The following is a 288,358-nucleotide window of genomic DNA, read 5'->3' as shown; positions in this document are numbered from 1 at the left end:
TATCTCGCTTATCTCCTCAGCCTCCACACACAACTTCCCACCACTGTCCTTGACTGGCCCTACTCTTACCCTAGTCATTCTTTTATTCCTGACATACCTATAGAAAGCTTTTGGGTTTTCCTTGATCCTACCTGCCAAAGACTTCTCATGTCCCCTCCTTGCTCGTCTCAGCTCTCTCTTTAGATCCTTCCTCGCTTCCTTGTAAATATCAAGCGCCCCAACTGAAACTTCACGCCTCATCTTCACATAGGCCTCCTTCTTCCTCTTAACAAGAGATTCCACTTCTTTGGTAAACCACGGTTCCCTCGCTCGACCCCTTCCTCCCTGCCTGACTGGTACGTACTTATCAAGAACATGCAATAGCTGTTCCTTGAACAAGCTCCACATATCCAGTGTGCCCAACCCTTGCAGCCTACTTCTCCAACCAACACATCCTAAGTCATGTCTAATGGCATCATAATTGCCCTTCCCCCAGCTATAACTCTTGCCCTGCGGGGTATACTTATCCCTTTCCATCACTAACGTAAAGGTCACCGAATTGTGGTCACTGTTTCCAAAGTGCTCACCTACCTCCAGATCTAACACCTGGCCTGGTTCATTACCCAAAACCAAATCCAATGTGGCCTCGCCTCTTGTTGGCCTGTCAACATATTGTGTCAGGAAACCCTCCTGCACACATTGTACAAAGAATGACCCATCTAATGTACTCGAACTATATCTTTTCCAGTCAATATTTGGAAAGTTAAAGTCTCCCATAACAACTACCCTGTTACTTTCGCTCTTTTCCAGAATCATCTTCGCCATCCTTTCCTCTACATCCCTAGAACTATTAGGTGGCCTATAGAAAACTCCCAACAGGGTGACCTCTCCTTTCCTGTTTCTAACCTCAGCCCATACTACCTCAGAAGAAGAGTCCCCATCTAGCATCCTTTCCGCCACCGTAATACTGTCCTTGACTAGCAGCGCCACACCTCCCCCTCTTTTGCCCCCTTCTCTGAACTTACTAAAACACCTAAACCCCGGAACCTGCAACAACCATTCCTGTCCCTGCTCTATCCATGTCTCTGAAATGGCCACAACGTCGAAGTCCCAGGTACCAACCCATGCTGCCAGTTCCCCTACCTTATTTCGTATACTCCTGGCATTAAAGTAGACACACTTCAAACCACCTACCTGAACACTGGCACCCTCCTGCGAAGTCAAATCTGTGCTCCTGACCTCTATACTCTCAATCTCCCGTACCCTAAAACTACAATCCAGGTTCCCATGCCCCTGCTTAATTAGTTTAAACCCCCCCAAAGAGCACTAACAAATCTCCCCCCCAGGATATTGGTGCCCCTCAGGTTCAGATGTAGACCATCCTGTCTATAGAGGTCCCACCTTCCCCAGAAAGAGCCCCAGTTATCCAGAAATCTGAATCCCTCCCGCCTGCACCATCCCTGTAGCCACGTGTTTCAACTACTGTAGCCATCTTCAACTACTTCATCAATGTTATGGGCCAGTGTTTAGAGAACCCTATCATGGAGTTCACCTGACCCACAACGTTTAATAGATTGTGGTATGGGGAGCACACGGCCCACTCTACAGGTGTGGTACAGCAGAAATGGAAAAAGTATTTTTTAAAGAAAAACAATGTTTATTCTATGAACTCAAGTTAACCTTTTTAAAACATACAGTGAACATCTTAGCAACCATTCATTCAAATACAACCCCCAAAGAATACAACACTAAGTAATCCTTAATAACTTCCCAAACAACATCCAGAAGACAAAAGAACCACCTTTGAACAGAAGCACATTAGGTTTACATTCACTACTGAGAACATTTATAATTCTGAATTCACCAAATGATCACGAGATAGTCTTTTCATGGCAGAGAGAGCAACAGTACACCTGCTCTGTCTGTCTTCAGCTCTAACACTGAAAACGAAACCAAAAAGACACATACACACCCAAGCTTTTCTCAAAGTGAAACTAAAAAGCAGAGCCAGAGCTCAGCTCCACCCACACTCTGACACCACTGCAGTAACATGAGCAGCCAAACATTTCTTCAAGCGACATTCTCATGACAACCTTCTTTCCACCATAAGATCAGAAGTGGGGATGTTCGCTGATGACTGCACAATGTTTAGCACCATTTGTGACTACTGAAACAGTCCATGTCTAAATGCAGCAAGAACTGGACAATATCTAGACTTTAAAAAAAAAACTTTATTGAGGCATTTATATATTGACACATCAAGCACAATCACAAAACAAAACAAGCCAACAGGGCTGCCGCCCCACCACCCCCTTGCTGACATCTTAACTGGCTGCCAACTCCGGGCAAACCCCTCCACAGACCCACTCAAGGCAAACTTTATCTTTTCTAGTCTGAGAAACTCTGCCAGGTCACTCACCCTCACCCCCAGTTTCGGGGGCCCCCGAGCCCCTCTATTCTAATAATAACTGTCTCTGGGTTATCAATGAGGCAATGGCCTCTCTTGTCCCCTGGACTCCCGGGTCTTCTGGCACTCTGAAGATCGCCACTTGGCAATACCTAGACTTAGGCTGACAGGTGGAAAATAACATTTGATCCCGCAAGTGCCAGACAATGACCATCTCCAACAAGAGAGAATCTAACGATCATCCCTTGTCATTCGAAGACATTATCATTGTTGAATCCCCCCCATGTTAACATCCTGGGGTTCCAAAGACCAGAAACTGAACTGGACTAGACATGGAAATGCAACAAGGGTAGGCAATTAATGCTGGCCTCGCACATCTCGTAAATGAACTTTTAAAAAATTGTATGCTAACATGTTAAAAACTCTGGCTTTTATGTGTGGGTCCATAGTAATGTTGTCCGTAAGCAGCTTTTTTACGAGAAAGTTGGAATCTGCCAACACCATCTGTATGCTGAATGAGCAGTCAGAAAGAAGCAGCAAAGGGTTACGGTGGAAAACAGAGGTTTTCACGTCCTGCTCCAACTGTGGCGGCCATCACACAAGAGAACAGCCGCCTGCCCGTGCCACTAGCCACACCACAGCTGGTCAGTTCCCCAGGTTCTGGAGCATGGATAGAGTAAATTAATTGGAGTATAATCAGAGCAACCAGGCAGGAAGCCTCCAAAAACAGTTTACCATGAGACCATCAACATATTTATGGAGAAGGGAAAGATTTTCACCACATTTAACAGTGCCTACAGCAAGGCAAGGCTAAAAGTAAAGATTAGCACAGGAGCAAAGTGTAATGTTCTGTTCAGACAATTGTGGGAAATTGACCCAAATGTTGCACCAGATCTCAACACTTAAGCAAACCTTGTGGTGTGTGGCAGAACAACAATATGCACAGAAGGTGTGGTCATGCTCCACTGCACACAGGACAGTTTTCTGCTTCATGTCATTAACCAATGTGATGCTGTTTTTGGGTCGTCGGGGCAGCATCACATGACAGCTACCTTTGTCAAGATGTCCACATTCTGCAGCACCAGGCTCCTTAAATTATAGATTATAAAGACCTATTAGACTGTGATATCATTGCAAAGCTTCCTGTAATATACCATATGAGGCTCGACGACCCAATTGCACCCACGGTGTGCACTCCAAAAGGGTCCTAATGGTGAAGCAGAAAGTAGTCGATGAGCTGGAGCGCATGACAACATTGGGTGTCCAAGCCCCCAAAGCCAAGGACAAAAAGTGGGTCTCGGCGATGGGGTCTGTAGTAAAAAAGGACAGCATGGTCAGGATTTGTACTGACCCAGACTACGTAAATAAGGCACTGATCAGGCCTCATCACTCTGAAGATGGGGGAACAGGTCATAGCTGACACGGCCAATACCAAGGTCATCAGCATTTTCAATGTGAAGTGCGGGTTCTTCATCAGTAACTCCACCAAGGTGTCAAATAGTGTTGGCAGGAACATCACATTGCTGTGTTCAACCAGCTCAAACTGGCATTCTCAGCATCTCCAGTGTCACAATATTTTGATATTCGAGCCCGTGTCCTATCAGCAGATAGCTCCCTGCATGAACTTAGTGTGGTTTGCATCCAGAATGGTGAACCAGTAACCTTTGCATCAAGGGCTTCACTAACTCTGAGACCCTCTTTGCTTGTCAGAAATTTCATGTCTTCATATATGGTCGCCCTGTAAATGTTGAAACCGATCATCAGCCCCTCATCACTATTCTTAAGACTCTTCACACAGCATCTGCACGACTAGACCACATGATGCTCAAGCACTACAACCTCAGTGTTGACTACAAATGTGGTTAGCAGCTGAACCTGGCTGATGCCCTTTCCAGAACATTCCTACCCACCACTGACAAGGCAGATCCTGAGGAGGACATTGACATCATAACTATACGGGCCGTCATCTCGTCGAATCAAGGAATTTAAGGATGCCCCACAGATGGATCACATTCGCAGTTATTATGAAAGGTTGGCCCTAGTGCTCAATGGAGCTTTTCCACACACTCCACACATTCTTTTCTGTGAGATAGGAACTAACTGTACAAGACAGGCTAATACTGCATGGTCAGCGATTCATAATCCCTACCTTTTTGCAGAGGTACTACACCCAGGGACCCCATCAAGGGCATCCAGGGTTGGATACCCTGATCCCGCCTTCCCCCTATATCCCTTGATTCCTTTAGCCCCAAGAGCTATAACTAATTCCTCCTTGAAATTACACCACGCTTTGGCCTCAACTACTTTATGTGGTAGTGAATTCCAAAGGTTCACCACTCTCGGGGGGGGTAGAAAGTTCTCCTCACCTCAGTCCTTATCCTCAAACTATGACCCCTAGTTCTGGACCCCCCACCATTGGAAACTTTCTGAATATACCCTGTCTAATCCTGTTAGAATTTCAAAAGTTTTTTTGAGAGCCACTCTCATTCTTCTAAACTCCAATTGAATATAATCCTAACCGACTTAGTCTCTCCTCATAAGAACATAAGAACATAAGAACTAGGAGCAGGAGTAGGCCATCTGGCCCCTCGAGCCTGCTCCGCCATTCAATTAAATCATGGCTGATCTTTTGTGGACTCAGCTCCACTTTCCGGCCCGAACACCATAACCCTTAATCCCTTTATTCTTCAAAAAACTATCTATCTTTACCTTAAAAACATGTAATGAAGGAGCCTCAACTGCTTCACTGGGCAAGGAATTCCATAGATTCACAACCCTTTGGTGAAGAAGTTCCTCCTAAACTCAGTCCTAAATCTACTTCCCCTTATTTTGAGGCTATGTCCCCTAGTTCTGCTGTCACCCGCCAGTGGAAACAACCTGCCCGTATCTATCCTATCTATTCCCTTCATAATTTTAAATGTTTCTATAAGATCCCCCCTCATCCTTCTATATTCCAATGAGTACAGTCCCAGTCTACTCAACCTCTCCTCATAATCCAACCCCTTCAACTCTGGGATTAACCTTGTGAATCTCCTCTGCACACCCTCCAGCGCTAGTACGTCCTTTCTCAAGTAAGGAGACCAAAACTGAACACAATACTCCAGGTGTGGCCTCACTAACACTTTATACAATTGCAACATAACCTCCCTAGTCTTAAACTCCATCCCTCTAGCAATGAAGGACAAAATTCCATTTGCCTTCTTAATCACCTGTTGCACTTGTAAACCAACCTTCTGTGACTCATGCACTAGCACACCCAAGTCTCTCTGAACAGCGGCATGCTTTAATATTTTATCGTTTAAATAATAATCCCGTTTGCTGTTATTCCTACCAAAATGGATAACCTCACATTTGTCAACATTTTATTCCATCTGCCAGACCCGAGCCCATTCACTTAACCTATCCAAATCCCTCTGCAGACTTCCAGTATCCTCTGCACTTTTCGCTTTACCACTCATCTTAGTGTCATCTGCAAACTTGGACACATTGCCCTTGGTCCCCAACTCCAAATCATCAATGTAAATTGTGAACAATTGTGGGCCCAACACGGATCCCTGAGGGACACCACTAGCTACTGATTGCCAACCAGAGAAACACCCATTTATCCCAACTCTTTGCTTTCTATTAATTAACCAATCCTCTATCCATGCTACTACTTTACCCTTAATGCCATGCATCTTTATCTTATGCAGCAACCTTTTGTGTGGCACCTTGTCAAAGGCTTTCTGGAAATCCAGATATACCACATCCATCGGCTCCCCGTTATCTACTGCACTGGTAATGTCCTCAAAAAATTCCACTAAATTAGTTAGGCATGACCTGCCTTTTACGAACCCATGCTGCGTCTGCCCAATGGGACAATTTCTATCCAGATGCCTCGCAATTTCTTCCTTGATGATAGATTCCAGCATCTTCCCTATTACCGAAGTTAAACTCACTGGCCTATAATTTCCTGCTTTCTGCCTACCTCCTTTTTTAAACAGTGGCGTCACGTTTGCTAATTTCCAATCCACCGGGACCACCCCAGAGTCTAGTGAATTTCGGTAAATTATCACTAGTGCATCTGCAATTTCCCTAGCCATCTCTTTTAGCACTCTGGGATGCATTCCATCAGGGCCAGGAGACTTGTCTACCTTTAGCCCCATTAGCTTGCCCATCACTACCTCCTTAGTGATAACAATCCTCTCAAGGTCCTCACCTGTCATAGCCTCATTTATATCAGTCGCTGGCATGTTATTTGTGTCTTCCACTGTGAAGACCGACCCAAAAAACCTGTTCAGTTCCTCAGCCATTTCCTCATTTCCCATTATTAAAACTCCCTTCTCATCCTCTAAAGGACCAATATTTACCTTAGCCACTCTTTTTTGTCTTATATATTTGTAAAAACTTTTACTGTCTGTTTTTATATTCTGAGCAAGTTTACTCTCATACTCTATCTTACTCTTCTTTATAGCTTTTTTAGTAGCTTTCTGTTGCCCCCTAAAGATTTCCCAGTCCTCTAATCTCCCAGCAATCTTTGCCGCTTTATATGCTTTTTCCTTCAATTTGATACTCTCCCTTATTTCCTTAGATATCCACGGTCGATTTTCCCTCTTTCTTCCGTCCTTCCTTTTTGTTGGTATAAACCTTTGCTGAGCACTGTGAAAAATCGCTTGGAAGGTTCTCCACTGTTCCTCAACTGTTCCACCATAAAGTCTTAGCTCCCAGTCTACCTTAGCTAGTTTTTCTCTCATCCCCTTGTAATCTCCTTTGTTTAAACACAAAACACTAGTATTTGATTTTACTTTCTCACCCTCCATCTGTATTTTAAATTCCACCATATTGTGATCGCTCCTTCCGAGAGGATCCCTAACTATGAGATCATGAATCAATCCTGTCTCATTACACAGGACAAGATCTAGGACCGCTTGTTCCCTCGTAGGTTCCATTACATACTGTTCTAGGAAACTATCGCGGATACATTCTATAAACTCCTCCTCACGGTTGCCTTGACCGACCTGGTTAAACCAATCGACATGTAGATTAAAATCCCCCATGATAACTGCTGTACCATTTCTACATGCATCAGTTATTTCTTTGTTTATTGCCTGCCCCACCATCTCATTACTATTTGGTGGCCGATAGACTACTCCTATCAGTGACTTTTTCGCCTTACTATTCCTGATTTCCACCCAAATGGATTCAACCTTATCCTCCATAGCACCGATGTCATCCCTTACTATTGCCCGGATGTCATCCTTAAATAACAGAGCAACACCACCTCCCTTACCATCCACTCTGTCCTTCCGAATAGTTTGATACCCTCGGATATTTAACTCCCAGTCGTGACCATCCTTTAACCATGTTTCAGTAATGGCCACTAAATCATAGTCATTTACAATGATTTGTGCCACCAACTCATTTACTTTATTCCGAATACTACGAGCATTCAGGTAAAGTACACTTATGTTGGTTTTTTTACCTCTGTTTTGAATCTTAACATCTCCAGTTTTATTCCTTTTGTTATTACTGGGCCTATTCACTGTGCTCCCCTCAGTCACTGTACCTTGTACTGTCGCCCTTATGGATTTCTGACTATGTCTTCTCTGCCTTGCACTTTTCCCCTTACTTCCTTTTGTTTCTGTCCCTGTTTTACTACCTTCCAACTTCCAGCATCGGTTCCCAACCCCCTGCCACATTAGTTTAAACCCTCCCCAACAGCTCTAGAAAACACCCCCCCTAACAGTTCCGCTCTCCCAAGAATCAGCTTAGTAAACCCTGGTACAGGGCAAAGGAATCACTATACTGGACATTGATGTATGTGGATATGGAGAGAGAAGTATCCAGCTGTGCTCCATGGAAAGCACTCAAGCCGCATCAAAACAAGGAACCACTGCACCAACATGAGATCTCCCATGGCCATTCATACCAGCAGAAATGGAGTGGTAAGCAGCATTTAGTGCTACTGGACTGGTACTCTGATTGGTTTGAAATAGACCACCTACTCGACATGAAGACCAACATGGTTATAGGCAAGTTCAGAGACACTTCATCACACATGGCATCCCACAGCGCATAATGACAAATAACGCTCGTCAATTCATTTTCAGAGAGTTCAGGGACTTTGTACACGCTTAGACTTTGAGCACATCATGAGCTGTCCACTGTATCCACAGTCCAATTCCCTGACAGATAGGGTGGTGTGTTCAACCAAGCAACTGCTTGAGAAATGTGCCTGAGACCACACACATTTCTAAGCTGCACTCCTCAGCCTGCAAAATATGTCCAGACAGGTCTGCCATCGCCTGTGCAGCACATGAACTCTAGGTGCACCAGAACTACGAAGCCCCTTGCCAAGTCCCTCTTTGATCAATGATCAAAATCATCGTTAATGGTACCTTTATGAAGCGGGGACCAAGGGGAGTGAGGTAATATGACCGAAATGTTCACACATTGGCCTCTCGGAGCTGGTCAAATGGTTAGGATCCAGATCACATGTGGCCACAACAAATTAATGGGGAATATGTAGCTGGTGGTCACGTGGATGTTGGGATGATGGAGGTACAAAAGGGGTCATGTGTTGGGAGTTCTGCCAGAGCGTGGACAGAGAGCTGCTCAGTTACTGTTAATAAGTATATACTGTTTTTAGTCCCTGGTCACCAGTTATTACTTCTACAATAATCATCCTCTTGTGTACAAGGTAAAACTCTAACCAATGGGCAATTTTCGTCCTGATTCCTATTGACTTTAGTTTTGTTAGAGGTCCTTAAGGCTGCTCTTTGTCAAATGCTGCCTTGATGTCAGGCGCAGTGAATCTCAGTTCACCTCTGGAGTTCAGCTCATTTGTTAAAATTTGAACCAAGGCCGTAATGACATCTAGAGCTGAGTGGCTCTGGTGCAACACAAACTAAGCATCACTGAGCAAATTACAGGTATTGCTGTGGAAGCGCCACTTGACTTCATTGTCAGTCACATCTCTGCATCACTCTACGGATGTGTCAGGGTACATTTACAGGGCAGCCACTGGCCAGATTGGACATCTCTGTTTGGTGGACAGATAGCACCTGCACATTTTTCACATAATTGGCTAGATGCCACTGTTGTAGCTGTATTGGAACAAAGGACGTAGGTAGTTCTGGGGCACAAGACTTCAGATGGGTTGTTGTTGCAGCATTTATTGTATCCAGTGTGCTCAGCCATTTCCTAATATCATGTGCAGTGAATTAAATTGTTGGCAGACTGGCATCTTTGGTATTGGGGGAGTGCAGGAGTATGTGATTGAGATGGAGCCATGATTATATTGAATGGTGGAGCAGACTCAAAGGGCAAACTGGCCGACTCCTGCTCGTATTTTCTATGTGATGCTGGGTCCTCAATAAGTGGCTTCTCCTCTACTGTCCACCACCATTCATGATTGCATTGGACAGAATGGCAGAGCTTTGATTTGGTCCATTGGTTATTACGTAACTTTGTCTAGAGATGTACACTGAAGTATATTCTGTGTCTTTGCTATCTCTTCTCTCAAATGACATTGAAAATGGAGTATTAATTCATTGGTTGTGTGAGGGAAATAGGTGGCAATACGCTGGAGGTTTCCTTTCCCAATTTGACTTGATGTTCGGAGTCCATGATGAAGATTCCCAGGGCTATTCCCTTCCAACCATACACCATTGTGCTACCACCTCTAGTGGACCTCATCTGTATGTGGGACAGGACATACGCATGGATAGTGATGGAGGAGGCTGGGTTGTTGTCATACTCACAGAGTCTTACTTTTGTGAAGGCCACAAAGAATCCAGCACAGGTTTTCAAGATACAAAGAAATAACATTTATTTACAATAATATATATATATATATATATATATATACAGCAGCAGTAACTTCCCTTGCTGCTCACTCCTCTCTCTCTGCTGGTTCCAAACTGGCCAGCTCTATTTATGCAGGGAGTCTTCTAATGATATCTCCGCCCCCCTCATTGGGGAAGCTCATACTCCCACAGGGTTGTGGGATTGTCATTAGTCCCCAGCCAATGGTAAGCAGGCAGGTTATAACATCCCTCCCCCCCAAAGTCCAAGACGAGGGTAGAGCAGTTGATGTGGTGTATATGGATTTCAGTAAAGCGTTTGATAAGGTTCCCCACAGTCGTTTATTGCAGAAAATACGGAGGCTGGGGATTGAGGGTGATTTAGAGATGTGGATCAGAAATTGGCTAGTTGAAAGAAGACAGAGGGTGGTGGTTGATGGCAAATGTACAGAATGGAGTTCAGTTACGAGTGGCGTACCACAAGGATCTGTTCTGGGGCCGTTGCTGTTTGTCATTTTTATAAATGACCTAGAGGAGGGCACAGAAGGTTGGGTGAGTAAATTTGCAGACGACACTAAAGTCGGTGGAGTTGTGGACAGTGCGGAAGGATGTTGCAGGTTACAGAGGGACATAGATAAGCTGCAGAGCTGGGCTGAGAGGTGGCAAATGGAGTTTAATGTAGAGAAGTGTGAGGTGATTCACTTTGGAAAGAATAACAGGAATGCGGAATATTTGGCTAATGGTAAAATTCTTAGCAGTGTGGATGAGCAGAGGGATCTCGGTGTCCATGTACATAGATCCCTGAAAGTTGCCACCCAGGTTGATAGGGTTGTGAAGAAGGCCTATGGTGTGTTGTCCTTTATTGGTAGAGGGATTGGGTTCCGGAGCCATGAGGTCATGTTGCAGCTGTACAAAACTCTGGTACGGCCGCATTTGGAGTATTGCGTACAGTTCTGGTCGCCTCATTATAGGAAGGACGTGGAAGCTTTGGAACGGGTGCAGAGGAGATTTACCAGGATGTTGCCTGGTATGGAGGGAAAATCTTATGAGGAAAGGCTGATGGACTTGAGGTTGTTTTCGTTAGAGAGAAGGTTAAGAGGTGACTTAATAGAGGCATACAAAATGATCAGAGGGTTAGATAGGGTGGACAGTGAGAGCCTTCTCCCGCGGATGGAGGTGGCTAGCACGAGGGGACATAGCCTTAAATTGAGGGGTAATAGATATAGGACAGACGTCAGAGGTAGGTTTTTTACGCAAAGAGTGGTGAGGCTGTGGAATGCCCTACCTGCAACAGTAGGGAACTCGCCAACATTGAGGGCATTTAAAAGTTTATTGGATAAGCATATGGATGATAATGGCATAGTGTAGTTTTTGACTTCCCATGTCGGTGCAACATCGTGGGCCGAAGGGCCTGTACTGCGCTGTATCGTTCTATGTTCTACCATGTCAGAAATCTGGTACACCAGGTCGGGGTACTGTTACCATTGACTGGGCTGGGGGTGGTCTGGGTTTGGGAGAAGTTAGCAAATGTTGTACTGTGGGAAAGGGGGTTCGCGTCCACACGCAACCACGCAGATGCCACAAAAGCTAAAAACATAGCGACTGGAGTGCTCTTCATCTTCTCTCTTCTCTTCTCTTTCCTTCCTGGGATCTTGCTGTGCTGTTGCATCGGTTCCTCTCTCGAACGTCCGAAAGCTATGGGATCAAGCAGATTATCTGTTAGTGTTCAGCTTAATATCTTGACTTTAAGTATATCTGTCCTCTTGTTCCAAATTTCCCTTTATGATGGTCACCTCCATGTGACTCCCTCATTTTTTTTTTCAAAAGCAGATTTAGGACCAGACATATACTTATCTACTAAACCAGTGCGAGCCGTCTCGCAGAGTGTTGCAATTTACCATCCCAAAATGTTCCTGGATGTAAATAGCATATGGAGTGGCGGCCGAAGGGCTACCTTAAACAAAATGAAACCAAGCTTTAGAAATGAGAAAGGTCGAATGAGTTGCGCATGGGCCGCGACGGGTAAGAGTTCAATGGGATCCCCGGGTAGGGCGTGCTGTGCTGTACCCGAGCTTAGCTGACGAGAGTGGGGGGGCCCTCAGACAGAGCGGGTCCTCAATGCCGTTTCTCCACTGCCTGAGCGACCGGGAACGAACGGGCATGAATGTATTCATTGTGGAATTTGCAGCCTCTATTCCCAGAATAGAGGGGCACCTAAAAAAAGGGGGAGCCAAGATGCTCCTAGTGGGGTGAAGGGTGAAGCCTTAAGTTCGGCTCCAGACATTGCAGCTGAGTCAAGTTCTCAGAAATGTCGGCGGACAAACTAACGTGCATGTGAGGCGGTCACAAGTTTCTTCGGCTGAAAAGCGAGCGGCCAATCTCCATATCAAACACTTAACATACAAACAAACGTCTAAACATGCGTGCAGGCTCCATCAGAAAGGACACCGTTTATCTCTCAAGCTGTTCCTCTTTTTACATCATCTGGACACCTCACTTCTCATCATTCTCTGCGAACAGGTTCGCAAAGGGGTTGCCGTGTCGGGAGTCAGACATCAAGTCATCCTCTTCTCCCGGATCCCATACCCTTGTATGGATCAGGCATGCAATTTTGGCATTGTGTGACCGGGGGTCACTCGAGTCATTGCGGACAAGTCTCCATGAATTGTCCCTGTGCCAAATCGTGGGGTCTAAATTTCAAGGAGCGTTGTCGGGGTCGTCAGTGTTGGGTGGTGGGTTTGGATGTGGGTCTGGATTTTTAATGTAAGTGATCTCTAAATCACTGTAGTCAGTGTCGTAGGTGGTGTGTGTGGTGTCTGTGGAATCAGGGCAGTAGAGAGGCGTGCTGTGGCTGTCGTCCAAGTCACAGTCACTGTCTCTGCTGTGGCAGCTTGTGGGCGTTCCAGGGCATGTCCTAAAGTCGGTGGGCGGAGTCGAGGTCGAGTCCGATGAAGAACTGGTCTGTGAGGGGGAGGGTGGAAATGTGTCTCTTGTGGGCGGGGCGAGGTGTTCTGCTGCGTCTAGCAGGACATGGTGTGAGTGGTTTGACTGTGTTCCATAAGCCTTTAATTGGTTAATATGGAACCACGCAGTCTTACCGTTGGGGTACTTTATCCGGTATACTGACGGGCTGATTTTTGTCCGAAATTGAGTACGGGCCGGAAATTTTGGGGCCAAAAACGTGCTGGGGTTATATACAGATAACATCACTTGTTGCCCAACCTGAAAATCTGTGGTATGGACATTTTTGTTGAAACAGGCCTTGCTCTGTTCCCGCCTTTTACCCAATTTTACTGCGGCTGCTAGCTGAGCAGACCTTACAGTCTCAACTAATTGTTTTACTGCTTTCTCGTGTGTGAGGGCCGTCACTTCTGGGCTGGTCATGTCGAGCCCTAAAAGGAATTCTGAACCTTTCATAGGGCGTCCGGTCATGAGTGTGTGTGGGGTGAAACCTGTTGATGATGAAACAGTGTTTCTTATAAACATAAGTGCGAATGGGAGCACTGAATCCAAAGTCGAATTGTTCTCTTGTACCATCTTTCTAAGGGTCGATTTTAGAGTCCGATTCATGCGTTCCACTATCCCGCTTGATTGGGGGTGATACGCAATGTGAAAATTTTGTTTGATTCCGAATATGGTCAGGACGTTCTTCATGACCCGTCCTGTAAAATGAGATCCCTGATCTGATTCTATACTTCTGGGGAGTCCCCATCTAGTAAAGATGTGGTGGGTCAGGATCTTTGCGGCTGTCTTTGCTGTGTTCGCACGAGATGGGAATGCCTCTACCCATTTCGTAAACGTGTCTATGACCACCAGAACATATTTATAACCATTCTTGCAAGGGGGCAATGGAGCTATAAAATCGATCTGGAGGTTAGTTCAGGGGCCATTAATGGGGCGAGTGTGGCTGAGTTGTGCCTTCTTTGAATACCTCTCCGGGTTATTCTGTGCACAAATCAAACAGTTCTCGATGTAGTGCGTTACATCGTCTCTTAAATTTGACCAACAGAGTTGTCTAAGGTGGGCTGTGGTAGGGTCGATCCCTTGGTGTCCATGACCATCATGGAATAAGGCAATCATTTGATTCCTGTCCTTCTCAGGAACCACATACAATTTGTCTTTGATAATCACACCCTCATGTGTGGTCAAAGTGTGTTTGAATTTGTCGTACTGGGCCAGAAAGTTTCCTTTTAAAATCTCCCGGAGATTTGCGTCCTGCTTTTGTGCCTGTACTAAATCCTCGATGTCTGTCTGTGAGACCTGAACTGAACTCACAGGGGCGCTAGATGGTTCGCTAGCTGGGGGTGTCCAAAAATGACCTTGCCTGGAACCTGCTTTAGCCAGTGCGTCGGCTTTCACATTTCCAAGGGGGGATGATCGATGGTGGCTTCTAACCTTAATGATGCCATACATCCTATCCTTTGCCTTTTCTAGGATATGGCGGAGTAATGGGGCTGATGGAAGGGGCTTCCCGTCCGCGGAGACAAAACCTCTTGTCCTCCACAGGGGTAGAAAATCTGTTAAACTGTTACAGACATATAAACTGTCCGAATATATGTCTGCTGGGCTGGGGAACAAATCTGGGTGGTCCACTATGTATGCAATGGCCGCGAGCTCTGCTGCCTGCGTGCCTAAGTTACTGGGTAACTTTAGTGCTATCTCCTCTAGTGCGCGTCCCTGCGCATCTTCCACATAAATTAGGCATCCTGTAATGCGTTCGCCATCTAACACTGTGGATGAACCGTCCACATAGATTTTTGAGGGGGCACACGTGTCTGTGTGCTGGGGGCTCTGGCTTGAATTCCCTATCTTCCTGGGGGGTGTTTGAGCAATGAAGGGTCCTGTGTTGTGGAGGGGTGCTATGATTTCGCATTCATGGGATTGTCCTGGATACTGGAGGTTGTCTGCTAAAAATGTGTGTGTCCTGGTCCGTTTAACTGTTATGTCCTGTCCCTGTAACAGAAGTGTCCATCTAGCTGCTCTTATCTGGCTCACTGAACCGTCCTTCAGTCGTCCGTCTAAAAGTAACTGTGTGGGGGTGTGTTCGGTCAAAATGGTGATGGGGTTGAGTCCGGTAATGTAGGAAAAATATTGTACTGCCGAGAATACCACGAGCAGGTGCCTTTCGCAGGCTGAGAAACCTTGCTCCACGGGGTCTAACAGTCGTGAGGCATAAACCACTGGTCGTAGCTGCTCGTGCCGTTCCTGAAGGAGCACGGCCGAGAGGGTCAGATCTGTGCTAGCTACCTCAATTGCATAGGGGGAGAGTGACAATACCCAACCAGTCCTAAAAATGACCGGAGGGCGGAAACAGTTTGGGGAAGGGGCAATTTGACGATCGAGTCAATTCTTTTGAACTCGATCTCGCGTTTGCCGTGTGTGATGACTGTACCCAAATACATCACTTGATTCTCCAATATTTGGGCCTTTCTGGGGTTAACTTTACATCCAATGTCTTGCAATAGTTCCAGGAGTTTGGACAGAAGCGTGATGTGCTCTGCCTTGGTGTCTGCCTGCAGTAATAGTTCGTTCACATACTGTACCAGACATTCGGGTCGGGAAAATTTTGCTAGTCCATTTGCCAGCTGTTGGTGGAAAATGGAGGGGGAATAGTGGAATCCTTGTGGGAGGCATGTCCACGTGTACTGCTGTCCTTTAAATGTGAAGGCAAATTTGTACTGGCACGCCTTTGCCAATGGGATTGACCAAAAGCCGTTGCTAATGTCCAATACCGTGAAATATTTGGAGTAGAGTCCCTGCTTGAGCATGGTCTCGGGACTTGTTGCTACCGTGGGGGCTACTGCTGGGGTAACTTTGTTGAGTTCCCGATAATCAATGGTCAGACGCCATGATCCGTCGGGCTTCCTCACTGGCCAAATAGGGGCATTATTAGTCGAGGCTACTGTCCTAAGTACACCCTGCTCTAATAAGCTCTCTATAACTTTTCCAATTTCTCCCTCTGCTTCTAGGGGAAATCTGTACTGTCTCTGTGGTCTCGGGTCAGCTCCAGTAACTTGAACTTGTCCAGTCATTAATGTTTGTGCGGGACCCTCCTGTGTCCCAAAGTAATTCTATGGGCTTTCCCCGAATTTTCGCTGTGACCACCGGTCTTCCGGATATGTCCCAGAGGATGTCACAGACCCAAGTGGGGGAGCCCGAACACTGTCACTCCGTTCCATCCACATTGGTCTGTCCTGACTGCATCCTTATACTATGGATAGGCTTTGCTTTGTTCCTGGTCAGAGTGTCTGTCTGCTGGCCTCTCTGAGGTTTCTGCGGGCCGTTGCATTCCCTAGCAAAATGCCCTAACTGTCCGCAGTTATAACATTCTTGTGATTTCTGTGGGGGGCTGTTCTTTCCCTCATTTACCCATGCGGGGTTTTGGTGTGCTCTCACTGCCTGAATATCTGCTGCAGCCTGAGCTTCTTCAGGGTTCTTTACTTTTATCTTGCCTTGGACAGATTGCTCCCAAGCGCGGGACAATCTTTTCAATACCCATCTTTCATTATGGGCCTCTTCTGAGGGGTCATAATTGGAGCAGACATTCTGTCCTGCATCTGTGGCGTGGGAGATGATGGTGCGGGTCCATTTAACCATATTATCTTGGGTTAAATGTGCGCGGTCTAAATCACCAAAAACGGCAGTGAAATGAATCCACAGCCTTCCTGCGAATGCTGTGGGGTGCTCGGTTCTTTTCTGCCTACACTTATTTAGGCCTTCGACTGGGCTCCTCTGTTGTACCCTATCGCGTCTAAAATAGCTGTATGCATCTCTTCGAGGGTGCCTCCTCCAACGTTCTGTGGGTCGGGGAGGGCTGCTACAACCGATGAGTCTAAACTCAAAACTGTGAGCTTCACCTGCTCTCGCTCATCCAGGCCGTACATGGTCGCCTGCTGTTTCACTCTTGCGAACAATTGGTGGGGGTCTGCAGTGGGGAGGAAGGGGGTGATTTTCTCACACACGTCCCTTAGTTGTGTTACGGTTAAGGGGGTGGTGTATGTGACCTCGGGTGCGCCTTCTGCGGTTGCTTTTCTTTGGGTGGTGACTGGGTTAATTGGTGCAGGTGCTATCTGATCTGTGGGGGGTTGGGGCGCTTTCCTTTTCTGTTGCGCTGCTGGCGCACATGTTCCCTGAACATAGCGCTGCGCGGTTTCACTCAACTCCTGCCAATCTGGGGCATTTTCTTCATCTAACTGTGTCTCTTGGAAGCCATTCTGCACAGAAAGCAGAGATTGCAGCTGCGCAATCTGCTTCCTACATTTCGCGTGGTCTACAGTGCTTTGCCTTTGCTCAGTGGTGGCAGCATGGAGTGCCCTTAAAGCTGCTTTTAGGTCGCTCCACTGCTTCTTCAGTGTCTCTACCTGTTTTTCTGACTCTTCTCTTACCAAGACTGCACGCTGCACATCTTGATAGGCTTTTTCATACTGAACTTGGGAACTGCTCAGATGGGCTAGACAAGACTGATGTGCCCTCTTGGCATCATCCACCTCTCTATCCTTATCTACCAGTCGTTGCCTTAAACCTAGATTCTCCTTTTCGATGTCCCTGACATCCACTTTGCTCATTCGGTTCTTCTCCTCTAACTCTGCTCGGAGCGTCCTGACGACCTCCTCTGTGCCTTGCAATTGTGCAAAGCAGGACACAATTTCCATCGGCTTGCGTGCTTTACCAATACTTTTCTTGTGAATTTCACTCAGGTTCTCCCACCAAGTATGTCCTATACTCCCGGGACTTGTCTCCTCATTCACACAAAACTCACTCCAAAGGGGCCATCCTTTCCCTTTGAGGTACTTCCTGAGTTCCAGCTCCCACACGGGATACTGACCTACTCTGCTGCTGTTGGTCGCTGCGACCACGAACTGCTCTGGGTTCATGAGGCATTCCATTGTCTGCATGGCCATTTCTTTTCCTCCTATGTTCTCTTTTAATTTGGAACGAGGGATAATAAGGCAATGCTTTAAAATACGGGTACGGCTTTCGCTATGTTCCGACTTATAAAACTCCCGACAGTTTGTCGCTACAAAAATCTCTTGGTTTTACCTTACAACCCTGTTAGTTACGCATGCAAAAACACACTTCCGAATTAGGAGTATTAGTTTGAACTACTTGAACATTTGTGGTTTTCCTTTTCCCAATTGGATTTCAGATTCAAATTTCTGGGTTCTCTCGGAGTGGGGGGGCCACTTCTAATTGAGTCCCGTCGAATGTCGCCACTAAATGTTGCTCATTCTGGGTGAGTGTGCTTAACACTCAATTTGGCTCTGTTTCGTTACTTAGCTCTGGAGTCGCCAGGTATCGTTAAGATACCGCCACAAGTTTCAAGGTCAAGTTCAAAGCAATAAAACCATACACCAATTAGTAAGTTCAAACAAATGAGTTTATTATAATACAATTATAAACTACTCATGCACACGCTAAGATGACTAAACTATTCATACCACTAAATAGACCAATACTTATCTGAATAAGGAACTGCCGGATCAGGGGACAAGGCCTCTTGCTCTGCACTGGGTCCGCAGACTTCAGGTTGGTATGGGTTAAAAAGAGGTCAGGAGTGTCTATCTCTGGTAGCGATCATTGTGAGACACTTACTTGCTGGTGGCTGCTGTCCGAATCTCTCCTCTCTCTCGGTCAAGGTCTTCTTCGGTAAAAGGCTGGTCGAGAGGGCTGGTCAAGAGAGGAGGGCTGGTCAAGAAGAACGAACTGAGTTTGGGACCTGTCTTTTATAGGTCCCAGGGCTTCGCGCCCTTTTGGACGGACCCTCTATCTGCTGGGGATCGATTTGGTCTCTTCCCAATCGATTTGTTTGAATACCCCCAATACTGAGTCTGTCCCTCGGCTACTGGGCGGGCCTTCAGGTGCTTTGTCTTCGAACCCCGCTGGTGCCGGGGTGTCTGGCTTCCCATACAATGTTGCAATCACTTCCCTATTTGTGTCCTTTGTCCCTGGGATCGTTCCATTACTATGTTAACTATCCCGGAGATTGCCTCATTAGTACGCGGAATGTTCGTTTCGGTGCTGTCTGCTCTCTTAGCAGACAGAATACACAGTGGCTTGTTGCAGCCTGCTTGTGATGCAAACTTTTTCCATTTTACCCTGCAAGCTTTGCGTTCCTCCATTTTGTATTGAGGGAATGGCCAACTTCGGTGGCTACAACAGTACTCCAAATGTGGCCTTACCAAGGTTTTGTACAGCTGCATCATCACCTCACGGCTCTTAAATTCAATCCCTCTGCTAATGAACGCTAGCACACCATAGGCCTTCTTCACAGCTCTATCCACTTAAGTGGCAACTTTCAAAGATCTATGAACATAGACCCCAAGATGTCTCTGCTCCTCTACATTGCCAAGAACCCTACCGTTAACCCTGTATTCCGCATTCATATTTGTCCTTCCAAAATGGACAACCTCACACTTGTCAGGGTTAAACTCCATCTGCTACTTCTCAGCCCAGCTCTGCATCCTATCTATGTCTCTTTGCAGCCGACAGCAGCCCTCCTCACTGTCCACAACTCCACCAATCTTCATATCATCTGCAAATTTCAAAGAGCAGTGTCTTACCATGTCCAGGTGAATGAAGCTCTCTTTGCTCCCGGAGTCGAAAAGGCAAGGCGTCTCGTGCCCGTTTACCCGGACGGTCATCATAGAGCTCCGGAGGTGCTTGGGTCGCAACTGGTCCAGGGTGACCGAGCTGAGTTGCGGGTATTTGGCGTGGTCGGAGGTGCTGGGGCGGCTCCGCGATGGCTGCCCTTGTTGATCATACGTGTTGAGCGGCGTAGCAGATGGTGGCCAAGATGGCGGCCCCCATGGATCTCACGTGTCCGGCCGCGTGGGGGAGGATGGCCAAGATGGCGGCCCTGTGAGTCGCACATGCTGTGAGGGCTGGAAGGTGGCTGCCCCCACGGATAGCACGAGGCTGATGACGCATCTGCAGGGGGCGGAGTCAGCAGACACGCTGCCACACTGCGGGGTCTGCAGGCCTGTGAGTCTGTGGATTGGGCCTGTGAGTTAGAGTTCTTGGACCTGGCCAGGCAAACTTTGGCGAAATGTCCTTTCCTCCCGCAGCTGCTGCAGTTCACATTACGGGCCTGGCAATGCTCCAGGGGGTGTTGGGACTGGCCGCAGAAATAGCAGGGTAGCCCCCATGATGGGCGGGCGGCCGCTCGGCACAGTCCTGGGATAGTCTTTGGTCGGGGGTCCACGAGAGGGTCGCGTAGTCAGCCGGGAACACGTTAGTGCTCTGGAACTTGACTTCCAGAGAGGAGGCTAACTTTACCGTCTGATCCACGTCCAGGGCCCGCTTTTCGAGTAGGAGCTGTCTCACATAGTTGGACTGAACTCCCGCCACGTAGACGTCTCGGACGGCGAGTTCCATTTGTTGAGTGGCTGTAACGGCCTGGTAGTTGCAGCTGCATGCGAGGATTTTGAGGTCGCGTCTTCTAGCGATTCCCCGGGACGCTGGCGGTGAATGGTGAGGATGTGTCGCGCGTAGATCACGGGCCGTACATAGAGGCATTCGAGCATCACGAGGGTGTCTGTGTGGGAGGAGGCCCCGTCGAGTTGAACAGAGATTTGATGGCTCACCTGTGCATGGAGGAGGCTCAGCTTCTGTTCGTCGGTGACGGAAGGCGTGGAGAAAGCTGCGAGATAGGCCTTGAAGCAGCAGAGCCAGTTGGGAAAAAAATATTTTGCCTCCGCGGCCTGCGGATCGAGTTGCAGTCGGTCAGGTTTGAGGGCCGATTCCATAGTTGCGTTTAAGTTGATTAAATTGATGCGACCATCAATTCACTCGAGACATGAGTAGAAGTAAACCATCGCTTTAATCAATTTAGAACAGTGCCTGCCTGCGACTGAACCAATACTGAGAACCGCCTACAGGTCCACTGCTCTTTACACATCCCTTCAAGGGGAGGAACCATGGGCGGAGCCCGTACATGCCCCAACATGTTCCCCTATGGATAATGCCATACAATGGCCCATAGGAGAAGCCCACAAGGGCAACAGTATAGCACAGATACAAATACAAGGGCAATAGCACAGATACAAATACACTGGTGGATTATTGGTATAATACATTCACCACAGGGTGGAGGTGTGTGCTAGAATGGGGTGCTCTTTCCAAGGGCCGGTGCAGACTCAATGGGCCGAATGGCCTCATTCTGAACTGTAAATTCTATGATTCTATGAAAGTCATCACTAACCTGAGGAGGGGCACACTCACCCTTGAAAAAGGAAGGCCATAATTTGATTAGCTAGTGGATTACTTTCTTTCTTATTCTCCAAAGATATGAAATTAATCTAAGGAGCTGGGAAATTAAAAAAAAAAAATTAAAAATAAGGATTAAATAAAATATTCAATTAACTTCCCTATGTTATACAGTAATGACATCGACAGAAGGGAAATGGGTAGCTGCTAAATCTCTTTTTTTATGTAGTAAAGTATTTATTAGCAATAGTAAAGCATATTATCTAATGGATAGAGGAATGACAGGACAGCTCCAACCTCGGTGTGGGAGCTCCGGGACACTTCTCATAGCTTCAGGGTATGAAGGGAGAAAGGGAATGGGTGACTTCAGGCAATCAAGAAGAAATCATCAGATAGTGGGGGAATGAAGAAGACTAGGAAAGCAATAGTGTTAGGGATTTGATCGGGAAACAGATAGGCGTTTCTGTGGCTACAGGCGTGAATGATATGTTGTCTCCCTGTTGCCTGGGTCAAGGATGTCACTGAACAGTTGCAGAGCATCCTAAGGTGGGAGATTGAATAACCATTAGATGTGGTCCATATTGGTTAAAAATGGCATAGGTAGGAATTAGGATTTAGAGTTACAGTCAGAATTTAGCCAACTAGGTGGGAAACTGGCAATCAGTACATATAGGACCACAATAGTAGTAATCTCTGGATTACTCCCAGTACCATACACAGGTGAAAATAGGAGAATAAAACAGGAAAATGCATGCCTGATAGAATAGTTCTGGAGGAAGAGCTTTAGATTCCTGGGAGATTGAGAGCAGTTCTGAGAGAGATGGGACCAATACAGATTGCCACCAAACAGAACCAGGAGCAAATTCGTCATGCGGATATTTGCTTGTACTATTGTAGAAATTTTAAACTAACCTGGCATGGATGTGAGAGACTAAATCAGTTAGGGTTAGGGATCATTGGAGTTTAGAAGAATCTGGGTGGATCTTGTAGAAACTTAGAAAATTCTGACAAAATTAGATAGCGTAGGTTCAGAAAGAATGTTCCCGATGGTGGGGGAGTCCAGACCTAGGGGTCATAGTTTGAGGATAAGGGATAAACCTTTTAAGACTGAGGTGAGGAGAAATTTCTTAACCCAGAGAGTGGTAAATCTGTGGAATTCACTACCACAAAAAGTAGTTGAAGTGAAAACGTTGTGTAATCTCAAGAAGGAATTAGATATGGCTCTTGGAGATAAAGGGATCAAGGGATAGGGGGGGATAAGGTGGGATATTGAACTCGAAGGTGTATTGAACTCGATGATCAGCCATGATCATAATGAATGGAAAAGCAGGCTTGAAGGGCCAAATGGTCTCCTCCTGCTTCTATTTTCTATGTATGTAGGAATCAGGGGCAGTATTAGTGAGCAATACCAAGATGCACAGAATACTGGGAGATAGATAGCACGAGAGTTAGAAATAGTAAGTTTCAGAGTGAGGGGGAAAGCAATAAAGTTTGAATTAGGGCTGATGAAATGCAAAATACCACCTTTGCTGAGATTCTGAAGTAAAAACAGGTGCGGGGAAAAACTCAGCAGATCAGGCAGTGTCTGTGAAGTTCGTGGCCAGAACTTTCCAGCTGTTCACGCCAGCGGGATTTTCCGGTCTCGCCGGCGGCACACTCCCTCCATGGGTTTCCCAGAAGCGAGGGGTGCATTGAACAGAAAACCCCATTGACAACGGTGGGACTAGAAGATCCCGCTACTGGCCAATAGCAGGCAACCTGCGGCGTGTCACTCAGTAAATCCTGCCCAATGTTTCTCATTCAATATGACACTTTTTCAGAATTTAAAAAATGTGACTTCTGGTAGCAGCCATGAAATGAGTGGTCGCTCATTTGGTGGCTCCAGCTCCAGGTGGATTTTTTTGACCCTTCCCTACCCGTATTAAGGTTTTTTTGAGGGCAACAGTTGTGTGAGTGCACAGGGAAGGTAATGCTCATCTGGTGAGTTGTGCCACGAGAGAGAGAGAGCAGCTGGAGCAGGAAGGTTTTCGTGGTGTGCCACAGGCGGGGGACAGTGGTCGACAGAGCAGCTGGTGGAGTTTTTGAACAGAAAATTCATCAGCAGTGGAAAGAGGCTTTGGAAGACCTGGCTAAGATGGTGGAGCCGCTCAGAGCTGCGATTGAGAGAGTGGAGCAGAGGTTGGTGGCTCAGGGCCTGGCGATTCAGAAGGTGGATGAGGTGGTGGGGAGCAGATGAGAGACGCATTAGAGACGTAGTTGGGGATGGTTTTGGAAGAGACTGATCGAGAAATTAGAGGACCTGGAGAACCGCTCCAGGAGACAGAGCCTGAGGACTGTCGGGATGCCTGAGGGCATCAAGGGAGTGGAGGCCGCCAAGTATGTGGCGAGGATGCTGGAGAAGCTGATGGACGGACAGGACATTGAGGAGGAGGCCGTAGGTGGGGGAGCTGCCGAGAGCGTTGGTGGTGTGGCTCGATTCTTGGGCAAAGAAAATATCTTGAAATGGATGAGGCAGACCAGGAAAGGAGTGAGCTGCGGGTCTACCAGGATCTTGGTGTAGAGTTGGCGAAGAGGAGGGTCGGGTTCAACTAGATAAAGGCCACCCTCTTTAAGAAAGAGGTGAAGTTTTGGGTTTTGTAGCCTGCCCGCTTGTGGGTTACACATCAGAAACAGGAGTTTTATTTTGACTCGCCAGAAGAGGCGATGGACTTTATGAGGGACCATGGACTGGGAGGAATGTGAGGACACTGAACTTTGGAGAGGAGATTTGTGTTCATTGTAAAGTGTACAGGGTGGTGGGTACTTTGGGGTAGGTTTTAATGGCGGAAGAGGCGATGGTGAGTATGCTTTTTGTTTTTATTTGTTCCCGCTTCTCCTCCACCGTAGCGAGCATCCATTCGAGCTCTGCATCTGTGAACCTCGGTGTTGCTCTCCTCATGATATCACCTTGGCTGGAATGAAGGTGTGTGGGGAGTGGAGTGCTTATAAGCAGCTCCAGCTTGTCAAGCTCCAGTGCCAATTCCAATCTCAGTAAATCCGATGGTGGCGCTAATGAGAATTGCACTAGTTTCATGTGGGCAGTGTGTTGGCCCAGTAGCATGTCCTGATTTTCTCCTGGGATGGCCACGTCCCGATTACAAAATGGACACTTTGCAAAGAATGCAGGGAATGGACAATACTGAGAATGCAAGCAGGTGCAAAGTTTGTCTGTTGATTGGAGCTGTACTCCCAGACAAGACCGATACTGCAAAGCCATTACCATACTAATGAGCCATCTCCGGGGACTAAAGGGTAACATTTAAGTAAACGATACTAAGGCAGACACCCCGGCGCCAGAGGAGACTAGAACAAAGCAGGCCAATGGCCAACTAGGACACGCCCAGCAATCAGGGCACCCACCCCTTTATTGGAGGAAATCGATAGGAACAATCATGATGCGGTCCAATTAATTGGAGCCAAGTTCAAGGCCCGCCCAAAAACGCGCGAAGCCCCCTTTTGGTATCAGCTAGGACTTACCTAGCAGCTGCACCAGAACAAATGGCTGTTTAGCACAGGGCTAAATCGCTGGCTTTGAAAGCAAACCAAGCAGGCCAGCAGCATGGTTCAATTCCCGTAACAGCCTCCCCGAACAGGCGCCGGAATGTGGCGACTAGGGGCTTTTCACAGTCGTGTCGCGTCTTTTCGGCCGACGTCACTTCGTCCAACGACACTTCGTCCACGTCTTTTGGTCCAACGTCTTTTTGTCCACCCGTCTTTTGGTCCAACGTCACTTCGTCCAATTATCCAATTATCTCTCCACCGATCGCGGGCCCATGGCACCCTTGGCACGGCCGTGGTACTGCCGTGCCAATCGGTGCCATGGTTATAAAAAGCGAGTTGTTCCCGCCGTTTTTACGAACGGCCAGACCAGGTGTGTTTGCCGTTCGTAAAAACAGCGTAAAGGGCTGGGACTTCGGCCCATTGAACAGCTGTGAATCGCTGCCGGCCGTAAAAAAACGGCGGCAGCGATTCGTGTCGGGAGTTGGGCGAGGGGGGGGGGGAGAATAGCGGGAGGACGGGAAAAATGTCGGGAAGGCCCTCCCGCTATTCTCCGACCCGTCGTGGGGGTCGGAGAATTTCGCCCCACATTTCTGGGTAGATACCAGTGTTATTGCTGTTGTGGAACAGTTTGGCTAGGGGCTAGACCCCTGGTGTACAAGTCTTCACTACTATTGCTCGAATATTATTAGCACCCATAACCTTTGCTGTATCCAGTGCCTTCAACCATTTCTTGATACCACATGGAGTGAATTAATTTAGCTGAAGATGGTGCTGCAGGCAGGATAGCGACTGGAAAACAGTACTTCTTTCCTCTCACCAGCTTTCCTTAAGCAGAATTATTTTTAAATAGACTATAGTGTCTTTTACCATGCCTTTGGTTTGGGAAATCCAATTTACTAATAACCTACAGCAAACTAATGCTATGATTACTTCAGAAGGTTAGTTTACTTCATGTTCAAAATCCAAGCGAAGAGCATTTGCAAATTCATATTTCTCGGCACACACACAATACAGCTGGGATAGAATAAAAGAGTTTTACAACTATCGATATATACCCATTTGGAAACAAATGAACTCATTAGCGATAGAAAGCATGGTTTTGTGAAGGGGAGGTCGTGCCCCACTAACTATTTTTTAATCTTTTAAAAAGAATTTAGAGCACCCAATTTATTTTTTCCAATTAAGGGGCAATTTAGCTTGGCCAATCCACCTAGCCTGCACATCTTTGGGTGGTGGGGGCGAAACCCACGCAAACACGGGGAGAATATGCAAACTCTACATGGTCAGTGGGACCTTGATGCCGTGAGGCAGCAGTGCTAACCATTGCGCCATCGTGCTGCCCGTGCCTCACTAACTTGATCGAGCTTTTTTTTTAGAAAACATTTTATTGAGGATTTGTAATTTTCAGTTTAACAAATTAACATTCTAAACAGCCGAGCGACCTGACACACGCAACAATATTACAATAACATAACCAACTACACCCCCTGCCCTAGCTCCTAACTACCCGTATATCAGATTCCTTGTGTCTTATTTTACACTGCCATGTCTGTCATTTTTCTCCCCCCTTCCACCCCTTTTCTGCTGATGTTCAGTTTTCCTCAAAAAAGTCAATGAACGGCTGCTACCTCCGAGCAAACCCCTGAATTGAAACTCTCAAGGTGAACTTAAACTTTTCCAGCCTGAGAAACCCTGCCATGTCACTAACCCACACTCCTGACTTTGGAGGCTCCAAGTTCCTCCATCCCAGTAAATTCCGTCTCCAGGCTACCAAGGGGGCAAAGGCCAAAACATCGGCTTATCCACCCCCGTGCCCTCGGATCCTCTGATACCCCAAATATTGCCATTTCTGGACCCTTCCTTCCAGGACCTCTGACATGACGTCCGCAAATCCCTGCCAGAATCTCCTCAACTTCGGACATGCCCAGAACATGTGCACGTGGTTCGCCGGGTTACCCCCACACCTATCTTCCACTTCCTCAAAAAACTTACTCATCCGGGCCACAGTCATATGAGCCCTATGAACCTTGAACTGGATCAGTCTAAACCTGGCACACGATGAGGATGAATTGACTCTCTTCAAGGCCTTTTCCCATAGTCTGACTTCCAACTCCCCTCCCAACTCCTCCTCCCACTTCCTCTTCACCTCCCCGAAAGGGAACTCTTCCCATTCCATCAACTCCTAAACCCTCACCTCCTCAACCCCCATTTTTGACATCACCTTACCCTGTAGTCCCCTTAGGAGGAGGCGAGGAAAGCTTGGAAACTGCCTGCAGGTACCGAAACCCGTTCCCACCCGGCAACACAAACTCCTCCTCTAATCCCTCCAGGCTCGGGAAGCCCACCTGAATGAAGAGATCCCCAAATCTCTCAGTCCCTGCCCGCTGCCACCTCCTAAAACACACATCCAGCCCTCCCCCGGGACAAAACAGTGATTATCACAGATCGGTGACCACACTGACAATCTCATGTGCTATCTCCATTGTCCCCACACCCTCAGGGTTGCCACCACCACTGGGCTTGAGGAGTGTCAAGCTGGCGAGAATGGCAGGGGCGCCATTAGTAAAGCCTCCAAACTCGTACCCTTGTAAGATGCCACCTCCACTCGCTCCCACACTGACCCCTCCCCCACTACCCACAGTCATGAGAATGTCGCTTTAAGAAATGTTTGGCTGCTCATGTTACTGCAGTGATGTCAGAGGGTGGGTGGAGCTGAGCTCTGGCTCTGCTATTTAGCTTCATTTTGAGTAAAGCTTGGGTGTGTCTGTGTCTTTTTGGTTTTGTTTTCAGTGTTGGAGCTGAAGCCAGACAAAGCAGGTGTACTGCTGTTATCTCTGCCATGAGAAGACTATCTCTTGATCATTTGGTGGATTCAGAATTATAAATGTTCTGAGTAGTGACTTTAACCTGATGTGCTTTGTTAAAGGTAATGTTTTTTGTAAGTCTTCTGGATGTTAAAATTACAGCGTAAGCATTACTTAGTGTTGTATTCTTTGGGGGTTGTATTTGAATTAATGGTTACTAAGATGTTCACTGCATGTTTTAAAAAGGTTAACTTGAGTTCATAGAATAAACATTGTTTTGCTTTAAAAAATACTTTTCTGCTGTGACACACCTGTAGAGTGGGCCGTGTGCTCCCCATACCATAATCTATTAAAGGTTGTGGGTCAGGTGAACTCCATGATACACTTTGGGGTTCTCTAAACCATGGGCCATAACAAATTGGGGGCTCGAGGGGGATAAAAGTCTATCTATTGGATTGGCTTAGTGAACTTAAAGACAGTGAGGAGTGAGCATATTGTGGTTGCTTTTCAGGTGTGGTATTCTAGTTTAAGTAGGGAGTGTGTTGTGGGCAACTGCTCTTTCAGAGGCTCAAACGTTTTTGGGGGTGGAGACAGTCACACGCAGTACCTTACGGACAGAGACTAAAAGCAGACTGTTAGATTTGGCAAAAACATTGCAGTTAACATTACCTGACAAAATGCGAAAAGATGAGGTAATTATGGGGTTGGCTAAGCGTTTAAAGTTGCCTGAGATACAGTTTGACTCATTGGAAATTACAAAAATTCAGTTACAAATTAAACAAATGGAACATGAGAAAGAATTAAAGCAGCTTGAATATGAAAGAGATGGAGAGGAAAAAGAGAAAGGGAGATACAAATCAGGGAAAAAGGTAAAGAGAGAGTTTGAACTTCAGAAAATGGCCATGAAACATGACAGTCAGTTAAAATTGGCAGGCATAAAGGGAAACGTACAGTTGGATGTTCATGATGAGGATAGTGAGAGGATAGTCATAGTCGAAGGCTTGGTGGGGATCTATTTAAATATGTCCAAGCATTGTCAAGGTTTGATGAGAATGAGGTAGAAGCCTTTTTCATTTCATTTGAGAAGGCAGCTAAACAAATGAAATGGCCACAGGACATGTGGGTATTACTGATTCAAACAAAGCTGATAGATGGGGCTAGTGAAGTGTTTGCATTACTACTGGACGAGGTATCTGGGACGTATGAGGAGGTGATGAAATCCATCTTAGGTGCATACGAACTAGTGCCTGAAGCCTACAGACATTTTAGAAATTTAAGGAAAGAATTTGGTCAAACATACATGGAGTTTGAAAGGATCAAACAGAGTAATTTTGATAGGTGGATAAGAGCTTTGAAAATAGACCAAACGTATGAAGCTCTGAGAAATTATACTTTTGGAGGAGTTTAAAAATTCAATTCCTGATGTACTGAGAACTCGTGTGGAAGAGCAGAGGGTTAAACTGTGAGGTTAGCAGCAGAAATGGCAGATGATTATGAATTAGTTCATAAATCAAAGCTTGGTTTCCGACATCAGTTTCAGCGGTGGGGGATAGAAACTGGGGACATTTGAAATACTCAAGTGGTAAAGGTAAAGATGATCTAATGGGAGATAATAAGGAGAGTGTGCCTCAGGTTAAAAAGGAAATCCAGGAGGGTGGAAAAGAAATGAAAAGTTTCAAATGTTTTCACTGTAATAAACTAGGCCATGTAAAGTCAGTGTTGGTGGTTGAAGAAAAGTACAGGGAAGGCTGATGTGGTAAAACAGGATAAGGCAGTGGGATTTGTTAAAATGGTAAAGGAAAGCCCAAGTGAAGCGAAGGAGGTGCAAAAGATTGGACAGCCTGATGAAGCAGTGATTGATAAGAAGGTGCCAGAACTCTTTAAATAATTTACTTGTGTGGGTAAAGTTTACTCATGTGTATCAGGAGGAGCAGGTAAAGAACTCACAATTTTAAGAGATACGGGAGCTAGTCAATCTTTGATGGTAAGAGATGAGGAGTTATATAGTTTGGGAAGAATATTGCTAGAAAAGGTGGTAATGTGTGGAATTCAGGGTGAGAGGAGTGGTGTTCCATTATATAAGGTAAGATTGGAAAGTCCAGTGAAGAGTGGTGAAGTGGTAGTAGGAGTAATAGAGAAACTATCTTGTCCAGGAATACAGTTTATCTTGGGTAATGATATAGCTGAATCCCAGGCGTGAGTGATGCCTACCATGGTTGATCAGCCAGTGGAAAATCAGACAACTGAAGTGTTGAAGGATGAATATCCTGGGATTTTTCCGGATTGTGTAGTAACAAGGTCGCAAAGTCACAGGTTAAGACAAGAGGAAAAATCAAAGAGTGAAGATGAAGTTGAAGTGCAATTATCAGAACCGATGTTTGATCAGATGGTTGAAAGCGAACAAGAACAGGTGGAGGATGAGGCGGCTATTTTTAGTTCAGGAAAATTGGCGGAGTTACAACAGAAAGATGTAGAAATACAGAAAGCATATACGGAAGAGGAATCAGAGTGTTATTAAGGGCAGCAGGGTGGCATGGTGGTTAGCATAAATGCTTCACAGCTCCAGGGTCCCAGGTTCGATTCCCGGCTGGGTCACTGTCTGTGTGGAGTCTGCACGTCCTCCCACTGTGTGCGTGGGTGTCCTCCGGGTGCTCCGGTTTCCTCCCACAGTCCAAAGATGTGCGGGTTAGGTGGATTGGCCATGCTAAATTGCCCGTAGTGTCCTAATTAAAGTAAGCTAAAGGGGGGTTGTTGGGTTACGGGTATAGGGTGGATACGTGGGTTTGAGTAGGGTGATCATGACTCGGCACAACATTGAGGGCCGAAGGGCCTGTTCTGTGCTGTACTGTTCTATGTTCTATGTACCGTAAAAGTAATGTCTTGATGAAAAAATGGAGACTTCTACATATGGAGGTGGATTAAAAGTGGGCAGAGGTTCATCAAGTAGTATTGCCGGTAGGGTATAGAAAGGAGGTGTTGCGAGTTGCACATGAGGTACCAGAGGGAGGTCATTTGGAAATAAGGAAAACTCAAGCTAAAATACAAAAACATTTTTATTGGCCTGGACTACATAAAGATGTAGTTCAATTTTGTCAATCGTGTCATACATGTCAAGTGGTAGTAAAACCTCAAGCAGTGATAAAACCAGTGCCCTTGATACCCATTCCAGCATTTGAGGAACCTTTTACACGGGTTGTAATTGATTGCGTAGAACTGCTTCCTAAAACGAAAAATGGGAATCAATATCTTTTGACGATAATCAATGTGTCTACTAGATTTCCAGAGGCCATTCCAGTACATAATATTACAGCTGAAGATTGTGGAGGAGTTACTTAAATTCTTTACGAGATATGGACTACCCACAGAAGTACAATCGGATCAAGGATCAAATTTTACCTCAAGGTTATTCAAAGAAGTTATGGATAGATTAGGAATAAAATAATTTAAATCAACTACATACCATCCAGAATCGCAGGGATCGTTAGAAAGGTGGCATCGGACATTAAAGACAATGTTGAGGGCTTATTGTCAAGATTATCCAGAGGATTGGGATAAAGGAATTGCTTTCGTACTGTTTGCAATTAGGGATGCACTAATGAGTCAACCAAATTCAGCCCTTTTGAACTAATTTTTGGTCATGAGGTAAGAGGGACACTTAAGTTGATCAAGGAAAAATTGGTGAGTGAGAAATCGGAACTTACATTATTGGATTACTTGTCAAATTTTAGGGAACGATTAAATAGAGCAGATGAATTGGTTAGACAACATTTAAAAGTTGCACAAAATGTGATGAAACGGGTAGCGGACAAGAAATCCAAAGTTCGTAGTTTTTCCAGTGGAGATAAAGTTTTAGTATTGTTACCAGTCGTAGGTGAACCTTTAAAAGTAAGCTTTTGTGGACCTTATCAGATTGAAAGGAAATTAAGTGAGGTGAATTATGTGGTTAAAAACACAAGATAGAAGGAAGACTGACCGAGTGTGTCATGTGAATATACTTAAAAGGGACTTTGAAAGGGAAGGAGAGAAAAAGGAGGTTTTAATGATTTTAACTCAAAGTGAAGAACCAAATCCAGATGACTGTGAATTTGACATACCTCAAATTAAATGGAAAATGAGGATGTTCTTAAAAATTGGGATAAATTGTTGAGTTACCTTCCAGAGAAAAAACGAACTGGCCTGAAAGAGTTATTGATATCATGTGGGCAAGTTTGTGGAGATAAATTGGGAAGTACTAAAATGACTATACATGATGTAGATGTGGGAAATGCTGTTCCAATCAAACATCCATATAGACTTAACCCTTTAAAATTGGCACAGGTTAACAAAGAGATTGAAAGTATGTTTAAAAATTGTATAATTGAAGTGGGTTGCAGCCAATGGAGCTCAACCATAGTGATGGTGCCTAAACCAGACGGTACCCAACAGTTGTGTGTGGACTATAGAAAGGTTAATACAGTTACAAGAACAAACTCTTATCCTATCCCACATTTGGAGGATCGCATTGAGACAGTGGGACAATCAGCTTTTATTTCCAAATTGGATTTACTTAAAGGTTACTGGCAGGTACCTTTATCCGAAAGGCCGAAGGAGATTTCAGCTTTTGTGACTCCAGATGGTATATACCAATTTAATGATTCCTGGGCGGAGAAGTGGCAGATGGAGTTCAATCTGGGCAAATGCGAGGTGATGCATTTTGGAAGATCCAATTCGAGAACGAACTATACGGTAAATGAAAAAGCCCTGGGGAAAATTGATGTACAGAGAGATCTGGGTGCTCAGGTCCATTGTACCCTGAAGGTGGCTGTGCAGGTCGGTAGAGTGGTCAAGAAGGCATAAGGCATGCTTTCCTTCATTGGAAGTGGTATTGAGTACAAGAGTTGGCAGCTCATGTTACAGTTGTATAAGACTTTGGTTCAGCCACTTTTGGAATACTGCGTATAGTTCTGGTCGCCACATTACCAAAAGGATGTGGATGCTTTGGAGAAGGTGCAGAGGAGGTTCACCAATATTTTGCCTGGTATGGAGGGCGCTAGTTATGAAGAGAGGTTGAGTAGATTAGGATTATTTTCATTAGAAAGACAGAGGTTGAGGGGAACCTCATTGAGGTCTACAAAATCATGAGAGGTATAGACAGGGTGGATAGCAAGAAGCTTTTTCCCAGAATGGACGACTCAATTACTAGGGGCCACGAGTTCAAGGTGAGAGGGGAAAAGTTGAAGGGAGATATGCGTGGAAAGTTCTTTACGCAGAGGGTGGTGGGTGCCTGGAACGCATTGCTGGCGGAGGTGGTAGAGGCGGGCACGATAGCGTCATTTAAGATGTATCTAGACAGATACATGAATGGGCAGGGAGCAGAGGGATACAGATCCTTAGGAAATAGGCGACAGTTTTAGATAGAGGATCTGGATCGGCGCAGGCTTGGAGGGCTGAAAGGCCTGTTCCTGTACTGTAATTTTTCTCTGTTATGCCATTTGGCATGAAAAACACCCCAGCCACATTTCAACGGTTAACTAAGAAAGCCGTTTCAGGATTACCCAATTGTGCGGTATACATCGACGATCTGGTAATTTTCAGCCAGACATGGAAAGAACATTTACAACATCTGATGGAGTTATTCGATCGACTTCAGGAGGCGGGTTTGGAGATAAACCTAGCCAAAAGTGAATTTGGAAAAGCCCAAGTCACTTTCCTTGGCCATACAATCGGACAGGGTCAAATGGTCATACGGGATGTGAAAACAACAGTTATTGAGTGGTTTTCAATACCCCCAAGACTCATGCGATTTCTTGGCATGAGTGGATTTGATCGAACATTTGTGACAAAGTTTTGTAGCACGATTGCTCCACTGATGGACTTGCTGAAGAAACGTCAAAAATTTCAGTGGACAGCGGACTTTCAACAGGCATCTGACTGCCTGAAAGCTGTGATAACCAATGCTCTTGTGTTGGAAAATTACAAGGGATTCTGTGATCAGACTGAACTAAAGTATCTGACTTTAAAGAGAAATGCCGAGGCACAGAGAAATGGACAGATCGTGCAAGGACGTTCTTGTTCAGAGACTGTCAATCGAAGATTTCAGTTGGAGGAAGAAAAACAAAAAAAGGACTATATTATTGTACCTGTTTGCATGTGTTGTTTCTTTTGAAATTTCTTGTGTGAATTTCTTAAAGGATAGTGAAAAGGTGAAAAATGAAACCATCTTGAAGTTGATAGTTTATTTCTTTTTTTGGGGGGGAGGTGTCATGTGAGAGTACCTTTAAGAAATGGGTGTTTATAAATGGTGTGTGTGTAATCAACTGTAGTGAGAGTACCTTTAACAAATGAGTCTTTATTACTGCAGTGAAGTCAGAGAGTGGGTGGAGCTGGGCTGTCTGTCAGCGTTTTACTTTTGTTTTAGGCTGTTTGTTGCAGGGTGTGTTTTAGTTTTGTTTTCAGAGCTGGATAGCTGCAGTCACATCCAGGTGTATGAATTTCTCTCTGTAATCTAAAGACTGTAAATCTATCCTGGTGATTTAAAACTAATAACAGTAGTGACTTTAACCTGATGTCCTTCTGGTAAAAGGTGTTTTAAGTCGTATGGATGTTAAAAGGAAAGCTTAAAGGATTACTTAGTGTTGTATTCTTTGGTGGTTGTATTTGAATTAATGGTTGCTAAGATGTTCACATTTTAAAAAGGTTAACTTGAGTTCATAGAATAAACATTGTTTTGCTTTAAAAAATACGTTTCCATTTCTGCTGTACCACACCTGCAGAGTGGGCCGTGTGGTCCCCATACCATACTCTATTAAAAGTTGTGGGTCAGGTGAACTCAATGATACACTTTGGGGCTCTCTAAACCCTTGCCCATAACAGTTGGGAGGACAGAAGGCAGGATCTTCACCCGAGGAGGGGGTGAACAGCACCAGGCCTTAGGTGGTCCCACTCCCACTTCAGGCAGAGAGGTGGGAGGATATAAGGCAGGGCCTTCACCCCTGGAGGGGGCCGCAGCAATAGGCCCCAGGTGGTCCCACTCCCACCTCAGGCAGAGGGGAGGGAGAACAGAAGGCAGGACCTGCAGCCCTGCATAGTCCCACTTCCACCTCAGGTAGAGGGGTGGGATGACAGCTGCAGGCAGCAGGGCCTTTACCCCGGGAGGAGGCCTGCAGCAATAGGCCCCAGATGGTCACACTCCCACCTCAGGCAGAGGTGTGGGAGAACAGAGGCAGGCAGCAGGGCCTTCACCCCGGGAGGGGGCCTACAGCAATGGCCCCAGGTGGTCCCACTCCCACTAGACACAGGGCTGGGAGGACAGAAGGTGGGGCAGGGGAGGGTTGGGGAGGAGGAAAAAAAACAGGAAGCAAAGCAGCTTTAAGCCCTGAGTCCAAGCTGAAGCTCTTACTTTGGTTAATTCACTTCAAAGTTGTTGGTTTAGACCTTTTATCGGGTCTCACTACTCTAAATTATATTTTTGTGTATGTGTTTTGTTTTGTTTATTTATTTTTTGTGTTTTTTGTGAATCTGTGACCTGCACGTTAATCTACACGTGCAGGATTAGGCCAGCAACCGCCACTGACATGTGGGTTTTCACTGGGTGTGAAAACCAAGCAAAAGAACATAAAGTAACTGATGGATAAAACAAAGGAGGGGTGTGCCCCAAAACAACGAGTGAGCACAGCCCAAAAAGAACGAGAAAGGAAACAAAAACTTATCAAAAACCCATCAAATGACAGTGTGAAAATCAGGGTTGATAAGGCAATCCAACCCCTGCGGTAACCACCGAGCCTTGAGTTTGCCTGTGGACACCGCATGCTCCCTCTTCAGGGACACCCAGCTGCAAACGAGGTTCACGAGGAGGTCCTCCGCCTTCCCCGAACCCCCCTCCGCACCGGATGTCCGTAGATCAGGAGCGTGGGGCTGAAGTGCAAAGAAAACTTCAACAACAACGCTGTCAAGAAATCAAAAAGGGAGTGCAGCCTAGGACAGACAACATAAATGTGCTCCACGGGCTCCACCAAGCCGCAAAAGTGGCAGGTCTCTGGCTGAGCCGTAAAGTGATTGAAACGATAGTTGCACGGCACTGCCATGCGCAGCACCCTCCACCCCAGATCCCCTAGTTTTATGGGGAGGACACTTCCGCAGAGGGACCTCCAGAGGGGACCTCTGACGCCGGACGGCAATGAGGCACGGGAAGGCGTGTTCGGGCGGCGGGCGAGGACAAGGAGGTGGAAAGTGTGCAAGCCGTAGATGAAACCGCTTTGTGCAGTGCGAAAGGGCTCGAAGGGTATTTCTGTGAGGTGGCTGCGGCTGTGGGGCACCAGCACCCGGAGGGGGTTCCGGGGTTTGGGACCAATGTGGAATTCCGTCCGAGCAGGTGTCCGCTCAGATGGGATGCCGCCGCACAACCGCGCTGTCTCGAGTCGAGACAGTTCGGAGCATGACCGTTTTGAGGCCTTGGATAGCATTGGCCGAATACCGGACAGACACCGCTCCGCACCTGGCAAGCTCGTAGGGTGTCATCCAGCCCGCCCCTCCGCCACCCAGCACGCCCCCGATCCTGGTCACCCCGACATCCACAGCCCTCCGCTCCGCCAGCCACCTGAATGGATATTGGTGGAGGTGCGGATTCCTGAGCAGTGGCTCCCTTACGTCAGCCAGTATTCCTAACGGGGGAGAGCTGCGGCACGTGGCGACTGTTTTCCGGACTTGGAAATCATAGAATTATCATAGAATTTACAGTGCAGAAGGAGGCCATTCGGCCCATCGAGTCTGTACCGGCTCTTTGAAAGAGCACCCTACCCAAGCCCACACCTCCACCCTATCCCCATAACCCAGTAACCCCACCCAACACTAAGGGCAATTTTGAACACTAAGGGCAATTTAGCATGGCCAATCCACCTAACCTGCACTTCTTTGGACTCCGCACAGGCAGTGAACCAAGCCGGTATTGAACATGGGACCCTGGAGCTGTGAAGCAATTGTGCTAACCACCATGCTACCGTGCTGCCCGGAGAAGGTTCTGGCACAAGACGGGCAGTGCCAACAAAGAGTTCCGGGGCAGCACGGTAGCATGGTGGTTAGCATAAATGCTTCACAGCTCCAGGGTCCCAGGTTCGATTCCCGGCTGGGTCACTGTCTGTGTGGAGTCTGCACGTCCTCCCCGTGTGTGCGTGGGTTTCCTCCGGGTGCTCCGGTTTCCTCCCACAGTCCAAAGATGTGCGGGTTAGGTGGATTGGCCATGCTAAATTGCCCGTAGTGTCCTAAAAAGTAAGGTTAAAGGGGGGGGGGTTGTTGAGTTACGGGTATAGGGTGAATACGTAGGTTTGAGTAGGGTGATCATTGCTCGGCACAACATCGAGGGCCGAAGGGCCTGTTCTGTGCTGTACTGTTCTATTCTATTCTATATAAGACCATTCCGGTCAATGAAAAGGAATGCATGTCGTAGTTCAGGTCATGCACCTGGCTGAGAAATACGTCACCAGGGTATGCCATCATGGAGGAGGCTCAACGTACAGGTATCACTGCAGAGTCTGAAAGCGGAAAGTCGCAATCTGGGTGCGAAGGCACACCAGTGCCAAACCGCCCTCCACAATCGGGAGACTCAAGACCTCCGCAGCGACCCAGTGCAATCCATTGTCCCAGAAGAACCGAAGCAGGGTTCTCTGGGTGCGTGTGACAAAGTCAGGGGGAGGGGTCAAAGTGACCAGCCGACACCACAGCATAGAGGCGATCATCTGGTTAATGACGAGAACTCGACCCCTGTGGGACAGCACTCGGAGCAGTCTGTCCAGCGCCCCAGGTGAGTGGTGAGTGGTGTACACCCGCAATTCAGGATGGAGAGTCCGCTAGACGACCACCAAGTCGAAGGACCTAACCAGGTCCCTCAACTTGACCACTGCCGCCGAGCTGCGCTGGACTCCACGACGGTCCATGTCCTGGAGGGTGCAATTAAAATCCCCTCCGAGGACGATGCACTCGCCACCTACTGCGGACCGACCAGGGGAGCGTAGATAGTCACAAAGTGAAGCACGACATCCCCGTTGCGGACTGTTAAGTGCAACAGACGACCTGGCACTGGCTCCTTGACCCCCAAGATCTCCGGCTGAAAATGTGGCGGCAACAAGATAGCCACCCCACCCGAATGTGGGGCCAAGTGACTCCTCCTTGCCACTCCAGGGTCCACTGAGCTTCGTCACCCGGAATGGCGTGGATTTCCTGCAGGAAGCACACCCCATACTTTCCGTCCAGAAGGATAGAGAAGAACTGGAAACAGCGATGTGCGTCCTTGCTGCCGTTGATGTTGAGGCTGGCTTTGGTTACCTCCGTGTCAGTAGTAGTGTTTATCCGTCACCAATCACCTCAGAGCACAGAGGGAATGATGTTCAACATCCCCTCCACTCCCTAGCGAGGAACAGAACAGCTCGGCGCTGCTCCCCCTGTTCCTGATCGAAATCCCCCGCCTCTCTGACATAAACGCGGGCGGACTCGAGGAGCAGCCCCAGATTCCCCCAGCTGTCCAGGGCCAGCCGCACACAGTCCTGGTGACCACGATATTTTCTCAAAAATGTCCGGAGTTCCTCTGAGGGGAGACCTAGTGTCGGGTGCGAGAGCGTCTAAATCCTCCTCCTCACCTGTCACCAATCAGCCTTCCTCCTCCAAACAGTCACCACCTGAGCCCGAGTCCCCCGCCACATGGAGCCCCGGGAGCAGCTCCGGGATGGAACCTGGGCTCCCTGGCATCGTCTGCACGGTTGTGGTGAGCGGGGAGCCTTCCCCGCCGTCGCCCACCCACGAATATGTACGGGCTCTGGTGGCTGCCTCCGGCCCCCGGCGACGAACATAAGGAGGCTGTGGTAGTCGGTATTAGGGGTATTACGGTACCCAGGTTGAGGCTGTAAGACCATTGGTGTGGAAGGTACCTGAGACAGCAAGATCATTGGTGAAGCCTGCCTGCTGGTTCCTCCCAGTAAGGCGGAGTATAAGAATCTGTGTCTCCCCAGCTGCTGCATTCTGTACCTGTGCTGCTGGGGGAAACATCTAGTCCAATAAAGCCTTCAATTGTCATCTAATCTCGCTTCTGGAGTAATTGATCGAGCATCAATTTATTGGACTAGATTTTTTAAAATGGAGCTCCGAATCAAGCCGGAGTGTCTGCAACTCAGCACCCACGCGGCAAACTCAGCGGCAACTTTCAAGCACTGGCTGGTGTGCTTCAATGGGTACCTCAGGACGGCCACGACTACACCCATGGAGGACCAGAAGATGCAAGTTCTCCACTCGAGGGTGAGCCCAGAGACCTACACACTCATCGAGGTTGCGGACAATTTCGAGGCCGCGGTGGCCCTGTTGGAAGGACACTACATTTGCCCAGTAAACCAGGTCTACGCCCGACATCTGCTGGTGACGAGGCGACAAATCCCGGGGGAATCGCTGGATGTATTCTACCGTGCGCTTCTGGTACTAGGTAGGAACTGTGACTGCCCGCAAGTTTCAGCCACCGACCACACATAATTTTTAATCCGGGACGCATTCGTTGCAGGTATGTGGCTGCTAGAGAAAGAGACACTAGGCCTCAAGGAGGCAGGGGCCCCTGCTAGCTCCCTGGATTTGGCCTCCCGTAACGCCCACGTGTACGTCCCCGACCACACGGCAGCCCCTTGGGCAGCGTGGAACCCGCCCGTGGCCGACACAACGATGCATCCCCCATCCCCCCACAAGCTTGTGCCGCGCGGCTACCAGGCAACCCCGTGAGGCCCCGATGTTATTTTTGCGGGCAAGCCAAGCACCCCCGGCAAAGGGTGCAGCAAAAAGGGCCATTTCTTGGCGGTATGCCAGACCCGGGCGGTCACCGCCGTCTCCGGGGGAGAACCGGGGCCGCCACCACAACTCTCTCCACGGGCCACGTGTGGGCAGCGGGCGCTGCCATCTTCGTTTTCCCGAGCCACGTGCGGGCCCCGGCACTGCTATCTTGTTCCCCAGGGACCACGTGGGTCACGTGGGCGGCGCCATCTTGCACACCCCCTGCCATGTGCGACCCGTGTGCGCCGCCATCTTGGCTGGAGTCTCAGGACCCCCATTCGGATGACCACACACTGCCCGAGGAAAATCTTCAACTTTTACCACGACTCGCCTCGGTGACCCTGGACCAGTCTCGGCCCCGAACGCTCTCGACCGCGACGACGACCGTGCTCATCAACGGACACAAAACATCCTGCCTGATCGACTCCGGGAGCACAGAAAGATTCATACACCCAACACGGTAAGGCGCTGTTCTCTTCCCATACACCCAGTTAACCAAAGAATCTCCCTGGCCTTCGGGTCTCACTGTGTAGAGATCAAGGGGTTCCGCGTAGCTAACCTCACGGTCCAGGGAAGGGAATGAAAACATTTCCAACTCTATGTCCTTCCTCACCTCTGCGCTGCCACGCTCCTAGGGTTAGACTTCCAATGCAACCCCCAGAGCTTAACCTTTAAATTTGGTGGCCCTATTCCCCCCCCCCCCCTCGTTGTCTGCAGCCTTGCAACCCTCAAGGTCGACCCGCCTTCCTTTTTTGTGAACCTCACCCCAGATTGTAAACCCTTCGCCACCAGGAGCAGACTGTAATGAACTCCAATTGGCTTTATTGGTTGGCCAATTGGAGTATGAGCTCCCTCAATGATAGCCCATTGAGGGGGCCCATATAAGCACCTGTGTAGGCTTTGTGAGCCAGTCTTAAGTTGACTGGACTGCTAGCAGCATTGTTTGTAGCTGCTCCTGTAATATCGTTATTGTAAATAAATATTGGTGTGGTGACGGAACTCCTGCCTCCCGTGGATTATTACAAGACGGTACAGTGCACAGGACTGGACCTTCATTAGGTCGGAAGTCCAGCGGCTACTGAAAGAAGGTATTATCGAGGCTAGCCACAGCCCCTGGAGAGCTCAAGTAGTGGTTGTAAAGACCGGGGAGAAGCACAGGATGGTCATCAATTATAGTCAGACCATCAACAGGTATACTCAGCTCGACGCGTACCCCCTCCCCCGCATATCTGATTTGGTCAATCAGATTGCACAATACAAGGTCTTTTCCACGGTGGACCTCAAATCCGCCAACCAACATCTCCCCATCCGCCCGGGCGACCGCAAATACACTGCATTCGAAGCAGATGGGCTGCTCTACCACTTCCTGAGGGGTCCCTTCGGGAACAAATGGAGGATCGAACTCTCCACCTACAACTACGAGATCTACGAGATTCACTCAAGAAAAAGATAATATTGTGGAGGAGAATGCTGAGACCCAGGCTATTAGAATAGATGGCATTGAGGTGCGTAGGGAAGAAGTGTTGGCAATTCTGGACAAGGTGAAAATAGATAAGTCCCCGGGGCCGGATGGGATTTATCCTAGGATTCTCTGGGAAGCCAGGGAAGAGATTGCTGAGCCTTTGGCTTTGATTTTTAGGTCATCATTGGCTACAGGAATAGTGCCAGAGGACTGGAGGATAGCAAATGTGGTCCCTTTGTTCAAGAAGGGGAGTAGAGATAACCCCGGTAACTATAGGCCGGTGAGCCTAACGTCTGTGGTGGGTAAAGTCTTGGAGAGGATTATAAAAGATACGATTTATAATCATCTAGATAGGAATAATATGATTAGGGATAGTCAGCATGGTTTTGTGAAGGGTAGGTCATGCCTCACAAACCTTATAGAGTTCTTTGAGAAGGTGACTGAACAGGTAGACGAGGGTAGAGCAGTTGATGTGGTGTATATGGATTTCAGTAAAGCGTTTGATAAGGTTCCCCACGGTCGGCTATTGCAGAAAATACGGAGGCTGGGGATTGAGGGTGATTTAGAGATGTGGATCAGAAATTGGCTAGTTGAAAGAAGACAGAGAGTGGTAGTTGATGGGAAATGTTCAGAATGGAGTTCAGTTACGAGTGGCGTACCACAAGGATCTGTTCTGGGGCCGTTGCTGTTTGTCATTTTTATAAATGACCTAGAGGAGGGCGCAGAAGGATGGGTGAGTAAATTTGCAGACGACACTAAAGTCGGTGGAGTTGTAGACAGTGCGGAAGGATGTTGCAGGTTACAGAGGGACATAGATAAGCTGCAGAGCTGGGCTGAGAGGTGGCAAATGGAGTTTAATGTGGAGAAGTGTGAGGTGATTCACTTTGGAAAGAATAACAGGAATGCGGAATATTTGGCTAATGGTAAAATTCTTGGTAGTGTGGATGAGCAGAGGGATCTCGGTGTCCATGTACATAGATCCCTGAAAGTTGCCACCCAGGTTGATAGGGTTGTGAAGAAGGCCTATGGTGTGTTGGCCTTTATTGGTAGAGGGATTGAGTTCCGGAGCTATGAGGTCATGATGCAGCTGTACCAAACTCTGGTACGGCCGCATTTGGAGTATTGCGTACAGTTCTGGTCGCCTCATTATAGGAAGGACGTGGAAGCTTTGGAACGGGTGCAGAGGAGATTTACCAGGATGTTGCCTGGTATGGAGGGAAAATCTTATGAGGAAAGGCTGATGGACTTGAGGTTGTTTTCGTTAGAGAGAAGAAGGTTAAGAGGTGACTTAATAGAGGCATACAAAATGATCAGAGGGTTAGATAGGGTGGACAGCGAGAGCCTTCTCCCACGGATGGAGGTGGCTAGCACGAGGGGACATAGCCTTAAATTGAGGGGTAATAGATATAGGACAGAGGTCAGAGGTGGGTTTTTTACGCAAAGAGTGGTGAGGCCGTGGAATGCCCTACCTGCAACAGTAGTGAACTCGCCGACATTGAGGGCATTTAAAAATTTATTGGATAAGCATATGGATGATAAGGGCATAGTGTAGGTTAGATGGCCTTTAGTTTTTTTTTTCCATGTCGGTGCAACATCGAGGGCCGAAGGGCCTGTACTGCGCTGTATCGTTCTATGTTCTATGTTCTATGTTGTATCGTCCCGGGAAGCTAAACGAGCCTCCTGATGCCCTATCCCGTGGCACATGTGCCAACGCACAAGTGGACCAAATCCGGGCCCTTCATGAGGACCTCTGCCACCCAGAGGTCACTCAATTCTTCCATTTTATCAAGACCCTACTCCATCGAGGTCAGGACCACCACCAGGAACTGCCAAATCTGCGCGGAGTGCAAGCCGCACTTCTACAGGCCAGAGAAAGCGCACCTGGTAAAGGTTTCCCGTCCCTTTGAAAGCCTCAGTATGGACTTTCACCGACCGCAACACGTACTTCCTGAACATGATTGACAAGTACTCCCGGTTCCCATTCGCCATCCCCTGCCCCAACATGACCGCAGCCACCGTCATAAAAGCCCTCCACAGTATCTTTACACTGTTCGGTTTACCCGCCTACATCCACAGCGATAGGGGGTCCTCCTTCATGAGCGATGAACTGTGTCAATTCCTGCTCAGCAAGGGCATTGCCTCGAGCAGGACGACCAGTTATAAACCCCGGGGAAAAGGGCAGGTAGAGAGGGAGAACGGAACGGTTTGGAAGACCGTCCTACTGGCCCTGTGGATCAGAAATCTCCCAGTCTCCCATTGGCAGGATCCTCCCCGATGCACTCCACTCCATCTGATCACTGCTGTGTACCATGACAAATGAAACACCTCATGAATGTCTCTTCGTCTTCCCTAGGAAGTCCTCCTCCGGGTCCTCGCTCCCAACCTGGCTGGCAGATCCTGGACCCATCCTGCTCCGCAAACAGGTGCGGGCGCACAAGTCCGACCCATTAGTCGAGAGGGTCCACCTCCTTCATGCTAACCTTCAGTACGCCTACGTGGCGTACCCCGACGGCTGACAGGATACAGTGTCCCTTCGGGACCTGGCACCTGCTGGATCCCCACCCACCTACCCCACCCTCCCTCAACCAGCGCACCCCAAGGCCGCCCCCTTCCCAGGTGGATCAGTTCTCCCACTGCTCCCACCCAGGGGTGATGAAGCTACCGAAGAATCTGAAGTCACGCTCCCGGAGTCACGGATGCCCGAGTCGGCGCCTGCATCACCGCTGAAACTGCGACGTTCACAGAGGATGACCAGGGCCCCCGATCGACTAATTGCTTCATTTTGATATGTACATGTCAATAAATACTGTAAATAGTTGTGACATGTAGCAAGGCAAAACACTGTAACACCGACGTGTACCACCATAATGTCAACCTCTACCACTGTATAACGCAAGACCACCACCCCGCCGGACTCTTTTTTTAAACAGAGGGTGAATGTGGTAGTCGGTATTAGGGGTATTACTGTACCCAGGTTGAGGCTGTAAGACCATTGGAGTGGGAGGTACCTGAGACAACAAGATCATTGGTGAAGCCTGCCTGCTGGTTACGCCCAATAAGGCGGAGTATAAGAGTCTGTGTCTCCCCAGCTGCTGCATTCTGTACCTGCGCTGTTGGGGGAAACATCTAGTCCAATAAAGCCTTCAATTGTCATCCAATCTCGCTTCTGGAGTCATTGATCGAGCATCAAAGGCGACCAGGGAGTAAAACTCCACTGGGCAGAACGAGCCCTCGGGGGTCACGTCTCTGCCCGACCCCAGGCCTCCCTGCTCGGGGGATGACAGCAGTTCAAAGGGCTCGGAGCCTCGAAGGCCTCCCTGGCCTTGCTTTTCTTAGTTCTTTGCATGGGACCAGGTGTTAGGGGGATGGGGACGAACACTGGTGACACCCATCCCCCCTCACCCAGGGAGGGGGCAGCAAGATCCACCCCCCCCCCTGCCAAGACAGACGCCGCTTGTGGGGAGGGGGTGGCTCGGGATCTCCCTGCTGCATGGCCTCCATTTCTGGAGAGCCCTCGGCAGCATCTCCCTCCCTCACGTCGTCCGGCACCTGGAACTGCGAGTAAGTCGGATCCTACTCTGCCTCGGGACCATACACAATGTCACCGCCGCCCCCTGGAGCCCGGTTGGTGGTCTCCCCGGGCCCCTCAGGTTGTTCCAGGGAGGCGGCATACCAAGACGAGGTTGTGGCCGCTGAGCTGGTCTGTTCAGGTGGGGGGGGGGGGGGGGGGGGGGGACAGCGGCCAGAACCGGGCGTAGGTCTTGGATGGCCCGGTCTAACCGCTGTGCCGATGCGTGCTTTGCCTTCTTTTTTGTTTTCCGCTGTTCCAGCGGAGGCTCCCTCTCGCCCCCGCCAGCAGCCGTGGTGTTATTGGGGGCTGACTGCTGGGTAGACAAGGTGGAGAGGGGGCAGTGCCAGCCACGGCCGCCGTGGAGGTGGTATTGGCGGCCATCAGGGTGGGGCAGTTGTGGCGGAGATGCCCCAGCCCTCTGCATGTCATCCGCTGACCAGAACACCCTGTGGTCCTCCCCTTGGTGGGAGACCACGAAACCTCCCTCCGTGACCTCCTCCCGGGTCAGGCGGATGAAAACCTGACGGCGGAAGGAGTAAACATGGTGGAGGGAGTGGTCCCACAGGCCGAGCGTCAGCGGCGCCACCCCGGACCTGACCTCCCTAAGTAGGTTGAGATGGGGGAGGAGGAGCTCGGTGGGGAGGTAGGGCGGGACGTTAGAAAGGACGACACTCAGCAGTGGCTTCCAGCGGGTCTACTGCCACGTGTGTCCCGCCCACTGTGAGCCCCCTTTCCAGGGCCCGGTGGACCACTTGCTCGGCCCGCAGGAAAAACACGGCCTTGCCGTACAACCTGGAGGCGGTTATGATGTCCAAGAGGCCGACAACCGCGGCCATCGCACGGGTGCACGCCTCGATGGTCATGGTGGGGTAGGCATAGCACATTACCCCCAGTTGCCACATTAGTAGGCAGAAGGGCGTGGGGGCCGCAGAGGCAGCGGAAGGTTTGCCCCTTGCCCCTGGCAGAGTGGAGGATGCCCCAGAGGTGTTGACCATGCCCACCCCGATACAACCTGGCCATGCGTAAAACAATGAAAGGAGAAGGGACGTGACACCATAAGCACAGGTGCCACAAGAGAAGGCGCTGCAGAACAGTGGGGCAGCGTTCTTCAGCCCTGGAGGGGCACAAGGTAATGTACAAAGCTGCCCCACTCCTGCCACAGGTGGTAGAAAGGCGGGCGGATGCCACTCTTCAGCCTTGTGGGGGCCCAAAACGGAGTTTACGGGCCTCACTGCCGCCGAAATACAGTCCCTCGGCTCATTGTCCCATTCCGATCTCAGGCAGAGGGGTGGGAGGACAGAGGCAGGTAGCAGGATCTTCAACACTGGAGGGGTAGAGGACCAGGCCCCAGGTGGTCCCACTCCCACATCAGGCAGAGGGGTGGGAGGACAGAGGCAGGCAGCAGGGCCTTCACTCCGGGAGGGGACCTGCAGCAAAAGGCCCCTGGATGTTCCCAATCCTACCTCAGGCAGAGGGGTGGGGGGACAGAGGCAGGCAGCAGGCCCTTCACCCTGGGATGGGGCCGACAGCACCAGGCCCCAGGTGGTCCCACTCCCACCTCAGGTAGAGGGCTGAGAGGACAGAAGGTGGGGCAGGTAATGTTGGGGATTAGGAAGGAGATTGTGGAGCATTCACCAACAAGTTGTTTGTTCAGAAGAAGGTGAATTTTCAATCAGCTTCAAGCAAAGGTTCTACTTGTAGCTGGAGCTTGTTAATTAGTTAATTGGATGAGGCCAGTTTTCAGAGGCTAGAATCACAGTATAAAGATGAGCAAGCTACTGTGCAGACTTTGTACTGGGTGCTGAATTTGGGTGCATTTGAGTGCTATAGTGAGAGTTTGGTGACTGAGGGAGTGCTGCATTTGGGTGCATTTAAATGCTACAGTGAGAGATTGGTGACTGAGGGAGTTAGGTGAGCTTCATACATTTCCTCAAAGAGCGCAAAGGGAGCCGGGAGTTTACAGAGAGTGCAGCTGATGGGGAGCAGAGTCGGAGGGCGGAGTTCCAGTTGGTCAGTTATATTCTGTAAGGTAAGAAGAGATGGATGCTAGGGCAGTTGCATGCTCCTCCTGTGCGATGTGGGTGGTGAGGGATGCCACCGGTGTCCCTGCTGACTATACTTGCAGGAAGTGCACCCAACCCCAGCTCCTCAGAGACCGTGTTAGGGAACTGGAGCTGGATGAACTTCGGATCATCCGGGAGGCAAAGGGGGTAACAGAGAAGAGTTACAGAGGGGCAGCCACAACCAAGGTACAGGACAAGAGTAGCTGGGTTCCAGTCAGGGGAAAGAATACGAACGGGCAGACAGTGCAGGGATCCCTTGTTGCTCGTTCTGGTGAGTGTGCTTTACACTCAATTGCCTGTTTTATTACTTAGCTCTAGAGTCGTCAGGTATCCTTATGATACCACCACGAGGTTCAAGTTCAAATCAATGACTCAATACACCAATTAGTGAGGTTCAAAACAAGACACGTTTATTAATACACAATTATTCGCTACTCATGCATATAATACTAAAAGACTAAACTATTCCTACCACTAATAGGCCAATACTTATCTGGATAAGGGAATCCACCGGATCAGGGAACAATGGCCTCTTGCTCTGTACTGGATCTGCAGGCTTCCAGCTGGTATGGACTAAGTGGTCAGGAGTGTCTATCACATAGCGTGCGTTGTATGACACTTATTTGCTGGTGCAGCAATCGGCCAGGCCTCTCCTTCTTACGGTCAAGTTCTTCGAGAGCTGCTAAGGTTCTGCTGGGAGGGCCGGCTAAGAGATTGAACTGAACTTGGGACCTGTCTTTTATAGGTCCCAGGGGCTTCGCGCCCTTTTGGGCGGACCCCGAGCTTCCTTCCAATCGATTAGATCCCATACCAATCGATTGGTTTGAATTCCCCAATACTGGGGCCGTTTCTCGATCACTGGCGGTTCTCCCTGGCTTGTTTGTCTCCTTTGTTTCAGACTCCCATTGGCGCCGAGAAGTCTGACCTGCTATAGAATATCCCAAATGTAGCTAATCGTTGTATCCATTGTTCCCGGGGATCGCTCATTAATATGCAAATTGCTGGTTTCGGTGCTGTCTGCTTTCTTTGCAGGCAGAATACACAGGAACTCTGAAAAACTGCTTGTTTCTCTAGTATTGTCTAATTTTGCCTGCTGTCTTTGTGTTTCTCCATTTTGTGTAGGGAAGTGGCCAACTCGGGTGGCTACACCCTAGTGGCCGTTCCCCTTCAAAACAAGTATACCGTTTTGCATGCTGTGGGGGGGGGGGGGGGGGGGGGGGGGGGATGACCTACCGGGGGAAGGCCCTAGCGAGCAGGTCTCGGGCACTGCACCTGGCACTGTGGCTCAGAAGAGAAGGGGGGATAATAGAAAAGCAATAGTGATAGGAGACTTAATGGTTAGGGGAACAGATAGGAGATTCTGTGGTCTCGAGCGAGACTCCCGGAAGGTATGCTGCCTCCCGGGTGCCGGGGACAGGGATGTCTCGGATTGAGTCTGCAGGATTCATAAGGGGGAGGGTGAGCAACCAGAAGTCATGGTGCACATAGGCACCAACGACATAGTTAAGTAAAGGGATGAGGATCTAAAAAGTGATTTTAGGGAGTTAGGTTGGAAGCTAAAGAGCAAGACAAGCAGAGTAGTGATCTCAGGATTGCTACTGGTGCCACGTGCAAGTGAGGCAAGAAACAGAGAGTGAGTGCAGCTGAACGCGTGGCTACAGGGCTGGTGCAGGAGGGAAGGCTTCAGATATGTGGATCATTGGGATATCTTCTGGGGAAGGTGGGACCTGTTCATGAAGGATGGATTGCAACTAAACTGGAAGGGCACCAATCTCCTGGGTGGGAGGTTTGCTAGAGCTCTTCGGGTGGGTTCAAACTAGTTTGGCAGGGGGATGGGAACCAGAGCTATGGATCAGAGGATAGAGTCGCTTTTGAAAAGGCAGAAATAAGAACGTAAGAAGTAGGAGCAGGAGTAGGCCATCTGGCCCCTCGAGCCTACTCCACCATTCAATGAGATCATGGCTGATCTTTTGTGGACTCAGCTCCACTTTCCGGCCCGAACACCATAACCCTTAAAACCTTTATTCTTCAAAAAACTATCTATCTTTATCTTAAAAGCATTTAATGAAGGAGCCTCTACTGCTTCACTGGACAAGGAATTCCATAGACACACAACCCTTTGGGTGAAGAAGTTCCTCCTAAACTCAGTCCTAAATCTACTTCCCCTTATTTTGAGGCTATGCCCCCTAGTTCTGCTTTCACCCGCCTCACATGGATAACCTCACATTTGTCAACATTGTATTCCATTTGCCAGAACCTAGCCCATTCACGTAACCTATCCAAATCCCTCTGCAAACTTCCAGTATCCTCTGCACTTTTCACTTTACCACTCATCTTAGTGTCATCTGCAAACTTGGACACATTGCCCTTGGTCCCCAACTCCAAATCTATGTAAATTGTGAACAATTGTGGGCCCAACACGGATCCCTGAGGGACACCACTAGCTACTGATTGCCAACCAGAGAAACACACATTAATCCCCACTCTTTGCTTTCTATTAATTAACCAATCCTCTATCCATGCTACTACTTTACCCTTAATGCCATGCATCTTTATCTTATGCAGCAACCTTTTGTGTGGCACCTTGTCAAAGGCTTTCTGGAAATCCAGATATACCACATCCATTGGCTCCCCGTTATCTACTGCACTGGTAATGTCCTCAAAAAATTCCACTAAATTAGTTAGGCACGACCTGCCTTATGACCCATTCTGCGTCATGCCCAATGGGACAATTTCTATCCAGATGCCTCGCTATTTCTTCCTTGATGATAGATCTCCAGCATCTTCCCTACTACTGAAGTTAAGCTCACTGGCTATAATTACCCGCTCTCTGCCTGCCTCCTTTTTTTTAAACAGTGGTGTCACGTTTGCTAATTTTCCAATCCACCGGGACCACCCCAGAGTCTAGTGAATTTTGGTAAATTATCACGAGTGCATTTGCTAATTTCCCCTAGTCATTCTTTTTAGCACTCTGGGATGCATCCATCAGGGCCAGGAGACTTGTCTACCTTCAGCCCCATTAGCTTGCCCATCACTACCTCCTGAGTGATAAGAATCCTCTCAAGGTCCTCACCAGTCATAGCCTCATTTCTATCAGTCACTGGCATGTTATTTGTGTCTTCCACTGTGAAGACCGACACAAAAAACCTGTTCAATTCCTCAGCCATTTCCAAATCTCCCATTATTAAAACTACCTTCTCATCCTCTAAAGGACCAATATCTACCTTACCCACTCTTTTTTGTTTTATACATTTGTAGAAACTTTAACTATCTGTTTTTATATTCTGAGCAAGTTTACTCTCATAATCTATCTTACTCTTCTTTATAGCTTTTTTAGTAGCTTTCTGTTGCCCCTAACGATGTACCAGTCCTCTAGTCTCCCACCAATCTTTGCCACTTTGTATGCTCTTTCCTTCAATTTGATACTCTCCCTTATTTCCTCCATGGTCGATTTTCCCTCTTTCTACTGTCCTTCCTTTTTGTTGGTATAAACCTTTGTGAGGCACTGTGAAAAATCGCTTGGAAGGTTCTCCACTGTTCCTCAACTGTTCCACCATAAAGTCTTTGCTCCCAGTCTACCTTAGCTAGTCTTCTCTCATCCATGTAATCTCCTTTGTTAAGCACAAAACACTAGTGTTTGATTTTACCTTCTCACCCTCCATCTGTATGTTAAATTCCACCATATTGTGATCGCTCCTTCCGAGAGGTTCCCTAACTATGAGATCATGAATCAATCCTGTCTCATTACACAGGACAAGATCTAGGACCGCTTGTTCCCTCGTAGGTTCCATTACATACTGTTCTAGGAAACTATCGCGGATACATTCTATAACCTCCTCCTCAAGGCTGCCTTGACTGACCTGGTTAAACCAATTGACATGTAGATTAAAATCCCCCATGATAACTGCTGTACCATTTCTACATGCATCAGTTATTTCTTTGTTTATTGCCTGCCCACCATAACGTTACTATTTGGTGGCCTATAGACTACTCTTATCAGTGACTTTTTCGCCTTACTATTCCTGATTTCCACCCAAATGGATTCAACCTTATCCTCCATAGTACCAATGTCATCCCTTACTATTGCCCGGATGTCATCCTTAAATAACAGAGCTACACCACCTCCCTTACCATCCACTCTGTACTTCCAAATAGTTTGATACCCTCGGATATTTAACTCCCAGTCATAACCATCCTTTAACCATGTTTCAGTAATGGCCACTAAATAATAGTCATTCACGATGATTTGCACCATCAACTCATTGACTTTATTCCGAATACTACGAGCATTCAGGTAAAGTACACTTATGTTGTTTTTTTTACCTCTGTTTTGAATCTTAACATCTCCAGTTTTATTCCTTTTAGTTTTACTGGGCCTATTCACTGAGCTCCCCTCAGTCACTGTACCTTGTACTGTCGCCCTTTTTGATTTTTGACTATGGCTTCTCTGCCTTACACTTTCCCCCTTACTTCCTTTTGCTTCTGTTCCTGTTTTACTACCTTCCAGCTTCCTGCATCAGTTCCCATCCCCCTGCCACATTAGTTTAAACCCTCCCCAACAGCTCTAGCAAACACTCTCCTGAGGACATCGGTTCCAGTCCTGCCCAGGTGCAGACTGTCCAGTTTGTACTGGTTGCACCACCCTCAGAACCGGTTCCAATGCCCCAGGAATTTGAATCCTTCCCTCTTGCACCATCTCTCGAGCCACGCATTCATCCTATCTATCCTGACATTTCTACTCTGACTAGCTCGTGGCACTGGTATCAATCCTGAAATTACTACCTTTGAGGTCCTACTTTTTAGTTTAACTAATAGTATGCGGCAAGTCTGTGAGGAAGGATAGACAGTTGATAGGGCAAAGTTGCACTCAGTGGAATGGGTTAAACTGTCTGTTTCAATACAAGGAGTGTCAGGAATAAGGGAGATGAACTTAGAGCATGGATCAGTCCTTGGAACGACGATGTTGTGGCCATTATGGAGACATGGATTTCACAGGGGCAGGAATGGCTGTTAGATGTTCCGGGGTTTTGATGTTTTAAGTCGAATAGGGAGGGAGGTAAAAGAGGAGGCGGAGTGGCACTGTTCATTAGGGAGTCACTTTATTGGGAGTTTTCTATAGACCTCCCAATAGCAGCAGAGAGATAGAGGAACAGATTGGGCGGCAGGTCTTGGAAAAGTGCAGAAGTAACAGAGTTGTTGTCATGGGTGACTTCAACTTCCCTAATATTGACTGGAATCTCCCAAGTGCAAATGATTTGGATGGAGCAGATTTTGTCAGGTGTGTACAGGTAGGATTCCTAACTCAATATGTAGATAGGCCGACTGGGGGAAGGCCATATTGGACTTGGTGCTCGGCAACGAACCAGGCCAATTGTCAGATGTCTCGGTGGGAGAGCATTTCGGTGACAGTGACCACAACTCCTTGACCTTTACCCTAGTCATGGAGAGGGACAGGAACACGCAGTATGGGAAGGTATTTAATTGGGGGAGGGGATATTATACTGCTATTAGACAGGAGCTGAGGAGCATAAAGTGGAAACAATTGTTCTTGGGGAAATGCACAACAGTAATGTGGGGATTGTTTAAGGAGCACTTGCTGCGAGTGCTAGATAGTTTTGTCCCACTGAGACGAGGAAGGAATGGTAAGGTGAAGGAGCCTTGGATGACAAGAGAAGTGGACCTTCCAGTCAAGAGGAAGAAGGAGGCATACGTAAGGTTGAGGAAGCAAGGATTTGACTCGGCTCTAGAGGGTTACAAGGTAACCAGAAAGGAACTCCAAACATTGATTGAGGAGAGCTAGAAGGGGGCATGAAAAAGCACTGGCGGGAAGGATTAGGGAAAACCCCCAAGGTGTTCTACACTTTTGTGGGAAATAAGAGGATGATCAGAGTGAGAGTAGCGCCGATCAGGGATAGTGGAGGGAACTTGTGCCAAGAGTCTGAAGAGATGGGGGAGGCTCTAAATGAATACTTTGCTTCAGTATTCACTAGAGAGAAGGACCTTGTTGCCCATGAGAACAGCGTGAAGCACGTTAATAGACTCAAACAGGTTGATATTAAGGAGTATGTGCTGGAAATTTAAAAAAGCATCAGGATAGATAAGTTCCGTGGGCCTGATGGGATATACCCAAGGTTACTACCAGAAGCGAGGGAGAAGATTGCTGCGCCCTTGGCGATGATCTTTGCGTCCTCACTTTCCACTGGAGTAGTACCGGATGATTGAAGGGAGGCGAATATTGTTCCCCTGTTCAAGAAAGGGAATAGGGAAATCTCTGGGAATTACAGACCCATCAGTCTTACGTCTGTGGTGAGCAAAATATTGGAAAGGATTCTGAGAGATAGGATTGATGATTATTTAGAAAAACATAGTTTGATTAAAGATGGTCAGCATGGCTTTGTGAGGGGCAGGTCATGCCTCACAAGCCTCATTGAATTCTTTGAGCATGTGACGAGACACATTGATGAAGGTTGGGCAGTGGATGTGGTGTATATGGATTTCAGTAAGGCATTTGATAAGGTTCCCCATGGGAGGCTCATTCAGAAAGTTAGGGAGCAGGGAAATTTGGCTGTCTGGATACAGAATTGGCTGGCCGAAAGAAGACAGCAAGTGGCAGTGGATGGAAAGTATGCTGCCTTGAGGTCGGTGACCAGTCGTATCCTGCATGGATCTGTTCTGGGACCTCTGCTCTTGTGGTTTTTATAAATGACTTGGATGAGGAAGTTGAAGGGTGGGTTAGTAAGTTTGCAGATGATATGAAGGTTGGTGGAGTTGTAGATAGTGTTGAGGGTTGTTGCAGGTTACAACAGGACATTGACAGGATGCAGAATTGGGCTGAGAAGAGGCAGATGGATTTCAACCTTGATAAATGTGAAGTGATTAATTTGAAAGGTCGAATTTGAATGCTGAAAACAGGGTTAAAGGCAGGATTCTTGGAAGTGTGGAGGAACAGAGGGATCTTGGGGTCCACGTACATAGATCCCTCAAAGTTGCCATCCAGGTTGATATGGCTGTTAAGGCGTATGGTGAGTTGGCTTTCATTAACAGGGGGATTGAGTTTAAGAGCCGCGAGGTTTTGCTGCAGCTTTATAAAACTCTAGTTAGACCACACTTGGAATATTGTGTCCAATTCTGGTCACCTCATTATAGGAAGGAGAGGGTACAGAGGAGATTTACCAGGATGCTGCCAGGACTGGAGGGCATGTCTTATGAAGAAAGGTCGAGGGAGCTAGGGCTTTTCTCACTGGAGCGAAGAAGGCAGAGAGGTGACTTGATAGAGGTGTACCAGGTGATGAGAGGCATGGATAGAGTGGATAGCCATAGACTTTTCCCCAGGGTGGAAATGGATGTCACAAGGGCATATAAGTTTAAGTTGATTGGAGGAAGGTATAGGGGAGATTTTAGAATTTTTTTTTCATAGAATTTAGAATTTACAGTGCAGAAGGAGGCCATTCGGCCCATCGAGTCTGCACCGGCTCTTGGAATGAGCACCCTACCCAAGTCCATACCTCCACCCTATCCCCATAACCCAGTAACCCCACCTAACACTAAGGGCAATTTGGACCCTGAGGGCAATTTAGCCAGGCCAATTCACCTAACCCGCACATCTTTGGACTGTGGGAGGAAACCGGAGCACCCGGAGGAAACCCACGCACATACGGGGAGAACGTGCAGACTCCACACAGACAGTGACCCAAGCCGGGATTCGAACCTGGGACCCTGGAGCTGTGAAGCATTTATGCTAACCACAATGCTATCGTGCTGCCCTCTATGTGAGATGTGAGAGGTTCTCCGATCGCGGGACTAAGTGTCCGCGCCGTCGTGAACGCCGTCACATTTCACGACGCCAAGAAACGGCCCCCGCTGCGACTGATTCAGGGGCAGAAAAGGAACCAGCAGCGGCGCTGCGAGAAATGCGGTGGGCATGGTACCAAAGCAGCGGCGTCATCGCGTGATGCCAGGATGATGCCGCGGCATGTCATATGAAGTGCGCGATCAGCACACAGGCCCCGAAGTCTGGAGATGGCTGAGCCCCGCCGTGCCGCTCCCCGCTTCTGGGACAACGACATAGAGACACTGCTAGACGCAGCAGAGGAGCTCAGGGCCATCCTGTTCTCCAGACGTGCCTACCGGCAGCCGTGCAGCACCGTGAAGCGGAGATGGCAAGAGGTTGGCATGATGGTCAGCGCTGTGGGCACACCCCCCACTCGGGAGACCAGTGCAGAAAAAAACTGCACAACCTCACAAGGGCTGCGAGGGTAAGTACCCCGAGACTTCCCCTGGGCAATGTCCACCCTGTTCCCCCTGCTCATGCTGGGGGAGGGGTGGGGGGGGGGAGGCTGGGGACCCACGCGTCTACGAGCAGTGGGCTCTCGAGCTTGCTGGGGGAGCCGCCAGCCAGGAGGTAGGGCCATGCCTGGTCAGAGGTGCAGCACCAAGCGAGAATTCCGTGTCTGCATGCAGTCCCTCAGCCCATCATTATTACCACCCCCACTCCCCTCACACTCCACCCGACACTGACCCCCCACACACTCCCCCCCCGACACTGCCCCCCTCACAGACTCCCCTCACACTCCCCCCACACTTCCCACTCTCACACACTCCCTCCCACCTCACACCCCGCCCCCTCACACTCCCCCTCACACACTCCACCCCCTCACACTCCACCCCCGACACTCCCCCCTCACACTCCCACTCCCCTCACACTCCCACTCCCCTCACACTCCACCCCCTCACACTTCACCCCTCACATTCCACCCCCACACACACTCCACCCCCACACACACTCCACCCCCTCACACACTCCACCCCCTCACACACTCCACCCCCTCACACTCCACCCCCTCACAAACGACTCCGCTTGTCTAACGATACGTGCCTTATTGTATTCTCCAGGGCCAGAAGATCATCGTCCTAGAACTGCTCGTTCACTCCGCCACCTTCCAGCTCCAACCTCTTCCGGGCACAGGCATGCACGGGACAGAGGGAGAATGGCTGGCCCTACGGTCTAAAAATCTCCCGGTCTCCCACTGGCAGGAGATCCTACCTGACGCCCTCGTCTATCCGATCGCTGCTTTGCACTGCGACTAACGAACATCTCCCAGCCTTCACCAGAAAGTCCACCTCTGGGGTTTCGCTCCCAACGTGGCTGGCAGCTCCAGGACCCGTTCTCCTCCACAAGCACGTAGGGTCCACAAGGCGGACCTGTTGGTCGAGAGGGTACAGCCCTCGCTCCAGGATGATCCGTCCTCCCCTTGCTCCCACCCGGGGATGAAGATGAGGATTACACGCTCCCGTAGTCACCGGCGACCGAGCCGGCACCTGCATCGCCACCGGGACTGCGGCGCTCAAAACGGAGGATCAAGGCACCTGGCCGGATAAATTTGTGAACTTTCCCCAAACTGTACACTTTAAAAATGCTCATGTACCATGTAACTAGTTTTTCCACCACCCCCGCTGGACTCTTTTTTAACAGGGGATGAATGTGATAGTCACCACTGTTTGTATACATCACGTATATGAGATGTAATACGGTAAGGCTCCTGTACTACAGGAACGGGGGTCGATCCCTGTCTGCTGGCTCCACCAGTAAGCGGAGTATAAATGTGTGTGCTCACCGAGCTGCAGCTATTTCAGCAGCAGCTGCAGGAGTCAACACATCTCTGCTTAATAAAGCCTCGATTACTCTCTCGTCTCATCGTAATTGATAGTGCATCAGTGTGCACGCATCATCCGCGGCCCATGACAGGGCTGCCCTCTCACAGGCAGCCATGTCCCAGAGCCAGCTGGACATTACCACCGCGCTCCGGGGTCTGGCCCAGTCTCAGCAGGCCATGGCCCTGTTCCAGCAGGCCATCGCTGAGAGCATCGGCGGCCTTGCCATGTGATGGATGGCATCGCACAATCCCAGCGGGAGGTAGCACAGTCCATGACAGGGATGTCGCACTCCCTGAGCTACATTGCTGGGAACGTTCAGACCCTGGTCAATTCCACAGCGGGCCTCTAGGACTGGCAGTGCCAGGTGACGATGGTGCAACGGCGCCTGTCTCCACGAGCACCACCATCCCATAGAGAGATCTGACGGCCACAGGGCTCCCCATGGAAGGAGGAGGTCCCGGTGCCTGTCCCGGTTACACCAGCAAGGGAGGGACCGGAACACTCGGACTCCCCCCGTTCTGTCCCTGGTGCATCTGGTGGGCAGTGGGTAGAGCAGGCTGGAACCACGCCATCCAGCACGCCCGCCGAGCAGCCTGGCCCATCCAGGCTGGGCTGCCCCAGGAAACGCACACTGACGGGGAGCCACATCGAAGGGCAGGATTCTCAGCAGTCCGCCTCCACTCCTGCTGTACCGTCTGGGGAAACACACAGACGTAGTGGTAGGGCCCGTAAGGTCAAAATGTTAGACACATTGTAAGTTGGCACGGGTGCAGGGCACAGATTAGTTATAGGGGCTAGGGCACTTGTCTTTGAATGTCACTATTAAAGTTGTTGCACCAAACCTAGATGCGTCTGTCCTATGTCCGATGCCTGAGGGGGTCATGAGGGGGACCGGGTGACGATGGTGTTCGAAGTTCAGGACAACGGTGAGGGCGGGTGTGCCCCCCCTCCCAACCCCAAGCACGCCGTTTTCCTCAACACACCGACACCCGCTGCCCCACATGGACATGTGATGGAGTGTCCATGACGCATAAAGGGAACACCGAGGTGGAGAGTTCAGATATGGCCATGAGTCAGACATTCAGTAGCGATCTGGAGCTCATAGGTCATCGAAGAGCGGGTTGTCATCATCCAACACGGCACTGATCACACCCGATAACAGAAGTAAATGTGTAACAAAATTCATGTGACGCAGGTGTAGGTTGCTGTGAGAGTGTTGCTGTGGGTGGTAGTGTTGTGCGATGGTGCGGGAGGTGGAGGGGTGCTGGGTGGTGCCTTTGTACATGATCAACGGTGCAAGTGCCCTGCACAACGATGCCCTCCCCCTAGTGTTTGAAATGTGTGGCAATCATCGCCTTGCGTGCTCGCCGTCCCAGCAGGTGGCGTCGTGCGGGCTCCCAGCCATATCCCGCACACCAGTGGTGTCTGTGCCCCGCCGCCCTCCCATCCTCCCCCTCCTCCTCATGTTCAGAGGTGTCGCCCTCATCGGGCTCACCTGGTGCATCCTCCTCCATGGCATCACCCCTCTGTTGGGCAATGTTGTGCAAAATGCAGCAGGCCACAGAAATTCTTCCGACCCTGTCGGGGTGGTACTGCAGAGCACCTCCAGAGCGGTCCAGGCACCGGAATTTCATTTTGAGGAAGCCGAAGCACCTCTCTATAACACCCCTGGTTGCAGCATAGGCCTCATGATAGCTGGTCTCCGCATTGGTCTGTGGCCTCTGTATAGGCGTCATCAGCCACAATGGGTAACCCCTGTTGCCCAGCAACCCGCCCCTCATCCGGGGTGGGCGTCCCTCGAAAATAGCGAGTATAAATGACTGCGCCAGTATGAAGGCGTCGTGCACGCTGCCCCGGTATTGGGCGTACACGTGCATTATTCTCATTCGATGGTCGCAGACCACCTGGATGTTCATAGAATAGTTCCCCTTCCTGTTCAGGAAAACGTCCCTATTCTCCAAGGGTAGACGCAGGTTGACGTGCACCCCATCAATGATGCTCTGGACCATCGGGATCCTGGCCACTGAGGCGCATTCCGCCGCCCTGGCAGCCTGGTATGTGTGGTCCTCCGGGAATTCAATGTATCTTTCCGCGACGGCATAGAGGCTGTCGGTCCGGTGCACCAATGTCTGAGAAATTCCAGAGAGGTCCCCGCTTGGCGCTTGGAAGGACCCTGTAGCAAAAAAATTGAGGGCACCCGTGACCTTGACTCTCACCGGTATGGCATGCCCTCCCCCTGTTCCACGTGGTGCCAGGTGTGTCATTAGGTGGCATATATGTGCCACCATCTCACAGCTCAATCTGAGTCTCCTCCTGCATGCCGTGTCCGTAAGGTCCTGGAACAAAATGCGGTCCCGGTACACACAAGGCCGCATGGGGCGCCTCCGCTGCCTTGGCCCGACCACCTGCTCATGCTCCTCCCCTGGTGCCCCATCAGGATCTGATTCGTCGACCTCTTCCTGCCCGACGATGTGGAGGTCATTGTCACCCTCCGTCTCCTCTTGGACCTGTCGGACGTGAGGGCCTGCAGCAGGTGCGCCTGGAATGGGGCCCTCTGCAGCCAGTCCCTCTGCTGCATCCGCCTCTGCAGCAGCTTCACTGGGTCGGCCGCGCCGAATGGCTATCTGCAGGGCAGCTGCTGCCGCCACAGCGGCAAACATTGATGGCTGTTGTGCAAACATTACAAACTAGACGTGGGGGGGCGCGGGTTTGGGAGGGAGAGACAATGACATTTGTAAGGAGGGCGCTTTGGCATGTCGGCAGCCAGGGCCCTTTAGATACATGGGTGCCCCGGCTGCCTGGTTACGGTTCATTCATGCAAGCGCCCTTATACCTTCCCAGTCCACCCCGTCCCTCCTCATTGCAGTGCCAGCGGCCTCAGCCCATCACCATGACCTCAACTTGGAAGTGTGTCTTCGCCACCTTCCTGCCTTGGCACTCCAGCTGGGGTGTCGGTCCCGCGGGCACCCTTGGAGGCCCCACCGACAGAACGGTGGCATAATTTGCCCCACCCCTGCCCTCTACTCCTTCCCCAACCCCTCCCCTCTACGCCTTCCCCCACCCCCTACCACTTCTCTCTACTCCTTCTCCAACCCCTCCCCCTTCTCATTCCCCCAACCCTTCCCTCCACCCCTTCCCCCAACCCCCCCTTCTCATTTCCCCAACCCCTCCCTTTCCTTCCACTCCTCCCCCACCCCTTTCTTCTTCCCAAACCTCCTTAGCCCTGTCCTCACCCCCCCCCCCTCCCCCATGGGGAATTGTGATATACACATCAGAAACCCCTCCCTCCCCACCCGCTATCACCGGCCGTGGATGTAGCTTCCTGCTTCCTAGGGTGAGCCCGCCCACTCACCTCCCTCATCCACATCGTCAGCCAGCATGGCTGGCTTACAAATTTATTTAGTAGGGGTGAACGGCGATGGCGTAACCCCAGGTCACGCCGTTGGGACTTCAGCCCACCTGGGCCGCTGAATAGCAGGGGGCAGGGAGAATCGCATGTATTACTTGCTCGGGCGATTCTCCGGCATGCACGGCACCAACCTCGCTGACACCGTTCTCGCCGGTTAGGAGAATGGCGGAACGGTGTTGGACCGGCGCCATGGGAAAGTGTGGCGCGAATGGCGATTCTCCCAAATGGCGCGGCATGGGAGAATCGCACCCAGGTTCTTTACACAGAGAGTGGTGGGTGTGTGGAATGCAGTGCCAGCAGAGGTGGTGGAGTCAGGGTCATCAGGGATATTTAAGCGACTCTCAAACAGGCACATGGACAGCAGTAAATTGAAGGGGTGTAGGTTAGGTTGATCTTAGATTAGGATAAATGGTCGGCACAACATTGTGGGCTGAAGGGCCTGTACTGTGCTGTACTGTTCTAAAACGGTACTGTGATAAAAATGTTCATAGACTGCCCTTTAAGATCTGGTTAAATGGCCAGGATCCAGAACACACAAAGCCAGAATAAATTGGCAGTGGTATACAGCCATGTCCTGCAGTCAAACAGATACACGGTAGCCTCAGATGGTGCCAATTATGTACGAAGCTGACTAAAGTTATCAGAACCAGCATCATCAACTACCACAGCACCCCAGTCATCCAACCTACAATCCAGGCCCACCATACCAGTGGAAATGGAGGCTCTTCCAGAGGCCTATGCAGCAAACCCTGCAGCCACTGGGTGCACTGAAAGGATACCTGATGCCATCCACACCGAGGACATCAGCCTGAGATCATCTCCAATAAAGTCAATGCTCGGGGTGTATCACTAAACAATATACAAGGTTCCAGGACTGTGTCACAGACTACTTTAAAACTGGCCTCCGTTTCTTTTAAGTGGGGGGTGGTAAAGGAGATGCAATGGGCTCTGCATCAGCTTCAGCAGCCTAATCCATGTTTTGCACAATGTAAATAGTTATGTGTTGTTACCCCTCAGTACCACCAATAGTCTCAACTTAAACGGGAGGTAGTGCGGGAGTTATCCCTGGAGTGTAGGAAGACACACAGTGTGTAAGAGCTGCTCAGAATATTCAATAAACTGTATTGTTCAAAGTGTTTGGGTGCCAATCATTGGAACTTCTTCAAACCTTACAGTATCTTTGGTGAACATTTGCATTTTGCTTGGTGTATCCTTAAAACATTGTTAGTATACCATTGCAGTTTGCTAGCTGTAAGACTTTATTCTTAATTCTCCAATTTCTCAGTGCACCAATCTGCTTTCAATTCTGTCTAAATAGTGATGCTTTGATGTGGTCATGCCTGTAGCCATTGGGCAGAACCAATCTGGATTGGTTTGCGAAAGCTGCATTTATTCTAAGCTGTGCGTGGAACTGGAAGCCAGGTCGCTCCATAAATAGCCGCTTTGCTCCATATTGCCTCAGAGATCTTGTAATTAAGCCTCTAATCTGACAGTGTTACTCTGTGTTTAGGGTTGGGTTGGTCTGGTTAAGATTGCATAGCTCTGGACAGCAACGAATGTGGTATCTATTTCTCCTTCTCATTTACTGTAGTCGGTTCCACTATATGACAAGGTTTCTGGTTCCTGGCACTATTAAGTTTGTAATTAGTCCTGGTCCAGCCCCTCTTCCTATATAATCTCCTAGTACATTCAGATCCCATCAGTCCCGCTGCTTTGCTGCATCTTTCCTTTCCTCCTATGCGTGCTGGACACCAACCATTTCATGCTTCCTTGTTCTCTATTTTATTTTAAACAAAACTCTCTAAATTAGTGGTGTTCTCATTTTATTTGCGTTCTTGAGGTCTTTTCATTGCTTTGGTTAAATTTTGGAGTCGTTTTCCTTTCCTTTCAGTACATCTATTGTTCTGCCAGAATGTCTTTTGCCAGTATTGCAACGGAGTTTATTTTATCTGATTCTCTCATCCGGGAGCCAAAGGATTTACGGGCCAAGGGCTTGCGCTTAGAGCTGGCCACTGACCGAATGATTAAATTTATCTCGGTGGGACTCCCTCTTCTCCTGGTTTCAGCGGCACTGGCGAAAGAAATCTCTCTCAGTGAGTCTCAATCTGCTCGGTTTCAATAGCTTTAAAATTAATCACAGATTGGTTCATTAATCAATGGTTACGTGTTAGCTAATGAGCATTAATAATTAGCAACTGGATGATAAAAACATTACTAATAGCTCATGTTACTGAATAATGGTAAGATCGATTTGGTTACATTGTTAATGCTTCTTAAATGGCTAGTTAATGCATAGTTAGTTACTTTATGCTTGTTTAATGCATTGTGCATGTTGAATGACATCCAATAATCAGTCAACACTTTTAAATGGTTAGTTAATGGCTGTTTAATGAAGTACAGTAAACTAGGGATTGCGGAGCAGCAGTAGGTAATTTAATCTATTTAGGTTAGCTTGTTTTAGTCTGCCAGTTCTTGTGATGAGCTTATTCTACCGGTTGAGACAATGGGCATACCGATCTGTCAGTAACTGAGGTTTTCTTGTGTATCATGCCACCCATATGTCCACTCCGAGCTCTTCCCTTATACTAACAGGAGTAGGAATATCAGCCCCCCAAGCCTGTTCTACTATCCAACTAGATCATGCCTGATTTGTATCTTAACTCAATCTTCCTTCTTTTGTTCCACATTCCTTCATACATTTAGAAACAACAAACTATCAAACTCAGTCCTGAAAATTTCAATTGACACCCGCCCCACCCCAGCAACATCCAGAGCCTTTTGAGGGACAGAATTCCAAACTTCTAAAAGTTCTTGATTTCCTAAATGGTCTGGACAGATTTTCAATATTTTATCCTTTTGGCATGAGAGGAAATAGTTAACCTGCTTCTCAAACCCCTTTACAATTTCAAAAACACATTTACATCACAACTCAATCTTCTATTCTTTAAGGGATTACAAATCAAGTCATATTTTAAATCTTTAAGACCATAAATGCCTTACTTTTGAATTCTAAACTCGATAAGATTTTTTACCAAATCTTTTTATTGGCATTTTCAAAATTATATACATTGCCATTCATTTCCATTTATTGTACAGTCATAAAGGTTTCTTCTTAGGTTTCTCTATTTACTGTCTGTCGCCGTCTGGCACAGCATACAATCCTCCCTACTCCCCTCTCCCTGACCCATCCTCCCTTCTCTCCGCCCTTCTTCACTGCTGCCCCCCATTTCTTGCTGGGTTTTGCTACCTCAACTTGCTCGCCCCCCCCCCCCCCCCCCCCTCCCCCGTGCCCTCCCTCGCTTTCCCCTTTCTGTCTTGTCCTGGCTATTTCTCCCTGGCTACTGGCTATTTATTTATTTATGTGTTGGCCACAAACCAGTCTCGGAACAGTTGGATGAATGGCTTCCATATTTTGTGGAAGCCCTCTTCCGACCCACGGATGGTAAATTTGATTTTCTCCATTTGGAGAAATTCCGATAGATCGGACAGCCAGTCTGCAGCTTTAGGTGGTGCCGCTGATCGCCAACCAAGCAGGATTCTATGGCCGGCAATCAGGGAGGCAAAGGCAAGGGCGTCCGCCCTCCTCCCCATGAAGAGATCCGGCTGGTCTGATTCCCCGAAGACCGCCACTTTTGGGCATGGCTCCATTCTTATCCCCACCACTTTGGACATTGCCTCAAATAAAGCTGTCCAGTACCCAGCAAATCTGGGGCAAGACCAGAACATGTACCAATTTTAGCTGCGTTAGGTTGAGCTTCGTGCTTGTGGAGGTAGAGTTGACCCTGTGCAGTGCTTCGCTCCAGAACCCCCACCCTATTTCAATCCCAAGTCTTCCTCCTATTTCCTCCTTGTCTTGTTCAATTCGGTGTCGCCCCTCTCCAGCAGTCGTTCGTACATGTCACTACAGTTCCCTCTGTCCAGGATGTTTGCGTCCAGTAGCTCCTCTAATCATTTATGTCGTGGTGGTCGCGGGTATGTCCTCGTCTCCTTCCGTAGAAAGTTTTTAAGCAGCAGGTATCTGAGTTTGTTGCCTTTCGCTAGTTGGAATCTCTGCATCAGTTCTTCCAGTGTTGAGACCCTACCGTCAGATTATAGGTCCCTAACTATCAATGCCCCCCCCCCCCCCGTCCTGTCTCCACCGTTTGAAGGTGGCGTCGGCGAGTGCTAGTGTGAACCTATGGTTATTACGGATGGGGGCTTTGTCGGACATTTCGGTCAGTCCGAATTGCTGCTGTAGTTGTTTCCACATCTGAAGGGTGGCCATTACAACTGGGCTGCTGGAGTGTTTCTCGGGCGGGGTTGGAAGTGACGCCGTGGTGAGGGCCCGGAGAGAGGTCCCCTTGCAAGAGGCTCCTTTGTCCATCCCATCACCCGTTGTGCTGTCGCTGCCCAGTGGTAGAATTGTAGGTTTGGGAGGGCTAGCCCTCCCCTGGATTTTCTTTTCTGTAGGACCTTCATGATCCTAGTATTCTTTCCCCCCCATACAAACGCCATGAATAATTTGTCCGGTGAGTTGAAAAAGACTATGGGGATATAGATTGGGATGGATCTTAGTAGGAAGAGATATCTGGGCAGTACGTTCATTTTGATCGTCTGTACTCTCCCTACCAGGGAGAGTTCCATGTCTTCAGATTCTTTTTGACTTCCTCTGTCAGAGTTGTCAGGTTCCATTTGTGGATCCCTTTCCAGTCATGGGCTATTTGGATCCTCAGGTAGCGGAATTTGTGTCCGGCTTGTTTAAACGTCAGTCCCACCGGTGCTGCCCCTCCCCCTTACAGGTTTACCGGGAAAATCTCACTTTTGCTCATGTTGAGTTTGTAGCCCGAGGAGGCGCTAAACTCTTTCAGGAGCGTGATGATTCCTTCCATGTTGGTTTGTGGGTCCGAGATGGAGAGGAGCAGGTCATCCGCGTAGAGCGAGACTCTGTGCTCTCTGCCTCCTCTTTGAATACCCCTCCAGTATGCTAGGGCGAACAGCAATGGCGACAGCGGGCATCCCTGCCTGGTGCCCCGGTGCAACTGGAAGTACTGGGAGCTGGTGTTGTTTGCCTCAGGTGTTCTCTCCCCGAATGGGGTCATGATCACGTTCAGCAGGCGCCTGATATTCAATGTTAGCTGTCTACTTTTGACAAAGTCCGTTTGATCCACTGCGACCACTTGTGGCTAGGATCTTGGCCAATATTTTGGTGTCTACGTTCAGCAGCGAGATGAGTCTGTATGAACTGCATTCAGTCTTCTATTTGTCTTTCTTAGGTATTAGCGAGATTGAGGCTTGTGCTAGCATTGGTGGCAGTGTGCCCCTTGCCAGTGAGTCTGTGAACATCTCCCGCAGGTGCGGGGCCAGTGCTGTCGCAAATGTTTTGTAGAGGTCCGCCAGGAACATAGAGCATACATAGAAAATAGAAAATAGAGCACAGAACAGGCCCTTCGGCTCACGATGTTGTGCTGAACTTTTGTCCGAGATTAAGAACAAATTAATTTACACCCCAGCATTCTACTGTAATCCATGTACCTATCCAATAGCCGCTTGAAGGTCCCTAATGTTTCCGACTCAACTACTTCCACAGGCAGTGCATTCCATGCCCCCACTACTCTCTGGGTAAAGAATCTATCTCTGACAACACCCCTATATCTTCCACCATTCACCTTAAATTTATGTCCCCTTGCAATGGTTTGTTCCACCCAGGGAAAAAGTCTCTGACTGTCTACTCTATCTATTCCCCTGATCATCTTATAAACCTCTATCAAGTCGCCCCTCATTCTTCTCCGTTCTAATGAGAAAAGGCCCAGCACCCTCAACCTTTCCTCGTAAGACCTACTCTCCATTCCAGGCAACATCCTGGTAAATCTTCTTTGCACCTTTTCCAAAGCTTTCACATCCTTCCTAAAATGAGGCGACCAGAACTGCACACAGTACTCCAAATGTGGCCGTACCAAGGTTTTGTACAGCTGCATCATCACCTCACGACTCTTAATTCAATCCCTCTGCTAATGAACGCTAACACACCATAGGCCTTCTGCACATCTCTAGCCATTTGAGTGGCAACTTTCAAAGATCTATGAACATAGACCCCAAGATCTCTCTGCTCCTCCACATTGTCAAGAACCCTACTGTTAACCCTATATTCTGCATTCATATTTGTCCTTCCAAAATGGACAACCTCACACGTGTCAGGGTTAAACTCCATCTGCCACTTCTCAGCCCAGCTCTGCATGCTATCTATGTCTCTTTGCAGCCGACAACAGCCCTCCTCACTATCCACAACTCCACCAATCTTCGTATCGTCTGCAAATTTACTGACCCACCCTTCAACTCCCTCATCCAAGGCATTAATGAAAATCACAAACAGCAGAAGACCCAGAACTGATGCCTGCGGCACGCCACTGGTAACTGGGCTCCAGGTTGAATATTTGCCATCCACCATCACTCTCTGACTTCTATTGGTTAGCCAGTTTGTTATCCAACTGGCCAAATTCCCACTATCCCATACCTCCTTACTTTCTGCATTAGAAGTTGAAGTCACCCATGACTACTACCCTGTGACTTCTGACCATTACTTTGCCTACCACCGAAGTAAGACTAACTGGCCTGTAATTCCCAGGGTTATCCCTATTCACTTTTTTGACCATGGGGAACCTGATCAAAGCCTTACTAAAATCCATATACACTACATCCACTGCTTTACCTTCATTCACGTGCTTGGTTACCTCCTCAAAGAATTCAATAAGACTTGTGAGGCAAGACCTACCCCTCACAAATCCGTGCTGACTATCCCTAACCAAGCAGTGTCTTTCCAGATGCTCAGAAATCCTATCCCTCAGTACCCTTTCCATTACTTTGCCTACCACCGAAGTAAGACTAACTGGCCTGTAATTCGCAGGGTTATCCCTATTCCCTTTTTTGAACAGGGGCACGACATTCGCCACTCATAATCCCCTGGTACAATCCCTGTTGACAGTGAGGACGAAAAGATCATTGGCAACGGCTCTGCAATTTCATCTCTTGCTTCCCATAGAATCCTTGGATATATCCCATCAGGCCCGGGGGACTTGTCTATCCTTTTTTTATAAATGTTTTTTATTGAGTTTTCATGTTTTATATATGACAAGTTACAAATTATTAGAGAGAAAAAAAGAAAACACAAAAATTTAACATGGATATTTACAGGTAAGCATCTTTATAACAACAATTGTGGCCGCCCCCTTTAGCTGGCATACATATTTTACATTCCCCAATATGGCCGAGGCACATGTTTATAGGCATTTATTTATAGTTTGGTTTTGGGCCTTAGCTTGCCATCAAACCCCCATAACGAACCCGTAACCCCCCCCCCCCCCGGCTACCTTCCCCCGATTCCCGTCCATTTTCCCCTGATTCTTGGCCACCCGACTATTCTTCCTCTTGTTCGTTGGCCACAAACAGGTCCCGGAACAGTTGCATGAATGGCTCCCACGTTCTATGGAAGCCGTCGTCTGATGGCATCACCCTCGGATGGCGAATTTGATTTTCTCTATTTGGAGAGATTCCGAGAGGTCGGACAGCCAGTCTGCAGCTCTGGGCGGTGCTGCTGACCGCCAGCCAAACAGGATTCTACGGCGGGCGATCAGGGAGGCAAAGGCAAGGGCGTCTGCCCTCCTCCCCAGGAATAGATCTGGCTGGTCTGAAACCCCGAAGACCGCCACTATCGGGCATGGCTCCACCCTCACCCCCACCACTTTGGACATAGCCTCGAAGAAGGCTGTCCAGTAATCCACAAGTCTGGGGCAAGACCAGAACATGTGGGCGTGGTTGGCCGGGCCTCTTTGGCACCGTTCACATCTGTCCTCCACCTCCGGGAAGAACCTACTCATACGGTTTCTCGTTAAGTGGGCTCTATGTACCACTTTTAGTTGCGTCAGGCTGAGCCTTGCGCACGTGGAGGTGGAGTTGACCCTATGCAGTGCTTCGCTCCAGAGTCCCCACCCTATCTCCATCCCCCAGGTCGTCCTCCCATTTCCTTCTTGTTGCGTCCAGTACGGTGTCGTCCCTTTCTACCAGTCGGTCATACATGTCGCTACAGTTCCCTTTCTCTAGGATACTTGCGTCCAGTAGGTCTTCCAGTAGTGTCTGTTGTGGCGGTTGTGGGTACGGCCTTGTCTCCTTTCGTAGGAAGTTTTTGAGCTGCAGTTACCGTAGCTCGTTCCCCCCAGCTAGCTGAAATTTCTCTGTCAGTTCGTCCAGTGTTGCGATCCTGTCGTCCGTGTATAGGTCCCTGACTGTCAGTGTCCCCCCGTCCTGCCTCCACCTTTTGAAGGTGGCATCAGTCAGTGCTGGTGTGAACCTATGGTTGTTGCAGATGGGAGCCTTGTCATTTTGGTCAGGCCAAATTGGTTCCAGGATTGGAGGGTGGCTGTCACCACTGGGCTGCTGGAGTGATTTTTGGGTGGGGATGGGAGTGCTGCCGTGGCGAGGGCCCGGAGGGAGGTCCCCATGCAGGAAGCCTCCTCCACACGCACCCACTCAGCTTCTGGCTCCTGGATCCATCCCCTTACTCGCTCGGCTGTTGCCGCCCAGTGGTAGAATTGTAGATTTGGGAGGGCTAGCCCCCCCCTGGATTTTGTTTTTTGTAGGACCTTCTTTGGGATCCTAGCATTTTTACCCCCCCCCCATACGAACGGCATGATAAGTTTGTCCAGCGCTTTGAAAAAGGCCTTGGGGATGTAGATCGGAATGGATCTAAACAGGAAGAGGAACCTGGGCAGTACGTTCATTTTGATCGTCTGGACTCTCCCCGCGAGGGAGAGCGGGAGTGTGTTCCATCTTTGCAGGTCCTTTTGAACTTCCTCCGTCAGGCTGGTGAGGTTCCATTTGTGGATCCCTTTCCAGTCATGGGCTATTTGGATCCCCAGGTAGCGGAGGGACTTGTCTATCCTTAAGTTTTTCAAAACTCAACACATCTTCCTTCCTAACAAGTATCTCCTCGAGCTTACCAGTCTGATTCACACTGTCCTCTCCAACAATATGGCCCCTCTCATTCGTAAATACTGTTTCCCAATCTGTTCCTCCACATCTCTGCTGCTATTGGGGGGCCTATAGAAAACTCCCAACAAGGTGACTGCTCCTTTCCTATTTCTGACTTCAACCCATATTACCTCAGTAGGCAGATCCCCCTCGAACTGCCTTTCTGCAGCTGTTATATTATCTCTAATTAACAATGCCACCCCCCATCTCTTTTACCACCCTCCCTAATCTTATTGAAACATCTATAACCAGGAACCTCCAAGAACCATTTCTGCCCCTCTTCTATCCAAGTTTCCGAGATGGCCACCAGATCGTAGTCCCAAGTACCGATCCATGCCTTAAGTTCACCCACCTTATTCCTGATGCTTCTTGCGTTGAAGTATACATACTTCAACTCATCTCCGTGCCTGCAAGTACTCTCCTTTGTCAGTGTTACCTTCCCCATTACCTCCTACACGCTTTGGCGTCCTGAACATCGGCTACCTTAGTTGCTGGACTACAAATTCGATTCCTATTCCACAGCCAAATTAGTTTAAACCCTCCCGAAGAGTACTAGAAAACCTCCCTCCCAGGATATTGGTGCCCCTCTGGTTCAGATGTAACCCGTCCTGCTTGTACAGGTCCCACCTTCCCCAGAATGCGCTCCAATTATCCAAATACCTGAAGCCCTCCCTCCTACACCATTCCTGTAGCCACGTGTTCAACTGCGCTCTCTCCCTATTCCTAGCCTCGCTCTCACGTGGCAACGGCAACAAACCAGAGATGACAATTCTATCTGTACTGGCTTTTAACTTCCAGCCGAACTCCGTAAACTCACTTATTACATCCACACCCCTTTTCCTACCTACGTTGTTGATACCAATGTGCACCACGACCTCTGGCTGCTCCCCCTCCCCCTTAAGGATCCTGAAGACATTATCCGAGACGTCATGGATCCTGGCACCCAGGAGGCAACAAACAATCCGAGAGTCTCGCCCATGCCCACAGAACCGCCTGTCTGTACCTCTAAGTATTGAGTCCCCTATAACGAGTGCGCCCCTGATCTCCCCCCTTCCCTTCTGAGCCCCAGAGCCGGACCTCGTGCCACAGACCCGGTCACTGCAGCCTACCCTGCTAGGTAATCCCCTAAACAGTATCCAAAGCGGAATACTTATTGTTGAGAGGAATGACCACAAGGGATCCCTGCACTGACTGCTTCCTCCTTTTCCCACCTCTAACTGTTACCCAGCTACCTTTGTTCTCAGGTGTAACTATGTCCCTGTAGCTTCTATCTATCACCCCCTCCACTTCCCGAATGATCCTCAGTTCATCCAGCTCCAGCTCCAGTTCTCTAACACGGTCTGTGAGGAGCTGGAGATGGCTGCACTTCCCGTAGGTGAAGTCAGCAAGGACACCGGTGGTCTCCCTTACCTCGAACATTCTGTAGGAGGAACATTCCACTGCCCTAGCTGCCATAACCTCTACTTAGTCTTCCAGTAAAAAAGAAGAAAAAGTAAATAGCTGACCTGCTCACAGCACTGAGTCTTTTTTTTCGGTTAGAGGAGGAGGGAGGATGGGCGACACTACACGTGTAGTGTCTCGGGTTTCCTCACCATTCCAATTTATTGGGTAATACAACCTTCCCAGGTCTCCCCACGGCCAACTTCCGGTTTCCTGCTCCGAAAAAGTAAGTTAAAAATCAAAAACTCAGCTTACCTTCCAGCTCTCCCCTCCAAAAATCGCTCCCCTCTCTGCCCGCTCCGCTGGAAGAACCCGTCTGGTCCCGGCACCTTCCACGTCTGCATGGAGCATATACTCTCCATGATCTCTCCCAGTCTAGCGGTGCTCCCAGGCCTCGTTTTCTGTCCTCCCCCACAACTGGCATGCCCAGTCCATTGCGGAACTGTTTCATCCCCGAGTCCCCTGTTGGCAACTCTGAGGTGTACAGTCTCTGGTGAAAGTCCTCGAAGATCTTGTTACCCTTGTCTGCATCCGTTTCTAGTGTGCCTCTGTTGTCCCTAATTTGCGCGATCTCTCTGGTGGCTGCCTGCTTTCTCAGCTGATGAGCCAACAGGCGGCTGGCTTTGTCCCCATGTTCTTATTGGGAGTTGACTGATGGAGTTGGTGCACTGTTTTCCTCCTGGAGAGCAGGTCAAAGTTCATTTGTAGCTTTTTCCTGTCCGCCAAGAGCTCTACGGTCGGGGCCTCGGAGTATTTACAGTTTACCTTCAGTATGGAGTTGACCAGCTGCTGCCTAGCCACTCTCTCCTCTCTGTCCCTTCGCGCTTCAAAGGCAATAATTTTCCTCTAATCACGGCCTTTAGTGTCTCCCAGAACGTGGAGAGTGAGACCTCCCCGTTTTGGTTGTTTGTCATGTACTCTGTTATGGCTTGTGATACCCTCTCGCTGAAAGCCATGTCGGCCAGTAGGGCAGTGTCCAACCTCTATGTGGGGCTTTGGGTAATGCCTGTCTCCAACCTCACATCCATATAATGTGAAGCGTGGTCAGAAATTATGATTGCCGAATACTCCATCTTGACCAGCCCTGGGTGCACCGATTTTCGGATCACAAAGAAATCAATCCTCGAGTATACGTTGTGGACACATCTCCATGGGTTCACCGCCCCCATTAGCCCCATGAAGTGACCGAGTTTCTTTGCCATGTTCGAGGTCTTCACCGTTCTGTGGTTCGACCTGTCTGTCCATGGGTCCTGTACACAGTTAAAGATTCCCCCCCCCAATATCAGTCATGCGTTGCTATGTCGGGGATTTCCGCTATGGTCTTTTTAATGAATTTTGCGGCATCCCAGTTCCAAGTGTACATGTTGACAAGTATTACCGGTGCTCCGTCCAGGGCCCCGCTGACCATGACATACCGACCCTGGGTCCGTTACCGTCTTCGTTGCCTTAAACATCATCCCCTTATTTTACAGAATCGCTAACCTCCCTGGCCTCGTCCCGTAGAGCAGGAATTGTAAGTCTGTCCCACCCATCCCTTTCTTACCCGCTATCGGTCCTGCTCTCTCAGGTGTGTCTCTTGGAGGAAGACTATGTTGGCTCTCATGTTTCTTAGGTGGGTAAAGACTCTGGATCTTTTCACTAGGCCGATAAGTCCCCTGACATTCCATGTGACTATCCTGGTGGGGATTTTTTGACCCCCCGCTCCTGTGGGATTAACCATACTTACCTGGTGGCTCCGCCCCTGCACTCACTCTGGGGTTTCGCTTTGTTAGGGGGCCGTCCAAGATGGCTGCTGTCACTGCTCTCCCCATGTGGTTGGGTCCCTGTGCTCCGGGGTTTCCCTTTGTCTAGGGGGCATCCAACATGGCCACCAACAGTGCGTCCGCCACATAGGTAGGCCATGTACACCAAGGTCTCCCTTCGCCCAGAGACCGTACTGGGTGGTTGGAAGCTCGATAAGTTAAAATCCAACATCCATTCAGCTCTTCTGAATACTTTTTCAATAACAACATAAGAAATAGGCGTATTTGGTGGCTTAAGCTTACTCTGCCATTTAATAACATCCTGGCCAAATATCCTCATCAATTTAACATTCCCGCTATATCTACATATCCCTTGATTCCCACAGTCTCCAAACATCTATCAATCTCAGTCTTGAATATACTCAACGGCTGTGCAACCACAGCTCTTTAGGGAAGAGGATGTCATAAGTTCATAACACTGAGCGAAGCAATTTCTCCTCATCCCCTTATCTTCAGACTATGACTCCATCTTTACATTCTTCAGACAGAGGAAAAAGCCTTTTAGCATTTATCCTGTCAAACCCTTTTAGAATCCTATATTTCAGAGACATTAACCTCTCAATCTTCTAAACTTCAAAGAATAAAGACCCATTATACTCAATCTCTCCTCACACAACAGCACTCTTATCCCAGAAATCGATTGAGTGGGCAGGATCTTCTAGCACTTCATGCCAGCAGGATCTTCCCTCAATGAAGATGGGCACTATCCCGCTGATAGTCAATGGTGAGCCACCTCCACTACCAGAAAATTCTACATGATGATGCGAAAATCTGGGCGAATGAATATTTTTTGCACACTCTGAGCAAGTAAATTCTTCTTTAGGCAGAGGAACCAAAAACTGCAGCACAAGGTAGTTCAAGCATTGTTTCACCAAAGCCCTGTATAATTGTTCTTTACTCTTATATTTTCTTTTACTCATTTATAGGCTGTGGGCATCGCTGGCTAGATCAGCATTTATTTCCCATCCCTAATTGTCCTTCAGCTGAGTTATTTGCTCGGCCATTTCAGATGGCAGTTAAGAGCCAACCACATTGTAATGGGTCTGGAGTAATGTAGGCCTGACCAGGTAAGGATGACAGATTTCCTTCCCGAAAGGACATTAGTGAAGGATATGGATTTTTACAACAATTGACAATAGTTTCACAGCCATCACTGGACTCTGTACACCAGCCCATTACAATAAAGGCTAATTTTCTCACTGTACCTTCATTTTAACTTTGTGATTTACATACAAGGACATCAAAACAACATTTACCAGTGTCTCACCTTTCAGAAAATATTCTGCCTTTCCATTGTTCATGCCAAAGAAGAAAGCTTCAGACCCTCCACATTATGCTTCATCTTATTTTTGCCCAATCCCACCAGCTGTGCGTATACTTTTACATATTCTCCCCAGTTTTCTTTTCCTACTATTGTCAGTAAACTTGGATTCATTACATTCCGTCCCCTCATTAAAGTCACTGATGTAGATTAATCTTTGTGCCACTCCAGTAGTTCCATTCTGCCATCTGGAAAATGGTCAGCTTAATTCTATTCTATTTTCTATCTGGTGACCCCCTCAAATGGAGGGCGCGATTCTCTGACTTTTTTGCGGTCTCGCTTAAGCGAAACAAGGTTGGTGAATAGTGGGAAAGGTGCAAAACAAAAACGGTGTCAAACCATTTCCGAAGCAACTGGCCTGTTTCCATACAATTAACAGGAGCCATCCCATATCCAAAGGCCTATCATGATTCAGTGGCTTCCCCAGAAAGTGGTCTTGCTGCTGCTCATTTTGAAAAACATGAACCTGGCAGATGGGCTGCTTCAGGGAGCAGAGAAGGTGAACAGAGGAGCTGCCACCAGGCAGTGAGTCCAGCAACACTGGGCATGCTGCCTCTGTGCTCGAGGGGGGGGGGGGAGTGGGGAAGTGTCAGCCAGGGAATGAAATGAAATGAAAATTGCTTATTGCCACGAGTAGGCTTCAATGAAGTTACTGTGAAAAACCCCTAGTCGCCACATTCCGGCGCCTGTCTGGGGAGGCTGGTACGGGAATCGAACCGTGCTGCTGGCCTGTTTGGTCTGCCTTAAAAGCCAGTGATTTAACCCAGTGAGCTAAACCAACCCCTATGTTGGGATGCAGCCCCAATTGGAGGTGGGTCGCCATGGGGTGCTGGGGGTATCGTGGCTGTGAGGGGGGGGGACCTGCAGGACAGTTGGGGGGGAACGGGGACGTGTGCAGGTCTGTCATGCCGACTCCTGCTACCGGGGGCAACCCTAGCCCTTGCCTGTTTCTCCAACTGACCATCCATAACTCCCACTGACCGGGGAGGACTTTGGCTCTGCAGCTGGAGGCTATTGCTAATAGTGAATTGGCGATTGTGGTTAAGTGAGCACTTCCCACATCCCAAGTGGATCCCCGTAGGTGGACTGGCATGGAGCATGTAGGGCTCATTGCCAAAGATCCCAATCACACCTTGATGCCTGGATACTGGGCTTGAACATTGCGGAAGGCAGCACCACAGATGCAGCTGCCAATCTTCGATTACCCACGGGATGGACCCCAGCACGGGTGCGGGGGTGGCCATGTCTGGGGGAATGGGGTATGGGACTGGTGGTTGGCCCACATGGCGGAACAAAGAGCCAGTGGCGTCATATTGGTCGTGATGAGGGTATGTCCCTTGTACTAGTTCTACCCCTCTGATGAGGCCATGTCTCGCAGCCAGCACCCAGAACAGGGCGCATGTGCTGCCGTTATGTGCGCCGGGGTCCTCTGGCCCCATTATCCCCAACCTCTCTCCCTCACCCCCGCAATGCACCAAACCCTGCCCCCAACACAAACTCCATTCCTTAAACACCCCCCCCCCCCCCCCCCCCCAGTAGCCTCGGTGGTCCTCAATGTGCTTGGCCTTGTTCTAGCACTACGTCTAGGTGTAATCCCAGGATGTACATCGGAGGTGGAGGCAGCCAGATCATTACCCTGTCCCATTGCCTTCAATGCCCCTGCCAGGCATCTTCTGAGGGCCCTGGGGCCAGAGGACCCCGGTGCACATAACGGCGGCACATGCGCCCTGTTCTGGGTGCTGGCTGCGAGGCATGGCCTCATCAGAGGGGTGGAACTCGGGGGAGCAGGTGGCCACCATCGTCAATCGACAGGCTGGGTCCACGTTGCCATCCAGTGCCTCCTCCTCCTGGTCGATGCTCATAGGGCCTTGGGGTTCACCTCAGGACCGAGGAGCAACTGGATTAAGCACCCTACCCCTCCATTATCTGGCCCTGTCATATCACCAATGTCTGAATCATGGTGTTGACGCCCTAGGCAATGCTTCTCAGTGATTGGGCCATGCTCTGCAGTGACACAGCAATGCCCACCTGCGACTGGGATTCGCTCCACAGCACCTCAGCCATGTTCATCTGAGAGCAGGACACGTCCCACAACACCTCATCAAGGTCAGCTTGGTACTGGGTCACATCCCCCAGCAAGTCAGACACTCTGCTGAGATCCTCAGCCATGGCTGTCACCGGCTGCATGCCACCTTAGACACTTTCACTCATGCTGCCAACATTGTGCACCAGGCTCTCCATTGCGGTCACCACTCCAGCAGTGTTGCCATGCATTGCCAGCACTATCCTCTGCGCCTGTAGCCTTTGGGGACTCCTTCAATCGGCTATGGAACTGCTGGAGTGTCGCTGACATCTCCCTCTGAATGTGTCCACTGCTCCCTAACTTCTCCAGTCTCCATAAGTTCTGGGTAAACCTGTTCCAGAGGCTCAGCATATGACAGACCCAGCTCCGACTGCTGTCTCACATGGGGGTTCCTGCCTCCATTTGATGTGCATCAGTGACTGTGCGATGCTCATCAGATTGTTCCCCACACGCCTGACCACTAACGTTGCCCACACTGAGGCTTGTGTCTCTGCACTGGTGGAGGGTGGGGATAATAGCTGTGGCGCATCAACTATGGCATCCTCAGAGCTCTTCTCCAAGGTGGTCTCATGGGAGGCGATGTAGAGGAGTGCATCCCGGATGGGTCGGCGCTATCGGCTGGAGGACCTGCGGGCGAATGAACACGCGGTCAGTGACCCGGATGGGTCGGTCTGTATGGCATTAACTGCATATGTTTGATGTCTGGGTGGGGCCCAGTGGATCCTCACCTCTTCGACGTGCGCCAACCTCCACATTGGATTGATTGGGGGGGGTTGTGAAGGGAGAGTTGGGGTAATGGGAGGATTGGGGTGAAGGGAGAGGGGTGTGAAGGTCGGTTGGGGGGGACAGATGGAAGGTTGGAGGTTTGGACGCATTGTGGGGTGGCAAGGTTTTCGGGGGGGGGGGGTGATGGTGGTGGTGTCAACTCACCCGTGCTGCCCAATGTGGGTCGTTGAGCTTCATGGTGGAACTTGAGACCAGTTGTCCTGGCTATCACAGATGGCAGCTGCCACTTCAACCCAGGTGGAACTAATTGCCTTGTGGCTCACTCTCCGAGACCCTCGGGAGAACATGCCACCCTTCCTGGCCTCCATCTAGGCGCATCCCCAGGTCCGCGTCCCGAAGCCTTGGGGCCAGAAGTTTCGGCACCATGGCTGCGAGCTGAGTGAGTTGGATGTGTAAGTTCAGCTCCATCTTGTTCGCAGGGGTCGGGAGTGGGCTGGCGAAACAGCTGGCGAGACTTCATTTGCGATGTGAAGCCAATGAGGCCTCGTTAAGTGAGCAATTAACATTGAACAGCATTGCCGGCTTCACTAGAGCAAGCGCTGGTAGCTCGCAGCAGTTCCCGTTTGCTTTGGAGGTCCCTGGGTGATCAGGGATGGTGCAAGGTGGCTCCCTGACCCTCACCCTGGAACATGGGCACTTTGGCACTGCCCAGCTGCCATGTGGCAGTGCCAAGGGTCAAGGCCCGAGGGGGGCCAAGCCCATGAAAGGAGGGTGGAGGGGGGATTGAAGGGCGGGTGTGTGCAGGACAGGTAAGGAGGAGCCTCCCAGATGCTGGGGGATGAGGGGTGGGGATCCTGGAAGGTGTGGTGCTGTAAGGGGGCTTGGGGAGGCCTTCAGAGGAGGGCCTCCAGGCACCCCATTGCGGGATGTCCTCACTTGGGGGTGTGCCCATGTATGTGGGGGTGACATTGCCCATGGGTGGGAGGTGTGGGGGACCCACGAGCTCACTTAGAGATTGCGGCACCCTTTCTAAATGGTGCCCCAATGTCAGCTCCCCAGTGCTGAAAAAATTCAAATGTGGGTTAAACCGATGAAAAACTCTCCAGGTCACTTCCGGTGGTTGCCATGGAGGAGTAGGTCGCACATTCGATAGCTCTCGCCTGTAATGGACTTTCGGACCTTTTTCCCCTGTCTTTGGGATATTTTTATTTCTTGGATAAATCAGCAAACTGTGCTACAGTAAGGAGGTTTCCCTCTCTGGTTTATGGAGAATTGGACCAGAAGTGGCCATGTGAAACGACCCTGTCCTGGTAGCGAGAAGCAAGCGGAGCTGGTGCCGCGGGACAGCATGGCGGAGGGCAAGGGTCGAGGACAGATGGTACAGTGGTCGGCGGAACAGTTGGTGAAGGTTTTTGAGGATTGTTTCGCCAAGCTTAAAAAGGATACGCTGGACCTGCTCGAGACTTTGATTGATCAAGTAGTCTTGAATCAGATGACCCAGGGGAAAGCGATACGGGAGATCGAACAAAAGTTATCTGACCAAGAGGACTATATAACCGTGCTGGAGAACAAGGTTGAGGTGCTGGATGATTGCCAGAAGTGGATGCAGGAGAAGCTGGAGGACCTAGAGAATAGGTCCAGGAGGCAGAACCTCTGAATCGTTGGCCTCCCTGAAGGCAGTGAAGGATCGGATGCAAGAGCACATGTGACGGACATGCTGGAGAAGTTGATGAGGGCTGGGGCGTTCCCTCGTCCCCTGGAGGTGGACAGAGCGCATAGAGCCCTCGCGAGGAAGCCCAGGGCGAACGACCCGCCGAGGGCCATGGTGGTACATTTTCACGGTTTACAGATAAGGAACACGTCTTGCGGTGGGCCAAGCAAATGGGAGAACTGTGAGTTGCGTATTTATTAGGGCCTTGGAGCGGAGCTGGCCAAGAGACGGGCTGGGTTCAACCGGGCAAAGGTGACCCTCTTCAAGAAAGGGGTGAAGTTCATGATGCTGTACCCAGCGCGGCTGTAGGTTACGACTTTTATTTTGAGACACCGGACGATGGCATTCATTAAAGAAAAGAAGATGGAGACGATTTAAAGGACACTTAAGTTGCATAGAAGTTTTGTAGCGGTGGCTCGTAATACTGTACTGGTTTTTCAAAAGAAAAGAGATTTCATGTCGTTCTGGGGGAAATTATGGGCTGCGGTGATGGTGGTAGGGTGCTTTGCCTTGCAGAGATTTGATGTGGGGGAGGGAGGGCGTCTTCAAGTTAGAGCTTTTCTTTGGGAGACTGGATTTTGCCTCAAGGGACTGTCTCTTCACTGGTTTCTGTTAATTGCATCTTGTTTGTTTGTTTTTGCTGCTGTTTACTTACTGGGGAATGTGATGTTGTTAATAGGTTTCTTCATGTGAGGGGGGGGAGAGGTTTGAACAATAGGGAGAAAGACTGTTTGGCGCCAGGGGCGGGGATTATCGGGGTCAGCATGGTTCAGCTGACTATCGGAAGCACAGTGGGGCGTGAGCAAATGTTAAACTGGTGCTTGGCCTGAGGGATGAGGTTTCAGGTGCTGGTGGTGGGGGAAAGGGGGGGGGGGGGGGTGAGACTGCTTTGCTGTCAGGGGAGGAACTATTGTCGGGGAATAAATGGGAGATCGGGAGCTTTCCCAACTTGAAGGCGCTGGAAGATAAATTTTAATTGCCGCCAGGGAATGGTTTTAGATATTTGCAAGTGCGAGACTTCCTGAGAAAACAGGTGCCGGCCTTTCACTGCTGCCACCATGGGGGATACAGGATAGAGTAGTTTCCGGTACCTGGGTGGGGGAGGGGAAAGTGTCAGATATCTACTAGGAGCTGTTGGAGGCGGAAGAAACCCCGGTGGAGGAGCTTAAGGGCAAGTGGGAGGACGAGTTAGGTGGAGAGTTACAGGCAGGACTATGGGCAGATGCTCTAAGCAGGGTCAATTCGTCCTCTTCATGTGCCAGGCTTAGCCTAATACAATGTAAGGTGGTCCACTGGACACATATGACGGCGGCGAGGATAAGCAAATTTTTCTGGGCAGAAGATAGATGTGTGAGGTGTGCGGGAACCCCAGCAAACCATGTCCACATGTTCTGGGCATGCCCGAAGCTCAGTGGGTTTTGGTAGGGATTTGCGAAGGCTACGTCCACGGTGCTAGGAACCCGGGTGGCGCCGAGTCCAGAGGTAGTGATCTTTGGAGTGTCAGAAGATCCGGGAGTTCAGGGAGTGAAAGAGGCCGGTGTCCTGACCTTTGCCTCCCTAGTAGCCCGGAGACGAATCTTGTTAATGTGGAGGGACTCAAAGCCCCCGAGTGTAGAGACCTGGGTTAGTGACATGGCTGGGTTTCTCGGTCTTGAAAAAATAAAGTTTGCCTTAAGAAGGTCAATGTTGGGGTTCTCTCGGAGGTGGCAGCTGTTCGTCGACTTTCTCGTGGAAAATTAAAATGTCAGCAGCAGCAGTATTCCAAAGTGGAGGGGGCGGGGGGGGCAGGTGGATAGGTGCTCGATGGTTGTGCTGTGTGAGGATTGGGTCAGGTGGCAAAATGTTTATTTCACCATGTCAATGTCATTGTTATTGTTATAAAAATTTGTAAATACTTCAATAAAAATATTTTTAAAAAAAGAAAAACTCCCCAGGGCGAAAAAAGTGATTGAGTGTCATTGGATAGTGGTGGGGAACTCCCTGAAAAACCCGCCACAAATGAACTTAGAAATTTTTCTGTTGAATTGCACCCACATTCACTCACATGGAGAAATCTTTTAAAACATGACACAAGCGCAGAAAAAATAAGTGTTTTTTTGGCAGGGGAGTGATGTCGGTAACAAATGGAAAATACTTCAAGAGCTGGACAATCAAAATAATGAAAACACACATGTTGAAGGAAAACTAATGCCACATTGAACCAAGTTCTACAATCAGGGAAAGAACAATTTCCCAAATCCCATGAACCCTAATCCTGTGTAATAACCTCTTTTGTGGCACATTGAGTGCAATCTGAAAATACAAATTTGTTACATTTGAGTTACATCCTCAAAAAAAAATCTTCTGTTGCTTATTCTGCTTAATCATATTGTGATATTCCCAGCGTATTTAATAACATGTCCTTAATATCATATCCTTAATAACAGATTTTACTTTCCAAATTGCTGACATCAGGTTAATCAGTCTCTCGCATTCACAGAATAGAAGCCCTACAGTACAGAAGGAGGCCATCCGACCCATCAAGTCTGCACCGATTCTTCGAAAGAGCACTCTACCCATGTCCACTACATGTCCATCCCACCGTATCGCCATAACCTAACCTACACATCACTGGTCATTAAGGGGCAATTTAACACGGTCAATCCACCTAACACAGTCAATCCACGTAATATGCACATCTTTGGACTGTGAGAGAAACCGGAGCACCCGGAGGAAAGCTACACAGACACGGCAAGAATGTGCAAACTCCATATAGACAGTGACCCAAGGTCAGAATTGAATCCAGGTCCCTGGCGCTGAGGTAGAAGTGCTAACCACTGTGCACTCACTTTCTGTTTTCTCTCCCACTCTTTTCTTGAACAGTGGGGTTCTGTTTTCTACAGAATCTAAAGAATTCTGGAAGATCAAAACCTATGCATCCATTATCTCTGCAGTCATCCCTTTTAAAATCCAGGGTGCAGGTCTGAAAAGGGATTCCTCAGCGCCTTCTAATTTTTACTTAATGTTCACAATTCTCGGTTACCCTTGGTTCCCAGTATATTCTTTCTATCTTCCACTGTGCACCTTGAAGTCAGATACAAATATGTTTAATGCCATTGGCACTTCCTTATTTGCCACCATAATTTCTCCTGTGTCTGACTCTAAGGGGCCTATGTTTACTTTTGCTAATCTCTTCCTTTTCTCATGCTTGTATAAACTTCATAGACTCCCTGCAGTGCAGAAGAAGGCCACTCGGCCCATCGGGTCTGCACCGACCCCCCGAATGAACACTCTACCGAGGTCCACTTTCCCGCCCTATCCCCATAACCCTGCGCATTGATCATCGCCAAGCCACCTAACCTGTACATCTTTGGACTGTGGGAGGAAACTGTGGAGTACTTGGAGGATGTGCAAACTCCACACACAGTCAGCCAAGGCTGGATCAAACCCAGGTCCTTGGATCTGTGAGGCAGCAGTGCTAATCACTCTGCCACCCATACAAACTGATAAAATCTGCTTCTATATTTCTTGCTAGTTTACTCTTATATTGTATTTTCTTCCTTTGTAACCATAATCCCTTCTGCGTAGAAAGAAGCCATTTTGCCCATCGAGTCTGCACTGACCTTCTGAAAGAACACCTTACCCAGGCCCACTACCTTCCCCTATTCCCGTAACTCAACCTAGCCTTTGGACACCAAGGGGCAATTAAGCATGGCCAATAAACCTAACCTGCACATCTTTGGACTTTTGGTCATCCTTTGCTGATTTATAAAATTCTTTCAATCCTCAGGCCGAGTACCATTTCTAGAAACACTGTAAGTTTCTTCTAATCTAAAATTATCCTTAACTCTCTAGTTAGCCATGGTTATACCATATTTCCAGTTGAGCTTTTATTCCGTAAGGGAACCTACATTCATTGAGCATTATGAAATAATTGTTTAAATGTCTGCCAATGCCTAACTACTGTACCACGAGCTAGTCAGTGTAGGAATGTCAGGATAGATAGGATGAATGCGTGGCTCGAGAGATGGTGCAAGAGGGAGGGATTCAAATTCCTGGGGCATTGGGACCGGTTCTGGGGGAGGTGGGACCAGTACAAACCGGACGGTCTGCACCTGGGCAGGACTGGAACTGATGTCCTAGGGGGGGTGTTTGCTAGAGCTGTTGGGGAGGGTTTAAACTAATGTGGCAGGGGGATGGGAACCGATGCAGGAAGTTGGAAGGTAGTAAAACAGGGACAGAAGCAAAAGGAAGTAAGGGGGAAAGTGCAAGACAGAGAAGACATAGTCAAAAATCAAAAAGGGCGACAGTACAAGGTACAGTGACTGAGGGGAGCTCAGTGAATAGGCCCAGTAATACTAAAAGGAGTAAAACTGGAGATGTTAAGATTCAAAACAGAGGTAAAAAAAAACCAACATAAGTGTACTTTACCTGAATGCTCGTAGTATTCGGAATAAAGTAAATGTGTTGATGGCGCAAATCATCGTGAATGACTATTATTTAGTGGCCATTACTGAAACATGGTTAAAGGATGGTCACGACTGGGAGTTAAATATCCGAGGGTATCAAACTATTCGGAAGGGCAGAGTGGATGGTAAGGGAGGTGGTGTAGCTCTGTTATTTAAGGATGACATCCGGGCAATAGTTAGGGATGATATCGGTGCTATGGAGGATAAGGTTGAATCCATTTGGGTGGAAATCAGGAATAGTAAGGCGAAAAAGTCACTGATAGGAGTAGTCTATCGGCCACCAAATAGTAACGTTATGGTGGGGCAGTCAATAAACAAAGAGATAACTGATGCATGTAGAAATGGTACAGCAGTTATCATGGGGGATTTTAATCTATATGTCGATTGGTTTAACCAGGTCGGTCAAGGCAACTTTGAGGAGGAGTTTATAGAATGTATCCGCGATAGTTTCCTAGAACAGTATGTAATGGAACCTACGAGGGAACAAGCGGTCCTAGATCTTGTCCTGTGTAATGAGACAGGATTGATTCATGATCTCATAGTTAGGGATCCTCTCGGAAGGAGCGATCACAATATGGTGGAATTTAAAATACAGATGGAGGGTGAGAAAGTAAAATCAAATACTAGTGTTTTGTGTTTAAACAAAGGAGATTACAATGGGATGAGAGAAGAACTAGCTAAGGTAGACTGGGAGCAAAGACTTTATGGTGGAACAGTTGAGGAACAGTGGAGAACCTTTCAAGCAATTTTTCACAGTGCTCAGCAAAGGTTTATACCCACAAAAAGGAAGGACGGTAGAACGAGGGAAAATCGACCGTGGATATCTAAGGAAATAAGGGAGAGTATCAAATTGAAGGAAAGAGCATACAAAGTGGCAAAGATTGGTGGGAGACTAGAGGACTGGGAAATATTTAAGGGGCAACAGAAAGCTACTAAAAAAGCTATAAAGAAGAGTAAGATAGAGTATGAGAGTAAACTTGCTCAGAATATAAAAGCAGACAGCAAAAGTTTTTACAAATATATAAAGCAAAAAAGAGTGGCTAAGGTAAATATTTGTCCTTTAGAGGATGAGAAGGGAGTTTTAATAATGGGAGATGAGGAAATGGCTGAGGAACTGAACAGGTTTTTTGGGTCGGTCTTCACAGTGGAAGACACAAATAACATGCCAGCGACTGATAGAAATGAGGCTATGACAGGTGATGACCTTGAGAGGATTGTTATCACTAAGGAGGTAGTGATGGGCAAGCTAATGGGGCTAAAGGTAGACAAGTCTCCTGGTCCTGATGGAATGCATCCCAGAGTGCTAAAAGAGATGGCTAGGGAAATTGCAGATGCACTAGTGATGATTTACCAAAATTCACTAGACTCTGGGTGGTCCCGGTGGATTGGAAATTAGCAAATGTGACACCACTGTTTAAAAAAGGAGGTAGGCAGAGAGCAGGAAATTATAGGCCAGTGAGTTTAACTTCGGTAATAGGGAAGATGCTGGAATCTATCATCAAGGAAGAAATAGCGAGGCATCTGGATAGAAATTGTCCCATTGGGCAGATGCAGCATGGGTTCATAAAGGGCAGGTCGTGCCTAACTAATTTAGTGGAATTTTTTGAGGACATTACCAGTGCAGTGGATAATGGGGAGCCAATGGATGTGGTATATCTGGATTTCCAGAAAGCTTTTGACAAGGTGCCACACAAAAGGCTGCTGCATAAGATAAAGATGCATGGCATTAAGGGTAAAGTAGTATGGATAGAGGATTGGTTAATTAATAGAAAGCAAAGAGTGGGGATTATTGGGTGCTTCTCTGGTTGGCGATCAGTAGATAGTGGTGTCCCTCAGGCATCTGTGTTGGGCCCACAATTATTCACAATCTACATAGATGATTTGGAGTTGGGGACCAAGGGCAATGTGTCCAAGTTTGCAGATGATACTAAGATGAGTGGTAAAGCGAAAAGTGAAGAGGATACTGGAAGTCTGCAGAGGGATTTGGATAGGTTAAGTGAATGGGCTAGGGTCTGGCAAATGGAATACAATGTTGACAAATGTGAGGTTATCCATTTTGGTAGGAATAACAGCAAACGGGATTATTATTTAAACAATAAAATATTAAAGCATGCTGCTGTGCAGAGAGACCTGGGTGTGCTCGTGCATGAGTCACAGAAAGTTGGTTTACAGGTGCAACAGGTGATTAAGAAGGCAAATGGAATTTTGTCCTTCATTGCTAGAGGGATGGAGTTTAAGACTAGGGAGGTTATGCTGCAATTGTATAAGGTGTTAGTGAGGCCACACCTGGAGTATTGTGTTCAGTTTTGGTCTCCTTACTTGAGAAAGGACTTACTGGCACTGGAGGGTGTGCAGAGGAGATTCACGAGGTTAATCCCAGAGTTGAAGGGGTTGGATTACGAGGAGAGATTGAGTACACTGGGACTGTACTCGTTGGAATTTAGAAGGATGAGGGGGGATCTTATCGAAATATTTAAAATTATGAAGGGAATAGATACGATAGATGCGGGCAGATTGTTTCCACTGGCGGGTGAAAGCAGAACTAGGAGGCATAGCCTCAAAATAAGGGGAAGTAGATTTAGGACTGAGTTTAGGAGGAACTTCTTCACCCAAAGGGTTGTGAATCTATGGAATTCCTTGCCCAGTGAAGCAGTTGAGGCTCCTTCATTAAATGTTTTTAAGGTAAAGATAGATAGTTTTTTGAAGAAAAAAGGGATTAAGGGTTATGGTGTTCGGGCCGGAAAGTGGAGCTGAGTCCACAAAAGATCAGCCATGATCTCATTGAATGGCGGAGCAGGCTCGAGGGGCCAGATGGCCTACTCCAGCTCCTAGTTCTTATGTACTGTATACATAGCTACCATTATATATTTTCATCTAATTACATGATCTATCATAGTTAACTTGATCCTCACATTTGCCTTTGTTTAAATTTAAGACACTAAGTTTGGATTTAACCAGATCAATCTAAAATTCCAACATATTATGATCACACTTCCCCAGTTGATTCTTTGGTTATTAATTAACCTGGTCTCAGTACACAATACTAGATTTAAAATAACATATTCTGTAACTGGCTCTTTGACACATCGCTCTAGAAAACTGTCTCAAATGCATTCCATGAAATCCTCCTCTAAGCTACTTTAATTTCTTAGTCTATAAAATGTAATAAGTTTAAAGAGCCTCACGATTATTACATGATCCTACAATTTCCTGATATATACTCTGCCCAACAACTTGATTACTGACAGGTGTCTGGCAACTTACTCCCAGCAGTATTTTATTTCCTGCTTTTCTGGGTTCAGATCCTTCCACTACCTTTATCAAAGCTCACCCATTTCCGTTTCCCTTTTGATTATCTTATTCATAACTCACATACCCAGGGAAGTGTATTTTGCAATGTTATACACCCTGAAACCATGTCTCATTAATGGCTACAGAACCAAACTCATTTATCTCTTATTTTGTACCATTAATTTATTAATCTTGTTATGAATGCTTCATGATCTTTAATTTGAACTTTTTTTTATTTTGCACTGCTGTTAATTATTACTGACAGTTATTTAACTCTCTTTCTGATACATTCTTCTTCGTTTTGCCTAAATCACAGGTTTGATTTTTCCTTATGGGTTCAGGAAACCAAAGCAACTTTTTCTGGATTCCAAGCCTTTATATGCCACCACTCACTGAGAGAGTAGTCACAAACCCCAATTTTCACAGATGCAGGCTGCCAATCAGTATGAGGGCAGGTTGCTCAGCCAATCAATGACCACAGGGATGGGAATGGAGGAGGGATTCAGCAAGCGTTGGCCCATTTAAATGTACCATGCAGGCATGAATAAACTGAAGAAACTGTTTGACTGAAGAAACGGATGCATCTTTAATTGGAGAACAATGGCAGTGGACCAGCGCTTGGGGCAGGGATGCCTCTTGCTTCTTTGGTTATCGACACTGGAAGAAAAATAGAAGGCCCACCAATATGGGAGGAGCTGAAGCCTGCTGTTCCAGATAAGGAAGAGAGGGCACTTTCATATGCCCTTTCAACAACTTTTAGAAACAAATCACGCTATTAGGCTGCCATTGTGAAAGGGAAGCTCATCCACAGGATAACCTGTGGATGGAGCTTTCGCCGGTTGTTGTTGGGGAGCAAAGTCTTTTTTTAATTCATTCATGGGGATGTGGGCATCATTGGCTAGGCCATCATTTATCTCCCACAGCACACCTAATTGCCCTTGAGGTGGTGGTGGGCTGCCTTCTTGAACTGCTGCAGTCCATGTGGTGTAGGTACATTCACAATGAAGGAACGACGATCTATTTCCAAATCAAGGATGGTCAGTGTCCTGGAGGGGATCTTTTAGGTGGTTGTGTTCCCAGGAATCTGCTGCCCTTGTCCTCTAAAAAGTAGAGGTTGTGGGTTTGGATGGTGCTGACCAAGGACACTTGGTGTGTTACTGCAGTGCATCTTGCAAATTGTATGCACAGCTGCCACTATGGTGGTGGAGAGTGAATATTTGTGGAAGGGGTGCCAATCAAGAGGACAGCTTTGGATGGTGTTGAGCTTCTTGAGTGTTGTTTCAACTGCATTCATCTAGGCAAGTGAAGAGTACTCCATCAAGGGTGGCACAGTGATTGAACTACTGCCTCATGGTGCCGAGGACCCGGATTCAATTCCGTGTGGAGTTTGCACATTCTCCCCGTGTCTGGGTAGGTCTCACACCCACAACCCAAAAAGATGTGCAGGGTAGGTCAATTGACCATGCTAAATTGCCCCTTAATTGGAAAAGAAGATTGGGTATTCTAAATTGGGCAGCACGGTAGCATGGTGGTTAGCATAAATGCTTCAGAGCTCCAGGGTCCCAGGTTCGATTCCCGGCTGGGTCACTGTCTGTGCGGAGTCTGCACGTCCTCCCCGTGTGTGCGTGGGTTTCCTCCGGGTGCTCCGGTTTCCTCCCACAGTCCAAAGATGTGCGGGTTAGGTGGATTGGCCATGCTAAATTGCCCGTAGTGTCCTAAAAAGTAAGGTTAAGGGGGGGGTTATTGGGTTACGGGTATAGGGTGGATACGTGAGTTTGACTAGGGTGATCATGGCTCGGCATAACATCGAGGGCCGAAGGGCCTGTTCTGTGCTGTACTGTTCTATGTTCTAAATGTATTTTAAAAAAAGAAGAGTACTCCATCACACTCCTGACTTGTGCCTTGCAAATGGTTGATAGTCAGGCAGTGAATTATTCACCACAGGATTCCTAGCCTCTGACCTGTTCTTGTAGCTTCAGTATTTGTATGGCTAGTCCAGGTTCTGGTCAATAATAACTGCCAAGATTCAGTGATGATAATTCCATTCCAATGTCTACCTGGAGCTCTAGGAGGCTACGTGGGAGGCCATTTCCAGGCAGCTGCCATGGAAACCTCCTTGATCTTTGATATTTGGCCTTAATCTTGCCCGAATTAGCTTGCGCATAGGTAGCCTTCTGCCCTAAACCTGCCTCTGAGAAAATGGTTCAGGGGTGGGATGGTGCTGGCAAACCACCACTCTGGCTGGCTATGCCAAATTACTCGTCTATCCACCTACATTCCCCACCCCCATATCAGGGTGAATTCTGCCCTTGTTTCACAGAAGGCTTGCTAAAATTTCCATATTCTACTTTAACTCTGAAAATATTTTAAAAAATTGTTCCTCTCTCTCCAATTCCTGGAAGTAACTTTTTAACATTACTATCTCGAAATGTCCTTAATTTTCTTATTCTAATGAAAAAAATCTCCCAGTTTTTGAGCCTTTTCTCATCACCATCCATTTCATTCCCTGCATCAATGTAATGTAATGTATCTTCAATGATCCCATTCCATGGTTCTGATACACAAAGGAATTGTTGAGTTGCCAAAAGCTACACAATATACTTCAATTGTGGCTGAACCAACAATTTGTACAAACAAAATGTCATTTGTATTTAGTACCCCGGTGTCTGAAACCCAGTAATAATTTACATTTTCTACCTATGTACCATCTTTCCATTGGAATCTGGAGGTGAGAAGTTACTGAGCACTGTCCTGGGCTCCAGTGTGATTAGTTGATCAGAAATAAGGAAGATCCTTACAGTCAGACTTAGAAATCAGGAATGTAAATGGAAAATCATATTTTCAATATCTATTTTACAGAATCACAAATCACCTGTTTTCCTCCCAGTAACTTTTCGCTGAAACAGGCCACATATGTGGACTTGTACTGTTGGGAGACTCTGCTCCATCGTCACCTCCAAACTCCTGGCAGTGTGCAGACATCCCTCTGGATTCACAAGGTACTGAACACATTGGCGTCCAATCTTAATCCTGCATGTGAGTTTGAACATTGTACATTTAATGGTGTTATTTTAGCAAGAGTGAAATTAGATGTCAAGTAGGTACGATGCTAATAAGATGTGCCTGTTTGAAAGTCGGAATTTAACATGTAATATTAGTTCTATTTATTGATTAAGGCTGAATCTTGGCTGGAGATGTAGGCTGGGATTTTCCAGCCCAGCTATGGTGGAACCTGCCGCGGTGGGGGTGGGGGGACTGCATTGGCAGTTAAAAGTTCACTAACTTTCAGCGGGATAGAACAATCCCAGCAGGAGGTGGGGCAGTAAAATCCCACTTGTTACAACTAACATCTACAGGTTTAACACTGAAGTACTGATTCATTGCAATTTCCATTTATGAGGGATCAACCCACACACTTCCACTAAAGATGTTGAGTACTCTGATTGACACTTGGCAGCAGTTATCAGGCTCAGGAACCAAGATTAAAGGAATCAAGTACTGGAATCCTGGTACAAGATCCAGAGTTAGAAGGATACCCGTTACATCCTGTCCCATTCTCCTGCAGTAACTGGTGCGTCCATTTCTCCCGCAGACCACATCCTAGCAAGGTACTTATGACCAAGAACTCCTTCTTCTCGTCATTCCTACAAGGCAAAACAGCACAACAGTCATTATCTTTAGGTGCAGTCATCAGAGAATTTCTAGAATGTTGGCGAGTTCACTACTGTTGCAGGTAGGGCATTCCACGGCCTCACCACTCTTTGCGTAAAAAACCTACCTCTGACCTCTGTCCTATATCTATTACCCCTCAATTTAAGGCTATGTCCCCTCGTGCTAGCCACCTCCATCCGCGGGAGAAGGCTCTCACTGTCCACCTTATCTAACCCTCTGATCATTTTGTATGCCTCTATATGTGTCTACGTTCTTGATAGTTCCTCTGAAATGGCCTTATGTTTGTATATATGACTTTCAACATGCAAAAGGCCATAAGTCATAGGAGCAGAATTAGGCCACGGCCCATCTAGTCTGCTCCGCCATTCAATCATGGCTGATATTTATGTCATCCCCATTCTCCTGCCTTCCCCCATAACCCCTGATCCCCTTATTAATCAAGAACCTATCTATCTCTGTCTTAAAGACACTCAGTGATTTGGCCTCCACAGTTTTCTGCGGCAAATAGTTCCACAGATTCACCACCCCTTGGCTGAAGAAATTCCTCCTCATCTTTGTTTTAAAGGATCGTCCCTTTAGTCTGAGATTGTAACCTCTGGTTCTAGTTTTTCCCACAAGTGGAAACATCCTCTCCACATCCACTCTATCCAGGCCTCGCAATATCCTGCAAGTTTCAATAAGATTCCCCCTCATCCTTCTAAACTTCAAGTACAGACCCAGAGTCCTCAACTGTTCCTCATACGACAAGCTCTTCATTCCAGGGATCATTCTTATGAACCTCCTCTGGACCCTTTCCAAGGCCAGCACATCCATTTTAGATACGAGGCCCAAAACTGTTCACAATACTCCAAATGGGGTCTGACCAGAGCCTTATATAGCCTCAGAAGTACATCGCATGTCTTGTATTCTAGCTCTCTCGACATGAATGCGAACATTACATTGCACTAGCCATACATATATTCTACATGACATTCGATATGGCAGCACGGTAGCATGGTGGTTAGCACAATTGCGTCAAAGCTCCAGGGTCCCAGGTTCGATTCCCGGCTTGGTTCACTATTTGTGCGTAGTCTGCATTTTCTCCCCGTGTCTGTGTGGGTTTCCTCCGGGTGCTCCGGTTTCCTCCCACAGTCCAAAGATGTGCAGGTTAGGTGGATTGGCCAAGATAAATTGCTCTTAGTGTCCAAAATTTCCCTTAGTGTTGGGTGGGGTTACTGGGTTATGGGGATAGGGTGGAAGTGTGTGCTTGGGTAGGGTGTTCTTTCAAAGAGGCGGTGCAGACTTGATGGGCCACATGGCCTCCTTCTGCACTGTAAATTGTCTGATTCTATGACATAAATGACTAGCCATACATATATTTTATGAGATTATCTCAGCGATGTTAAATATTAGTTGTGCTCCAAAACTGCAGGTGTTAGAAGAGTGATTAGATTAGTTAGAAAAGTTATCTCCCAGTTCCAATTTGTAAATCTTATGGTCCTGGAACAGATCTTCCACAATCCTACATTGCATTTTCATGCTACTGCAATGCATGTTTCATGATTCTATCTTGAATATTTCATGGTGTTTCTTTCATTGCCTGTGTGCATGTATCTAGTTTTCTGTGTTCACTATATGAGCAATTGATTGACGCTTTGATCCTGAGTAAGTTCTTGCCATCTTACTCCTCCAATTCATGTCTTGACCCTTTCAACTGTTATGATAATAATCTTTATTAGTTTCAAAAGGCTTACACCAACACTGCAATGAAGTTACTGCGAAAATCCTGCAATTGCCACACTCAGGTGTCTCTTCGGGTACACTGAGGGTTAATTCAGCTAATAGCACATCTTTCGAGACTTGTGGGAGGAAACCGGAGCATCCGGAGGAAACCCAGGCAGACACTGGGAGAACGCGCAGACTCTGCACAGACATTGACCCAAGCCAGGAATCAAGCTGGGGTTCCTGCTGCTGTGAAGCAACAATGCTAACCACTATGTCACTACGTCACCCATATGAATGTAAGAGGGTTCTGCTCCTATATCTTATGGTCTTATGTTCCATGTTGATGGTTCATCTCGCTTGGTCTAATCTTCTGTGTCTTTACCATTCTGATATCTTATTTGAACCCTCATTTCCATCAGCTTTTATGCTGTTCCCATAATATTCTCACTGTCAACTACCTCACAAACGTATCTTCTATCACCAGTTTCATTCATATTATGGCAAAGGAGGCGGCCTTTTGGCCCATCATGTTGACACACCAGCTCTCTGTCAAACAATCCAGTCATTCTCATTCCCCTGCTCAGTCCCCATAGTCCTGCAAGTTTATTTCCTTCAAGTGGCCATCCAATTTACTTTTGAAATCACCTTTGCTTCCCATCACCTTCACAGCCAAAGCATTATAGGTCAATACCACCTGTTGCCTAAAAGAAAAAAGTAGTTCCTCACATTCCCCACCTGCATCTCCTGCCCAAAACTGAAATTTGTGCCTCTTAGTTCTTGTATTTTATATGTTTCTGAGATCCCCTCCTCATTCTTCTGAACTCCAGCGAATACAATCCTAACCAATTCAATCTCTCCTCGTACGTCAGTCCAGCCAACTCAGGAATCAGCCTGGTAAACCTTCACTGCACTCCCTTTATAGCTAAAACATCCTTCCTCAGATAAGGAGACCAAAACTGCACACAATATTCCAGGTGTGGCCTCATCAAGGTACTGTATAATTGCAGCAAGACATCCCTGCTCCTGTACTTGAATCCTCTTGCTATGAAGGCCAACATACCATTTTCCATTACCGCCTGCTGTACCTTCAGTGATTCGTGTACAAGGACACCCAGGTCTCGTTGCACATTCCCCTCTCCTAATTTATGGCCATTCATATAATCGTCTGCCTTCTCGTTTTTGCTACCAAAGTGGATAACCTTGCATTAACCAAATCATAATGCATCTGCCATTCATTTGCCCACTCAACTTGTCCAAATCACACTGAAGGATCTCTGTATCTTCCTCACAGCTCACCCTCCACCCAACTTGGTGTCATCTGCAAATTTGGAGATGTTGCATTTTGTTCCCTCATCTAAATCATGAATATATATTGTGAATAGCTGGAGTCCTAGCACCAATCCCAATGGTACCCCACTGGACACTGCCTGCCAATTTGAAAAAGACCCGTTAATTCCTATTCTTTGTTCCCTGTCTGCCAAACAGTTTTCTATCCTTCTCAATAGACTACTCCTAATCCCATGTGCTTTAATTTTTCACACTAATCTCTCATGAGGACTTTGCCAAAAGCCTTCTGAAAGTCCAAATATACCGCATACACTAGCTCCCCATCGTCAACTGTATTGTCAAATGTAACTAGTAGTAGTTACATTCTCAAAGAGTTCCAGTAGATTTCTCAAGCATGATTTCCCCTTCATAAATCCATGCTGACTCTCTCTGATCCTGACACTATTTTCTAAGTGCTCTGTTATAAAATCTTTGATAATGGATCCAGGATTTTTCCAATTAAGTGGCAATTTAGCATGGCCAATCCACCTTGAGTGGCTGCAGTTGCTCTCTGCCTCTGTTGATGAGTGCTGTTTCCAGTGCAGGTTGTTGCTCAACTGCCTGCAGGAAGGAGAGAGGAAGGAGGGAAGGAGAGAGAGGAAAGAAGGAGGGAAGGAAAAACAACAACAGAAAGGTGGATGCAAAAACAAGGTGGGATTGAAGCCCCTTTGAACTGTTTGTTTGCTGGGCCCTGCCCAGTGTCTCCCAACTGTCAGGTCTTCCTCATTCCATCTGGTGAGCTTGTTCCGGACGGGGATACCGAGTGGTTATGGGACCTCCCGGGCTGAAGACCCCATACACCACCAGGGAGGAGATCAGTTCGGTTGGGTGTTCGCTCCAGGGTGGGAGCACAGACTGCATTTTGCTGAGCCCTACTTGGGCCGAAGATTTCTTCTTCAAACCAGCGTCACTTACCTCCGTGTGGTGACCTAGGGTGGGAGCACGGACTGTGTTTTTTTGCTGGACCCTCTTCTGGGCTGAAGATCCCCAATCTTCCCACCCTGCAGCTTCACCCGGAGTCTCAGGAGTCTCTCACCTTGGGCTCCATTCCATCTATGGTGCCCCACCCTCCTGTGTTGCTGATCTCCTCCCACTGTGTCCCTTGTTCTCTCTTCCCTTCTTTGCCTCACTCCCCCGTCTATCTTCCTAGGGGGCGAGTACATCATTCCACCTCGCTCTTCTCTTAATAGTCCCCCCTTCCCACTATCTATTTTGTCAATTAAATTCCAATGCGACAAAGCCCACATTGGGGTGGGCATGGCACTTGTCCTGATGGCCACTCCACCTATGGCAGTGGTGGGGCTGACCAGAGCCAGCTATGGGGGGGGGGGGTGGTGGCCTCTTCGGCCTCCACTGCTCCCGCAGCCCCGCCACCTTTCCGACTGCTGACCCGAAAGCTGGGCGTAAAGTGCTACGCTCACAACCACCGTTACCATAGAGGCGTGCGTTCACGCGATGGCCAGGATCCTCGGCCCCTCGGCCATTATGGCCGCCTCTCGAATGTACAAGAAAGTCATGTTCCTCCTGAGGGCTGAGAGGGAGGTTCATCTCGACCTTGAAAAGGGGCTCATTGTGGGCGGGACCTACATGGCGGTGGACTCTCTTGAGCCACCTCCGAGAGGGTCATATTGCCCAATGTCCCGCCCCACCTCTCTACGGAGCTCCTCCTCCCCCACCTCCAACTACTGGGGGAGGTTCGTTCTGAGGTAGCGATGCTCCCTCTTGGCCTGAAGGACGTCCCCCTCAGGCACATTTACTCCTTCCGGTGCCAGGCTTTCATCAGCCTGGCCTGGGAGGATGTATTAGAGGCGGGATTCAACATCTCCCATGTGGGGGGAGACCTTCCACATCTTCAGGTCTGTGGATGGCGTGAGAGCTGCCACGCCTGTTCATTCGGTGGGAAACGTGCGGAAGAACTGTCCTGCTTCCAAAGCCACCACTGACATCAAGGCGTGTGGCACCGCCGTCCCCTCTCCCTCCATTACGATCCCGACCCTACAGGAGGACACCGTGCCGGCGTCTACTGGCCAGTCGGCTGCCGGCGTGGAGGAGGGAGGCGTCCACCAGGCTGCAAGGCCCGAAAGAAGGCAAGGCGGGGATCTACTCCAAATACCCCCGACCCCATCAACCTAGAGACCACTGCGCCCTGGAACTCTGACCTGGGGGCCACCGCGGACACTCAAGCTCATCTTGGGCCCATTGACGCCGCAGCATCGGGTACTGGGCCTGGCGTCGGGTTGGCATGGGTCAGCAAGGGATGGGGGGTGGTGATGCCCGTGCTTCCAGGTCGGCACGGAACACGGCAACATATCAAACCTTGGGGGCAGAGTGTTGAGGGAAGGAGGGGCGAAGCAAGGATGGAGGTTTCTTCGGTACAGGCCACCCTCCCAAGTGATGCTACTCCTTGGAGGGGGGGTTGAGGAGAGAAGCATCACTGCCCTATCCCAGTGTGGAAAAGGTGGCGCCCCGACTCCTGCCCCTCGACATTACACCGTGTCCCCAGATGAGATTAGACAAAGTCCATCATCTTTCGACCCCTGAGCTGCCACAGCCCCCCCGAGCAGGAAGCCGGGTGTGAGCGAAATCCCCGAGGGCCTGTTCCACCCGGTTCCATTTTGCAGCCGGAGGGCTGTGGCAGGAAGTATGCAGCATGCTTTCTGCAAGAAACCCACACCGCTCCGGGAGGCAAAGCCACATGGCTCCAGCAGTGGCGAGGGGGGTCTACATGAGTCATCTAACCTCATGTTTAGGCAGGGTGAGGAACCTGACCTCAGGGTCACTGGGCAGCAGTGGTGAGGAAAGCCACGTCCTCTCCATCCCAGCCTCCAACATCGGCCATCCCCATCCCGGAGTTTTTCCTGAACTATTCCCGGGTCTATCCGGTGGCCCGGCGTCGCAAGTGGGTGGGGGGGGGGGGGGGTCTGGGCCGCCACTTCCCTCTGGCCTGATACCCTGAGAGGACCTAGCGAGGACCCCGTCTGTCGACGATCCGGGGGGTTGGATCGAGGCAGACCCAGGGCTGGCTGGTGGGATGTGCGCATAAACGGCAGCAGGGACGCGCTTCGCAGGTTCCAGAACTTCTCGGCCCTCTGGCGCGGGAAGTATGCGGCATGCTTTCTGCAAGAAACCCACACCGCCCCGGGAGGCAAAGCCACATGGCTCCAGCAGCCGGGGGGGGGGGGGGGGGGGGGGGTGTCTACATGAGTCATCTAACCTCACGTTTAGGCAGGGTGGCTATCTTGATGGCCCCACATTTTCAGCCAGAGATCTTGGTGGTCAATGAGCCAGTCCAGACCGGTTGCTGAACCTTGATGGTCCGCGAGGGGGTAGAGGTACTTCACTTTGTGAATGTCTACGCTTCCTAGGCTGGCCAGCAGCAGACGACTTTCTTCAAACAAGTATCCACTCATCTTGGCACCATTGCCGCGGGCGAGTGCATCGTCCTGCGGGAGATTTTAATTGCATCTTCAGGACAAAGGACTGCCTTGGTACGCAGTGCAGCTCTCGTGCGGTGATGAAGTTAAGGAACCTGGTCGAGTTCTTTGACTTTGTGGATGTCTGGCGGACTTTCCATCCTGATTCCAGCATCTTCACTTTTGTCCAGAATCGACAGCCTCTGCATTTCAAGGGCGTACCTGCCTCGTGTCCCGACGGCCTCTGTTCTGCAGGTGCCGTGCTCGGACCACCGTCTGGTGTGGGCAGGGCATGCCCTGTCTTGTGCTCCGTCGTGGTCCGTGTACTGGCGTTTTAACAACCTGCTGCTGGAGGACGAGCGGTTCCTGGGCTTGTTTTGTCACTTCTGGGCCAGCTGGAGAAGGAAGCGGGGAGGCTCTCCCTCCTTGAGGCTGTGGTGGGACGTGGGCAAGACTCACCTGCGTACATTCTGTCAGGATTATGCAAGAGGGTCGACAAAGAGGCGGAAATTCAGGGTCGAGTAGTTGGAGAAGGAGGTGCTCGACCTGGAGTCAAGTCTCGGTCAGCTCGATGAGGACTCGGCCCTGCAGCTGCTGTACAGAGAGAAGAGCGCGCTGCGGGACCTGCAACTTGTTGGGTCCCGGGGCATGTATGTGAGGTCGCGGATCCAGATCCTCACGGGCATGGACCACGGCACCCACTTCTTCTACTCGCAGGAAAAAAGGCGCGGGGTCCGTCAGCAGCTCCTTACGCTGCTGGTCGATGACAGGTCTCTCGTCTCCCATCCGGAGCAAATTCAAAAGCTTCTACAGCGCCCACTTCTCTCTGGATCCGTCCAGTGAGGATGCTTGCAGAGTTTTGTGGGAGGACCTGCCGCAGGGTGGCCCGGAGGGTGCCAGGAGGCTTGATACCCCTATAAACCTGGGGGAGCTGATCAGTGCTCTCGACAGCCTGTCCAGGGGCAAACCCCAGGACTGGCCGGGCTGACCAAGGAGTCCTTCAGGGCGTTCTGGGGTGTCCTGGGGAGCGACTATGTGGGGACCCTGGGGGAAAGTATCGCGACCGGGAAGATGCCCCTCTCATGGCGCAGAGCCACCTTGCTGCCAAAAAGTGGCGTCCGGTTCCCCGCCTCAGCATGGATTACAAGATTTTCGGCAAGGCGACATGTTGGCACCGTGCTGGACCACATAATCCACCCTGACCAGTCCTTCATGGTCCCGGGCCACATGTTCCACGACAACATCCATCTGGTCCAGGACCTGGTCCATCATTCCCAGAGGGCTGGTATGTTTTAAAAAAAAAAAAAAAAATTTAGATTAGCCAATTCATTTTTCCAATTAAGGGGCAATTTAGCATGGTCAATCCACCTAGCCTGCACATCTTTGGGTTGTGGGGGCGAAACCCACGCAAACACGGGGAGAATGTGCAAACTCCACACAGGCAGTGACCCAGAGCCGGGATCGAACCTGGGACCTCGGCGCCGTGAGGCAGCAGTGCTAGAGGGCTGGTATGTTGAGAGCCTTCCTGTCCCTTGATCAGGAGGCGGCGTTTGACTGGGTGGATCACAAATATTTATTCGGGACTCTGCAAGCATTCGGGTTCGGGACACAATTTGTCACCCGGATCTGACTTCTGAACACTGTCTTATTAAGATTAACGGGTCCCTGATGCACCCCTTCGTTTTGGGAGAGGAGTGTGTCAGGGCTTCCTTTTGTCTGGCCAACTTTATTCTATATGCGTAAAGCCTTTCCTGCGCTTCCTGCGGTGGAGGTTGTTGGGACTGCTTCTGTGTAGGCAGGGCATTGGGGGTGGTCCTTTCGGCTTATGCTGACGACATGCTCCTCATGTTCACTGACCCTGCAGAGGATGCGAGAGAGCCAGCCTGATGCGTCCTCTGCCAGGATCAACCGGGCCAAATGTTCCGGACTCCTGGTCGGTCATGGCAGATGGACCTCCTCCCAGAGGAGCTCAGGACTTTTACTTGGAGCAGGAACAGCCTCCTCTACTTGGGAGTCCACCTTTGCCCGGCTGAGGAATCCTGGCCAGCTAACTGGCAGGGGATAGAGACTAAGGTCAACGCTCGCTTGAGACGCTGGACAGGACTGCTCCAAGTGCTTTCTTACAGGGGTCGAATTCTCATCATAAACTAGCTGATAGCCTCCATGTTGTGGTACTGGCTGGTCACTTTGACCCCTCCCCCTGCCTTTGTCACAAAGAGCCAGAGAATGCTTGTGGAGTTCTTCTGGGACAAGAGACTGCACTGGGTCGCTGCTGAGGTTCTGAGTCTCCCGCTTAGGTAGGACGGCACCCAGGTGGCGACCTTCCGCTTTCAGACCCTGCAGGGATACCCCTCCACGATGGTGTGCCCTGGCGATGCATTTCTTCCACCAGGTGCACGGCCTGAATTATGACGTGCAACTCCTGTTCATAAACCTGAAGGGTCTTTGTTACCGTCTGCAGGTGCTGCCTGCCTTTTGCCAGGACCTGCTCAAAGCCTAGAACATGATCGCCTCGCACCGCAGCTCCCCCAGTAAGGAGTAGTGGCTGTCGTCAGGGAGCCACTGCTCAGGAATCCGCACCTCCTCCAATACCATTTTGAGTGCCTGGCAGAGGAGTGAGCTGTGGCTGCTGGGGTGACCAGACTCGGGGACGTGCTGGGTGGCACCCCACGAGTTAGCACAACGTGCGCAGGTTGATGTCCGGCTCACGGACAATGCCATCCGAGACCTCAAAACGGGTGTGCTTGGACCCGATGGAACGTGCGGTTTGGAGGAAGCACAAGTCTACGGTGGTATCCCGTCTGGGCGAATCCCTGCCCGGATGGAATTCTACATTGGCCCCAGGCCCCGAAACCTCTCTCGCGGGCTAGTGCACCACTAGATCCAGCAGAGGGCAGCAGAGCAGAGCTACTGATCAGCTGTTCTGGGGAAATTTGCATACGTGCAGTGCGGTCAGCCTAAGTTGAAGGTGAACTGGCGAAGGAGACCCAAGGAGTTTGAGTGAAGACAAGCATCCAGCAGAGGGCAGCAGAGCAGAGCTACTGATCAGCTGTTCTGGGGAAATTTGCATACGTGCAGTGCGGTCAGCCTAAGTTGAAGGTGAACTGGCGAAGGAGACCCAAGGAGTTTGAGTGAAGACAAGCATCCAGCAGAGGGCAGCAGAGCAGAGCTACTGATCAGCTGTTCTGGGGAAATTTGCATACGTGCAGTGCGGTCAGCCTAAGTTGAAGGTGAACTGGCGAAGGAGACCCAAGGAGTTTGAGTGAAGACAAGCATCCAGCAGAGGGCAGCAGAGCAGAGCTACTGATCAGCTGTTCTGGGGAAATTTGCATACGTGCAGTGCGGTCAGCCTAAGTTGAAGGTGAACTGGCGAAGGAGACCCAAGGAGTTTGAGTGAAGACAAGCATCCAGCAGAGGGCAGCAGAGCAGAGCTACTGATCAGCTGTTCTGGGGAAATTTGCATACGTGCAGTGCAGTGAAGGTGGTTTGTGGAAGGGCTGTTGGCAACTGACAGTTAAACCCGAAACACTTTGTGAGTGTTTCCCACCCCACGGTGGTTGGGAAGCGGGAGCAGGGGCCTGTCGTGAAGGTGAGTGAGTGCCTTTAAATTTGCTTAACTTTCAGCGGGAGCAGGGTTTGAGGTAATATCAGGTAAGCTCTTCCTTTCTTTTTCTTTTTCTTGTTTTTTTTTTAAAATCTAGAGGTGATGTCAGGGAAGGCAGTACAATGCTCCTCCTGCAGAATGTTTGAGGTGAGGGACGCCATCAGTGTCCCTGCTGATTTCATCTGTGGGAAGTGCACCCAACTCCAGCTCCTCAAAAACCGTGTTAGGGACCTGGAGCTTGAGCTGGATGAACTTCGGATCATTCGGGAGGCAGAGGGGGTCATAGATAGGAGCTTCAGGGAAGTAGTTACACCAAAGACTGGAGATAGATGGGTAACTGTAAGAGGGACTGGGAAGAAGCAGTCAGTGCAGGGACCCCCTGCGGTCGTTCCCCTGAGTAACAAGTATACCGTTTTGGATACTTGTGGGGGGGACGACTTACCAGGGGTAAGCCATGGGGTACGGGCCTCTGGCACGGAGTCTGTCCCTGTTGCTCAGAAGGGAAGGGGGGAAAGGAGTAGAACACTAGTAATTGGGGACTCAATAGTCAGGGGCACAGATAGGAGATTTTGTGGGAGCGAGAGAGACTCACGTTTGGTATGTTGCCTCCCAGGTGCAAGGGTAAGTGATGTCTCGGATCGTGTTTTCCGGGTCCTTAAGGGGGAGGGGGAGCAGCCCCAAGTCGTAGTCCACATTGGCACTAACGACATAGGTAGGAAAGGGGACAAGGATGTCAGGCAGGCCTTTAGGGAGCTAGGATGGAAGCTCAGAGCGAGAACAAACAGAGTTGTTATCTCTGGGTTGTTGCCCGTGCCACGTGATAGTGAGATGAGGAATCGGGAGAGAGAGCAATTAAACACGTGGCTACAGGGATGGTGCAGGCGGGAGGGATTCAGATTTCTGGATAACTGGGGCTCTTTCTGGGGAAGGTGGAACCTCTATAGACAGGATGGTCTACATCTGAACCTGAGGGGCACCAATATCCTGGGGGGGAGATTTGTTAGTGCTCTTTGGGGGGGTTTAAACTAATTCAGCAGGGGCATGGGAACCTGGATTGTAGTTTTGAGGTACGGGAGATTGAGAGTATAGAGGTCAGGAGCACAGATTTGACTTCGCAAGAGGGTTCCAGTGTTCAGGTAGGTGGTTTGAAGTGTGTCTACTTCAATGCCAGGAGTATACGAAATAAGGTAGGGGAACTGGCAGCATGGGTTGGTACCTGGGACTTCGATGTTGTGGCCATTTCAGAGACATGGATAGAGCAGGGACAGGAATGGTTGTTGCAGGTTCCGGGGTTTAGGTGTTTTAGTAAGCTCAGAGAAGGGGGCAAAAGAGGGGGAGGTGTGGCGCTGCTAGTCAAGGACAGTATTACGGTGGCGGAAAGGATGCTAGATGGGGACTCTTCTTCTGAGGTAGTATGGGCTGAGGTTAGAAACAGGAAAGGAGAGGTCACCCTGTTGGGAGTTTTCGATAGGCCACCTAATAGTTCTAGGGATGTAGAGGAAAGGATGGCGAAGATGATTCTGGAAAAGAGCGAAAGTAACAGGGTAGTTGTTATGGGAGACTTTAACTTTCCAAATATTGACTGGAAAAGATATAGTTCGAGTACATTAGATGGGTCATTCTTTGTACAATGTGTGCAGGAGGGTTTCCTGACACAATATGTTGACAGGCCAACAAGAGGCGAGGCCACATTGGATTTGGTTTTGGGTAATGAACCAGGCCAGGTGTTAGATCTGGAGGTAGGTGAGCACTTTGGAAACAGTGACCACAATTCAGTGACCTTTACGTTAGTGATGGAAAGGGATAAGTATACCCCGCAGGGCAAGAGTTATAGCTGGGGGAAGGGCAATTATGTTGCCATTAGACATGACTTAGGATGTGTTGGTTGGAGAAGTAGGCTGCAAGGGTTGGGCACACTGGATATGTGGAGCTTGTTCAAGGAACAGCTATTGCATGTTCTTGATAAGTACGTACCAGTCAGGCAGGGAGGAAGGGGTCGAGCGAGGGAACCGTGGTTTACCAAAGAAGTGGAATCTCTTGTTAAGAAGAACAAGGAGGCCTATGTGAAGATGAGGCATGAAGTTTCAGTTGGGGCGTCTGATAGTTACAAGGAAGCGAGGAAGGATCTAAAGAGAGAGCTGAGACGAGCAAGGAGGGGACATGAGAAGTCTTTGGCAGGTAGGATCAAGGAAAACCCAAAAGCTTTCTATAGGTATGTCAGGAATAAAAGAATGACTAGGGTAAGAGTAGGGCCAGTCAAGGACAGTGGTGGGAAGTTGTGTGTGGAGGCTGAGGAGATAAGCGAGATACTAAATGAATACTTTTCGTCAGTATTCACTCAAGAAAAAGATAATATTGTGGAGGAGAATGCTGAGACCCAGGCTATTAGGCTAGATGGCATTGAGGTGCGTAGGGAAGAAGTGTTGGCAATTCTGGACACGGTGAAAATAGATAAGTCCCCGGGGCCGGATGGGATTTATCCTAGGATTCTCTGGGAAGCCAGGGAAGAGATTGCTGAGCCTTTGGCTTTGATTTTTAGGTCATCATTGGCTACAGGAATAGTGCCAGAGGACTGGAGGATAGCAAATGTGGTCCCTTTGTTTAAGAAGGGGAGTAGAGATAACCCCGGTAACTATAGGCCGGTGAGACTAACGTCTGTGGTGGGTAAGGTCTTGGAGAGGATTATAAAAGATACGATTTATAATCATCTAGATAGGAATAATATGATTAGGGATAGTCAGCATGGTTTTGTGAAGGGTAGGTCATGCCTCACAAACCTTATCGAGTTCTTTGAGAAGGTGACTGAACAAGTAGACGAGGGTAGAGCAGTTGATGTGGTGTATATGGATTTCAGTAAAGCGTTTGATAAGGTTCCCCACGGTCGGCTATTGCAGAAAATACGGAGGCTGGGGATTGAGGGTGATTTAGAGATGTGGATCAGAAATTGGCTAGTTGAAAGAAGACAGAGAGTGGTAGTTGATGGGAAATGTTCAGAATGGAGTTCAGTTACGAGTGGCGTACCACAAGGATCTGTTCTGGGGCCGTTGCTGTTTGTCATTTTTATAAATGACCTAGAGAAGGGCGTAGAAGGATGGGTGAGTAAATTTGCAGACGACACTAAAGTCGGTGGAGTTGTAGACAATGCAGAAGGATGTTGCAGGTTACAGAGTGACATAGATAAGCTGCAGAGCTGGGCTGAGAGGTGGCAAATGGAGTTTAATGTGGAGAAGTGTGAGGCGATTCACTTTGGAAAGAATAACAGGAATGCGGAATATTTGGCTAATGGTAAAATTCTTGGTAGTGTGGATGAGCAGAGGGATCTCGGTGTCCATGTACATAGATCCCTGAAAGTTGCCACCCAGGGTGATAGGGTTGTGAAGAAGGCCTATGGTCTGTTGGCCTTTATTGGTAGAGGGATTGAGTTCCGGAGCCATGAGGTCATGTTGCAGTTGTACAAAACTCTAGTACGGCCGCATTTGGAGTATTGCGTACAGTTCTGGTCGCCTCATTATAGGAAGGACGTGGAAGCCTTGGAACGGGTGCAGAGGAGATTTACCAGGATGTTGCCTGGTATGGAGGGAAAATCTTATGAGGAAAGGCTGATGGACTTGAGGTTGTTTTCGTTAGAGAGAAGAAGGTTAAGAGGTGACTTAATAGAGGCATACAAAATGATCAGAGGGTTAGATAGGGTGGACAGCGAGAGCCTTCTCCCGCGGATGGAGGTGGCTAGCACGAGGGGACATAGCCTTAAATTGAGGGGTAATAGATATAGGACAGAGGTCAGAGGTGGGTTTTTTTACGCAAAGAGTGGTGAGGCCGTGGAATGCCCTACCTGCAACAGTAGTGAACTCGCCAACATTGAGGGCATTTAAAAGTTTATTGGATAAGCAAATGGATGATAAGGGCATAGTGTAGGTTAGATGGCCTTTAGTTTTTTTTCCATGTCGGTGCAACATCGAAGGCCGAAGGGCCTGTACTGCGCTGTATCGTTCTATGTTCTATGTTCTAATCCTAGCCGGCTCGCGGAAATGTCCGTGCCCTTTTGCACTGTGCAGAGGGGTTTCCTGTACCCTTCACCTCCTTACCCTTTCCTGTCGTCCGGACACGCCATGGCGTGCCTTGATACCGTCCGGAGGCGGAGATCCCCACTGGAGGTCCCTCTGTGGAGGAGTCGGCCCCCCCTTAATCTTAGGGACCTGGGGTGGAAGGTGTTGCACGCAGCAGTGCCTTCAATCACCGACTGCACCGGTTCACGGACTCCCAAGAAGCCTGCCAATTTTGCGGCCTTGTGGAATTTGTGTCCATGTTACATGTTTTAGGCTGCACTCCCTTTTTAGTTTCTAACCAATCTTTTGCTGGAGTTCTGTTTGCACTTCAGCCCCACACTCCTGATCTACAGGCACCCGGTGTGGAGAGGGGTGGGGAAGGCGGAGGACCTACTCCTGGGCCTGCTCCTGGGCCTGACGAAGCGTGCCATTTATACATCCAGGCAGCAGGGGAACGAGGGGGTCATCTGGCCAGACTGTCTGCCCCTCTTCCGCGGCTACATTCGCGGTCGGGTGTCCCTGGAAATGGAGCATGCGGTGTCAGGGACACCATCAAGAGCTTCCGTGCCCGGTGGGCACTGCAGGGGTTGGGGTGCTTTATTGACCCCTTTAACTACATTCTTATTTGATGTTTTTAAGTTCCATTGATCTTTGTTATGTTAGGGGGCCCTAACAGGAGCGGCCCTTTTTGCTTTGTCCCACAGTTTGTTTCCTTTCTTCTGTTTTGTTGGTGGATCTCAAGAGTGGCCAATCCACATACCCTGCACATCTTTGGGTTATTGGGGTGAGAACCATGCAGACATGTGGGGGGAAATGTGCAAACTCCACACGGACAGTGACCTGGAGCTGGGATTGAACCCGGGTCCTCGGCGCCGTGTTAACCACTGTGCCACCGGGCCGAGGACCCGGATTCTAGACTTTTTGGCACTATTGACGTCAGGCTTACTAGAGTATAATTTCCTGTTTTCTCTCTACCTCTCTTTTTAAATAGTGGAGGTACATTGTTGTAAAATATTGTGAACCCTGTACACTAATTACTAAAAGCTAGCGCATAAGTATGAAAAGAACTCATAAAGGTTAATATACTGGCTTAGTTAGGGGACTGGAATACAAAGGACAGAGAGGTAGCTTCATTTGTCCAGAGCCTTGGCTGGGCCCCATCTGTATTTGGTTTGAGCATCACACGTCATAAGGACACGTAAAATAGGAGCACAAGTAGACCATATGGCCTGTTCAACTTGCACTACCATTCAACATGATCATTTTTGAACCTGGGCTTCAACTGTATTTTCTGTTTGCTCCCCTTATCCATTGATTGCCTGAAAGATCAATAATCTGTATATTCCAGGAGCGGCATGGTGGCAGAGTGATATACAGAGTGATATACGCTACTGCCTCACAGCGGCAGGGACCTGGGTTCAATTCCGACCTGGGGTGACTGTCTATGTGAAGTTTGCACATTCTCTCCGTGTTTGTGTGGGTTCCTCTGGATACTGCAGTTTCCTCTCAATTCAAAGATGTGCAGGTTAAATGGGGTTATGGGGATGGGGCGGTGAACTGGGCCTAGGTAGAGTCCTCTTTCAGAGGGATGGTGCAGACTAAGTTGCCTACTTCTACACTGTAGATATTACATGGATTCTAAATATATTCAATGATAGCACATTGACAGCCCTCTGGGTACAGAATTCCAAAGATTCACAACCTTTTGAGTAGATAAATTTCTCTTTGTCTCAGTCCTAAATCTGAGACTATGCTGCTGTGTTCTAGATTCCCCAAGCAGGGGAAACAATCTCACAGTATCTATCCTGTCAAGCCCCTCATTATCTTGTATGTTACAATGAGATCACCTCTAACTCTTCCAAACACCAGAGAATTAAGTACTAATTTACTCAACTTCTTATCATAGGACAACCCTCTCATCCTACAGATCAATCTAGTGAACTTTCTTTATACTGCTTGCAAAGCAAGTATATCAATCCTTAAATATGGAGACAAAATTGTTCACAGTATGTAAGATGTGGTCACCCCATAGCCTTGTACAATTGTAGCAAGGCCTCTTTATTCTTGTCCTCCATCCCCTTGTAATATAGGCCAATATGCCACGTGTCTTCCCAATTGCTTGCTCCACCATCATGCGTTATGTATCGCTTGAATATCAATACAATAAAGTTTTTAAAAATTCTGTTTTTTGATTCTGATGCTCAAAATGAACAACTTCTCCTCCCCTTCTTCTGCCACCTTGCTGCCCTCATTTAATCTGTCCACATCTCTTCGTAGCCTCTTTGTCTCCTCCTCACAAGTTGAATTTCCCTTGCACTTGAAATATCAGTGAACCTAGATAGCTGCCATTCTGTCTCTTTATCTAAGTCATTACTATAGATTGTAAACAGCTGAGGCCCCAGCACTGATCCTTTCTGCCAACTTGAAAATGCCCTGTTTATCTCTGTGAATTGAGGTATGAAGAATGAGGACAGGAAATTTAAACTAAGAGATACAATTCTAAAGGGGGTGCAGGAACAGAGAGGCCTGAAGATGATTTAAAAAGCTTTATATATAGAGGCACAGAACAAAAACAAAGATGTTGCGGTAAATATTTTATTAAACATTGGTTCAGCTTCAACTGGAGTGTTGTATCTGATTCTAGACTTTAGGAAGGATATGATGGCATTAGTAAGGGTATAGAAAATGTTTACGAGAATGGTTACAGGGATGAGGGGACTTCAGTTCGTGGATTGACTGATGAAGCTAGAGTAGAGGGTTGAGAGTTGTTCAAAATCATGAGGCAGAGTAGATGGAAAGGAACTGTTCGCATTGATAGAAGGATTGGGAACCAGAGGACACCAATTTAAGATGAATGAGAAAAGCGTCAAAGCTTCTATGAGGAAAAATCTTTTCTGTATAATAAGTGGTTACGATGTGGAACGCACTGCCTCAGTGTGATGGAGGCAGATCATTCATGGCTTTTAAAATGGAATTGTACAAGCTCTTGAAAAGATAAAAAAGCAAACCTAATGGGATAGCGGAGCGGTGGGGGAGGGTGGGTGGAGTTGCGGGAATTGAACTAGATGGAGGTTTCTATGCTGTAACCATTCTATGATTCTAAGCTTTAGAAATTAGCTCTAAACTCAAATACTATCAGCTTTGTCCACATAGTAAGAAATTTTCACACTGAATTCCTGTGCTCTCTTTGTCAATCGGTGTAACTGAGATTCTCTTACTGTTACAGGTGTTCCCGTACTCTCTGCTGGTGATCGGTATGATTATGTACATTCCAGCTTTGATTTGGAAAGTATTTGTTACACCAACCCTCATTGCTGACCTACTTTTCATTATTGATGAGTTGGACAAAGCCTACAATCGCTCGATCAAAGTGGCTCAACTGATTGTGAAGAAACACGAGAACAGTCCCAATGCCAAGCGTCTGATCCAGGAAGAGTTGGATAGGTAGAAAACCAATCATCTCATGGTATCAAAAAACAAGTACCAATTCTGAGCTGTGGAACAGGGGTGTAAGATCACTAACGCTGATGATTGATACACGGAGTGAATAGAAAGGAAGCTGATCATTGAATGGAAACAGACGATAAGTAGAACTTTTGATACAACACTGCAGATGTCCTATGCTGCTTCACAGGAGTGTTTATCAAATACAATTTAACACTGAGCCAATGAAGAGATATTGGGACAGGTGACCAAAAGCTTGGCTGAAGAGGTCAATTTGAAGGAGGCGAGAGGTAAAGAGACAGAGAGGTTTAGGGAGGGAATTCTTAGGGCCCAGGCAGCTGGAAGGCATGGATGTCATGGACGTTTGCTAAAATTCTTTGGGAGGGTTCAAACTAGTTTGGCAAGGGGGTGGGAACCAGAGCTACGGATCAGAGGATAGGGTAGCTGTTGAACGGGCAGAAATAGTATGCAGCGGGTCTGTGAGGAAGAATAGACAGTTGCACTCAGTGGGATGGGTTAAAGTGTGTCTGTTTCAGTACAAGGAGTGTCAGGAATAAGGAAGATGAACTTAAGAGCATGGATCGGTACTTGGAACTACAATGTTGTGCCCATTACGGAGACATGGATATCACAGGGGCAGGAATGGTTGTTAGATGTTCCGGGGTTTAGAGGTTTTAAGAATAATAGGGAGGGAGGTAAAAGAGGAGAGGGAGTGGCACTGTTAATTAGAGAGTGCAGTCAGTCTTACGTCGGTGGTGAGCAAAATACTGGAAAGGATTCCGAGAGATAGGATTTTTGATTATTTGGAAAAACATAGTTTGATTAAAGAGAGTCAGCATGGTTTTGTGAGGGGCAGGTCATGCCTAACAATTGAATTGTTTGAGGATGTGACGAGACACATGAATGAAGGTTGGCCAGTGGATGTGGTGTACATGAATTTCAGTAAGGCATTTGATAAGGTTCCCCATTGTGGGCTCATTCAGAGAGTCAGAAGCATGGGATACAGGGAAATATGGCTGTCTGAATACAGAATTGGCTGGCCGAAAGAAGACAGTGAGTGGTAGCCGTTGGAAAGTATTCCGCCTGGAGGTCGGTGACCAGTGGTGTCCTGCAGGGATCTGTTCTGGGACCTCTGCTCTTTGTGTTTTTTATAAATGACTTGGATGAGGAAGTGGAAGGGTGGGTTAGTAAGTTTGCTGATGACACAAAGGTTGGTGGAGTTGTAGACAGTGTTGCCGGCTGTTGCAGGTTACAACAGGACATTGACAGGAGGCAGAGCTGGGCTGAGAAGTGGCAGATGGAGTTCAACCTACATAAATGTGAAGTGATTAATTTTGGAAGGTCGAATTTGAATGCTGAATACAGGGTTAAAGGCAGGATTCTTGGAAGTGTGGAGGAACAGAGGGATCTTGGGGCAGCACGGTAGCATGGTGGTTAGCATAAATGCTTCACAGCTCCAGGGTCCCAGGTTCGATTCCCGGCTGGGTCACTGTCTGTGTGGAGTCTGCACGTCCTCCCCGTGTGTGCGTGGGTTTTCTCCGGGTGCTCCGGTTTCCTCCCACAGTCCAAAGATGTGCGGGTTAGGTGGATTGGCCATGCTAAATTGCCCGTAGTGTCCTAAAAAAAAAGTAAGGTTGGGGGGGGGGTTGTTGGGGAACGGGTATAGGGTGGATACGTGGGTTTGAGTGGGGTGATCATGGCTCGGCACAACATTGAGGGCCGAAGGGCCTGTTCTGTGCTGTACTGTTCTATGTTCTACATACATAGGTCCCTCAAAGTTGCCACCCAAGTTGATAGGGTTGTTAAGAAGGCATATGGTGTGTTAGCTTTCATTAACAGGGGAATTGAGTTTCAGAGCCGCAAGGCTTTGCTGCAACTTTATAAAACCCCGGTTAGACCACACTTGGAATATTGTGTCCAGTTCTGGTCGCCTCATTGTAGGAAGGGCATGTCTTACGAAGAAAGGTTGAAGGAGCTAGGGCTTTCCTCACTCGAACAAAGGTAGGTGACTTGATAGAGGTGTGCAAGGTGATGAGGCATGGATAGAGTGGATAGCCAGAGACTTTTCCCCAGGGTTGAAATGGCTGTCACGAGGGAACATAATTTTAAGGTGATTGGAGGAAGGAGATATCAGAGGTCGGTTCTTTACATTGAGTGGTGGGTGAGTGGAATGCACTGGCAGTGGAGGTGGTGCAGTCAGTCATTAGGGACATTTAAACGACTCTTGGGACAAGCACATGGACCGCAGTAAATTGAAGGGGTGTAGGTGAGATTGATCTTAGACATAGAACAGTACAGCACAGAACAGGCCCTTCGGCCCTCGATGTTGTGCCGAGCAATGATCACCCTACTTAAACCCACGTAACCCGTATACCCGTAACCCAACAATCCCCCCATTAACCTTACACTACGGGCAATTTAGCATGGCCAATCCACCTAACCCACACATCTTTGGACTGTGGGAGGAAACCGGAGCACCCGGAGGAAACCCACGCACACACGGGGAGGACGTGCAGACTCCACACAGACAGTGACCCAGCCGGGAATCGAACCTGGGACCCTGGAGCTGTGAAGCATTGATGCTAACCACCATGCTACCGTGAGGCCCGTGATCTTAAATTAGGATAAATAGTTGGCACAACATCGTGGGCCGAAGAGCCTGTACTGTGCTATTCTGTTCAATGTTCTATGTTGTAACCTCTCTCTAGTTCTCGAGTGCTACCAAAATTATCACTGGTGATGGATCTATTTAGACTTGACAAATATTAATAGCTTGACAAATATTAAAATGCAAACAATTAAGAGGATTGTATTTCATTCCATGTTGAGGTGATTTAGCTTTGCAGGGGATGTGGGCCGGAGAGATTATTTCTTCAGCCTACATCAATGAATCACTTGTGTTGCCATTTCCAATGCAGAGGGAGTCAGAAATGTTTCTAATGACGGAGAAAGGAAGGGCAACCAAAGTAAGATATCCCTGGACGAGAAAAGAAATTGAGATTGAAATGGAACAGAAAAAGGATTGTGGTAAATGTGAGGTTAATATCGTCAAGGATCTTAGAGTTGCAGGCAAGAAAAGGAAACAAAGGGGCAAAGAGAAAGCATAATAAAAAATGAGTAGGTAAAATAAAATGGAACACTAAAGTCTTTTATAAACATAAAAATAGTAAAGATATAGTCAATGAGACCAGAGGCGTCAATTAGGGACCTAAAATGAGAACTTCTTGCAGAGGAAGAGGGTGTGGTTGAGGTATTAAATAAGTCTGTCATTACTAAAGAGAATGGTGCCAATGTCACAGTAAATAAGGAGGTATAAAAATTACATGGGTTTAAAATAGATAAAGAGGAGGTACTTAAACTGTTGACAGTGTTCAAAGTAGAAAATCACGCAGTCTAGATTGGATGTATCTCAAGCTGCTGAGGGAAGCAAGAAGAGGAATTGCAAATTAGAAGTTTAAAATTTTCCTTGGATATGGGACTGGCAAGGTTACAAATGTTTCACTACTGTTTATAAAAGGGAAGACGATTAAACCTGGAAACTTCATTTCAGCCGAATGAGACAATAATCCAGGAAAACATTTCACTGTCATTTGGAAGAACATGGGTAATAATTGAAAACCATCATGGATTTGTCAAGTTCCTAGATGAAATAATAGAGATTTGTTGAGCGTAGTATGGTGGATATTGTGCACAGTTACTTTGGAAAGGAGTTAAAATATCACATTATCGACTAATTAGGAAAGTCATAGTCATTGATAAAGGGTGGTTATGAAATTAGCTCAGGTTCAAATCCAGGAAAGTGTAGTATTGAACAGCTATTTACAGGCTGGCAGAGGGTGTAAAGTGGTGCCCCCAGAGATCAGTAAGAAGTCTTACAACACCAGGTTAAAGTCCAACAGGTTTGTTTCAAACACGAGCTTTCGGAGCACGGCTCCTTCTTCAGGTGATTCACCTGAAGAAGGAGCCGTGCTCCGAAAGCTCGTGTTTGAAACAAACCTGTTGGACTTTAACCTGGTGTTGTAAGACTTCTTACTGTGCTCACCCCAGTCCAACGCCGGCATCTCCACATCATGGCCCCCAGAGATCAGCATGAGGACCACTGCACTCCTTGATATATATATATATATATATATATCAATTTGGGTGCAGGGGCATAACTTCAAAGACACAAAGTTTGAAAAATATAGTGAAGATGATATTTACAGACATAAAGACATAGGGCGCGATTCTCCGCTCCCCAGGCCGGGTGGGAGACTCGCGGGAGGGCCGCTCTGGCACCCCTCCCCCCCCCCGTGATTCTCCCACCCCCCCTCAAAATGGAGTGTCGCAAAACTCGGAGAATCGGCGCTTGCTGTTTTTCCCGGCGACCTGTGATTCTCTGGCCCGGATGGACCGAGCGGCCTGACGACCCCGATGGGTTCACGCCGGCGGCAACCACACCTGGTCGCTGCCAGCGTGAACAATCCGCGAAGGTAAGTATGGGGCCTGTGGGGGGGCGGAGTGGGGATCGAGCACCACGGGCGTGCTCGGGAGGGGACTGGCCCGCGATCGGTGCCCACCTAAGAGACTCTTTCCCCTCCGCCGCCCCGCAAGATCAAGCCACCACGTCTTGCGGGTCAGCGGAGGGGAAGACAGCAACCGCGCATGCGCGGGTTGGAGCCGGCCAACCTGCGCATGCGCGGCTGACGCACTTAGGCGCCGTTGGCCGCGTCATTCTCGGCGCGCCGCTTTGACGCAAGCGTCAAGGCCCGGCGGCCGAGTTTCCCGCAACGCCGCTCCTAGCCCCCCGGGGGGTGGGGAGTGGGATAGGGGGCGAGGAGCGGCCTCCGACGCCGGAGAATTTTGCCCATAGATTGGGAAATAGGCACACACATGGCAGAAGAAATTTAATACGGAGAAATGTGAAATGATTCATTTTGTTACGAAAAATAGTAAGAGGAAATGCAAAAGGCTGAGGGGTGATTTAATAGATATTTAAAATTCTAAAAAATTTTGATAGTGAGTATACAAAAAGAACAATTTGTTTTGTTGGGAAGAGCATAACTAGAGGCCATCAACATAAAGTTGTCAGTTGCTTCCCTTCTTTTGCCTTTTCCAGCTTCTGGAGCCTTTTGTGATTGAAGGGAACCACCCTGTGAGTGGAAGAAGGGTGTACAGATGGTGCACAGTTGTTGAGTAGTATTTGCATTGTGCTGATAGCTGGTTCCAGTGGACTCCTTGGTTTTATCGGACTGGCTGGTTGTTGCTGGAGCAGCGTATAGGTCATCATCTTAACTAACTGCACCATGATCTCTTGTGGAGGCAGAGGCTCTTCTGGCAGTCACTATGGCTCTGGAGTCACCTGTAATAGGGCCGATGTGGGTTGATCTGGCCCTTAGTTCGGTCGGTGGACCTGAGAAAGAGAACAGACTTGCTCCACGGACAGGGAAGAGAGGATGTGAACAAAGTCAACATTGGGTTGCCAGCGTGTAGTTGGGCTTTCAGGAGGATGGGTTTCTGGCTCTGTGGTTGTCTTCATACCTTCTGCCTGTTGTAGGAGGTTGATAGTCATACAAGTGTTTCTACTGAGGAATATAATGGGCTGATTTTGCACTATATAACATCTGCGATCTGTTGTCACCCTACTTTAATGGTTCTTCAATCATTCCAATGACACAGATGGACTCCCCCTGTTCATAGAGCAGGTGTCCGTGGTTCAGACACAATGCCTTGGGACTCATGTTTCTTCATCTAATAAGACAGTCACTCAGGCGGCAGAATCTAACATAAAATCGTTTAAATGGCTGTTTACTAAGATGACAGAAGGAGCCGCATCATCTGATGTCATCCAGGAAGAAGGAAACTGCGTTTTCTGAGTCGGTGGCCTTGACTTTGTGGATAGCTCACTAATTGTCTGCACGGTGTCCCTGTTTGTGACTGGGGAGGCATTTAGCAGCACTGGTCAGACACAGGTACTTCATGTGGTCCTTCTTGTGGGCATGCTTCGCCTCACAGCATTGGCGTGGTCATTCAGCAGCATTGTTGGAACAAAGAACGGTACAGGAACCGGCCCTCCAAGCCTATACCGGTCGTGATACCAACCTTTGCCAAAGCCCTCAGCACTTCCTTGTGCCGTATCCCTCTATACCCATCCTATCCATGTATTTGCCAAATTCCTATTGATCGCTGTAAATGTATCTGCTGCCACAACCTCACTTGGCAACGCGTTACAGACACTCACTACGCTCTGCATTAAAAACCTGCCTCGCATATCTCATCTAAACTTAGCCCCATGGACCTTATACCTATGCCCCCTGGTGAATGAACCCACCACCCTGGGAAAGAGTGCCTGCCCATCCACTCTATCCATGCCCCTCATAATCTTGCAGACCTCTATCAGGTCACCACTCAACCTCCGTCTTTCTAAGAAAACAGTCTGGGTCTATTCAGCCTCTCCACATAGCTAACATCCTCCAGACCAGGTAACACCCTTGTAAACCTCCTCTGCACCCTCTCCAAATCCTCCACATCCTTCTGGTAGCGTGATGACTAGAATTGTGTACAATATTCCAAGTGCGGCCCTACCAAGGTTCTATACAACAGTAGCATGACTTGCCAGTTTTTATAACCGATGCCCCATCCAATGAAGGAAAGCATTCCATATGCTTTCTTGACTACCTTGTCCAATTGTGTTGCCACCTTCAAAGGTCTGTGGACATGCACGCCCAGATCTCTCCAACTTTCTATATTCCGAAGAGTTTTATCATTTACGGTATATTTCCCCTCTATGTTGGACCTACCAAAATGCATTACCTCACATTTGTCCGGATTAAACTCCATTTGCCATTTCTTTGCCCAAGTCTCCAATCTATGTTCCGCTGTCTCTTCTGACAATCTTTAACATTATCTGCCACTCCAACAACCTTGGTGTCATCCACAAACTTACTAATCAGACCAGCTACATTTTCCTGTAAATTGTTTATGTACACTACAAACAACAGAGGTCCCAGCACAGATCCCTGTGGAACACCACTAGTCACAACTTTCCATTCAGAAATAAACCCTTCTACTGCTTCCCTTTGCCTTTTGTGACCAAGCCAGTTCTGTATCCATCTTACCATCTCAGCTCTGATCCCGTGTGACTTCACCTTTTTTACCAGTCTGCCATGAGGCACCTTGTCAAAGGCTTTACTGAAGTCCATGAAAACAACATCCACTGCCCTCACCTCATCAATCATCTTTGCCACATACTCAAAAAACCAGATCAAGGTAGTGAGGCACAACTTCCCCTTCACAAAACCATTCTGTCTATCGCTAATCAGTCCACTCATTTCCAAATGGGTATAAATCCTGTCGCTGAGAATTCCCTCCAATAATTTACCTACTATCGACGTGATGATCACAGGCCTATAGTATCCAGGATTATCGCTGCTACCTTTCTTAAACAGCGGTTCTCCAGTCCTCTGGGATCTCACCTGTAGCCAATGAGGATACAAAGATGTCAGTCAAGGCCCCAGCAATTTCCTTCCTTGCTTCCATCAGTATTCTGGGGTAAATCCCATCCAGCCCAGGCGATTTAATATCTTTTAAAAGACCAAATACCTCCTCCTTTTCGATGTTGACATAGACATAGACATAGAACAGTACAGCACAGAACAGGCCCTTCGGCCCTCGATGTCTGAAACCAAGATCAAGCTATCCCACTCCCTGTCATTCTGGAGTGCTCCATGTGCCTACCCAATAACCGCTTGAAAGTTCCTAAAGTGTCCGACTCCACTATCACAGCAGGCAGTCCATTCCACACCGTAACCACTCTCTGAGTAAAGAACCTGCCTCGGACATCCCTCCTATATCTCCCACCCTGAATCTTTTAGTCGTGCCCCCTTGTAACAGCTACATCCACCCGAGGAAATAGTCTCTGAACATCCACTCTATCTAACCCCCTCATCATCTTATAAACCCCTATTAAGTCGCCTCTCATCCTCCTCCGCTCCAAAGAGAAAAGCCCTCGCTCCCTCAACCTTTCCTCATAAGACCTATCCTGCAAACCAGGCAGCATCCTGGTAAATCTGCTTTGCACCCTTTCCAATGCTTTCACATCCTTCCTATGATGAGGTGACCAGAACTGCACACTCCAAATGTGGTCTCACCAGGGCCATGTATAGTTGCAGCATAACCCCGCGGCTCTTAAAACTCAAGCCCCCTGTTAATAAACGCTTACACACTATAAGCTTTCTTCACGGCTCTATCCACTTGATTTGCAACCTTCAGAGATCTGTGGATATGAACCCCAAGATCTCTCTGTTCCCCAACTTTCCTCAGAACCCTGCCGTTGACCCTGTCATTCGCATTCATATTTTTTCTACCAAAATGAATCACCTCGCACTTATCAGAGTTAAACTCCATCTGCCATTTTTCGGCCCAGCTCTGCATCCTTTCAATGTCTCTTTGTAGCCTACAACAGCCCTTCACCTCATCCACGACTCCACCAACCTTGGTGTCATCAGCAAATTTACTGACCCACCCTTCAGCCCCCTCCTCCAAGTCATTGATAAAAATCAAAAATGGCAGAGGACCCAGCACTGATCCCTGTGGTACACCACTGGTAACTCGTCTCCAGTCTGAAAATTTTCCATCCACCACCACCCTCTGTCTTCTATGTGATAGCCAGTTACTTATCCAATTGGCCAAATTTCACTCTATCCCACACCCCCTTATTTTCTTCATGAGCCGATCACGGGGAACCTTATCAAATGCCTTACTAAAATCCATGTATGCGACATCAACTGCTCTACCTTCATCGACACACTTAGTTACCTCCTCAAAGAATTCAATCAAATTTGTGAGGCAAGACTTACCCTTCCCGAATCCGTGTTGACTATCCCGGATTAAGCTGCATCTTTCCAAATGGTCATAAATCCTATCCTTCAGGACCTTTTCCATTAACTTACCGACCACCGAAGTAAGACTAACTGGCCTATAATTACCAGGGTTATTCCTATTCCCTTTCTTAAACAGAGGAATAACATTCGCCACTCTCCAGTCCTCTGGCACGATCCCCGTAGACAGTGAGGATCCAAAGATCAAAGCCAAAGGCTCTGCAATCTCATCCCTTGCCTCCCAAAGAATCCTTGGATATATCCCATCTGGCCCAGGGGACTTGTCGACCCTCAGGTTTTTCAAAATTGCTAATACATCCTTCCTCAGTTCATTACCCAGTACCAAATCCAATGTGGCCACTCCCCTCTTGTTGGCCTATCTACATATTGTGTCAGGAAACCCTCCTGCACACACTGTACAAAAACTGCCGTATCCAAACTGTTCGACCTATAGAGGTTCCAATCAATATTTGTAAAGTTAAAGTCACCCCATGACAACCACCCTGAAACCTCCACACCTATCCATAATCTGTTTTGCAATTTCTTCCTCCACATCTCTATTACTATTTGGGGGCCTATAGAAAACTCCTAATAATGTGACCGCTCCTTTTCTATTTCTAACTTTGGCCCATATTACCTCAGTAGGCAGATCCCCTTCGAACTGCCTGTCTGCAGCCGTTAAACTATCCTTGATTATCAATGCTACTCCTCCATCTCTTTTACCACCTTCCCTACTCTTACTGAAACATCTATACCCCGGAACTTCCAACAACCATTCCTGTCCCTGTTCTAACCATGTCTCCATAATGGCCACAGCATCGTAGTCCCAAGTACCAATCCACGCTCCAAGTTCACCTACCTTATTCTGGATGCTCCTTGCATTGAAGTAGACACACTTCAACCCACCTTTCTGTCTGCCGGTACACTCCTGTGACCTTGATACCCTACTCAGTACCTCACTACTCTCAACACTGGCTTCTGGGCTACAGCTCGTTTTTCCAGCCCCCTGACAAATTAGTTTAAACCCCCCCGAAGAGCCGTAGCAAATTTCCCTCCCAGGATATTGGTGCCCCTCTGGTTCAGGTGCAAACCGTCCTGTCTGTACAGGTCCCATCTTCCCCAGAATGTGCTCCAATTATCCACGTACCTGAAACCCTACCTCCTACACCATCGTTGCAGCCACGTGTTTATCTGCACTCTCTCCCTGTTCCTCACCTCACTCGCACGTGGCACCACAACAAACCAGAGATGACAACATGGTTTGTCCTGGCTCTCATGATCCAGACTGTCCACACACCCTACCCTGGCTCTCATGATCCAGACTGTCCACATACCCTACCGAAGTATCATCTTCCACAAAGTCCCTTTCTTTGGTGAACACTGATGCAAAGTACTCATTTATTACCTCGCCCATTTCCTCTGGCTCAACACTGGATTCCCCCCATTGTCTTAAGAGTAGCCCAATCCTTTCCCTGGCCACTCTCTTGCTTTTTACATACGAATAAAAAGCTTTGGGATTCACCTTAATTCTACTTGCCATGGACTTTTCATGACCACTCCTTATTTCCTGCTTCAGTACCTTCCTACTTTCTTTATACTCCTGAAGGGTTTTGACTGTCCCTTCTAGACCATTCAAAAGTCTCCATTTTATTTTAAACGGGGTTCACAACATCCCTCGTTATCCAAGGCTCCCTAAAATTCCCATACTTATCCTTTGTTCTCTCAGGAATTTGACTTTCCTGAATCCTATAACTGTCACTTGAAAGACTCCCACATGTCCGACGTTTGAAAGCAATGGTATAATCAGACAAAGTCAACATAGATTTATGAAATGGAAATCATGCTAGACAAACCTACTAGAATTCTCTGAAGATATAACTATCTTCCAGTTGACCAGGGAGACCCGGTGAACGTGGTTTATTTTGAGTTTCAGAAGGCTTGCGGCACGGTTTCACATAGCAGTTTACTATGTAAAGATAAAGCGCAATGGATTGCCGATAGTGTCTCGAGAGGAATAGAAAGTTGGTTAGCAAACGGGAAGCAAAAAGTTGGAATATGTGGGTATTTTTCTGATTGGCAGGCAGTAACTACTGGGGTACTGCAGGGATGTCTGCTAAGACCCCAACTGTTCACATTATTATATTAATGATTTGGACGAGGGAACTAAATGTAATATCTGCAAATTTGCAGATGATATAAAGTTGGGTGGGAGAGTGAACTGTGAGGAGGATGCAGAGATGCTTCAGCTGGATTTGGACAGACTGAGTGGGCAAATGCATGGCAGATGCAGTATAATGTGGATAAATGTGACGTTATCCTCTTTGGTAGCAAATAATAATGTGCCTTCCCATTTTTCAATGGGTGTAAATTGAGAGATGGATACTCAATAAGACCTTGTGTCCTCATGCATCAGTCGCTGAAAGTAAGCGCTCAGGTACAGCAGGCGATAATGAAGGCCAATGGTATGTTGGCCTTCATAGTGAGAGGATTTGAGTACAGGAATAAGGATGTTTTACTACAATTGTATAAGGAATTGGTGAGGCCACACCTGGAGATTGTGTGTAGTTTTGGTGTTGTTATCTGAGGAATGATGTTCTTGCTAAGGAGGGAGTGCAGCGAAGGTATACCTGGCTGATTCTTGGGATAGCAGGATTGTCATATGAGGAGAGACTAAATGGATTAGGATTATATTCACAGAGTTTAGAAACGTGAGGGGGGTGGATGTCATATTATCAAATTCTAACAAGATTAGAGACGGTAGATTCAGAAATAATGTTCCTGATGGCAGGGGAGTCCAGAACTATGGTCATATTTTGAGGATAAGGATAAAAACCTTTTTAGGATTGAGATGAGGAGAAATATCTTTACCCAGAGTGGTGAATCTTTAGAATTCACTACCAAAAAACATAGTTGAGGTGAAAACAGTGTAATTTTAAGATGGCATTAGATCTAGCCCTTGGGGTTAAAAGGATCAAGGAATTAGGGCGGAGGCGGGATCAGGGTATTGAACTCAATGATCAGCTATAATCTAATTGAATGGCGGAGCAGGCTCGAGGGGCCAGATGGCCTACTCCTGCTCCTAGTTCTTATGTTCTTATAATCATAATGAATGGCAGAGCAGACTCAAAGAGTCGAAAGGTCTCTTCCTGCTTCTATTTTCTATGTATACACTGGGAAGCGGGAACCATTAACCACTTACCAGAATATGGCAGCTGGTATTGTCCAAAGCAAGTGTGGCCTCCGCTCAAATTCTCTTTGCTGCTCTCTCCATTGTTTCCTGCACCGAGGGAGTTCTTTGCATTCTAGCCTTCTCATTTATGGCAATTTTCTGTATGATCATTGTCGGACACAGGGCGGCAAGGTGGCACAGTGGTTAGCATGGTTGCTTCACAGTGCCAGGGTCCCAGGTTCGATTCTCGGCTTGGGTCACTGACTGTGCGGAGTCTGCACATTCTCCCCCTGTCTGTGTGGGTTTTTTCCAGGTGCTCCGATTTTCTCCTGTTATATTTCCACTACTGGTAGCATGTTATATTCCTTGTCTTGTTCTCCAAGATAGCCAGATATGTAGTGTTGACAACGAATATAAAACTAAGAAGTTTAATCAAAACAAATTTATTTTACACTACTTAACTTAATTAGGTTCGTACACGTTACTGAGTAACAGATAACAAAATAATAGTACTGAATCTGTGATACAGTAATTAATGATCTCTCTAATTTATAAACTAAACTCTAACTCAACCTCACATTATCCTTCTACATTGAAATCTCCATCAGCTTTCCCCAGCAATCCTAGATACGCAGCCTTTTATATGACCACTCAGCGACGCCATCAAGTGCTGATATGCATGTAGTCTCTCGTTAACCCTTTCCTATGCTTGTACGATACATATCATTACACCTCCCACTGTCAAAGATGTGCAGGTTGGGTGGATTGCCCATGCTAAATTTCCCTTAGTGTCTAAAAAAGGTTTGGTGGGATTACGGGGATAGGATGGAGCTGTGCTCTTTCCAAGGTGCAGACTCGATGAGCCGAATGACCTCCTTCTGCACTGTAAATTCTATGAATCTGGGTCATTGTTTCAAATTGATGACCCTTCATGCTGATGATACTCTGGCTACTTACCTCCAGTGCCATATCCAGTCATATGTGTTTTTTTGTTGTTGCTGGTAATAGTTTATTTTTTCCCCACTGATGGGAAATAGGACCACCCTGACCCCTTATTGCAGCCAAGCAGCACATCCAAGGATGATGCAATGACCCGGGCTGCAGCCCTTTGCTTTTTTTCCATTGACGTATCAAGGCTTTTCAGCTTCAAACATCATTGTTACAATCTCCAAATAATCTTCTTAATTTCATCTGAGAGAACTGGGCCATAAAATAGTCAACGTGAAAACACATCATGCGGGCCCATGTTGTAGTGATATGCATCACTGTATATACACAAGGGGTTAATGTAAATACACTACAACTAAGTAACCACTAGCGGGAACACCAGAGATGTCATGACATGCAGACATACAACCAATGGGTCATTAGAACAGGACACAACCAATGAGTAATCAGGACATCCAGAGGTGGCATTACCATAAGGGGGCACTGCACGACCCCTATAAAAAGACAGGGCACACAGGCTCTGCCTCTTCCACAGACAGACACCTAGAGAGTAAGACAGGGTTGATCAGCAGCAGCATCACACCCTAGCACATGGCTTAGAGCAAGCTGGTATAGTTAGACTGAGTTACTAGAGCTAGATTAGCAGAGTGTCGAACTCATTTAAGAATTGTGTTAATAGTTCAATAAACACATTGAATTCATTTCATAGTCTGGAGCATACTTTCGTAAAGCCGACACCCAGTAGCAGTTTATGTTATATGAAGTAACATAACACAACACCCGATACCCATAACCCCCCCCCAATCTTTTTGGACATCGAGGGCAATTTAGCATGGTCAATCCACCTAACCTGCACAGCATTGGATTGTGGGAGCAAACCGGAGCAAACCCACGCAGATACGGGGAGAACGTGCAGACTCCTCACAGTGACCCAAGCCGGAATCGAACCGAGGACCCTGGGGCTGTGAAGCAACTTTGTTAACCACTGTGCTACCGTGCTGCAATAACATGAGCATTGTTATGTCTTTGTTACAATCAACTCTCCATTAATGCAAGTCTTTCTGTCCTGTAGCACAACTGGGAAAGTATTGGTTGCTTTGTATGAAGTCACTTGCTTTGTGTTTTTTTGTGTCGAAAGGGCTCGAAAGGAGAAGTTCTTTGAATTCCCGCTCCTACAGCGTTATCTGGCCTGCAAAAGCCGCTCCCATTATTTTGTCTGCATGTACTACATGAGGCAGCTGCTTCTCCTGGTGTTCATTGCTGGCGCCTGCCTCTATCTCGTCTATTGCCATTTCCCAGCATTTTTCCATGATGAATTCAGTTGTTCGATTAAATCTGGACTGCTGGCTAATGACCCTAATATCCCAGCTGTGATTCAATGCAAGCTGACCTCAGTAACTATATTCAAGATGATTAGTGTGGTTAATGGTGCTGTCTACCTGCTCTTAGTCCCCATGATTATTTACACTCTGCTGCAGCTTTGTTACTGGGATAAACAATTTCTGGCTGTATATGAGATACTTCCTGCATTTGACCTGGTTAGTAAGAAGATGCTGGGCTGTGCCCTGAATGACCTAAACATCATTCTCCATTTCCTTCGTGCAAACATCAATCAGCTGGAGTCATTCAATCGGCTGGCAGTCCTGTGCATTGTAAAGGATGTGAGTGCAGGGGGGACAGGCTACACCCTCGTGGATATGATGACACTGCTTGTCGGATTGGAAAACTACACAGCTGAAGGTGGCAGCTGTATCACTGTACGAGAAAATGGGGCGACTGGGCTGCATCATCGGGGATATTTGGGTCCTCAACGAGAAGGACAGCAGGGTAAGTGACCAGCAGCAACAATAGAATAAAATTTGCAATTTGACACTGAATCCTAAATGCATAGCAAATATCAACTGACCCAAAATGTCCTTAGGTGGTAATGAATCTATGTTCCTACATTACTCCCAAAGTATGAATTTGATCCAGCCGCAATGAAGGAACGGCAGTAAAGTTCAAAGTCACAATGACAGGAAACTTGCAGCTGGTATTTCTCACCTATCTGCTGCCTTTATCCTCTTGGGTGGTAGAGGTAATCAGCGGGATTCTCCACCGGCAGGATTCTCCCTTACCCTGGCAGCGCACCCAAACCCATGGGTTTCCCAGTGGCATGGGATGGCCACAATGGGAAATCCCATTGCAAGGTGGAGACGACGAAGAATCCAGTTGCTGGCGAGGGTGCGCCACCCAGGAAAACGCAGCTGGCGGACCAAAGAATCCCACCCCATATGTCAAAGTAGCCTTCCCAGGTTTCTGCAGTGTACCTTGTAATTGTACACACTGCTGCATGGATGCAGTGGTGCTAGAGAGAATGAATGTTTCATGAAAAGATTTAAGCTAATGGACAGCTTCCTGCAACATTCTGGTCATTTTTCCCAACAGTCTTTATCCTTGCTTTCACATTGTGCCTATTGGATAGTATCAATATTTTGGGATCCTCATTCCTTATCTCACCTGGGTTCCCCTTACTTTGCACGCTTTCGGTCACATCAGCCCCATCCTGATCTTGCATTGGGTTTGACTGAGGCCTGGAGCAAACTGTCCAGAATCTCATTATGTCACACCACCTCCAACTTGCACATCTGAGCCAGACAGATTCAAAATGAAGAGAGCTACTGAAGAAATGTTTGCTTCGGACAATCTCCTCAAAATGTTACATAAAACATAGAACAGTACAGGCCCTTCGGCCCACAATGTTGTGCCGGCCATTTATCCGAATCTGAGATCAACCTAACCTACACCCCTTCAATTTACTGCTGTCCATGTGCCTGACCAAGAGTCGCTTAAAAACTTATTAGCTTTATGGTAATTTAACCACTGAAATAAAACACTAACCACTAAAAGCACTGAACAACAGATTAACTAATTACACTAATCATCAAACCCTAACCAATAAGCTAAACATGTATCTTCAACTTACCCACTCCTCACCCTCTTCTGATGATGACCGCATTTTGATTTTAGACTTCTGCCCTGTCTGAGATCTGCCACTCTATTCCCAAAAGCCCTGTTTGCGCGCTGTTTAGATCTGCTGGATCTAACTGCACTCTTGACAGCTGATCTAACCTCCTCAATTCTTAGGTGGACAGAAAAAGATCAAACCTGGAAACCTGAAATGAAAAACAAAAGATTGGGAAAATGTACTGCTCAGACCAACAATAACTCTTAGATTGAAAAAGATTTTGCTGTAGCCATTTCATTAGCTCTAATAAACGTGTATCTGGTTTTAGGATGCGCAACATGATGACAAAGCTTGGATTCTGCATTTATGTAGCATCTGATCAAGTCCTGTGGAAACTTCAAAATATTTTACAACTGATAATTTACTTTAGAACAGCAGTCAGTTACTTCACAGGCCAACACTTCAGTTAATCTCCAAAACACATGATCCTCAAAATAGATGAGGCAAACATCCAGTTAACATGTTTTTGGCAGCACTGATTGAGAGATGAATTTTCCCAAGTGATAAGATCATTTACTGTTCATCCTCCAATAACACCCCAAGATCTATAATCCATCTGAGGGGGCAGACCAGGCCACACTCATAACGTCTCAAAGTTCAGCTCCTGCAGCAATGCAGCTTTCTCTCACAGCTGCACTGCAATATCAACAAAGGTTCTGGAAAGGGATTCAAATCCACAGCAAAAGAAAATGAAACAAACAGGAAAATCTTTAAAATGTATTTTATTTGTAAAACGTGTATCCAGAAACTATCTTTCTGATTATAATCCAGGTCGGTTTCAAACAAGGGAAGCTACAGATTGGACCTGTGCAAACCCCCAGAGCTCCTCAAGTTGCTGAGACCACAACAACTGCATCGACTGGACCCTGCAATTTACCATATTAGGCCTCAGAAATGTATTTGTAATAAAATTATTAAAGCCCATTCACAGAATATGTGCTCAAAAGATTATTATTGGAAATATTATCTGCTCTTATGAAAAAAGGTTTTATTCTGTTCTCATATGGGATGATATGTATCTACTTCCTACCTTAAGAGGTTGAATATGTAGTATCTGTTATTGAGGTCCATTGTGTATAGTTCCTGTGCAATAGGGCCGTGCGTGGATTTGCCCTATAGCATGTATTGGGACATGTATATTACCTACACCATGAGATGATGGCACTGGGAGGAATGTGAATATTTTGGATCAGCGGTTGACAGTGGGTAGGTATTTAGGTGAAACAACTGTTGGATTGGATTGGATTGGATTTGTTTATTGTCACGTGTACCGAGGTACAGTGAAAAGTATTTTTCTGCGAGCAGCTCAACAGATCATTAAGTACATAGGAAGAAAAGGGAATAAAAGAAAATATGTAACAGGGCAAACGAGTATAAATTAAGTAAAAAGTGGATCTGATGGGGAGAGCTCGCAGAGAGTCGCCTCGCTCCAGCGCCATCTTGGAAACTGTTAAGCGTCATCCTATCTTTTTACAATTTTACCAATGGCCCATGGAATATTCAAAGGTTCAGAGTCTCACCTACTCAAAGAAGGCAAGATCTCAGCAGTGGTAAATTGTGGAGGAATTCACAACCTGACTGTGAAGCTCTCTGCCTTGAAGAAGCAACATCAAATTTCGAGGCACTGTCGAGGGTGGGCCCAAAGTGAAAAGCAGTTAGTGGAAAGGTGACTCATCTTTCATTCTCACTCCACAGTATAAATATTTCCCACTTTCTCTGTCTTATAGCTTTGACAAAGGGTCATCTGGACTCGAAACGTTAGCTGTTTTCTCTCCCTACAGATTTGCCAGACCTGCTGAGATTTGCCAGCATTTTCTCTTTGGTTAGTGGAAAGGTGTTTCCCAGTTCCACAGCAGGAAAAGGTTCCTGAGAGGCCCATCAGCAGAGCCTTCGTCTGGCTATTGGGGTCAATGCTTTCAGGCTTTAAATCTCAAAGCAAGCAGGACAGTGGTATGATAATGAGGCTGCAGCCGCATGAAGCAACTGTGCAACAACTGAAGAACAACAATGGGCAGAACGGTGAGATAGTGATTAGCACTTCTGCGTCACAATGCCAGGTACCCAGATTTGATTCTAGCCGTGGCCGATTGTATGGAGTTTGCACATTCGCCCCGTGTACGTGGGTTTTCTCCAGGAGCCCAGGTTTCCTCCTACAGTCCAAAGATGTGCATAGCTGGATTAGCCATGATCAATTTGCGGGGTTGCAGGAGTGAGGGGGAGTGAGCCTCGGTAGAGTGCTCTTCCAGAGGGTCAGTGCTGACGTGATGGATTGAATGGCCTTCTTCTGCACCGTAGGGATTCTATTGATTCTAACCATGGGAGCTCTAAGAGTTGAGAAAGCTATTGGATATGGGTGAGGAACGTGTAGACGGACAAGAAGGTAGCCGCACAGGTAGTGGCCGTGCCCCCAAGCTCAAAAGGTCTACCAGCAGAGGCCCAGCTTCCTGGAGATGTCAAGATAGCAATGGCTGTGAAGACTGGATCTCTCCTGGTAGGTGGTGGAAGAGCTGCGTGGTGTGATAGAGTAGAAGTTGATGCCAATGTCTGTAGCCATAAAAGTGACATTGACACTGAACATTTCTGCCTGAGGTTCGTCCCAGAGATTTACCCAAGTGCAGGGGCTATTGACTTTACTTATGGTGCCAAGACTTCCTCATGGCAGCTTTGTGAATAAGAAGTTCCACTCCCTCACTGTTCCAAGTTGTCTGTGACCAACCCACATTGGATCATGACGGTGTGTGCAATTTTTCCAGGAAACTGCCATAATACCTATATTCTTGAACAGTCTCAATTGTCTCTGTTGTTCAGGGCACTTGAACTGATTGGTTCGGAGGGTCAGGAGGGTTTCATTGAAGTCAGTACGCAATCCCAACACACAAGCAGCGGATACATACAAATGCTGGCATAGGACTACAGGGACCACCATCGAGCAGGCCATTTGAAGAAGTTTAGATGTTTCAATGGATCGGAGGGAAGCCTGCCAACACACATCGTCAAGGTTATTCCTATTTCATGATAATCTGCTGTACATTTGTAGCCTGCAAAGAGACATTGATAGGATGCAGAGCTGGGCCGAAAAATGGCAGAAGGAGTTTAACCCTGATAAGTGCGAGGTGATTCATTTTGGTTTGGACATATTTGAATGTGGATTACAGGGTCAACGGCAGGGTTCTGAGGAATGTGGAGGAACAGAGATTTTGGGGTTCATGTCCACAGATCTCTGAAGGTTACCACTCAAGTGTATAGAGCCGTGAAGAATGTGTTTATCAACAGGGGGATCGCGTTTAAGAGCCGTGGGGTTATGCCGCAACTGTACAGGACCCTAGTGAGACCATATTTGGAGTATTGTGTGCAGTTCTGGTCACCTCATTATAGGAAGGATGAGGATGCATTGGAAAGGGTGCAAAGGAGATTTACCAGGATGCTGTCTGGTTTGGAGGGTAGGTCTTATGAGGAAAGGTTGAGGAAGCTCGGGCTTTTCTCATTGGATTGGAGCGCAGGAGGATGAGAGGCGACTTAATAGAACAGAGAACATAGAGAAATACCGCACAGAACACGCCCTTCGGCCCACGATGTTGTGCCAAACTTTTGTCCGAGGTTAATCATAGAATTTTGGACACGAAGGGCAATTTATCATGGCCAATCCACCCAACCTGGACATCTTTGAACTGTGGGAGGAAACCGGAGCAACCCACGCACACATGGGAAGGATGTGCAGACTCCACACAGACTGTGACCCAAGCCGAAATCGAACCTGAGACCCTGGAGCTGTGAAGCAATTGTACTATCCTCAATGCTACCGTGCTGCCCTTAAGAACAAACACTCCATTATTCTACCATAATCCATGTACCTATCCAATAGCCGCTTGAAGGTCCCTAACGTTTCCGACTCAACTACTTTCCCAGGCAGTGCATTCCATGCCCCCACTACTCTCTGGGTAAAGAACATACCTCTGACATCCCCCCTATATCTTCCACCATTCACCTTAAATTTATGCCCCCTTGTAATGGTTTGTTCCACCCGGGGAAAAAGTCTCTGACTGTCTACTCTATCTATTCCCCTGATCATCTTATAAACCTCTATCAAGTGTCCCCTCATCCTTCTCTGTTCTAATGAGAAAAGGCCTAGCACCCTCAACCTTTCCTCGTAAGACCTACTCTCCATTCCAGGCAACATCCTGGTAAATCTCCTTTGCACCTTTTCCAAAGCTTCCACATCCTTCCTAAAATGAAGTGACCAGAACGTCACACAGTACTCCAAATGTGGCCTGACCAAGGTTTTGTACAGCTGCACCATCACCTCACGGCTCTTAAATTCAATCCCTTTGCTAATGAACGCTAGCACACCATAGGCCTTCTTCACAGCTCTGTCCACTTGAGTGGCAACTTTCAAAGATCTATGAAAATAGACCCCAAGATCTCTCTGCTCCTCTACATTGCCAAGAACCCTACTGTTAACCCTGCATTCTGCATTCATATTTGTCCTTCCAAAATGGACAACCTCACACGTGTCAGGGTTAAACTCCATCTGCCACTTCTCAGCCAGCTCTGCATCCTATCTATGTCTCTTTGCAGCCGACAACAGCCCTCCTCACTATCCACAACTCCACCAATCTTCGTATCATCTGCAAATTTACTGACCCACCCTTCAACTCCCACATCCAAGTCATTAATGAAAATCACAAACAGCAGAGGACCCAGAACTGATCCCTGCGGTACATCACTGGTAACTGGGCTCCAGGCTGAATATTTGCCATCCACCACCACTCTCTGACTTCTTTCAATTAGCCAGTTTGTTATCCAACTGGCCAAATTTCCCACTATCCCATGCCTCCTTACTTTCTGCATAAGCCTACCGTGGGGAACCTTATCAAATGCCTTACTAAAATCCATGTACACTACATCCACTGCTTTACCGTCATCCACATGCTTGGTCACCTCCTCAAAGAAGTCAATAAGACTTGTAAGACAAGACGATCCCCTCACAAATCCGTGCTGACTATCCCTAATCAAGCAGTGTCTTTCCGTTTATAGAGGTTTATAAGATGATGAGGGGGATAGATAGAGTGGACGTTCAGAGACTATTTCCTCGGGTGGATGTAGCTGTTACAAGGGGGCACAACTATGAGGTTCGGGGTGGGATAGGAGGGATGTCCGAGGTAGGTTCTTTGCTCAGAGAGTGGTTAGGGTGTGGAATGGACTGCCTACTGTAATAGTGGAGTCGGACACTTTAGGAACTTTCAAGCGGTTATTGGATAGGCACATGGAGCACACCAGAAGGACAGGGAGTGGGATAGCTTGATCTTGGTTTCGGACAAAGCTCGGCACAACATCGAGGGCTGAGGGGCCTGTTCTGTGCTGTCCTTTTCTATGTTCTACATTACACAACACAATGCTCCAGAGGGGAGTAGTGTTGGAGTCCTAGGAAGACCCTGAGTGAGCCACATCCTCAGAAGGAGAGCCTTAGGGCATTTCAATAGATGCCAGTCAATGAATTTGGCCCCTGGGGTGCCCAGCTCACTGGACAGCGATAGGAATGGCAGGCTGACACACTATTCTGATCAGCAGACGTTTCACATCTGGACACGGTCAAGGGGCTACCAAACCAAAATGTTTTCTCTGATGTGACCTTCCTGACCTTTCCAGTAGCATTTCTCTATACCCGGCAGCACTAAATGCCAAGGCCTTCTGTCAACACAGGTACTTATGTGCCCTTACTTTTATATACCATCCATCTATTCGACTCCATATCTGATCACTCTTGACAACTACATATAAATAAATACAGTTGCTATACATTGAATGTCAAAACCCTCAGCTGTTAAGGCTCCTGCAGTTCACAAATTATTATTCAGTGGAATCCCAAGTACCAGTCCATGCATTTACACTCGCTTACGTTCACTTCTACGAAGACCCCTGAGCCTGGAATTGATGTTGAGCAGGTTGCTGCCTTTCTTGCTCCAGCACATTACATTTCGGTGACATGTGTACTTCAGGTCCATTCTTCACGTGATGGCAGGACTGACATAGGAGAATTGAATTGGTTAGGGTTTGTTTCACCTCTGGATTTGCCGGAGTACAGAATAATAAGGGGAAATCTCATAGAAACCTATAGAATTTTAATAGGACTAGACAGGCTAGATGCAGCAGCTGTGCAGTGCTGTGTATCTGGGTGGTGGATGGTGCACTGGAAAGCGACAGTGTCTTGAGTGGCATTACCATCCTCTGAGCTTTTCAATGTAGCAGCAGCTCGTACCTGCTGTAGAGATGTGATTTCAGAGAAACAGCTGCTCCATTAACCAAGTCCTAGTTCCATCCCTTGGTCAGGTGTTTCAATTGGTGTTAAAGAACCACAAAGATAACAGTGTCTCGAGAATGTTAGGTGCAACAATCACTTTACTTATTCTTCATAACTTCCACAACTGTTTTGCATTCAACATCAGGTGGCCCCGCTGTGATTCATTACTCTCCATAGTCTCTTTCCCTCTTGGTGTCACCATGGTAAAACAAATTATGAGACCAAGGTACAGACGATGCAGAGAGAGGGTGGAAAATGGAGAGAATTCATAGTCTGTAGTTGTTGAACTCAATATTATGTCCAGAAGGCTGCAAAGTGCCTAATTGGAAGATGAGGTGCAGTTCCTCCTGTTTGCATTGGACATCAGTGGAACATTGTAACAAGCTAAGGACAAAAGTGTGAGCATGAGAGCAAGATGGCGAATTTCAATATTTCTAGTTTAACAGCATTCAATATTTGCAGTTGTTTCTTGCCACCTTGTGTTGCTGTTTTCTGAGTTGCCATCTGTGCCATTGCCTTTCTCCTTTACAGTTCATTTTCTTCTCATCTTGACTTGCACATGAGTTAATTAACACAGCTGTATGGCAGTTCAACTCTCACATACTGCTTAATGGGTTCAAGTTAAATATTGCAATCCATTCTGCAAATTTGGCCTCTGTTGATTCACAGCTCCAGGGTCCCAGGTTCAATTCCCCGCTGCGTCACTGTCTGTGCGGAGTCTGCACGTTCTCCCTGTCATAATATACACACAGGTGATGGTGCACAGACAGGCAGTGATTGACACACAGGATGACCAATGAACACACAGAACACAGCAGACAATCACCAGACAGGACACGACCACTATAAAATCAGAGGGCACTAGTTTTCCCGCTCTCTTGGGATCCTGCCTCTGAGACAGTCAGAGCCCGTGAGCAACAACTAGAACATACACCATGTGGTAGTAAGATAGTCTGGTCAGGTTAGCCTCAGGTCTCCAGTCAACTCAGCAGTGTCAACCCACAGTTTAAAGTATGTATAATAGTTAAGAGCTCAATAAAATCGAGTTGCATTTCTTCAAGTGTTGGAAGCCTGTCTCTCTCACTGCTGCAGTAAACGCAGTCCTCGCAGACTCAGCTTACCCAACACATCAGTCCGTGTGTCTGTTTCGGTTTCTTCCGGGTGCTCCGGTTTCCTCCCACAGTCCAAAGTTGTGCAGGTTAGGTGGATTGGCCATGATAAATTGCCCTTAGTGTCTAAAAAGGTTGAGTGGGGTTACTGAGTTACGGGGATAGGGCTTAAGTGGGGTGCTCTTTCCAAGGGCCGGTGCAGAACCGATGGGCTGAATGGCTCCTTCTGCACTGTTGATTCTATGGTTCTTTTCTAAATTTACCATAGATTTCAATTTGTTTTTGCTGTACCTTACTGGCTTGAACAGACCGCAGTCACTTTGTTCATTTTGTGCTGGCATTGCTTTTACTCTCTTTGCCTATTCACCTCTGCTTGCTCTGAGAAGGTAACATAACATTGCTCCCATTCCTGGCTGAACTCAAGATTTAAAGCCCATCAAACTTGCTTAACTGCCTGAGGAAGGGACAAAGAATGAACATCTAAAAAATCACAAAGACATCTTGCTTTTCATGGTTTAAACCACAATATCTAGTTAACACGGGTCAGCTGGGTCATTTGAGTCCCTTTAATGTGCAAATCCATTTTATTAGGCTTATGTTTAAAAACACAGATGGGTAATTTTTATATCCCTGATGAGACTGGAACTTCCTGACCTGTTTTCATCTCATGACATGCAAGCTGGTTATAACAACCAGGAATGTAAAGAAAAAAAATGCTTCTGTCCACACACCACATTTGCAGGTAGCTTAACTAATTCTGAAACAAAATAGGCTGATGTATCAGGATGGTTATACAATAGTTTAATCATATTTATGGCTACAGTTGACAACTTCAAAACTTTCCAAAAATGGCTAGTATTTCACAGGATTCCAGGATTCAGTATCCAGCTGAGACTCTGGGGGAAAGCCACGAGTTGGTAGTCAGCCTTGCCACTCAGTGTAGCAACAGTAACAGTGAAACATTAAGGATCTGTGTGTTTGTGGTGTTTCTGCCATGTGGCTACACGCGAGTTTGAAACTATATAAGAATTGTTCCAGTTACAGGTCCAATAAATAATTAAACAGAAGAAAACTATTGTATTTTACTGGTCAGATACCTTACTATGGAGTGTAGGTGCAGTCTGGCCATGATACACTCAATAAAAAGACTTGTTCCTCTTGTGCAGAGCTATACTAATGGACAGCAAAATTAGTCATTGAGCAGGTTCTTTGAGATAAGCATTCGCATCACTTCATTGGTTCCTACAAGAAATAAAGAAATCACATGTTACTTCTTCCAAATAGAAACACTGTCCCCATTCATGACGAAAACCTTGCAACACTGATTTTTATGAACATGCTGGAGAAGATGGGTAGTATGAGGTGGTAGAGTGAGTGACTATAAGAAGCAAGATGACATGTATCAACCATGGATATTGGATACACTTTCTAAGATGGGTCTTTACAACTGAGATTTTGTGATAGTGGGGTTACATGTACCTGGTTACATTTGGAATAGAAATGAGTGTACTATACCCAACATTCAAGACCAAGCCTTAAGTAAGGCATTTGATAAGGCTCCTTGTGGAAGAGAATCAAAGAATAGTTACAATGAAGGAACTCATTCAATTTGTATCTGTGCCCTTTCTCTGTAGTTCAAAATGTTTTTTCCGAGTGCTGATAAAATTTGCGATTGAAAGCGACAGCTAATTTTGCATCCAATACACTGTTGGGCAGGACATTTCAGATACTAACCACTCGTTGCTTAAAAAAGTATTATATTGTTTCTTCTGCCAATCATCTTAAATTTCTATCCTCTGATTTTCGAAGCTTCTGCAAGCACAAAAAGTTTCTCCATAACTACTTTTCCTCGCACCCTCATGATTATGAACACCCAGGTTTATTAGCAACATTAAAATCCAGGAGTAATGATGACCAGTTGATTTTTAGACTGAAGGGAAATATATAGTGCTCTCCAGTAGATGGTATTAAGACATCTAATCTTTTTGAATTCTATTAAATTATGCTCTGCACTTTACAAAAATGTATTTATGGGATGTGGGTATCACTGGCTAAACCAACGTTTACTGCTCACCCTGAATTGCCCTCAAGGTGATGATGGTGACCCACAGTGGTCCATGTAGTGTGTGAGGGAAGCAAGAGTTCCAGGATTTTGACAGCAAAGGAAGGGTGTTATATTTCCAAGTCAGGATGGTGAGTGACTTGGGAGGAGAGCTTGCGGTTGCCGGTGCTCCCAAGTATCTACTCCCCCTGTCCTTCTAGATGGTAGCGGTCGTGGGTAAACTCCAGTTCAAAGTCTGCCAATTACACCAAGATAGATGAGAAATTAAGTTGTAAAGAGATATAGAGTCGACAAAGGAATGTAGAGAGATCAATTAAGTGGACAAAATTTGCCACATGGAATAAGGGAAACTGTGAAAATGTCCACTTTGGCAGGAAAAGAGGGAAACCGTACACTATTTAAAAGGAAATGCGATTGCAGAAATCTGCGGCTGAGCAGGGGGATAGTGCAACATATCTACCAGATGATCGCGCACTTGGTACCGGGAAGAGAGTATGGGGGAGGACACCCGATTCCAGTGGCCATGAAGGTGACGGTCACCCTGAACTTTTACACCACGGGGTCCTTCCAGGCGTGGAGTGGGGACCTGTCAGAGATCTAACAGGCCTCAGTGCACAAGTACATCTGCGTCTTCATGGAGGCTCCAGATGACTTGTCGGCACAATACATCAACTCAAATAAGCATCGAGACCATCAGGATGCCAAGGCAGCGGGGTTCGCTGCCATCACCAAGATGCCCTACGTCCAGGGGGTGATCGAGGCAATGCATGTCCCCCTACGAGCACCGGTCCATGACAGGCTGCTCTACACCAACTGGAAGGGATTCCTCTCGATGAACGTGCAGCTAGTGTGTCACCATGAGATGTATACCATGCACCTTTGTGGCCGGTACCAAGGCAGCTGGTACATAAACCACAAAAGTTACAATGCAAATGATTAGGAAGGCAAATCGAATGTTGGTGTTTACTAAATGGGAAATGGTATATAAAAGCAGGGAAGATTTGCTGCAGCTTTGCAGGACCTTGGTGAGACCACATCTAGAATAATGTGTGCAGTTTTGTCTCTTTATTTAAAAAAAGAAGTTGTTAGAAGAAGTGCAGAGAAGGTTTACTTAACTCATATCGGAGGTGAAGGGCTTATCTCAAGAATGGCTGAACAGGTTGGAGTTTACAAGAATAAGGGGTGATCTTTTTTCTTTTCGTTCAGGGGATACTGCTGCTGGGCCAGCATTTATTGCCCATCACTAACTGTCCTTTAACTAATTAACCATTTGAAAGGGCATTTCAGAGTCAACCATATTGCTGTCGGTCTGGAATCACATGTAGGCCAGACCATATAAGGGTGGCATTTCCTTCCCTAAAGGACATTAGGACAAATAGGTTTTTACGACAATCAACAATGATTTCATGATCATCATTAGACTTTTAGTTCCAGATGTTTGACTGAACTTAAATTCCACCATCTGCTGTGGTGGGATTTGAACCCGGGCCCTGAGAGCATTATCCAGTGACAACACCACTAAGCCACATCTTGCCTTAAAGCCCATTAAGGAGTGTACAACTCACAAAGAACAAAAGAACAAAGTAAAGTACAGCACAGGACTCCAAGCATGCGCCGACCATGCTGCCCGTCTAACCTCAAACGTTCTACACCTCCGGGGTCCATATTCCTCAATTCCCATGTTTCTGTCAAGATGCCTCTTAAACGTCACTATCGTGCCTGCTTCCACTACCCTCTGTGTAAAAAAACTACCCTTGCACATCTCCTCTAAACTTTGCCCCTTGCACTTTAAACCTATGTTCCCAAGTAATTGACACTTCCACCCTGGGAAATCGCTTCTGACTATCCATTTTGCCAAGCCCCTCATAACTTTGTAGACTTTTATCGAGTCATCCCTCAACCCTCATCGTTCCAGTGAGAACAAACCGAGTTTATCCAACCTCTCTTCATAGCCAATGCCCTCCATACCAGGCAACATCCTGGTAAACCTCTTCTGTACCCTGTCCAAAGCCTCCACACCCCTCTGGTAGTGTGGCAACCAGAATGGAACATTATATTCCAAGTGCAGTGAAGCTAAGGTTCTATAGAGCTGCAGCATGACTTGACAATTTTCATACTCAATGGACCGTGAAGGCAAGCATTCCGAATAAACTAGCCCTGAAAATGGATGGTGCTGGACGATCGGGCCATACACAGCTGTCGTCAGCAATGGAGAGCCTGTGGGAGCTAGGCTGTGATGAGTAAGACTGCTACGGTAAACATGGAAGCCCAGACATGGGCCCGAATGGAGCCGCCACAGGCACAGATCTTGGTGTTAGTAGCAAATATTCAACCTGTTCAATGCCAAGGCTGCCAAATACACCTCTAATAACTGCCTAACTTTGCCTGTCAGATCATCTGCAGTTGAAACCCTCATCATGCTTTCATTACATCTCGATTTAACTATACGAATGCATTTCCAGTTGGTCTCCCGCCTTCAACCACCATAAACCTGAGGTCAACAAATTGGCCAGGTGGTTAACAGTGAGGTTGAGAGTCCTGGATTACAGGAGAATATAAACACGATGGTCAAATGGACAGAAAATTGGCAGATGGAATTTAGCCCTGAACAGTATAATTTGACAAGGTAGTATTCAATGAATGGCCTGACACTGGGTGTCAGGAACAAAGGGATCTTGGCGTGTTTGTTCATAGATCTCTGAAGCCAGATGTGCAGGCTAATAGGGTGGTGAACAGGGCATATAGGACACCTGCCTTTATCAATTGAGGCATAGGTGACAAAAGCAGGGAATTCATGTTGAAGTTGCATAGAACTTTGGTGAGGTCATAGCTGGAGTACTGTGTGCAATTCCAGTTGCCACATTATTGGAAGGATGTAATTGCACTGGGGGGGGGGGGGGGGGGGGGGGGGGTACAAGCGATTCATCAGGATGTTGCCTGGGATGGAATATTTTAGTTATGAAGAGAGATTGGATAGGCTTGGGTTGTTGCTGGAGCAGGGAAGCCGGAGGGGCGACCTGATCGAGGTGTAGAAGATTGAGCAGGAAGGATAGGGAGCAACTGTTCCCCTTAGTTGAAGAGTCAGTTATGACCGGACGAAAATTCAAGATGAGGGGCAGGAAGGGGGGATTTGAGGCCAACCATTTTTACCCAGAGGGTGATGACGGTTTGGGATGTAATACTGGGATGGTGGTAGAGGCGGGATGCCTCACATCCTTTAAAAGGTAGCTGGATGAGCACTTGGCATGTCATAACATTCAAAGGTATGGGCTAAGTGCTGAAAAATGTGATAAGGTAGCCAGGCCAGGTGTCTTTCATGCACCGGTGCACACTCGATGGGACGAAGGGCCTCTTCTGCACTATATTCTTCTGTGATTTTGAGAACTCTGCAATCTTGTCCAAAGATGTCTGCTTTCTTCTAATTCTGGCCTCTTGCTTATCCCCAATTTTAATTGTCCTACCATTGGTGGCCATGTTTTCAATTGCCAAGGCTCCAAGCTCTGGGATACTCTTCATATGCCTCTCCACCTCGTATTTTTTCATTTAAGGCACTCCTTAAGACCTACCTTAAGCTTTGGTCATCTGTCCGGATACCTTCATTCGTGGTTTGGTGTCATACATTGTTTAATAATGTTCCTTGGGATGTTTCATCATTTTAAAGGTGCTGTATTAATCCAAGGTGTTTTGTTTTTGTTATGACATGTCATGAAGATACTATTTAGAGGAACTGGAGAGTGTTTTCATGTAGCCTGCACAATGGACTGATGGGCCTCTTGTGTGCAGTATAATTCTATAAATTGTATTAAATACTTACCTTCCAAGATCTGATGCACCCTGGTATCTCGAACAAACTGCTGTACAGCATAGTCCTTTAAATAGCCATAGCCACCATGCATCTGCAGCGCCTGATTACAGATCTGTATGAGAGACAGTTAATTTTATTGATTTCCTGATCAGCCTGTTTTCTTCCTGAAGATCAAATCTTTTGCATTTGTTTATGTTTGGTGAAAATGCAGCACCTTATACCGTTGAGGTGCTGAAACATAAAGAAATTGCTTCTTTTCAGTCATTTTAAACAAGAATTGTGTTGCGAAAACATTTTAAATAAAAATGAAGGGATAACAGAGACAAATGATTAGTTATCTCTCGACCTATGGAGGTCCAAACTATGGATTTTATTTCTCAGAGACTTGACTAGTACCTTGTTAGCTATCTCTGGTTCAGCTGATGGCCCTGACCATTTGTGCTTAATAAAGGGTCTTGCTGTGGTGCAAAACTGGAGCTTCAGGGAATAGATGAGGGCATAGGTAAGGTCCGTGGGGCAAAGTTTAGAGGCAATGTGCGAGGCAGGTTTTTTTATACAGAAGGTGTTGAGTCCCTGGAACGCGTTGCCAGTGGAGGTTGTGGAAGCAGATACATTGACAGCACTCAAAATGCATCTTGACAAATACATGGATAGGATGGGTGTAGAGGGATACGGCACAAGGAAGTGCTGAGGGTTTTGGCCAAGGTTGGTATCATGGCCGGTACAGGTTTGGTGGGCCGAAGGGCCTGTTCCTGTGCTGTATTGTTCTTTGTACACTGGGAGTACTGTCATCTTCCCTCAGCCTTTTCATGTATTATAATCCCAGACCAGACCCCAATAGTGGCTGGAATACTGGACAGAAACCCCAATATTTTATCTTAATTTTCTCAAGAGTGTGAGAAAACAATACCTCGATCCAGGAGTGATTTCACGCAAAATAGGGGTATGGTATATTAAAGTAAACTTAGTTGATTAAAGATTCATTTCATTTAGAAAAGTAATTCATTAAGCATTGGTCAAACATTGGAGGAGTATTACTAACAAAGTGTTAAAATATAATTAACAACACACAAAAAAGCTTATAATTACCCCTTAAACAATGCTAATCAACACAGTGGTATTATAACCCTTAACTGCTATCTGTATTCCCACTCAAACACAAAACAATTCCAGCTCTTAATCCACTTTCAAATACAGTTAGTACTCAGGAATACCTGCTGTATGAAGATGTCTGGATACTCTACTTTGAGAAAGAGATATCTTTTGACACTGCTTTAAAGAAAATACCTGAATCCTGTAAGATAATGTTCTATGTTCTATACAGAAACGGGCCTAGGGTTGCTGGCGCCCCGGGCAAGCTGAACTTCGGCGCCCTTACAAGTATAATTTTTAAATATAATTTGGCCCCTGACATCGCAGCAGGAGCTGCCCAAGTACAATATTACCCCTCCAGCAGTAATTTTCAACAGTGAATACTTGTGAGAATTTACTTGCAAAACAAGACACCAGATATTGGTTCATAAGAGAAAAATTAAAGAGAACAAATAGCCTAGAAACTTGACCTACCTCTTTTTAGATTCAGGACCTCAGACGCCAATTGTCTGCTTCTTCATTGCCACTTAGTGAGAAGTGCAAAGGGTTTGGCAGCAATACAACCCACATATTTTTTAATCAAGGTTAACTCGGCAAGGAGTGCCCAGAAACTCCCTCCTATGCTATTTACAGCGGCAAAATCTGCCTTCCTTGTGTGTGTGTGTTTTTTTAAACAACACTTCGAGAGCACCAGAAGTATAATGAAATTTCGGGAAGCTTGCAATTAGACCCAGTTAATCTAAAATACCTGACTCCCGCTGACCTAAGCTGCGCATTCCAAGGGGGCTAAATAGCAGCTCAGAAACTGCAGTGCTCCAAGGAGGAAAAATTCCGAGCCAGTCTCAGAGTGTGAGGCATTATTCTCCTAAAGTTTGCTTTCAGCCCACTTGTGGCTGTTCAGCTTATTGTAGCCCAAAGTAAGATTGTGAGGGTTTAACTCACAATTTGTTTAGTCTCTCTCTCTCTTTCCTTCTTCTGGTTCCTTTTCTCTTCAAACAAGTTAGGTTTTTGTCTCATGATGGCGCCCCCTAGCACATGGCGCCCCGGGCGACTGCCCGAGTTGCCGGTACCTTGAGCCAGCCCTGGTTCTATAAGTTGAACAGGTGTAGGTTAGGTTGATCTTAGATTAGGATAAGTGGTCGGCGCAACATCGTGGGCTGAAGGGCCTGTACTGTGCTAACAGTCTGTTCTAACCTGCTGAAATTCTGGCTGTATTTCTTCAGAAACTGCTTCTCAGCTTGTTTCAGCTCAACTTTAATCATACAATTCTGAATTATTTAGAAAGGAACTGCTAATCTGTCTACAGACTGAACTGGAGTGAGAGCAGATGCTTGACTTCTGCTCAAATCGCAATCTGAAACTTCACTAAAACCGCCTTTCTGCAAAATGCCTGGTACCTTAGCTCCTCCCAGAAATTACATCATTTTAGCAAGCTGAAACCTAATTAACTCCACATGGAACCTTTTTAATCCAAACACAACTTCATTAGCCCAAGCTTTAATGATGCCTTAATTACACCCCTGGCTCCCAAAACCTTTCAAACCAGGATTTTTTAAAAACACTGCTGAAGCAGTCATACACATGCTAACGCTTACTCCACCAAATACCTGTAATACACTACATCTGCAATTCATACATTCATCACAGATGCCTCAATATGTGCATTATCAGGACCAGACTGGTTGACTTTGCGAAAACAAAGTTTTAAAATTCCATTCTGTACCAGACAGACCCCTTAACAAGGAGCTTAAGGGGCTGTTAATTAGCAGAGTAGGTCTTTTGTTCAGTCCAGCCACCCTCCCCACAATACTGGCCCTATGAATATTACAAGGTGGCCCGGGGGCAATTAGATTCCGTGACAACCTTTGGGACCGCAATTTTAAAATCTTTCCTGCAGTTAAGTCATGACCCTGCAGTTTTGAAAGTCTGGTTCTGTGCATGGAGAAGTTTAGCTACATGACTATGGCATTTTTAGTTGTGTGTTAACTGGGCTATACTCCTCCAATGTTTGACCAATGCTTAATGAATTACTTTTCTAAATGAAATGAATCTATAATCAACTAAGTTTAAAGCTCAGGAGTCCCACTGTCACCATGTTATCTTTTGTTTGCCATTTCAAAATTAATCCCACTGTAATCATATCCATGTACCCAACTCTACTTCACATGGTTATCGAATTTTCTCTTACAATATAACCCACTGACTCCCCAACCACAGAAAGCAGTCTTAGCCCCTTTTTGCTCATTTTACTGAACCCTTCAGAATTTTAAATGCCTGACATAAAAGGAGCAAGTACATAGCTGTTGCAGTACTGAGGCCGAGAGTCACCTCATGTTCAGGCTGTGCAGCCAGCACTTCTTGTTACTCTGACTGGAAGAGCTGGCAAGACGCTCTAGACTTACTGTAAAACATTCATCAGTTGCAAAGAGTTTGGCCATTGCACATAGGGTTACTGCATCCTGCCGACCCTCTTGGAGTGCTGCAGCAGCATTGCGCACCATCAAACGAGCTGCCACCAACCCAGTTGCCATTTCAGCTAGTTTAAACTGCAGATACTGCAAGAAGCAAACAGCAAAAGTGAGCATCAGTGCAAATCATAAAATGAATTACAGAATTCTACAAACTGCTCACATAATTGAATTCCCAGGGTACTGCATTTTCCAGGGATACTCCATTCCCCATTGAGGATGCCACTTTTGAAAGTAACCACTGAAATTGCTTCCTTTTCAAAGTAACCACTGAAATTACTTCCTTTTGAAACTTGCCACTGAAATTGCTTCCTGCATGCTCAAAGTGCAATGCATTCCAGGTAACAGCAACTTGCATAAAAACATGTCTGCTTCTTTTAACGGTTTCCTTAAATTTGGTTCCACCTGTCCAAACACTGTCACTGCAAACAGATTATTTTTACCTATTCCATCTGGACTCTTCATGCTTTTGAACATCTCCATCAAATGTCCTGTTAGCCTTCCCTTTTTAAAATAAATTTAGAGTACCCAATTATTTTTTTCCAATTAAGGGACAAATTAGTGTGGCCAATCCACCTATCTTGCACATTTTTGGGTTGTGGGGGTGAGACCCACGCAGATATGGGGAGAATTGTAAACTCCACATGGACAGTGACCCGGAGCCGGGATTGAACACATGAAAACCACTGTGCCACCGTGCTGCCCATTGTTAACGTTCCCTGTTCCAAGGTGAACAACCCCAGCTTGTCTAGTTACTCCAGCACTCTACTTTTAATAATTATGCCATTCAGTTTATATTGTCATGGACCACAATGATGTTATCTGCGTGGCTATCCTAACTTGGAACACTGGTTCTCGGGGATGTATAATTTTGTTTTTGGGATGGTGTGAGGAGACAAGTAAAACCTCAGTGAGAATAAGCAGTCTGTGTAATAATTATTAAAGACTATTTACTAAATTAAAGACAAATACACATCGAACAAAGAACAGTACAGCGCAGTACAGGCCCTTCAGCCCACGATGTTGTGCTGACCATTTATGCTAATCAAAGATCAACCTAACCTACACCCCTTCAATTTACTGCTGTCCATGTGCCTGTCTGAGAGTCGCTTAAATGTCCCCGATGACCCTGACTCCACCACCTCTGCTGGCAGTGCATTCCACACACCCACCACTCTCTGTAAAGAACCTGGGTGCGATTCTCCCATTTGGGAGAATCGCCATTCGCGCCACACTTTCCCGCGGCGCCGGTCCAACACCGTTCCGCCATTCTCCTAACCGGCGAGAACGGTGTCAGCGAGGTTGGTGCCGTGCATGCCGGAGAATCGCCCAAGCAAGTAATACATGCGATTCTCCCTGCCCCCTGCTATTCAGCGGCCCGAGTGGGCTGAAGTCCCAACGGCGTGACCTGGGGTTACGCCATCGCCGTTCACCCCTACTAAATAAATTTGTAAGCCAGCCATGCTGGCTGACGATGTGGATGAGGGAGGTGAGTGGGCGGGCTCACCCTAGGAAGCAATATTCACGGCCGGTGATAGCGGGTGGGGAGGGAGGGGTTTCTGATGTGTATATCGCAATTCCCCATGGGGGGGGGGGGGTGAGGACAGGACCTACACCCCTTCAATTTACTGCTGTCCATGTGCCTGCCTAAGAGTCGTTTAAATGTCCCTAATGACTCTGACTCCACCACCTCTGCTGGCAGTACATTCCACGCACCCACTAGTCTCTGTGTAAAGAACCTACCTCTGACATCTCCCCTATTCCTTCCTCCAATCACCTTAAAATTATGTCCCCTCATGACAGCCATTTCCAACCCGGGGAAAAGTTTCTGGCTATCCACTCTATCCATGCCTCTCATCACCTTGTACACCTCTATCAAGTCATATAGAGGGATCTATGTACGTGGACCCCAAGGTCCCTCTGTTCCTCCACACTTCCAAGAAACTTGCCTTTCATTCAAACATTCAAATTTGACCTTCCAAAATGAATCACTTCACATTTATCAAGGCTGAACTCCATCTGCCACTTCTCAGCCCAGCTCTGCATCCAGTCAATGTCCTGTTGTAACCTGCAACAACCTTCAACGCTATCTACAACTCCCACAACCTTCGTGTCATCGGCAAACTTACTAACCCATCCTTCTACTTCTTCATCCAAGTCATTTATAAAAACCACAAAGAGCAGAGGTCCCAGAACTGATCCCTGCGGGACACGACTGGTCACCGACCTCCAGTTGGAATACTTTCCATCCACTACCACTCGCTGTCTTCTTTCGGCCAGCCAATTCTGTATCCAGACAGCCAAACTTTCCTGTATCCCATGCCCCCTAACTTTCCGAATGAGCCGACCATGGGGAACCGTACCAAATGCCTTACTCAAATCCATATACACCACATCCACAGGCCGACCTTCAATGTGTCTCGTCATATCCTCAAAGAATTCAATGAGGCTTGTGAGTCATGACCCATGACCTGAGACATGACAAAGCCATGCTGACTATCTTTAATCAAACTTTAATCATGAACATGACGAAACTACGCTAAGGTATATTAATTACCAAACAAATATAGTTCATGTAAACACACACATCCAATATGTTCTACGATCCCCAAACTTCTCAAGACTTACACTTTCCCCCAAATAAAATCCAAATAAAATAGATGTACTAGTCAAAAGCAACTAATAGTAACCACACAATACAGAAAAGAAAATCAAGTCTGTGAAACATCTTGTTCTCATCCAATGAAGATATTTAAGCTGCCTTTACAAAGGTTTTCTGCACTGCTTTGGATTCACGGTAGCATGGTGGTTAGCATCTATGCTTCACAGCTCCAGTGGTCCCAGGTTCGATTCCCGGCTGGGACACTGTCTGTGTGGAGTCTGCACGTCCTCCCCGTTTGTGCGTGGGTTTCCTCCGGGTGCTCCGGTTTCCTCCCACAGTCCAAAGATGTGCGGGTTAGGTGGATTGGCCATGATAAATTGCCCGTAGTGTAAGGTTAATGGGGGGGATTGTTGGTTTACCGGGTATACGCGTTACGTGGGTTTAAGTAGGGTGATCATTGCTCGGCACAACATCGAGGGCCGAAGGGCCTGTTCTGTGCTGTACTGTTCTACGTTCTACGTTCTTAAGACTTAGAGGTTATTAGAAGTAAAACTTGTCTTTTCACTTGCCAGTTACATTGCCGGCATCCAGCTGATGGGTGTAAACCTGGCCTACAGGCTGTTGGATGTAAAACTGTCCTCCCTTGCTTCTGAGTGTCCTGGCAGTATTCCCCATTGATTCTGCATTGTGTGTATTTGGCTGTCTGCCCCTCTCACATTCCTTGACTCGATAAATTAGCATGTGTATACCTCTCTGATCGCAGTCAGTGTCTCAGGAAGTTGCTTCTACAAACACGTGATCCATATTTGATTCTATCTGGAGGCCTGTTAAACTCGTCACTGGGAAAGATGCCAGGCAGATTTCTACTTGTTGCTAGACAGATTTCATCCTATCATGTCTTGCTAAATTTGTGTTACTGCTGTTACTAGGCGAATCCATGACAATAGTCACTCCTAATTCTTCCCCCACGAAATTCATCACTGCACATTGAGATCTGTGTTATCACATCTGCCATGCGTCTCCCCACTTAATAGTCTATGTCCTCCTGAAGTTAATTACTACCCCCAAATTGTTCACTACATTTTAAAGTTTCATGCCACTGCAAACTTTGAAATTACACCCTAAATATCCAACACCAGCTCATTAGTTATATCAAAATAGTCCTAATACTGACCCTGGGGAACACCATTGTGCACTTCTTTCCAGTCTGAAAAATACCTGTTCAGCACCATTTTCTGCTTTCTCAACCTAGCTAATTTTATATTCATTCTACCACTGATCTGATGGGCTTATATTTGTCAACCCATTTATTGTGTGGTGTTTTCATCAAATGCCTTTTGAAAGTGTCTGTGAACAACTTCAATTACACAGATTACACAGGCTGGTTTAGCTCACTGGGCTAAATTGCTGGCTTTTAAAGCAGACCAAGGCAGGCCAGCAGCACGGTTCGATTCCCTTACCAGCCTCCCCGAACAGGCGCCGGAATGTGGAGACTAGGGGCTTTTCACAGTAACTTCATTGAAGCCTACTCGTGACAATAAGCGATTTTCATTTCATTTCATATTAGTCAACACCTTCTTACTAAATAGTCACAGAGATCTATAGCACAAACTTGCAACCCATCGCACCTGCAGCAGCCAAAAACAACCTTTTTGGGTGCATTTGAGTTCGGCAGTGAGAGTTTGGTGACTGAGGTATATTGAGGGTTCATTTTAATCTAAAATCTAGTCTTTCTTTTATTTAGTTAATTAACTTAAAAGTTGCTGTTTGGTTATAACCTATGGTCTCACTGCTCTAATTTTTGTGTTTTGTTTTTTATTTTTTGTATTTTCTGTGAGTTTATGACCTGTTCGTTTATCTACACGTGCAGGATTAGGCCAGCATCCGCCACTGACACTGGTGTGGTGATGGATGTGTCAACCAAGCAAACAAACATATGGGGTACGGGAGATTGAGAGTATAGAGGTCAGGAGCACAGATTTGATTTCGCAGGAGGGTGCCAGTGTTCAGGTAGGTGGTTTGAAGTGTGTCTACTTCAATGCCAGGAGTATACGAAATAAGGTAGGGGAACTGGCAGCATGGGTGGGTACCTGGGACTTCGACGTTGTGGCCATTTCAGAGACATGGATAGAGCAGGGACAGGAATGGTTGTTGCAGGTTCCGGGGTTTAGGTGTTTTAGCAAGCTCAAAGAAGGGGGCAAAAGAGGGGGAGGTGTGGCGCTGCTAGTCAAGGACAGTATTACGGTGGCGGAAAGGATGCTAGATGGGGACTCTTCTTCTGAGGTAGTATGGGCTGAGGTTAGAAACAGGAAAGGAGAGGTCACCCTGTTGGGAGTTTTCGATAGGCCACCTAATAGTTCTAGGGATGTAGAGGAAAGGATGGCGAAGATGATTCTGGAAAAGAGCGAAAGTAACAGGGTAGAACATAGAACATAGAACACTACAGCGCAGTACGGGCCCTTCGGCCCTCGATGTTGCGCCGACCTGTGAAACCATCTGAAGCCTATCTGACCTACACTATTCCATTTTCATCCATATGTCTATCCAGTGACCACTTAAATGCCCTTAAAGTTGGCGAGTCTACTACTATTGCAGGCAGGGCGTTCCACACCCCTACTACTCTCTGAGTAAAGAAACTGCCTCTGACATCTGTCCTATATCTCTCACCCCTCAATTTAAAGCTATGTCCCCTCGTGTTGGTCATCACCATCCGAGGAAAAAGACTCTCACTGTCCACCCTATCTAACCCTCTGACTATCTTATATGTCTCTATTAAGTCACCTCTCAGCCTTCTCCTCTCTAACGAAAACAACCTCAATTCCCTGAGCCTTTCCTCGTAAGACCTTCCCTCCATACCAGGCAACATCCTAGTAAATCTCCTCTGAACCCTTTCCAAAGCTTCCACATCCTTCCTATAATGTGGTGACCAGAACTGCCCGCAGTACTCCAGGTGTGGCCGCACCAGAGTTATGTACAGCTGCAGCATGACCTTGTGGTTCCGAAACTCAATCCCCCTGCTTATAAAGGCTAGCACACCATATGCCTTCTTAACAGCCCTATTAACCTGGGTGGCAACTTTCAGGGATTTATGTACCTGGATGCCGAGATCTCTCTGTTCATCCACACTACCAAGAATCTTGCCATTAGCCCAGTACTCTGCATTCCTGTTACTCCTTCCAAAGTGAACCACCTCACACTTTTCCGCATTAAACTCCATCTGCCACCTCTCAGCCCAGCTCTGCAGCTTATCTATGTCCCTCTGTATCCTATAACATCCTTCAGCACTAGCCACAACTCCACCGACCTTCGTGTCATCTGCAAATTTACTAACCCATCCTTCTACACCCTCTTCCAGGTCATTTATAAAAATGACAAACAGCAGTGGCCCCAAAACAGATCCTTGCGGTACGCCACTAGTAACTGAACTCCAGGATGAACATTTGCCATCAACCACCACCCTCTGTCTTCTTTCAGCTAGCCAATTACTGATCCAAACCGCTAAATCACCTTCAATTCCATACTTCCTTATTTTCTGCAATAGCCTACCGTGGGGAACCTTATCAAACGCCTTACTGAAATCCATATACACCACATCAACAGCTTTACCCTGATCCACCTGTTTGGTCACCTTCTCAAAAAACTCAATAAGGTTTGTGAGACATGACCTACCCTTCACAAAACCGTGTTGAGTATCGCTAATCAACTTGTTCTTTTCAAGATGATTATAAACCCTATCTCTTATAACCTTTTCCAACATTTTACCCACAACCGAAGTAAGGCTCACAGGTCTATAATTACCAGGGTTGTCTCTACTCCCCTTCTTGAACAAGGGGACAACATTTGCTATCCTCCAGTCTTCCGGCACTATTCCTGTCGACAAAGACGACATAAAGATCAAGGACAAAGGCTCTGCAATCTCCTCCCTGGCTTCCCAGAGAATCCTAGGATAAATCCCATCTGGCCCAGGGGACTTATCTATTTTGACATTTTCTAAAATTGCTAACACCTCCTCCTTTTGAACCTCAATTCCATCTAGCCTGGTCGACTGAACCTGAGTGTTCTCCTCGACAACATTGTCTTTCTCCAGTGTAAACACTGACGAAAAATATCTATTTAATGCTTCCCCTATCTCCTCTGATTCCACACACAACTTTCCACTACTATCCTTGATTGGCCCTAATCTTACTCGAGTCATTCTTTTGTTCCTGATATACCTATAGAAAGCCTTAGGGTTTTCCTTGATCCTATCCGCCAACGACTTTTCGTGTCCTCTCCTCGCTCTTCTTAACTCTCCCTTTAGGTCCTTCCTGGCTAACTTGTAACTCTCAAGTGCCCTAACTGAGCCTTCATGTCTCATCCTAACATAAGCCTTCTTCTTCCTCTTGACAAGTGCTTCAACTTCCTTAGTAAACCACGGCTCCCTTGCTCGACAACTTCCTCCCTGCCTGACAGGTACATACTTATTAAGGACACGCAGTAGCTGTTCCTTGAAAAAGCTCCACATTTCGATTGTACCCATCCCCTGCAGTTTCCTTCCCCATCCTATACCTCCTAAATCTTGCCGAATAGCATCATAATTGCCTTTCCCCCAGCTATAATTCTTGCCTTGCGGTATATACCTATCCCTGCCCATTGCTAAAGTAAACATAACCGAGTTGTGATCACTATCACCAAAGTGCTCACCTACATCTAAATCTAACACCTGGCCGGGTTCATTACCCAGTACCAAATCCAATGTGGCCTCGCCCCTTGTTGGCCTGTCTACATACTGTGTCAGAAAACCCTCCTGCACACACTGCACAAAAACTGACCCATCTATAGTACTCGAACTATAGTATTTCCAGTCAATATTTGGAAAGTTAAAGTCCCCCATAACAACTACCCTGTTACTCTCGCTCCTGTCAAGAATCATCTTTCCAATCCTTTCCTCTACATCTCTGGGACTATTCGGAGGTCTATAGACAACTCCCAACAGGGTGACCTCTCCTCTACTGTTCCTAACCTCGGCCCATACTGCCTCAGTAGACGAGTCCTCAAGCATCCTTTCTACCGCCGTAATACTTTCCTTGATTAACAATGCCACACCCCCCCCTCTTTTACCATCTTCTCTGTTCTTACAGAAACATCTAAATCCTGGAACCTGCAACAACCATTCCTGTCCCTGCTCTACCCATGTCTCCGAAATCGCCACAACATCGAGATCCCAGGTACCAATCCATGCTGCAAGCTCACCCACCTTATTCCGGATGCTCCTGGCGTTGAAGTAGACACACTTCAAACCAGCGTCCTGCTTGCCGGTGCCCTCTTTCGAACTTTTAACCCTATCCCTGACCTCACTACTCTCAACATCCTGTACACTGGGACTACAATTTAGGTTCCCATCCCCCTGCTGAATTAGTTTAAACCCCCCCGAAGAGCACTAGCAAATCTCCCCCCCAGAATATTGGTACCCCTCTGGTTCAGGTGAAGACCATCCTGTTTGTAGAGGTCCCACCTACCCCAGAATGAGCCCCAATTATCCAGGAAACCAAAACCCTCCCTCCTGCACCATCCCTGTAGCCACGTGTTCAACTCCTCTCTCTCCTTATTTCTCACTTCGCTAGCACGTGGCACGGGTAACAACCCAGAGATAACAACTCTGTTTGTTCTAGCTCTTAGCTTCCACCCTAGCTCCCTGAATTTCTGTCTCAAATCCCCATCTCTCTTCCTACCTATGTCGTTGGTACCTATGTGGACCACGACTTGGGGCTGCTCCCCCTCCCCCTTAAGGATCCCAAAAACACGATCAGAGACATCACGACCCTGGCACCTGGGAGGCAACACACCAACCGTGAGTCTCTTTCGTTCCCACAGAACCTCCTGTCTGTTCCTCTAACTATGGAGTCCCCAATGACAAGTGCTCTGTTCCTCTTCTCCCTTCCCTTCTGAGCAACAGGGACAGACTCTGTGCCAGAGACCTGCGCCCTATTGCTTACCCCTGGTAAGTCGTCCCCCGCAACAGTATCCAAAACGGTATACTTGTTATAGAGGGGAACGACCACAGGGGATCCCTGCACTGCCTGCCGGTTCCCTCTCCCTCCCCTGACGGTAACCCATCTACTTTCTTCTTTTACCTGAGGTGTGACTACCTCCCTATAACTCCTCTCAATAACCTCCTCCGCCTCCCGAATGATCCGAAGTTCATCCAGCTCCAGCTCCAGGTCCCTAATGCGGCTCTCGAGGAGCTCGAGTTGGGTGCACTTCCCGCAGATGTAGTCAGAAGGGACACTAGAGGTGACCCTTTCCTCCCACATTCTGCAGGAGGAACATTCAACTGCCCTAGCCTCCATTCCCACTGAACTAACTTCCCAACTACTGAAAAATAAAAAAATAAAAAAATTGTTAGTTTAGCAATCCAATGGACAGAGCTTTTTTTTTGGTTAGAGGAGGAGGATGGGTGGGAGACACTACGTAAGTAGTGTTTCGGGTAAAGCTGTCACTCGAGAACAGCCCCTTCACAAACCACCTTCAACTTACGCTGACCGCACTGCACGTATGCAAATCTCCCCGGAACAGCCAATCAGAAGCTCTGCTCTGCTGCCCTCTGCTGGATAGTTGTTATGGGAGACTTTAACTTTCCAAATATTGACTGGAAAAGATATAGTTCGAGTACATTACATGGGTCGTTCTTTGTACAATGTGTGCAGGAGGGTTTCCTGACACAATATGTTGACAGGCCAACAAGAGGCGAGGCCACATTGGATTTGGTTTTGGGTAATGAACCAGGGCAGGTGTTAGATCTGGAGGTAGGTGAGCACTTTGGAAACAGTGACCACAATTCGGTGACCTTTACGTTAGTGATGGAAAGGGATAAGTATACCCCGCAGGGCAAGAGTTATAGCTGGGGGAAGGGCAATTATGATGCCATTAGACATGACTTAGGATGTGTTGGTTGGAGAAGTAGGCTGCAAGGGTTGGGCACACTGGATATGTGGAGCTTGTTCAAGGAACAGCTATTACATGTTCTTGATAAGTGCGTACCAGTCAGGCAGGGAGGAAGGGGTCGAGCGAGGGAACCGTGGTTTACCAAAGAAGTGGAATCTCTTGTTAAGAGGAAGAAGGAGGCCTATGTGAAGATGAGGCATGAAGTTTCAGTTGGGGCGCTTGATAGTTACAAGGAAGCGAGGAAGGATCTAAAGAGAGAGCTGAGACGAGCAAGGAGGGGACATGAGAAGTCTTTGGCAGGTAGGATCAAGGAAAACCCAAAAGCTTTCTATAGGTATGTCAGGAATAAAAGAATGACTAGGGTAAGAGTAGGGCCAGTCAAGGACAGTGGTGGGAAGTTGTGTGTGGAGGCTGAGGAGATAAGCGAGATACTAAATTAATACTTTTCGTCAGTATTCACTCAAGAAAAAGATAATATTGTGGAGGAGAATGCTGAGACCCAGGCTATTAGAATAGATGGCATTGAGGTGCGTAGGGAAGAAGTGTTGGCAATTCTGGACAAGGTGAAAATAGATAAGTCCCCGGGGCCGGATGGGATTTATCCTAGGATTCTCTGGGAAGCCAGGAAAGAGATTGCTGAGCCTTTGGCTTTGATTTTTAGGTCATCATTGGCTACAGGAATAGTGCCAGAGGACTGGAGGATAGCAAATGTGGTCCCTTTGTTCAAGAAGGGGAGTAGAGATAACCCCGGTAACTATAGGCCGGTGAGCTTAACGTCTGTGGTGGGTAAGGTCTTGGAGAGGATTATAAAAGATACGATTTATAATCATCTAGATAGGAATAATATGATTAGGGATAGTCAGCATGGTTTTGTGAAGGGTAGGTCATGCCTCACAAACCTTATCGAGTTCTTTGAGAAGGTGACTGAACAGGTAGACGAGGGTAGAGCAGTTGATGTGGTGTATATGGATTTCAGTAAAGCGTTTGATAAGGTTCCCCACGGTCGACTATTGCAGAAAATATGGAGGCTGGGGATTGAGGGTGATTTAGAGATGTGGATCAGAAATTGGCTAGTTGAAAGAAGACAGAGAGTGGTAGTTGATGGGAAATGTTCAGAATGGAGTTCAGTTACGAGTGGCGTACCACAAGGATCTGTTCTGGGGCCGTTGCTGTTTGTCATTTTTATAAATGACCTAGAGGAGGGCGCAGAAGGATGGGTGAGTAAATTTGCAGACGACACTAAAGTCGGTGGAGTTGTAGACAGTGCGGAAGGATGTTGCAGGTTACAGAGGGACATAGATAAGCTGCAGAGCTGGGCTGAGAGGTGGCAAATGGAGTTTAATGTGGAGAAGTGTGAGGTGATTCACTTTGGAAAGAATAACAGGAATGCGGAATATTTGGCTAATGGTAAAATTCTTGGTAGTGTGGATGAGCAGAGAGATCTCGGTGTCCATGTACATAGATCCCTGAAAGTTGCCACCCAGGTTGATAGGGTTGTGAAGAAGGCCTATGGTGTGTTGGCCTTTATTGGTAGAGGGATTGAGTTCCGGAGCCATGAGGTCATGTTGCAGTTGTACAAAACTCTAGTACGGCCGCATTTGGAGTATTGCGTACAGTTCTGGTCGCCTCATTATAGGAAGGACGTGGAAGCTTTGGAACGGGTGCAGAGGAGATTTACCAGGATGTTGCCTGGTATGGAGGGAAAATCTTATGAGGAAAGGCTGATGGACTTGAGGTTGTTTTCGTTAGAGAGAAGAAGGTTAAGAGGTGACTTAATAGAGGCATACAAAATGATCAGAGGGTTAGATAGGGTGAACAGCGAGAGCCTTCTCCCGCGGATGGGGGTGGCTAGCACGAGGGGACATAGCCTTAAATTGAGGGGTTATAGATATAGGACAGAGGTCAGAGGTGGGTTTTTTACGCAAAGAGTGGTGAGGCCGTGGAATGCCCTACCTGCAACAGTAGTGAACTCGCCAACATTGAGGGCATTTAAAAGTTTATTGGATAAGCATATGGATGATAAGGGCATAGTGTAGGTTAGATGGCCTTTAGTTTTTTTTTCCATGTCGGTGCAACATCGAGGGCCGAAGGGCCTGTACTGCGCTGTATCGTTCTATGTTCTAACTGATGGATAAAACAAAAGAGGGGAGTGCTCCAAAACAACGTGTGGAGCACAGCCCAAAAAGAACGAGAAAGGAAACAAAAAACTTATCAAAAACCCTTCAAATTAAGGTGTGAGAATCAGGATCAATAAGGCAATTCAACCCCTACGGTGCCCACCGAGCACGGAAGGCCTCGAGTGAGCATCGACACAGCATGCTCCCTCTCCAGGGACACCAGGCCGCGAACGAGGCCGCGGAAGATGGGCAGTCAGGCTGGACAATCCCCTCGGTCACCCGCTGCCAGGCCCAGAAGCAGGTTCATGAGGAGGTCCTCCGCCTTCCCCACCCCCCTCTGCACCGGATGTCCGTAGATCAGGAGCCTGGGGCTGAAGTGCAAAGTAAACCTCAACAACAACGTTGTCAAGAAACCAAAAAGGCAGCGCAGCCTAGGACAGACAATATAAACATGCTCCACGGTCTCCACCAGGCCGCAAAAATGGCAGGTCTCTGGCAGAGCCATGAAGTGATTCAGACGATAGTTGCACGGCACTGCCATACGCAGCACCCTCCACCCCAGGTCCCCTAGTTTTATGGAGAGGACACCTCCGTAGAGGGACCTTCAATGGGGACCTCCACCGCCAGACGGCAACGAGGCACGGGAAGGTGTGTCCGGGCGGCGGGCGAGGGCAAGGAGGTGGAAGGTGTGCAACAGCAGGCCGTACAGGAAACCCCTTCGTGCAGTGCGAAAAGGCACAAAGGGTATTTCCGCGAGGAGGCTGGGGCTGTGGGGCATCAGCACCCGGGGTGGGTTCCGGGGTTTGGGACCAATGTGGAATTCCGTCCGAGCAGGGGTCCGCTCAGACGGGATGCCGCCGCACAACCGCGCCGTCTTGAGTCCAAGTGTTCCCTCGTGGCGGAGCACGACCGTTTTGAGGCCTTGGATAGCATTGGCCGCGCACCGGACAGACACGGCTAGCTCGTAGGGTGTCATCCAGCCCGCCCCTCCGCCACCCAGCACGTCCCCGATCCTGGTCACCCCGGCATCCACAGGCGTCCTCTCCGCCAGCCACCTGAATGGATATTGGCGGAGGTGCAGATTCCTGAGCAGCGGCCCCCTTACGACAGCCACTACTCCTGACGGGGGAGAGCTGCGGTGCGTGGCGACCATGTTCCAGACTTTGAGACGGTCCTGGTACAAGACGGGCAGCGCCAACAAAGAGTTCCGAAGACCATTCCGGTCAACGAACAGGAATGCACGTCGTAGTTCAGGCCGTGCACCTGGCAGAAGAAATACGTCGCCAGGGCACACCATCGTGCAGGAGGCTCAACGTACAGGTATCGCTGCAGAGTCTGAAGGCAGAACGTCGCAATCTGGGTGCGAAGGCACAGAAGCGCCAAACCACCCTCCACAATCGGCAGACTCAAGGTCTCCGCAGCGACCCAGTGCAATAGGGGCAGCAGGGTAGCATGGTGGTTAGCATAAATGCTTCACAGCTCCAGGGTCCCAGGTTCGATTCCCGGCTGGGTCACTGTCTGTGTGGAGTCTGCACGTCCTCCCCGTGTGTGCGTGGGTTTCCTCCGGGTGCTCCGGTTTCCTCCCACAGTCCAAAGATGTGCGGGTTAGGTGGATTGGCCGTGCTAAATTGCCCGTAGTGTCCTAATAAAAGTAAGGTTAAGGGGGGGGGGGGTTGTTGGGTTACGGGTATAGGGTGGATACGTGGGTTTGAGTAGGGTGATCATGGCTCGGCACAACATTGAGGGCCGAAGGGCCTGTTCTGTGCTGTACTGTTCTATGTTCTATAATCCTTTGTCCCATAAGGACCGAAGCAGGGGTCTCTGGATGCGTGTGACAAAGTCAGGGGGAGGGATCAAAGTGACCACAGCATAGAGGCGATCAGCTGGTTTATGACGAGAACTCGACCACTGCACTCAGACCAGTCCTGTCCAGTGTCCCAGGCAAGTGGTGACCTTGGTCTCCAGCTCCTGCCAGTTCGCCAGCCAGGCTTCCTCTGCCAGGCAAAGATGGACTCTCAAGTAGAGGATGTTGGTCCGGCTCCAGCTAAAGGGCCAGAGGTCCTCCAGGAGGGGGTCCATCTGCCACGGACCGACCAGGAGTCCAGAACATTTAGCCCAGTTGATCCTTTCAGAGGACGCGGCGGAGTACACAGCCTGGCACTCTCGCATCCTCCGCAGGTCACTGGGGTCAGTGAACATGAGGAGCACGTCATCAGCGTAAGCCGAGAGGACCACCCCCACGTCCGGCTCGCGCAGAACCAGCCCCGACAAGCGCCTCCGCTGGAGGCGCAGGAAAGGTTCGATGCATACAGAATAAAGTTGGCCGGACACGGGGCAGCCCAGACGCTCCCCTCTCCCAAAGCGAAGGGATGCCATCAGGGACACGTTAACCTTATTCAGAAACTCTGAGGCGGCGTACAATAATCGGATCCGGGCGATGAAGTGCGTCCGTACCCGAAAGTTTGCAGAGTCCCAAGCAAATACTCGTGCCCCACCCTGTCGAACGCCTTCTCCTGGTCAAGAGACAGAAAGGCACTCGACATACCAGTCCTCTGAGTGAAATGAATAATGTCGCGAACCAGATGGATGTTATCGTAAATGGTGCGGTCCGGGACTGTAGGACTGGTCAGGGTGGATCATGTGGTCCAGCACGGGGCCAAGGTGTAAAGACATCGTCTTGGCAAAGATTTTGTAGTCCGTGCTGAGGAGAGGAGGGAGACCGGTCGGCTGTTTTTAAGTAGGCGGAGATCCCCCTTCTTGGGCAGCAGGGCAATGACGGCCCTGCACCATGAGAGGGGCATCTCCCCGGTCGCAATACATTCCCCCAGGACCCCTGCAGAGTCGCTCCCCAGAACACCCTGAAGAACTCCATGGTCAGCCCGTCCAGCCCTGGGGTTTTGCCCAGTGACAAGCTGTCCAGGTCGCCGGTCAGCTCTTGGAGGTTGATGATTTGATCGAGCCTCCCGGCGCCTTCCGGCAGGTCCTCCCACTCTGCAAGCATCCTCGCTGGACGGATCCGGAGAGAAGAGATCGGAATAAAAGTCCCTAATCAGGGTCCTGACCCCCGCCGGATCCGAGACGAGAGACCCGTCGTCGGCCGGCAGCGTAGAAATCTGCCGACGGGCCCCACGTCCTCTTTCCAGTGAGTAGAAGGGGAAGCCACGGTCCATGTCCGAAGGGGAGACGGATCCGCGACCGTACATACGTGCCGTGGGACACGGCAAGTTGCAGGTCCCGCAGCGCACCCTTCCTCTCTCTGTACACCCGCCCCAGGGCCGGGTCCTCATCGGACTGAGCAAGACGTGACTCCAGATCGAAGAGTTCCTCTTGCCGATCGTGGAGTTCCGCCCCACCGAAGACCCCTTCGTGTACCCCTGACAGAAGGAGCGGACATGAGTCTTGCACACGCCCCACCATAGTCTCAAGGAGGGGAAGCCACCCCACTTCCGTCTCCAGCCGGCCCAGAAACAGCGAAACGAGTCCAAGAACCGCTCGTCCTCCAGCAGCAGGTTGTTAAAGTGCCAGTACGCGGACAGTGTCTGAGCGCAGGACAGGGCGAACCCCGCCCACACCAGGTGGTGATCCGAGCACGGCACCTGCTCCACAGAGGCCGTCAGAACGCTGGGCAAATACGTCTTGGAAATATAAAGACGGTCGATTCTGGATGCTCTGAACGGAGGGCGCACAGAGGTGTACACCCGCAATTCAGGATGGAGAGTCCACCAGACGTCCACTAAGTTGAAGGACCTAACCAGGTCCCTTAACTTCATCACCGCCGCCGAGCTGCGCTGGACTCCACGTCGGTCGTTGTCCTGGAGGGTGCAGTTAAAATCCCCTCCCAGACCATGCACTCACCCACCGGGATGGTGCCTGGAAGAGTGGACACTTTTTCATAGAAGTCGCCTGCTGCGGCCCGACCAGGGGAGCATGGACATTCACAAAATGAAGCACCACGTTCCCGTTGCGGACTGTTGAGTGCAACAGACGGCCTGGCACTGGCTCCTTGACCCCCAAGATCTCCGGCTGAAAATGTGGAGCCAACAAGATAGCCACCCCACCAGAATTGGGGCCAAGTGACTCCTCCTTGCCACTCCAGGGTCCACTGAGCTTCATCACCCAGAATGGCGTGCGTTTCCTGCAGGAAGCACACCCCGTACGTTCCGTCCCGAAGGGCAGAGAAGAACTGGAAACGGCGATGTACGTCCTTGCTGCCATTGATGTTGAGGCTGGCTTTGGTTACCTCCATGTCAGTAGTAGTGTTTATCAGTCACCAATCACCTCAGAGCACAGAGTAAGTGGAGGTTCAATGCACCCTCCACTCCCTCAGGAGCCCCGCAAGAAACAGTAGAGCTCGGCGCTGCTCCCTCTGTTCCTGATCGAAATCCCATGCCTCTCTGGCCAGGGCCAGCTGCACACAGTCCTGGAGACCACGATGTTTATTCAAAAATGCTCGGAGTTCTCCCGAGATGAGGGGAGACTCAGTGCTGGGTGTGAGGGCGCCCTCTGCCTCGCTGCAGAGAGCGTCTAAATCCTCCCCCTCACCCGTCACGGAGCAGCCTACCTCCGAGCCCGAGTCCCCCGCCACATGGAGTGTGGCGGGCAACACGGGCCCACCGGCTAGCCCTAGTCCCGAGTCGATCCCACCCCCAGGATTCTCCTCAGGCGGGAACTTCGTAGGCTCCCCCTGCGATTCAGGGTCCGTGGGCAGCGGCAGCTCTGGCCCCGCGTCCACCGTCGATGCTGGGCCCTCGGAGAGACCTGGGAAAACCCCCGAGAACACTTCCGGGATGGAACCTGGGACCCCGGCATCATCTGCTTGGTTGTGGTGAGCTTTCCTCGCTGTCGCCCGCCCACGACCCGAACATATAGGGGCTCTGGTGGCTGCCGCTGGCCTGCGACAAACAAAAGGAGGTGACCGGGAAGTAAAACTCCACCGGGCGGAACGAGCCCTCGGGGGTCACGTCTCCGCCCGACCCCAGGCCTCCCTGCAGCTCAAATGGTTCGGGGGCCTCGAAGGCCTCCCTGGCCTTGCTTTTCTTAGTTCACTTCATGGGACCGAGTGTTAGGGGGATGAATACTGGAGCCACCCACCTCCCTCACCCAGGGAGGGGGCAGCGAGATCCGCCCCCACTCCTGCTAAGACAGACGGCGCTTGCGGGGAGGGGTGGCTCGGGATCGCCCTGCTGCATGGTCTCCATTTCTGGAGAGCCCTCGGCAGCGTCTCCCTCCCCCACATCGCCCATCCCCTCAGGTTTGTTGCGGGGTAGCGGAGACTGGAGGTGACAATGAAACGCCGACCAGCTCAGGGCCGGGCGCAGGATCCCTGCCTCTCACTGGAGCCCGGTTGGTGGTCTCCCCAGGGAGGCGGCGTCCCGAGACGAGGCTGTGGCCGCTGAGCTGGTCTGTTCAGGCGCAGCGACAGCGGCCGGGGCCGGGCCTAGGTCTTGGATGGCCCAGTCTAACCGCCGTGCGCCGCGTGCCTTGCCTTCCTGTTTGGTTTCCGCTGTTTCAGTTGAGGCCCCATCTCCAGCAGCCGTGGTGTTATCAGGGGCCGGCTGCTGGGTATATGAGGAGGAGGAGGAGGAGGGGGGCAGTGCCAGCCACGGCCGCCGTGGAGGTGGTATTGGCGGCCATCAGGGTGGTGCAGTTGTGGTGGAGATGCCCCAGCCCTTTGCAGGCATGGCAACGCATGCCATCCGCTGACAACACATTGTGGTCCTCCCCTTGATGGGAAACCACAAAATCTCCCTCCGTGACCTCCTCCCGGGTCAGGTGGATGAAAACCTGACGGCGGAAGGAATAAACATGGCGGAGGGAGGGGTCCCGAAGGCCGAGCGTCAGCGCCGCCATCCCGGACCTGACCTCCCCCAGTAGGTTGAGATGGGGGAGGAGGAGCTCGGTGGAGAGGTAGGGCGGGACGTTAGAAAGGACGACACTCAGCAGTGGCCTCCAACGGGTCTACCGCCACTTGTGTCCCGCCCACCGTGAGCCCCCTCTCCAGGGCCTGGTAGACCGCCTGCTCGGCCCGCAGGAAAAACACGGCCTTGCTGTACATTCGGGAGGCGGCTACGATGGGCGAGGGGCCGACAACCCCGGCCATCGCACGGGTGCACGCCTCGATGGTCATGGTGGGGCAGGCATAGCACTTTACCCCCAGTTGCCGCGTCAGTAGGCTGAAGGGCGTGGGGGCCACGGAGGCAGCAGAAGGTCAAGAGGCTGCCGCCCCCGCATAAGTGCTTGGCCGCCCTGCCCTTGGCAGAGTGGAGGATGCCCCAGACGTGCTGGAAATGCCCATCCCTGGTATGACCTGGCCATGCGTAAAACAATGAAAGGAGAAAAGAGGTAGGGACGTGACACCTTAAGCACAGGTGCCACTAGGGAAGGCGCTGCAGAACAGTGGGGCAGCGTTCTTCAGCCCTGGAGGGGCCCAAGGTAATGTCCAAAGCTGCCCCACTCCCGCCACAGGTGGTAGAAAGGCGGGCTCTTCAGCCCTGCATGGGCCCGAAATCAAGTCTTTTGCCGCAGCCCCAGGTGATCTCACTCCCACCTCAGGCAGACAGGTGGGAGGATAGAAGACTGGCAGCAGGGTCTTCACCCCAGGAGGGGAGCACAGCACCAGACCCCTGGTGGTCTCACTCCCTTCTCAGCCAGAGGGGTGGGAGGATAGAAGACTGGCAGCAGGGTCTTCACCCCAGGAGGGGAGCACAGCACCAGGCCCCTGGTGGTCTCACTCCCATCTCAGCCAGAGGGGTAGGAGGATAGAAGGCTGGCAGCAAGGTCTTCACCCCAGGAGTGGACCAGCAGCACCAGGCCCCAGGTGGTCCCGCTCCCACCTCAGACAGAGGGGTGGGAGGACAGAAGGCAGGACCTGCAGCCCTGGATGGTCCCACTCTCCCCTCAGGCACAAGGCTGGGAGGACAGAAGGTGGGGCAGGGTAGGGTTGGGGAGGAGACAGAAACAACAGAAAGCAAAGCAGCTTTGAGCCCTGAATCCAAGCTGAAGCTCTTACTTTGGTTAATTCACTTCAAAGTTGTTGGTTTAGAAGAAGGTGAGTTTTCAATCAGCTTTAAACAAAAGTTCTATTTGAAGCCACTTGCAGCTGGAGCTTGTTAATTAGTTAATTTGATTAGGCCAGTTTTCAGAGGCTAGAGTCACAGTATAAATGTGATCCAGCTACAGTGCTGACTTTGTTTGCACTGGGTGCTGAATTTGGGTGCATTTGAGTGCTATAATGAGAGTTTGGTGACTGAGGGAGTGCTGAATTTGGGTGCATTTGAGTGCTATAGTGAGAGTTTGGTGACTGAGGGAGTGCTGAATTTGGGTGCATTTGAGTGCAATAGTGAGAGTTTGGTGACTGAGGGAGTGCTGAATTTGGGTGCATTTGAGGGATATAGTGAGAGTTTGGTGGCTGAGGGAGTTAGGTGCTCCTTTCATTTTGTTTCCTACATTTCCTCAAAGGGTGTGAAGTGAGCCGGGAGTTCACAGAGTGCAGTACGACTGGGAGCCGAGTCGGAGGGCGGAGTTCCAGTTGGTCCACAGGGCAGCTATATTCTGTAAGGTAAGAGGGGATGGAGGCTAGGGCAGCTGTGTGCTCCTCCTGTAGGATGTGGGTGGTGAGGGATACCACCGCTGTCCCCACTGACTACACCTGCGGGAAGTGCACCCAACTCCAGCTCCTCAAACCACGTTAGGGAACTGGAGCTGGAGGAACTTCGGATAATCCGGGAGGCAGAGGGGGGTAATAGAGAAGAGTTACAGGGAGGGGAGGTAGCCACATCCAAGGTACAGGACAAGAGTAGCTGGGTTACAGTCAGGGGAAGGAAAACGAATGGGCAGACAGTGCAGGGAACCCTCGTAGCCGTTCCCCTTCAAAACAAGTATGCCATTTTGGATGCTGGTGGGGGGGGGGAAAGAGAGAAATTACCTACCAGGGGAAGGCCCTAGCGAGCAGGTCTCTGGCACCTAGGCTGGCTCTGTGGCTCAGAAGGGAAGGGGGGAGAATAGAAAACATTAGTGATAGGAGACTCAATGGTTAGGGGAATAGATAGGAGATTCTGTGGTTGCGATTGAGACTCCCAGAAGGTATGTTGCCTCCCGGGTGCCAGGGCCAGGGACGTCTCGGATCGATTCTACAGGATTCTTAATGGGGAGGGGGAGCAACCAGAAGTCGTGGTGCACATAGGCACCAAAAACATAGCTAAGAAAAGGGATGAGGATCTAAAAAGTGATTTTAGGGAGTTAGGTTGGAAGCTGAATAGCAGGACAAGCAGAGTAGTGATCTCAGGATTGCTACCGGTGCCACGTGCAAGTGAGGCAAGGAACAGAGAGCGAGTGCAGCTGAACACATGGCTACAGGGCTGGTGCAGGAGGAAGACTTCAGATATGTGGATCATTGGGATATCTTCTCGGGAAGGTTTGACCTGGTCATGAAGGACAGATTGCAACTAAACTGGAAGGGCACCAATATCCTGGGTGGGAGGATTGCTCTTCGGGAGGGTTCAAACTAGTTTGGCAGGGGAATGGGAACCAGAGCTATGGATCAGAGAATAGGGTAGCTGCTGAACAGGCAGAAATAGTAGGCAGCAAGTCTGTGAGGAAGGATAGACAGCTGATAGGGTAAAGTTGCACTCAGTGGAATGGGTTAAACTGTGTCTGTTTCAATGCAAGGATGTGGAGATGCCGGCGTTGGACTGGGGTGAGCACAGTAAGAAGTCTTACAACACCAGGTTAAAGTCCAACAGGTTTGTTTCAAACACGAGCTTTCGGAGCACGGCTCCTTCTTCAGGTGAATGGAAAGGCTTGTTCCAGAAATGTTTATATAGACACAGTCAGAGATGCCCCGGAATGCGAGCACCTGCAGGCAATCAAATCATCAAAGATGCAGAGAGAGAGGTAACTCCAGGTTAAAGAGGTGTGAATTGTCCCAAGCCAGTTCAGTCGGTAGGCCTCTGCAAGTCCAGGCTTGTTGGTGGGGGCCGAATGTAATGCGACATGAATCCCAGATCCCGGTTGAGTCCGCATTCATGCGTGCGGAACTTAGCTATAAGTTTTTGCTCAGCAATTTTGCGTTGTCGCGTCTCCTGAAGGCCTCCTTGTAGAATGCTGACCCGGAGATCAGAGGCTGAATGTCCTTGACTGCTGAAGTGTTCCCCAACTGGAAGGGAACAGTCCTGCCTGTTGATAGTCGCACGATGCCCGTTTATTCGTTGTCGCAGTGTCTGCATGGTCTCGCCAATGTACCACGCTTCGGGACATCCTTTCCTGCAGCGTATGAGGTAGACTACATTGGTCGAGTCGCACGAGTATGCGCCGCGTACCTGGTGGGTGGTGTTTCCACGTGTAATGGTGGTGTCCATGTCGATGATCTGGCATGTCTTGCAGAGATTACCCTGGCAGGGTTTTGTGGTGTTGTGGTTGCTGTTCTGAAGGCTGGGTAATTTGCTGCAAACAATGGTTTGTTTGAGGTTGCGCGGTTGTTTGAAGGCCAGTAGTGGGGGTGTGGGGATGACCTTGGCAAGATGTCCATCCTCGCTGATGATGTGTTGGAGGCTGCGAAGAAGATGTCGTAGTTTCTCCGCCCCAGGAAAGTACTGGACGACGAAGGGTACTCTGTCAGTGGTGTCCCGTGTTTGTCTTCTGAGGAGGTCGGTGCGGTTTTTTGCTGTGGCACGGTGGAACTGTCGATCAATGAGTCGAGCGCCATATCCCGTTCGTACGAGGGCATCTTTCAGCATCTGTAGGTGTCTGTTGCGCTCCTCCTTGTCTGAGCAGATCCTGTGTATACGGAGGGCTTGTCCATAGGGGATGGCTTCTTTAATGTGTTTCGGGTGAAAGCTGGAGAAGTGGAGCATCGTGAGATTATCTGTGGGCTTGCGGTAAAGCGAGGTGCTGAGGTGACCGTCCTTGATGGAGACGAGTGTGTCCAAGAATGGAACTGAATTTGGAGAATAGTCCATGGTGAGTTTGATGGTGGGATGGAACTTATTGATGTCATCGTGTAGTCGTTTCAGTGATGTCTCGCCGTGGGTCCAAAGGAAAAAAATGTCATCGATGTATCTGGTGTATAGCATCGGTTGAAAGTCCTGTGTGGTGAGGAAGTCCTGTTCAAACTTGTGCATGAAGATGTTGGCATATTGAGGTGCAAATTTGGTCCCCATGGCTGTTCCGTGCGTCTGGATGAAGAATTTGTTGTCGAAGGTGAAGACGTTGTGGTCTAGAATGAAACGGATGAGTTGCAGAATTGCGTCTGGAGATTGGCAGTTGTCGGTGTTGAGGACTGAGGCTGTTGCAGCAATGCCGTTGTCATGGGGGATGCTGGTGTAGAGTGCCGAGACATCCATTGTGACGAGGAATGTTCCTGGTTCAACTGGTCCATGGGTGCTGAGTTTCTGTAGGAAGTCCGTCGTGTCGCGACAGAAGCTGGGTGTACCTTGTACGATGGGTTTCAAGATGCCCTCGATGTGGCCAGAGAGGTTCTCACACAGGGTCCCATTGCCTGAAACGATAGGACGGCCTGGTGTGTTGGCCTTGTGTATTTTCGGGAGGCAGTAGAGATCTCCAATGCGGGGATTACGTGGGATGAGAGCACGTAGGGTGTTCTGAAGGTCTGGATCTAAGGTCTTGATCAGTCTGCTGAGTTGGCGGATGTGTTCCTTGGTTGGATCTGCGGGTAACTGCCTGTAGTGTTCCTGGTTGTCGAGTTGCCGGTATACTTCTTTGCAGTAGTCTGTTCTGTTCAGTATGACGGTGGCCCCTCCTTTGTCTGCTGGTTTGATGACGATGTTGCGGTTGGTCTTGAGAGTGCGGATGGCGTTGCGTTGTGCTTGGGTGACGTTTGAGGCTGCCTTGTGATTGCGAGTGATGAATCTGGCATTGACACGACTTCTGACGGCTTGAGCATACATGTCGAGTCTAGGGCAGCGGCCTTCCGGAGGGGTCCAATTTGACTCTTTCCTTTTCGGTTGCTGCACTGCAGATCTCGCGGTCTGCTGTTCCGGTTCATTGGTCGTGTCCCTGGGTTCGCTGTCGGCCTCTTGGGGTCTGTGGAAGAATTCCCGGAGCCTCATTCGCCTGATGAATTCCTCCGTATCTGCCGCGAGACTGATGGGGTCCATTTTGGTGGTGGTGCAGAAATTGAGCCCTCTGCTGAGGACTTCGATTTCGTCTGGTTGAAGTCAATGCAAGGAGTGTCAGGAATAAGGGAGATGAATTTAGAGCATGGATCAGTACTTGGAACTACGATGTTGTGGCCATTACGGAGACATGGATTTCACAGGGGCAGGAATGGTTGTTAGACGTTCAGGGATTTAGATGTTTTCAGAAGAATTAGGGGGGGGGGGGGGGGGGGAGTTAAAAGAGGAGGGGAAGTGGCACTGTTAATGAGAGTGCACCACAGCTGCAGAAAAAGAGTGAGGAGGGTTTGTTTACTGATTCAGTATGGGTGGAAGTCAGAAACAAGAAAGGAGCAATCACTTTATTGGAAGTTTTCTATAGACCTCCCAATAGCAGCAGAGAGATAGAGGAACAGATTGGGCGGCAATTCTTGGAAAAGTGCTTAAGTAACAGTTGTTGTCATGGGTGACTTCAACTTCCCTAATATTGACTGGAACCTCCTAAGTGCAAATGGTTTGGATGGAGCAGATTTTGTCAGGTGTGTACAGGAAGGATTCCTGACTCAATACGTAAATAGGCCGAAGGGGGGGGGGGGGGGGGGGGGGGGGGGGGGAAGGAGGCCAAATTGGACTTGGTGCTCGGCAACGAACCAGGCCAGGTGTCAGATGTCTCGGTGGGAGAAGGAGGATGTGCTGGAAATTTTCAAAAGCCTCCGGATAGATAATTCCCCTGTAAATGACAGAATATACCCAAGGTTACTACGGGACGCGAGGGAAATGAATGAAATGAAATGTAAATGAAAATCGCTTATTGTCACGAGTAGGCTTCAATTAAGTTACTGTGAAAAGCCCCTAGTCGCCACATTCCGGCGCCTGTCCGGGGAGGCTGGTACGGGAGGAGATTACTGCGCCGTTGGCGATGATCTTTGCATCCTCACTCTCTACTGGAGTAGTACCGGATGATTGGAGGGAGGCGAATATTGTTCCCCTGTTCAAGAAAGGGAATAGGCAAATCCCTGGGAATTACAGACCCATCAATCTTACGTCAGTGGTGAGCAAAATATTGGAAAGGATTCTGAGAGATAGGATTTATGATTATTTAGAAAAACATAGTTTGATTAAAGATAGTCAGCATGGCTTTGTGAGGGGCAGGTCAAACCTCACAAGCCTCATTGAATTCTTTGAGCATGTGACGAGACACATTGATGAAGGTCAGACTGTGACCCTGGTTCTGGACACACCTTCCCTGCACCTATCCTGTCTAGTCCTGTTAGAATTTTATAAGTCTCTATGAGATCCCCCCTCATTCTTCTGAACTCCAGCGAGAACAATCCCAACCTAGTCAATCTCTCCTCACATGACAGTTCCGCCATCCCTGGAATCAGTCTGGTGAACCTTCGCTGCACTCCCTCGAGTAAGACCATCCTTCCTCAGGGAAGGAGACCAAAACTGCACACAATACTCTGGGTGTGGCCTCACCAAGGCCCTGTACAACTGCAGCAACACATCCCTGCTTCTCGAAACTTCTTGCAATGAAGGGCAACATACTATTAGTCTTCTTTACCGCCTGCTGCATCTGGATGCTTACCTTCAGCGAGTGGTGCACAAGGACTATCCAGTGGCACTTGCTCAGCTACAACCTGCTCACGGACGCTCAGTTTGTGTTCCACCAGGCTCACTCAGCTCCTGACTTCATAACAGCCTTGGTTCAAATATAGATAAAAGAGCTGAATGCAAGGGCAGCACGGTGGCTAGTGATTGCTGCCTCACGGCGCCGAGGGTCCCAGGTTTGATCCTGGCTCTGGGTCACTGTCTGTGCAGAGTTTGTACATTCTCTCCGTGTTTGTGTGGGTTTCACCCCCCACAATCCAAAGATGTGCAGAGCAGGTAGATTAGCCGTGCTAAATTGCCCCTTAATTGGAAAAAATAAATTGGATATCTCTAAATTTATAAACATAAATTTAAAAAAAGAGCTGAATCAGGCGTAGCATTTGACAGAGTATGGCATGAAGGAGCCACAGCGAAACTGGAAAAATGTGAATCAGGGAGAAAACTCTCCTCTTGTGGGAGTCAAATCCAACATAAAGAAACGTGGTTGGAGGTCAAAACATCACTGCAAGGGTTCGTAAGGGTAGTGTCCTAGGCCAAACCACCTGCAGCTGCTTCAAAGACATTCCTTCCATCATAGGGCAGCACGGTAGCATAGTGGTTAGCACAGTTGCTTCACAGCTCCAGCATCTCAGGTTCGATTGCTGGCTTGGGTCACTGTGCGGAGTGTGCACATTCTCCCAGTGTCTGCGTGGGTTTCCTCCGGGTGCTCCGGTTTCCTCCCACAGTCCAAAGATGCGCAGGTTAGGTGGGTTGGCTGGCCATGCTAAATTGCCCTTAGGTTCGTGGGATTGCTGGGTTGCGGGGATAGGGTGGAGGTGTGGGCTTAAGTGGGGTGCTCTTTCAAGGGCCGGTGGAGACTCGATCGGCTGAATGGACTCCTTCTGCGCTGTAAATTCTATGATAAGGCCGGAAGTGGGGATGTTCACTGATGATTGCACCATTCGCGACTCCTCAGATACTGAAGCAGTTCATGTACAAATGCAGCAAGACCTGAAAAATATCCAGACTCCATCCCCGCACTGGAGAGTGCAGCCCCCGCAACACTCAAGAAGCTCGACAACATCTCGGACAAAGCAGCCGGTTTGATTGCTACCCCTACCACAAACATTTAATCCCTCGATGAACAGTGACAGCTGTGTGTACCATTTATAAAATGCACTGCAGGAACTCGCCACGGTTGGTTAGGCAGCACCTTCCAATCCCACGACCACAATTATCTGGAAGGACAAGAGGATCAGATACCCAGGACACCACCACCGAGAAGTTCCCCTCCAAGTCACTCGCCATCCTGACTTAGAAATATATCACCATATATCACCACATTAACTCAAAAATCAAGGCTGCCTACCGTTCCATCCCCAGACCGCACTTTGGAAAATAGGACCATAAGATGGTGCTCCTTCTCCTGGCAGACAAGCAGAAACTCAAGCGGGAAAATCCAGCTCAGAATGTCATGCAGTGCTCGTCCGAGGAAACAGAAGAGCTCCGACGTGACTGCTTAGAGACAGTGGACTGGCCCGTATTTAAGAACCAGCGACTAACTTAAAAGAGTATGCCACCACCACCGTCACAGACTTCATCAGCAAATGTGTGGACGACTGCGTGCCAAAGAAAGCAGTAAGTACGTTCCCCAACCGGAAACCATGGCTCAATCGCGAGATTGACTCACTACTGAAGGACAGGTCTGAGGTGTTCAAGTCAGGCGACCCTGACCTATACAAGAAATCCAGGTACGACTTCCGAAAAGCCATTCAAGATGCTAAGAGAGAATATCAGACCAAGCTAGAGCCACAGACCAGGATTACAGACTCTCGGCGGCTGTGGCAAGGCCTAAATAATATAACGGGCTACAAAGCGAAGCCGAGCAGTATCTCCAGCGGCAGCGCACCCCTCCCTGATGAACTCAATGCATTCTATGCTCAGCTTGAGCAGCCCATAACTCACCCATACCCACCATCACAGCTTCCGAAGTCAGATCAGCCTTCCTGAAAGTGAACCTTTGGAAGGCGACGGGGCCCGGACGGGATTCGTGCACTCAAGAGTCTGCCTGGACAAGCTGGCAAGTGTGTTCTTTAACCTGTCCCTACTCCGCTCCGAAGTCCCCACCTGCTTCAAGAAGACCAGCATCATATCAGTGCCAAAGAAGAACCAGGCAATGTGCCTCAATGTCTACCGTCTGGTGGCCCTGACTTCAGTTGTAATGAAGTGCTTCGAGAGGTTGGTTATGAAGCGCATCAATCATAGTGGGCAGCACGGTAGCACAAGTGGATAGCACTGTGGCTTCACAACCCAGGGTCGCAGGTTCGATTCCCCGCTGGGTCACTGTCTGTGCAGAGTCTGCACGTTCTCCCCGTGTGTGCGTGAGTTTCCTCTGGGTGCTCCGGTTTCCTCCCACAGTCCAAAGATGTGCAGGTTAGGTGGATTGCCCATGATAAATTGCCCAGTGTTCAAAAAGGTTAAGTTTGGGTTACTGGGATAGGGTGGAGATGCGGGCTTGGGTAGGGTGGTCTTTTCCAATGGTCGGTGCAGACTCCATGGGCCGAATGGCCTCCTTCAGCACTTTAAATTCTATGAAAGCTCAACGGCACCTATACTTCCTCAGGAAACTAAGGAAATTTGGCATGTCCACATTAACTCTTACCAACCTTTACAGATGCACCATAGAAAGCATCCTATCTGGCTGCATCACAGCCTGATATGGCAACTTCTCGGCCCAAGACCGCAAGAAACTTCAGAGAGTCGTGAACACAGCCCAGTCCATCAAACGAACCTGCCTCCCATCCATTGACTCCATCTACACCTCCCGCTACCAGGGCAAAGCGGGCAGCATAATCAAAGACCCCTCCCACCCAGATTCCTCACTCTTCCAACATCTTCGACCGGGCAGGGGATACAAAAGTCTGAGAACACACAGAAACAGACTCAAACAGCTTCTTTCCCGCTGTTACCAGGCTCCTAAACGACCCTCTTATGGACTGATCTGATTACACTACACCCCTGTATGCTTCATCCAATGCCGGTCTTTATGTAGTTACATTGTGTACCTTGTGTTGCCCTATTATGTATTTTCTTTTCTTTTCATGTACTTAATGATCTGTTGAGCTGCTCGCAGAAAAATACTTTTCACTGTACCTCGGTACACGTGACAATAAACAAATCCAATTCAATCCATTCCTTCACTGTAACTGGGTCAAAATCCTAGAATTCTCTCCATAGCAGCACTGTGGGTGTACCTACATCACGGGGACTGCAGCGGTTTACAAAAGCAGCTCACCACCTCCTTCACGACAACTCGGGATGGGCAATAACTGTTGGCCTAACGAGCGACACATGCACATCCCATGAATGAATTAAGTAAAAAAGGATACTTAGAAAATCATAAGGTGATCAGGCAGAGCTAACATTGCTTTGTGAAAGAGAATTAGTGTTCAATTCATTTTCAAGAGTTTTCTGACAAAGTTGGATAAACGGGAACTGGTGCATGTGATGTACTTGGATTCCCATTTGATAATGTGCTGCACAAGACATTGTGTAGGGGGCAGCATATTAGCATGGGCAATGGATTTGTTTACTAAAAGGAAGCGGAGAGTCAGAATGAATACACTTTTTTCAGATTGGAAACTCTTAACTAGTGGAGTGTCGCAGGGATCAATGTTGGGTCCTCAACTATTTACAATCTATATTAATGGCTTGGATTAATGGACTGTGGTAGCTAAATTTGCTGATGGCCCCGAGATAGGAAAGTCAGTTGTCAGGAGGAAGCTGTGGCACAGTGGTATTGTCACTGGACTAGTAAATCAGAGACCCAGAGGAATGCTCTGGGTGGGTTCGAATCCCACCACGACAGATGGTGAAATTCAAATTCAATAAAAATCTGGAATCTAATTATGACTATGAAACCATTCGCAATTGTTTCAAACATAAAAACTCTGGTTCAATAAATTCCCTTTAGGGAAGGAAATGTGCAGTCCTCACCTGGTCTGGCCATTATGTGACTCCAGACCCACAGCAACGTAGTTGACTTTTAACTGCCCCTCAGGGATGGGCAATAAATGCCCAATTCAATATTTTCTTTCAAGTAAGACCAAAACTGTACATTGTACAGCAGCTGTGCATGTCCAATGAATAAAAATAGTCTTCAAAGGAATATGAACAGATTTAAGTGAGTGGGCAAATACTGGACAGATGGAAGTAAAATGCGGGTCTTTTCCATTTGGCAGGAAGGTGAGAAAAGTAGCATACTACTTAAATAAAAAGAGTAAAAGTCTTACAACACCAGGTTAAAGTCCAACAGATTTGTTTCGAATCACTAGCTTTCGGAGCACTGCTCCTTCATGTTCCGAAAGCTAGTGATTCGAAACAAACCTGTTGCACTGTAACCTGCTGTTGTAAGACTTCTTACTGTGCTCACCCCAGTCCAATGCTGGCATCTCCACAGCATAAATAAAAAGAGATTCCAGAAGGTGGTGGGACCAAGGTGTCCTGGCACATGGATCACAAAGTTAGCATGAAGTTTTTCAGCGGTAACAGCGAAAGCAATAACCAGGGGTCTGTCAGGAAGGTAAGTTTACCGTGTTAAAAACTTACCTTACAGGAGAAGCGGCCTTCAGTTTTTCAGCGAGAGCAGTAACCAGGGGGCTGTCGGGAAGGTAAGTTTCCCGCTTTAAAAACTTAATATACAGGACAAGCAGCCTTTGTTTTTTAACTAACTTTTTTTTTCGGAGTTTTTTTTGTTTCAGAGCAGCAGGAAACCGGAAGTCGGCCGTGGGGATTTCTGGGAAGGTGTGTAGTACCTGTATATAAGTTGGGCGGTTGCTAAACCCGAGACACTACACTTGTAGTGTCCCCCACCCTTCCACCTCCTCTAACCCAAGGGGTTGAGTTAATATCAGGTAAGCTCTTCCTTTCTTTTTCTTGTTTTATCTAGAGGGGATGGCAGGGAAGGTAGTGCAATGTTCCTCCTGCAGAATGTTTGAGGTGAGAGACGCCGTCAGTGTCCCTGCTGATTTCACCTGTGGGAAGTGCACCCATCTCCAGCTCCTCAGAAACCGTGTTAGGGAACTGGAGCTGGAGTTGGATGAACTTCAGATAATTCGGGAGGCAAAGGTGGTCATAGATAAAGCTTCAGGGATGTAGTTACTCCGAAGAATGAAGATAGATGGGTGACGGTGAGAGGGACTGGGAGGAAGCAGTCAGTACAGGGATCCCCTGTGGTCATTCCCCTCAGTAACAAGTATACCGCTTTGGATACTGGTTGTTTTGGGGGGGGGGGGGGGGAGATTTACCAGGGGTAAGCCATAGGGTACAGGTCTCTGGCACAGAGTTTGTCCCTGTTGCTCAGAAGGGAAGGGGGGAGAGGAGTAGAGCATTAGTCATTGGAGACTCCATAGTTAGGGGGATAGATAGGAGATTGTGGGAACGAGGGAGACTCACGGTTGGTGCGTTGCCTCCCAGGTGCCAGGGTCCTTGATGTCTCGGAACGTGTTTTCGGGATCCTTAAGGGGGAGGGGGAGCAACCCCAAGTCGTGATCCGCATAGGCACCAACGACACAGGTAGGAAAAGGGATCGGGATGTAAGGCAGGAATTCAGGGAGCTAGGGTGGAAACTTAGAGCTACAACAAAGTTATTATCTCTGGGTTGTTCCCCGTGCCATGTGCTAGCGAGACGTGGAATAGGGAGAAAGAGCAGTTGAACACGTGGCTACAGAGATGGTGCAGGAGGGAGGGTTTCAGATACCTGGATAATTGGGGCTCATTCTGGGGTAGGTGGAACCTCTACAAACGGGATGGTCTACACCTGGACCAGAGGGGTACCAATATCCTGGGGGGGGAAATTTGCTGATGCTCTTCGGGAGGGTTTAAACTAATTCAGCAGGGGATTGGGAACCTGAATTGTAGCTCCAGTTTACAGGAGGTTGAGAGTAGTGAGGTCATGAGTAAGGTTTCAAGAGTGTACCGGCAGGCTGGAAGGTGGTTTGAAGTGTGTCTACTTCAACGCCAGGAGCATCCTGTCATAATATCCACTCATGTATATCATGAGATGCAGACAGGCAGTGATTGACACACAGGATAACCAATGAACACACACAACACAGAACAACCAATCACCAGACAGGACACGACCACTATAAAGCCCACAGGGCATTAAGGCTCTCCTTCTCTCACAGGACACGGCTAGGGAGATAGTAGCAGTACACAGGCCAATGATCATCACCATGTGATAGAGAGCTAGTCTGATCAAGCCAGTAGGAGGTTATCAGTTAGGTTAATAGAGTGTCAACCCACAGCAGTATTGGACCATCTCCTGTGTCGGAAGCCTGTTTCTCGTTTTACTGCATCCAGTTGCAGTCATGTTAGACCAACACAGATAACACATCATATTCAGAATAAGGTGGGTGAACTTACAGCATGGGTTGGTACCTGGGACTTCGATGTTTTGGTCATTTCAGAGACATGGCTAGAGCAGGGACAGCAATGGTTGTTGCAGGTTCCGGGGTTTAGATATTTCAGTAAGCTCAGGGAAGGTGGTAAAAGAGGGGGAGGGGTGGCATTGTTAGTCAAGGACAGTATTACGGTGGCAGAAAGGATGTTTGATGAGGACTCGTCTACTGAGGTAGTATGGGCTCAGGTTAGAAACAGGAAAGGAGGTTGGGAGTTTTCTATAGGCCTCCAAAAAGTTCCAGAGATGTAGAGGAAAGGATTGCAAAGATGATTCTGGATAGGAGCGAAAGTAACAGGGTAGTTGTTATGGGGGACTTTAACTTTCCAAATATTGACTGGAAACGCTATAGATCGAGTACTTTAGATGGGTGCATTTTTGTCCAATGTGTGCAGGATGGTTTTCTGACACACTATGTAGATAGGCCAACAAGAGGCGAAGCCACATTGGATTTGGTACTGGGTAATGAACCAGGACAGGTGCTAGATTTGGATTTAAGTGAGCACTTTGGTGATAGTGACCACAATTCAGTTACATTTACTTTAGCGATGGAAAGGGATAGGTATATACCGCAGGGTGAGTGTTATAGCTGGGGAAAGACAATTATGATGCGATGAGGCAAGACTTAGGATGCATTGGATGGGGAAGGAAACTGCAGGGGATGGGCACAATTGAAATGTGGAGCTCGTTCAAGTAACAGCGACTGCGTGTCCTTGATAAATATGCCCCTGTCAGGCAGGGAGGAAGTGGTCGAGCGAGGGAACCGTGGTTTACTAAAGTAGTTAAATCACTTGTCAAGAGGAAGGAGGAGGCTTATGTAAAGATGAGACGTGAAGGTTCAGTTAGGGCGCTCAAGAGTTACAAGTTACCTCGGAAGGACCTAAAGAGAGAGCTAAGAAGGAGGGGACATGAGAAGTCTTTGGCAGGTAGGATCAAGGATAACCCTAAAGTTTTCTATAGATATGTCAGGAATAAAAAAATGACCAGAGTAAGAGTAGGGCCAGTCAAGGACAGTAGTGGGAAGTTGTGCGAGGAGTCCGAGGAGACAGGAAAGCTGCTAAATGAATATTTTTCGTCAGTATTCACGCAGGAGAAAGACAATGTTGTCGAGGAGAATACTGAGATACAGACTACTAGACTAGAAGGGCTTGAGGTTCATAAGGAGGAGGTGTTAGCAATTCTGGAAAGTGTGAAAATAGACAGGTCCCCTGGGCCGGATGGGATTTATCCTAGGATTCTCTGGGAAGCTAGGGAGGAGATTGCTGAGCCTTTGGCTTTGATCTTTATGTCGTCATTGTCTACAGGAATAGTGCCAGAAGACTGGAGAATAGCAAATGTTGTCCCCTTGTTCAAGAAGGGGAGTAGAGACAACCCCGGTAACTATAGACCAATGAGCCTTACTTCTGTTGTCGGCAAATTCTTGGAAAGGTTTATAAGAGATAGGATGTATAATCATCTGGAAAGGAATAATTTGATTAGGGATAGTCAACACGGTTTTGTGAAGGGTAGGTCGTGCCTCACAAACCTTATTGAGTTCTTTGAGAAGGTGACCAAAAGGTGGACGAGGGTAAAGCAGTTGATGTGGTGTATATGGATTTCAGTAAAGCGTTTGATAAGGTTCCCCACGGTAGGCTATTGCAGAAAATACGGAGGCATGGGATTCAGGGATTTAGCAGTTTGGATCAGAAATTGGCTCGCTGTAAGAAGAAAGAGGGTGGTGGTTGATGGGAAGTGTTCAGTCTGGAGTTCAGTAACTAGTGGTGTCCCACAAGGATCTGTTTTTGGGTCACTGCTGTTTGTCATTTTTATAAATGACCTGGAGGAGGGCGTAGAAGGATAGTTGAGTAAGTTAGCAGATGACACTAAAATCGGTGGAGTTGTGGACAGTGCGGAAGGATGTTGCAGGTTACAGAGGGACATAGATAAGCTGCAGAGCTGGGCTGAGAGGTGGCAAATGGAGTTTAATGCAGAAAAGTGTGAAGTGATTCAACTTGGAAGGAGTAACAGGAAGACAGAGTACTGGGCTAATGGTAAGATTCTTGGTAGTGTGGATGAGCAGACAGATCTCGGTGTCCATGTACATAGATCCCTGAAAGTTGCCACCCAGGTTGATAGTGTTGTTGAGAAGGCATACAGTGTGTTAGCTTTTATTGGTAGAGGAATTGAGTTTCGGAGCCATGAGGTCATGTTGCAGCTGTACAAAACTCTGGTGCGGCCGCATTTGGAGTATTGCGTGCAGTTCTAGTCGCCGCATTATAGGAAGGATGTGGAAGCATTGGAAAGGGTGCAGAGGAGATTTATCAGGATGTTGCCTGGTATGGAGGGAAGATCTTATGAGGAAAGGCTGTTTTCATGAGAGAGAAGAAGGTTAAGAGGTGACTTAATTGAGGCATACAAGATGATCAGAGGATTAGATAGGGTGGAAAGTGAGAACCTTTTTCCTTAGATGGTGATGGCTAGCACGAGGGGACATAGCTTTAAATTGAGGGAAGATAGATATAGGACAGATGTCAGAGATAGGTTCTTTACTCAGAGCAGTAATTGGATAAACATATGGATGATAAGGGAATAGTGTAGATGGGCTTTAGAGTGGTTTCACAGGTCGGCGCAACATTGAGGGCCGAATAATGTTATAATGCGCTATAATGTTCTATGAACGTTCAGCAAAGATGAGGAAGGCAAATTGAATATTGGCATTTATTCCAAGAGGAATAGAATAAAGAAAGTACCGAAATTCTACTCCAGTTGTTCCAGGGGTGAGGTCATTGAGGTGTACAAGATTATGAGGGGCATGGACAGGGTGGATAGGGAGCAACTGTTCCCCTTAGTTGAAGGGTCAGTTACATGGGGACACAAGTTCACGGTGAGGGGCAGGAGGTTTTGGGGGATTTGAAGAAAACTTTTAGCCAGTGGGTGGTGTCGGTCTGGAATGAACTGCCTGAAAAGGCACAGTCAAAGTATCGTTTTTGAGTTTCATAGGGAGTGGGAGTACTGCACACAGAGCAACTTTAAAGCACTTCCAAATTATTGTACTCCACACATGCACAACACTCTGCAATGACTATAGCTCGACATAAAGGATCTTTCATACCTGACTGTCAGCAAGAGGTTTGCCGAACTGCTTGCGAACTTTTAAGTGCTCTTGAGTTAACAGAATGGAAGCATATGCAGCACCTACTGAACACGAGGCTGCAGAAATCACAAGTATTTAGATAGGGTTAGAAACAGCACATGTTAGATTAAATACTGTAATACAAAGACACAGTCATTGGGCTTAGGAATCAGAGACACACATAAGATCATTACGCTGAGAAACATGGGAGCAGGATCATGCCATTCAGCCCTTCAAAACTGATTTTTAAAAAAAATAACCTTTATTGTCACAAGTAGGCATACATTAACATTGCAATGAAGTTACTGTGAAAAGCCCCTAGTCGCCATATTCAGGCGCCTGTTTGGGTCCACAAAGGGAGAATTCAGAATGTCCAAATTACCTTACAGCACGTCTTTCTGGTACAGTGAGAAGAAACAGGAGCACCCGGAGGAAATCCACGCAGACACAGGGAGAATGTGCAGACTCCGCACAGACAGTGACCCAACTGGGTTTTGAACTTGGGACCCTGGCACTGTGAAGCCACAGTGCTAACTACTGTGCTACCGTGCTTCCATTTAACTGCAAAATAGCGAACTGGAACCTTAACTCAATCTGCCTTGGCTGTGTCAACCACAATATCCTTGTCAAACAAAAATCTATCAAGCTCAGTTCTAGAAATTTCAATTGCAGGGGGACAGTGGTATTGTCACTGGACTAGTAGCCAGTGGCCCAGAGTGATGATCTGTGGACAGGGGTTTGAATTCCACCATGGCTCCGTAGCATCACTATAGAACAAACAGGCTGAATCCTTAAGGACATAGCTGCTAGACTGGGTCTGTGGGAGGTGGCAACGAATCAACAAGAGTGAAAAACATACTTGACCTCATGATCACCAAACTGCCTGCTGCAGATGTGCCTGTCCATGACTGCATCAGTAGGAGTGACCTCCGCACAGGTCTTGTGGGAAGTCCTAAGTTTACATTGTGTTGTGTGGCACACGACCGTGCTAAATGGTTCGAACAGGTACAGCAGTTCATGACTGGACAACCATGAAGTGCTGTGGGCCATCAACAGTATCAGAATTATAGTCGACACAATCAAACCTCATGGCCGAGCATTGTCCCTCTCCCGCAACCCTCACATCCCCTGTCCCCCCGACCTCACACACACACTGTACCAAGCCAGGGAGTTCAACAATGATTTAATTAAGAGTGTAGGAGGATTAATGTAAGGTGCAGCACCAGGCATACTTAATAATGAGGTGAAGCTGCAGACAACAGACAGAACTAAGCAATTCAACAACCAACGGATCAGATCTAAGCTCTGCACTTGTGCCACGTCCAGTTGTGAATTGTGGTGGACAAGTAATCAACTTCAGTTTCAATGAAGTGGTATCTGCTACTTCTTTTCGGAAGACAGTTTCTGCAGCAGGGTGTAGTTGTACCCCGTGTGTGTGGGTTTCCTCCGGGTGCTCCAGTTTCCTCCCACAGTCCAAAGATGTGCGGGTTAGGTGGATTGGCCATGATAAATTGCCCTTAGTGTTGGGTGGGGTTAATGAGTTACGGGGATAGGGTGGAGGTGTTGACCTTGGTAGGGGAGGGGAGCACTTTCCAAGAGCCGGTGCAGACTCGATGGGCCGAATGGCCTCCTTCTGCACTGTAAATTCTATGTAATGGTAGCTGCAACTGTGTCCGTCCCCCACACAGTCATTATTTTATGGTTCTATTATATTTTACCTTTAATGTTATCCATCTGTGGAGTCAGCTTTTAGCACACACCAATTTTTTTACCTCCCAGCTTTGAAGTTCTCTTCTGTACCCTGTTGTTTTCCGCTAGTCACATAAGTAAACACCTGCTTTTCTCATTCATATGCTAATTTGAATCTCAAAATCTCTTCAGACAGGTGCCCTTGTGAACTCCCTGTTTTATTTAATATTCTTGCAGTTTCCTTTTATTAATCTTAATTAGAAATCCTGCAGCATGTAAGAACAAAGAACAATACAGCACAGGAACAGGCCCTTTGGCCCTCCAAGCCTGTACTGGTCATGATACCAACCTTGGTCAAAACCCTCAGCTTTTCCTGGTGCCGCATCCCTCTATATCCATCCTACCCATTTGTTTGTAAAGATGCCTTTTGAACACCATTAATGTATCTGCTGCCACAGCCTCACCTGGCAATGCGTTCCAGACACTCACCACCCTCTGCGTAAAAAACCTGCTCCGCACATCTCCTCTTAACTTTGTCCCATGGACCTTAAACCTATGCCCCCTGGTGACTGACCCCTCCACCCTGGGAAAGTGCCTGCCCATCCACTCTGTCATGCCATCTTGTAGACTTTTATCAGGTCACCCCTCAACTTTTCAAATTAAAACAGTCCGAGTTTATTCAGCCTCTCCGCAGAGCTAACACCCTCCAGAAAAGGCAACACCTTGGTCAACATGCTCTGCACCTTCTCCAAAGCCTCCGCATCCCTCTGGTAGTGTGGTGATCAGAATTATGTGTGAAATTCCAGGTGCGGCCTGAGCAAAGTTCTATGCACAGATATATAGAAGATAGAAGCAGGAGGAGGCCTTTTGGCCCTTTGAGCCTGCTGTGCCATTTATCACGATCATGGCTGATCATCCAACTCAATAGCCTAGTCCTGCTTTCTCCCAATAGCCTTTGGTTCCATTCTCCCTGTCATGTGAGAGTACTTTTAAGAAATTGATGTTTAAGCAATGTACCTTTAAGAAATAGGGCAGCTGATATTACTGAAGTGATGTCAGTGGGGGGAGCTGAGCTGAGATCACTTCTGCTTTTAGTTTCAGTTTGAGAAAGCGGGGGTGTGTGTGTGTGTGTGTCGGGAATCCCGCCCCCGCCCGAAAATACGGCAGCCGACATCGGGGCGGGATTCGCGCCGCCTCCCAGGGATTCTCTGACCCGGTGGTGGGACGGAGAATCCTGCCCGTAGTACTGAGGAAGCAAGGGGGTTACAGAAGGATTTACACGGGCTCAGGGAATGTGCAATGAAGTGGCAGATGAAATATAATGTGGAAAAGTGTGAGGCTATGCACTTTGGAAGGAGGAATTTAAGCAGAAACTATTTTCTATTGCAGAAATGTTTAGGAAATCAGAACACGAAGGGACTTGGGAGTCCTTGTTCACGATTCTCTTACGGTTAACGTGCAGGTTCAGTCGGCAGTTAGGAAGGCAAATGCAATATTAGCATTCATGTCAAGAGAGCTAGAATACAAGAGCAGGGATGTACCTCTGAGGCTGTATAATGCTCTAGTCAGATCCCAGTTTTGGGCCCCGTATCAAAGGAAGAACGTGCTGGCCTTGGAAAGGGTCCAGAGGAGGTTCACAAGAATGATCCCTGGAATGAACAGCTTGTCGTATGAGGAACGGTTGAGGACTCTGGGTCTGTACTCTGGAGTTTAGAAGAATGAGGGAGGGATCTTATTGAAACTTACATGATACTGCGAGGCCTGGATAGAGTGGACGTGGAGAGGATGTTTCCATTTGTAGGAAAAACTAGGAGCAGAGGACACAATCTCAGACTAAAGGGACGATTGTTTAAAACAGAGATGAGAAGGAATTTCTTCAGCCACAGGGTGGTGAATCTGTGGAACTCTTTGCCGCAGAAGGCTGTGGAAGCCAAATCACTGAGTGTCTTTAAGACAGAGATAGATAGGTTCTTGATTAATAAGGGGATCAGGAGTTATGGGGAGAAGACAGGAGAATAGGGGTGAGAAAAATATCAGCCATGACTGAATGGCAGAGGAGACTCAATGGGCCAAGTCTTATGATCCCTCACTAACACTTCTGTCACCTGCCCTTCCTTATTTCCCAAGAGGTAATCAAGTTTTGCCCCCTCTCTCGGGCCATCCACATACTGAATGAGAAATCCCTCCTGAATACACTCAACAAATTTGTCTCCCTCCAAGCTCCGAATACAATGGCTGTCCCAGTCAATATTGGGAAAGTTAAAGTCCCCAACTATTACCACCCTATTTTTCTTGCAGCTATCTGTAATCTCCTTACATATTTGCTGCTGACTATTCTGGGGCCTGTAATACAATCCTATCAGAGTGATCACCCCCTTCTTATTTTTCAGTTCTACCCATATAGATTCAGTGGGTGAACCCTCAGATATATCCCCTCTCAGTACTGCAGTAATATTCTCCCTAATCGAAAACCCAATTCCCCCTCCTCTCTATCTCCTGGTCTATCTTTCCTACAGCATCTGTACCCTGGAACATTGAGCTTCCAGTCCTGCCCCTCCTTAGCCATATTTTAGTAATAGCCACAGTATCCCTGTTCCTTGTACTCATACATGTCCTGAATTAATCTGCTTTGCCAGGAAGGTCTTTTGCATTGAAATAAATGCAGCTTAATCTAGACTTCCCTTGCCCTCTGCCCTTTTTTCTCACGGTAAGAAGTCTTACAATACCAGGTTAAAGTCCAACAGGTTTGTTTCAAACACGAGCTTTCGGAGCACTGCTCCTTCCTCATTGAAACCTGACCACCTGTCTAGTCATGTTTTGAACACTCTCCCTCAGTTTTATTTCTCTTAGCCTTACTGGGTCCATTCACTGAATTCTCCAGAGTTTCTGTACTGTGGCCCTTTTCGATTTTTGACTTTGGTTTCTCGGCCTTTCACTTTTCCCCCTTACTGCCCACTTTACTTCCCTCCGACTTCCAGCATCGGTTCCCATCCCCTGCCACATTAGTTTAAACCCTCCCCAACAGCAAAATCTTGGAATTTCCTCCCGAAAAGCATTATGGATGTACTTAGACCAAGTGGTCTACAATGATTTCAGATAGCAGCCCACTACCATCTTCAAGGGTAATTAGGGATGGGCAATAAATTCTGACCTTGCCAGTGACACCCATTTCCCATGAAAAAATAAAAATAAACTATGCATTATTTTAGATAGTGGACTTACTCTGGGCTCAATATTACTGCAGCATCAGGGCATGAAATGAAAATCGCTTATTGTCACGAGTAGGCTTCAATGAAGTTACTGTGAAAAGCCCCTAGTCGCCACATTCTGGCGCCTGTCCGAGGAGGCTGGTACGGGAATCGAACCGTGCTGCTGGCCTGCTTGGTCTGCTTTAAAAGCCAGCGATTTAGCCTAGTGAGCTAAACCAGCCCCATAGCTGGTCCCAGCACTAACTGTAAGAGCACATGAAGCTGTGGACTGGTTTTGTGGGCCTGCTCACTAACTTGGCACAATGGTAAGCTGCAGCAGAGGTATACCCAGCATCCTGTCTGCATGGATCCAGGACTTGGCACGGCCACCCAGACATCCAGCTTCCCCAATGCTTCTCTTATGAAATTGAGCTTTGGTTTGCTGGCACTTAGGTCCTATCCAGTAACCATTACTGTATACTATACGCTTTGCTTCACATTGCATTTTTTAAAACATCAGAATCTACAAACCTTCTGCAACAAAACCCATTAGAAATAACCCTTCTCTATTCTACAACGGATGAAACAAAGTTTCCAAATGTGGTGGAAGCAGATTCAATTGGACCTTTTAAAAGGAAATTGGATAAATAAGAAAACTGGAGGGCAAAAAGAACAGGGGAATGGGACTAATTGGAGAGCTCTGCCAAAGATCTAGAATATGTAGGGTGGGCAAACAAGCTCCCTCCATGATGTAAAATTCTATGAATCTCAATTAATTGTACCAGGGCATATTGTTGGAGACTTTCCAGTGACAGTTGAAGGAAGTTAAAGACTGGAAGTATGGGTTAGCATACAGCCTTCCATACAATGAAGGAGAAGAGGAACCATCCCTGAGGCCCCTGGGTTGCCCACTGATTTCTTTAGCTCTCAAGTTTCCTTACCAATGTTGATTCTTCCGCCATTTAATCCATTCATTGCTATGGAAAATCCATCACCTTCTTTTCCAATCAAGTTACTAACAGGAACAGCGCAGTCCTCGAATATCACAGCTCGAGTTGGCTGGGAGTTCCATCCAACCTTAAACAAGGTAGAGAGGTTTGCTCAATTACCATTTTTAGACCATATAGATGGATTGGGTCAACAGAGCAACCCAAATAAAGAGACAAGGCATGGTTAATAAAACGTACAATGTACAACCTAAGACAGTAAGCAGGTTTTAAGACATTTGAATTGTGGTTGGTTGATTAAATCCATCTTTGGCTTAGTCCGATACTTGAAAGCTCTTTCTTGTTCGGCAAAGAGCATAGGAAAGGGAAGAGGAAAATTTAAATTTTGTGGTGAGATCACCACTTTTAACTCCATCGAATCTACAGTTCCTTCCACCAGAAGCAATGTGTTTAACTAAGCAGGCATTTCCGTGTTTGCATGGGTCTCGCCCCCAGAACCCAAAGGTGGATTAAACACGCTAAATTTCCCCCAATTGGAAAAAAGTGAATTGGGTACTCTAAATTTATAAAAAAAACTAAGCAGATATTTGGGTTGAATTATTATTAATCGCTTTACGTCACTCAGTGCCCTCTGCTGCTGCTTATCCCTCCAAAAAATGCTAGATGAGTGTTACAAAGAAGCGGCAGTATCTTGGTCACTGCACTATGCCAGACTGCAGAATCGCACCAAAGCAGAAGGAAGCTAACACCCCGGGAACCTTCCCTGAAAGGCCAACTAAACATAAAGGATACAAGTAATCAGACATGCTCATTAGCTATTCAACACAGTGAGCCTAACTATATAAGTTATTGGTTCTATATTCGTTGTGTTTAGTTGGATTCTAATAGCAAATATTAGCTTGGGATTTACTTGGTTTCTGTAAATAGGATCAGTCTGGAACTGGGGTTTGGATTAGGAAGTACATGCTTGTAATGTGAATCTCTGTAAATAAACATTGACGAAATGTGTAAAGATTGGTTCTAGTTCTATTTTCACCAATTGGCTTTATGGAGTTTAACATAGTTGAGTGCAGCAATAAGCGGTCAAATAATTTTTGATGATCTCTCCTGGCCAGAGTATTTTTCTCGAGTAACTTTTAGTCAATGAGTTGGTATAGCAGAGCTTTTATGGTTTAAAGGATTTTTCTTGTCTGTGACTTTTGCTGTAATCTAGTCTGAATGGAGAGGCCCTCAACTAATTGGTGACACAGATATTCAACCTGAATGGGTCGAGGACATCACAGGAAACAAAATCTGTAGGGACTTGGCCTATCTACTGCATAGACTGCAGTAGTGCAGAACCAACTGTCATTCCTCTGTACCTCGAAGAGGGAAGCCACTCTACTTCATGCTGGCAGCCTTTTACCTTTTTCTCTTTCTTGCCAAAGCTGAGCCCAGGTGTACCTTTTTCCACCAACAAGCAGGAAATGCCTTTGGGACCCGTGTCTCCAGTCCTGCACATTAACACGTACAGATCAGTTTCCCCTCCACCACTGATAAAAGCCTGAATGAGAAATGAGAGTTCCAATGATGAGCCTGTGTGACAGGTTTGGCACTTCATGAATACTGACATTTGCAAAGATCTGATCAGACAATAATATAACTGCAGGATATCACTGCAACTATCAAATGTCCTTCGCAAATATCTCTTCATGATTTATTACCTTTGAGCCATTGAGAATGTAGCAATCTCCATCCCGTTTTGCTGTAGTTATTAGTGAAGCTGCATCACTTCCACTTCCTGTTAGATGGAATCAGACAATGTTACAGCTGGTGTCCACTGATTTGCTTTTCATTTTTACCTAATTTCTCCATTTGTAAACCCTTCAGTAGTTACTTACACAAAGCTATATAATACTGCAGGGTTCAGATATTTGAAAATGAAGAGACACAAGAAAGAAAATTCAATCCGAGTCACGGTCTGGCCACTTCTAGAAAAGGAGAAGGACAACATCTGGAGATCCAGTTGATAATTGCAAAGTTGCCACTAAGCCTTTCGGATGGCAAACTACATCTGCCATGATCCAACATCTTTGAGAGGAGCAGCGGTAATGGCACAATTGGAGAATAAGCAAAATTATGGAATAATAAAATTTGTTGCTTGGCCCATCATGTCTGGCACTCTGAAAGAGCTATCCACTACACTTCAGCACAATATCGTATGTACCCTTCCCCCATAACATGTTAAATCTTTATTGGTCAAATATCCACTCCACTTTTCTGAGCAAATCATTCTGGATGGGATGGTGAAGAAGTGAAGATTGAGGGCAGCACAGTAACGCAGTGGTTGGCATTGCTGCCTCACGGCACCGAGGTTTCAGGTTCGATACCGGCTCTGGTCACTGTCCGTGTGGAGTTTGTACATTCTCCCCATGTTTGCATGGGTTTTGCCCCCAACACCCAAAAAGATGTGCAGGCTCGGTGAATTGGCCACACTAAATTGCCCCTTAATTGGAAAAAATGAATTGGGGTACTCTAAATTAAAAAAATAAATGTAAAAAAAAAGTGAAGATAGAGAATGGGGTGGTTCTTCCAATCCACCTTAGGTGGAGGGGTGGCGGCAGAGGACTAGAGTGTTGAAAATCAGAATCACAATAATACTGTGGCCATCTAAAATGGCCACCTGCAAAGGATGATGGGAATTGTGGTCAGGTTGGGGACACATACAGGACACAGCCTGTGTGGATTGCAAACTCAAGACTTATGCAGAAACTTGCACCTGCTAGAGACCACTCACAGTTCTCCCCAAGACAATGGGCTTCAGGTTGAAACTTAACATTAGTAACAGACTCAAGGGTGCCTATTTACCTTATTTGAAAGTGCCTACGTGCCTTGGACAATAACAACTAGTACCTGCCCAGCTATCAAGTTATCCACTCCTAATTGGCCAGAATCGATCAGGGTGATTGAAATCCTATCCATCCATTGGATCCGTACCTGGGACCGCCCAAAAGAGCACAAATGATCGGAGGATGAGAAGAACTGCACAACCAACATTCTCTCTCTTTTGGGACCGACTTCTGTCTACCAACTGCAGCACATCGGCCAACCAAGTTCAAGGACCCGTGACCTCCACCTGAAAGACGACACTCGGCCTCGACGAACCAGACAGCCTCCAGCCGCCACATGTGGGGAACCAGGTAAAGGCCTTATCTAACCTGCACAGAGCCGGTCACTTGGAAGTTAACTAAAGGTCATTTAAACTGCTAGATATAGTCTAATGTGTAGTAGCGTGTAATTTATGAAGTATAGAACTAATCCTATGTTCAATAATAAACTGTGATTATATTAAATACTTGTGTGGTCATTTGTCTAATACAGTGTTCTTCAAACTTTTTTCTGGGGACCCATTTTTACCAACCGGCCAACCTTCGCGCCCCACGCCGGCCGACATGAGCGACCCACCATTTTCTCTTACCTTATTTGCTGCTGATAAAAATGAAGGAAATGGTTTGGGTCCCTTTGGCCCTCGTACACGCTCCTCCAATAGAACATGTTGGATGAAGATGAAGCCTTCCAGGAAAGTATGGAGTCTCCATCTGTCCAAAGTTCTGCATTTTTTCCTATAAAATTTTATCAAACAAACCTCCCCCGAACTTGTAAAAAAAATTAAAAATGAGTAAAATAAATGAAAAAAATAAAAATTAAATGAATAAAATAAATGAATAAAATGAATAAAAAACCCCTGAACTTGTAAAACAAAAAGCTGCGACCGTTTAAAAAAATAGCGGCCGCACTGTGCAAGTGCGCCTGATCATCGGCGCGCATGCGTATAGTTTTGCACATGCGCGCCGATGATCGTGCATGCATGCGCAATGCGGCTGAATTTTCTTTCCATTTTCGCGGCCATTTTAAAGGCCGCTTGCAGCCGGTGTTATTAAAAGCCGGCTGCTGCGCGGGGATTTGCGCGTTCGGGAGCATCGCGAAGGACGGCTCCGCAACCCTCACAACACCTGCCCGCGACCCACCCGCGAGTCGCACCCCCGAGTTTGAAGAACACTGGTCTAATACACGGAACACACTTGCACATTGTGGTTATTAATAGTAATAAAGATAGAAGTCAACAATACAGTGCAGAAGAGGCCCTTTGGCCCATCAAGTCTTCACTGACGCATGAAAAACACGTGGCCTGCTACCTAAACACATTTGTTAGCACTTGGCCTATAGGGTTATGATGTGCCAAGTGCTCATCCAGCTACTTTTTAAAGGATGTGACGCAACCCACCTTGACCACCCTCCCAGGCAATACATTCCAGAATGTTACCATCCTCTGGGTACAAAAAGGTTTTTCCTCAAATCTCCCTAAACCTCCTGTCCCTGACCTTGAACTTGCGTCCCCTAGTGACTGACCTGAAATGTTCCGCCTTGTTCAAAAAAGGGAAGAATAAACTTGGCAACTCCAGGCCAGTCAGTTTAACATCATTGGTGGAGAGGCTTTTAGAAACAATACCCGCCAAAAACTTAACAACCATCCGGACAAATATAGATGCATGATAATACATCAACTATCTATAAGATGCACTGCAGCAACTTGTCAAGGCTCCTTGCAAAGCATCTTCCAATTCCCTGATCTCGACCTACCCAGAAGGAAAGCAACAACAAATTCACTGGGTCTCCTGCCCCTGAGAGTTCCTTTCAAATCACACATCATCTTGGTTCGAAATTATATTGCTGTTGCTTCACTGGGTCAGACGTCTGGTATTCCCAGACTCACACCACATTGAGTGTAACAGTTCACAAAGGCAATTACCACCACCATCTCAAGGACAAAAAAGGATGGGCATAGTGAGGCACAAATCCCAAAAGTGGATAAAAATAAAGGATCTAACATAAAATTGCATGTTTTGATGAGGTAACAGAGAGCGGATTCAGAGAGTACTGTTGACCTTGTGTGTATGGACTTTCAAAAGACGATTCAAAATCGATTACTATACAAGAATCTGTCAGCGAAATTGAGGGTCATGGGATCAAAGGGGCAGCTTTAGCATGGACACAGAATTGGCTGAAGGAAAGTGAAGAGAGTTATGGTGGATCGAAGGGATATACAGTGTGGAATATCTCCAAAGTTCTGTTACTGACTTGGATTTGGATTCACCTGAGGAAGGAGCAGTGCTCCGAAAGCTCGTGTTTGAAACAAACCTGTTGGACGTCAACCTGGTGTTGTAAGACTTTTTATTGGATTTGGGGTACAAGGCACATTTTGAAATTTGCAGATAACAGAAAAATTGGAACTGTAGTAAACAGTGGGGAAAATAGACTTACGGTGGCGGGGATGTGCTGGAAGACGTTCCTCACCAGGAAACTGAAGGAGATGAGAGACGACATTGAAGGCAAAATAAAGGCGGCAGTCAATGTGGCGGAGGCGCTGGCCACCGCCATGCAGATGCCTCATATTGGCATGGAGAAAAGATTGGAGGCCCAGGGGAGCACGATAAAGGAGCTGGAAAAAGCATTGACGGACCAGAGTGACCAAATCATTGCCCTGGAGGACGAAATCAAAGAAGTTGATGGAAATCCAGGGGAGCCTGAAAAGAAAGGTGGAATCAAGGCGGCAGAATATCCGAATTGTGGCCCTGCCAGAGGGAATCGAGGGCAGTGATCTGGCCGACTACGTGGCCCACATGCTGGGCAACCTAGAACAAAAATCAGTACAGCAGAGAGCAGGCCTTCCAGCCCTCCAAGCCTGTGCCGATCATGTGTCATATCTAGATCAACCGCCCATATTCTTCTATACCCTGCCGCCCATATTCTTCTATACCTTGCCTGTTCATGTGTCTGTCCAGCTAAGTCTTAAAGGTCGCTAACGTATCTGCCTCAACCACTTGGTAGTGCAGGCCACCACCACCCTCTGTGTAAAAAAACTTACCCCGCACATCTCCCCTGAACCTTTCACCCCTCACCTTGAACTTGTGCCCCCTTGTAATTGTCATTTTCGCCCTGGGAAAAAGTCTCCAATTGTTTACCCTATCTATACCCCTCGTAATTTTATAAACTTCCATCAAGTTGCCCCTCAGCCTCCATCTCTCAAAGAACAATCCCAGTTTATCCAATCTCTCCTCATAGCTAATAACCATCATTGCCCTGGAGGACGAAATCAAAGAAGTTGATGGAAATCCCTGTTGGGTGTTGTCTATAGACCTCCGAATAGTTCCAGAGATGTAGAGGAAAGGATTGCAAAGATGATTCTCGATAGGAGAGAGAATAACAGGGTAGTTGTTATGGGGGACTTTAACTTTCCAAATATTGACTGGAAATACTATAGTTCGAGTACTATAGACGGGTCAGTTTTTGTGCAGTGTGTGCAGGAGGGGTTTTCTGACACAGTATGTAGACGGGCCAACAAGGGGCGATGCCACATTGGATTTGGTACTGGGTAATGAACCCGGCCAGGTGTTAGATTTAGATGTAGGTGAGCACTTTGTGATAGTGATCACAATTCGGTTATGTTTACTTTAGCGATGGGCAGGGATAGGTATATACCGCAAGGCAAGAATTATAGCTGGGGAAAGGCAATTATGATGCTATTCAACAAGATTTAGGATGTATAGGATGGGGAAGGAAACTGCAGGAAATGGGTACTTTCGAAATGTGGAGCTTTTTCAAGGAACAGCTACTGCGAGTCCTTGATAAGTATGTACCTGTCAGGCAGGGAAGAAGTTGTCGAGCAAGGGAACCGTGGTTTACTAAGGAAGTTGAAGCACTTGTCAAGAGGAAGAAGAAGGCTTATGTTAGGATGAGGCATGAAGGCTCAGTTAGGGCACTTGTGGAATCAGAGGAGATGGGGAAACGTTAAATGGATATTTTTCATCAGTGTTTACACTGGAGAAAGACAATGTTGTAGGAGAATACTCAGGTACAGTCGACCGGGCTAGATGGGATTGAGGTTCACAAGGAGGAGGTGTTCGCAATTTTGGAAAGTGTAAAAATAGATAAGTCCCCTGGGCCAGATGGAATTTATCCTAGGATTCTCTGGGAAGCCAGGGAGGAGATTGCAGAACCTTTGTCCTTGATCTTTATGTCGTCTTTGTCGACAGGAATAGTGCCGGAAGACTGGAGGATAGCAAATGTTGTCCCCTTGTTCAAGAAGGGGAGTAGCGACAACCTTGGTAATTGTAGACCTGTGAACCTAACTTCGGTTGTGGGTAAAATGTTGGGAAAGGTTATAAGAGATAGGGTTTATAATCATCTTGAAAAGAACAAGTTGATTAGCGATACTCAACACGGTTTTGTGAAGGGTAGGTCATGCCTCACAAACCTTATTGAGTTTTTTGAGAAGGTGACCAAACAGGTGGATGAGGGTAAAGCGGTTGATGTGGTGTATATGGATTTCAGTAAGCCGTTTGATAAGGTTCCCCACGGTAGGCTATTGCAGAAAATACAGAAGTATGGGATTGAAGGTGATTTAGCGGTTTGGATCAGTAATTGGCTAGCTGAAAGAAGACAGAGGGTGGTGGTTGATGGCAAATGTTCATCCTGGAGTTCAGTTACTAGTGGTAGATAGATAGAAAAATACAGCACAGAACAGGCCCTTCGGCCCACGATGTTGCGCCGAACTTTTGTCCTAGGTTAATCATAAGTCCTAGGTGTACCGCAAGGATGTTTTGGGGCCACTGTTGTTTGTCATTTTTATAAATGACCTGGAAGAGGGTGTAGAAGGATGGGTTAGTAAATTTGCAGATGACACGAAGGTCGGTGGAGTTGTGGATAGTGCTGAAGGACGTTATAGGTTACAGAGGGACATAGATAAGCTGCAGAGCTGGGCTGAGAGGTGGCAGATGGAGTTTAATGCGGAAAAGTGTGAGGTGGTTCACTTTGGAAGGAGTAACAGGAATGCTGAGTACTGGGCTAATGGTAATTTTTGGTAGTGTAGATGAACAGAGAGATCTCGGCATCCAGGTACATAAATCCCTGAAAGTTGCCACCCAGGTTAATAGGGCTGTTAAGAAGGCATATGGTGTGCTAGCCTTTATCAGTAGGGGGATTGAGTTTCGGAGCCACGAAGTCGTGCTGCAGCTGTACAAAACTCTGGTGCGGCCGCACCTGGAGTACTGCGTGCAGTTCTGGTCACCACATTATAGGAAGGATGTGGAAGCTTTGGAAAGGGTTCAGAGGCGATTTACTCGGATGTTGCCTGGTATGGAGGGAAGGTCTTCCGAGGAAAGGCTCAGGGACTTGAGGTTGTTTTCGTTAGAGAGGAGAAGGCTGAGAGGTGACTTAATAGAGACATATAAGATAGTCAGAGGGTTAGATAGGGTGGACAGTGAGAGTCTTTTTCTTCGGATGGTGATGACCAACACGAGGGGACATAGCTTTAAATTGAGGGGTGGTGGATATAGGACAGATGTCAGAGGCAGTTTCTTCACTCAGAGAGTAGTAGGGGTGTGGAACGCCCTGCCTGCAACAATAGTAGACTCGCCAAATTTAAGGGCATTTAAGTGGTCACTGGATAGACATATGGATGAAAATGGAATAGTGTAGGTCAGATAGGCTTCAGATGGTTTCACGGGTCGTCGCAACATCGAGGGCCGAAGGGCCCGTACTGCGCTGTAATGTTCTATGTAACCTCCATATCAGGCAACATCCTGGTAAACCTTTTCTGTACTCTCTCAAAATCCTCCATGTCCTTCTGTGGTGACCAGAATTGGACACACTATTCCAAATGTGGCCTCACCAACGTTGTATATAAATGTAAGATCATTTGCGAGCTTTTATACTCAATATCCTGTCCGATGAAGGCAAGCAAGCCATATGCTTTCTTTACCACCATTTCCACCTGTGCTGCCACTTTTAAGGAACTTTGGACCCGCACGCGCAGATCTCTTTGTCTATGCTCCTGATGGTTCTGCCATTTATTTTATATCTCCCACCTGAATTGGATCTAGCAAAATGCATTACCTTGTATTTGTCTGGGTAAAATTCCATCTGCCATTTTTTTCACCCAATTTTGCAGCCGATTTATATGCTGTTGTATTTTCTGACAATCTTCATCACGATCCGCAACTCCTGCAATCTTAGTATCATCCGCAAACTTGCTAATCCGACCACCTGAGGTTTCTTCCAAGTCATTTATATATATTACAAACAACAGAGATCCCAGTATCGATCCCTGCGGAACACCACTAGTTACAGACCTCCATTCGGAAAAACACCCTTCCATTGTTACCCTCGGTCTTCAATAGAAGAACAAAGAAAAGTACAGCACAGGAACAGGTCCTTCGGCTCACCAAGCCTGTGCCGACCATGCTGCCCGTCCAAACGAAAATCTTCTGCAGTTCCGGGGTCCGTATCCCTCTATTCCCATCCTATTCATGTATTTGTCAAGCTGCCCCTTAAACGTTACTATCATCCCTTTCCACCACCTCCTCCGGCAGCGAGTTCCAGATAACCACTAGCCCTGTGTAAAAAAACCTGCCTCGTTCTATGGCCAAGCCAGTTCTGAATCCATCTCGCTAGTTCACCTCTGACCCCGTGTGATTTAATCTTTTGCATCAGCCTGCCATAAGGGACCTTGCCAAAACTTTACTAAAGCCCATGTAGACAACATCCACAACCCTTCCCTTGTCAATCGTTTTTGTCACCTCCTCAATAAATTAAATTAGCGAGCCATGACCTCCCTCGTACAAAACCATGCTGTCTGTCGCTAATAAGACCATTCACTTTCAAATGTGCATAGATCCGATCTCTGAGAATCTTTTCCAGCAATTTCATTATCACTGACGTCAAGCTCACTGGCCTATAATTACCCGGGTTATCCTTGCTACCCTTCTTAAATAACAGGACAACATTGGCTATCCTCCAATCCTCTGGGATCTCACTTGTGGGCAACGAGGAAACAAAGATTTCTGTTAAGAGGCCCAGCGATTTAATCTCGTCTCCCTCATAATCTGGAATAGATGTTGTCTGGCCCTGGGGATTTCTCTACCATAATGCTTTTTAACACATTTCCTCCCTCGTAATAACGTGTTCTCAAGTATTTACATATCCCTCTGAGATACCACCAATCAACGTGTCCCTTTCCTTTGTGAATACCAACGCAAATACTCATTAAGGATCTCACCTACTTCCTTTGGTTCCATGCATAATTTCCCACCTTTGTCCTTGAGTGGACCAACTCTTTCTCCAGCTACCCTCTTGTTCCTAATATATGTATAAAATGTCTTGGGATTCTCCTTAATCCTGTCTGCCAAGGACAAGTCGTAACCTTTTTTGCTCTCCTAACTCCCTGCGTGAGCTCTCTTCAACTTTCCTTGTATTCTTCAAGTGCTTCATCTGTTTTTAGTTGCCTCAACCTACGTATGCATCCTTTTTCTTTTTGACTAGACTCACAATTTCCCTAGTCATTCACGGTTCCTGAATCCTGTCTTTCCTTTTCATCAGCACATGCCTACCCTGCACTCCCATCAACTGCTCCTTAAAAGACTCCCACATGCCAAATATGAATTTACCCTCAAACAGCCTCGCCCACCTAATGGGGAGAGACAGTTTCCCCAGACTGCCAGAGATCAACAGGGCTGACATGTCGCTCCGGCCGAAGCGCATGGCAGGGGAGCAGCAGAAGGCAGCTATTGCCAAGCTGCACAGATACCAGGATTTGGAAAGGATCCTTCGTTGGGCCAGACGGACGAAGGTATGCAACTTGAAAGAACAAAGAACAGGATCAGGCCCTCCAAGCCCTTGCCGATCATGATACCACCCTTGGCCAAAACCCTCAGCACTTCCTCGTGCCGTATCCCTCAATACCCATTCTATCCATGTATTTGTTGAAATGCCTTTTGAACGCCGTTAATGTATCTATATTAATGACGTAAAATCAGAGTCTATCAGGACATCGGGGTGGACCTGGCAAAGCTCAGAGGGCAGAATTTAATCAGGCAAAATTGGCCCCATACAAAAACAAAATTAAATTTGGGATGCTGTACCTAGCCTGGACGCAGAGGAGGTCTTCGACAGAGTCAAGTGGAAGTAACTCATTGAGGTACTGGAGTGGTTAGAGACTTTTACACAGAAGAGAGACGGGCGACCCTGGAGCTACCTTGCGGAAACAAACTCCGACCTCTGCAGGTTAAGAACTTTCTCCTCAAGGAGACAAAAGCATACCCATGGACTACAAGACACACAATGTTAGAGGAGCTATTGGACGCGGGCAATCTAGGGAAGGGAACTATACGGACGACTATTAGAAAAGACACTTTCCCCACTGGATGAAAAATAGGAGGAAGAGCGGAGATGGATTCTTCACTCTGGAGTGAAGAACTGAGCAGCGCCAACTCCACCTCCTCACGCACAAGGCTAAGCCACATGTAGCAGAAAGCAGAATGAGCAGGTTCTTCATGGAGTTGCAGGGCAAATGTGAACGGTGTCAGGGAGGTCTGGCCAACCACGCCCACATGTTCTAGGCGTGCTCCAGACTTGTCGTGTTCTGGGCATCCTTCTTCGAGGCTATGTCCTGGGTCTTGGGGGTTAGAGTGGAGCCGTGCGCAAGAGTGGTAGTATTCGGGGTAGATCAGGGTGGACCAGCTAGATCTATTCATGGGGAAGAGGGCCAATGCCTGAGAATCCTGCTCAGCTGGCGAATAGCAGCACAGTTGAATATTGGCTGGCAAACCTGTCGAATTTCTCCACCTATAGAAGATCAAGATCGTTATTTAGAGGGTCAGAAGATGGCTTCCACACTGCAGGGAGGCCATTTACCAACTTGCTTCAGGATTTGTTTGAGGCCAAGAGCGGGGAGAGGGAAATGCATGGGAGCCTACGAGACTGCAAGGAAGTTGGAGAGGGTGGGGGCGGAGGCCAGAGAGAGAGAGGGAGAGGAGAGAGAGGCCGGAGAACAGCCAAAACAGATATCAGGGGGTCCAGAGCAAGGTCACACGAAACGGAACCTCCCCCCCACCCCCCAAAAGTGAGGTGGGAGGGGGGGGGGGGGGGGGGGGGGGGGGAAGAGAGAGAAAGAGGGGTGAAGAAGAAGGAGGTGGGCCAATGACCGGGGGGAAGAGAGAAGGAAAAGTCACCGCACACATGTAAATAGAATATAACTGCCCACTGTACAATAAGCAACCCAGTAAAAAAAATCTTGAAACAATAAAAGGAAGGCCGGGTGGTGGGGGGGGTTGTTACCAAGGGAAATATCTTGTATATTGTAACCAGTGTACATAGCGTTGTTGAATGTACAGTGTATAAAATGTAAAAACATTAATAAAAACATTTAAAAAGTGAGGAAAATAGTTTTTTTTGTTCTTTCATGGGGTGTGTGCGTTGCAGGCTAGGCCAGCATTCATTGCCCATTCTTAATTGCCCTTGAAATAGTGGCGATGAGTTACCAGTTTGAACTGCTAGTCCATAGTACATCCACAGTGCTGAAGGTAGTTCTAGAATAATCTGCAGTAATAGACTTCAGGATGATATAGACAGGCTGATGGAATGAGCAGGCACACATAGCAGGTACATTTCAACACAATGTGTAAGGTGATACATTGGTTTGAAGAATAAGAGTGTCAATACAATTTCCTCACTTGTTTTGGGGGTGAAATTAATCTAGTTCTGGAAATGTGTCTATCTTACACATTATTTTAACAAATTATATTAAATCCACTATCTCCTCCTTTTGACTTATTTTAAGGTATTCTCACTTTTGGTATTTTGTTCACTTCTTCCATTGTGAAGACAAACACAAACCCTTATTTATCCTGTCTGCCATTTCCTTTTAATCACTATAGCCTCTCATGTGACCAAATTGTTCCTTACTCCTCGCTTTTTCTAAACATATTAATAAAAAAATATTTTACTAAAGGAATCGATACCTCCTACACATTTTTCATATTCTCTTTTTGTAGCTTATTTCTTTCTTTGTAACTTTTTACTGTTCTTTATTGCTTTCCCAATGCGCTACGTTTCCACTTTTTCTTTTAGGGAAAGATATCTGTTGCTTCTCCCTTCATTTTAATCTCACTTTTTCTAAATGTTCACTTGTTCTTTTCATTTTCAGCTCTGAAGGGTAATTACAGAAACAGAAATCATTTTTCTCCCGCCCTGCTCATTCCAGCGATCCTATTTCCAATATCCATCATTTTTGTTAATTTTTCACTGAGTGTTCAGTGGTTCATCTCTAGAACCTCCCTGTACCTTCGTGCAAACTGGTGCTCAACTGCAGACAAACGTTGTTCAGAAACCAAGGTAGAGGATCTGGGTGAGGTGGGGAGATGGTGTTGGGAGGAACTTGAGACACATATGAACATAAGCCAATGGAGAATGAAAACTAGATTGAAGGTGTAAGCTTCCTTTAAAAGTTTTCTTTGTTTAAAGTCAGACCTGGCTCCGTGAGACAGTAGGAAGCAAACTTCTCCATGCTACACAGCGTGGGGCAGTGTGTATGACGCAGCTCTTCACTTCCAAACATGTCAATCATCCAGACACACATGCTGTAAAAGGGAACAAAAAAGAAGTTGAAACTTTGACCATACCACAAGTACAGACCGAGTCACAACCATAACCTAGATTTTGAACCATCCCATATACACCAAAGCAAACGGCCTGTATTTTTTAATGTTTTGACAAACGTCCAGTGTTCTTGGGGATAAGTGGTGAGCAGAATCTGAGAGACAAACTCTGATATGGGGTGGAAGGTGCTTGTCCACTTCTGGAATATCTGATGTTTTTAACCTTGGAAGTGAGGTAGCTCAGGACTGTCTATTATCACCCTTAAAGTCTGTTTGGAATGCCATCCACTCCTGGACAACCTCGAAAATTTCAGCACGAGTTTTAATTTATACCTGGAATGCTGAAATAAACGTGGTTCGATAGTAAAGCTGATAATTATACAATTTGCACAATTTCATAACTGCAGCGAAAAGAATACACCTAAAATCAAGGCTGCAAATGTATAGACAATCTGATTTAAGGTGTTTGCTCGAGATGCAAACCAGTTTTCCCTTCACAAGTATATACTGTGTTGTCAAAAATTATCATTAATGCCCCCTCACATTCCATTTCAAGGAATTAAACATAATTTGTTAATCTCACTTTGAGCAGTTTATGATAAGTAAGGGAGCCAAGTTTTTTTTAAACTAAAGACTACGTTTATTCATTGTTTTCAGCCCCCAATTAAAAAAATTGGTAAGACAGCAGGCAATAGAATTGATGAACAAAGGGTACATGCTAACATCACATTTACATTAACTCTTGAGTATTTAAAGTTGTGAGACACAGGATTGGGAGAACAGGTTTGAGACAGGGTTTCTGAATCACAGAATAATAGTGCAGAAGAGGCCCTTCGGCCCATCCGAGTCTGCATCGATGCATGACAAACACCTGATCTACCTACCTAGTCCCATTTGCCAACACTTGGCTCATAGCCTTGAATGTTATGACATGCCAAGTGCTCATCCAGGTATTTTCTAAAGGATGTGAAGCACTCAGCCTCCACCACCCTCCCAGGCAGTGCATTCCAGACCATCACCACACTCTGGGTAAAAATGTTTTCCTCAAATGCCCCTTAAACCTCCTGCCCCTCACCTTGAACTTGTGTCCCCCTCATAACTAACCCTTCAACTAAGGGGAACAGCTGCTCCCTATCCAGCCTGTCCATGCCCTTCAATCAGGTCACCCCTCATTGAATATATTCAAGACACGGCTAGATGGAGCACTTGGGGCGAATGGGATCAAAGGTAATGGGGAGAAAGCAGGATTAGGCTATTGAGTTGGCTGATCAGCCATGGTCGTGATAAATGGCGGAGCAGGCTCGTAGGGCCAAAAGGCCTCCGCCTGTACTTATCTCCTATGTAACTATGTACCACACTGAGGTAGCAAATTCCAGATTCACAACCCTTTGGGAGAAGTAGTTTCTCCTCAAACCTATTTTAAATTTGCTACCTCTAAGATTATGACCTCTCGTTTTAGAATGCCCCGCAAGAGAAAGCATCTGCTTCACGTCTACTTTATCATACCTTTTTGCATCTTATATAACTCGATTTGATCTCTCCACATTCTTCTGAACCCGAGAGAGTATAAGCCTAAACTGTTCAACATCTCTTCATACGACAAAGCCCTCATCTCTGGAATCAATCTAGTGTCACTAAGGTGAGTGGTAAAGCGAAAAATGCAGAGGATACTGGAAGTCTGCAGAGGGATTTGGATAGGTTAAATGAATGGGCTAGGGTCTGGCAGATGGAATACAATGTTGACAAATGTGAGGTTATCCATTTTGGTAGGAATAACAGCAAACGGGATTATTATTTAAACGATAAAATATTAAAGCATGCCGCTGTGCAGAGAGACCTGGGTGTGCTAGTGCATGAGTCACAAAAAGTTGGTTTACAGGTGCAACAGGTGATTAAGAAGGCAAATGGAATTTTGTCCTTCATTGCTAGAGGGATGAGTTTAAGACTAGGACGGTTATGTTGCAATTGTATAAGGTGTTAGTGAGGCCACACCTGGAGTATTGTGTTCAGTTTTGGTCTCCTTACTTGAGAAAGGACATACTGGCACTGGAGGGTGTGCAGAGGAGATTCACTAGGTTAATCCCAGAGCTGAAGGGGTTGGATTATGAGGAGAGGTTGAGTAGACTGGGACTGTACTCGTTGGAATTTAGAAGGATGAGGGGGGATCTTATAGAAACATTTAAAATGATGAAGGGAATAGATAGGATAGATGCGGGCAGGTTGTTTCCACTGGCGGGTGAAAGCAGAACTAGGGGACATAGCCTCAAAATAAGGGGAAGTAGATTTAGGACTGAGTTTAGAAGGAACTTCTTCACCCAAAGGGCTGTGAATCTATGGAATGCCTTGCCCAGTGAAGCAGTTGAGGCTCCTTCATTAAATGTTTTTAAGGTAAAGATAGATAGTTTTTTGAAGAATAAAGGGATTAAGGGAAAGTGGAGCTGAGTCCACAAAAGATCAGCCATGATCTCATTGAATGGCGGAGCAGGCTCGAGGGGCCAGATGGCCTACTCCTGCTCCTAGTTCTTATGAACCTCCTCTAAACTCCTTCCAATGTCACTACATCTTTCCTCAAATAAGGGGACCAAAACTGTGCACAATACTCGAGGTGTGGTATGAGGTGTGCCTTGTATAGTTGCAACAACACGTCTTTACCTTTATACTCAATTCCTTTTGCTATAAATGCCAACATTCCATTTGTTTTCCTAATTATCTGCTGCACCTGCAGCTCGTCTTCTGTGACTCATGTGCGAGGACACCCAGCTCCCTCTGCATCGGAGCAACCCGAAGTCTCTCCCCATTTAGATAATAAGTTGCCTTTCCATTTTTTTGACCAAAATGCATGACCCGACACTTATCCACGTTAAACTCCATTTACCACATTTTGGCCCACTCTCCTAACCTATCTATATCCATTTGTAAGATTCTTATTTCCTCATTACAACTTATTGTCCCACCTATTTTTGTATCATCTGAAAATGTGGCTATAGAACCTTCTATCCCTGTATCCTAGTCATTGCCTACCCCTGCTCTTTTCTATTATAAATAGCTGGGGCCTAAGAACCGAATGCTGTGGCACCCCAGTAGTTACATCTGCCATCCAGAAAAAGACCCATTTATCCCGACTGTCTCCTGTCCGTCAACCAGTCTTCTATCCAAGCTAATAAGTTTCCCCTAATTCCACGTGATCTCACTTGCAAATTAACCTTCTGTGCGGCACCTTACCAAACGCCTTCATGAAGTCCAAATATACCACATCCACAGCCATTGTCATTTTGCTTGTTACATCTTCGAAGAACTCAAGCAATTTCATCAAATATGATTTGCCCTTCATAAAACCATGCTGACTCTGATGGATAGCGTTTTGCCTTTCCAAATGCCCTGATATTACATCCTTGATAATTGATTCTCACAATTTTCCAACGACAAATGTTAAACTAACTGGTCTGTAATTTCTCACATTCTGCCTCCCTCCCTTTTCGAATAAGGGCGTTACGTTAGCATTTTTCCAATCCACTGGAACCTTTCCAGTGTCCATGGAATTTTGGAATATCATAACCAATGAATCCACTATCTCTGCTGCCACTTCCTTTAACAGCCTAGGATGTAGGCTGTAAGGCCCTGGGAACTTGTCTGCCCTCAATCCCCAGAGTTTTTTGAGTACCGTTTCCTGTTGACGCTGATTGTTCCAAGTTCCACCCTTTCTTTTACCTCTGAATTGCCCGTTTCTATAGGAATGGTACTAGTATCCTCCACTGTGAAAACTGAGGCAAAGTACTGATTTTGTATCTCTGCCTTTCTGTGTGCCCCACTATTAACTCACCAGTTTCATCTTTTAAGGGGCCAACATTCACCTGAGCGACTCTCTTCCCTTTTATGTACCTGTAGAAGCTTTTGCTACCTTTTTCGATATTCTGTGCTAGCTTTTTTTCGTAATTTACCTTAGGTCTTTTAATTACTTTTTTAATATCCCTTTGCTTATGTTTGAAAGTTTCCCAATCTTCCAGCCTGCCACTGGCCTTTGCAATAAGATATAACTTAGTTTTTGTCTTTATAATGTCCTTCACCTCCTTGTTTATGTATGGATGTATTTTACCCCTCTTCCCATCTTTCTTCCTCGTTGGAATATATTTTACTTGTGAGGAATTGAGTCCTTAAACAACTGCCACTACTCATCTGCTGTCTTACCTTTTAGCCTTCCTGCCCATTCTATATGGGCCAAATCTGTCCTGAAGCCTATGTAATTTCCTTTGTTTAATTCCAGAACATGCGGGACTCCACTTTCTCGCCCCCAAACTGAATCTTGAGTTCTACCATATTATTGTCACTACTCCCGAATGGATCCTTAACTATGAGGTCATTAATTGATCCCTCCTCATTACAGAATACCAAATCAAGAGTAGCCTCCTCTCTGGTTGGTTCCCCAACATACTGTTCCTGGAAACAGTCTGTAATGCATCCAATTAACTCTGCCTCCAGGCTACCCTTGCCAATTTGATTCCTCTAGTCAATGTGCATATTAAAATCACCCATTATCATTGCCGTACCTTTCTTGCAAGCTCCCAGTATTTCCTGGTTTAAACTGTGCCCCACTGGAGAACCACTGTATGGGGACCTATACATTACTCCTACCAAGGACTTCTTCCCTTTGTTATTTCTTGTTTCCACCCAGACTGATTCCACATCTTGATCTCCAGGGCTTCCATCATTTCTCGCTACAGCACTGATCTCGTTTCTCATCAACTGGGCTACGCCACATCCTTTTCCTTTCACCCTATCTTTCTGAAATACTGCGTACCCTTGGATATTCAATTCCCAGACTTGGTCTCCCTGTAACCACGTTTCAGTAATCCCCACCAAGTCATAACCTTTTGTTTCTATTTGCACGATTAGCTCATTAAATTTATTATGAATGATAATAATCTTTATTAGTGTCACAAGTAGGTTTACATTAAGAATGACGTTACTGTGAAAATCCCCAAGTCGCCTCACTCCGGTGCCGGTTGGGGTACATAGAGGGAGAATTCAGAATTCCCAATACACCTAACAAGCACGTCTTTCGGAGCACCTGGAGGAATTTGGGATTTGGTCTGGTACCATAACACCATCTTACCTGGATATAGAATGTAACCTTAGCAAGTTTGAAAAGTGTGCCTAAGACCAAATTGAGGGGATTAGAGGCATTCCTAGAATCAAGAAAGCAGAATATTGTGAATGCTAGAAATCGGAAATAAAAATTGAAAATGCTGGAAATACGCAGGGCAGGCAGCATCTGTGGCGAGAAAAAGAGTTTACCTTTCAGGTTGAGAACTATCATCAGAACTGGGAAAATTTGAAATGCAATAGGTTCTGAGCAAAGGGTGGGCTGGAGCAGGACAAAAGCTCTGTGGCATGGTGGGCAGCACGAGAGGTCAAATAACAAGTTCGTCCTCGAGGGCCAATGGGAATGGTAACATTACGGGGACAGAAACAAAGATATCGTACTCTGCAGGTTTCTGAACTCCTTTACTATTTATCTATCCATCTTTATTCACAATCTCTCTTGGCTTTTCGAATCTTCATTGCTTCTTCATTCCCATTTGCTACATCCCACTTGCCTTTCCTTTGCTTTTAACCCAGACTTATTTGTTTCTATTAGCTTTCATTGTGTTACCTTCTCTTCCCATAGCAATATGCCTGTTCCGTATGGTGATATAGTTCGAAGATTGTAGAATTCATATATTAGAAGCATAAATACAACACCAGTCTTGGGTCTATTTTTAATAGAAGTGGTATAAATAGAAGATGTTAAATTTGCAGAATTCTATGTTTAGTTTAATGTGTATAAATTAAATGCATTACATTCTAATTCTTCTATCATGGAACTTTTTGACCTGTAATAATCAAAGCAATCCCTTAATAAATAATTAAAATTGGAGATAAATGATTCCCCGACCTTTGTAGATTCATGGCACAGTGATATAATGGGTGTAACAATTATGGTATTTTCAGCATATCTTCATTAGCAGCAAGAGCAACAGCCAGAAGCATAGATTTAAAGTAATTGGTAGAAAGATTACAGGGGAGTTGGACGATGCTGGAGATCTGGCATTCACTGCCTGAAAGAAGGGTTGAGGTAGAAATAAAAATTATTATTATTCTGATGCAGTATAAATGATTGTTCCTTTCATGATTGGTATTCTTGAGAACTGTCTTGTTGAATGCAAAACAAAAAGCTACGATAGGCATGCCTCTTTTTCAACAAATGTTTCTAATCAGCACAGATACAATGAGCTGAACGAACAGTCTCCTTTCTGTGCTGTAAATCAAATTTTCTACATACCCAGACTGCCACTAATAATAATAATCGCTTGTCACAAGTAGATTTCAATGAAGTTACTGTGAAAAACCCTTCATCGCCACATTTCGGCGCCTGTTCAGGGAGGCCGGTACGGGAATTGAACCTGCACTTGAACCTTGTTCTGCATCACAAGCCAGCTGTTTAGCCCACTGTGCTAAATGTTTCCCACTGTTTCTACAGCATCTTACCTGCCAATTATTCAGGGATGGTTCAGATTTTTTAAAAAACCTTAATTGAAATCATTTTTTGTGCATCAGTGCTTTATTTTGAGCATTCCCCTTCCTTTTCAGTTCTGGTTGCCGTTTTAGTTGTTCTGGTAATTTTATATCTAGATCCAGCAGTGCCCCATTCCCTGTTTGGCAAATACATATCACTCTAGACTGCAGTTCTAAACACACATTGTCTCATTGTATGAGCTCTCCGAGGGGTCCTCCTGCAGTACAGCTATAATATTCTCCTTAATCAGTAATGCTACTCCTCTTACAACCCTTTTACAACCCCCTCTATCTCTCCTGAAGCATCTATATCCTCCAACATTCAGCTGCCAATCCTGCCCCTCCTTGAACCTTGTGTCTGTGATTGCCACAACATCATAATTCCAAGTACTAATAAGTTCATCTGCCTTACCTGCCATACTCTGGCATTGAACAAAATACACTTCAAACCATTGCGTTTGAGCAGACAGGGTGATGTTGTTCTCTTATTATTGTTCTCTATTTCCCATTCAGTCATTACACCTTCTAAGCTAGTGCTCTGGTTCTCACTCCCTTGCCATAATAGTTTAAATCCTCCCGAGTGACTCTAGCAAACCTCCCAGCCAGGATATTGGTGCCCCTCCAGTTTAGGTGCAACCCGTCCTTCTTGTACAGGTCACACCTGCCACGGAAGAGATCCCAGTGGTCCAGAAATCTTAAATCCTCCCTCCTACACCACCAGTTTAGCCACGTATGTCGGGTTCAAATGAGACTCAATATATGCAAAAAAAACTACAGAATTGCTACAGTGCCGAAGACGGCCAATCGGCTCATCAAATCTGTACCGACCCTCTGAAAGATCACCCTACCTAGGCCTTCACCCCCTATTTGCAGTGAAGACCAACACACCATTTGCTTTTTCAACTGCTTGATGCACCTGCATGCTTGCTTTCAGTGACTGGTGTACATTAACATTTCCGAATCTATCCCTTTGTATATTAACATTTCCGAATCTATCAGCATTTCAATAATAGTCAACCCGGCACCTCCAGCGGCAGCATTTAGGAGGAAATCGCACGTTAGGTGGTTCCTGCTCGGGTCTTGAGATTTTAGAATTTAATGCCCGGCTCGGGTCTTGATTTTGTAGAATGTAATGCCACAAAGGTAATTTTTCAACAACTAAATACAGGAAGACAGGAAGGAGGGGATGTTCAAAAACCAAAAGAAAGCCGCTGTGAAGAAGGGGGTGTGCGAAGGATCACCGTCGAGCGAAAGGGTCAGCTCAGCAACTGGAAAGATGGCAGAGGCTGGGTGGGGCTGAACTGTTCAAGGCAGAAAGATGACCGAGATAATGGTTGGGGAGTTTGAAAAGCAGTTTGCGTAGCACATGGAGCATGGAGGTGATGACGAGGGAGATGATGGAGGCAATGAAGGTGCCGGTGGAAGAGGCAATTGACCCGGTGAAGGCAGCGTATCGAGGACTTTGGCTGAGGTGTGGAGCAGGGTGAGAAACTGAAAGGGGTGGAGGACGCCTTGTCGCAACACAGCGATCAGCTCACCTCAACGGGTGAGGAGCTGCAGAAAGTGGTGGAGACCAAAGGTCTGCGGGCAAAGACGGAGGACCTGGAAAACAGATCTAGGCGGCACAATCTGAATGTCGTCGGCCTGCCCGAAGGGGTGGAAGGCCGAGACTGACTGAGTACTTTGCCAAGATGTTGGCAGAGCTTTTGGGGGAGGGAGAGGATCCTAAAAAAGGGATGAGGTCCTAAAAGCAGAATACAGGGAGCTAGGAAGTTAAGAAATTGGACCTCAAAAGTAGTGATCATAGAATCATAAAATTTACATTGCATAAGGAGGCCATACGGTCCATCGAGTCTGCACCGGCTCTTTGAAAGAGCACCCTACCCAAGCACACATCTCCACCCTATCCCCATAACCCAGTAACACACCCAACACTAAGGGAAATTTTGGACATTAAGGGCAATTTATCATGGCCAATCCACCTAACCTGCACATCTTTGGACTGTGGGAGGAAACCGGAGCGCCCAGACGAAACCCACGCACACACGGGGAGAACGTGCAGACTCTGCACAGACAGTGAACCAGGCCGGGAATCAAACCTGGGACCCTGGAGCTGTGACACAATTGTGCTAACCACCATGCTACCGTGTTGTCTGTGATCTCAGGATTACTACCAGTGCCACCTGCTAGTCAGAGTAGAAATGACAGGATATATTGGATGAATACATGGCTGAAGAGATGGTGTCGGGGGGTGGGGGTTCAGATTCCTGGGGCATTGGGACCGGTTCTTGAGGAGGTGGGACCTGTACAAACTGGACGGGTTACATCTGGGCAGGACTGGAACTGATGTCCTGGGGGGTTATTTGCTAGAGCAGTTGGGGAAGGTTTAAACTAATATGCCAGGGGGATGGGAACCTATGCAAGGAGTCAGAGAAAGAGGGAACAAGGACATAAACAAAAGGTAGAAACGTGAATAAGAAAAATGATAGGTGGAGAAACCAAGGGCAAAATTCAAACAGGGAAAAATATTGGGAGCAAGACAAACAATGTGAAAAAGGCAAATTTAACGGCTCTTTAAATGCACAGAGCATTTGCAATAAAGTGGATGAACTAATCGTGCAAATAGATATAAATGGGTATGATATAATTGGGATTACGGAGACATGGCTGCAGGGTGACCAGGGATGGGAACTGAATGTCCCAGAGTTCTCAGTATTTAGGAAGGACAGGCATACAAGAAAAGGTGATGGCATGGCACTGCTGGTTAAATAGGAAATTAACACAGCAGTGAGAAAGGATATTAGCTCTGACAATGTGGAATCTGTATGGGGAGAGTTGAGAAATACCATGGGGCAAAAAACATTAGTGGGTGTCATATATAGATCCCCAAACTACAGTCGTGAGATCGGGAATGGCATTAAACACAAAATTAGAGATGCAGGTAATAAGGGAATATCGGTGACCATGTATGATTTTAATCTTCACGTAGATTGGGCAAATCAAATTAACCACAATGCCGTAGAGGAGGTATTCTTGGAGTGTATACGGAATGGTTTCCTTGACCAATATGTGGGGGAACAAACCAGAAAGCAGGCCATCTTAGACTGCGTACTGTATAATGAGAAGGGAAGCACTGCCAATCTGGCTATACAGACCCCTTGGGGATGATCGACCATAGCATGATAGAAATTTTTATCAAGATGGAGAATGAAGTAGTTGATTCGGAGACTAGGGTGCTGAATCTTAATAAAGGGAACTATGAAGATATGAGGCGTGAATTGGCCTTGATAGATTGGGGAGAGTTACTTAAAGGGATGACAGTGGATAGGCAATGGCAAACATTCAAGGAACGCATGGGAGAACTACAGCAAATGTTCATTCCTGTCTGGCACAAAAGCAGCGGGGGTAAGGGGGCCAATCCATGGCTTACAAAGGAAATTAGAAATAGCATCCGATCCAAGGAAGAAGCATACAGATTGGCGAAGAAAAAGGATAGGTCTGAGGATTGGGAGCAGTTTAGAATTCATAAAGAAGTACGAAGGGATTGATTAAGGGGAGAGTACAGTACGAAAGGAAGCTTGCAGAGAACATAAAGACTGACACTAAGAGTTTCTATAGATATGTGAAGAGAAAGAGATTGGGAAAGAGAAATGTAAGCTCCCTACAGACAGAAATAGGGGAATGTATAAGGGACAAAGAAATGGCTGAGGAATTGAATACATATTTTCATTACGTCTTCACAAGAGGACACAAATCAGATATCAGAAATGTTGGAGAATGAAAGGTTTAGTGAGAGAAAAGAACTGAGGGAGATCAACATTAGTAGATAAATGGTGCTGGGAAAATTGATGGGGTTGAAGGTGGATAAATCCCCAGGGCCTGAGAATCTGCATCCCAGTGTGGTTAAGGAGGTGGCTGTGGAAATAGTGGGCACATTGGTGGTCACCTTCCGGGATTCTATCGACTCTAACTGTCCTTACGGATTGGAGGGTAGCTCACGTCACTCCAATATTCAAAATGGGAGGTAGACAGAAAGCAGCGTATTATAGACCAGCAAGCCTAACATCGGTAGTGGGAAAAATGCTTGAATCCATTATCAAGGCCTTTACTGCGGAACATTTAGAAAGCAATGGCAGGAACAGTCAGTCAACATGGATTTATGAAGGGAAAATCATGCTTGACAAATCTGTTGGAATTCTTTGAAGATGTAACCAGTACAGTTGACAAGTGTATTTGGACTTTCAGAAGGCCTTTAACAAGTCCCGCATGAGAGATTGCTGTGCAAGATTAAAGCACGTGGGATTGGGGGAAGTGTATTGAGGTGGATAGAAAACTGGTTGGCAGAGAGGAAACAAAGAGTAGGGAATAATGGGTCCTTTTCAAATTGGCAGGCAGTAACTAGTAGGGTGTCACATGGATTGGTATTGGGACCCCAGCTATTCACAATATATATTAATGATTTGAATGAGGGAACAAAATGTAACGTCTCAAAATTTATAGACGATACCAAGTTGCGTGGGAGGGTGAACTGTGACGAAGATACACAGATCCGACAGCATGATCTGGACAGGTTGGGCGAGTGGGCAAATCAATGGCAGATGTAGTATAATTTGGATAAGTGCGAGGTTATTCACTTTGGAAGCAAAAACATGAAGGCAGATTACTACCTGAATGGTTGTAAATTGGGAGAGAGGAATGTGCAGTGGGACCTGGGTGTCTTTGTGCACCAGCCGCTCAAGGTAAGCATGCAGGTGCAGAAGGCGGTAAAGAAGGCTATTGGTATGTTGGCCTTCATTGCGAGAGGTTTCGCGTATAGAAGCAGGGATTATACAGGAGCTTGGTGAGGCCACACCTGGAGTATTGTGCAGTTTTGGTCTCGTTCTCTGTGGAAGGAGGTTACCAATGGTGGGTGTCCAGAACCAGGAGCCACAGTCTGAGGATTCAAGATAAACCATTTTGGATATAAGGAGACATTTGTTCACACAAACAGTGGTGAGCCAGTGAAATTCATTGCCACAGGAAGTAGTTGATGCTAAAACATTGAATATATTCAAGAGACGGCTAGATATAGCACTTGGGGAGAATGGGATTAAAGGTTATGGGGATAAAGCAGGATTAGGCTATTGAGTTGGATGATCAGCCATGATTGTGATGACTGGCAGAGCAGGCTTGAAGGGCCAAATGGCCTCCTCCTGCTGCTATCTTCTATGTATCTGTTATATGTATCCCTCCTGGTACGAACTGGATCAGGCTCATCGGTCGTTGAGGCCGAAACCGAAGGCAAATGAGCCACCAAGGGCGGTGATTATTTGTTTCCATAGGTTCCACGTGAAGGAGAAGGTCCTGAGTTGGGCAAAGCAGAAGCGGGAGAGGCAGTGGGCTGGAGCTGGTGCATGCATACACCAGGACTCAACCATGGAGTTGGCGAGGTGGGCAGCCTTTTGTCAAGTGAAGACGGCACTGTATAATAGCCGTGTGCAGTTCGTAGTAGTGTATCGAGCTAAGGTGAGGGGGACTTGCAACTCTGAAGGCTTTTATTTCGAGATGGTGGAAGCAGCAGAGGCGTTTGTGAAGTCAGAAAGACTGGGGTAGAAATGAGAAATGGAACTGAGGATTGGGCTTGGACTGAGGGTAGGGGGGATGGAAGATTGTATATAATGCAATTTTTTATTTCATTTTGTTATGGATGGGATGAGGAATCTAGTTGTGCAGGTCCACAGTTCCTTAAAAGTGGCAACGCAGGTGGCCAAGGTGATTAAGAAGGGGGGGGTTCCGATGGCAACAAAGGAACGTGGCAGGCCAAGCCCAGTGGGCAGGACCTGGAGTTATAATGATGGCAGATAGGAGGAGCGGGGGCAGTGAGGGATCCCCGGTCAGGATAGTTACATGGAACGTGAGGGGTTTGGGGTGGGGGGGCAATGAAGAGGCCGAAGGTGTTTGCGTACCTAAAAAGCTTAAAGGCTGATGTTGTCATGCTACAGGAGACTCATCTGAAGGTGAAAGACCAGGTGAGGGTCAGGAGGGGCTGGATGAGCCATTCGGGGTTCAACAGTAGCTGTTTTGCTTGGTAAGAGGGTGAGCTTCCAGATGGAGAAGATGGTGGCGGACAAGGGGGTATGTGATAGTAACAGAGGCATTGGAGGGGAGGTTGGTGGCGTTGGCAAGTGTATGGCCCTAACTGGAATAATGCAGGATTTGTGAGGAAGGTGCTCGGGGCTCTTCCAGACTTGGATTCGCACAAGCCAACAGTGGGAAGGGATTGGAATCTGGCGCAAGAGCCAAGAATGGATAGGTCGCAACCTTGCCGGTCGCCCAGTCCGGGGGTGGGGGGACTGACTGGGCATCTGAGGGAAATGGGAGGGGTGGACCCGTGGAGGTTCCAGATGAGTTCCAGTGGAGTTTTACAAGAAATTTAAAGACAAGTTGGCGCCGCTGATAGTGGGGAAGTTTGAAGAGGGTGCTGCCACAAACATTGGGAAGGCCTCAATCTCCCTGTTGTTAAAGAGATATAGGCACCCGACGGAGTTTGGGTCCTACAGGTCTATATCGCTACTGAATGGTTTTTTAAAATAAATTTAGAATACTCAATTACTTTTGTTTTCCCAATTAAGGGACAATTTAGCATGGCCAATCCACGTAACATGCACATCTTTGGGTTGTGGGGGTGAAATCCACGCAGACAGAGGGAGAAATGCAAATTCCACACAGACAGTGACCCAGGGCCAGGATTCAAACCCAGGTCCTCCGCGCTGCAGTCCCAGTGCTAACCACTGCACCACCATGCTGCCCTTTGCTATTGAATGTTGACGCAAAGCTACTAGCAAAGGTACTGCCGGCTGGATTGGAGGGATGCCTCCCGAAGTGACAGGGGAGGATCAGACGGGGTTCATGAAAGGAAGGCAGCTATTTTCAAATATTAGGTTATTAAATGTAATCATGACGCTGGCTGACTAGATGCGGAAATGGCATTTGATCGAGTAGAATGGAGGGTTTTGATGGTGGCCCTCGAGAGGTTTGGGATCGGGCTGAAATTTACGGAGTGGGTATGGCTATTATACAAGAAACCGATGGCAAGTGTCCACACAAACAACATGAGTTTGGGGTACTTTGCCCTACACCAGGGGACCAGGCAGGGATGCCCTGTGTCCTCTCTGCTAATTGCATTAGCGATAGAGCCTTTGGCCATCGCTTTAAGGAGCTTGGAACTGTGGAAGGGAATAGTATAGAGGAGGTGGGGGGTGCGGTGCGGGCGGTGGGGGCGGGAGCATAGGGTGTCCACGGAGAACTTATGTTTTTTTAAATAAATTTAGAGTACCATATTAATTTTTTACCAATTAAGGGGCAATTTAACATGGCCAATCCACCTACCCTGCACATCTTTGTGTTGTGGGGGCGAAACCCAGACAAACATGGGGAGAATATGCAAACTTCACATGGGCAGTGACCCAGAGCCAGGATCGAACCTGGGACCTTGGAGTCGTGAAGCAGCAATGCTAACCACTGCACCACCATGCTGTCCGATTTATTGTTAGACATATATCAGAACAGAGTGCATCGGTGACGAACATAATGGAAACTCTCCGAAGATTTGGGTCTTTTTCAGGATATAAATTGAACCTGGAAATGATTGAATATTTTGTGTCCCCCGGCCGGGAGTGGGGGTGGGAGGCAATTAAAATGAATGTGTTGTCCCGATTTTGGTTTCTATTTCAGTGCCTGCCGGTCTTTTTGCTGAAGGCATCCTTAAGGAAGTGGGCAAGTCGGTCACTTTGTTCATTTGAGGGGGATGGGGTATTTGTTATTGTCACGTGTACCGAGGTACAGTGTGAAAAGTATTGTTCTGTGTGCAGCTCAGACAGATCATTCTGTACATGAAAAGAAAAGGGCAAACATAAAATACACAATGTAAATACATATACCCAGTCATCGGGTGAAGCATACAGGAGTGTAGTACTACCTGGTAAAGACGATATGTGAAGAGATCAGATTAATACAAAAGAGATTCGTTTTGGAGTCTGGTAACAGCGGGGAAGAAGTTGGTTCTGAATCTGTTCGTGCCCGTTCTCAGACTTTTGTATCTCCTGCCTGATGAAAGGGGTTGGAAGAACGAACAACCCAGGTGGGTGGGGTCTTTGATTATGCTGGCCACTTTCTCGAGGCAGGGGAAGGTGTCGACAGAGTCTTTTTTTCAATTTAGAGGACCCAATTCATTTTTTCCATTGAGGGGCAATTTAACATGGCCAATCCACCTAGCTTACACATTTTTAGGGTGTGGGGGTGAAACCCATGCAAACATGGGGAGAATGTGCAAACTACACACGGACAGTGACCCAGAGCCGGGATCGAACCTGGGACCTCGGCACCGTGAGGCCGCAGTGCTAACCCACTGCGCCACTGTGCTGCCTGTGTCGACAGAGTCAATAATGGATGCGAGGCAGGTCAGTGTAATGGACTGGGCGGTGTTCACAACTCTCCATAGTTTCTTACGGTCTTGGGCCAAGCAGTTGCTATAACAGGCTGTGATGCAGACAGATAAGATGCTTTCTATGGTGCACCTATAAAAGTTGGCAAGAGTCAACATGCTGAATTTCCTTAGTTTCCTGAGGAAGTATAGCACTGTTGTGCTTTCTTAGTCGTACTGTCAACATGGTGGGCCAAGACAGATTTTGTTGGGGGGGGGAATTTCCCGGTGGGTTAGAAAGAAGAAAGGTCTGTGTTGGGGTTGAGGGCACTGGCAATGGTGCCACTCCAATGGCCATGGGCAAGTACTCCGGGAGTCCGCTGGTGGTGGCAATACTGAAGATTTGGAGGCAGTTGAGGCAACACTTGAAGCTGTGGGATGGATATGGGGAGATGCCAATCAGAGGGAATCGCAGGTTTGTGTTGGGGAGGCTGGACGGGAGGTTTCAGAGATGGGAGGAAAGGGCGGATCAGAGTATTAAAAGATCTGTTCCTGGGGGGATATTTTATGAGGTTGGAAGAGTTGGGGGAAGAGTATGGACTAGGGCAAGGAGAAGGGTTTAGGTACATGCAGCTCCCAGACTTTGCTGGGAAGGAGGTACAGAGCTTTCCGATAGCGCCAACCCCCTAATTGTTGGAAGAGGTATGGACAGCAAGGGGAATGGAGAAAGGGGTGGTGTCGGTGATCTACAGGAGAATTTTGGGGGAGGTTGTTAGACGTTTAGCTGTTGTATAAACAGCCAAAGGTTCTGCTCCTTTTCCACAAACGCCTTTATTTCACTTTAACAGACTCTGCACAAAACTCTATCTTCACATCACCTGACACAAAGGCCAACTGAAGCCTCTTTACATATCAGTGTCAATTATTGGATACTTGACATAAATGAGACGACTAATTGGAGTGTCTCTTAACCCATTACTTAACAGAGGAAGGGGTATCCATGGATGGAATTAAAGCCAAGTGTAAGGAAGAGTTGGGGAGGTTATGGAAGACGGTTTGTGGTGTGATGTGCTCCTGAGGGTGAATGCCTCGACCTCGTGCGTGAGGTTGGGGCTGATACAGCTGTAGGTCGAGTATAGGGCGCACCTCACAAGGGCAAGGATGAGCCGACTCTTTGAGGGAGTAGAGGACATATATGAGCATTGTGGGAGACGCCTCGCAAACTATGTATATGTTTTGCTCCTTTCCAAAGCTGGAACATAGAACATTACAGCGCAGTACGGGCCCTTCGGCCCTCGATGTTGCGCCGACCTGTGAAACCATCAGAAGCCTATCTGACCTACACTATTCCATTTTCATCCATATGTCTATCCAGTGACCACTTAAATGCCCTTAAAGTTGGCGCGTCTACTACTGTTGCAGGCAGGGCAGGAAAGGTATTGTGCGGAGGTTTTCAGTATCATCTCGGGGGTATGACACGCGAACTTGGAACCAGGTCCCCAAGGAGCCATTTTCGGGGTGTCGAACCGGCCTGAGCTGCAGGCGGGTGCGGGGGCAGATGTTTTAGCCTTCACCTGCAGGCGGCTCCTGTTGGGATAGAGGTCAGCTTCTTCATCCTGTGCCTCAGCTTGGCGGGGGGACCTACTTGAATTTCTGACTCTTGAGAAGGTGAAATTTAAGCTGAGGGGAATGAAGGAAGGGTTCTGTAATTCATGGGAACTGTTTATTATGCACTTTCGAGAATTGATTGCCATTGAACATTGGGGGGTGGAATTGGGATTACTGTTGTTTTTGATTGCACATTTTACTGATTGACTTAATTTTTTACTAGGAATGCACGGGTGGATATTTTGGTCTGTATATTAAGGGGGCGTGCTGTTTTTGTTTAGGGGATTGTTCTCAGATTTGTTTTTTGTTTGTTCTTTTGTTGTTTATATGCTGAAATTGTTGAAAATGAGAATAAAAAAAGATTTTTAAAAAATACTCTTGTCATTCTGTTTTACTACCGAAGTGAATAAATTCAACCTTGTTCTCGTTTATACGACATCTACCATGTATTTTCTCACTCAACTTGTCCAACATCTTTGAAGCCTCTTTTACATCCTCTTCACCATTCACATTCCCACCTAGTTTTGTGTCATCGGAAAACTTGGAAATAATACATTTGGTTCCCCCATCCAAATCATGGATATATTGTGAATAGCTGACGCCTATGTACTGACCCCTGCAGGACCCCACTAGTCACCACCATTCACCTGAGGAAGGAGCAGCGCTCTGAAAGTTTGTGATTCGAAACAAACCTGTTGGACTTTAACCCGGTGATGTAAGACTTCCAACTGTGCCCACCCCAATCCAACGCCGGCATCTCCACATCACAACTCTGAAAAAGACCTACTCTGTTTCCTACCTGCTAACCCATTTTCAATCCATGTCAGTATATTACCCCAATCACATGAGCTTTAATTTTGCAATCTTTTATGTGGGACTAAATGCACCATATCCATTGGTTCTCCTGATCTCTTTTGCTAACTGTATTCTGAAAATCTCCAGGAGGTTTGTCAAATATGATTTCTCTTAAATCCATGCAAAAGGTGACGACATAAATTCTGGCCAGGATTCTGAAAGGCTGCAAAGAGTAGCAAGATGAGCAATGAGGACAGCTGTCGCCTACAGATTAACGTAGGAAAACTAAACATTTATTTGAATGAAAAAAGAAAGGAAATACACTAGTTGGCAACATTTTAAATTGAGCGAGAAATCTGGTTCACAGATAAACAAATCAAAGACATGGTCATAAAAAAGGCAAAAGACCACATTGGTTTGCGTTGAAGTCAAAAGCAGAAGCAAATTAAACTTGTACAAGACCATAGCTTCACTCCAGTTGGAATATTGTGCTTCATTTTGGGCATCTTATTACAGGGAGGACATAAAATGGAAAGAGGGTTGGATTCACTGTAATATTTGTGTTGACGATGGCTACAGTTACAGAAAAACTAAGCCAGGGTAGTAGTTTTCATGAGAAGACTAAAGATTAAAAAATAATTTGATACAAAAAAGTCAAAGTCATTACATTGAGAACAAAGAACAAATAAAATTACAGCACAGGAACAGGCCCTTCGGCCCTCCCAGCCTGCACCGATCCAGATCCTTCATCTAAACCTGTCTCCTATTTCCCAAGGTCTACTTCACTCTGTTCCCCGCCCGTTCATATACCTGTCCAGGATACCATTTGTCCCATCGAGTTAAGTGGAGCAATCCAGTCAGTCCCATTCCTGATGCTTTTAGTTTATAGTTCCCTCAAATGCACATCTAATTTCCTTTCAAAATCATTCACTATCTTCACTTCCACCACACTCACAGGCAGCATATTCCTGGTCATTATTACTGTGTTAAAAAGTTCTTCTTCACCCCCTCCGCCTGCATTTCTTGCCCAAAATCTTAAATCTGTGCCTTAAATGTGTCCTTGTAAGGGAATCAGTAAAGGAATCAAGGGTTTTGGAGATAAGGAGGAAAAGTGGAGTTGAGGATACATCAGATACTCTCGCACTGAATGATGGAGCAGACTCAATGGGCTAAATGGCCTATGTCTGTTCCTACTATTAGCTATTTGGAACAGTTTGTTCTTGTCTACCTTATCTAAACTTGTCATAATCGTGTACAGCTCAATCAAATCTCCACTCAACTTCTTTTGCTCAAAAGGAGAACAGCATCAGCTTGTCTCACCTCACCTCATCCCTGGAACCATTCTGGTAAATCTCCTCGGCACACTCTCAAGTACTTTCACATTCTCACTGGTGTGATGACCCAAACTGGGTGCAATACTCCGAGTTGTGGCCTAATCATAGCTTTACAAGTGTTGAGTATTATTTTTCAAAAGAAAATGCTGGAAATGCTCTGGTACCATCTGTTTAAAGAGAACATTTCAGGTTGATGACCTTTCATTCAAACTGAGGAAATGAAACGTACAGAAATATTGTATTTATTTTTATTCGTTCATGGGATGTGGATGGCGCTGGTTGGGCCAGCATTTATTGCCCATCCCTGAGGGCACTTAAGAGTCAACCACATTGCTACAGGTCTGGAGTTACATGTAGGCCAGACCAGGTAAGGATGACAGATTTCATCAGATGACAGATTTCCTTCCGTAAAAGGACATCAGTGAAGCAGATGGGTTTTTACGACAATCGACAATGGTTCCAAGGTCACCATTAGACTTCTTTTTAATTCCAAATTTTTGATTGAATTCAAATACAGGGCAGAATCCCACCATCTGCCCTGGTGGGATTCGAACCCGGGTCCCCAGAGCATTACCCTGGGTCTCTGGATTATTAGTCCAGTGACAATACCACTACGCCACTGCCTCCCCAAACCTTGATTTAAGTATGCTTTGTTAACTACCGCTCAATATGTCCTACCCTGCAAGGATCTGTACGCACGGGCCCCTAGGTTCCTCTATCACTGGACAATCTATAGAACTGTTTCATTAAGTCTATATTACCTCTCCCTACCCCTTCTGCCAAAATACATCACAAGTTTATGTAGAGTTACGAGATGAGAGAATTTTATTTTATATTTCAATCTCGGGTTATGGGCTTGGCTAGGTATTCGGGTTATGGGCTTACATAGAACATAGAACAGTACAGCACAGAACAGGCCCTTCGGCCCTCGATGTTGTGCCGAGCCATGATCACCCTCCTCAAACCCACGTATCCACCCTATACCCGTAACCCAACACCCCCCCCCCACCCCTAACCTTACTTTATAGGACACTACGGGCAATTTAGCATGGCCAATCCACCTAACCCGCACATCTTTGGACTGTGGGAGGAAACCGGAGCACCCGGAGGAAACCCACGCACACACGGGGAGGACGTGCAGACTCCGCACAGACAGTGACCCAGCCGGGGATTGAACCTGGGACCCTGGAGCTGTGCTAGGTTTGGCTAGGTATTCGGGTTATGGGCTTGGTATTTATTCAACATCTTTAGAGAAAATGAAGGTGCTTCCATAATGTCATTAAGTAGGGAGCTTCAAGGTTTTGACCCATCAATGAAGGATCAGCACCACATGCCCAGGTCAGGATGGCATGAGACTTATGGAGAGGCTGGACTTGGTGTTCCAAATAACCTTCTACCCTTATCCATCTAGGTGGTGGAAGCCACAGCTTCTAATGACTCGTGACATGATAATAAGAACACTAATTTAAGATCAGTATGAAAAGAACCCAAATTAGAAACAATTCTCAGAATATTAAATTTGCTTCAACCACCATAATTTGTGGTAGTAGAGTCCATAAATTCTTTTAATGGAAAGTTACATTAGTTGTTTTGATTATCATAGATTATAGAATTTACAGTGCAGGAGGCCATTCGGCCCATCGAGTCTGCACTGGCTCTTGGAAAGAGCACCCTACCCAAGGTTAACACCTCCACCCTATCCCCATAACCCAGTAACCCCACCCAACACTAAGGGAATTTTGGACACTAAGGGCAATTTATCATGGCCAATCCACCTAACCTGCACATATTTGGACTGTGGGAGGAAACCGGAGCACCCGGAGGAAACCCAAGCACACACGGGGAGGATGTGCAGACTCCGCACAGACAGTGAACCAAGCTGGAATCGAACCTGGGACCCTGGAGCTGTGAAGCAATTGTGCTATCCACAATGCTACCGTGCCGCCCAATCTGGAGTGGAGAGGATATTAGGCTTGAAGAGGTGGTCAAAGAATATGCCCAAATTAGTAAGAAACCAATGCTTCATCTTCAAAAGGGTATGTTAAGGTATTCAGGGTGCAAAAAAAGTATGATGGTTGCATGTGGCTCATGCGGCAGACCTGCTGGGTGACAGGGTCAGTTTCTGTGCTAGAACTTGCAGTGATTCTTCAAACTCTCTTCCCTGGTTATTTGTCTACTACTCTTTCTCGGTCACAATTTGGATTGGTTTCTGAAATGAAAGAGAAAATGTTGGAAAATCTCAGCAAGTCTGGCAGCATCTGTAGGGAAAGAAAAGGGCTAACTTTTCGTGTCCAATGACTCTTTGTCAAAGTTAACAGACAAAGTGGGAAATATTTATACTGTGGAGTGAGAATGAAGGATGAAAGATGAAGCGTTGGTTTCTTATTAATTTGGGCATAGTCTTTGACCACCTCTTCAAACCTTTTTTTAAAAATAATTTTTATTGAAAAATTTTGTATTTATATAACAACGAACAGCAATAAAATACCAACAATAACAGTCATACATTCACCCAACCTCAAATGAACAAAACATATTAACAAATTAAATTAACACAATATTAAGTTAAATAACCATAGAAAAATAAAGAACGAACACCCTCCTTTCCCCCCCCCCCCCTCCCCTCCCCCCCCTCCCATTTAGCCTTCAGCTCCTCCACTGACGACTCCTCCACCTCCTGCATTACCTTATAAATGACACCTTCCCCTCTCCGACCCACACCCCAGAAAGCACTCTGTCCATCGCCCCCCGCGAGGGCAGCAAAGGAAATTCCTCCACCTGTCGCCTAGCAAACGCCTTTACCTGCAAGTATCTGAACATGTTTCCTTGGGGAAGCCCAAATTTATCTTCCAGTTCCCCCAGGCCCGCAAACCTCCCGCCAATAAACAGGTCCCTCAATTTACTGATGCCCACCCTATACCACCCCCTAAACCCCCATCAGTGTTCCCCGGGATGAACCGATGATTTCCACCTAATGGAGCCTCCATCGAGCCCGTTTCCCCCCTATGCCGTCTCCACTGTCCCCAGATTCTTAGGGTCGCCGCCACCCACCGGGCTCGTGGTATACCTCTTAGGAGAGAGCGGCAACGGCGCCGTTACCAAGGTACCTCGACAAGACGCCATCTCCATTATTTTCCACGCCACCCCCCCCCCCCCCCTCCATCACCCATTTACGCACCATTGACACATTGACCGCCCAATAGTACCCCAAAAGGTTGGGCAGCGCCAGCCCGCCTCTATCCCTCCCTCGCTCCAGGAAAACCCTCTCCACTCTCGGAGTCCCATGCGCCCACACAAAGCTCAAAATACTGCTAGTCACCCTCCTAAAGAAGGCCCTGGGGACGAAGATGGGCAGGCACTGAAAGAGGAACAAGAACCTCGGAAGCACCATCATTTTGACCGACTGCACCCTTCCCGCTACCGACAATGGCAACATGTCCCACCGTTTGAACTCCTCCTCCATCTGATCCACAAGCCTGGTGAAATTACGCTTGTGAAGAGTCCCCCAGTCCCTAGCCACCTGCACCCACAGGTACCTAAAACTCTCCCCTGCCCTCTTAAGCGGGAGCCTACCAATTCCCTCCTCCTGGTCCCCAGGGTGCACCACAAACACCTCACTCTTGCCTAGATTTAGTTTATAGCCTGAAAATGTCCCAAACTCAACTAGCAGCTCCATCACCCCGGCATCCCTCCCACTGGGTCCACCACATACAGTAGCAGGTCATCGGCATACAACGACACCCTATGTTCCTCCCCACCCCGCACCAAACCCCTCCACCTTCCTGAATCCTTCAACGCCATCGCCAACGGTTCGATTGCCAATGCAAACAACAAGGGGGACAGGGGGCAACCCTGCCTGGTCCCTCGGTAAAGCCGGAAGTACTCCAACCTCCTCCCATTTCGTGGCCATACACGCCATCGGGGCCTCATACAGTAGCCTCACCCATCTAATAAACCATTCACCAAATCCAAACTTCCCCAACACCTCCCATAAGTACCCCCACTCCACTCTATCGAAGGCCGTCTCCGCACCCAGCGTCACCACTATCTCAGCCTCCCCCTCAATCGCCGGCATCATGGTGACATTCAACAACCTCCGCACATTCGTATTCAGCTGCCTTCCCTTAACAAAACCTGTCTGGTCTTCGTGTACAACCCCTGGCACACAGTCCTCTATCCTGGTGGCCAGGATCTTTGCCAGCACCTTGGCATCCACATTAAGGAGAGATATGGGCCTGTACGAACCACACTGCTGGGGGTCCTTGTCCCTCTTTAAGATTAAAGAAATCAGCGCCCGCGGCATCGTCGGGGGCAAAGTCCCCCCCTCCCATGCCTCATTAAGTGTCCGCACTAACAGGGGGCCCACTAGGTCCACAAACTTTTTATAAAACTCCACCGGGAACCCATCCGGCCCCGGCGCCTTCCCTGACTGCATCTGCCCGATCCCCTTAACCAGCTCCTCCAGCTCAATCGGCGCCCCCAACCCCTCCACCTGCTCCTCCTGCACCTTTGGGAAAGATAGCCCGTCGAGAAAACTCTCCATTCCCCTCCTCTCCACCGTTGGCTCCGACCGGTACAGTTCCCCGTAAAAGTCCTTGAAGACCTCATTCACCTCTGCCCCCTTCCGCACCCATTCCCACTCTTATCTCTCACTCCAGCAATTTCCCTAGCCGCATCCCGCTTGCAGAGCTGGTGAGCCAGCATCCTACTCGCCTTTTCACCATTTTCATACACTGCCCCATGTGCCTTCCTCCACTGTACCTCCGCCTTTCTAGTGGTCAACAAATCAAATTTAGCCTGCAGGCTGCGCCTCTCCCCCAACAATCCCTCCTCTGGTGCTTCCGCATACCTCCTATCTACCTCCAGGATCTTCCCCTCCAGTCTATCCCTCTCACTCCTCTCCCTGTGTGTCCGGATGGATATCAGCTCCCCACGAATCACTGCCTTCAGGGCTTCCCAGACCATCCCCACCCGGACCTCCCCCGTATCATTCGCCTTGAGGTACCCCTCAATACTTGCCCGGACCCTCCTGCACACCTCCTCCTCCGCCAAGAACCCCACATCCAACCGCCACAACGGACGCTGGTCCCGCACCTCCCCATCTCCAAATACATCCAATGCGGAGCGTGGTCGGAGATTACAATGGCCGAATACTCGGCCTCCTCCACTCTCGGAATCAGTCCCCTACTCACCAAGAAGAAGTCTATCCGAGAATAAACCCTATATACATGGGAGAAAAAGGAATACTCCCGTGCCCTCGGCCTCACAAACCTGCATGGATCCACCCCTCCCATCTGGTCCATAAACCCCCTCAGCACCTTGGCCGCCGCCGGCCTCCTACCAGTCCTTGAACTGGACCGATCCAGTGAAGGATCCAACACCGTATTGAAGTCCCCACCCATAATCAAATCTCCCGCCTCTAGATCCAGGACACGTCCCAGCATACGCCTCATAAAGCCCGCATCATCCCAATTTGGAGCATACACATTAACAAGTACCACCTTCTCTCCCTGTAGCCTGCCCCTTACCATAACAAACCTACCCTCCTTATCCGCCACCACCTCAGATGCCTCAAACGACACATTTTTCCCCACCAGAATCGCCACCCCCCCGGTTCTTCACATCCAACCGGGAGTGGAAAACCTGCCCCACCCACCCCTTCCTCAGATGGACCTGGTCCGCCACCTTCAGGTGGGTCGCCTGAAGCATTGCCACATCTGCCTTTAGCCCCCTCAGATGAGCAAGTACCCTAGACCGCTTCACCGGCCCATTCAGTCCTCTCACATTCCATGTGACCAACCGGATCAGAGGGCATCTCGCCGCCCTCCCCCGCCGACTAGCCATAGCCCGTCGACTGCCCGCCCCAGGCCAGCACCCCCCCGCCCGACCCAGTCCCCACGGCGACATCACCTCACCTCTGTCCCCCCGGCCCTCACCAGCTCTTTCCTGACCCTGCCAGCAGCATCCTGGTGTTCCCCTTCCCCCCCCCCCCCCCCCCAAGGCTAGGAACCCTCCTAGCCGCGACCTGTCCTCCATTGTACTTCCATGGGTCAGCTAACTTCTGCTGACCCAGGAAACTCCCGCCAAAACCCGACCCCTCCCAAAGTGGGATCGTCCCCCCTCCTGTCACTCCTCAAGGCACCGCTCCAGTGCGGGAAGGAGCCAGTAAAGGCCCCCCCCCCCCCGCCATCTCCACCCCTCCAGCCCCGCAATGCGGGAAACCAGAGGAAAGCCCGCGCTTTCGCACTGCCCCACCACACCCTACTGACGCAGCTCCCAAATACCAGCCCCACCCCATACCCCAACCCCATACAGAATGCAACAAACCCCCAACCCCCCCCCCCCGCAAAATACAAAACTCAAACCATGTCCCCCAACAGAAAACAGAGCAAAACACAAATAAATAACCATATCAAAACTACAAAAGTGCAGAAAAAACACAGCAACAGCAGAAACCAGCAATAAAACATTACAACTGACCCCGCAACCCCCAACCCCTAGTTCGAGTCCAGCTTCTCCGTCTGCACAAAGGCCCACGCCTCCTCCGGGGAATCAAAATAGTAATGCCGCTCCAAATAAGTTACCCACAAGCGCGCAGGCTACAACATTCCGAATTTTATTTTCTTCTTATGGAGCACCTCCTTCGTCCGATTAAACCCGGACCGCCGCTTAGCCACCTCCGCACTCCAATCCTGGAAGATCCGTACTACCGCATTCTCCCAATTGCTGCTCTTTACCCTCTTGGCCCAGCGCAGCACACACTCCCGATCGCTGAACCGGTGGAATCTCACCAGCACCGCACGCGGGGGTTCATTCTCCTTCGACCTCCTGGCCAGTACTCTGTGGGCTCCCTCGAGCTCCAGGGGCAGACTGAAAGACTCTGCCCCCACCAACGTGTTCAGCATCCTGGCCACGTAGGTTGTCAGATCCGACCCCTCCAGACCCTCCGCAAGGCACAAGATCCTCAGATTCTTCCACCTCATGCGGAGATCAAGCTCCTCGAAGCGGTCTTGCCACTTCTTATGGAGTGCCGAGTGCCCCTCCACCTTACTCACGAGGACCACGGCCTCCTCCTCTCGTTCAGCGGCCTTCTCCGGCGATGACGTAGTAAGCCGCGCATTTGGGAGCTCCCGATTTAAACTGACTTTTCGGCTCTTTTTAGAGCCCAAAACAGAGTTTCTTCGACGTCTGCCGGTGGGAGAAGGTGTTGTGATCAACTTTCTCCACATTTAATGCACCTCTTCAAGCCTAATATCCTCTCCACTCCAGATTAGCTTCTTCTACAAAATTGATCAGTTTGTGTTGTGATTCTGATTCTCGGCTTTCGGCATCCCTGTCGGCAAAAGATATGCTACTTTACCCCTTCAACCAGACTGATACGGTGTCATGCGACTGCTTTTCTGATGGCAAGTAATAAATTTCTTTGAACTAAACAAAGGCAAAACAAATCCTGGACTATTCTCCAGTCCACCGGGACATCACCTGAATACAATGAGGATCCAAAGATTTCTGTCAAGGCCTCAGCAATTTCCTCTCTTGCCTCCTTCAGTATTCTGGGGTAGCTCCCATGAGGCCCTGGAGACTTATCCACGTTAATATTTTTCAAGACACCCAACACCTCTTCTTTTTGGAAAATAGTGTGACCTAGGTTATATCTACACACCCTTCTCCGGACTCAACATCCACCAATTCCTTCTCTTTGGTGAATACTGATGCAAAGTATTAATTTATTACCTCGCCCATTTCCTCTGGCTCCACACGTAGATTCCCTCCCTTGTCCTTCAGTGGGCCAATCCTTTCCCTGGCTACCCTCTTGATTTTTATGTACGTGTAAAAAGCCTTGGGCGAAGAGTCATGTTCAATTTGACATGGTAGCTGTTTCTCTCTCCACAGATACCATAATGTACTAAGAACATCCTTTATTTCCATGAGCACAATACAGTGTATTTTCATGTCATCTCTGCAGTATTTAACATGGTCAAGCATTCCACATTTTTCCACATGACTTTATGAGTCAACTTGGATCAACTCCTTTTTGACACATTGGTTAGTTTACCTCCTCCAACAGCTTCGCTTCCTATCCCCATTTGGCAGGCTCCCAAATCTTCCTTCTAACCCTCTCCTATATGGGGTGTCCCACAGAAATATCCTTAGGTATGGGATCAGCTTCCATGTTTACATTTATTATACCCAACTCCATATCTGTATATTGTTCGACTGCTTTCTCTACTGCATTTTCAAGATCTTTTATCTAAAGCTGTCTCTTTAGGGCAGCACAGTAGCATTGTGGTTAGCACAATTGCTTCACAGCTCCAGGGTCCCAGGTTCGATTCCCGGCTTGGATCACTGTCTGTGCAGAGTCTGCACTTTCTCCCCGTGTGTGCGTAGGTTTCCTCCGGGTACTCCAGTTTCCTCCTACAGTCCAAAGATGTGCGGGTTAGGTGGATTGGCAATGCTAAATTGTCCTTGGTGTCCAAAATTGCCCTTCGTGTTGGGTGGGTTACTGGGTAATGGGGATAGGGTGGAGGTGTGGGCTTGGGTTGGGTGCTCTTTCCAAGAGCCCGTGCAGACTCGATGGGACGAATAGCCTCCTTCTGCACTGTAAAATTCTATGATTATCTATGATTATCTTCCATCGTGCCTCCTTTCATGCCTCCTTATTCTCCTATTATTCCTCACTTTCCATTTACTCCGCAAAGGGTCTCAGGACATTTATTTGAGACACTGCGTTGTTAGTAATCTTGTGGGCTGAGTGTCATTTCCATATCAACTTACTTATGAATACTGATGTAAGCAGTGGTACTTGTACAGCCTGTTGACAATGCTTCGAATATGATCGAAGTGTCCACTCGTGATAGTCCCGATCCCCCGACATCCGGACGAACATAAATCCCACCAAACCCGAGTTGAGCAGCTTTCCTCATTACCTCCACAGGAAAGTGTTCCTGTTCGACATTGAAATACAGAAATTATAAAGTTATAACCCCAAAACAAAATTCAAAGAAAATTTTGAGAAAATGTACGCTTCTAAATTGTGGAATGATACAGCAAGTATAACGTATACATCAAGCCATACAAGTGCCTAGCTTCTGCTCAGACCCTTCTATATTCCAGTGAAGGTTTGAAAGTAGTAAATTGTTTTGGTTTAGCAACAGATATAGTACTTACAGGCAACATTCTCAAAGGAACAGGCAGAGTATTTGCAGTGATAGTAAGACCTATCATTTGGCAAAGACAGCAAAATTATATTGTGGAGCAGTGAATGCTCCTTTTAGGCAAAGGCAACAACATACAAGAACGGCCTCTTTTTGTACTGCAGATGTTACATACTGGAACCTTAGCTTTGTTTAACTGAGTGATTAATTGACAAGTCGTGAGACATTGTGGAACAGGTGCATTCTTGGGAGAGGGAGCTGAAACAAAGCGATCAGAGCAAATTTAAAAGTGTAAATTGCCCTCATTAAGAATAAAGAAAAAAAGTATTTATAATAGAATCAAATTTAAACTTTCCTACATTTCACCTAATTCAGAACTTTAAATTAATTTGTGTTTTATTTTCAGTGAGCTGCTGCTGAGAAAAAGTGGAAACTAGAGTTGGATTTGAGCTGGAAAAGACTAGTCCGATCTCGATTCATAAAGACTGTGTCCGATCTCCGCTTGTGCCTGGCCAGTGCGATTGGGTGGGTGGTGAAGTCTCCAAGTCCACCAAGTTATTAGATGAATATTAACAGTCTAACCTATGCTTATGAACTTATAGTGGTAGTACAGGAAGGTAGAATCATTTGTGTGCTTTTGATAGTGTATGATAAAACCTCTTTTGGAAGAGTGATAAGCGTTGGGATTTTTATGTTGTGTTTAGTAAAGAAATGATTTGATTCAAAGTTAAAGATGTCATATCTATCTATCGACTGAGCAAGGGTCCCAGTCTACAAATGTCTTGCTGAGTGTGGAGGCAGTAATGTCAGCAAGTGTCATCTTACAATTCACAGGCAGCATATAAAGTCAAATGCACCTAAAATCATTCATTTTTCATTTCAATTTACAGATAGTGAAAAAATGTATGACTGTATTTAACGATGAAAATAAAGATACAGGCTTAAGGTAAAAAAGTAAAATCTATTGAACTTTTAATCATCAAAGAAAGATTTGACATTCCCCAAATACAAAATGAGTTATTTCAGGGGGGTTGGTCCTTCGCAGTAATTATGTTAATGCGGCAAAAAACATCAAATTATACCCCATTCAATAAAGTACAACTTTTCCAAGGTTTTTACATTGAGACAAACAGTAGTCAAATCATGATCGCAATGCAGATTGTACTCGGGTAACTGCTTTTGCTCAATTTCTCAAGTAATGCAGACTTACAGCAACTTCTCAATTTCTGCATTATTCTCCATATGGTCCAACCGTGAGAGTTGAGTCATGATGGTGAATACTGAGCTTGGCTGCCTTTACCACAGCACAATCCAAGTTATTGTAATATACATAATCACTCCAATTTAAAATGCATTCTGTTCGGTTTGAGAAACAGGTTTATTCCATTTTAAGTTTGATAGTTAATGGTTTCTAACCGATGATACTGGTTAATGTTGTGATTGCAAATGTACACTGAAGGAACAACAACGACAGCATTACACTGATTAAAAATTATTCAACAATTACAGTTCAAAACTTATTAAATCAAGCAAACACACTGCAGTAAAGAACAAAAAAAACCCTGCTGAGCCTTTTAGAAATGTAATTTTAGTACAATGCCAAAAGATTCTGCATCAAAACTCTCGGTGAACAGATGTTGATTTTTCTTCCTGGCTTGCTCAGAGAAAAGGCTCAAAAGAATATCAAATCTTACCTGCACTTCTCATTGTCTTGGTGTGCCAGCTTTCATATCCCAACCCTAATTGCTCTTTAGAAGGTGGCGGTGAGCCTTCTCCTTGATTTGCTATATTCTTTGTGGTGAATTGGGTGAGATTGGGAAGGGAACCTGGAGGGGACGATATTCCCAAGCCTTGATCTAGCCATGAAGGTCATAGGATTGCTGATTGCATTGTGTGGACAGTACACACTGCAGCCGTGGTACACTGATGGTGGAGGAAATTTTAGGCAAGTGGATAGGATCTTAATTAAATGGGATGCTACATTCTGAATGGCATCAAGCATCTTGATAGCTGCTAAAGCTGTACATTCCACGCAAGTGGAATATGGTCCATGGCACTCCTGACTTATGTCTTGTAGATGGACAGGTGTTAAGGAGTCAGAAGGTGGGTTACTCTCTGCAGAATTCCCAGCCTCTGACGTACTCTTGTAGCCACAGCAATTTTTTTGGTTCTTTTCCCGGCTGTTTATAAATATTTTTATTCCAAAAATTTAAAATTATCACATAGAAAACGATCCAAAAGATGTTTTTTTTTTAAACATAGCAATAACCCATAATCTCCCCCCCCCCCCCCCCCCCCCCTCCTTCTTCTGACCCAACCTCCACCAACTCCCCCTAGTTGCCGGCCACAAACAAGTCCTTAAAGGTGATGAACAGCTTCCACCTGGAATAGAACCCTTTGCCCGACGCTCTAATAACCTGCTTAATCTTTTCCAGTCTCACAAACTCTTGAGAAGTCCCCAATCGTGCCAAAGCCTTAAGATGGCGCCACCCAGGTGCGCCGTCGAGTCCGACAACCCAAAAATCACCATCAATGGTCACGGCTCCAACCTGACTCCCATCATCTCCGACAGAGTCTCTAAACAGGAGACCCAAACCTCAAAAAAACTTAGGGCAGGACCAGAACATGTGTGAATCGTTTGCAGGCCCCTTCCAACAACACCCACATTTGCCTCTATTCCGGGTAAGAACTCACTCGTGCGTGCTCCAGTCAAGTGCGCCCTGTGAACTATTTGAAACTGCATCAAACTCAGCCTGGGAAAAGAAGAGGTGGAATACACCCACGCAAGATCCCACTCCAAACACCTCCCTCCACCTCCAGGACCAGCTCCTCCTCCCACTTCCCCTTCACTTCCTTCAATGGTGCTCTCCGTCTCCAACAACCACCCAGAAATATCAAAAATCTTCCCTTCTCTATCTCATTTCGAGATAGCATCCTATCCATAAGCATAGGTCCCGGTGACCAAGGGAACAAAGACAGCTCCCAAGGGAACAAAGACAGCTCCCAAGGGAACAAAGACAGCTCTTTATGAACAAAGTTCCTCAACTGCAAACACCTAAACAAACTCCCCCTCGGGAGTTGAAATTTCTCCACTATTTCCTCCAATTCCATAAACCTACCTTCTACAAACAAATCCCTGAACCTTTCGACCCCCTCCCTCCTCCTCCAAATCTTTTTTCTTTTCTTTTTTTAATTTAGTGCATCCAAATAATTTTTTCCAATTAAGGGGCAATTTAGCATGGCCAATCCACCGACCCTGCACATCTTTGGGTTGTGGGGGCAAAACCCACACAAACACGGGGAGAATGTGCAAACTCCACAGGGACAGTGACCCAGAGCTAGGATTGAACCTGGGACCTCGGCGCCGAGAGGCAGGAATGCTAATCCCTGTGCCCCAGTGCTGCCCTCTCCTCCAAATCTTATACAATGCTCCCAATTTAAAATGCTACCGAAATTGGTTCCAAATTCATAAGAGATGCCACCACCACCGGGCTCGCAGAGAACCTGGCCGGAGCGATCATAGAATTTACAGTGCACAGAGAACGGAAGAGGAGCCATCATCAACATCTTCGACATGAACCTACACTGGAAGACTCCTCCATCTGCCTCCACCTTAGCCCCAGCTCCCTCATCCACTTCACATTTTCTCGATGTTCGTCCCCTAGTAATAGTTCACTTGAGGAAGGGCTCCAAAAGCTCGTGATTCGAAACAAATCTGTTGGACTTTAACCTGGTGTTGTAAGACTTCTTACTGTACTAATGGAACATCAGATTTGGTAGCGCCAACCCCATGATTGCCACATCCTCTGCAGGAAGGCTCTTCGAAACCTTACCCACTCAGATAAAGCCCAAGATTAACTTATTAACCGTAATGAAAAAGGATTTAGGGAGGAAGATCGGTAGACACTGGAACACAAATAAGAACCTCGGTAGAATGTTCATTTTGACCGGCTACACTCTCCCTGTCCCTGCCAAGGACAATGGGAGGGCATCCAGATCTTTAAGTCCCCCTTCACCCCCTCCACCTGACTGGCCAGGTTCAATTTATGCAGCAAGGCCGAGTCATGAGCCACCTGAATCCCTAAATACCTAAACCTTGTCTTGGCCAGCCTAAACGTTAGCCTTCCCAAATCCACTTCCTTCCCCAAGGGATTCACCGAGAAGATCTCGCTCTTAGTCACTTTCAATTTGTACTCGGAAAAGGACACAAACCTCCTCAACAGCTCCATTATCTTCCCCACACTAGAGAAAGGATCTGAAACAGGTCATCTGCGTAAAAGGACACCCAATGCTCCTTACTCCCCCACTCTATGCCCCACCACCTGCTGATAATCTAAGCAAAATGGCCAATGGCTCAATCGCCAGCGCAAACAGTAACGGGGACAATGGACATCCCTGCCCGTGTACAACCATATGTACCCTGAACTCACTGCGTTGGACTGAACATTTCCGTGGGGGCACCAAACAGCAGTGAGACGTCCGGTGGCAGCCATGGAGTGAGTGGTTGCACACAGGGCAGCTCCGGCTCAAAGGCGTGGATTTGTGCTCTTTTTACACGAAAATGGGGGAATTCTGACGGGAAAGTGCAGCTGAAGGTGTGGAGGAGAAGTTCCCCCGGGAGTGGCATGACTGTTGGCTATAAATCCCGGCAGGTGTTCCCCCGGGGAATGGCATGTCTGCTGGTTATAAAACCCTGGCCAAGGAACTGGGAGAGACCTGTCGCCCAGCAACAATTGGAAAGATGGCAGAGGGGGATGATTGTTGCATGCTGGAAAACTCCAGATGGAGCAACTGATAGCATTCAAAGTTCCGCCAACAACGAAAAGAAATGCAGGAAGACAGATCCAAGGCCATTGAAGGAGCGGTTGCACCCATGAAAGGTTTGATGGAAAGAGTCGAGAAGTGCTTGTAGGCGCAGAGGTCGCAGATCCAGGAGATAGAGAGGATGCTTTTTGAGCAGTGATCAAGTGGTGGCATTGGATGTGGAGATAGGGCTCCAAGGGAACCGTTGCAAGTCGCCAACAGCAAAGGTAGAGGAGCAGAACCTGCATATTGTTGACCAGCCTGAAGGTGTGGAAGGCACAAGTGCTACGAGAACTACGAGAAGGCACAAGTCTTGAGAATGCTGGCGGGGCTGGTGGCAGAGGGGGTTTTGGACAAGGCCCACAAGTCTCTAAGGCGAAGGCAAGAGCGGGGGAGCTGCCATGGGCAGTGATTGTGAGGTTCAACAAATTTGTGGAGAAGAGGATCCTGCAGTGGGCCAGGGAGAAGCGCCATTGCGAATTGGAGGGGAACAAGGTCAGGACATTGGAGCGGGGCAGGCAAAAAGGCGTGCTGGGTTCAACAAGGCCAAGGCGGCTCTTAATCGAAGGCAGATCAAGTGTGGGGTGCTCTACCCGGCAAAACTGTGGGTGACTTTTGAAGGCCGGGAGTATTATTTTGAAACCCCACAAAAGGCCAATGACTTTTTTTAGAGATCATAAACTTGTGGAGAGCTGAACTTTGAATTTGAGTACAGGGATGCAGGTAGGGTGGGGGCTGGAAGGTGGGGAAATTTTCTTTCTTCCTGGGTGGGATGGCAGACAAGAGGAGCCTTCCGATTCAGGGGGTGAGGAAAGGGGATATGGGGTGGCTTCTGGACGGGCTAGAATTCCCGCGACTGGATGAGGAGAGGAGGCAGGTGCTGGAGGAACCATTAGGGTTGAGAGATGTGATGGAAAGCAGAAAAAGCATGAAGTCAGGGAAGGCCCAGGGTTGGACAGTTATCCGGCAGAGCTCTATAAGGAGTTTGTGACGGTGTTGGCACCACACTTATTGGGGGCGTTGAGCGAGGTGCTGGAGAACGGGGAGCTGCCGACAAGAATGACTCAGGCGACGATCACACTAATACCAATGAAGTGGAAGCGAGAGTGTGGGACATGCAGGCCCATATCACTGTTGAATACAGATGTGAAAGCGTTGCCTAAATTACTGGGGGGGAGAATCTAAGTTCGCAGATGGCCAAACGGGCTTTATGAAGGGTAGGTAACCTTCCAATAGTATGAGGTGGTTATTAAATGTGATAATTACCCCGTCGAGGGGACGGGTACCGGAGGTAGTGGTATCTATGGATGCGGGGAAGGCTTTTGACCGGGTAGAGTGACGGTACATGTTTGAGGTTCTGGGAAGGTTTGGGTTCGGGCCGAAGTTTGTGGCATGGATGTGTCTGCTGTACGTGGCCCCGGTGGCGAGTGTACAGACAAACAAGACCAGTTCACGGAGCTTCAGTTTGCATAGGGAAACGAGGCTGGGGTGTCTGTTGTCGCCGCCGTTGTTTGTGCAAGTGATAGAACCCTTGCCGATGGCCCTTAGGGGTCAGCAGTGGCAGGGGATCATGAGGAGTAGAAAGTACCGCGTGTCACTGTATGCGGATGACCTGCTGTTGTATGTTTCAGACCTGTTGGAGAGTATGGAGAGAATTATGGGCTTATTAGAGGTTCGGGACCTTCTCGGGCTACAAGTTAAATGTGGGAAAAAGCGAGGTGTTTACGGTGAACGTGGCGGGTTGGGGTGCTAATTTAGAAGTGTTGCCATTAGGGTAGTCAGAGATAGGTTTAGGTATCCGAGGTGGCCAGGTGATGGGGGAAGTGAGCAACGTTGCATAAATAAACTTAACAAAGCTGGTGGAGGACTTTAGGAAATGGGATACGCTACACCTGACACTGGTGGGAAGGGTCCAAGTGGTGAAAATGAAGGTCCTGCCAAGGTTCCGATTTGTATTCCAGACTCTCCTGTTATGGGCCAGGGTTCAAGAGAACCCCAAAGCGTATCATGGAGTTCACCTGACCCACAACTTATATTAGATTGTGGTATGGGGAGCACACAGCCCACTCTACAGGTGTGGTACAGCAGAATTGGAAAAATATTTCTGAAAGCAAAACAATGTTTATTCTATGAACTCAAGTTAACCTTTTTAAAACATATAGTGAACATCTTAGCAACCATTAATTCAAATACAACCTCCAAAGACTACAACACTAAGTAATCCTTTAAACTTTCATTTTAACATCCATACGACTTAAAAACAAAACCTAATTCAGAAGCACATCAGGTCACTACTGAAAACATTTATAATTCTGTATTCACCAAATGATCAAGAGATAGTCTTTTGATGGCAGATAGAACAGCAGTACACCTGCTTGGTCTGGCTTCAGCTCCAACACTGAAAACGAAACTAAAACACACCCTGCAGCCTGCTCAAAAACAAAAGTAAAAAGCTGACAGATAGCGCAGCTCCACCCATTCTGACATCACTGCAGTAATAAACACCCATTTCTTAAAGGTACCTTACAAATGCTTCCTTTTTCTTTTTGGCAAGGTTCATAAAAACCCTCGTTATCCAGGGTTCCCCATACTTGCCACCCTTGCCTATCGTCCTCACAGGTACATGCTGGTCCTGAATTCCAATCAACTGACATTTGAAAGTCTCTCACATGCAGGATGTTGATTTTCCCTCAAACAGCCTCACCCAGTCAACACTCTCCAGATCCTGCCTAATGCTGTTGTAATTAGCCTTCCCCCAGTCTAACACCTTTACTTGAGGACCACTCTTGTCCTTATCCATAAGCAGCTTAAAACTTACAGAATTATGATCACTGTTCCCAAAATGATCTGCGACTGAAACTTCGATCACCTGGCCGGGCTCATTCCCCAGCACCAGGTCTAATATGGCCCCTTCCAGAGTTGGGCTAGTTACATATTGTTTCAAGAAACCCTCCTGGATGCTCCTTACAAATTCTCCTCCATCCATGCCTCTGGCAGTAAGTGTGTCCCAGTCAATACAGGGAAAGTTAAAATCACCCACCACAAAACTCTATTGTTTATGCATCTTTTCAAGATCAGTCTGCATATCTGCTCCTGTATCTCCCAGTGGCTGTTAGGAGGTCTGTAGAAACCCCCAACATTGTGACAGCACCCTTCCTATTCCTGAGCTCAACCCATATTGCCTCGCTGCCTGAACTCTCCAAGCTATCCTCCCTCAGCACAGCTGCGATATTCTCCTTAGCCAATAATGCAACTCTCCCACCCCTTTTGCAACCCCCTCTATCCTGCCTGAAGCATCTAAATCCGGGAATGTTTCATTGCCAATCCTGTCCCTCTTTCTGTAACAGCAACATCATAATTCCATGTACTAATCCCAGCTCTATGTTCATCTTTCTTATCTGAAATACTCCTCGCATGAAAACTAATGCACTTCAGCACACCAGCATTGACCAACCACTCCCTGCCTGCTTTTCCTCTTAATCTTACTGGCCTTGTGCTGTAAGTAGAGAGATTTTGGATAGGTGCAAAAGTAACAGGGCTGTTGTGCCGGGGATTTTGATTTTGCCTATATTGACTGGGACTCACTTAGTGCTGGGGCTTGGATGGGGCAGAGTTGCAAGGTGTATCCAGGAAGCCTTCTTGATGCAATACTTGGATAGTCCAACTAGGGAAGGGGTAGTACTGGATCTGGCATTCGGGAATGAGGCTGGATGAGGTTTCCGGAGGGGAACATTTTGGGAGTAGTGACCACAATTCCATAGGTTTTAGGGTACTTTTAAATAGGGATGAGGATAAACCTCATGTTAATGTGCTAAACTGGGGAAAGGCAAATTACGATAACATGAGACAGGATTAAAGAATTTGGATTGGGTGCGGATGTTGGAGGGTAAATCAGCATTGGGACATGTGGAAGTCTTTTACGCGACAGTTGATTAGGATTCAGGAAAGGCACGTTCCTGAGAGAACGAAGGATAAGTATGGGAAGTTTAGGGAGCCTTGGATAACCAGGGATATTGTGAACCTCGTCAAAACAAAAAGAAAACTTTTGTGCCGTCTAGAAGGTTGGGGACAGTCAGAACACTTCAGTATAAAGAAAGTAGGAAAGCACTGAAGCAGGAAATTAGAAGGACTAAGAGGGGTCATGTAAAGTCCTCGGCAATGACTATGGTAAAGATCAAGGAGTTGTGGTCACGGTCACTGTCACCGAAATTCTCTCCCACCGAGACATCTGACACAGGGCAGCATGGTAGCATTGTGGATAGCACAATTGCTTCACAGCTCCAGGGTCCCAGATTCGATTCCGGCTTGGGTCACTGTCTGTGCGGAGGCTGCACATCCTCCCCGCGTGTTCGTGGGTTTCCTCCGGGTGCTCCGGTTTCCTCCCACAGTTCAAAGATGTGCAGGTTAGGTGGATTGGCCATGATAAATTGCCCTTAGTGTCCAAAATTGCCCTTAGTGTTGGGTGGGGTTACTGGGTTATGGGGATAGGGTGGAGGTGTTGACCTTGGGTAGGGTGCTCTTTCCAAGAGCCGGTGCAGACTCGATGGGCCGAATGGCCTCCTTCTGCACTGTAAATTCTATGATCTATGATAGGTCGGATTAAGGTGAATCCCAAAGCTTTTTATTCATATGTAAAAAGCAAGAGGGTGGCCAGGGAAAGAATTGGACCACTTAAGGACAGTGGGGAGAATCTATGTGTTGCGCCAGAGGAAATGGGCGAGGTACTAATGAGTACTTTGCATCAGTGTTCACCAAAGGACTTTGTGGAAGATGATTCTTGGGTAGGGTGTGTGGACAGTCTGGGTCATGTTGACATCGAAACGGAGGATGTACTGGGACTTCTAAAAGATATTAAGGCAGATAGGTCTCCTGGATCGGACGGGATTTATCCCGGAATACCAAGGGAAGAAATTTCTGGGGCCTCGACTGACATCTTTGTATCCTCATTGGCTGCAGGTGAGATTCCAGAGGTCTGGAGAACAGGTAATGTGGTAGCTGATTAAGAAAGGTTGAAGGGATAATTCTGGAAACTAAGTTGTAGGGGAAATTAGAAAACTCCAATTTAAAGGAGGAGGTAAAAGTGCAGGTTAGCGATGTGGTGGTTGGTTACCAGAAAATAAAAATGAGGGATGGAACAGGTGACTGTCTTAATGCACCAATTTACCTGAAGAAGGAGCCGTGCTCCGAAAGCTCGTGTTTGAAACAAACCTGTTGGACTTTAACCTGGTGTTGTAAGACTTCTTACTGTGCTCACCCCAGTCCAACGCCGGCATCTCCACATCATTAATGCACCAAGGAATTATAGAAGAGTAGGAAAATCTAACAGTAAAATAAAAGCTTTGTATCTGAATGCAAAAAGCATTCGTAATAATGAGCTAATGTCGCAAATAGAAACAAAAGGTTATGACTTGATCGGAATTACTGATACATGGTCAGAGGAAGACCAGGTCTGGCAATTGAATATCCAAGTGTATTTCAGAAAGATGGGATGAAAGGAAAAGGAGGTGGCGTAGCCCTGCTAGTGAGGAAAGGAGTAATGGGAAATGAGGGGCAGCACGGTAGCACAGTGGTTAGCACAGTTGCTTCACAGCTCCAGGTTCGATTCCCGGCTTGAGTCACTGTCTGTGCGAGTTTGCACGTCCTCCCCCTGTGTGCGTGGGTTTCCTCCTGGTGCTCCGGTTTCCTCCCACAGTCCAAAGATGTGCAGGTGAGGTGGATTGGCAATGTTAAATTGCTCTTAGTGTCCAAAAAAAGTTAGGTGAGGTTGCTGGGATAGGGTGGAGGTGTGGGCTTGGGTAGGGTGCTCTTTCCGAGGGCTGGTGCAGACTCGATGGGCTGAATGGCCTCCTTCTGCACTGTAAATTCTATGATTCCATGATTCTATGACATAAGCACTGGAGATCAAGTTGTTGAATCAGTCTGGGTAGTAATCTATAGATCCCCAAACAGTAGTTCTACAGTGGGGCACAGTATAAGCCAGGAAATACTGGGGGCTTGCAAGAAAGGACCGGCAATAATTTTTTTTTTTTTAGAAATTTAGAGTACCCAACTCATTTTTTCCAATTACGGTGCAATTTAGCGTGGCCAATACACCTTCCCTGTACATCTTTTGGGTTGTGGGGTCGGGAACCACGCAAAGATGGGGAGAATGTGCAAACTCCACACGGACAGTGACCCAGAGCCGGGATCGAACCTGGGACCTCGGCACGGTGGGCTAATCCACTGCGCCATCGTGCTGCCCAGGTCCGGCAATAATAATGGGTAATTTTAATATGCACATGGACTGGAGTAATCAAATTGGCATGAGAAGCCTGGAGGCAGAGTTCATTGAATGCATTAGAGATTGTTTCTTGGAACAGTATGTTGGGGAACCAACCAGGCAGGAGGCTACTCTTGATTTGGTATTTTGTAATGAGGAGGGATTAATTAATGACCTCATAGTTGAAATGAAATGAAAATCGCTTATTGTCACAAGTAGGCTTCAAATGAAGTTACTGTGAAAAGCCCCTAGTCGCCACATTCCGGCGCCTGTTCGGGAAGGCTGGTACGGGAATTGAACCGTGCTGCTGGCCTGCCTTGGTCTGCTTTCAAAGCCAGCGATTTAGCCGTGTGCTAAACCAGCCCATTAAGGATCCACTAGGGAGTAGTGACCATAATATAAGAATTCAAGATTCAGGTTTAGGGCGAGAAACTGGAATCCCGCACTAGTGTTCTGGAATTAAACATAGAATTGAGGTTAGATTTGGCCCGTATAGACTGAGCAGAAAGGCTAAAAGGTAGGACAGCTGATGGGTTGTTTAAGGAAATATTCAATTCCTCACAACTAAAATATATCCCAGTGAGGAAGAAACATGGGAAGAGGGGTTAAAAAACATCCATGTCTAAACAAGGAGGTCAAAGACATTATAAAGAAAAAAACTAAGTTATATCATATTGCTAAGACCAGTGGCACACTTGAAGATTGTGAAACTTTCAAACATAAGCAACGGAATATTTTTTTTAAAGTAATATAAAGAACAAAGGTAAATTACGGAAAAAGAATTCTCAAAATATCAAAAAGGATAGCAAAAGCATCTACAGGTGCTTAAAAGGGAAGGGAATCACAAATGTGAATGCTGGCTTCTGAGAAGATGAAACTAGTGAGTTAATATTGGGAACACAAAAATAGCAGAGATGCTAAATCAATACGTTACCTCAGTTTTCACAGTGGAGGACACTAGTATCATTCCTACAGGAACGTGCAATTCAGAGGTAGAAGAAAGGGTGGAACTTGGAGCTATCAGCATCAATAGGGAAACAGTACTCAACAAAATCTTTGGATAGAGGGCAGACAAGTCCCCAGGGTCCTAGCCTACATCCTGAGGTGTTAAAGGAAGTGGCAGCAGAGATAGTGGAACCATTGGTTATGATATTCCAAAATTCTATGGATTTTCGGCGGGAGCAGTGTCCAGAGGCCTGTCGGGATGGTAAGCTTAACTATAAAAACTTACCTGGCAGGAGAAAGCGGCCTTCAGATTTTCGGCGGGAGCAGTGTCCAGCGGCCTGTCGGGAAGATAAGTTTAACTTTTAAAACTTACCTTGCAGGAGAAAGCGGCCTTCAGATTTTCGGCGGGTGCAGTGTCCAGGGGCCTATCGGGAATGTATGTTTAATGTTAAAAACTTACCTTGCAGGAGAAAGCGGCCTTCAGATTTTCGCCGGGAGCAGTGTCCAGGGGCCTGTCGGTAAGGTAAGTTTAACTTTAAAAACTTACCTTTAGAGCTGCAGGAGTCGGCCGTGGGGATTTCTGGGAAGATTTGTTAGTACCTGTATATAAGTTGGGCGGTTGCTGAACCCGAGACTTGTAGTGTCCCCATCCGTCCACCTCCTCTAACCTAAGGGGTTGAGTGAATATCAGATAAGCTCTTCCTTTCTTTTATCTAGAGGTGATGGCAGGGAAGGCAGTACAATGTTCCTCCTGCAGAATGTTTGAGGTGGGGGAACGCCGTCAGTGTCCCTGCTGATTTCATCTGTGGGAAGTGCACCCATCTACAGCTCCTCAGAAACCATGTTAGGGAACTGGAGCTGGATGAACTTCGGATCATTCGGGAGGCAGAGGTGGTCAGAGATAGAAGCTTCAGGGACGTCGTTACTCCGAAGAATAAAGATAGATGGGTGATGGTGAGAGGGACTGGGAGGAAGCAGTCAATACAGGGATCCCCTGTGGTAGTTCACCTCAGTAACAAGTATACCGCTTTGGATACTGTTGGCGGGGACGACTTACCAGGGGTAAGCCATGGGGTACAGGTCTCTGGCACAGAGTATGTCCCTGTTGCTCAGAAAGGAAGGGGGAGAGGAGTAGAGCATTAGTCATTGAAGACTCCATAGTTAGGGGGATAGATAGGAGATTCTGTGGGAACGAGAGGGACTCGCGGTTGGTGTGTTGCCTCCCAGGTGCCAGGGTCCGCGATGTCTCGGATCGTGTTTTTGGTATCCTTAAGGGGGAGGGGGAGCAGCCCCAAGTCGTGGTCCACATAGGTACCAACGACATAGGTAGGAAAAGGGATAGGGATGTCAGGCAGGAATTCAGGGAGCTAGGGTGGAAACTTAGATATAGGACAAACAGAGTTATTATCTCTGGGTTGTTACCCATGCCACGTGCTAGCGAGACAAAGAATAGGGAGAGAGAGCAGTTGAACACGTGGCTACAGGAATGGTGCAGGAGGGAGGGTTTCAGATTCCTGGACAATTGGGGCTCATTCAGGGGTAGGTGGGACCTCTACAAACGGGATGGTCTGCACCTGGACCAGAGGGGTACCAATATCCTGGGGGGGAAATTTGCTAATGCTCTTCGGGAGGGTTTAAACTAGTTCAGCAGGGGATTGGGAACCTGAATTGTAGCTCCAGTATACAGGAGGTTGAGAGTAGTGAGGTCATGAGTAAGGTTTCAAAGTTGCAGGAGTGTAACGGCAGGCAGGAAGGTGGTTTAAAGTGTGTCTACTTCAATGCCAGGAGCATCAGGAATAAGGTGGGTGAACTTGCGGTATGGGTTGGTACCTGGGACTTCGATGTTGTGGCCATTTCGGATAGAGCAGGGAGAGGAATGGTTGTTGCAGGTGCCGGGGTTTAGATATTTCAGTAAGCTCAGGGAAGGTGGTAAAAGAGGGGGAGGGGTGGCATTGTTAGTCAAGGACAGTATTACGGTGGCAGAAAAGACGTTTGATGAGGACTCGTCTACTGAGGTAGTATGCACTGAGGTTAGAAACAGAAAAGGAGAGGTCACCCTGTTAAGGATTTTCTATAGGCCTCCGAAAAGTTCCAGAGATGTAGAGGAAAGGATTGAAAGATGATTCTCGATAGGAGCGAAAGTAACAGGGTAGTTGTTATGGGGGACTTTAACTTTCCAACACTATAGTTTGAGTACTTTAGATGGGTCCGTTTTTGTCCAATGTGTGCAGGAGGGTTCCTGACACAGTATGTAGATAGGCCAACGAGAGGCAAGGCCATATTGGATTTGGTACTGGGTAATGAACCAGGACAGGTGTTAGATTTGGAGGTAGGTGAGCACTTAGGTGATAGTGACCACAATTTGATTACGTTTACTTTAGTGATGGAAAGGGATAGGTATATACCGCAGGGCAAGAGTTATATCTGGGGGAAAGGCAATTATGATGCGATGAGACAAGACTTAGGATGCATCGGATGGGGAGGGAAACTGCATGGAATGGGTACAATTGAAATGTGGAGCTTGTTCAAGGAACAGCTACTGCGTGTCCTTGATAAGTATGTACCCGTCAGGCAGGGAGGAAGTGGTCGAGCGGGGGAACCGTGGTTTACTAAAGTAGTTGAAACACTTGCCAAGAGGAAGAAGGAGGCTTATGTAAAGATGAGACGTGATGGTTCAGTTAGGGCGCTCGAGAGTTACAAGTTAGCTGGGAAGGACCTAAAGAGAGAGCTAAGAAGAGCCAGGAGGGGACATGAGAAGTCTTTGGCAGGTAGGATCAAGGATAACCCTAAAGCTTTCTATAGATATGTCAGGAATAAAAGAATGACTAGGGTAAGAGTAGGGCCAGTCAAGGACAGTAGTGGGAAGTTGAGCGTGGAGTCCGAGGAGATAGGAGAGGTGCTAAATGAATATTTTTCGTCAGTATACACACAGGAAAAAGACAATGTTGTCAAGGAGAATACTGAGATACAGGCTACTAGACTAGAAGGGCTTGAGGTTCATAAGGAGGAGGTGTTAGCAATTCTGGAAAGAGTGAAAATAGATAAGTCCCCTGGGCCGGATGGGATTTATCCTAGGGTTCTCTGGGAAGCTAGGGAGGAGATTGCTGAGCCTTTGGCTTTGATCTTTAAGTCACTTTTGTCTACAGGAATAGTGCCAGAAGACTGGAGGATAGCAAATGTTGTCCCCATGTTCAAGAAGGGGAGTAGAGACAACCCCGGTAACTATAGACCAGTGAGCCTTACTTCTGTTGTGGGCAAAGTCTTGGAAAGGTTTATAAGAGATAGGATGTATAATCATCTGGAAAGGAATAATTTGATTAGAGATAGTCAACACGGTTTTGTGAAGGGCAGGTCGTGCCTCACAAACCTTATTGAGTTCTTTGAGAAGGTGACCAAAATAGGTGGATGAGGGTAAAGCAGTTGATGTGGTGTGTATGGATTTCAGTAAAGCGTTTGATAAGGATCCCCACGGTAGGCTATTGCAGAAAATACGGAGGCATGGGATTCAGGGTGATTTAGCAGTTTGGATCAGAAATTGGCGAGCTGGAAGAAGACAAAGAGTGGTGGTGGATGGGAAATGTTCAGACTGGAGTCCAGTTACTAGTGGTGTACCACAAGGATCTGTTTTGGGGCCACTGCTGTTTGTCATTTTTATAAATGACCTGGAGGAGGGCGTAGAAGAATGGGTGAGTAAATTTGCAGATGACACTAAAGTCGGTGGAGTTGTGGACAGTGCAGAAGGATGTTACAAGTTACAGAGGTACATAGATGATCTGCAGAGCTGGGCTGAGGTGGCAAATGGAGTTTAATGCAGAAAAGTGAAACTGAATGAAATGAAATGAAATGAAAATCGCTTATTGTCACGAGTAGGCTTCAAATGAAGTTACTGCGAAAAGCCCCTAGTCGCCACATTCCGGCGCCTGTTCAGGGAGGCTGTTACGGGAATCGAACCGTGCTGCTGGCCTGCCTTGGTCTGCTTTCAAAGCCAGCGAATTAGCCCTGTGCTAAACAGGTGATTCATTTTGGAAGGAATAAGTACTGGGCTAATGGATTCTTGGTAGTGTGGATGAGCAGAGAGATCTCGGTGTCCATGTGCATAGATCCCTGAAAGTTTCAACCCAGGTTGATAGGGTTGTGAAGAAGGCCTATGGTGTGGAATTTAAGGCTGTTTTCGTTAGAGAGAAGGTTAAGTGGTGACTTAATTGAGGCATACAAGATTATCAGAGGATTAGATAGGGTGGACAGTGAGAGCCTTTTTCCTTGGATGGTGATGTCTAGCACGAGGGGAGATAGCTTTAAATTGAGGGGAGATAGATATCGGATAGATGTCAGAGGTAGGTTCTTTACCCAGAGAGTAGGAAGGGCGTGGAATGTCCTGTCTGCAACAGTAGTGAACTCGCCAACACTAAGGGCATTCGAAATGGTCATTGGATAGACATATGGATGATAAGGGAATAGTGTAGATGGGCTTTAGAGTGGTTTCACAGGTTGGCGCAACATCGAGAGCCGAAGGGCCTGTACTGCGCTGTACTGTTCTATGTTCCAGTGGATTGAAAAAATGCTAACGTAACACCCTTTCTCGAAAAGGGAGGGAGGCAGGTGGGAAATTACAGAATAGTTTAACATCTGTTGTTGGAAAATTGTAACTATCAATTATCAAGGACGTATTATCGAGACATTTGGAAAGACAAAGCGCTATCCATCAGTCATCATGGTTTTATGAAGGGCAAATCAAGTTTGACTAATTTGCTCAAGTTCTTCGAAGATGTAACAAGCAAAGTGGATAATGAAGATCCTGTAGATGTGGTCTATCTGGACTTCCTGAAGGCGTTTGGTAAGGTACCGCACAGGCAGGTTAATTAACAAGGTGTGATGACATGGGACCAGGGTAATTTATGAGCTTGGTTGAAGACTGGCTGATGGACAGGAGACATTGAGTCGGGATAAGTTGGTCTTTTTCTGGATGGCAAGATGTAACTTGTAGGGTGCCACAGGGTTCGGTCCTTGGGCCCCAGCTATTTACAATCTTTATTAATGACTTGGATACAGGGATAGAACGTTCTATAGCCAAATTTGCAGATGATACAAAAATAGATGGGACAGTAAGTTGGAATGAGGAAATAAGGACCTTACAGATGGATATAGATAGGTTTGGAGAGTGGGGCAAAATGTGGCAGATAGAGTTTAAAGTGTGAGGTCATGCAGTTTGGTCGCAAAAATGGAAAGGCAACTTATATTCTAAATGGGGAGAGACTTTGGGGTGCTCCGATGCATAGAGATCTGGGTGTCCTCGTGCATGAGTCACAGAAAACGAGCACGCAGGTGCAGCAGATAATAAGGAAAGCAAATGGAATGTTGGCATTTATAGCAAGAGGAATTGAATCTCAAGGTAAGGAAGTGTTGCAACTATATAAGGTATTGGCAAGACCACATCTGGAATATTGTGCACAGTTTTGGTTAACTTATTTGAGGAAAGATGTAGTGGCATTGGAGGCAGTTCAGAGGTGGTTCACTAAATTGATTTCAGAGATGAGGGGTTTGTCATATGAGGCCAGATTAAACAGTTTAGGTCTATACACTCTACAGTTTAAAAGAATGAGGGGAGATCTAATTGAGGTGTACAAGATGCTAAAAGATATTGATAAAGTAGACGTGGAGCTGATGCTTCCTCTTGTGGGGCATTCTAAAATCAAGGGTGGTAGCACAGTGGGTAACACTGTTGCTTCACAGTGCCAGGATACGAGGTTTGATTCCCAGCTTGGATCACTGTCTGTGCGGATGCGTGGGTTTTCTCCCACAAGTCCCGAAAGACGTGCTGTTAAGTGAATTGGACATTCTGAATTTTCTCTCTGTGTACCCGAATAGGCACCAGACTGTGGCGACTCGGGGATATTCTGTAGCCATCTGGGATGGCCACTTACAACCAGGAACAGAGAAGGTCGCAACGCATAGCGGGAAAAATGAACAATGCGAGATTCAGGCAAGCTCAGAGCCTTAATGTATATTTGTGAACGAGGAATCCAGACGGTATCGAAACCCCCAACCGATTCGCATTTGATGGCCCATCTCCACCAGACAAAGGACTGATACTTGAGCGACCGATACAGTCCCAGGCATTTCGGCACCACTCACTGTACTAGGGAAGTGTAAAGAACAGGGTCAATGACCGCTTGGGACACACCCAGCCATCAAGGAACCCACCCATTTATTGGTTTGAATCGAACATAGTGATCAGGAATCACCCAATTAGTGGGGTCCAAACTGAAGGAGAATCCAAAAGAGCGTGAAAACCCCCAAGGATAAAAAGAGAGTCCACCATGTGTTCAGCCTCTCATGGACCTGGTGCCCCGGCAACGTCTGCTTCCAAGTGCAGCACCACCAGAAGCAAGTTCAAGTTCAACACCCGCTACCAGACGGATGAGCCTAGCTGAGCAGCAGTTACTTCTACAGACCCGATAGATACAGAATCGAACAACGGCCACTGTTCCTCTGATCTAAGCCTGAAGTTAAGTACAGGTTGTCAGTCGATAGGTGTAGTTTAACTATTAGTGTTTATGTTGCATGATCAATTGTCTGTGTAAATAAAGTAGCCTTGATCTTGAACTAACTAACTAGTGTTTGGCTCTTTGATCGATAGCCAGTTGAACCTTGTGGTGGTAACATTTGATACCTGGCCACTCTGAGCATTAGAATACTGATATCCAAAGGAAGGAGGGCAACCTCACTGACTGCCATATTTGCAGAAGGTAAAAAAGGCAACAATTCACAGTAACTTCATTGCAGTGTTAATGTAAGCCTACTTGTGACAATAAAGATTATTATAATCTTAGAGCAAGAAGTAGCAAATTTAACAGATCTGAGGAAAAACTACTTCTCCCAAAGGATTGTGAATCTGTGCAATTTTCTACCCAGAGTGAGGTGGATGCAGGGACAGTGAATAAATTTAAGGAGGGGTTAGACCGATTTTTGATTGGTTGAAGGGTTATGGAGAACTGGCAGGACGGTAGAGTTGAGGCCACGGTGGGATCAGCCATGATCACACTGAGGGTGTTAGACTCGGGCGGTTAAGTTGCCTACTCCCGCTCCGAGGTCATGTGTTCTTGGGAGGAGATGCTCTTGCTGATTTCGCAATCCAGCTCTTGGTCTGTAACATTGTAAGTAGCAGGTGAGGCACATATCAGCGGGCGGAGCAGACCCGATGGGCCGAATTGCCTAATTCGCTCCTATATCTTATGAACTATAGGTCGGTGAGCCTCACGACGGTAGTAGGAAAATTATTGGAGAGAATTCTCAGAGACAGGATTTATACCCATTTGGAAACAAATGGACTTATTAGTGATAGACAGCATAGTTTTGTGAAGGGGAGGTCATGCCTCACTAACTTGATGGAGTTTTTTGGGGAGGTGACAAAGATTGATATGGGGGTGGATGTTGTTTACATGGACATCAGTAAAGCCTTTGACAAGGTGCCTCATGGCAGACTGGTACAAAAGATGAAGTCTCACGGGATCAGAGATGAGGTGGTAAGATGGATACAGAACTGGCTCGGTCACAGAAGGCAAAGCATAGCAGTACAATGATGTTTTTCTGAATACTAGCTGGGACTCGTGGTGTTCCACAGGGATCTGTGCTTGGGCCTCTGTTGTTTGAAGTATACATAAACAATTTGGAGGAAAATGTAGCTCGTCTGATTAGTAAATTTGCCACGACAGCAAGGTTGGTGGAGTGGCAGATAATGTTGAGGATTGTCAGAGGATACAGCAGGACATAGATAGGTTGGAGACTTGGGCAGAGAAATGGAGTTTAATCCAGACAAATGTGATGTATACATTTTGGTAGGTCTAACATAGAGGGGAAATATACTGCAAATGGCAAAACTATTTGGAATAGAGAAAATCAGAAAGATTTGGGCGTGCAGGTCCACAGATCTTTGAAAGTGGCAACACAAGTGGACAAGGTAGTCAAGAAAGCAGACTTGTTTGCCTTCATTGGACGAGGCATCGAGTATGAAAAATGGTAAGTCATGCTACAGTTGTATAGAATCTTAGTAAGTCTGCATTGGAATACTGCGCACAATTCTGGTCACCTCACAACCAGGAGGATGTGGAAGCTTTGGAATGGGTGCAGAGGAGGTTCAGCAGGATGTTGCCTGGTCTGGAGGGTGTTGGCTATGCGTAGAGGCTGAATAGACTTGGACTGTTTACATTAGAAAAATAGAGGTTGAGGGGTCACCGATAGAGGCCTACAAGATTATGAAGGGCATGGATAGAGTGGATGGACAGGCACTCTATGCCAGGGTGGAGGAGTCAGACACCAGGGGGCATAGATTTAAGGTCCGTGGGGCAAGGAGATACGCAAAGCAGGTTTTTTACGCAGAGGGTGCTAAGTGCCTGGAACTCGTTGCCAGGGGAGGTTGTGGATGTAGATACATGAACAGCGTTCAATCGTTCCTCAATCGTTGCAACAAGCCTATCTGGGTACACTGTTGTCCTTCAGGGACGAGAATCTGCTGTCCTTACCTGCTCTGGCCTGCCCTACTTGCGATTCCGATACACAATAATGTGGTTGACTCTTATGTCCTAGCAAGGCAGTTCGTGGGAAACAAACGATGGCCTTGCCAGTGATGGCCACATCTCATGAAAGAACAAAGAAAAATGCTTCACCCATGTCATCAATGCTGAGGATGTCATTGGAGCTCAGGAATCATGACTTGCTCAGTTGTCAGAAACGGCAACTGGGTGTGTCAGAGTTCCGATCTGATTCAGCAGTTGTGGGACCACTTTGCAGAATCGTTATAGCCTGGTACTGGGACCCCAAATTATCTTAATGGTCAACCAGTTGATTGAAATATAAATCTTCAAGAGTGGTGAATGTGTAAAGTTAAATCAAGTAGGAGACTCATTTATTGGTTCTTCTGAAGTATTCTAACTCTGGTAAGTGGTTATGTCAGTGAAATTGTCAGTTTACCTTCTGATCCCACTCTGCCATGTGTGGAGCCATTTCATTCAAAGCAAAACTGAAGGCCACTTTCTGGAATCCTTTTTGGTCATCTGAGAGCCCAGTGGAGGCTGCAAGAGAAAAATGTGGATATGGCAACATTGTGACACGCTATCTTATAGCAGGAAGCCATTCAGCTCATCCGGCTTGTGTGAACCCTTCTGATAGACTTATCCAATCAGTCCTACTCTGGCCCATCGCCCACAAACATTTGACGTATTTACCCATTCCCCATTGAAAGTTAATAATAAACAGCGACCACAACAGCTCACTTTATAAAAAAGTTTCCTCTGACTCTCTTGTTAATTGTCTTAAAGTCTCCTGATAACCAATTCTGCTGCATCTACAGTTCCTCCTTATTTACTCTTATCAAGACATGCCTATTGACCATGCCCTCGAAATCTCTCAAACCGGGCTGGTTTAGCTCACTCGGCTAAATCGCTGGCTTTTAAAGCAGACCAAGCAGGCCAGCAGCAGGGTTCGATTCCCGTACCAGCCTTCCCGAACAGGCGCCGGAATGTGGCGACTAGGGGCTTTTCACAGTAACTTCATTGAAGCCTACTCGTGACAATAAACGATTTTTATTTTTTTTTAAACCTTGCTCAGTCTCTTCCTACAATGGAACATTCTCACTCCTGGCACCAATTTATTGGCTGATTGTGGACCGACCCCACTCCTTTCCCTTCCAGCTGATATTACCCCCATAGGTCCCAGCCCCCATTCTCTCTCCACCCACCCCCCCCACCATCACTATCTGCAGGTCCCAGCCCCCATTTCCCTCCCCCCAACCACCCCCAGCCCCCATTTCCGCATCCCCAGCCCCCATTTGCCTAGCCACGGCCGCCATTTCTACTTCCCAGCCCCGATTTGTCTCCCCAGCAACAATTTGCCCCCCAGCCCCAATTTGCTCCCATTTCCCCTGCCCCCCAGTCCCCATTTCCCCCTACCCCTCATTCCCCCAAGCCCCTCCAAAGCCCCTCCCATTTCCCCCAAACCCCATTTCCCCCTCCATATCCCATTCAGCCCCAGCCCTCATTTCCCCCTCACCCCCATTCCCCAGCCACCATTCGCCCCCTCCCACAGCCCCCATTCAGCCCCACCCCCACTTGCCCCCCAGCCCCCATTCCCCCACCCCAGCCCACATTTCGCCACCCCCCCCCCCCCCCCAAAGTCCCCTCCTGGATCTCATTTCCCCCCCGCCCCCAGCCCCATATCACACCGGCCAGCCCCCATTTCCCCCCCCACCCTGGCCAGCCCCCATTTCCCCCTCCCCCGGCCAGCCCCCATTCCCCCCACCAGCCAGCCCTCATTCCCCCCCCAGACAGCCCCCATTCCCCCCCAGACGGCCCCCTTTCCCCCCCAAGCCAGCCCCCATTCCTCCCCAAACAGCCCTTATTCCCCCCAGCCAGCCCCCATTTCTCCCCCCTGCCCCCATTCTCCCCCCAGCCCCAATTTCTGCACAAGCCCCATTTCCCCTGATTATCCCCCAGCCCCCATTTCCCCCCAGATCCCATTTCACCCCCAGCCCCCCCATTCTCCAGCCCCCATTCCCCCCACCCCAGCCACCATTCCCCCCACCCCAGCCACCATTCCCCCACCCAAGCCACTCCACCCTCCCCCCCCAGCCCACATTTCCCCCCAACCCCCATTCTCCCACCAGATCCCATTCCTCCCAGCACCCATTTAGAATCAGACAATTTACAGTGCAGAAGGAGGCCATTCAGCTCACTGAGTCTGTACTGGCTCTTGGAACGCGCACTCTCCCCAAGCCCACACCTCTATCCTATCCCCATAACCCAGTAACCCCACCCAACACTAAGGGCAGTTTTGGACACTAAGGGCAATTTAGCATGGCCAATCCGCCTAACCTGCACATCTTTGGATTGTGGGAGGAAAATCACGCATCGAACCTGGGACCCTGGAGCTGTGAAGCAATTGTGCTATCCATAATGCTACCATGCCACCCCCCCCCCCAGCCTCCATTTCCCCCCTGCCCCTCCAAACCCCTGCCATTTCCCCCAAACCCCATTTCCCCCTCCAGATCCCATTTCCCCACATTCCACAGCCACCATTCGCGCCCTCCCACAGCCCCCATTCAGCCCCACCCCCACTTCCCCCCAGCCCCCATTCCAGCCCACATCTCCCCCACCCCCCACCCCAAGTCCCCTCCTAGATCTCATTTCCCCCCGCCCCCAGCCCACATCCCGCTCGCCCCCCCCCCCCAAGTCCCCTCCTAGATCTCATTTCCTCCCACCCCCATATCCCACCCTATTCCCCATTCGCCCATGGACAGCCCCATTTCCCCCTCCACCCCGGCCAGCCCCCATTTCCATCTCCCCCGGCCAGCCCCCATTTCCCCCTCCACCCCGGCCAACCCCAATTTTCCCCTCCACCCCGGCCAACCCCAATTTCACCCTCCCCCTCCGGCCAACCCCCATTTCCCCCTCCACCCCGGCCAACCCCAATTTCCCCCTCCACCCCGGCCAACCCCAATTTCACCCTCCCCCTCCGGCCAACCCCCATATCCCCCTCCCCCGGCCAGCCCCCATTTCCCCCTCCTCCCTGGCCAGCCCCCATTCCCCCTCCGGCCAGCTCCCATTTCCCCCCCCCACCCCGCCAGCTCCATTTCCCTCTCACACCCCGGCCAGCCCCATTTCCCCCTCCCCCATGGCCAGCCCCTATTTCCCCCTCTCCCGGCCAGTCCCCATTTCCGCCTCCCCCCCCCCGGCCAGGCCCCATTTCCCCCTCCAGGCCCCATTTCCCCCTCCCCAGCCAGCCCCCATTTCCCCCTCCCCCAGCCAGCCCCCATTTCCCCCTACCCCGGCCAGCCCCCATTTCCTCTCCACAGCCAGCCCCCATTTCCTCCCCCCAGACAGCCCCCATTTCCTCCCACCAGCCAGTCCCCATTTCCTCCCCCCAGCCAGCCCCCATTTCCCCCCCACTCAACCAGCCCCCATTCCCCCACCAGCCAGCCCTCATTGCCCCCCAGACAGCCCCTACTCCTACCCATCCAGCCCCTATTTCTTCCCCCTGCCCCCATTCTCCCCCCAGCCCCCATTTCCGCGCAAGCCCCATTTGCCCCGATTATCCCCAGCCCCCATTTCCCCCTCCCAGATCCCATTTCACCCCCAGCCCCCCATTCTCCAGCCCCCATTTCGCCCCCAGCCCCCATTCCCCCACCCAAGCCACTCCAACCCCACCAGCCCACATATCCCCCCTACCCCCATTCCCCCACCAGATCCAATTCCTCCCAGCACCCATATAGAATCAGACAATTTACAGTGCAGCAGGAGGCAATTCAGCCGACTGAGTCTGTACTGGCTCTTGGAAAGCGCACTCTCCCCAAGTCCACACATCTATCCTATCCCCATAACCCAGTAACCCCACCCAACACTAAGGGCAATTTTGGACACTATGGGCAATTTAGCATGGCCAATCCACCTAACCTGCACATCTTTGGATTGTGGGAGGAAACTGGAGCACCCGGAGGAAACCCACGCACACACTCTGCAGAGGCAGTGACCCAAGCCAGGAATCGAACCTGGGACCCTGGAGCTGTGAAGCAATTGTGCTATCCATAATGCTACCATGCCACACCCCCCCTCCCCCAGCCCTCATTCTCCCCCCCCCAACCAGTCCAGCCTCCATTTCCCACAACTCCCACTTCGCACCCAGCCCCATATTCCCCCCAGCCCACCATTCCCCAAACCCCATTTCCCAGAACCCCCATTTCGCTCCCAGCCCCATATCCCCCCCAGACCCCCATATCCCTCCCAGACCCATATCCCCCCAGCCCCCAAACTCTCCCAGCCTCCATATCCCCCGCCAGCCCCCATTTCTCCCAACCCACTCCCCAACCCTCACTTCGCACCAGCCCCATATCCTCCATCCCCCCCAGATCCCCATTCCCGCCAGACCCCCATCCCCCATTTCCCCACCCCAGCTCACATGCCCCCACCCCAACCGCCAGCCCCATTTCCCCCCCACGAGCCCCTCCCTCCAACCTCTCCCAGATCTCATTTCCCCCCAACTCCAAGGCGTTCTACACTCACGTGAGAAATAAGAGGTTGATCAGAGCGAGAGTGGGACCGTTCGGGGATAGTGGAGGGAACTTGTGCCTGGAGTCTGAGGAGATGGAGGAGGCCCTAAATGAATGTAGATAGGCCGACTAGGGGAGATGCCATATTGGACTTAGTGCTCGGCAACGAACCAGGCCAGGTTATCATAGATCATAGAATTTACAGTGCAGAAGGAGGCCATTCGGCCCATCGAGTTTGCACTGGCTCTTGGAAAGAGCACCCTACCCAAGGTCAACACCTCCACCCTATCCCCATAACCCAGTAACCCCACCCAACACTAAGGGCAATTTTGGACACTAAGGGCAATTTATCATGGCCAATCCACCTAACCTGCACATCTTTGAACTGTGGGAGGAAACCGGAGCACCCGGAGGAAACTCACGAACACACGGGAGGATGTGCAGCCTCCGCACAGACAGCGACCCAAGCCGGAATCGAACCTGGGACCCTGGAGCTGTGAAGCAATTGTGCTATCCACAATGCTACCATGCTGCCCTGTGTCAGATGTCTCGGTGGGAGAGAATTTCGGTGACAGTGACCGTGACCACAACTCCTTGATCTTTACCATAGTCATGGGGAGGGATAGGAACACACAGTATGGGAAGGTAATTAATTGGGGGAGGGGAAATTATACTGCTATTAGACAGGAGTTGAGGAGCATAAAGTTGAACAATTGTTCTTGGGGAAATGCACAACAGTAACGTGGGGATTGTTTAAGGAGCACTTGCTGCGAGTGCTAAATTGGTTTGTCCCACTGAGACGAGGAAGGAATAGTGAGGTGAAGGAGCCGTCATGACAAGAGAAGTGGAGCTTCTAATCAAGAGGAAGAAGGAAGCTTACGTAAGGTTGAGGAAGCTCCAGAGGGTTGCAAGGTAGCCAGGAAGGAACTCAAAAATGGACTGTGGAGAACTAGAAGGGGGTATGAAAAAGCCCTGGCGGGAAGGATTAGGGGAAACCCCAAGGCGTTCTACATTTGTGTGAGAGATAGGATTTATGATCATTTAGAAAAACATAGTTTGATTAAAGATAGTCAGCATGGCATGTGAAGGGCAGGTCATGCCTCACAAGCCTCATTGAATTCTTTGAGGATGTGACGAGACACATTGATGAAAGTCGGGCACTGAATGTGGTGTATATGGATTTCAGTAAGGCATTTCAAAAGGTTCCCCATGGTAGGTTAATTCAGAAAGTTAGGGGGCATGGGATACAGGGAAATTGGGCTGTCTGGCTACAGAAATGGCTGGCCGAAAGAAGACAGCGAAATGGTAGTGGATGGAAAGTATTTCGCCTGGATGTCAGTGACCAGTGGTGTCCCGCAAGGATCTCTTCTGGGACCTCTGCTCTTTGTGGTTTTTATAAATGACTTGGATGAGGAAGTGGAAGGGTGGGTTAGTAAGTTTGCCGATGACACGAAGGTTGGGGGAGTTGTAGATAGTGTTGAGGGTTGTTGCAGGTTACAGCAGTGTGGAGGAACAGAGGGATCCTGGAGTCCACGTACATATATCCCTCAAAGTTGCCACCCACGTTGATAGGGTTGTTAAGAAGGCGTATGGTGTGTTGGCTTTCATTAATAGGCATGATGTGGAGATGTCGGCGTTGAACTGGGGTGAGCACAGTAAGAAGTCTTACAACACCAGGTTAAAGTTCAACAGGTTTGTTTCAAACACGAGCTTTCGGAGCGCAGCTCCTTCCTCAGGTGAATGGAGAGGTATGTTCCAGAAACATTTATATAGACAAAGTCAGAGATACTTGGAATGTGAGCATTTGCAGGTAATCAAATCATTACAGATCCATGGAGAGGGATAATCACAGGTTAAAGAGGTGTGAATTATCTCAAGCCAGAACAGTTGGTAGGATTTTGCAAGTCCAGGCCAGATGGTGGGGGGGTGGATGTAATGCGTCATGAATCCAAGATCCCGGTTGAGGCCGCACTCATGCTTGCGGAACTTAGCTATAAGTTTTTGCTAGGCAATTCTGCTTTGTCGCGTGTCCTGAAGACTGCCTTGGAGAACGCTTACCCGGAGATCGGAGGCGGAATGCCCTTGACTGCTGAAGTGTTCCTCGACTGGAAGGGAACATTCCTGCCTGGTGATTGTCGCACGATGCCCGTTCATTCGTTGTCGCAGTGTCTGCATGGTCTCGCCAATGTATCACGCTTCGGGACATCCTTTCCTGCAGCGTAAGAGGAAGACTACATTGGTTGAGTCGCACGAGTATGTGCCGCGTACCTGGTGGGTGGTGTTACCACGTGTAATGGTGGTATCCAAGTCGATGATCTGGCATGTCTTGCAGAGATTGCCCTGGCAGGGTTGTGTGGTGTGGTGGTCGCTGTTCTGAAGGCTGGGTAATTTGCTGTAAACAATAGTTTGTTTGAGGTTGTGCGGTTGTTTGAAGGCCAGTAGTGCGGGTGTGGGGATGACCTTGGCAAAATGTTCATCTTCATTGATGATGTGTTGAAGGCTGCGAAGAAGATGTCGTAGTTTCTCCGCCCCAGGAAAGTACTGGACGACGAAGGGTACTCTGTCAGTGGTGTCCCGTGTTTGTCTTCTGAGGAGGTCGGTGCGGTTTTTTGCTGTGGCGCGTTGGAACTGTCGATCGATGAGTCGAGCGCCATATCCCGTTCGTACGAGAGCATCTTTCAGCATCTGTAGGTGTCTGTTACGCTCCTCCTCGTCTGAGCAGATCCTGTGTATACAGAGGGCTTGTCCATAGGGGATGGCTTCTTTAATGTGTTTCGGGTGAAAGCTGGAGAAGTGGAGCATCGTGAGGTTGTCTGAGGGCTTGCGGTAAAGCGAAGTGCTAAGGTGACCGTCCTTGATGGAGATGAGTGTGTCCAAGAATGCAACAGAATTTGGAGAATAGTCCATGGTGAGTCTGATGGTGGGATGGAATTTATTGATCTCATCGTGTAGTCGTTTCAATGATTCTTCGCTGTGGGTCCAAAGGAAAAAAATGACATCGATGTATCTGGTGTATAACGTGTTAAGATACCGCCACAAGATTCAAGTTCAAGTTCAGACCAATAACTCAATACACCAGTTAGTAAGTTCAAACAAGACACGTTTATTATAATAGTTATCTACTACTTATGCATATGAAACTAAAAGACTAGGCTATTCCTACCACTAACAGGCCAATACTTATCTGGAATAAGGGAACTGCCGGATCAGGGAACAATGACCTCTTGCTTTGACCTGGATCCGCAGGCTTCCAGTTGGTGTGGACTAAAGGGGTCAGGAGTGTCTACTCTCGTAGCGTGCGTTGTATGACACTTACTTGATGGCGGCTGCTGACCAGGCCTCTCCTTCTCAAGGTCTTCTGCTGCAAAGGCGTTCTGCTGGGAGGGCCGGCTGGTCAAGAAGAACGAATCAGTCCTGGGACCTGACTTTTATAGGTCCCAGGGGCTTCGCTTCCTTCTGGGCGTACCCCCTCTAAACCTGCAATCGATTGGGTCTCTTCCCAATCAATTGATTAGAATTTCCCCAATAACAGGGCTGTTCCTTGATCACCGGGCAGTTCCTTACACCTTATTGGTGTCCTTGGTCTTAGACTCCACTGACGCCGGAATGTCTGACCTTCCATAGAATGTAGCGATTGCAGTTAACTGTTGTGTCCATTGTGCCTGGGAATCACCGTGAATCGCTCACTTAATATGCGCAGCTCGTTAGTTACAATTCTGTCTGGTTTCTGTAGCAGCTAGAATACAGGGGATTCTGCAGACTGCTTGTTTCTTTGCCAATGTCCATTTTTCCCTGTAACCTTTGCGTTCTTCCAATTTGTGTGAGGAAGTGGCCAACCCAGGTGGCTACAGAGGGTATGTCTTCTGAAGAAAGGTTGAGGGAGCTAGGGCTTTTCTCACTGGAGCGAAGAAGGCAGAGGTGACTTGATAGAGGTGTACAAGTGATGAGAGGCATGGATAGAGTGGATAGCCAGAGACTTTTCCCCAAGGCGGAAATGGATGTCACGAGGGGACATAATTTTAAGCTGATTGAAGGTATAGGGGAGATGTCAGAAGTAGGTTCTTTACACAGAGAGCAGGGGTGAGTGGAATGCACTGTCAGCAGAGGTGGTGGAGTCAGGGTCATTAAGGACATATAAACGACTCTTAGACAGACACGTGGACAGCAGTAAATTGAAGGGGTGTAGGTTAGGTTGATCATAGATTAGGATAAATGGTCTGCACAATATCGTGGGCTGAAGGGCCTGTACTGTTCTACGTTCTATGTAACCCCATTTCCCCCTCCCAGATCCCATTCCCCCCAGCCCCCATTTCCCTCCCCAATCCCCATCAGATCCCATTTCAACCCCCAGCCCCATTCCACCCCCACTACCGCCCTCATTTCACCCCCCCAGCCCCTCCATTTCACCCCCCCGACCACCCCCACGATTTCTCCCCCCCGACCCCCCATTTCTCCCCCCGACCCCCCCATTTCTCCGCCCGACCCCCCCATTTCTCTGCCCCAGACCCCCCCATTTCTCCCCCTCCCAGACCCCCCCATTTCTCCCCCCCTAGACCCCCCCCATTTCTCCCCCTCCCAGACCCCCCATTTCTCCCCCTCCCAGACCCCCCATTTCTCCTCCCCTCCCCATCTCTCCCCCCTCCCTTCCCCATTTCTCCCCCCTCCCCTCCCCCATTTCTCCCCCCTCCCCCCTATTTCTCCCACCTCCCACCCCCATTTCTTCCCCCCTCCCCCCCTATTTCTCCCACCTCCACCCCCTATTTCTCCCCACTCCCCCCCCTATGTCGCCCCCCCTCCCTACCCTATTTCTCCCCCCCCCCCCCCTATTTCTCCCCCCTCCCCCCCTATTTCTCCCCCCTCCCCCCCCTATTTCTCCCCCCTCCCCCCCTATTTCTCCCCCCTCCCCTATTTATCCCCCCTCCCCCCCATTTCTCTCTCCCTCCCCTTGCTATTTCTCTCCCCCCTCCCCCCTATTTCTCCCCCCCTATTTCTCCCCCCTCCCCCCCCCTATTTCTCCCCCTCCCACCCCCATTTCTCCCCCCTCCCCCCCTATTTCTCCCACCTCCACCCCCCTATTTCTCCCCCCTCCCCCCCTATTTCTCCCCCCTCCCCCCTATTTCTCGCCCCCTCCCCCCTATTTCTCCCCCCTCCCCCCCTATGTTCTCCCCCTCCCCCCCTATTTCTCCCCCCTCCCCCCCTATTTCTCCCCCCTCCCCTATTTATCCCCCCTCCCCCATTTCTCCCCCCCATTTCTCTCCCCCTCCCCTATTCTCCCCCCCTCCCCCCTATTTCTCCCCCCCCTACTTCTCCCCCCTCCCCCCCCATTTCTCCCCCCCCTCCCCCCCTATTTCTCCCCCTCCCCCCTATTTCTCCCCCCTCCCACCCCCATTTCTCCCCCCTCCCCCCCTATTCTCCCACCTCCACCCCCTATTTCTCCCCCCCTCCCCCCTATTTCTCCCCCCTCCCTACCCCCCTATTTCTCCCCCCCCTCCCCCCTATTTCTCCCCCTCCCCCTATTCCCCCCCTCCCCTCTATTTCTTCTCCCCCCTCCCCTATTTATCCCCCCTCCCCATTTCTCCCCCCTCCCCCCCTATTTCTCCCCCTCCCCTATTTCTCCCCCCTCCCCCCTATTTCTCCCCCCCTATTTCTCCCCCCTCCCCCCCCCTATTTCTCCCCCTCCCCCCCCCTATTTCTCCCCCCTCCCCCCCTATTTCTCCCCCCTCCCCCCCCCTATTTCTCCCCCTCCCCCTCCCCCCATTTCTTCCCCCCTCCCCCCCCCCATTTCTCCCCCCTCTCCCCCCCTTATTTCTCCCCCTCCCCTCTTTCTCCCCCCGCCCCCCTCTTTCTCCCCCCTCCCCCCTCTTTCTCTTCTCCCCCTCCCCCCATTTCTCCTCTCCCCCTCCCCCCCTTCTCCCCCCTCCCCCCCCTTTCTCTCCCCCCTCCCCCCCCCATTTCTCCCCCGTGCCCCCTATTTCTCCCCCCTCCCCCCCCCATTTCTCCCCCCGTCCCCCCTCCCCCCCTATTTCTCCCCCCCCTATTTCTCCCCCCTCCCCCCTATTTCTCCCCCCTCCCCCCTATTTCTTCCCCCTCCCCCTATTTCTCCCCCCTCCCCCCCATATTTCTCCCCCTCCCTATTTCTCCCCCCTCTCCCCCCTATTTCTCCCCCACCTATATTTCTCTCTCCCCCCCCATATTTCTCCCCCCCGTCCCCCCTCCCCCCTATTTCTCCCCCCGTCCCCCCTCCCCCCCTATTTCTCCCCCCCGTCCCCCCCTATTTCTCCCCCTGTCCCCCCTCCCCCCTATTTCTCCCCCCTCCCCCCCTATTTCTCCCCCCCCCTATTTCTCCCCCTCCCCCCCTATTTCTCCCCCCCTATATTTCTCCTCCCCCCCCCTATTTCCCTCCCCCCCCCTATTTCTCCCCCATTTCTCCCCCCCCCATTCTCTCCCCCCCCCCATTTCTCCCCCCCCCCCATTTCTCTCCCCCCCCCCCATTTCTTCCCCCCCCCCCCATTTCTCCCCCCCCCCATTTCTCCCCCCCCCCCATTTCTCCCCCCCCCCATTTCTCCCCCCCCCCCATTTCTCCCCCCCCCCCCATTTCTCCCCCCCCATTTCTCCCCCCCCCATTTCTCCCCCCCCCCCCATTTCTCCCCCCTCCCCCTATTTCTCCCCCCTCCCCCTATTTCTCCCCCCTCCCCACTCCCCCGGCCCATCCAGCTGACACTGCCGATCAGGCCGACGGCACTCACGGTCGATGGAGCTGTGCACGGCCCTGACGGGAGGCGGCCTGGGCGCTGAGGGCCGGCACAAAGCGGCACGGAAACTTTTCCAAAGGCAGCGTGAGGCTCTGAGCGACATTTTGCTGGGAACGCCAACCCGATCAGGGCTGGGGGCAGGGGCTGGCGGCGGACGGCCTGGGGGGGCGGGGCTAGCGTCAGGGGGGTTACCGAGGGCTACCTCGCGCGGGGAGGTGGAGCGCGGCCTAGGGGGCGGGTCGGGGCTAGCGTGGGGGCGCGGCTACTGCGTGGGGGGGGGGGGGGGTACTCAGGTGGGGTAATGGGGCTGGGCTAATGTGGAATAGGAGCGGGTGAGGGGTAGAGTGGGGGTGGGGTTAAAGCAGGGAGAGGTGGAATGGAGAGGGTTCGACCTTGGGTGAGGGTAAAGTGGGGGATGCAGAAAGTGGGGGATTGATCAGAGACATGCACTGCTTCCTCACAGAGCCAAGACCCCCGGTTCAATTCCAGGTTACAGTCCGGAGCAACGGGTTCCTGATTCAGATGGAACTTGGTCCCTGTGATCAGCTGCCCCACTGGGGGGAATGAGCCACTTAGCGTTGAAAGATACCGACGGTCAGCTGGCAATGTAGACCGGAGATTGTGGGCAGCTCAGAAGTCCTCGTGGACTACGGGGTTCAGTCGGCAAATCTACCACTGCTGATGGTGAAATGTTCAGGCCCAAATTTTCCTGACTGGCAAAATGCCTCTGGTTGGACTGGCAACGGGTATGCTGAATGTACCCCGACGGTCGGACGCAGTATTGGCATGTTTCATAGGGCTGTTCCAAAAGGACCTCGGTACCATCCTGGGGGCCTCCACCAGGATGTAATTGGACCCAGGGGCCCAACCACGCTATTTTTGTGCCCACCCCCTTCCTTATGCTTTGAAACCGAAGGTTGATGCAGAACTGGACCGTTTGGAGAAGCTGGGAATCATCTGCCTAGTTTGCAGATTGGGCTGCGTCAGTCATGCCGGTTATGAAGCCAGACAGGTCCATCACCTTTGTGGGAATCACAAAATGACAATCAACCGAGCGTCTAGACTGGATCGTTACCTGATTGAGGACCTATACACGAGGCTCAGTGGAGAAAGGACTTTTACAAAACTCAACAGCAGCCATGCCTACCTCCAGTTTGTTTTGGACGCATTCTCATGCAAATTCATGACCATCAACACACAAAAGGGGTTGTATGAATACACCAGGCTGCCATTCAAGGTCTCTTCGGCATGTGCCATATTCCAAAGTGTAATGGAAAATATCCTCCGCGGATTGCCACAGGTGGCAATTTACCTGGATGATGTGCTGAATACCGGTTCCTCCAACCAATAGCATCTGAAAACCTGTAAGACAGAGGTTGTGCTGTGTAAGTTTGAGGCAGACAGCATCTGCCTGTCACTCGAAATGTGTATGTTCCACGCAAAGGAGGTGGTCTATCTGGACTACATCCAGTAGACGATAAAGATAACAGTTGGGGATAACGGGATCAAGCTTAAAGAATAAACTGAATCAGTTATGGTAGAAATCTAGTGCGAGGAAGTATATAGTTTGTAAAAATGATTTTATTGAGGCATTTAAATACATACATCAAATAGAACCAAAACCAAAAAGAAACAAACATGAAATCGCCTGACAAATAAACAACTTCCACCCCTACCGCCCCTGCCATTCCTCTCCACCCACTCTGCCTCTATTTTTTAACCCCAGACCTCCCCCGCCAACCTCCTCCCTCCCCAGCTCTTCCTCCCACTTCCTGTCCATTAACGCCTTATAGATTTCCGAAACCCTACCTGTTTGAGGTGAGGGACGCCGTCATTGTCCCTGCTGATTTCACCTGTGGGAGGTGCACCCATCTCCAGCTCTTCAGAAACCGCATTAGGGAGCTGGAGCTGGATGAATTTTGGATCATTCAGGAGACAGGTGGTCATAGATAGTAGCTTCAGGGGTGTGGTTACTCCGAAGAATCAAGATAGATGGGTGACAGTGAGAGGGGCTGGGAGGAAGCAGTCAGTGCAGGGATCCTCTGTGGTTGTTCCCCTCAGTAACCAGTACTGACTGCTTTGGATACTGTTGAGGGGGACGACCTACCAGGGGTGAGCCACGGTGAACAGATCTCCAGCACTGAGTCCGTCCCTGTGGCTCAGAAGGGAAAGAGGAAGAGCAGAAGAGCAATAGTTACTGGGGATTTGATAGTTTGAGGGACAGATAGACGGTTCTGTGGCAGCGAAAGAGACTCACGGATGGTATGTTGCCTCCTGGGTGCTAGGGTCTGTGACGTCTCGGACCGTGTTTTCAGAATCCTTAAGGGGGAGGGGAACAGTCACAAGTCGTGGTACACATCGGTACCAACGACATAGGTAAGAGAAGGGACGGGGATTTAAAACAGGAATTTAGGGAGCTAGGGTGGAAGCTGAGAGCCAGGAAAAACCATATTGTCATCTCTGGTTTATTGCCAGTGCCACGTGCTAGTGAGGTGAGGAACAGGGAGAGAGTGCAGATCATAGAATCATAGAATTTACAGTGCAGAAGGAGGCCATTCGGCCCATCGAGTCTGCACCGGCTCCTGGAAAGAGCACCCTACCCAAGGTTAACACCTCCACCCTATCCCCATAACCCAGTCACCCCACCCAACACTAAGGGCAATTTTGGACACTAAGGGCAATTTATCATGGCCAATCCACCTAACCTGCACATCTTTGGACTGTGGGAGGAAACCGGAGCACCCGGAGGAAACCCACGCACACACGGGGAGGATGTGCAGACTCCGCACAGACAGTGACCCAACCCGGAATCGAACCTGGGACCCTGGAGCTGTGAAGCGATTGTGCTATCCACAATGCTACCGTGCTGCCCTTGGCTGCAGGGATGGTGTAGGAGGGAGGGTTTCAGGTACATGGATAATTGGAGCACATTCTGGGGAAGGTGGGACCTGTACAGACAGGACGGTTTGCACCTGAACCAGAGGGGCACCAATATCCTGGGAGGGAAATTTGCTACGGCTCTTCGGGGGGGGGGGGCTTAAACTAATTTGTCAGGGGGCTCGGAAAACGAGCTGTAGTCCAGAAGCCAGTGTTGAGTGTAGTGAGGTACTGAGGAGGGTATCAAGGTCGCAGGAGTGAAGTGTGTCTACTTCAATGCAAAGAGCATCCGGAATAAGGTCGGTGAACTTGGAGCGTGGATTGGTACTTGGGACTACGATGTTGTGGCCATTTCGGAGACATGGTTAGAACAGGGACAGGGATGGTTGTTGGAAGTTCCGGGGTATAGATGTTTCAGTAAGAGTAGGGAAGGTGGTAAAAGAGGTGGAGGAGTAGCATTGTTAATCAAGGATAGTTTAACGGCTGCAGACAGGCAGTTCGAAGGGGATTTGCCTACTGAGGTAATATGGGCCGAAGTTAGAAATAGGAAAGGAGAGTAAATGTTCTGAGGAAGGATGTATTAGCAATTTTGAAAAACCTGAGGGTCGACAAGTCCCCTGGGCCAGATGGGATATATCCAAGGATTCTTTGGGAGGCAAGGGTTGAGATTGCAGAACCTTTGGCTTTGATCTTTGGATCCTCACTGTCCATGGGGATAGTGCCAGAGGACTGGAGAGTGGCAAATGTTGTTCCTCTGTTCAAGAAAGGGAATAGGAATGACCCTGTTAATTATAGGCCGGTAGGTCTTACTTCAGTGGTCGGTAAGTTGATGGAAAAGGTCCTGAAGGATAGGATTTATGACCATTTGGAAAGATGCAGCTTAATCCGGCATAGTCAACACGGATTTGTGAGTCTTGCCTCACAAATTTGATTGAATTCTTTGAGGAGGTAACTAAGTGTGTCGATGAAGGTAGAGCAGTTGATGTTGTATACATGGATTTTAGTAAGACGGTTGATAAGGTTCCCCATGGTCGGCTCATGAAGAAAGTAAGGAGGTGTGGGATAGAGGGAAATTTGGCCAATTGGATAAGTAACTGGCTATCACATAGAAGACAGAGGGTGGTTGTGGATAGAAAATTTTCAGACTGGAGACCAGTTACCAGCGGTGTACCACAGGGATCAGTGCTGGGTCCTCTGCTATCTGTGATTTTTATCAATGACTTGGAGGAGGGGGCTGAAGGGTGGGTCAGTAAATTTGCTGATGACACCAAGGTTGGTGGAGTAGTGGATGAGGTGGAGGGCTTGTTGTAGGCTGCAAAGAGACATTGATAGGATGCAGAGCTGGGCCAAAAATGGCAGATGGAGTTTAACCCTGATAAGTGCGAGGTGATTCATTTTGGTAGAAAAAATTTGAATGCGGATTACCGGGTCAACGGCAGGGTTCTGAGGAATGTGGAGGAACAGGGAGATCTTGGGGTTCATGTCCACAGATCTCTGAAGGTTGCCACTCAAGTGGATAGAGCCGTGAAGAAGGCTGAGAGTGTTCGGGTTTATTAACAGGGGGCTTGAGTTTAAGAGCCGTGGGGTTATGCTGAAACTATACATGATCTTGGTGAGACCACATTTGGAGTATTGTATTCCAAATGTGTATTCATATCCACAGATCTCTGAAGGTTGCCACTCAAGTGGATAGAGCCGTGAAGAAGGCTGAGAGTGTGTTCGGGTTTATTAACAGGGGGCTTGAGTTTAAGAGCCGCGGGGTTATGCTGCAACTATACATGACCTTGGTGAGACCACATTTGGAATATTGTGTGCAGTTCTGGTCACTTCATTATTGGAAGGATGTGGAAGCATTGGAAAGGGTGCAAAGGAGATTTACCAGGATTTTGCCTGGTTTGCAGGATAGGTCTTATGAGGAAATGTTGAGGGAGCTAGGGCTTTTCCCTTTGGAGCGGAGGAGGATGGGAGGCGACTTAATAGAGGTTTATAAGATGATGAGGGGGATAGATAGAGTGGACATTCAGAGACTACTGTATTTCCTTGGGTGGATGTAGCTGTTACAAGGGGGCATAACTATAAGATTCAGGGTGGGAGATATAGGAGGGATATCCGAGGTAGGTTCTTTACTCAGAGAGTGGTTAGGGTGTGGAATGGACTGCCTGCTGTGATAGTGGAGTCGGACACTTTTGGAACTTTCAAGCGGTTATTGGATAGGCATATGGAGCACACCAGAATGACAGGGAGTGGGATGGCTTTATTTCAGACAATGCTCGGCACAACATCGAGGGCCGAAGGGCCTGTTCTGTGCTGTACTGTTCTATGTACCCTCGCAAACCCCTGTTTTCGACACCATCTTGTCCTGCAACCCCAGGGGCGGCAGGTTGGGAAAGGACGGCACCTGCTTCCTTACATAATTCCTTACCTGAGAGTGCAGGAACCCATTCACACTGGGCAGCTCATACTCCTCTGCCAACCTCTCTAAGCTCGAAAAGCTGCCCCCCACGAACAGGTCTCCAAACCGCTATATCCCCACCCACTGCCACCCCCAGAACACCGCATCCACCCCCCCCCGGAGCAAACCTGTGATTCCCGCAAATTGGTGCCCAAACCAAGGCACCCTCCAGCTTCAGTTACTACCACCACTGCCCCCATACCCTCAGAGCCACCACCACCACTGGGCTTATGGAGTAACAGCAGAGACGCTGTCAACAGTGCCCCTAAGCTGGTGTCCCTACAAGAGGTTGCCTCCATTGCTCCCACACCGACCCCTCCCCCACTACCCACTTCCTGACCATGGCTGTGTTTGCTGCCCAGTAGTAGTTCATCAAATTTGGCAAGGCCAGCCTGCCGCCCTGCGTTCCCGTTCCAACAGTACCTCCCACAGATATTCCCATTCTACCCGATCAAAGGCCTTCCTTTCCATAGCGACCGCCACCTCCATATTCAGTCCCTCCGAGGGCATCATTATAACATTCAGCAAGTGCCTAACATTAGCTGACAGGTGCCTGTCTTTTACAAACCTCGTCTGGTCTTCCCCCGTATCCCATGACACAGTCCTCAATCCGAGAGGCCAAGATCTTTGCCAACAGTTTGCCGTCTACGTTCAGCAGTGATATCAGACAATAGGACCCACACTGCTCCGGGTCCTTATCCTTCTTCAAAATCAAGGAATCGAGGCCAGTGATAACATGGGCGAACTTCCCTTCTCCCTCACCTCATTAAATGCCTTTACCAGTAGGGGCACCAGGCCCACCAAAAACCTTTTATAATATTCTACCAGGAAACCTTCAGGGCCCGGGACCTTCCCTGCCTGCATCACCCCCATACCCTCCATCATCTCCACCAATCCAATGGGTGCCCCCAACCGTTCTACAAGGTCCTCTTCCACTTTGGAGAACTCCAACCTGTCCAGAAAACACCCCATTCCCTACCCCACCGACCAGGAGCTCATATAACCTCTTGTCAAAGGTCTCGAAAACCCCATTAACCCCCACCGGGTCGAAGACCACTTTCCCTCCCTTCCTTCAACTTTCCAATCTCCCTCGCTGCCTTCTGCTTCCTCAGTTGATGAGCCAGCATCCTGCTCAACTTCTCCCCATACTCATAGACTGCCTCCCTGGCCTTCCGCAACTGCCCCACCTTCTTACCCGTAGACACCAGCCCAAACTCCATCTGTTGCTTCTGCCGCTCTTTCAACAACCCAGCCTCCGGGGCCTCCGAATACCTCACACCTACAGGATCACATCCACCAGCCTAGCATTTCTGCCAACTGACTCAGTCTTATCCGTGTGTGCATACCCCCGAATGGTGGCCCTCACCCGCTTGTACATCCCCTCGTTTGCTAATGTAGCCATCTGGGATGGCCACTTACAATAAGAAGCATGGACGGTCGCAAAGCATAACAGGAAAAATGGCCAATGTGAGGTTCAGGCAAGCTCATGTATGTTTGTCAGCAAAGAATCCAGACGGTACTGAAACCCCCAACCGATTAGCATTTTGATGGCCCATCTCCATAAGACAAAAGACTAATACTTGAGAAACCGATACAATCCCAGACATTTCAGCGGCACTTCCTGTACCCAGGACGCATCAACAACAGGGTCAATAACCGCTTAGGATACGCCCGGCCATCGAGGCACCCGCCCCTTTATTGGCTCATATCAAAAATTACCGAATTAATGGGGTCCAAACCGAAGGACTGCCCAAAAGAGCGCGAAAATCCCCAAGGATGAAGAGAGAGGCCACCATGTGCTCGATCTCTCTTGGACCTGGCGCTCCGGCAACGTCTACTTCCAATTGCAGCACCACCAGATGCAAATTCAAGTTCAACGCCCGCTACCAGACGGATGAGCACAGCTGAGCAGCAGTTACTTCTCCAGGCCATATCGACCCAGATTCGAACAACGGCCACTGTTCCTCTGACCTAAGCCGGGTACCTGAAGTTAAGTACAGGTTGTCACAGTTGATGGGTGTAGTTTAACTAGTAGTGTCTATGTTGCATGATTAATTGTGTGTGTCAATAAAGTACCCTTTATCTTGAACAAACTAACTGGTGTTTGGCTCTTTGATCCATATCCGGTTGAACCTTGTGGTGGTATCATTTGATACCTGGTGACTGAGCAATATAATATCGCTATCCAAAGAAAGAAGGGCAACCTTATTGATTGCCATATTTATAGCAGGTAAAAAGGGCAACACTAAAAACCCCACGTCTAATCTCCACTGCGGGTGTGGCCCCCCCTCCATTGCAGGTCTGAAACCACAATCGCTGAGTACTCCGAACGGACCAGCCCCACCTGTCATATCCATCACAAAGTAATTGATCCACAAGTACACCCTGTGCACATGGGAGAAGTACGAAAATTCCTTTGTACTTGGCCTCCCAAACCTTCATGGGTCCACCCCCACCCATGTGCTCCATGAACCCCTTCAGCTCCTTTGTCACGGCTGACACCCTCCAAGCCTGTGCCGATCCAGATCCTCCATCTAAAACTGTCGCCTATTTTCTAAGGATCTGTATCCCTCTGCTCCCTGCCCATTCATGTATCTGTCTAGATACATCTTAAATTATGCTATCGTGCCGCCTCTACCACTCCGCCGGCAATGCGTTCCAGGCATCCACCACCCTCTGCGTAAAGAACTTTCCACGCGTATCTCCCTTAAACTATTCCCCTCTCACCTTGAACTCGTGACTCCTAGTAATTGAGTCCCCCCCTCTGGGAAAAGGCTTATTGCTATCCACCCTGTCTATACCTCTCACGATTTTGTAGACCTCAATGAGGTCCCCCTCAACCTCCGTCAAAATAATCCTAATAATAATCCTAATCTACTCAACCTCTTTTCATAGCTCACGCCCTCCATACCAGGCAACATCCTGGTGAACCTCCTCTGCACCTTCTCCAAAGCATCCACATCTTTTTGGTAATGTGACGACCAGAACTGCACGCAGTATTCCAAATGTGGCCGAACCAAAGCCTTATACAACTGTAACATGACCTGCCAACTCTTGTACTCAATACCCCTTCCGATGAAGGAAAGCATGCCGTATGCCTTCTTGGCCACTCTATCGACCTGCGCAGCCACCTTCAGGGCACCATGGATCTGAACACCCAGATCTCTATGTGCATCAATTTTCCCCAGGGCTTTTTCATTTACCGTATAGTTCGCTCTTGAATTGGATCTTCCAAAATGCATCACCTCGCATTTGCCCAGATTAAACTGCCATTTCTCCGCCCAACTCTCCAATCTATCGATATTCTGCTGTATGCTCTGACAGTCCACTTCACTATCTGCTACTCCACCAATCTTAGTGTCATTTGCAAACTTGCTAATCAGACCACCTATACCTTCCTCTAGATCATTTCTGTATATCACAAACAACAGTGGTCCCAGTACGGATCCCTGTGGAACACCACTGGTCACAGTTCTCCATTCTGAGAAACTCCCTTCCACGTCTACTCTCTGTCTCCTGTTGCCCAGCCAGTTCTTTATCCATCTAGCCAGTACACCCTGGACTTCCTCCATCAGCCTACCATGGGGAACCTTATCAAATGCCTTACCTAAGTCCATGTATATGACATCTACAACCCTTCCCTTATCAATCAACTTTGTCACTTCCTCAAAAAATGCTATTAAGTTGATAAGACATGACTTTCCCTGCACAAAACCATGTTGCCTATCACTGATAAGCCCATTTTCTTCCAAATGGGAATAGATCCTATCCCTCAGTATCTTCTCCAGCAGGTTCCCTACCACAGTAGTCCCCCGTTATACCGCGCTCCGCAACACCGCGGTTCGCGATATACCGCGGGGGGGCTTATGGACCCCAACTGTCAGTTGTGTCAATTTCAGCGGCCGGCTCACTTTGATCCGGAGAGGGAAGCTGCTCTCTCACTGAAACAATCAGCCGGCCGCTGAAATTGACACTGCCCGCTGCTCCCTCCCTCCAATCAGAAACATTAAAACTTAAAAGTTGGATTGGAGGGAGAGAGCAGCGGGCAGTGTCAATTTCAGCGGCCAGCTCACTTTGATCCGGAGAGGGAAGCTGCTCTCTCACTGAAGCAATCAGCCGGCCGCTGAAATTGACACTGCCGGCTGCTCTCTCCCTCCAATCAGTACCCCAGCAGCCACAGCCTGAACCCCAGCAGCCACAGTACCCCAGCAGCCACAGCCTGAACCCCAGCAGCCACAGTACCCCAGCAGCCACAGCCTGAAGCCCAGCAGCCACGGCCTGTACCCCAGGAGCCACAGCCTGTACCCCAGCAGCCACAGCCTGAACCCCAGCTACAGGGGGGAGGGGCGATGTGAGACCATGCTGGTTTTGCAGAGGCCCGTATGACCTCCTCCTGTGTTCTCTGCTCTCTCCCTCCAATCAGCCGGCAGTGTCAATTTCAGCGGCCGGCTCACTTTGATCCGGAGAGGGAAGCTGCTCTCTCACTGAAACAATCAGCCGGCCGCTGAAATTGACACTGCCCGCTGCTCTCTCCCTCCAATCAGAAACATTAAAACTTAAAAGTTGGATTGGAGGGAGTGAGCAGCGGGCAGTGTCAATTTCAGCGGCCGGCTGATTGTTTCAGTGAGAGAGCAGCTTCCCTCTCCGGATCAAAGTGAGCCGGCCGCTGAAATTGACACTGTTTTAATTAGATCCACGATGGGGGTTTTAAATTTATTTAAAAATCTATGCTAGCGCTTCCCATTGTGAGTCTACGGGGGTCTGACCTCTCCCCCCGCCCCCCGTAGACTCTCAATGGGAAGCGCTAGCATAGATTTTTAAATAAATTTAAAACCCCCATCGTGGATATCCGCGGCTCGGTTGCAACGCGGGTGGCTGTCTTGGACCCCAACACCCACGTTATAAAGGGGGACTACTGCACTGACGTCAGGCTCACCGTCTATAATTACCTGGATTATCCCTGCTACCCTTCTTAAACAAGGGGACAACATTAGCAATTCTCCAGTCCTCCGGTACCTCACCCGTGTTCAAGGATGCTGCAAAGATATCTGTTAAGGCCCCAGCTATTTCCTCTCTCACTTCCCTCAGTAACCTGGGATAGATCCCATCCAGACCTGGGGACTTGTCCACCTTAACGCCTTTTATAATTACCCAACACATCCTCCCTCCTTATGCCAACTTGACCTAGAGTAATCAAACATCTATCCCTAACCTCAACATCCGTCATGTCCCTCTCCTCGGTGAATACAAAGTACTCATTAAGAATCTCACCCATTTTCTCTGACTCCACGCATAACTTTCCTCTGTTCTTGAGTGGGCCAACCTTTTCTCTAGTTACCCTCTTGCTCCATATATATGAATAAAAGGCTTTGGAATTTTCCCTAACCCTGTTTGCTAAAGATATTTCATGACCCCTTTTAGCCCTCTTGATTCCTCGTTTCAGATTGGTCCTACATTACCAATATTCTTCCAAAGCTTCATCTGTCTTCAGTTGCCTAGACCTTATGTATGTTTCCTTTTTCCTCTTAGCTAGTCTCACAATTTCACCTGTCATCCATGGTTCCCTAATCTTGCCATTTCTATCCCTCATTTTCACAGGGACATGTCTGTCCTGCACTCTATTCAACCTCTCTTTAAAAGCCTCCCACATATCAAATGTGGATTTACCTTCAAACCGCTGCTCCCAATCCACATTCCCCAGCTCCTGACGACTTTTGGTAGAGTTGGCCTTCCCCCAATTTAGCACTCTTCCTTTTGGACCACTCTCGTCTTTGTCCACGAGTATTCTAAAACTTACGGAATTGTGATCACTATTCCCAAAATAACCCCTGACTGAAACTTCAACCACATGGTCGGGCTCATTCCCCAACACCAGGTCAAGTATGGCCCCTTCCCGAGTTGGACTATTTACATACTGGTCTAGAAAACCCTCCTGGATGCTCCTTACACATTCTGCTCCATCTAGACCTCTGACACTAAGTGTATCCCAGTCAATGTTGGGAAAATTAAAATTTCCTCTCACCACCACCCTGTTGCTCCTCCATCTTTCCATAATCTGTTTACATATTTGTACCTCTAGCTCACGCTCGTTGTTGGGAGGTCTGCAGTACAGCCCCATGTTCTATGTTCTAGGTACTAATCCAAGCCCTAAGTTCATCTGCCTTACCTACTACACTTCTTGCATTAAAACAAATGCACCTCAGACCACCAGTCCCTTTGCATTCATCATCCGCTCCCTGCCTACTCTTCCCCTTAGTCACGCTGACTTCATGATCTAGTGCCTTACAGGCTTTAGTTACATAGAACATAGAACAATACAGCACAGAACAGGCCCTTCGGCCCTCGATGTTGTGCCGAGCAATGATCACCCTACTCAAACCCACGTATCCACCCTATACCCGTAACCCAACAACCCCACCCCCCCTTAACCTTACTTTTTAGGACACTACGGGCAATTTAGCATGGCCAATCTACCTAATCTGCACATCTTTGGACTGTGGGAGGAAACCGGAGCACCCGGAGGAAACCCACGCACACACGGGGAGGATGTGCAGACTCCGCACAGACAGTGACCCAGCCGGGAACTGAACCTGGGACCCTGGAGCTGTGAAGCATTTATGCTAACCACCATGCTACTGTTACTACCTCCTTACTGTCCACTAACCTCCTCATTTGGTTCCCATCCCCTGCCACATTAGTTTAAACCCTCCCCAACAGCGTTAGCAAAAGCACTCCCAAGGACATTGGTTCCAGTCCGGCCCAGGTGTAGACCGTCCAATTTGTAGTTGTCCCACCTCCCCCAGAACCGGTCCCAATGTCCCAAAAATCTGAACCCTTCCCTCCTGCACCATCTCTCAAGACATGCATTCATCCTGCCTATTCTTTCATTTCTACTCTGACTACCACGTGGCACTGTTGGTAATCCTGAGATTACTACCTCTGAGGTCCGACTTTTTAACTTGGCTCCTCACTCCCTAAATTCTGCTTGTAGGACCTCATCCCACCTATATCGTTGGTGTCTATATGCACCACGGCAACTGGCTGTTCACCCTCCCCCTTCAGAATGTTCTGCATCCCTGATCCGTACACCTGGAAGGCAACATACCATTCGGGAGTCTAGTTTTCGACCACAGAACCGCCTATCTACTCCCCTTACAATTGAATCCCCTATGACTATAGCCCTTCCACTCTTTTTCCCGCCCTTCTGTACAGCAGAGCCAGCCACAGTGCAATGAACCTGGCTATTGCTGCCTTCCCCTGGTGAACCATCTCCCCCAACAGTATCCAAAACGGTATACCTGTTTTGGAGGGAGATGACCGCAGGGGACACCTGCACTGCCTTCCTGCTCTTTCTCTGCCCTTTGGTCACCCATTCCGTGTCTCCCTCAGCAGTCCTAATCTGGTGTGACCAATTCGCGAAACGTGCTATCCATGACCTCCGCAGCATCGCGGATGCTCTAAAGTGAGACCATCCGCAGCTCCAGAGCCGTCATGCGGTCTAACAGGAGCTGCAGCTGGACACACTTCCCGCACGTGAAGGAGCCAGGGACATCAGCCACGTCCCTGAGCTCCCACATTCAGCAAGAGGAGAATAACACAGGTCTGAGATCGCCTGCCATTTTTAATCTTCAGTTTAACTTAGTCCAACTATAATATCAAATAATACTGTCACTTGACAACAGCTCCTTCACAAACCACCTTCTGGATACAGTGCCCGTAATGCACTGATCCAAATTCTCCCCGCAACAGCCCATCAGTGGCTCCGCTCTGCTGCCCTCTGCTGGATGCTTGCCTTCACTTGAACACAGAGAGTGTCTTGCTCAGGTACACCTTCTGGATACAGTGACCGCAATGCACTGATGCAGATTTTCCCCGCAACAGCCAATCAGGGGCTCCGCTCTGCCCTCTGCCCAATGGAACAGAGAGAACCAGCATCTCCTTACACCACCTCCAAAGTTCAATGTCCTGTCTCTCCTGCCAGTCTATTATCCCTCAGAAACTCCATTGCCTCCTCCGGTGTTCCAAAATAATACTCACAACCATTGTGGGTCACCCAGAGGTGGGCTGAGTACAGCATCACGAACTTCAATCCTTTCGTAAAGAGGGCAGTGTACACAGAATCATAGAATTACAGTGAAGAAGGAGGCCATTCGGCCAATTGAGTCTGCACCAGTCCTTGGAAAGAGCACCCCACCCAAGCCCACACCTCCACCCTATCCCTGCAACCCATTCTAACCTTTTGTGGGCACTAAAGGCAATTTATCTTGGCCAATCCATCTAACCTGCGCATCTTTGGACTGTGGGAGGAAACCGGAGCACCCAGAGGAAACCCACGCAGTCACAGGGAGAATGTGTAGACTCCACACAGACAGTGACCCAAGCCAGGAATCGAACTTGGAACCAGTGGAGCTGTGAAGCAACTGTGCTAACCACTGTGCTGACACACCACCAAATTGACACGATTGAATCCCGCTCGCCTCTTGGTTAGTTCCGCACCCAGGTCCTGGTATACCCAGAGCTCATTACTCTCCAAGATACATCTCTTGGACCACCTTAAGATCTTCTTATCCAGGCATGTAGCCATGGGCAACACGGTGGCACAGTGGATAGCGTTGCTGGTTACGGCGGTGAGGACCTGGGTTTGAATCCTGGCCTTGGGTCATTGTCCGTGTGGAGTTTGCACATTCTCCCCGTGTCTGTGTGGGCTTCAACCCAAAGATGTGCAGGTTAGGCGGATTGGCCACGCTAAATTGCCCCTTAATTGGAATAAAATAATTGGGTACTCTAAATTTAAAAATAAAAGTGAAAAAAAAGGAAACTATGTAAACTCACCACCATCGCCTTCAGTGGCTCCTTCGCCTGCGGCTTTCTCATCAGCGCCCTGTGCGCCCGACCAATCTCCAGGGGCCGGTCGAAGATGCCCCTCCCCCAACAGCTTCTCCAGCATTTTGGCTGCATTAGAGCCTGTGTCTGCTCCCTCAAGGCCCTCTGTCATCCCCACAATTCTAAAATTTTGCCTTTGGGAGGGTTCTCCAAACCCTCCACCTTCTCCTTAAGCTGCTTCTGAGTCTCTCGCATCATCCCGATCTGTAAGCTGCTCCTCGTGCTCCCTCACCGTCTCCTTCTCCTTCTCAATCGCCTGGTTCTGGGTCTCCCGCCTCAGCTCCATGCGGTCGATCCCCGCCCTCAGCGGGTCTACCACCTTCGCCAGGTCCTCCAGAGCCTCCCTTCTCCGCTGACTGAACTTTTCGTTCAGAAAATCAACCAGCTGTTCCATTGGACTGGGAGGGCCAACCCAAAGTTTCTTGCTCTTGCGACTCATTTGTTCTAAACCCACTTCGGATCCACAAATGCATTCACCGCCCCTGCTCCCTTTTCCTTCCAAACATCCGCCCATCAACCGGGGAAAAGGATCAAAAAACCCGTCTTGAGCGGGAGCTGCCAAATGTGCGACCACTGACTCCATGGCCACCACTGGACGTCCTGAAGAAGTATATAGTTAACTGTAACTTATTTTAATTTAGAAAGTACTTATTTTTAAATAAATTTATTAATTAGTTCCAGAAATGGCAGTTAGAGAGTTAAAATGCTTCACATTTGAGACGTGGGAGGAACATGAAGCTTCCAGCATTCCGGACAACTGCATCTGCAGGAAGTGTACCCAACTGCAGCTCCTCACAGACCACATGGATTGGTTGGAGCAGCAGTTGGATGCACTTAGGAGCATGCAGGTGGCGGAAAGCCCAATAGACAGGAGTTCTAGAGACGTGATTACACCCATGGTGCAGGAAGATAGATTGGTGACCGCTGGATGGGACAGGCAGTCAGTACAGGAATCCCCTGTGGCCATCACCCTCTCTAACAAGTATACAGTTTAACCAGTGCCACAAGCTAGTCAGAGTAGGAATGTCAGGATAGATAGGATGGATACGTGGCTCGAGAGATGGTGAAAGAGGGAGGGATTCAAATTCCTGGGGCATTGGGACCGGTTCTGGGGGAGGTGGGACCAGTACAAACCGGATGGTCTGCCCCTGGGCAGGCCTGGTCCTAGTGGGGGTGTTTGCTAGAGCTGTTGGGGAGGGTTTAAACTAATGCGGCAGGGGGATGGGAACCGATGCAGGAAGTTGGAAGGTAGTAATGATAGGTAGGCCTGATGGGATTTATCCTAGGATTCTCTGGGAAGCCAGGGAAGAGATTGCTGAGCCTTTGGCTTTGATTTTTAGGTCATCATTGGCTACAGGAATAGTGCCAGAGGACTGGAGGATAGCAAATGTGGTCCCTTTGTTCAAGAAGGGGAGTAGAGATAACCCCGGTAACTATAGGCCGGTGAGCCTAACATCTGTGGTGGGTAAAGTCTTGGAGAGGATTATAAAAGATACGATTTATAATCATCTAGATAGGAATAATATGATTAGGGATAGTCAGCATGGTTTTGTGAAGGGTAGGTCATGCCTCACAAATCTTATCGAGTTCTTTGAGAAGGTGACTGAACAGGTGGACGAGGGTAAAGCAGTTGATGTGGTGTATATGGATTTCAGTAAAGCGTTTGATAAGGTTCCCCACGGTCGGCTATTGCAGAAAATACGGAGGCTGGGGATTGAGGGTGATTTAGAGATGTGGATCAGAAATTGGCTAGTTGAAAGAAGACAGAGAGTGGTGGTTGATGGGAAATGTTCAGAATGGAGTTCAGTTACGAGTGGCGTACCACAAGGATCTGTTCTGGGGCCGTTGCTGTTTGTCATTTTTATAAATGACCTAGAGGAGGGAGCAGAAGGATGGGTAAGTAAATTTGCAGACGACACTAAAGTCGGTGGAGTTGTAGACAGTGCGGAAGGATGTTGCAGGTTACAGAGGGACATAGATAAGCTGCAGAGCTGGGCTGAGAGGTGGCAAATGGAGTTTAATGTGGAGAAGTGTGAGGTGATTCACTTTGGAAAGAATAACAGGAATGCGGAATATTTGGCTAATGGTAAAATTCTTGGTAGTGTGGATGAGCAGAGGGATCTCGGTGTCCATGTACATAGATCCCTGAAAGTTGCCACCCAGGTTGATAGGGTTGTGAAGAAGGCCTATGGTGTGATGGCCTTTATTGGTAGAGGGATTGAGTTCCGGAGCCATGAGGTCATGTTGCAGTTGTACAAAACTCTAGTACGGCCGCATTTGGAGTATTGCGTACAGTTCTGGTCGCCCCATTATAGGAAGGACGTAGAAGCTTTGGAACGGGTGCAGAGGAGATTTACCAGGATGTTGCCTGGTATGGAGGGAAAATCTTATGAGGAAAGGCTGATGGACTTGAGGTTGTTTTCGTTAGAGAGAAGAAGGTTAAGAGGTGACCTAATAGAGGCATACAAAATGATCAGAGGGTTAGATAGGGTGGACAGCGAGAGCCTTCTCCCGCGGATGGAGGTGGCTATCACGAGGGGACATAGCCTTAAATTGAAGGGTAATAGATATAGGACAGAGGTCAGAGGTGGGTTTTTTTACGCAAAGAGTGGTGAGGCCGTGGAATGCCCTACCTGCAACAGTAGTGAACTCGCCAACATTGAGGGCATTTAAAAGTTTATTGGATAAGCATATGGATGATAAGGGCATAGTGTAGGTTAGATGGCCTTTAGTTTTTTTCCATGTCGGTGCAACATTGAGGGCCGAAGGGCCTGTACTGCGCTGTATCGTTCTATGTTCTATGTTCTATGTTAAAACAGGGACAGAAGCAAAAGGAAGTAAGGGGGAAAGTGCAAGGCAGAGAAGCCATAGTCAAAAATCAAAAAGGGCGACAGTACAAGGTACAGTGACTGAGGGGAGCTCAGTGAATAGGCCCAGTAATACTAAAAGTATTAAAACTGGAGATGTTAAGATTCAAAACAGAGGTAAAAAAAAACAACATAAGTGTACTTTACCTGAATGCTCGTAGTATTCGGAATAAAGTAAATGAGTTGATGGCACAAATCATCGTGAATGACTATGATTTAGTGACCATTACTGAAACATGGTTAAAGGATGGTCACGACTGGGAGTTAAATATCCGAGGGTATCAAACTATTCGGAAGGACAGAGTGGATGGTAAGGGAGGTGGTGTTGCTCTGTTATTTAAGGATGACAATAGTAAGGGATGACATCGGTGCTATGGAGGATAAGGTTGAATCCATTTGGGTGGAAATCAGGAATAGTAACACGAAAAAGTCACTGATGGGAGTAGTCTATCGGCCACCAAATAGTAACGTTATGGTGGGGCAGGCAATAAACAAAGAAACAACTGATGCATGTAGAAATGGTACAGCAGTTATCATGGGGGATTTTAATCTACATGTTGATTGGTTTAACCAGGTCAGTCAAGGCAACCTTGAGGAGGAGTTTATAGAATGTATCCGCGATAGTTTCCTAGAACAGTATGTAATGGAACCTACGAGGGAATAAGTGGTCCTAGATCTTGTCCTCTGTAATGAGACAGGATTGATTCATGATCTCATAGTTAGGGATCCTCTCGGAAGGAGCGATCACAATATGGTGGAATTTAAAATACAGATGGAGGGTGAGAAGGTAAAATCAAATACTAGTATTTTGTGTTTAAACAAATGAGATTACAATGGGATGAGAGAAGAACTCGCTAAGGTAGACTGGGAGCAAAGACTTTCTGGTGGAACAGTTGAGGAACAGTGGAGAACCTTCCAAGCAATTTTTCACAGTGCTCAGCAAAGGTTTATACCAACAAAAAGGAAGGACGGTAGAAAGAGGGAAAATCGACCGTGGATATCGAAGGAAATAAGGGAGAGTATCAAATTGAAGGAAAAAGCATACAAAGTGGCAAAGATTGGTGGGAGACTAGAGGACTCAGAAATCTTTAGGGGGCAACAGAAAGCGACAAAAAAAGCTATAAAGAAGAGTAAGATAGAGTATGAGAGTAAACTTGCTCAGAATATAAAAACAGACAGTAAAAGTTTCTACAAATATATAAAACAAAAAAGAGTGGCTAAGGTAAATATCGGTCCTTTAGAGGATGAGAAGGGAGTTTTAATAATGGGAGATGAGGAAATGGCTGAGGAACTGAACAGGTTTTTTGGGTCGGTCTTCACAGTGGAAGACACAAATAACATTGCAGTGACTGATAGAAATGAGGCTATGACAGGTGAGGACCTTGAGAGGATTGTTATCACTGAGGAGGTAGTCATGGGCAGGTTAATGGGGCTAAAGGTAGACAAGTCTCCTGGCCCTGATGGAATGCATCCCAGAGTGCTAAAAGAGATGGCTAGGGAAATTCTGATGCACTTGTAGCCACCAAAGTTGGCCATTCCCTCAATACAAAATGGAGGAACGCAAAGCTTGCAGGGTAAAATGGACAAGGTTTGCAGCACAAGCAGGCTGCAACAAGGCACTGTGTATTCTGTCTGCTAAGAGAGCAGACAGCACCAAAACGAACATTCCGCATACTAATGAGGCAATCTCCGGGACAGTTAACATAGTAATGGAACGATCCCAGGGACAAAGGACACAAATAGGGAAGTGATTGCAACATTGTTTGGGAAGCCAGACACCCCGGCACCAGCGGGGTTCGAAGACAAAGCACCTGAAGGCCCGCCCAGTAGCCGAGGGACAGCCTCAGTATTGGGGGGATTCAAACAAATCGATTGGGAAGAGACCCAATCGATCCCCAGCAGATAAAGGGTCCGCCCAAAAGGGCGCGAAGCCCTGGGACCTATAAAAGACAGGTCCCAAACTCAGTTTGTTCTTCTTGACCAGCCCTCCTCTCTTGACCAGCCCTCTCGACCAGCCTTTACCGAAGAAGACCTTGACCGAGAGAGAGGAGAGGTTCCGACAGCAGCCGCCAGCAAGTAAGTGTCTCACAACGATCGCTACCAGAGATAGACACTCCTGACCCCTTTTAACCTGTACCAACCTGAAGTTTGCGGACCCAGTGCAGAGCAAGATGCTATTGTCCCCTGATCCGGCAGTTCCTTATTCAGATAAGTATTGGTCTATTTAGTGATAGGAATAGTTTAGTCATCTTAGCGTGTGCATGAGTAGTTTATAATTGTATTTAAATAAACTAATTTGTTTGAACTTACTAATTGGTGTATGGTTTTATTGCTTTGAACTTGACCTTGAAACTTGTGGCGGTATCTTAACGATACCTGGCGACTCCAAAGCTAATGAACGAAATAGAGCCAAATCGAGTGTTAAGCACACTCACCCAGAACGAGCAACACACTAGTGATGATTTACCAAAATTCACTAGACTCTGGGGTGGTCCTGGTGGATTGGAAATTAGCAAACGTGACACCACTGTTTAAAAAAGGAGGTAGGGCAAAACTTACAGAGGGAGCACCCAGTTTCTGGGCACTCTTGGCAGAAGGGCACGAATGGCTCTTTGCAGGACAGAAGATCAGTGGAGATATAGTTGATATTGTGAATGTGCCTGAAGTTTTCTTTGTTGTGCCTGCCCAAGTACAAACAAATGCTTTCTGGTGTTAACTATAGAGGTGTGTCTCTATTTTTGTACTAAGAACAGCAAAAATTGCCAAATGAGAGGAATTTCATTTAAACAACCGTTACAACTCTCAAACATACGTCAACAAACTGTTTCAAAAGTGAACCTCCCCTTCAGTTTTTAAACAAATGGCTTTACAAATTAAATCTTAGAAATTCCCTCTGCAGATAACTGAGACTCAAACAAAAATGTACATTTTAACTTTATACCATAAAGATCAGTTTGTTAAATATAATCTTTGAAAATAAGTTGACGCAATGGATTAATAAACTGCCCATTTATTTATAGTCACCCAAATTTGAATTCAGCCCAGTCCAATAGGATGAAGATCTTGGCATGACTTTGAACAGTCTAAATCCAGTCCCGATTGAGTATGGGCCTACAGCAGCAATATTCTTAATTTTAACATTCATGGAATTGCAATTCACAACTTCACTTATGCCACAAAGAAGGCTGGGTTCAGAAATAAAAATAGTGCACAAGACCAATAAAGATGCTTGATCTTCTGTGGTTGTATCTGAGACTCATTTTTGGCAAAATAGAGGGAGGTTTACTCTGCAGCTGGCTGTATCCGACCTGACCAGGAGTGTTTGAAATGGAAAAAAAATGTCATTCCCCAACATTAGCCTCATTTGCCTTTGGGAACCACAACATTCAAAAAAACAAAAGCTTATGCCTTTAGTAATTACTAATGTAAAACATTCTGCATATAATTCTACTTTAAAATAGAAGCAAACAAGATTTCCTGTTGAAATAATTTTCTGTATTAAAGGTATCCAGGTAAAAAAGACTGAGGAAAATGCATTTAACCAGAGTTAATGCAGTTCTGTCCAAATTCTCAAAAAGTGAGCGAGCTCTGTGCATTCCTGGCTTGAGCTTTGAAGCATAGCCAATAGAAACTGGTTACAACAATAAAAATTCCTAGTGCTGTTTCACAATTGTAATCAGTGCGATATTACTTATAAAACACAAACAGCTGTTATTTAGAACCAGAGTGATAAAGTGCCACATAAAATCAAGAGAATGGTGACATCATATTCTTTAAAAGCTTACAAATACCAACATTTTTGTGTTTTAGTTTATTTCTATTTAAGCTTCTACCAATGAACAAATGAATTGAATGAAAATGAAAGAAATATTGTGCATATTTAAATCAGATATGAATAATGGCATATTAAACATCTCTCAGAATTTGTTCATTTTGATAAGTGAAAGCAGAAAGCACTTTGAATTCTGATAAAATCAAGTTAATGATTTGTAAGTCTGAACTGTAATATAATTTTGTCCGATTAAGATCAACAAACGTCAGCCCAAATCCTCTTTTACCAAAATGCAATTAATCTTAACAGTATTTGAGTTTTACAAACCAAAAACAAAGTGAACAGTTGACTTCTGTGTGCATTTTTCTTTCAGTCAATGTGGCAAGTATCTTTGTATTTCTTAACTAGAAATGAACATATTTAAATGTTCAGAAAGAACACATTTATCATACAACTGCTATGCATACTAACGCAATAAAGTTAATTAACTATTTATGTAAATGGGAAATTGTGTTGTGATAAGTCTTCAAATACTTTTGGAGTAAATTTACTCCTAGTCTCACAACCACATTGTCAGTTTTGTGCTTTGTGGCACAGAGAATTATTTATGCAACATAGCACATGCACTCTTATTTATAATAAGGCTATGGTAAACTTAGCATATAACCAATTTTGGTTCTTCAAAATACATTAATATAAAGGATATAAATTTATGCTAGCTTTTACAATACATATTGTACTATTGCATCAAAGGTTAGAAACTCAAAGCGAGTTATTATTTAGAAGTTGCATATTAAAAAATATGTTGTATCACTCACTGGTTTTCCACATTTTATGTAGAACAGTCATGACATTTCTTTATTGTCCTGGTGTATGGCAGAAATGAATGATTTCTCTCACAATCATAGCCATACTTCAACCATGCAAATGAACTCATCACAGTGTTGTAAATTTGCATTAACAGCAGTTACTTTTCAATCTAATAAAGTATTGTCTTGAGTGAAAACTGGTCATAGAACAGTAAAGTCCTCCAAAATAAATCTTAGACTTTTATTATGTATGGGCTAGAGAATTTGTTTGCAGGTTATTCAATAATGTGACAGGTAACATCAATATTCTTCCAGCAACATGAACTCGAAGAGTAAAAAGATTTGATTGGAGCTTGCATTGAAGTGATGGTTGTGTAATGCAGTAGACTTCATAGACTCATAAGTCTCGCCATTATGGCAGACGAGCCCAGAGTCCGCCCCTGAACATGGCACTTGGCATTTTGCAGGGAAGAAAATGTGGGTGGTTCATGCTTCTTTTCTTCACCTTAAAGAGGTGTAGTACCCCTTTGGATCTGGTTCCGGGACACCATTGGGGGAGGTAATGTGTCCATTGGGGAAGGTCTTGTGTCCTTTGGAATTGTTAAAATTGGGCATAGATGTGTTTTAAAAAGTGCATTAATTGTTAAGCAAATTGGAACTGTCAAAGTTTCAAGAGGTCTTGTCAAAAGTGTAAAGAGGAACTGTTAAAATAATCTGTCAAAGAGAGCTATCAAAAATGTCAAGAGGAACTGACATAGGCACCTCTTAAAGGGAGCTGTTAAACTGAAAAGGTGTTTTAAAAATCTGCTCTATAAATCTTTGCAAATAATTTCTGGAATGTTTAAAAAATAAATTTCTTGCAATTTCATTCATTCTGTTGACATAAGCCTGAGGGTTTCCATTCCTGGATTAATGCTGCATAACTGATTTTGAAACCATTCATTTTCATATCAAGGTGCATCCTTTCACTGTTTGATTGACAGCTACAAGTGTTTAAACACTCTTTGAAGTGGGACTATGAATTCTGATGTTATAAGGGATTATGCATTTGAATGAAATGTTTGGTCCTTTCAGGCTTTAGGTAGTTGAGGAATTTCAGTGGCTGGTCTTTTGTGGACTCAGCTCCACTTTCCGGCCCGAACACCATAACCCTTAATCCTTTTATTCTTCAAAAAACGATCTATCTTTACCTTAAAAACATTTAATGAAGGAGCCTCAACTGCTTCACTGAGCAAGGAATTCCATAGATTCACAACCCTTTGCGTGAAGAAGTTCCTCCTAAACTCAGTCCTAAATCTACTTCCCCTTATTTTGAGGCTATGCCCCCTAGTTCTGCTTTCACCCGCCAGTGGAAACAACCTGCCCGCATCTATCCTATCTATTCCCTTCATAATTCTGGCCAAGTTTGCTGATGATACAAAGATAGGTGGAGGGGCAGGTAGTATTGAGGAGGTGGGGAGGCTGCAGAAAGATTTAGACAGTTTAGGAGAATGGTCCAAGAAGTGGCTGATGAAATTCAACGTGGGCAAGTGCGAGGTCTTGCACTTTGGAAAAAAGAATAGAGGCATGGACTATTTTCTAAACGGTGACAAAATTCATAATGCTAAAGTGCAAAGGGACTTGGGAGTCCTAGTCCAGGATTCTCTAAAGGTAAACTTGCAGGTTGAGTCTGTAATTAAGAAAGCAAATGTAATGTTGTCATTTATCTCAAGAGGCTTGGAATATAAAAGCAGGGATGTACTTCTGAGGCTTTATAAAGCACTAGTTAGGCCCCATTTAGAATACTGTGAGCAATTTTGGGCCCCATACCTCAGGAAGGACATACTGGCACTGGAGCGGGTCCAGCGGAGATTCACACGGATGATCCCAGGAATGGTAGGCCTAACATACGATGAACGTCTGAGGATCGTGGGATTATATTCATTGGAGTTTAGGAGGTTGAGGGGAGATCTAATAGAAACGTACAAGATAATGAATGGCTTGGATAGGATGGACGTAGGGAAGTTGTTTCCATTAGCAGGGGAGACTAGGATGCGGGGGCACAGCCTTAGAATAAAAGGGAGTCACTTTAGAACAGAGATGAGGAGAAATTTCTTCAGCCAGAGAGTGGTAGGTCTGTGGAATTCATTGCCACAGAGGGCAGTGGAGGCCGGGACATTGAGTGTCTTTAAGACAGAAATTGATAAATTCTTGATTTCTCGAGGAATTAAGGGCTATGGGGAGAGAGCGGGTAAATGGAGTTGAAATCAACCATGATTGAATGGTGGAGTGGACTCGATGGGCCAAATGGCCTTACTTCCACTCCTATGTCTTATGGTCTTATGGTCTTATGATCTCATTGAATGGTGGAGCAGGCTCGAGGGGCAGATGGCCTACTCCTGCTCCTAGTTCTTATGTTCTTATAGACATAGACATAGACATAGAACAGTACAGCACAGAACAGGCCCTTCGGCCCTCGATTTTTCTAAGGTGCAGGGGGCAAGGCTTAGGTGAGATGTAGGAGGCAAGATTTTTTACAGAGAGGGTAGTGGGTGCCTGGAACTCGATGCCGGAGGAGGTGGTGGAAGCAGGGACGATAGTGACGTTTAAGGGGCATCTTGACAAATACATGAATAGGATGGGAATAGAGGGATACAGACCCCGGAAGTGTAGAAGATTTTAGTTTAGATGGGCAGCATAGTTGGCGCAGGCTTGGAGGGCTGAAGGACCTGTTCCTGTGCTGTACTTTCCTTTGTTCTTTGTACTCCAGGATGGTATGTTGCCTCCCTGCTGCCAGGGTCTAGGATGTCTCTGAATGGGCATAAATCATTCTAAAGTGGGAGAGTGAACAGCCAGAGGTCATGGTACACATTGGTTCCAATGACATAGTCAGGAAGAGTGACGAGGTCCTGAAGCAGGAGTTCAGGGAGTTCGGTCGCAAGTTCAAAAACAGGACCTCTCGGGTTGTAATCTCGGAATTACTCCCTGTGCTACATGTGGCTAGAAATAAGAAGATATTACAGCTAAACATGTGGCTAAACAGCTGGTGTAGGAGAGAGGGTTTCAGTTATCTGAACAATTGGGATCTCTTCCAGGGCAGCTGCAACCTGTACAAATGGACGGGTTGCATCTAAACTGGCGGGGCATAAATATCCTGGCTGGGAGGTTTGCCAGTGTCACATGGGAGCGATGGGAACTGAAGCAACAGGTCAGAAGGTGAAATAACTGAGGGGAAACTTGAGAAAGTGCCAGAAAGACTCAAAAGAAGGGCAGGCAGGGATATGTTGCTGAAAACAGTGGGACTGGTGGTCTTAACTGCACTTGTTACAATGCGAGACGTGTAACAGGTAAGGCAGATGAACTTAGAGTACTTGAGTACACCCCACCTTATTACCGTAACCCCATAGCCTAACCTGCACAACAAGGGGCAATTTAGCACTGCCAATCCACCTAACTTGCGCATCTTTGGACTGTGGGAAAAAACTGGAGCACCTGGAGGAAACCCACGCACATACAGGGAGAGTGTGCAGACTCCACACAGACAGTGACCCAAGCCGGGAATTGTGCCACCGTGCTACCTCAGATACAAAGACCAAAGAACAATACAGCACAGGAACAGGCCCTTCAGCCCTCCAAGACTGCGCCGATCACGTGTCCTCTCCAGACCAACCAGCTGTATCCTTCTATACCCCGTCTGTGCATGTGCCTATTCAGATAAGTCTTAAAGGTCGCAAACATATCTGCCTCAACCACCTGACTTGGCAGTGCATACCAGGCGACCACCACCTATGTAAAAGTCTTCCCCCACACATCTCCATTGAATCTGTCCCCCCTCACCATGAACTTGTTTCTTCTTGTAATTTTCAATTCCGCCCTGGGAAAAAGCCTCTGACTGTTCACCCCATCTATAATGGGTGTGAATAATTTTATAAACTTCTATCAGGGTGCCCCTCAGCCTCCGTCTCTCCAGGGAGAACAATTCCAGTTTATTCAGTCTCTCCTCATAGCTAATACCCTCCATACCAGGCAACATCCTGGTAAACCTTTTCTATACTCTCTCCAAAGCCTCCACGTCCTTCTGGTACTATGGTGACCAGAATTGGACACAGTATTCCAAATGTTGCCTAACCATATTCTATATAACTGTAACATAATTTTCGAGCTTTTATACTCTATCCCCGTCCTATGAAGAGAAGCGTGACATATGCTTTCCCACCTTCAGCCTCCTCCTCAATGCCCTGTGCGCTTGATTCACCTCAGGAGCATGGTCAAAGACCCCAGCAGTTTCTGAAACATCTTTGCCACAAACTTTGTGGCCTGCATTCCTTCAATCCCCTCAGGAAGCCCAGCAATCTGGAGATTCTGCCTCCTGGAGTGATTCTCCAGGTCCTCCACCTTCTCCCTCAACCTCTGCCATGAGCACCATCTCTGCCTCCAACGAGGCCAACCTGTCCTCATGATCCACCACCGACTCCTCCACCTTCTGATGCGCCAAATCCTGTGCCTCCAGCTTTTCTCCACCCTCTCAGTAGCCGCCCTAATTGGCTCCGTCACCTTAACCCGGTCTGCCGATGCCTCTTGCCTCTGCTGCTAAAGCTTGCTGTTCAGAAAGTCCACCATTTACTCAGCAGACCACTGGGCAGCCAAGGACCCCCGCCAAGCCCTCCACCATCTTTCCCTCTGTCGCACTTCAAAAGTCTTCCCTGCCAGACTGCTCGTTACACACCTCATTCGATAAGCCATAAAGCAGCCCCACTGGAGAGGAATGCCATCTCTTACTGTTCATGCGCTTTGCACTAGCATCCTACATCAGGTGAATAGGACCAAAAAATTCCACCTTGAGTGGGAGTCACCAAGTGTGCGACCACTCACTCCATAGCTGCCATCGGAAATCCCCTATGCTTATTAAAGCTTACGTCATCTTGAGGGCTAAAGTACAAAAGCAAAGATGACCTGTTAAACTGTATTGAACGTTGATTCGGCCTCACCTGGGGTATTGCATCCCTGGGCACCATACTTTAGGAATTATGTGAAAACATTTGAAAGGTGTTAGCAAATCTGAAAAGATTGACAAGAATGGTTCCAAGGATGAACTTCAATTAAGAAGATAAATTGAAGAAGGTGGGACTGTTTTCCTTGGAGAATGGATGTTTGAGAGGAGATTTAATATAATTTAATCTAATATAATTGGCAAAAGACCAATGGCGACATGAGGAATAACGCATTAACACAGCAAGTGGTTAGGATCTGGAATGCGCTGTCTGGGAGTGTGATGGAGACTAGGTCAATTGCAGCTTTCAAGAGGGGATTGAATCATTGTCTGAAATGGGAACATTTGGCCCACAATGAATTAAAAATAACAGTAAGTTGAATACACTAATTGTGTCAGGAAGCAGCCAGAATTGATAGGGACAGAGGAGGCCATTTGGCCCATCGAGCTTGTACCACCATTTGATAATGGCTGTGAACTCAGTTCCACTTTCCTGTCTGCCCCCCATAACCCCTGACTCCCTTGCTGAACAGAAATCTGTCCAATTCAACCTTGAAGAAAGACCCAGCCTCTATATTCTCAGGGTAATACATTTCCACACACCGTTACAACCATTTGGGAGAAAATGTTTCTCCTCGTCTGTCTTCAAGAGAGAATTCCTTATTTTTAAATATGTTCCCCAATTTTAGAAATCACCCTCCGGTTCTCATAGGCAATGGGGAAAAGACAAGGAAGTGAATTGCATGATCAGAGGGTCGGCACTGATGCAAAAGGCCAAACTGTAACTATTTAATGATTTTATGATTGTAAACAGAATTTACAGCACTGAAACAGATCATTTGGAACTGCAAGAACTTCCACCCACCTCATTTCATCTCAACCAACAATAACAACTTACATTTATATGACATATTTAAAGTAATGATAGGTTCCAAACAACATATCGTTCAATTCCTTCACCTTTTGTTTATCTAATTGAATCATAAATGCGTTTGTGCTATTTGTATCAACCACTTCCTTAGGCAGCAACTTCCATGTTCTAACCATTCTTTGGTACAGACGTTTCTCCAAATTCTTCATTGCAATTATTGACAAATATCTGACTTTTATCACCCCTCAAATTCCACTCGCTGTAATGTGCATTTGCATACAGGACATTTATTTGGGTCACAGTCCCCAACCTGCCCTGATGTCCTGCGGTTAATTTGACCAGATGTTTTGGCACTGTAGCTGTCCCCTATAGGGTGCAGGTGGGGTTGAAATAGCAGTCAATGCAGACTGGAAACATTCAGTAAAAGTTATCAGGTTGCAGGAACATAACCTGTATAATTTCTGACAAGAATAGATGATTTTTTTGGCAAGGAAAATCCGAGGAAGAGCTATAAAACAAAGGGAAGCTTATTTTAAGTTGAGGTTTCTGAATGGATGTTTGGTCCTGTGATTTGGAGGAAGTTGGTTTTGGACTAGAATTTCTTAAGGTTTCAGCTGTGTGAATCCTGCTAAAGGTTTGCTTTTGTACTTTAGCCCTCAAGTGCTAAAGCCAGGATGACATAAGATTTAATAAGCATAGGGGATTTCCGATGGCAGCTATGGAGTGAGTGGTCGCACACTTGGTGACTCCCACTCAAGGTGGAATTTTTTGGTCCTATTTACCTGATGTAGGATGCTAGTGCAAAGCGCATGAACAGTAAGAGATGGAATTCCTCTCCTGTGGGACCGCTTTATGGCTTATCGAATGAGGTGTGTAGTGACAGCAGTTCCAAAAGAAAATGTTGATCAGTTTTGGTTAAGATTAATTTGATTGTGGGGAGTATTTTAAGTATTGTACCTGTTCCTTCGATTTGTTCCAGTTACCATGGGTGGGATTCTCCACTCTCATCCGTGGTGAGTAAGAATGGAAAATTTCACGTTCCAACGAAAACTCCATTCACTTTTCGTAGCACCAGAAAATCCCAGCCGCAAACAAGGACGGAAAATTTCCGCCAAAGGTTTCGGGAACGGTTTAACGATTCTGCTCCTTTGTTACTCTCTGTGTAGAATAGTTGGCTATTTACAGCTATGCCATGCTGGATCATGAAAGGAGCATGAGTTGACACAATCTCAATTCACAGGTTCCTCAGGCAGCACCTTCCAAATCCACGACCACTACCACCTAGAAGGACAAGAGCAGCAAATATCTGGGAACACCACCACCTGGAGATTCCCCTCCAAGTCAGTCACCATCCCGTTTTGGAAATATACCATTGTTCCTTCACTGTTGCTGCATCAAAATCATGGCACTCCCTCCCTAATAGATCTGTGAGTGTGCCTACACCGCAGGGGTACAGCGGTTCAAAAAGGCAGCTCACCACCACCTTCTGAAGGGCAATTAGGGATGAGCAATAAATGCTCCCCTAACCAGCGATGCCCGCAATCCATAAATTAATTAGAAATAATAGTAAGTTCAATACACCAATTGTGTCAGGAAGCAGCCAGAATTGATTGGGAAGGAAGAGGCCATTTGGCCCTTTGGGCTTGTGCCACCATTTAATAAGATCAAGGCTGAAACTCAGTTCCACTTTCCTGTCTGCCCCCATAATCTTTGACCCTTGCAGAACAGAAATCTGTCTAATTCAACTTTGAAGAAAGACCTAGCCTCCATACTCTCTAGGTAATACATTTCCACACACCATTACAACTATTTGGGAGAAAATGTTTCTCCTCGTCAGTCTTAAAGGGAGACCTCCTTATTTTTAAATATGCCCCCCCAATTTTAGGAGTCGCCCTTCGGTTTTCAACCTGTCAAATCCCTTTAAGATCTATATTTTTCAATAAGATCACCTCTCATTCTTCTAAATCTGAATGGGTATAGGCCCAACTCATTCAACCTTTGTTGGGGGTTTACTATAGGCCGACAGGTCCAAATGTTGGGGGTTTACTACAGGCCTCCCAACAGCCAGTGGGAGAAAGAGGAGCAGATATGTAGACAGATTTTGGAAAGGTGTAAAAGCAACAGGGTTGTTGTGGTGGGTGATTTTGACTTCTCCTATATTGTGTGGGACTCACTTATTGCTAGGCGCTTGAATAAGGCAGAATTTGTAAGGAGCATCCATGGGAGAGTCTTGAAACAATATGTAGATAGTCCACGTAGGGAAAGGGCAGTACTGGATATGGTATTGGGGAATGACCCAGCCAGGTGGTCGAATTTTCAATAGGGGAGCATTCCAGGAACAGTGACGATAATTTAGTAAGTTTTACGTAATTTATGGATAAGGATAAGAGTCGTCCTTGGGTGAAGGTGCTAATTTGGGGCAAGGCTAATTTTAACAACATTAGGCAGGAACGGAAGAATTTAGATTGGAAGCGGCTGTTTGAAGGTAAATCAACAACTGATTTTGGTGATATGCATCACTGTATGTACACAAGAGGTTAATGTAAATACACTACAACTAAGTATCTACGAATGGGAGCAGCAGAGAGTTATATAATAGACAAAACAGGAAGTCGTGGGGCACTCTACACAGGAACGGTAGCTAGTGAGCAGGACACAGAAAGGCAGCTCAAATGTAACATATACTATAAGCGCTGGAGAGAGAACAAACTCACACAATAAAGCATCTACTTCAACTGTAAGACTACAAGCTTTATTCAGACACAAGGAATAATACATGGTACTAGGAGACTTCAGAACGCTTACCAATAGATTACAAGATGCAGACAAAGAAAGATCGAAAACGGAAGAAAACTCGTACCGGACATTCGACTTCGCTGAGTCGATGAAACTCGTTAGAACTCCACCGCAGTTGAAAACAACCGGTAATTTAAGTCATAGATGGAAACTTTTTAAACAAACGTTCGAACTATATATCGTAGCTAATGATTTGAGCATGGCCTCAGAAGAAACAAAAATAGCACTGCTACTAGCAGGATATGAAGCGAGAGAAATCTATAACTACTTGAAAGGTGAAGACAACACCAAATTAGAAGTAATACTCAAAAAATTTGAAGATCACTGAAACACCAGTAACAATGCTGCTTTAAGACAGTCAATGCTCGGACAACAATTTGCACAGGGATGAGTGATGCAAAACTCAAACAATCATTATCAGAACAGAAAGGTTTAATGCTGGAAATCGTGTTTGCAAAGTGCAGATCGCAAGAAAAAAATTAACATTAAGTCTTTACCAAGAAAGAGAGGAGTTATGGGGAGGTAGTCACACCTCAGGTAAAAGAAGAAGGTAGATGGGTTACCGTCAGGGGAACGAGAGGGAACAGGCAGGCAGCGCAGGGATCCCCTGTGGTTGTTACCCTCAATAACAAGTATACCGTTTTGGATACTGTTGGGGAGGGGGGGGGGGGAACTTACCAGGGGTAAGCAATGGGGCACAGGTCTCTGGCACAGAGTCTGTCCCTGTTGCTCAGAAGGGAAGGGAGAAGAGGAATAGAGCACTTGTCATTGGGGACGCCATAGTTAGAGGAACAGACAGGAGGTTCTGTGGGAACGAAACAGACTCACGGTTGGTGTGTTGCCCCTCAGGTGCCAGGGTTCGTGATGTCTCTGATCATGTTTTTGGGATCCTTAAGAGGGAGGGGGAGCAGTCCCAAGTCATGGTCCACATAGGGACCAACGACATAGGTAGGAAGAGAGATGGGGATTTGAGACAGAAATTCAGGGAGCTAGGGTGGAAGCTGAGAGCTAGAACAAACAGAGTTGTTATCTCTGGGTTGTTAAGCGTGCCACGTGCTAGCGAAGTGAGAAATAAGGAGAGAGAGGAGTTGAACACGTGGCTACAGGGATGGTGCAGGAGGGAGGGTTTTGGTTTCCTGGATAATTGGGGCTCATTCTGGGGTAGGTGGGACCTCTACAAACAGGATGGTCTTCACCTGAACCAGAGGGGTACCAATATCCTGGGGGGGAGATTTGCTAGTGCTCTTCGGGGGGGTTTAAACTAATTCAGCAGGGGGATGGGAACCTAAATTGTAGTCCCAGTGTACAGGATGTTGAGAGTAGTGAGGTCAGGGATAGGGTTAAAAGTTCGAAAGAGGGCACCGGCAAGCAAGATGCTGGTTTGAAGTGTGTCTACTTCAACGCCAGGAGCATCCGGAATAAGGTGGGTGAGCTTGCAGCATGGGTTGGTACCTGGGATCTCGATGTTGTGGCGATTTCGGAGACATGGGTAGAGCAGGGACAGGAATGGTTATTGCAGGTTACAGGATTTAGATGTTTCTGTAAGAACGGTGAAGATGGTAAAAGAGGGGTGGGGGGGGGTGTGGCATTGTTAATCAAGGAAAGTATTACGGCGGCAGAAAGGACGTTTGAGGACTCGTCTACTGAGGTAGTATGGGCCGAGGTTAGGAACAGGAGAGGAGAGGTCACCCTGTTGGGAGTTGTCTATAGACCTCCGAATAGTTCCAGAGATGTAGAGGAAAGGATAGCAAAGATGATTCTCGACAGGTGCGAGAGTAACAGGGTAGTTGTTATGGGGGACTTTAACTTTCCAAATATTGACTGGAAATACTATAGTTCGAGTACTATAGATGGGTCAGTTTTTGTCCAATGTGTGCTGGAGGGTTTTCTGACACAGTATGCAGACAGGCCAAGAAGGGGCGATGCCACATTGGATTTGGTACTGGGTAATGAACCCGGCCAGGTGTTAGATTTAGATGTAGGTGAGCACTTTGGTGATAGTGATTACAATTCGTTTATGTTTACTTCAGCGATGGGCAGGGACAGGTATATACCACAAGGCAAGAATTATAGCTGGGGGAAAGGCAATTATGATGCTATTCGGCAAGGTTTAGGATGTATAGGATGGGGAAGGAGACTGCAGGGGCTGGGGAAGGAGTAACAGGAATGCAATCGAAATGTGGAGCTTTTTCAAAGAACAGCTACTGCGTGTCCTTGATAAGTATGTACCTGTCAGGCAGGGAGGAAGTTGTCGAGCAGTGGAACCGTGGTTTACTAAGGAAGTTGAAGCACTTGTCAAGAGGAAGAAGAAGGCTTATGTTAGGATAAGACATGAAGGCTCAGTTAGGGCACTTGAGAGTTACAAGTTAGCCAGGAAGGACCTAAAGGGAGAGTTAAGAAGAGCGAGGCGAGGACACGAAAAGTCATTGGCGGATAAGATCAAGGAAAACCCCAAGGCTTTCTATAGGTATATCAGGAACAAAAGAATGACTAGAGTAAGATTAGGGCCAATCAAGGATAGTAGTGGAAAGTTGTGTGTGGAATCAGAGGAGATAGGGGAAGCGTTAAATGGATATTTTTCGTCAGTGTTTACACTGGAGAAAGACAATGTTATCGAGGAGAATACTCAGGTACAGTCAACCAGGCTAGATGGGATTGAGGTTCACAAGGAGGAGGTGTTAGCAATTTTGGAAAGTGTAAAAATAGATAAGTCCCCTGGGCCAGATGGGATTTATCCTAGAATTCTCTGGGAAGCCAGCGAGGAGATTGCAGAGCCTTTGTCCTTGGTCTTCATGTCGTCTTTGTCGACAGGAATAGTGCCGGAAGACTGAAGGATAGCAAATGTCCCCCTGTTCAAGAAGGGGAGTAGAGACAACCCTGGTAATTATAGACCTGTGAGCCTTCGGTTGTGGATAAAATGTTGGAAAAGGTTATAAGAGATAGGGTTTATAATCATCTTGAAAAGAACAAGTTGATTAGCGATACTCAACACGGTTTTGTGAAGGGTAGGTTATGCCTCAAATCTTATTGAGTATTTTAAGAAGGTGACCAAACAGGTGGATGAGGGTAAAGCGGTTGATGTAGTGTATATGGATTTCAGTAAGGAGTTTGATAAGGTTCCCCATGGTCGGCTATTGCAGAAAATACGGAAGTATGGGATTGAAGGTGATTTAGCAGTTTGGATCAGTAATTGGCTAGCTGAAAGAAGACAGAGGGTGGTGGTTGATGGCAAATGTTCATCCTGGAGTTCAGTTACTAGTGGTGTACCGCAAGGATCTGTTTTGGGGCCACTGCTGTTTGTCATTTTTATAAATGACCCGGAAGAGGGTGTAGAAGGAAGGGTTAGTAAATTTGCAGATGACACGAAGGTCGGTGGAGTTGTGGATAGTGCTGAAGGATGTTATAGGTTACAGAGGGACATAGATAAGCTGCGGAGCTGGGCTGAGAGGTGGCAGTTGGAGCTTAATGCGGAAAAGTGTGAGGTGGTTCACTTTGGAAGGAGTAACAGGAATGCAGAGTACTGGGCTAATGGCAAGATTCTTGGTAGTGTAGATGAACAGAGAGATCTCGGCATCCAGGTACATAAATCCCTGAAAGTTGCCACCCAGGTTAATAGGGCTGTTAAGAAGGCATATGGTGTGCTCGCCTTTATCAGTAGGGGGATTGTGTTTCGGAGCCACGAGGTCATGCTGCAGCTGTACAAAACTCTGGTGCGGCCGCACCTGGAATACTGCGTGCAGTTCTGGTCACCACATTATAGGAAGGATGTGGAAGCTTTGGAAAGGGTTCAGAGGAGATTTACTAGGATGTTGCCTGGTATGGAGGGAAGGTCTTACGAGGAAAGGCTCAGGGACTTGAGGTTGTTTTTGTTAGAGAGGAGAAGGCTGAGAGGTGACTTAATAGAGACATATAAGATAGTCAGAGGGTTAGATAGGGTGGACAGTGAGAGTCTTTTTCCTCGGATGGTGATGACCAGCACGAGGGGACATAGCTTTAAATTGAGGGGTGGTAGATATAGGACAGATGTCAGAGGCAGTTTATTTACTCAGAGAGTAGTAGGGGTGTGGAACGCCCTGCCTGCAACAGTAGTAGACTCGCCAACTTTAAGGGCATTTAAGTGGTCACTGGATAGACATATGGATGAAAATGGAATAGTGTAGGTCAGATAGGCATCAGATGGTTTCACAGGTCGGCGCAACATCGAGGGCCGAAGGGCCCGTACTGCGCTGTAATGTTCTATGTTCTATTGTGGGTTTGTCGGAGGGCATCGAGGGCAGGGACCCAACAGACTATATTGGCCAAATGCTGGGCAACTTAGTTGGGAGGGACAGCTTCCCCAACCCTCCAGAACTCGACAGGGCACACAGGTCACTCCGGCCGAAACCCAAAGCAGGGGAGCATCCGAGAGCGATCATCGCTCAGCTGCACCGGTACCAGGAACGGAAAGAAATCCTGAGATTGGCCCAACAGACAAAATCGTGCTCATGGGAAGGACACAGAATTAGGGTACACCAGGACATTGGGGCGGACGTTGCAAGAAAAAGGGCCAAATTTAATAGAGCGAAATCGGTGCTCTATAAAAATGGAGTGAGGTTCGACATGCTGTTCCCGGCCAAACTCTGGGTCACATACCAGGGGAAGGACTATTACTTTGGCATCCTGGCGGAGAACAACGAGTTTGTGAGAGCAGACGACCTGAAGGGGCCAATCTCTGCAGCGGTGAGGACACGCTGAAAAAGGACTGCAGTGGAAAAGAAGAGCAAAGACGAGAGACTACTGTGTGGACTTTGTGTTTGCATGGCACTGTACTGCCTCGTTTTCAGTGAAGGGTTGGAAGACGAGGAGTGTGTTTGGGGAAGATGGTGTGTTTGGAGACGGGGGTTGTGTTGGGGTTGGAAGTGTTTTTGGGGACGGGGGTGTGTTTTGGGACCGGGGTGGGTTTGGTGTCGGAGTGTGTTTGGGAATGGGTTGTGTTTGGGGTTGGAGGTGTGTTTGGAAACCGGGGTGCGTTTGGGGTTGGGATTCTGTTTGGGGTCAAGGGTGTGTTTGGGGATGTGTCTGGGATAAGGAAGTGTTTAGTGTTGGCGAGTGTTTTTGAGGATGGTGGTGTGCTTTGGGTCGGGGATGTGTTTGTGTTGGGGTATGTTTAGTGTTGGGGCGTGTGTTTAGGGACGAGGGTGTTTTTGATGACGGGGCGTGTTTGGGGTCTGGGGGTGTTTGGGGTTGGGGGGGGGGTGTTTGGGGTCAGGGTGTGTGTGTTTGGGGAATGGTGCGCGTTTGGTGCTGTGGCAGCGTGTGATTGGGCCGGGACATTATTTGGGGTCAGGAGTATGTTTGGGTTCAGGGGATGTGTTTGATGCTGGGGAGATGTTTGGGGTCAGGGGAGGTGTTTGGGGTCAGGGATGTTTTTGTGGTCAGGGGTGGGTGTGTTTGGGGTTGGAGGCGTGTTTGGGGTTGGGGTGTGTTTGGGGATGGGGCGTGTTTGGCATCGGGGGGGGGGGGGGGTGTGTTTGGGGAATGGTGGCGGACTGGCCAGGGTGTCAGCTTGCCCGATGGCAAGTGGGCCCCTGATGAAATAGGCCCCCTATATCAAATAAAAATGCAATAAAGAAACAAACACAGACAACTGTTTTAGTAATAAAAAGGAATAAGAAAAAAAAGAGAACAGGACACAAATAAGCAGTGCATGAAAAGGGACGAAGCAGGGGAG

General features: G+C 47.7%; 2 protein-coding genes across 2 annotated transcripts; one reads left to right on the top strand and one right to left on the bottom strand.

Moving 5' to 3' along the window:
- Window positions 1-61,257: 61,257 nt before the first annotated feature.
- On the top strand, window positions 61,258-123,583 carry panx3 (pannexin 3). The gene is made up of 5 exons (XM_038779105.1): window positions 61,258-61,746; window positions 88,335-88,474; window positions 106,467-106,684; window positions 120,798-121,486; window positions 123,438-123,583. The coding sequence occupies exons 1-5, from the start codon at window positions 61,566-61,568 to the stop codon at window positions 123,503-123,505; spliced, it is 1,296 nt and encodes a 431-aa protein (XP_038635033.1). The 5' UTR covers window positions 61,258-61,565; the 3' UTR covers window positions 123,506-123,583.
- Window positions 123,584-130,853: 7,270 nt separating this feature from the next.
- On the bottom strand, window positions 130,854-252,525 carry acad8 (acyl-CoA dehydrogenase family, member 8). Its single transcript, XM_038779033.1, has 11 exons — window positions 252,347-252,525; window positions 241,532-241,632; window positions 220,178-220,347; window positions 192,585-192,694; window positions 180,944-181,020; window positions 180,646-180,783; window positions 179,235-179,370; window positions 173,396-173,493; window positions 139,435-139,587; window positions 135,950-136,052; window positions 130,854-131,315 (listed from the first exon to the last, which is right to left on the bottom strand). Exons 1-11 carry the CDS (start codon window positions 252,453-252,455, stop codon window positions 131,263-131,265), a joined length of 1,248 nt encoding a protein of 415 aa, XP_038634961.1. The 5' UTR covers window positions 252,456-252,525; the 3' UTR covers window positions 130,854-131,262.
- Window positions 252,526-288,358: the final 35,833 nt, after the last annotated feature.

The sequence above is a fragment of the Scyliorhinus canicula genome, chromosome 19 (genome assembly GCF_902713615.1).
Source record: "Scyliorhinus canicula chromosome 19, sScyCan1.1, whole genome shotgun sequence".
NCBI classification, from domain to species: Eukaryota; Metazoa; Chordata; class Chondrichthyes; order Carcharhiniformes; family Scyliorhinidae; genus Scyliorhinus; species Scyliorhinus canicula.
The sequence above is the reverse complement of the archived record's forward strand: the minus strand, read 5'-3'. Positions and strand labels throughout refer to the sequence as shown.

Excerpts from the sequence above, each read along its gene's own strand:
- panx3 (XM_038779105.1), top strand. The coding sequence starts at position 61,566 with ATGTCTTTTGCCAGTATTGCAACGGAGTTTATTTTATCTGATTCTCTC. Across the intron at positions 61,747-88,334 it reads GGCGAAAGAAATCTCTCTCA|AATCACAAATCACCTGTTTT; the intron begins GTGAGTCTCAAT and ends TCTATTTTACAG. Across the intron at positions 121,487-123,437 it reads TCAACGAGAAGGACAGCAGG|GTCGGTTTCAAACAAGGGAA; the intron begins GTAAGTGACCAG and ends ATTATAATCCAG.
- acad8 (XM_038779033.1), bottom strand. The coding sequence starts at position 252,455 with ATGTCGCTCAGAGCCTCACGCTGCCTTTGGAAAAGTTTCCGTGCCGCT. Across the intron at positions 192,695-220,177 it reads GCTTACATCAGTATTCATAA|CATGTGTGTCTGGATGATTG; the intron begins GTAAGTTGATAT and ends TCCCTTTTACAG. Across the intron at positions 139,588-173,395 it reads AACCTCTTGCTGACAGTCAG|TATCTGCAGTTTAAACTAGC; the intron begins GTATGAAAGATC and ends TGCTTCTTGCAG.